This window comes from Dendropsophus ebraccatus, chromosome 5 (genome assembly GCF_027789765.1).
Source record: "Dendropsophus ebraccatus isolate aDenEbr1 chromosome 5, aDenEbr1.pat, whole genome shotgun sequence".
NCBI classification, from domain to species: Eukaryota; Metazoa; Chordata; class Amphibia; order Anura; family Hylidae; genus Dendropsophus; species Dendropsophus ebraccatus.
In genome coordinates this window covers 53,718,766-54,007,123 of record NC_091458.1, presented here as the reverse complement: position 1 = coordinate 54,007,123, position 288,358 = coordinate 53,718,766, and the positions used below count along the sequence as shown (strand labels likewise).

General features: G+C 42.9%; 6 protein-coding genes across 12 annotated transcripts; 5 read left to right on the top strand and 1 right to left on the bottom strand.

Annotated features, from left to right (window-relative positions):
* Nucleotides 1–56,802: 56,802 nt before the first annotated feature.
* Nucleotides 56,803–67,202, top strand: ATP5MC2 (ATP synthase membrane subunit c locus 2). 3 transcript variants are annotated; one of them, XM_069972195.1, is made up of 5 exons: nt 56,803–56,893; nt 57,566–57,645; nt 61,977–62,054; nt 64,098–64,258; nt 66,960–67,202. In XM_069972195.1, exons 2-5 carry the CDS (start codon nt 57,607–57,609, stop codon nt 67,072–67,074), a joined length of 393 nt encoding a protein of 130 aa, XP_069828296.1. In that variant the 5' UTR covers nt 56,803–56,893; nt 57,566–57,606; the 3' UTR covers nt 67,075–67,202. The 3 variants fall into 3 exon arrangements, with proteins under 3 accessions (XP_069828296.1, XP_069828294.1, XP_069828295.1); XM_069972193.1 differs by having other exon boundaries at nt 56,805–56,893; nt 64,095–64,258; XM_069972194.1 differs by lacking the exon at nt 56,803–56,893 and adding an exon at nt 56,943–56,963 and having other exon boundaries at nt 64,095–64,258.
* A 7,970-nt stretch (nt 67,203–75,172) lies between these two features.
* LOC138792603 (cyclic AMP-dependent transcription factor ATF-7-like) lies at nt 75,173–144,129 on the top strand. 5 transcript variants are annotated; one of them, XM_069970219.1, is made up of 14 exons: nt 75,173–75,287; nt 97,001–97,066; nt 98,294–98,316; nt 102,618–102,673; nt 128,606–128,702; nt 129,584–129,705; nt 130,759–130,878; nt 131,646–131,800; nt 132,515–132,614; nt 132,703–132,819; nt 133,727–133,858; nt 134,239–134,436; nt 134,522–134,630; nt 136,135–144,129. In XM_069970219.1, the coding sequence occupies exons 2-14, from the start codon at nt 97,023–97,025 to the stop codon at nt 136,350–136,352; spliced, it is 1,491 nt and encodes a 496-aa protein (XP_069826320.1). In that variant the 5' UTR covers nt 75,173–75,287; nt 97,001–97,022; the 3' UTR covers nt 136,353–144,129. The 5 variants fall into 5 exon arrangements, with proteins under 5 accessions (XP_069826320.1, XP_069826323.1, XP_069826322.1 ...); XM_069970222.1 differs by lacking the exon at nt 97,001–97,066; XM_069970221.1 differs by lacking the exons at nt 97,001–97,066; nt 98,294–98,316.
* An 18,099-nt stretch (nt 144,130–162,228) lies between these two features.
* NPFF (neuropeptide FF-amide peptide precursor) lies at nt 162,229–166,518 on the top strand. The gene is made up of 3 exons (XM_069970218.1): nt 162,229–162,361; nt 164,621–164,739; nt 166,008–166,518. The coding sequence occupies exons 1-3, from the start codon at nt 162,236–162,238 to the stop codon at nt 166,126–166,128; spliced, it is 366 nt and encodes a 121-aa protein (XP_069826319.1). The 5' UTR covers nt 162,229–162,235; the 3' UTR covers nt 166,129–166,518.
* Nucleotides 166,519–168,161: 1,643 nt separating this feature from the next.
* On the bottom strand, nt 168,162–181,320 carry TARBP2 (TARBP2 subunit of RISC loading complex). The gene is made up of 9 exons (XM_069970216.1): nt 181,068–181,320; nt 179,182–179,351; nt 178,562–178,664; nt 175,571–175,645; nt 174,804–174,876; nt 174,613–174,730; nt 172,547–172,674; nt 171,404–171,599; nt 168,162–169,223 (listed from the first exon to the last, which is right to left on the bottom strand). The coding sequence occupies exons 1-9, from the start codon at nt 181,115–181,117 to the stop codon at nt 169,066–169,068; spliced, it is 1,071 nt and encodes a 356-aa protein (XP_069826317.1). The 5' UTR covers nt 181,118–181,320; the 3' UTR covers nt 168,162–169,065.
* A 63-nt stretch (nt 181,321–181,383) lies between these two features.
* On the top strand, nt 181,384–197,008 carry LOC138792601 (pleckstrin homology domain-containing family A member 3-like). The gene is made up of 8 exons (XM_069970217.1): nt 181,384–181,659; nt 186,555–186,671; nt 187,774–187,929; nt 189,737–189,873; nt 193,232–193,402; nt 194,880–194,923; nt 195,025–195,173; nt 195,458–197,008. Exons 1-7 carry the CDS (start codon nt 181,605–181,607, stop codon nt 195,146–195,148), a joined length of 804 nt encoding a protein of 267 aa, XP_069826318.1. The 5' UTR covers nt 181,384–181,604; the 3' UTR covers nt 195,149–195,173; nt 195,458–197,008.
* Nucleotides 197,009–244,411: 47,403 nt separating this feature from the next.
* Nucleotides 244,412–284,890, top strand: MAP3K12 (mitogen-activated protein kinase kinase kinase 12). The gene is made up of 14 exons (XM_069972192.1): nt 244,412–244,480; nt 260,080–260,556; nt 261,556–261,742; nt 262,731–262,922; nt 263,915–264,073; nt 275,622–275,780; nt 277,772–277,880; nt 279,881–279,990; nt 280,368–280,484; nt 280,929–281,054; nt 281,149–281,581; nt 282,400–282,470; nt 282,935–283,208; nt 284,712–284,890. Exons 2-14 carry the CDS (start codon nt 260,142–260,144, stop codon nt 284,784–284,786), a joined length of 2,427 nt encoding a protein of 808 aa, XP_069828293.1. The 5' UTR covers nt 244,412–244,480; nt 260,080–260,141; the 3' UTR covers nt 284,787–284,890.
* The last annotated feature ends 3,468 nt before the right edge of the window (nt 284,891–288,358 follow it).

Sequence of the window (288,358 nt, the reverse complement as noted above, 5' to 3'; positions counted from 1 at the left end):
CTACTGCATCAAGGCTTCACTTCCTGGATAACATGGTGATGTCACGACCCGACTCCCAGAGCTGTGCGGGCTGTGGCTGCTGGAGAGGTGCCACAGCCTGCACAGTAGTACCTAAGTTTTACATCTAGTGGTAAAACTTAGGTACTACTTCATTACCACTGCTACTTTGAAGTACAGGCTTTTGCGAGGGGTGTAAAGACAAGTAACACACCACATAACACACTGTATTTATTACGACCGGGATGAATAGCGGCTGCACAGAAAACTGCCATGTCTATTTTGTACAGCTGGTATTCAGTGAACAGTGGCCGCACAAAATAGACTGTGCACACAATGTAAAGTATGGCCCCTGGCCGTGCTTTACATCGTCTGCTATGGCTAATTGGAGTGCAGGCACACCCGAATGTGCTTGCATTCCAATTAAGTTTAAGTGATGTTCATTGGCCGATAGTAGAGTATGTGTAATAGAACGGTCGCTGTTTTGCCATGTGTGAACATGGTCAAAGAATGAAAAGAAAACATTTCCTGCAGGACATACAGCTGCTGATAAGTATGGGAAAACAAGATTTTTAAAGGGAGCCGCGTCATGGAGGGGAGGGAATTCCCTCCCACTGGGGGCGGCCCGGCCCGCCTCCAGTGCTTGAGCACCGGCCGGTTCCGGTGCATAGAACGGCGCCGTGCGATCAGTGGGTTTAGGTTAAAGAGGATGTACCAGGTGGTATATCCTCTTTAAAGTGAGTTTTTTAAAGTAGTTTTAAAGTAAATTACAAATCTATATAACTTTCTGAAACCCGCTGAATTGAAAGAAAAAGATTTTGGCTGAATAACCTCTTTAATACTACAATTCCCCTGCAGTGGCTGCAACTGCCCTGGGTGGAAAGCTGATCATGGGGATTTCAGCATATATTATTTCCTTATCTGTATTGACTGGGAGTACACTACAGAAGAAGTGGAACAGGACAAGTGTTGCTTCTGCTAATCCTGCCCAGTGTTATTTAAAGGGGTTATCTGGCACTTTTTTATGTTGCTGTTCTTAACAAACATCTTATCCTTACCTCCCCACGCTCCCCCGGTGTCCTCCTGCGGCATCTCCGAGTCTTCTGCTGACTGCAGCCACTTCCGAGACAAACTCATCTCAGCAGTGACAGCCCGCTCAGCCCATTACTGGACGCAGTGTCATTCTGTCTCAGCCAGTGATTGGCTGAGTGATCTGTCACTGCTGAGATGAGTACATCTCAGAAGTGTCAGCGGCTGCGGTCAGTGGGAGACCTGGAAACTCATCAGAAGGACGCTGGGGGAGCGTGGTGCAGTACAGTGGGGAAAATAAGTGATACACTGGCAATTTTGTAAGTCCTTTTTATCATGGGTACATTTACAGCAGAATCTATATAAAATCACATTGTTTTATTTTTAAATAATTATTTTGCATTATTCTGCATGAAAAAAGTATTTGATACAATGAAAAAAACAGAGCCATGTGGACCAGCAATGAGAGGGGGTACCATGCTGAGGATGAAGAATAAGGAGAAAGAGCAATTTTGGGGACCAGGAATGAGAGGTCGAGTAGAGCAAGCAACCAGGTATAAAAGAGGGAGCCATGATGGGGACCAGGAATAAGAGAGGGAACCATGATGGGGACCAGAAATAAGAGAGGGAGCAATGATGGGGACCAGGAATAGGAGAGGAAGCCATGATGAGGACCAGGAATAAGAGAGGGAACCATGATGGGGACCAGAAATAAGAGAAGGAGCAATGATGGGGACCAGGAATAGGAGAGGAAGCAATGATGAGGACCAGGAATAAGAGAGGGAACCATGATGGGGACCAGAAATAAGAGAAGGAAGAATGATGGGGACCAGGAATAGGAGAGGAAGCAATGATGAGGACCAGGAATAAGAGAGAGAGCCATGAGGGAGACAAGGAATAGGAGAGGGAGCCATGAGAGGGACCAGGAAAAAGAGAGGAAGCCATGAGGGGGACCAGGAATAAGAGACAGAGTCATGAGGGAGACCAGGAATAAGAACGGGAGCCATGATGGGAACCAGGAATAAGAGAGGGAGCCATGAGGGGGACCAGGAATAGGAAAGGGAGCCATGATGGGGACCAGGAATAAGAACAAGAGCCATAAGGGGGACCAGGAATAAGAACGGGAGCCATGATGGGGACCAGGAATAAGAGAGGGAGCCATGAGGGGGACCAGGAATAAGAGAGGAAGCCATGATGGGGACCAGGAATAAGAGAGGGAGCCATGATGGGGACCAGGAATAAGAAAGGGAGCCATGATGGGGACCAGGAATAAGAAAGGGAGCCATGATGGGGACCAGGAATAAGAGAGGGAGCCATGATGGGGACCAGGAATAAGAGAGGGAGCCATGATGTGGACCAGGAATAAGAGAGGGAGCCATGAGGAGGACCAGGAATAAGAAAGGGAGCCATGATGGGGACCAGGAATAAGAGAGGGAGCCATTATGGGGACCAGGAATAAGAGAGGGAGCCATGAGGGGGACCAGGAATAAGAAAGGGAGCCATGATGGGGACCAGGAATAAGAGAGGGAGCCATGATGGGGAACAGGAATAAGCGAGAGCATTGCTGGGCACCAGCAATCAAAGGGGGTACCATGAGGTCCCGTAATTTTACATATGATAAAAGATGAATTGAGGTTTTTACAACATTATTTCTGTTTATCTATTTGCTGTAGAGGTTTCCTGATTTCGCTAGACAAATGTACTTGCATTATGTATACCTTTGAGTGTTCAACCTGTACAAAAAACCATTATTAACACAAACTGGGTGGATGACTTAAAGGGGTTTCACTGTATATGTTTTCTGTTTTATGACAGAGGGGACCTAAGCCTCCCAGAAGTCTGTCATAAAAGTGCCTCCAGCAGAATAAGTGTTCACGTTGGCTTTGTTATGGGACACAGTAGTTTGTACTATTTTGAGGAATTGTGCGTATGCAAAAGTGCCACTGTTTATTTTCCCATGTCCAAGGGGATATATGATTATTTGCATCTTATTTTCAATATCACAGATATCTATCTATCGTGATTCCTAAACCTTCACATGTACTATACTAAGATAAAGCAAGCTTGAATACTATGGAAAACAAAGACAGGACTTTTTATTTTTCTTATAACAAGTGTGTTAGAATTTGCAACAACTTACTATATGAGAGTAACAAGTGCAAATAAATCAAGGTGTCTAATACTATAGAGCCAGTCCAAATGATGTCTTACATTATAAAGGCCAGTCATGACTACACCAGGGACATGCCAGCAGTAGATTTTTTTTACTGTTCCACATCATTATATGACTGTAAATAAAGAATCATTTTTCACTTGGCCTTGGCCTGATTCAAAACCATGAAAAAAGTGTTAAGCATGATAAGAAAATGCTTATTAACTAACATCTTGTTATTTTTTCTTTAGTGACCCACAAAACCATGGGTATTGCCATCTATATTTGCGGACATGTGCTTAAAGCGAGTGCACCAGCAGGCATCGGCATCTCCGCGCCAGTGCCAGTCTGTTGATGTAGAAATCATACCTGTTGGTACATTTGCTTTAAACAAAAATGGAAGGGCTGACAGTAAAATGACCTTCTAATACAGACACCATACAGATGAAATCTATACACCGTCTGCATTTTTCACAGACCCATTGACGTCTAGGGGTGATTTATTTCCGCAAATATGGACCATATAAGTGCATGTCCTATTTTTATGCAGATAGGACTTTCTGAAAATATACATAAACTGAAATAAATGTCATGTGCATTTCACCATACAAATCAATAAGTTCTATATTGTCCATAAAGCGACACTGCAGTGCGGTTTACTCCTGCTTTGTGTTAGAAAAAGAGTCAAGCTTATAATGTAAGTTTATGGAGCCCGACTCTTTTTTAGCGCGGTCCTCTCCCCATTTTTTCTCCCCATCGGTACTGGTCTGAACAGTAAGCGTTGTACCCATCAAAACTTTTGACATGTCTCTATGACATGTCAAACGTTTTTACAAATGACAGAGACACTTTATAAAACTGTTCTAAAATAACTTTTAATTGTGCCAAAATTTGTCTTTATATTACTTAGACTTTATCATCTGCCCGCACTACTATTTTATGTAGTGTTTTGAAGCTGCAACTACTATAATGCACCATTGAATCTTCACTAAATTAGAAAATGTTGTTAATCTTGCACATAAAACTCCTTTATTCTTGTGCTAATGCTTTAATTCTAGTCTCATACTGTTCAGTTTATAAGCACAGCAAAACAATACATTTTTTATTTCACAGCTAGGTATGTCTCAAAGAAGGTTGTAGTAATATCAATGTATCTTCTAGTAGTCAGTATCCATGATTCTTCTCACCCCCATCATGTTGCATGCTTGTTGCCATTGTTTGTCTCCTACGTCTGTGTTAAATTCCATAATAAGTAAAAATCAGGAATTAAAAAAAAAAGCTTTTAAAATGTGTTAATAGTATTAATCTGCTCCCTTTGTGTGCTAAAATACATAGTATGTGCTTGGTCAGATGTTACATTAGGAAAGTATATAGATAATGAATCCTGGAAATTAATATTGTAACAAGATTTCAAGACATTGTTAATGATGTCTGTGCAGCCCTTGCTGCCCGATAGTCAGTTTATGTGATAGTTCAGTAAACAAGCGACGATCTAGCAGCACTTGTTTACAGTAATAATCGGGCCGTCCAATAGAACCCTAAGGCAAAATAAGACATATTCCCCTGAGCCAGAGACACTCTTTGGCCAAGGGATGATTCTCCTGAACAAAGGGCCTCCTTCTTTTAAATGGGTTATGCAGCGTTAGAAAAACATGTCTGCTTTCTTCCAGAAACAGTACCACCCATGTCTCCAGTTTGTGTGTGGTTTTGCAATTAGGCTCCATTCACTTCAATAGAACTGAGTTTCAAATTCCCACCCAAACTAGAGAAAAGCATGGTGCTGTTTCTGGAAGAAAGCGGACATGTTTTTCTAAGCCTGGATAATCCCTTTAACTTATATTTTGAAGCTAGGTAACTATTTTATGTAATTGCCATCCATGCACTAGTCTAATAGTTCAGGTTCACCATTACCCATATATTTCTCACCTTATTAATAACATTTCTTTTCAATATACCATATACTGTGCAGGATTAGCATATTTATTAGCCATTTGTATAGTTATTTTCAAGCACTGAGTATTTTGCATATGAGTATTTAAAACATATGAACATTTGTATCCAGTAAGTACATTGTTTCTGGCTTAATCTAGGCATTATCTTTTAATGTGATTATGTCCAGATCACATAAAATTTTTCTCTATGTCAGAGCACAGTCATTTGGATTCAGCCATTGTGATTAATCACATTGAATAATTGCTGTAGTAATATTTATGTTCTTTGCCTAATCTGTATTGTTATAAACCTGGATAGATTAAGCAGCTGGTAAGATGAGCTGAGGAATTTCGTTACTCTTAGCCTCTTAATGAAAGCATGGGAACATTATTTTTATGTCTTCCTTGAGAATACTCTACAAAAGATGAACTTCACACCATCACGAGAAGTCGATTATTTACTGGATAATTTAGGGCACTGATTTTTTTAACAGTCAGCATGTCCTTAGCTGGAGATACACTTTTTTTTTTTATGAAAGGGGTTCTCCACAAACAAGAGCATGTGATGTGCTCAAATGCTAATATATAACTATAATATTGTATATTTTTAACTCAATTCAATTAAAGTCCTTTCTGTAATCACCGTTCAGATCCAAAAATCCTGTGCTGATTTATATCTTACAAGGGGTGTCTGGAGTTTTTATTCTTCTTTTAAAAGTGTCCAGGGTGAGATTAAAAAACAAAAAACAAAAAAAAATTTGCTCACCTTCCAAATGCCCCAGCCCTGCGCTCCTAATGGAGCCCAGTCCCCACCGCTTACCATTGCCTGGCCTCCGTCTCAACACAAGGGAGTGCACAATCAACCTATATGGGCACTTCCTAGTCCCTGTCTTGACTCAAGGAAATACCCACTAAGATGGAGACTAAGAAGTGGTGTGCAGCAGAAACAGTGCCCCTAAGAAACAGCAAAGGTGAAGGATCTAGTAGGTGAGTATAGCTTTTGTTAATATATAGAGATGAGCGAACCTCAAGCATGCTCGAGTCCATCCGAACCTGATCGTTCGGCATTTGATTAGCGGTGGCTGCTGAACTTGTATAAAGCCCTAAGGCTATGTAGAAAACATGGATACAGCCAATAACTATATCCATGTTTTCCAGACAACCTTAGAGCTTTATCCAACTTCAGCAGCCACCGCTAATCAAATGCTGAACGATCAGGTTCGGATGGACTCGAGCATGCTCAAGGTTCGCTCATCTCTATTATTATGCAATTGAGGCTCAAGTGCCCGAGGCGTGTCCCAGCACAGTAAGAGCAGGTAATTCCAGCCAATGCCCTCATATTCACTGCCTTTGTATTCACTTGCATTTGCCTAACCTATTCAATGGACAGGCACTACATAAAGAGGACATTGGCTCGATTGGTCTGGGCTCTTGCCATGCTGGGGAGACCACCTCCTGGGCTCTTGAAGTTAATTTGCATAGTAACAGAGAGGCTTATATCTCTGCTATGGTATGAACTATGGAGTAAAAAATCCTGAATCCTGATAAGAAGCCCGATCTATTTATGGGTTTAGTTACACTCCTGTTATTCTGCTTAGAAATCCCCTTTAAGGAGGTTGGACAAATTCATTTTCCTACTATTTTTTATGGCATTTTGCGTCATTTGGCTAACAAAGCCTAATAAAGAACAGAGCGGACTAGAGTTATTAGTCTGCTGTATTCATGAGGGGAGTACTTCCCCTAAGTCTCTCAGCAGTGATTGACAGGCTCGCTGTATATTGCCATGTATATACACCAAGCCTGGCAGGAGGGAACAGAGAGAGACAAATGGAGCCCTCCCCTCATGATACAGCAATCTCATAACTATGGGTCTGCTGTATACTGTGATAGCTGCCATTAGCCAAAGAGCGCAGTATTTCTGTTCTTCTCATGCACTTCCCTAATTCACTTCTGCCAGTTGTAAATGATAGCAGAACATCTAAACATTTTGACACTTTATAAAGGAGACATAAAGTTCCTTAACTAGGCCTTGATAGACCTGACTACATATATGTGATTCTTAAGCACATGCATGAGTAAGCTTGACAGGATACACATCTTATCCGATGAGATCTGTGGATTTTTTTCGGATATATTTGCTTATAGTCTGTTATAACTAATCGATTCACTTTATCCACACCATTGCCCTCAGATGAGCAGTCCTTGTGAGTGACTTGTATAAGTACTGTATTCATCACGCCTCATAACCATGCTTCAAGACCCAGGCCTGAAGAGATACGCCGTGGATGGAGCAATGAAAGAAAAAAGCTGCTGTCTATTACATTAATAAGATTAGAATCCTATTACATTGTAGTTTGCTGTATGGAATGGAACAATCACTCAGTCCTCCTTTTTCTTCTTGTCTACTTTGCCAATGTGATCCTTAAGTCATTTTCCCAGCCACAATTATACCGGAAGCTGGGATGTATTAATAAAGTAGACGGCCCTGAGTTATGGTTAGCTACGGTAGTTAATTATGGTTCAGTGACTTACACTTCCCTGTCGCTGTACACCGTAAGTCAGCCACTTTATTTTTTATTTCACCACAAATAAAATTATGGACCTTTTCCTCATGGAAAAGAAATGGAGGATGGTTTAGGGTTGTGTGCAATCTACAAGTCAAAGGCAATGGTCTGTAACGGATCTGTTGCAGATGAGGTGTGTGTGTGTGTTTCTGAGGTATAGTGAATTAGGAGATGTAATCATTATATGGATTTCATATAGGGTAAGGACATGAATGCAATAATGCAATATGAGAGAAAAGATAGCCTTCATCACAAACAATAAAGATAATATGATTAGTTTTTGTATTTCCATAACAGAATACCAATGTGAGCAAGGAGCCTCTCATATCACAGACACACTCCCTCCATGTAGGGAAAGGTACAGGTTAGCTTGGTCTCTTTCCCAGGTTTGGGACTCCCTCTTTTTAGTAGCAATAGATAAAGGCTATTATTTCCATCTGCATTTGTTACTCATTTTGGTTACTATGCTTAAGTAAAACTAAGAGTGAAATTGACACAGAGACCATATAGAAACATAGAAACATAGAAGATTGTCATCAGAAAAAGACCACTGGGTCCATCTAGTCTGCCCTTTTAGTATTTCCTTTCTTATTATCTTAGGATAGATATATGTGTATCCCAGGCATGTTTAAATTCTGTTATTGTAGATTTACCAACCACCTCTGCTGGAAGTTTGTTCCAAGTATCTACTACTCTTTCAGTAAAATAATATTTTCTCACGTTGCTTCTGATGTTTCCCCCAGAAAAACTCTCACTGTGTCCTCTTGTTCTTAGGCTCAGTTTTTTACAAAAAACACTTCCCTCCTAAACCTCAATTAGTCCTTTAACATACTTAAAGGTTTCAATCATGTCCCCCTTTCCCTTCTTTCCTCCAGACTATATAGATTCAAATCCTTAAGTCTTTCCTGATATGGTTTATGCCTCACACCCTCCACCATTTTTGTAGCCCGTCTTTGGACCCGTTCTATTTTATCAATGTCCTTTTTGTAGGTGAGGTCTCCAGAACTAGACGCAGTATTCCAGATGTGGTTTCACCAGAGCTCTATACAGCAGGATCACAATCTCTCTCTTCCTACTGGTTATACCTCTAGCTATACACCCCAGCATACGATTTGCTTTCCCCACCGCCTGGTTGCACTGGTGACTCATTTTAAGACCCCTATCACTACCCCTAAATCCTTTTCTTCTGAAGTCTTTTCCAACACAGAACTGCCGATGTTACGATGATACTTGGATAGAGGATTCCTCCTCCCCAAGTGCATTATTTTACATTTGGAAACATTGAACTTCAATTTCCACTGTTTGGACCACTTATCTAGCAAAGCTAAATTATTTTCCATATTACTGACACCTCCAGGAATATGAACCCTATTGCGCACTTTTGTGTCGTCATCAAATAGACAAACTTTACCTACCAACCCTTCTCCTATGTCACTTACAAATATATATAACAAAATAGGACCCAGAACAGACCCTTGCGGCACACCACTTGTAACCAGTCTCTGTTCTGAATATATACCATTAACAACAACCCTCTGATATCTATCCTTCAGCCAACCACAAATCCACTGAACTATCCAGGGATTAAGTCCAATTTTCTCCAACTTCTCTATCAGCTCTTTATGGGGAACTGTATCAAAAGCTTTGCTGAAGTCCAGATAGGCGATATCCACAGCACCACCTTCATCCAGCACTTTTGTGGCATAACCAAAAAAATCAATTAGTCTGACATGATCGGCCCTCAGTAAAGCCATGCTGGTTTGGATCCATCAAATTGTTGATTCTTAGGTGATCCATTATCTTCTTTTTTAGAAGAGTTTCCATCAATTTCACTACTATTGATGTTAAGCTCACTGTCCTGTAGTTACTGGGCTCTTCTCTACTTCCCTTCTTGTGGATTGGTATAACATTGGCCATTCTCCAATCATTGGGGACATCTCCTGTTAGCAGGGATTGGTTATACAGATCTGTAAGGGGGCAGCAATCACAGATCCAAGTTCTTTAAGAACCCTGGAGTGGACACCATCTGGACCCATCGCCTTATTCAACTTTAAATGGGCAAGTTCCTCTGCAACTTCAGCCTCTGAATATACTGGAGCTGAACCCATATAGCTGGAGGCAATGTTGTGTCCAACCATCCTGTGATTGTGAAGGCCGCCTTCTGAAAACACTGAGCAGAAGTAACTATTCAAATAGTCAGCAACCGCCTTATCTCCATCAATAAACGTATTCTACCCATTACTTATTTTAGTAATGCTGCAGCCATTCTTCTTCTTCTTCCTTATATATCTAAAGAAGGTTTTATTCTCCTCCTTAACATGTTCCTTTTACTTTTGCTAACTTCTCGCACATGTAGTCTAGTTGCCTTTAATATGGCATTTTTTTAGTTCTGCCCACTGAGAACTCGCTTCTGATGTTTTATCCCACCCTCTTAATTCTTTATCTAAATACTCCCCCATTTTCTTAAAATCTGTCTTCCTAAAATCCAATACTCTTGTTGTAGTATGGGATTGGACACAGTCAGTTTGTATGTCAAACCATAAACACTGGTGGTCACTGGAACCTAAATTTTCTTCCACTCTAACTTCAGCAACCCGATCCCCATTAGTAAATACTAAATCTAGAATGTTCTCTCCTCTGGTAGGTGACTTCACAAGCTGTTTTAGAGATGCCCCTGTAAGAGCCTCCATTACATTCTTGCTTTTACATGTAAGTGCAGAAGGGATATTCCAATCCACATCCGGCATGTTGAAGTCACCCATAACTACAATGTCCCCCTTTAATGACATTTTAGTAATTTCATCCATCAGCATGTTATCATAGTTCTCACTTTGCCCCGGAGGCCTATAGATAACACCGATTCTAATAACAGATCCCTCTTTGGACTGCATGCAAACCCAGAGAGTCTCCAGCTCTTTATAGGTATTTTTGATAACTGTCGATTTAAGACTATCCCTAACATAAATGGCTACCCGCCTCCCCTTCTCTCTGCTCTGTCTTTCCTGTACAATATATGTCCCGGTAAAGCTATTTCCCAATCATTGGAAAAATCTGGACCCAGTCCTGTGTTTTTGGACCCACTCCTGGTTTATACTACAAATTACTTACCATATACTGACCAAAATACTATATGGCTAAGCTAACAGCTAAAGGGGCATTCACACATTCTGTGCACAGTCCATATATTTGGACGATGTGCTATGGAATGGACTTTGGAACTCACTGCATCATCATTTATTATCAATTAGCTTAGAAATAGTTAAATCTTTGCGCTACGTTTGCGCGAACATTTTGAAAAGTTTCAGAGCTCCCGAAATCATTATGAATGATGATTCTGGGAGTCCCAAGGTAAGTTCTGTAGCACCTCCTCCAAATATATGGACCATGCACAGAACGTGTAAATGCCTCTTAAGGCTAAGCTAACAACCATGGACCCTGCTGTCCTAAGAAGGCAGAAACCAGTTTTAGAAGAAGGACCTCATTCCGCAAATAATGTCCAGTATTTAGAAAAATAACTGCCGTTATTTGAACAATGACGACTGTTGTGAAAGATGGCCCTATTACACAGAGCAATTATTACTCTGTGTAATAGAGACAACGACCACCTGATAAAACTTGCCATTGGCTTATGTGTGGACCTAAAATCATTGGGCACCGACCGCGCATCACTACGTGTAAAATCGATACACGACCGACGGCTAACTATTGCCCAAACACCTGATAACTTACCTCTCTCTGCTCCCACGGCGGCCTGTGATTGGCTGAGCAGCCTGTCAGCTGACAGGACACTCAGAAGCTGCTGCCCTGGGGACCGGAAAGCTGAGGAGCACAGGAGAGAAGACCGGAAGCGCGAGAGGTAAGGTATCAGATGTTTTGGCAAGGGCTGCATGGACATTGCTAACAATGTCCATGCAGCCTTTATTGCCCAATTATCAAGCTGTCTAATAGGTCAAGTATACGAGCGCCGATCTAGCAGATCGGTGCTTGTTTACTAAAATGATCGGGCTGTAGTCGGCCGTGTAATGGGACCCTAAGATTGACACATCTACCTTCCCCCCATCCCTTTCACACTGCAGAGATATAGAGATTGTCTGCCTGAAGTGCAAATACTCATGTGATCACAGGACTTTATGAGAAAATTCACTTTATCGACATTGCTTATACTCAAATGAGCTGTATCTTTGTCTGCAGGGAAGAAAACTGCGGATGCACATCTGCAGTGTGGTCTGCAATTGTGAGCCTACAACTACAGGCTGCACTACAGATGTGTGATTAGGTCAAGAGCTGCCTATATATTTTCAATAGCAGTCGGACTGCAGTTATCTTTCCTGACCATACCCATACAGATGAACATTCAGCAGAGCCAAATGTTCATATAATGTTTATAGGAGGGAGGATAAGACTTCTCTGGTGCTGGCTTATCTCTCCTAGAACAAAAAGTCAAGTTAAATTCCAACATGCCTAACCCCTATCGCCACCAACATCACCTGTCGGTGAAGAGTTGAGAGGCTGCCACACACCATACAATTCTAAATTGTTCTGTGGCTTTCAGGAGAAATAAACTGTAAGCATCCCTTGGTCATTATTTGCTCCATAACGGCTGTCTGAAATATTCAGTCTAGAGCTCAGTCGTTTCCTTTTCAGAGTAGAATTCCTGTATTAAAAATGTAAGTATTAAAATTTAAGAGCTTAGTAGGCCTTGCAGCACTGATGGCTGGGTATAAAATATTGCTTTGTACAATATAACAAATGTGATTACAGTGTCAAACCGTTCAGATTCTCTTCAAGGAATAAGACTAGATATACTTACTTCTGCATTTGCGTGTACCTTACAAAATGCCTTTTTATATAGGATCCTTTTGTCTTTTATGCTTAATAATCCACTGAAAGGAAATTAGTAATAATAATTTTTATAACAATAAGCATATTCCAGTTCCCTCTTTAAACTTATGTCCATGGACAAAGTGATTTAATGTCTGCTGCGCAATAAGGTTTGTATAACTGCCCCTTCCTCGTATTAAGGTGCGTGTGATTTAGGGGCCTGCCACACCAGCATATATGTCCAATGTAAACACACACACAGAATCCAATGTGTTTTTTTTCTTTTTATATGAAATTTTTCACATCTTTACATACAGTAAACATTTCACCACTTGTGCAGATACCGTTGTAAACGAGGAAGAAATAAAGTCCACGGCCCACATAGAGCTCTTTTTGGCTCGCATCGAGCTCTTACGGTCCAGTCGGAACAAGGTCTTGACGAGACGTCCGCGTTCACATGCCCTGCAGCGACGTTTCGAGAGTAGCCTCTCTTTCTCAAGCATAAACTGTGAAGCCCCACCACCAACCTGAAATACAGGGGAAATCCCGCCAGATCACTTCCCCCACTACCATAGAACATAGATACATTGAGTTAGACCTTGTAACAATAATCACATAGTGATACATAATTCATATCTCCGTAGACTATGTCAATTATCTGATTTAATACTTACAGAAATCCCATAAAATTATAGAAATACATTAAAATTGCATTGTTCATTCAATACAAAGGGGTTTAGTGTGTCCAGTGTCTGAATCCAGAACACCTCCCTTCTGAGTAATCCAAGTTTAACCTCTTCATCATTAGCCCCCTGTATCTCTTCCAGAATCGTCCATTTGAGCTCACTGACACTATGTCTGGATTCAACAAAGTGTCTGGCGACGCCGGTTTCACCATATTTACATGTAGCTGTTCTTCGACTCAATGTTGCTCTGCTAAGGGCTGCGGGATGCTCATTAAGTCTAATTTTTATGGTTCTCATGGTCTGCCCTACGTATGCCATCCCGCAGGGACATTTTAAGAAGTAAATGACCTTCTTACTGTCACATGAATGCCTACCTCTAAGTGATACGGGGGTTCCCGTTCTGGGGTGTAGAAGTTCATTACCCCTTATAATGGAGCTACAGTTCTGGCAGTTCCTACAAGGAAAGGTCCCGTTTTGCCGTACGCAAGAACATCTGTCTTGATGCCCTGCGTTTTTTCATGTCAGCACGAACCAAATGATTGGCCAATGTCTTCCACCTTCTATACACAAATCTAGGAGGTTTGTCAAATATCCGGCCATGTTTGGGATCCCTTATCATCATTTTCCAATGGCGGCAGATCACGTTCTCAACCATCCTAGAATGTGCATCATAGGTGGAGATAAACATAGGACAGTCATCACTCTTCTTCTTCCTGCTCTCATGAAATAAATCTTTCCTCTCTATTCTTCCAACCTCGTCGCCTGTTCGTCTTAATTCTACAGAATAATAACCTCTTTCCGCATACCTAACAATGAGTTTTTCTTTGTGAATAAGATATTCTTCGTCATTACTACATATGCGGCGTGCCCTAATAAACTGGCCACGGGGGATCCCTTTGAAAGTCTGCGGGGCATGTGCACTACTACATATCAGTGCGTTATTCTTATCAGTGGGTTTGGAATACAAGGTACTCACTACATCACCATTTAACCCCTTTCTAACTTCTACGTCCAAATAGTGGATGCATACAGGGTCACTCTCCAATGAAAATTCAATGAGGGGGTGGCATTTGTTAAGGTATGTGACAAAGGACACAAGGGCATTCTTCTCGTCTGACCACAGCAGGCACACGTCCTCCACATACCTTGTCCAAAGCCTGACGTGGGAGCTGAGTTTGTGTGTGTGTCCATACATACTTTTGTTCAAAGTGGGACATAAAAATATTGGCGACATTTGGTGCTGCAGGGGACTGCTAATGTCTTCTGCTACTCTATTGGTGCTGTACCAGATATCAAATGTTGAACACTACACATCAGGCCAATGCACACAGTAAGCCTCATTAGGGAGGCTGTAGGTGCATTTCAGTAAAATAGGTAGATTTTATGGTTTCATATTTTCTATATTCTGTAAACGGATGCAGCACCTCTCCATGTTTGAACAAGAATCCTAAGATTAGGGGCTTCTGGTGGTGAGGTTACTATACACTACCTACTTACCCTAGCATATCTATTAAATGTTGGGTGGCTTGGATTGGAAGACCCAGGTTGGAAATTGATGGTAGAGACCCTAGGTCACTATGGTGAAGGCCCCGGAAAACATTACTGATGTACTCTCCCTATTATCCTGTAAGTAGTTACATTGCAGTGTCCTAGTATCTTTGTCCTAGCTGCTGTAATATGAAGTTGTTGTGCGGCTGAGGAATCTCTCTCCAAATGTCTGCATATTATTCTTGATATTGTGGGTCTCAAATTTATAACCTGTCATATTACTTGTCATTTCAGCATATACACTGATATTTAGGATATGCAGGGGGTAACTACCCAATGCCAAATCACATAGCCAATAACTGTCTATCTTTATTATAATAATGCAATTTGCAGACCCTCCATGTTACATAGCAGAGCTAATAATATATAAAACACAAGTAAGGAACCCTGGCTTGAAGTATGAGATCCACATTCCAGTATTAGAGTAATACTAGACCTTTTATTATGGTTTTGGAGAACAATAAGGCCTTGTTGACACACTGTAATTTTTGAATAAACAACAATGGCCATTGTTTAATCACAGTGGCCAATTGCATTAACTACTATGGAATCCTGGCCGGAGTGTATACAATGTGGGTTCAATGTGGCCGCACATAAAACTGCCATGTCTATTTTGTGTGGTTGCTATTCATTGAATAGCGTCCGCAAGAAATAGACTGTGCAGACAATGTAAAGTGTGGCTCTGGCCGGGTTGAAAATCTCAGACATCGGCCGTTCTGTGACATGGCCGTGTCTGCTATCTTGCCATGTGTGAACATGGCCTAATAATGTTAATAATATAATAATAAAATAATATAACAGAGGTGTGTCACTGGTATTTTTTAGTTTTAATTCTGATGTAGTGTTGAGGATTCCTAGGTATGATGATAAAATATCAGTGGTTGGCACCTTTGGCAGTCCTATCTATCCAATTGGCTTCTCGTGGCCTAAACCAACTGGATTTACTTAGACCACTTTAAAAGCTTTTAGTGTTGGGGCAGAAGACATTAATCCAGTTATGTTTGTGGCAATACTAGCTGTGTCACACTGCCTTTAGATAAAAGTCAAAAAGCCCCATTATCAATTTCTAGAACTGGTGATACAATATTGGGCTATGTACACACAATGTGAGAGACCGGCCGTTCCGTGACCCCGGCCGAGTCACGGAACGGCCGGTTTCCGCACGGATCATCCCGGCCGGTACTGCAGTACCGGCTGGATGATCTTTTGGCCACAGGGTTCTGATGCGGGCGCATCAGCGCGTGCCAGCATCAGAACTTCACACAGCACACAATGAAGCAAGCGTCCGGAGCCGCTCGCTTCATTGTGTGAACTGTCAGGGTTTCCTACGGCCGCAATTCATTGAATTGTGGCCGCAGAAAACTGACATGTCAGTTATTTGCGACCCCGTACGGGATCCCGGCCGGAGCCTATGCAATGTGCATACGCTCCGGTCGTGATCCCACAGAAGATAAGGCTATGTCTACACCGATGGCAACAACGGCCGTGCTTTTACGTAGTGTGAACATAGCCTAAAAATGCAGCAGCACAGTCGATATTAGTACTAGAAGTCTTATCGATATTTGTTCATGGTGATCTCCATAGTACGTAGGTTATAGATACTTTCTAGGTAAGTGAATTTGAAAATGACTCATGAACACCATCTCTATGGCGTGAGAATCTACAAGTCAGATCACACTAAGCTTTACATTGAACATTCTTGGTTCACAGCTGGTTCCTTAAATGGTATCATATCTAATTATGAATGGGAGCTATCCATTATGTGACAATGCATGGTCTCCATAACAGAGCATATAGGAAACAGAAATCCTTTTCATCCTATCATATACACCATTATAAACACAAGTCCACTGTAAATAGGAAAGGATGTACTTTTCCAACTGTCTGCCTCATATCAGCCTAAACCAGAAATGTTAAGCTCACTTGTCACAGAAGAAGAAATGAAACAGAAAAATCTGTGACAGGGTCAATTTATAAGAGGTGTAAAGAAAATAGAAACATTAGGCTCTTATACACAGGCCGAGCAAGTCCCTAAAACAAGCACTGATCTCATTAGTGGTGTTTATTTAAAGGGGTTGGCCAATTTATAGCAAAATTGTTCAGTGTACATTATTAGTAAGTGTACTCACTGTATATACTGACAGCAGCTCCCTGTGTACCTCATAGAGCTAAACTCAAACTCCCCTGCTCCAGGCTGTGCTGTCCTGCTCTGTGTTGACTCTGTCCATAAGATGGCCGACATGGAGGATTATATGACCATGCCCCCCCCCAGTGTCCGCCACTGAGCCTTTATATGCCTTCGAAGGGGGGCATGGTCACATGCTCCTCCATGTCAGCCATCTTATGGACAGACTCAACATAAAGCAGGGCAGCACAGCCTGGAGGAGAGGAGTCTGCTTTTAGCTTCATGAGGTACACAGGGACCTTGTGTCAGTAAGTAATGTGAATACACTTACTGACATGGCAATTCTTTGAGCGGACAGCGGAATCCGCCCAAGCATATAGTGGAGTCTATGGAGCCGGTGGAGGGGGCAGTGGGAGCACACGGGGACGAGCGGCGGATTCCGCACTGAGTTTTTGGCAACAATTACTCTGCGTGCATATACCCTCAGGTTACATGCACATGCCCATAGCCCTCTACATTGCCACAGATCCTAGAAAATACAATATTTTACCATTATTTTACGGTGTGTGAACACAGACATTGCCGCTGACCCGTAGCTACAGACAGGACTACGTATGTGCACATACAACTGTCCACAACCTGTCCGAGGTTGGAAGGATAGGTTATTCATCCTGGAAATATGGACTGCACTATGGTTTGCCCATTTATTTTGTGGTGCAGGTTATAACCTAAATACAGATCAGTAAAATTACAGATGTGTATAAGGTTCCATAGGAATAAATGGGTCTGTATTTTCTCCATATTTGCGGATCTACAAATACAGAAATAACAAATTTGTGAAAGTGGCCTCAATGTTATGGCTGATCTAGGTATGTACCATGTTGTTATATTAAACTATGTTATTATATTTATATGCACAAGCCAAAAAGACAGAAATGGCTGCACATCGCACCCATGGCTGACACGAAAGCTTATTCAGCTACATTTAAAACCAACATCAGAAGTTAGTATATAATTTGGCCAAACCATATTGCCTCATGTACCACGTGCAGGTCTTCTGATACACATGAGTCCCTAACCAAAAAACATCACTGTGCCGGTCAGCGACCACAATCCCCGCAAAGCATGCACAAGCAGAGAAGGGTGGCCACGGAATGGCCCTGCAACCCCATTGTCACAGGACCAGACCCTAAAGGGCCCCCCCCCCAGACCCCGCAGGCGCCACCAGCGGAAAAAGTGGACGACAAGCAACACAAGTGTGAACAAGCTCTTACCTCTCTCCATTCCTCTGCAGGTAGAATGGGAGAATACTAGGAGATCCTCCCCTTATGTACACAGGTGCTTCCTGCTAATTAGGATCACATGGGTCTTACAAAGCACGAGTGCTAGCCACAATGAAAAAAGGGACAGAATACATAAAATATGCACAAGCCAAAAAGACAGAAATGGCTGCACATCGCACCCATGGCTGACACGAAAGCTTATTCAGCTACATTTAAAACCAACATCAGAAGTTAGTATATAATTTGGCCAAACCATATTGCCTCATGTACCACGTGCAGGTCTTCTGATACACATGAGTCCCTAACCAAAAAACATCACTGTGCCGGTCAGCGACCACAATCCCCGCAAAGCATGCACAAGCAGAGAAGGGGGGCCACGGAATGGCCCTGCAACCCCATTGTCACAGGACCAGACCCTAAAGGGCCCCCCCCAGACCCCACAGGCGCCACTGGCGGAAAAAGTGGACGACAAGCAACACAAGTGTGAACAAGCTCTTACCTCTCTCCATTCCTCTGCAGGTAGAATGGGAGAATACTAGGAGATCCTCCCCTTATGTACACAGGTGCTTCCTGCTAATTAGGATCACATGGGTCTTACAAAGCACGAGTGCTAGCCACAATGAAAAAAGGGACAGAATACATAAAATATGCACAAGCCAAAAAGACAGAAATGGCTGCACATCGCACCCATGGCTGACACGAAAGCTTATTCAGCTACATTTAAAACCAACATCAGAAGTTAGTATATAATTTGGCCAAACCATATTGCCTCATGTACCACGTGCAGGTCTTCTGATACACATGAGTCCCTAACCAAAAAACATCACTGTGCCGGTCAGCGACCACAATCCCCGCAAAGCATGCACAAGCAGAGAAGGGGGGCCACGGAATGGCCCTGCAACCCCATTGTCACAGGACCAGACCCTAAAGGGCCCCCCCCAGACCCCACAGGCACCACCGGCGGAAAAAGTGGACGACAAGCAACACAAGTGTGAACAAGCTCTTACCTCTCTCCATTCCTCTGCAGGTAGAATGGGAGAATACTAGGAGATCCTCCCCTTATGTACACAGGTGCTTTCTGCTAATTAGGATCACATGGGTCTTACAAAGCACGAGTGCTAGCCACAATGAAAAAAGGGACAGAATACATAAAATATGCACAAGCCAAAAAGACAGAAATGGCTGCACATCGCACCCATGGCTGACACGAAAGCTTATTCAGCTACATTTAAAACCAACATCAGAAGTTAGTATATAATTTGGCCAAACCATATTGCCTCATGTACCACGTGCAGGTCTTCTGATACACATGAGTCCCTAACCAAAAAACATCAATGTGCCGGTCAGCGACCACAATCCCCGCAAAGCATGCACAAGCATATATTTATATGTCAGCTATTTATATGTCAGCTATAGGGTGCTAGTTAAATGCTAGTTAAAAGTTCACTGTCATTAAAAATAACATTTGACATGTCATCAGGAGATATAGCCAGGGAGAGGATGCGGCAGCAGCGCAATCCACTGCATGGCCGCTCACTTATTCCAGCAATGTAGCCTCATAGACTTACATTGCCGGAATTAGCCAATCAGAAGATACTATATCTCCAGATCACAGAAGGATCGCTGTGCGATTAACAAGTTATTTTTAATGACAGGTACTCTTTAATTAACAGTATTATTAAGAAGGAAATTTATAAGCATCAGCCATTCACTGGTATGCCAATGATCAGCAACTACAGATGCTTTTGTGGGAAAAGCATTGGAAGAGCAGGTGGGAGAATGAACAGTCTCAGTGCAGTGTGCAAACTGTAGGGATTAAGTCAGATCAGGGTTTGGAAAGCCTCTCAGATGGTGCAGCCGTCTGAGTGCATAATCTCTGTAGAAATGTGGACAATATGCTCCATGTAGCCTATACCCCGGAATGCTGGGAGGCTTTACAGACAGCCCATACTATCCCTCTACTCTAACTGAATTATCTGGACTTACTTTCAGGATTTGTAATAATATTTTGGGTATTATTTTGACCTCTATTTTAACAGTTAATATATCAGAAGAATATTGTCTTTCAGAAGAATATGTCAAACGTTCCAAAGCTTAAAGCGTAACTGTCATTTCAGGGCCACTTTTCTGAAAACATTAAATATCAACAGTTCAAGCGATTTTAAGAAACTCTGTAATAGGTTTTATGTACTAAAAGAGTTTCCTTCTGTACTGAAAAAGCAATCTCCCAGCCTCCCCCCTCACATCAGATGAAGCAGGATTTCTCTGTCCATTATGTGGCTATGGAGAGGGGAGGGGCTGTTAGGAGTGACTGAGCACGGAGCAGTCCTGCACAGCACAACACCCTGCAATCTTCTCTCAGTAAGTTCATAGATAACCACTGACCTTTCTGACACCTGAATTTAGCGTTTTAGGTGCCCAGAGAGTCTACAAACAGCTGACCTTCATGTCACCTCTTCCTGCTCCCTCATCTCTAGGCTTACAATGGAGAGAGCAGAACCCGTCTTCACTGGCTTCTCTGTAATGAAGACGTGTTTGCCTGATAATGCACATGAAACCTATTACAGAGTTTCTTATAATCGCTTATACTACTGATTTCTGCAATAAAAAAAAACATGACAGTTACGCTTTAATAAAGACGCTGCAAGAACTGCACAGCCCTTCACTGCATGAAGTTATGTAACTTTCTAATGTACTAAGGGTTACTCCTTTCTTGCTTTCAAAGTCTCTGCTTTCTGTCAGTGAATGGAAACAATCTTATCGTGTTCTGAGAAAATATGGGGGGGGGGGAATGTAAGACAACCAGTGCATGTCTGTACAGTGTAGAATAGAAATGAATGTACAGTGGTACCTTGGTTTAATAGTAACTTGAGAGCGTTTTGCAAGAAGAGCTCACACTTTTTCAAAATTGTGACTTGGTTTAAGAGCATTGCTTTGGTTTAAGAGCTCCCTTTACTGGATGGGAGGGGGAGTCTGAGGGGGGCATGGCCTGCATAGCGGGGTCTACAGCCCTGAACTCTGACCCAGGAAGTCTCCCTCACCTTCCAAATCATAGCAGATCTATTTCAGGCGGGGGCTTACATCAGAGGACAGGAGTTTGGAGGTAATCTCTTCATAGCTGTAACTCCTCTCTCCCCCGACAGAGTGCTGCATTTATGTGCCAACATCTGCCCTGCTCATTCCTATATGCTCCCTGCAGTCCCTGTCAGCCCTTGTGTTTCCCATCCTCTCCATTCCTGCTATAATCTACCTGAACTTACACTCAGCTATACACACTGCTGCTATAATCTGCCTGCACTTACACTCAGCTATACACACTGCTGCTATAATCTGCCTGCACTTACACTCAGTTATACACACTGCTGCTATAATGTGCCTGCACTTACACTCAGCTATACACACTGCTGCTATAATCTGCCTGCACTTACAATCAGCTATACACACTGCTGCTATAATCTGCCTGCACTCACATTCAGCCATTCACACTGCTGTATAGAAATGCTTCTGTCACTGTACTCCTGCACAGCTCTGTGATTCTCACTTCCTAATAACTAAAAACTGCTGCTGTTTTTTCATGTTTATGCACTTACTATACATTATACTCCACATGCTGATTACTATACTGTAAGTAACTTATAATATGACATATTCAGCTGTTTCTAAATGTTTGTTTCATTTGTTTTACATGTTATTCAGAATAAAAAATGTTTATTTTTGGGGTGTGGAACCAATTGTCTGCATATCAGTGATTTCTTATGGGAACATTTGCTTTGGTTTAAGAGTGGATTTGGATTACAAGCATGGTCCAGAAACGAATTATGTTCGTAATCCAAGGCACCACTGTATTGATATTACAACAAAACTAATTCTGTCCTATTTTGGGGGTTTCATACCAAATTTATACAGTATATGTTATGTTTCTGTTATGTTTTACCACTTAAAAATAACATAAAGCTTTAAAATAAGCTTTCCTTCCACTGTCAAATTCTAACCCCTAAAACTTCTCCATTTCTTCCCCTGTATGACGGCTCATTTTTTACAGGGCACGGCAGTATTTATTGGTACCATTTTGGGAAAAATTTGACTTTTAGACATTTAGCTGCTGTGATGTTAAAAATAATAAATAGACAATGCTTACCTGTCCGCACTCCCCCGGCGTACTCCTGCTTGCTTCTCTTGGTTCCCTGCTCAGTGATAGCTCTCTTTGCCAATCACTGCACTGTACTGCAGCGCAGTGATTGACTGAGTGGGCTATTGCTGAGTAGGGAAAGTAGTGGAAAACAAAGAAGAAGTGCGCCAGGGGAGCCCAGACAGGTAAGCATGGTCTATTTATTATTTCTAACATCACAACAGCTAAATATATTGCAACAGTGTGGAATCTACTGTGAACATAGTATGTGTGGATACCCTAAATCCATGTTGTCTGGAAGGCAAAAAGGCCAAAAAAAGGCTATATTCCTGCATAGTATTTCTGTCTTTTGATCAGTCTTTTTTTCAACCAAAACCAGGATTGCAACGGACAGGGCAAAATTATAATAGACAGATTTGCCCAATTTCTGTGTTTTCAAAAAGACTGACCAAAAGATTGACGGAAATACTATGTGCAAACTTAGCCTTACAGTGTTCAGCATATAGGATATATTATACTATACGCAGCAGTACATATATTTAATTTTATATAGTTATTTTTATGATAAATGGAAAAGGAGATATTTTTAAAATTTTAAATGTATATAATTTATAGGTTTTCAATATTTCTTAAACTTTAATAGGACATTTAGTCCCCCAAAGAGACTTGAATATATACTCGCTGTATTGCAGTGTACTGGTTCTCTTATTACACTCTGCTGGTGCTTTACTAGGCTGCAATGTGCTAGTATTTTGGAGCGTTCACACATCAATTTCACAAACTCACTAAAGAAAATACTTATTGGTTATAGTTACTGGAGACAGACATATTTGAACTAGTCACAGGGATTCCCATCATATAAAACTCACAGGGGAACCCTGTCCATTAGTCTATTTTTGCAGTGGTTTACGAGACTTTCCTGATCAAAACATTGATTTCACAGAAATTCATATAGTGTTCCAAAAAATTAGACCTCAGCAATAAAATTTCTGGACAGAGTTCAAAAACACTAAAATTTTAGTGGCCAAGTGATCTCCAAGTAAAACGGTGGACATTTATTTTTGGTTATTTTCTTTATTTCAATAACAAGTTAATCCTCTTCATGTCATGGGCAAAAAAAGAGAAAAGTAATAAAAACCTGGGTAACTGATATGAGTTATTGTCTTCTGGAACTAATTCTAGAAAACATAGGAGACAATAAACATGGCATTTATAGACTATTGAATAGCAAATCTGCCTAGTCAAGTCTTGATGCTTCTGCAGCTTTTCTATTGTTGCTTTACTTACTAAAGAAGAGGATGGAGGTGAGGTGGACAGGGTCAGTGCTAAGGTAGGCAGGGTCATTGCTTGTAACACATTTAATGTACTGGCTCAATGTAGATATGGTCCAAGATAAATGAAATAAACTAAATGTAAGCAAAACCCTAGGGCCTGATGGATTACAACCAGAGTTCTTAGGGAACTCAGTTCTGTAACTTCTGTAATCTCCTTGTATGAAGTATTTAGCAATTCTTTGGTGACTGGTATTGTGCGAAGGGACTGTCATAAGGCACATTTTGAGACTATTGTCAAAAAAGTAGGATTTCCCCAGGTAACTATAGACCGGTAAGCTTAACATCCACTGTGGGGAAACTATTTGAGGGGATTATAAGGGTCTACATACAGAGATATATAGGGGGTAATAGTATCATAAGTGATAACCAGCATGGTTTTACTAAGGATAGAAGCTGTCAAACCAACCTAATATGTTTTTATGAAGGGGTGAATAAAAGCCTGGATAGTGGGGTGGCTGTGGATATATTGTACCTGGATTTTGCTAAAGCATTTGACACAGTCTCTAATGGGCATCTAATGAGTAAATTTAGGCCTATGAGTTTAGAAAGGTTAGTCTGTAACTGGATTAAAAACTGGCTTCAGCACCATACCCAGAGAGTGGTAGTCAATTATTCCTACTTTGAATGGTCCCCAGTTATAAGCGGTGTAGCCCAAGGCTCAGTACTGGGCCCCCTTCTGTTTAAGTTGCTTATTAAAGGGGTTATCCAGCGGTACAAAAACATGGCCACTTTCCCCCTACTGTTGTCTCCAGTTTGGGTGGGGTTTTGAAACTCAGTTCCATTAAAGTAAATGGAGCTTTATTGCAAACTGCACCTGACCTGGAGACAACAGTAGGGGGAAAAGTGGCCATGTTTTTGTAGCGCTGAATAACCCCTTTAATAATATTGAGGATGTAGTTAACATCAATGCCTTAATCTTTGCAGATGACACCATCTTGGCAAATGAAGATTTTGACTTTCCTATTGAAGTTATATTCGGTCTCATGTATTTACAGTATATCGTATATAACCATTGTTTCCCACCAAAAAGGCACCACCCCACTTTTTCCACTATAAAGACCCATGATGCCTGACAACCCATGCCAAATATTTACCATTACATGGCTGCGCTTGAATCTTGACTTCTTTAATGTGATCATGCAGGCAGGAATGATGAGTCCAGGTGTATAAATGGTTTCAGATCCTCCAAATCTGCACAGAGATGACTGTTTACTAGATGGTATATTATTTTCTCAGTCCATGGCTAAAAGGCATAGCCATATAGATAAATGTAAACTGCTCACCTCCAATAGAGATAGACAGCATAAAGCTAGGTGTCACATACGCCTCCTTATTTATGAAGCACAATACTGCATCAGTTAGAGTGCTTTATAAAAATAAAACAAAATAAATTCAATTTCCTGTGTTTTGAAATGAATATAATCTAGTTACTGCCAACAAAAGTGCTGCTAACAGAAATGAAACATTGTATCCACTGATACGTAGCAGCCTCTCCAAAAATATATAGCCTTGGGTCCACCATATAACCTAATTACATATAGTCTATGTTTTCATCATCTCTCAGTAATTTTATGTTGAAGTTTAATGTGATGAGCTGTGAAATTCAAACAAAGTGTATCATAAAGAAAAAATACAATCAAACTGCCTTCTCAGGTTATGGACAACTGCAGGGCTAATACCATCAGGCTCTGTAGAAAAGAAAAACAAATAAGTAAAAAATATAAAGAGAGAGTTTAAATTATGCACCATTTGTATCAATGAATGACATGTCCTCCATTCTAACCCTTCCTATAAAAGGGAAGCATGACAAAGCATCACATTATATTTATACACTGTATAAATATATACAGTGCCACGGAAGCAGTTTAAGTGGTCAACAAACTTTGCATAAATCAAGTAGAAATAATTATAAGAAACTTTGTAATATATCTTATCAGAGAAAAATTCCTCTCTCTGTGCCATCAGGCATCAGGCTCCTTTCCTGTTCCACTGCTAGAATTATCATTCACTCAGAAAAGTAGGCCTCAAGAGACAAGAAGGACTATAAATTCAGTGAAGTAGGTTCATGCTGCATATAGATTTCTAGGCAGAATGGAGAGAGGTTAGTTCCCGTGAGACAGAGGCAGAGGGAGACACAAAGATAGGATGTAGTAGCTTTTAATAAGTGTTATATCTCTTCAGCTTACACTGTTCTATAATGTCCTCCATGCTGATGCTTTTCAGGGTATGCTATAAAGAAATAGGAAGCATGCAGAGGAAAAACCAGTGAATAACATTTCATATGCAAGTAAATATAATGGCCATAAATACTTTTATTTCTCATATGCATAGACACACACAACTGTTTATTCTGAAAAGTTACCCTAAAACTCAGGTCCGCTCATATTTCCTTCATTTATTTATACAATATACGGTCACAGCTGTGTTGCCCCCAGGACATACTGTGCCAAGCAGTCTACTATGAATAGTGCTGGAGTTCCAGCAGTGTGAATATAAACTCTGCCACTGTCCTGTGTTCATGCCATCAACATTTTATAGCATAATTTTCCAACACTGAATTTTATATTCACGTGCACAATTACATTTGCATACACAATAGAAAGGTTTCATAATCTTCATGACTGTAGTCAATGTATTGTCTAAATTTTAAGTACGTTATTATAGTAGGTAGTATCTTGCCTTTTTTTAACTGTTTTTAACAATGTAGCAATATATTTAGCAATATACTTTTAAGCAAGCCTCATGGACATAGGCCAAGTGGAGTGACTCAGACCCTATTCATTTGTATCAGAGCGGTTTCTGGGCATGCTCTATAACATCTACAGAAGTAATTCTACAAGGTATGGGAGGTTGAGTTGCTATTGTCTCATCTATACACTGGTCAGAACCAGGTGCCGATGTACATGTACATGGACTGGCATGAACACAATTTACTCCTATGGCCTGAACGTATTAAAGCGACTCTGTACCCACAATCTGACCCCCCCCAAAACCACTTGTACCTTTAGATAGCAGATTTTAATCCAAGATCTGTCCTGGGCTCCATTTGGCAGGGGATGCAGTTATTGTCCTAAAAAACAACCTTTAAACTTGCAGCCCTGTGTCAAATTGGCGTGGCCCAGAGCGTGTGTGCCCCGTGTCGAACCCCAGGACAGATCTTGGATTAAAAGCAGCTATCCAAAGGGACAAGCAGTTTGGGGGGGGTCAGACTGTGGTTACAGAGACGCTTTAAGCTATAGACTACATTCAGATCATTTCCTGCATGTATGTGAGTTTTCACTTAGAAATGCAGCTAACTAGGCTTTTTGTGTCCATTTGAAAACTCGTATACATCTAGTAAAGGACCCGAACATAGTTACTAGCTGACTTGCATCATACTGCAGAATAGTGGTGTCTAGCCTAAAGGCCCTATTACATATTACATACATAGGTCGATTTAGAGGATCAAGCAAGTGCTGACCTGTCAGGTCAGTTCTTGCTTGCTCCTCGTTCCCTGCTCACTGTTGGTGCTATTACATGCGTCGACTGTGAGTGAGTAACTGCGGCGAGCTGCCTCTGCAATCATCAGATCATCCTATGGGGCAGCCCATAGGAGATAGCGGCAGTCTGCTGCTGCAGCTCCTATTACGCAGGGCGATGGCAGCAGATTGTTGCTAACATCGTGCATGTCGGCTGATCATTGTCTTGTATTACAAAAAGCGATTATAATCCGTAACAGCCGATGTAGGACGAATAAGGCAGATAATCACTTTGTGTTATAGGGCCTTCAGATAAATCTTTCTGTGTAAACACACCATTAGACTCTGCTCTCTGGTGTAGTCCAAAGCCAAACTGGTTGAATAGCACAGCAGGTCCACACTCGCTGTCCGTTACAGGCATATAGCAGCATGCCACAATTTATCTTTGAGAAAAAAGTATTTAAAGGGGTTATCCAGCGCTAAAAAAACATGGCCACTTTTCCCTCCCTCTTGTCTCCAGATTGGGTGGGGTTTAAAACTCAGTTCCATTAAAGTAAATGTAGCTCAATTGCAAACCACACCTGAACTGAAGACAAGAGAGTGGGGAAAAGTGGCCATGTTTTTGTAGCGCTGGATAACCCCTTTAAGTATTCCTGTTTATAAAAATTGAAGGCGTATGGGTTGGAGTAGGGTCCAATACATGCAATGCTTCTATGGAATTATCCAAACAAGCATGGCATGGTACAAATTTTACACATAAATCTTACAAATAAAAGCTATTAAATGCACAATTGGAGGCAGGGAAGCACCTCATAGAGGTCTATGAATGTGATATTACAGCTCCATACAATTTGGAAGTTGTACAGCACTAAAACACAGCAATTTGCAACAACGGCCGTGATTTATGCTAAACATACGTTGTATGTGAACTAATGGAATCTCGGCCGCAGCGTATACATAGATTATACACTCCGGCAGGGATTCCATCGGCCGCTATTCAATAAATAGTGGCTCCGGACGCACGCTCCATTGTGTGCAGCATTGTGTTCACCAGAAATGAAGATCATCCGGCTGGTACAGCAGTACCAGCCGGGATGATCTTTAGTAACACCGGCCATTCTGTGACCCGGCCGGGTCACAGAACGACCGGTCTCATACACCATGTGAACATGGCCTAATAAAGAACCATTCTAGTCTAGCCATTTTACTTAAAAAAGAAGCCTATGCTGATGTAAAGAGAGCCTTTCTGGCGTGTCAACATTTTAAATATTTCATAGACTGACATTTCAAGAGATGTTGTTTCGTACGTATTATACCATTGATACATGACCCACTTCTTCAGGTGCAAAATACGTAAAAGTAAATCCTGGCGTCCCTCAATATAATTGTGTGCACACGAGAGATGCTTAAAACACACTGCACAAGGTTCAATTGTTTCCTATTCTCTAGCACTTTATAAAAGGATTGTTTAGGCCGAAGCCTGTAATCTTCTACTCATAGCTTTCCAGCCTCTGGCAGCTGGTTGCCATATCAACGAGACCTGTGCTGGACTAATGGCTATTTCAGGAAGTTATTTATGGCAGCGATTAGAGCGGATGCAGGATTTATGATGGCTATCTCTCAGAAGTCACATATATAAACACATGTGTACATATATTTATAAATTGGGGAGAGAAAATGCTGTTTCTTGATTGGATAAAATGTAAGAAACGACTGAACATAAATCACGGCTGGACGGCACACCTGCACCGCTTTATACTTTAAGCCGCCCTGTCTAAACCATTTTGTCCATTAAAATAATCTATGACATTGTGTGCATGCTTTATCTGTTACTTATGTGCTGAAACAAAAACTACAACTCCCATGATGCATTGCAGGTCAAAAATGCAATCATAAAGCACACATATTCTCACATGGAGCAGATAACATTGTGCATCACGATTTTTCTACTGTACAAATATATCTTCCCCTTATAGCAAAACATTTCTATAAAAGAATGGTTACAGAGATCAGACTGGCACAAGTATTATCCTCTTAAAGCGAGATAAAATGCCGCAATAGAAGCAAACACCACCCACGTACACAATAAGGCTGGTTTCACACTACGTATATTTCAGTCAGTATTGTGGTCCTCATATTGCAACCAAAATCCCTACTTGGGAGTGGTCGTCCAAAAAATCCTTAGAGATTTCGGGTGGCCCATTGAAGTCATCGGTGGTCTGCTGAAGCGGCCACCATTACACGGAACGGCATGCTGTAGACCAGGGATGGGGAACCTCTGGCCCTCCAGCTGTTCCAAAACTACAATTCCCATCATGCCTGAACAGCCAAAGCTAAAGCTTTGGCTCTCCAGGCATGATGAAAATTGTAGTTTTGCAACAGCTGGAGGGCAGACTGTTCCCCATCCCTGATGTAGACTGTCTCTGCCAAAATTGTGATCTTTCAGCATATTGAAAGACCACGATCAGGCGACATTGTGCAAGTAATGGTACTTTTACACAGAGCGATAATTCGCCCGATCGCACGATTAACGATTTTGAATGAACGATGTTTTTTTTATAAAGATCAGCGTTTAGACGGAACGATACATCCTACGGAAAATTCGCTATGCGATCGTTTTGCGATCGTTTAAGCCTATCTCACACATAGATGAAATCGCTGAAAGACTGTTTACACTGAACGATTGGCGAATTTTAGTGCGAACGATCAACGATGATTTGAGAACATGTTGAAAGGTCAAAATGAACGATTTCTCGCTCGTCGTTTGATCGTTCACTGCGTTTACACGTACGATTATCGTTCGAATTCGATCGTTATCGTGCAAATTCGAACGATAAATCGTTCCGTGTAAAAGGACCATTAGGCCAATAATTGCTCAGTGTAATAGGGCCTTTAAAGACATTGCACAGGATTTGCTGCTTTGTTTAAAAAAACATCCCATTCCATTGACTTATTTGTTACAAAAAACTGGATCCAAGACAGAAATATATGAACCCACAGCATTTCTGTCTCCAGTTGCTTCGGGATAGGGCTTGATGGTGCGTTCACACCTACAGGATCTGCAGCTGATTTTCTGCAGCAGATTTCATTTAAATAACTGAACACAGCATCAGATCTGCTGCAGATCCTGTAGGTGTGAACGCATCCTAAAGGGGTTTTTTAACACTACAAAAACATTTCTACTTTCTTCCAGAGACAGCACCACTCTTAATTGCTTAATTGCAAACCACACCTGAACTGGAGACAAGAGTGGTGGCCATGTTTTTTATAACCCCTTTAAAGGTAGCAGATTTACTGCAATTTATGCTAGAGAATTGACATACTTTGTGGCTGATATTTATGCCCACTCCTAGGTGGCATGGGCAGCCACAAGATTTATTAGGCACTTAATTTATTAAGAGGTCTGTGCCTCTTAAAGGTTTACTCCAACATAAAATTATAACATAAACATGCTAGCATTGTTTACTTGTCTGCTTCAGTTCTGAAACCACCAAAAAAATGAATTTGTTTTTGGGACCTTAGCTCTAGATTTTTTGATTGTGCTTTCAGCCTGAGTAGCCGTCTAGTACTACAATTACCAGAATGCATTATTTTCCCTCAGCTCTCCATCACATCACTCCCACCCTGCCTACTTCCCTCTCACAGCACTCCTGCTACATCCTCACCAAAAACTGTTGCAGAACATCCAGTTTTACTGCAGACTATTTTACCTGTTGTATTTACTCCCTGTCTGCTCTTTCTCTAGCATGATTCACCACAAGGGTGCGTGCACACTACCGAATGGCGATGGAAAACCCATTGTGCATTTTGCAGCTCGCACCCGATCGCGGACTGTGCCGGGCGCGCGCACGCTTCTTCACCCGTGTCATAGACCCCACTCTATGCACGGGCGGATTCTGTCTTCCATCCAAAAAATTTACCTGTTCATTTAGTCCGCTATCGGCTGCAAGCTGTGCATGCACCCCAAGGCAGTATGCTGTAAGTACATCTCACTCTTACCACATTGCCCAGTGACCAGATCATAGAGAGAGGCTTTTCCCTCAGCCAGAAAAATCTCAGGCACACCCAGGCCTCTTTTCCAGGTATGGGTGAATTTAACGTTGTAAATTGTACATTTTTGACATTGTAAATTGTACAGTTTTTGTGTTTTTCAGTGGCCAAATGTTACTTTAGGCCAGATTCACACGTAACTAAATTGACATCCAGCTGAGAGTATGTAAACCCCATTATCTTCCCCCCTTGCCGGCCAGAGCATACTGTACCTACCCCACACTCAGGCTTGCTTCGGGGGTTCCTGGCTGGACCTCATGCTCAGCCAATCAGTACGCTGCCCCGCCGCAGACACTGATTGGCTGAGCGGGACGTCCAGACGCAGGGAACCCCTGAAGCAAGCTTGGACGTGGAGCAGGTAATGTATACTCCGGCTGGCGGGGGGGTTAAGGGGGCTGTCACTTACATAATCGATAGTAGAGAAAAAAAGGGAACAGGCGAGAGGCGGCGCCTTCTGCAATACCGTACAGTAAGGGAAAAGGAAGGTGAGGTAAGTTGGAGGCTCACCTTGTTGCCCCTTGGGCTTAATGCATATCACCCCTGAAATGGGGTACTGATGTAGAGTCAGAATGGTCCTGGTGCCGAAGACTGCAAGCTAGTATGGAGTAGCACGCCAGGATGCTCCCTGAGTGGGGACCCGTGTAAAATTGCAGGAAAGGAAAAAAGAAAAAATTGCCAAACTCCTTGGAAACACCAGCGCTGTCTTCACAAAGTCATGGGACCAAAGTTTTAGGTGAAAGAAATAAAAAGCGTTTATTCATCACGCCCTGCCCCCTGTCTGCATCATCAGCCTGTCCTCAGCAAACACACACAATGTAAGACAGAGGCATCTCCTAAGGGGGGATAGCAGGAGGAGCAGGAGACAATGTGAATTGGCACAGGGGCCATTTTTTTCACTTTCTGGATTTCTATCAGCTACCAGTGTGGCAGAACCGCACAGATACGGTAATACATTGTATAGACGCATCTATATAACTTTTAATGTACTTTTAATAGAAAACAAAGTTTTTCTTATCCGGAGTTCCCCTTTAATTCAAACGAACCATTAGGATCCAGTTTTTGAGCCAAAGCCAGGACTGGAAACAAAAGGAAGAAAGGGTAACTTGTTTTTTTTTTGTCCACTTCTGGTTTTGCTCGCACTTTTGCATCAAGACTCAATATATAAATCCAGCCTATGAAACTATATTTCGTGTCCAGTAAGGGTATAAATTAGAGGACCCCTCAAAGTATACTTTTACCATATAGCTATGAAAGGGGTCATCCAGGCTTAAAAACATTGCCTTTTTCTTCTAGATACAGCACCTCTCTTGTCCTCAGTTTGGGTGTGGTTTGGCAGTTCTATTAAAATTGAAGGAGCTGAATTGTAATAACACTTACAACCTGAGGACAGGGGAGGTGCTGTTTTTGCAAGAAAGTAGCTGCTTTTTTAAATCCTGGATAACCCCTTTAACAAGGGTATACACTGCAGGATACCTGTGATAATCTGCTGGTATAGATAGAAAAATTCAAATATTTATTGAGCGATGATTAAGAAAAATGTAAGGAAATTTTTGTAATCTGATATAAGTGAATGGGTTGAAAGAATTACAGTGTGTTAGCTGTAAAGGCACTCCGACGAAAACACTTTCCAGCTTCTAATCTATGCTTGTAGACTACAAATACAATTGCAATTCAGCTTGTCTCAATGATGGCCGTGAAGACTGTGCAGCCCTGAGCTATGTATGTTACAGAAACAACTGTGTATTACAGGGCAGGATGGATCACCATTTAAATATACAGATATGCAAGTAGTATGTCAGTATAAATATTCCACCTGAGAGGACGGTTTACATTTAAGAGTGTTAAAAGTGTTTAATCAATAGAGAAAAAGCAGTCAATGGGTTAATCTGGCCAGTGGCTCCTGTGTGTTCCTCTTTCTGCTGCAGCCATAAAGATGAGTTACTGGCCTGGCCTGGTCCAAGGAGACAGGGTGTAAATTATCTGCAACAAGAAGAAGGACTGTGGGTTAAGTAAATACAGCACCATATTGACTCTGGCATTCTGTCAATGGCAGCGTCTGTCCTGATCCGGGGGAGGGGTGTGGGGGTGCTGAGACTGGGGGATGGGAAAACTGTCTGCCTATGGCATAAAGCTACAGCCTAGCCCCTCTCAAATTAACTGGGGACATTCTGGGCTTGTAATAATAATCATAAAAGCAAACAGTAATTACATTTATTAAGTGTCTTTTCTAATCTACAGCCAGGGCTTATGGGAGAAAGTTTCCAGAGCGAACACTCTTATAGGGTACAATAACCATCACATCAAAGGAAGCCAGTGTGGCGTGCACGTGAACAGTACAGGCCAGGGATTTTGAGCATTGTTAAAGTTAACCCCATAAACTGAAGGTTTACTGTTGTAAACTTTATTTCTCATTAAAAATGACAAATATGGCCTGGGTGCTGCTTAGCGCAGGCTAATGTGCCACAACAATGACTACTGTGGGATCCGGAGGCCCTGTATACTCTAAGGCAAGGACTACAAAGCCTTTTTTTTTTTTGCAAATTATCATATATGTCTACAATTTTAATGGAAAATAATGCCATGTGATCATATGGTCTCATAAGACTCCTATTTCCTAAGGGAATGATTAGAGATGAGCGAATTTACAGTAATAAAGTGAATTGCTTTATTAGCTCAGCAGTCCCTTTTAACACAGTGCCGCTCCTTCCTGGGTGCCTTGAAAAGCAACATCCAGTCCTAGCAAACTTCTCCCAGTTTCCCAGTACTGGATCCAGCTTTTTCCAGTGCCCGGAGCAGGATGATAAGCCGACTGCTGAGCTAATGAAGGGATTCATTTAGTTATTACTGTATATTCACTCATCTCCAGCAGTGATCTTAAAACAGAGAGCCATTGTGGGCTTTGCAGATTTTATGCTTTGTCAAGTGATTAGCATTACCAGACTTCATTACAAGTGTTTTTCTTGTCAAACGATCAGATTAAGCCCGGTAATGTTGATCACAAGACAAAGCCCAGACAACATTGCAGAACCCACATATTCAATTAGGATCCAACTATGTAAACAAAAAAATGCAACTAAACTGTAAATGTTTGGCCACAGCCTCAAGGGCCTTTTTTTTAACAGGACAGTTATTATCCAAAAGGGCTAATTATTGCCATGTGTTAAAGGGGATGTGCGGCCCATAATAATGCAGGTTATTCAGTGATCATTTGTGCAACCCTGGCTTTGCTAGACCAGTTTACCATCATTGCTGGTTAAGGTGGTCATATTCGCCATTCATTTATAACATACCCTATAGATATACGGTAAATATCTCTCTTTGGTACAATTCTTTAAAGGGGTTTTCCCATAAAGAACACTGCAGGATAGGTGTTAAAGGGGATCTTCACATAAGGAAAACTTGTTTTCTATTAAAAGTACATAAAAAGTTATATAGATGTGTCTATACAATGTATTACCATGTCTGTACCGTTCTGCCACACTGATAACTAATTAAAATCCAGGAAGTGAAGAAAAATGGCTTCTGTGCCAATCCACATTGTCTTCTGCTCCTTCTGCTCTCCCCCCTTAGGAGACAAATATTCCATGCCTCTGTCTCACAATGTGTGTGTTTGCTGAGCACAGGCTGATGATGCAGACAGGGGGCAGGGCGTGATGTCCCAGGAGGTTTGGCTGGATCCCCCAATCCCCTGAGTGATTCAACACCTCTGTCCAGCCAGAAGCTCTGCCGTGAAACTAGGGCTTTGTTCACACATGTTGGAGGTTCATTGCAGTATTACAGCGTATTTACAACAATGATGCAGTAACACAATTAAATTATGCTTAACGGCACAGAGGATTGGAGCCGGCACTGCCAATCCCACCTGGAGAAAAAACGAGGCATAAACAGTATATCCCATGTCAGATAATATCGGATAAAGTCCTTATTGTGAGGCTCAACTTCAAAGATAAAAGATGCTTGATAATAATATGTTTGTGGAAATGAAAAGTAAAAAAAATTCAAAAAGTTCTTTACTCTATTCCAATATCAGCGTTACAGGTAAAGAATACAGCCTGCTGTATGTTGTTGCAGGTAGTAACAGTGTGCTGTGTGGTGTTACAGGTAGAGAATACAGTGTGCTGTGTGGTGTTACAGGTAGACAATACAGCGTGCTGTGTGGTGTTACAGGTAGAGAATACAGTGTGCTGTGTGGTGTTACAGGTAGAGAATACAGTGTGCTGTGTGGTGTTACAGGTAGAGAATACAGTGTGCTGTGTGGTGTTACAGGTAGTAACAGTGTGCTGTGTGGTGTTACAGGTAGAGAGTACAGTGTGCTGTGTGGTGTTACAGGTAGAGAATACAGCGTGCTGTGTGGTGTTACAGGTAGAGAATACAGCGTGCTGTGTGGTGTTACAGGTAGAGAATACAGTGCTGTGTGGTGTTACAGGTAGAGAATACAGCGTGCTGTGTGATGTTACAGGTAGAGAATACAGCGTGCTGTGTGGTGTTACAGGTAAAGAATACAGCGTGCTGTGTGGTGTTACAGGTAGAGAATACAGGATGCTGTGTGGTGTTACAGGTAGAGAATACAGTGTGCTGTGTGGTGTTACAGGTAGAGAATACAGCGTGCTGTGTGGTGTTACAGGTAGAGAATACAGTGTGCTGTGTGGTGTTACAGGTGGAGAATACAGTGTGCTGTGTGGTGTTACAGGTAGAGAATACAGTGCAGTGTGTCGTGTTACAGATAGAGAATACAGCGTGCTGTGTGGTGTTACAGGTAGAGAATACATCATGCTGTGTGGTGTTACAGGTAGTAACTGTGTGCTCTGTGGGTGAGACCACAAAGAAATGATAAAGTACTGCAAATAGTTTCGTAACACAATGAAACTGCAATGTGTGAACACAGCCTAGATGTTCTGCAACAGATTTGGGTGGGAAATGGGCAGGGTGGGGGACTGTGATGAACAGCGGAGGGAAAGCAATGCATTCTGGGAACTGCTCAACCAGGAAGTACAGAAACACAATACAGAACAAAAACCCCAAAACAAATGGATTTTTGTTAGTTTTAAAACTGGAATAATGCTATATGCTTCTACATAAGTTTAATTCCCCCCCCCTCTACCTGGAGTTCCCCTTTAAGTGCCTGATCAGTGTGGGTACAACTGTTGGACTAGTAGTACCCTCACCCATCAGTCATCACTTATCCTGTGGATAGAGAGAAAACCCCTTTAATGTAAATTTTCTTCCTCAAGCATGATCGAGTGAAATCGTTCAGCAATTGAATACCTGAAGAACTTGGATGGAGGCCAAGGGGGTCCAGGAGGAAAACATAGATACAACTTATGGCTGTATCCATGAGTCATGCTCATTTCTAGTTTTATGTACTAAAAGTGGCCGTTCTTTAATGAACTGCTATTAACACTAAACCACGGCCACTGTTGTAAAACTACAGCCGGAATTAATGATCATGAACATTAATTCCGGACGTGTTTTTGAGCGATCATGTGTACTAATGAGGGACATCGCCTTAACGTGTATATTCCTGATAGGATCAGAGGTACAGGACCCAATGTGAGGCAATACTTGTATACAGAGCTGTGGAATATGTTGATGCCCTACAAATAGGCCATAGTAAATACAATAGAACAGAACATTACTTTTCAGATACAAGGTACATTTTCAGACATCATGTCCCAGCTAAAGGATGAATCTTTAGTTGTCCAATTAAATTACATCTCAGTAACATATGTGCAATACCACTAGATTAATAGCTTGCCATGTTTCGGTCGGCTGTTGTTTTAATTCATTTCCCACAGCAGTGTATAATATAATGAGACATAGTAGGATTTCCATTCACAAGAACAGATGAGATTTATTGCATGACAATGTATGAAATTAAATTGATGGGAGTCCAGAGTATACATGCTACTGATGTACAGGTACAGGAGACATGTGCAAGACACCGTTAAAAGTGCATCTTGTGATCTATGCAAAGTGATTATCTGTCATGGCCTTCAATTAAAATTGCTTATGATCACAGATGTTAGATTTTCTCCAGTGTTATGTCTATGGAGACTAACAAATCAATTTAAATAGTTTCATCAATAGGTAACACTCAACACAGTGTGGGCTAATTTCCAATGGCTGAGCTGGACCATAGGGCTGTATCCACTGCATCTTACAGAGAGTAATCTGGGGCATCCTGCACTCTATTGTAATTATCTGAATGGGGATGGGGGAGACAACGCAGTAGGGTTTTCTAAGAATCCATATAATATGTTTCTTTGGTCTAAACTGGCTATTGCCATTTTTCTGCTTCCTTTGCCATTCATTTCCTTTGGTGCATGATGACGTTATCCATAGTAACAACAAGTCCTGAGATTTGGACAGACGATACCTGTGCATATATATTTTTGCTGCAATCATAGTTGTGCCCATATTGTTCAATGCGCCGATTTCAGTGCAAAATAGCCACATTCAATGAGGTTAATCCATCTTCTAAGTAGCCAACACGGAACCCGCATCAATAAGTGACATGTCTGCAAAATTACTCTGCAAATTCTCACAAAATAATAGGACATGGATTTTACAATAATCATGCAGATTTCAGAGTGTAATCCATAAAAAAAAAATCTATGTATATGGGGATGAAGACCATTTTCACGCACAAGTAGTTTGCATCAAAATATCTAAAATCAGGAATAGAACATAAATAGAGAAAAAGTAGAACAGATTTATTTTAGACCACTTTCTCATTAAGTTGTAAAAATAATGATGCAAGATCCTGATGAACGTAAAAGATGTGAATGTGGCCTTACTATTTTTTACATAATAATTTAAAGAGATTTTTTTGACATTCAAAATGCAGTCCAATGTGTAGGCAGCATGGTATAGGGTAGGAGGAACCAATTCTGGGCTAAGGGTACTTTTACACACACAGATATGTGACAGATTAATCTAAAATATTTTTGAGACCAAAGCCAGGAATGGATTTGAAAAGAGGAGACAGTTCAGTCTTTCCTTTATGACCTGTTTTCTGTTTATAGTCTGTTCTTGGCTTTGGCTTCAAAAATCTGTCAGATATCTGTGTGTGTGAAAGGACCCAAAGTTGTCAAGTGGGTGGTCCTACTCAGTGACTGACAGCCACTGACAACCCACAAGACAACTTAGCTAAGAATGAGCAGAGAAGTTAGCCTGGAACTTTCCCTCCAAAACTATATATCAATCTGCTGAGCTCCTCCTGTTCTGTAACATGCTGCCTGCGGATCAGGCTGCATTTCCAATGTGAAAGGTTTAATAACGTCCCTACTGAAAAACTCAAATAGTAGTGCACGTAAACAATTCATGCTTTTCTCTATTGTACAAATCTCTGCAACTGTTCATGTTATGTGAATCGACATGCCACAAGTAAATCCCCTCCTTAAATGCAGTGAAGAGGATACAAATTTTTCTAGGAAAGGAAATGAAGAATAGCAAATATGTCACACAGCTGCCCTATATAATTCTGGTCTTGCTGTATTATCAAGCAAGTTACCAAAAATGACTGTATAGTAAAGGGCAATAATACCATAACATTAAAGGGAACCTGTCACCCCCCATGCCGGGGTGACAGACTCCCTACCCCCCCGCTACAGCCCCCTATACTCACCTGATCCCACCGGGTCCCGCTTCTGGATCCGGTCGGGTCACGGAGATCTCAGCCGCTGCAGCCCGATGCGCGCGCTAAGAGATGAGTCCAACGCTCATAGAGAATAACGGAGAGTCCAGCGCTCAGTCATTCTCTATGATCGTTGGACTCATCTCTCAGCACGTGCGCCGGGCTGCAGCGGCTGAGATTTCCGTGACCCGACCGGATCCAGAAGCGGGACCCGGCGGGATCAGGTGAGTATAGGGGGCTGTAGCGGGGGGTCGGGAGCCTGTCACCCCGGCACGGGGGGTGACAGGTTCCCTTTAAAACCTCTGACAGGTGCAGCATTATCTTATGACAACGGCAAATGTCAATGGGTAAGGAAATGAGCCACTCTGATAATGGCAAAATCAAGGGGTAAGAGGATCTCCAAAACAGCAGGTCTTGTGGGATATATATATTATGTAATGGTTAACACTTACCAAAATGAAAGCCAACCAGTACACAAGGCAAGGTCAGGGTCACTCAAGGCTCATTGATGGATGTAGGCAGCATTAACTAGCCTGCCTGGTCTAACGCTACAGAAGAACTAAGAGTTACTTTGAAACATACCGCCTACCTAAATATGGTTACAAACCAAGTACACCCCTAAATGATAACAGTATTTGCCACTGGCCTGTGGCATCTTTCAACAGGATCATGTACCCTGCCACAGTGCAAAATAGTTCATGGAGGGTTTGAGGAACATGAAAAGAAGTTCAAGGTGTCAATTTGGCCTCCAAACTTCCCAGATCTCAATCCAATCAAGCATCTATGGGATAGGTGGTAAAACAAGTCCAATCCATGGAGGCCCCAGCTGACAACTTACATTACTTATCCCTTTCCCCACCCAGGAATACATTATTTGCACTTGACTAGCCAAAGATGTTTCTGAAAAATCCTTGCCACAAAAGGCTGTATCTTAAGCTAGATGAAAGCCAGAGCTGCACTCTTCTAATGGCCAAAGTAGAGCTGGCTGAATTGACTCTGCACAGACTAGTAGTTGATCTAGAACACACGTGTCAAAATCAGGCCCTCCAGCTGTTACAAAACTACAATCCCCATCATGCCTGGACAGCCAAAGCTAAAGCTTTGCAATTCCCATCAATGCCTGGACAGCTAAAGCTTTGGCTGTCCTGGCATGGTGGAATTTGTAGTTTTGCAACAGCTGGAGGGCCTGAGTTTGACACCCCTGGTCTAGAAGGTGTCTGCAGCATTTAGACAGAGAAAGATCTCCTCCTCTTGCCCCTGTATGGCTATACATAACCCCCAGGGGAGGGGTAACATGAACTTTATGTTATCAATCTCCCCTACAATACTTGTTTTCCGATTGTCACGTATAAAGGGACATTTAGTAAGGTTCGTAACGGCCATTTTCTGGCACAAAGGAACCAGATAAATAAATCTATTTGCACACGCCTGTGAATACATTTTCACATCTGCCCTCTCTAAGCCCGTTGCGCCAAAGGGGTTGGGAGGGGATTAAGAAGGGGCAAAATGGGGGGAGCGACCTCTGTGTCGGCCAAATTTACTATTTTTCCAGCAGAAAAATGTTAAAGAAACCTACACCAGCTCTGAGGCAGTGCGCCTCTGCATAAGTCCAGGGAGCATCGGTATTGTGGGGACATTTTCAATCTTGGCGCAAAAAAAAGCCATACTTAATAAATACCCTCCATAGTGGTTTTTAGTCTGTAAGTTCATCAATGTCTAAATCATGGTGTCAAATAAGTTGTGGTAAACACCTGCACAACACATGCAAACGACCACTAATATGGTTTCTACATTTTGCACCATCCTTACACAGTCTGTACCCGATCTCTAGTGTCAAATCCACTAACCACTTGTGTAGTGATACCCGTCACATGTTAAAGTCATACCGATGATTATTACTGGAAAATAATGTCTTTTTACCCATTGACTGTCACCATGTTGCTGAGCAGCAACATGCACACCTCTTCCCTCCCCCATCCATTTCTGCCTTGACTGATTGACATACAGGGCTCTTTGCTGGAAGCCAAGCCCTGTATATTAACCATCCAAAGCAGGGACTGCCCAAAAAATCTGCTGCAATTTGCACCAAAATTGTAAACTGGTTTACATGACTTCCACCAGATTTTCAATGGGTTTTGTCCCCTTTTTAAACATTTTTATGTCTCTTCCAGCAACGAGACATAGCTTACTGGAAAAAAGGTGCGGCTTTTGTAATTGGGTGTAACTTCAATGCAACTTAAATTTACCAATTCTTGGCACAGCCTTCCCCTCTCCATAGAGCATGCACGAACGCTGAGCCATTCAGAGAGGTAAGGAGAGATAGCTGTCAGCCAACAGCAATAGTATGGGCTCCAAGTTTACCGTTTTTAATATCTCCATCATAATGTTATTCTTACTTTACAGGGCGTGTTGTTATCCCTAAGATGTTTAACCATATTTTTGGTCTCTTCAGTTTTTGTGATTTTATGAAGATATTTTTTTTTCGATAAGCATAGCCCTAATCAGTATGTATAAGCTCTTAGTCTTTGCAGATGCTGTGCCTTTAAAGGAGACCTGTTACTACCCATGCTGGGGTGAAGGCTGCCCGACCCCCCGCTAGAGACCCTTATACTTACCCCTTCTCTCCAAGTCCCGCTCCTGAAGCCGGTCCCAGGACAGAGATATCTCCATTGGAAGCCTGGCGCGCGCGCTCCTGAGATGAGTCCGACGCCCATAGAGAAAGATTGGAGCCAATTATTCTCTATGGGCGTCGGACTCATCTCAGGAGCGCGCGAGCACAGCTTCTGACAGTGATATCTCTGTCCCGGGACCAGCTGCAGGCGCGGGACTTGGAAATAAGGGGTAAGTATAAGGTTCTCTAGTGGGGGGTCGGGGGGGCTTCACCCCGGCACAGGGGGTGACAGGTTCCCTTTAATTTTCTGCTTGGGTCAGACTTTCAGGATGTGTAGCCAAAGATATCTTGATATGTATTTTCTAAAGATGAGCGCAACCCAAGAATGCTTGAGTCCAATACTTTGGCATTTGAATAAAAGGTGGCTGGAGCCTATGGTTGTATCCATGTTTTTCCTGACTGCCTAGGGCCTTATCCAACTTCTTTAGCCATCGGTATTTAAATGCTGAATGATCAGGCTCAGGCATGCGCGAGTTGCGCTTAACTAGTATTTTCTATAAGAATAGGTTTGATGCAAAATTGCCCAAATGTTTAATGGTTAATTATAAGTCTATTGGAATTCATGCCCTGACAGATTAGTGTGGTTTCTGTGGCATAAGGAAGGGGCTGCTCAAATGTAGCCATTTTGTTTTATGTTATGGCTAATCAGCGCATATTATAATAGATATGGAGAGATGAAAGAAACGTTATGCTATTCTGAAAATTAAAACATAACCGATAAGAATGATAGCAAAAGATGGCAAATAAAACATGAAGAAATCAAAATATACGAAGAGAAAAGATGTGACAATTTGCAGACATAAACATGTGAGCGAGCTACAGTAACAAGGAGAAAAAGGAGAGAAAATATAATAAAAAGAATCAGTGAGATGTAAAGTGAGAGTAGCAGATGGCGAGAGAAAGAATTTATTTCTAGGCACTCTCCTCTCTGCCCTGCGGGTAACAATTTTAATGCCATTTTTTTCCCAGAGACATTTAGAGGAATGCTTTACTTACTCAGCATACTAGAGTAAAAGCTTTCTCTCCATCCCCCCATTGCCTTCCCTTCTCCTCCCCATTGCTTCCCCCTCCTATCCACCCCAAGAAAAGACCAGTGTACATGCTCTGCAGAGCCCCATAAAAATGCATATTACGGACTCAGGATGAAATAACATCCCATATAAATCCCGCCTCAGGAAGATGGATCTGGCCAGAATTGAAACATTCCTCTGCAGCGCCTTTTTAACTCTTTGCTTTGAGCCTAATTCTGCCTTCTTGCTCAGCCCACCCACAGACTTCTCTGTGCCTAAACCAGAAAAGCTGTCTGTCAACAGACTGCCAGAACCTGCAGGCAGTGAAAGGGTTACAGACGCCATAAATAAAAATAGGGATTCCTTGTCAGGATTAATTGCATTTTTACAACTTAATTTTACTAGTGAATCCGTCTAGATGTTTTCAAGCCATAATGTGGCTGACCTAGAAAGAGAAAAGTCCTGTAAGATTTCAAAGACATGGCTTTCTAGAATACATAGTAAAATTAAAATTTGTTCAATGATCTTATTCTTTGTGGCTTTGGGATGTTTTAATAATAATACTAAGTTGGGAACAGCAAAGAGTAATCTTGTCAAAAAGTACATATTAACCTTTCAAGAGACCTGCCTACATAACCACAGACATCTCCATACTGGCAAAATGTCTGGCAAATGAGCATGTCTTGCTGGACTGGCACCAACAAAGTCAGTGGTCACTGGAGCTTCCGGACAAAGTACAAAGCTCAGCAATCTTCAGCAGCTCCATAGACAATGAACGGAGGGGCAGTGCACATGTGCAAGTTGCTACTCTATTCTATACAAATAAAATAACGGCCATTTATTTGTCATTAAATGGCAGCTGTCCAATAAAAATGACCGTCATTTTAACAGTGTGTGAACATAGCCTAAAGGCTATGTTCACACATAGTATTTTGGTCTGTATCCTTTCAACCAAAAACAGGGTTAAAAACACAGAAACTGTGCAAATCCTTCATTTATAATTTTTGTCTGTTGGTTCCATTCCTGATTTTGGCTACAAATACTGACAAAATACTGAGTGTGAGCATAGCCATTTAGTGATTAAATAGTACAAACAATAAAAAAACATAGTTTAAAAATCACCATTTGGGAGAGGAAAAAAATTAAAACATTTAAAATATACAGTATTGTGCAAAACTTTTAGGCAGGTCTGGAAGAAATGCTGCAAAATAAGACCAGTTAAAACCCAGTAGAAAAAAACCTATAACCCATAAGCATACATTTTTTAAATAGATAAATAAGTGATATAGTTATATAATATAGACAAATTATAAATGGTAGAAACGTGTACATCACATGAAGTTTAACAAAGGAAGGTGGTGTGTGTCAAAGTAACATCCACATGAATGCCAAGATAAGATAAGATAAGATACGATAATCCTTTAATAGTCCCACCATGGGGAAATTCAGTGTGTTACAACAGCATAGATATTACACATACAAAAAGCTAAAAGGTTAAGTAAAGGCATGACGATTAAAGTAGACAAAGAGAAGAAAAGGTAAAAAAGATACAATAAAAACATTAGACTATTTTAGTTCTTTTTACGGAGTGATCTCTGCATAGGTCGATGTTGGTTGTACAGCCTAACCACTGCAGGAAGGATGGACTTCTGATATCGCTCCTTCTCGCACTTTGGGTGAATTAAACGGTCACTGATAGTACTCCCCAGTGCTATCACTATCTCGTGCATAAGATGGGAGTCATTCTCCAGTATGGAGCCTACCACTGACAAAATCCTTCGCTTCCCCACCATCTGCACCGGTTCCAGGGGGCTTCCAAGGACAGAGCTGGCCCTTCTGATCAGCTTGTCCAGTTTGTTCCTATCGCTGGTTGATATGCCGCTCCCCCAGCAGGCCACTCCGAAGAAGATGGCTGATGGCACTACAGAGTTAAAGGTCCTAAGAAGTGCCCCCTGGACTCCAAAGGCCCTCAAGCCTGCTGAGCAGGTAGAGCCTGCTGTGGCCCTTTCTGTACACTGTGTCCATGTGATCAGCCCAGTCCAGCTTATTATTGAGGACCATATCCAGATATTTATACGTGTTCACAGTGTCAATGTCCGTCCCCTGGATGTCCACTGGACTTGGAGAAAATTTCGGCTTGTGGAAATCCACCACCATCTCCTTGGTCTTTTCAGCATTAAAGGGGTACTCCAGTGGGGGGCCACTTTTGTGGTGGGACCGGGGAGGACGTGGCCTAGGGAAAAGACGTCCACTCACCTCCCCGGTTCCAGCGGGGGGTCCCGCATCGCGGCACTCCAGTGCCCGGTTCCCGGCCGCTTTCGGGTGTCTGACGCAGGCCTGAGACATGACGCTCAGCCACTCATTGAAGGAGGCGGGATCGGAGTGGACTTGAACCGGATCCCACCTCCTTCACTGAGTGGCTGAGCGGACCTGAGACGTCACATCTCGGGCCCGCGTCAGACACCCGGAAGCGGCCGGGAATCGGGCACCGGAGCGCCGCGATGCGGGACCCGCCGCTGGAACTGGGGAGGTGAGTGGACGTCTTTTCCCTCAGCCACCTCCTCCCCGGGCCCCGCACAAAAGTGCCCCCCCGCTGGAGTACCCCTTTAATCCTCAGGTGGTTCCGCTGGCACCAATCAAGACCCTCATCCATGTGATTTACAAGAAAACATCATCAAACCACGCCACCATCTTCCACTGGTTTTCACTTGCCCAAAATGTGGACCATTCTTATTGGATAACCACCATTTAATGGCCATCATTATACAAACAACAGCCGTTACTTACCGTTAAATTACGGCTGTCATAACGACAGTATTTTGCAAAAGCAGTTGGTAAATAATAATCATATTCAGTTTATGGACAGTCATAATCAATTATGGCCATTATTCTGGTACATGCGCTGCCAGCCAATGTCTTATTGACTTCAATGGTGTGCATTATTATATTGAAAATATTAAAATTATGGCCGTATTTTACCTTTATTTTACAAATACTGTGTGTGCACATAGTGTTAGGTTTCCGGCCTACAAGAGGTCATAGGATGTCAGTTTGCCAGAACAGGAGTGATGTTATTGCAACAACTTTACCTGGCCATGTCCAGTAGTGGACGCAGAAGCTTGATGTGCGAGTGGAGATAGGTGAGAGGTTTTACTGGTTGACTAACTACAGTGAGGCCTAGCTTAAGTGTGAGGGCATAAAGGAAGACTAAATAAAGTGTTGGGGCAAAAAGGAAGGCTAAAGTGTAGGCTTCAGAAAGACTGTGAGGGCAAAAGAAATGGGGGTCTAACTACAGTTGTGGGGCACAAATGGGCCTACATACAATGTACATACAATATATACTGTTTTTGGAGATAGTGTATATCACTATGTGGTCACTGTTTGGAGGGAATGTTTATATAGTGTTTTTTTATTTAGTGACAATAGGATGTTAATGTGCTATCGTGGTGTGACAATATGGTGGTATTATTAAGTCACTATGTGGTGCTAATGATGTGGCGGTATTTGTTATCAATACATTATTCGGTCACTACAGTGGTGGTAACATGGTCAGGCTGTGGTGGTATGTATTGTTCCTTGTCTGGAACTGTTATATTGGTATACTGGGCTTTGTTCAGTAACAGTACAGTTTGATACCAATTAATTAGAGTTGTACGGTATTATTATACATAGAACATTGTCTTATAGATATACAGTATATACCATATTCTACTGGATGCAGAGCACCACAAGCTTGGGATTTCAAGTGCCCCATGTTGATCAGGGTTTGAGTGTTCGGACCACCACAGATCTCTTACATAGGATAGGAGATGCATTCAGTTATGCGATTCACACCCTGGCTTGCTGCCTTTTCCATTTTGGTGCATGAAACAAGCTCCATTAGACTTATAATGGAGCTCGTCCTGTCCATTAAGACAGAGACTTAAGGAAGCCAACCATAATTGTGTGCTTCTACTGCTTCATTTTAGAGAGCTGAGGGGGTCTGGGTCTGAAAACTCAGACTATGATTAATCAAAACTTTAAAAATGTCTCTGTGACATGTCACAAGTTTTTCTAATGACAGGAAAACTTTAGGAGTGAGCCACACTGTCACTCACAAAAATAGACCTAAATGGTGTAAGTGCCAATCATGTTTTCCTCATCCCTATTATTAGGGAAAAGGCCTTGAGTGAAACTACCCTCAGTATTGCTAAAATGAGTAGACTTCCCACAGTTGACACTATTGTATGTTCTTCTATTGATAAAGTCTATGTGTCCAATGTGAATTAGCACATATGTTGAATAGAAATTTCTCACATTTTGAAATACAATAATAGGAAAAAGAATTAGGGTGCCACTTTTTGTCTGGTGTTTTTCAGGCCAAAAACAGAAAAAAAAGCCACTGCATTAACCGCCTGGGGGCCATATTGTTTAGTATGGCACCCAAAGGGTTAAGTGTGAATGCAATGTCAAGCATCCTCACTAAACCCGTTGTATGCCAGACTGTAACCAGCATCTGGCAAGATACTGCATACTGTAAGGAACACCTGAAAAAATTATGGATATTCTGTTTCTGCTCTTTTTTTGTGTATTCCTTTTGTTTTTCAGTTAACAGTATCCAGAGGATTACGTTGGATTCAGTGGAGTCCGTCAATGATCAGTGTTTGTTTGTTTTTTTAATAAAATGGTCAATAAGGATTTTTTTTTTTTTTTAATGAAAGATTTTTTATCAATTGTGTCTTGTCTTTTTTTTATTTACTTTACAGGCTTAGTAGTGGAAGCTGTCTGATAGACGGCATCCATTACAAAGTTGGGGCTTAGCATTAGCCGGTATAAAATGGCTAACACTAACCCCCCCATTATTACCCCAGTACCCAATGCCACCAGGGGTACTGGGAAAAGCCAGGCACTAATAGTCCCGAAACGTCCGAATTGGCCTGGACTAGGCCGTAACAGGCTGGTATTATTAGGCTGAGGAGGGCAAAAATAATGTCCCTTCTGACCCTGGTTCTGCTAGGCTGCTGTTTTTTGTTTTTTTAACCTGGCTGGTTTTGAAGATGGGGGAAACCCTATTTGCTTTTTAAAAATTATTTATTAAAGAAAAAAGTGAGTAGGGTTCCCCTATTTCCATAATACTGTCCGGTTAAAAACAAACAAACAGCAGCAGACTAGTAGTACCAGGATAGGAAGAGGCATTTATTTTGGCCCTCCTCAGTCTAATAATACCAGCCTGCCAGCCTAGTCCAGGAGCACCAATTTTGACTACTGGTACCCAGCTCTTCCCAGTACCCCTGGTGCTGTGGGTACTGGGGTAATAATAGAGGGAATAGTGTTAATATTTTTATACTGTCTAACACTAGGCCCTGACTTAGTACTGGATGCCATCTATCAGACGGCTTCCTCTACTAAGTCTGTAAAGTAAATTAAAAAGCACAAGACACAATTGATATAAATTTCTTATTCAAAAAATAACACCCCACCACCACCACCGTTTGACCATTTTATAAAAAAAAAATACCAAAACGCTGGTCATCAATGTACTCCACCAAATCTGATATCTGAAAAACAAAAAAGGAGACACAAAAAAGGGCAGGAGCAGGATACCCAGCATTTTGATAGGTGGTCTGCTTCTTACAGTATGCAGCATCTTGCCGGATGCTGCTTACATTCTGGCAAACAAGAGATTAAGTGAGGTGTCATACTGATCTCACACTGTACCCATACCAGCAAGGAAGGGGGTTAAGTGCCCCCCTTCCTTGCTGGGATGGGTGTAGTGTGAGAGGGGGGGCGGAGCATCCATACTCACTTCCGATGCTTTTCCCACAATGAGCTTGAAGTGTGTCAGGCTCTTCAAATCTGCCATCAGGGCACAGGGTAAGTTAACCATAACTTAACCCCCCCCCAAACGGAGCACAGTCTGGCTCTCAGGGGGTTAAGTTTTTTGTCCCAGAAAAGAGACACTAAAAACTACCATGCACATAAGCACGGTGAAGTCTATGGGAGAAAAAACATCACAGTTTGCCGGAAAAACACCACACCCCAAACATGCTGCGTTTTGGAAAAACTGCCACAGAACCTTATAAAACACCAGAAAAGAGGGAAAAATGCCACCCCAAAAAACACCATGTGGGAGATTTATCAAACAGGGTGTAAAGTGAAACTGGCTCAGTTGCCCCTAGCAACCAATCAGATTCCACCTTTCATTTTTCAGGGTACAAACCCACTTGACGTATTTACTGCGTGAATCAGTCTTAAAAATAAGCAGGCAAAACGCAGGTTGGCTTTATACGATTGTTCTGCATTAAAATACGCAATTGCGTATTTTTGAAGCGTGAAGCTACATGCGTTTTTCCCACAGGTTGTTAACAACTGATGCTTTGCTAACAACAAGCTTCACACTTCAAAAATACGCAATTGCGTATTTTAATGCAGAACAATCGTATAAAGCCAACCTGCGTTTTGCCTGCTTATTTTTAAGACTGATTCACGCAGCAAATACGTCAAGTGGGTTTGTACCCTCAAAGAGTCTCTGAGGAATGAGAGGTGGAATCTGATTGGTTGCTAGGGGCGACTGAGCCAGTTTCACTTTACACCATGTTTGATAAATCTTTTCCCATGTGTGTAAGGTAAATCTAAAATTTCCATTGATTCCAGCTAACAACTGGCCACTGGCATTTTTGCAAAAAAAAAATGCCATGGCGTTTCACCAGGATTTTAAGGCAGTGTGAAGCCAGCCTTATCTAGTCTTAATACTGAGTTGTCCGTGCCAAGCCTAAACGCGGTTGGATATCTGATATCTATCAGCTCTTACATCTATTCTCCCAAGCTGAACTAAAAGCCTAAGACACTGCTTATCCCTAGTAAAAACAAAAGAGGATCAGCAAGTAAATCCATAGGGCATATGCTTTTTTATGTAAACAGAAGGCTGGTGCAATCCGCTAGTGCCCATACATATTAGATTTAAAGTCAGGGATGAGATCTGCCAGGTTTATTGTGTATGGGCAGCTTGATGACTCAGTCTAAATCAGATGAACTTTAGATTTAAAAAAAATTATACCACAGGTTAGAGATCATGCTATATAATAATGGTGTTTGTATGACTTACATTTTTGTAAGGCTCCTAAGGGCTTGTTCACATGACTAAATTACTGTAGGGCACAAGTTGTTAGTGGGTCTCATAGTCAACAGAGTGGTGCCTAATTTTGCCCCCCTCCCAAAGCTGCACTGTCACAAATAATAATACCATAGATGGTTTTTTTTTATAATAAACATGCTTACATAATACTGAACACAACACGAAAAGTGAAAAAAGGTCATATGGGTCTAAAGCAAAGTATATTCTGGGTACCCCTTTTCCTCTAGTATGTTCATTATGCTCCTACCAGCCTTAAAGGGGTACTTCAGCGTGGGGGCTATTTTGGGATCTGTCCAGGAAGGAGGTGGCTGAGAGAAAAGATGTCCACTCACCTCCCTGGTTCCAGCGGGTCCCGTATCACGGCGCTCTGGTCCCCGGTTCCCGTCCGCTTCCTGGTGTCTGACGCGGGCTCGAGACGTGACGTCTCAAGTCCGCTCAGCCAGTCAGTGACAGAGGAGGGATCCGTTTCAAGATCCCGCCTCTGTCACTGGCTGGCTAAGCGGACTTAAAGGGAACCATTCACCCCGTGGCCCCCGTTAGAAACAGACAAACAGTTACATAAAGGTCAATATACTTACCATATCGCTCCCGGTCCCGTCCCGGATCTCGTTGTTGACACGGAGAAATCGCCGATTCTTCTTCTCGCGCCCATTATGGTAATGAGCGCCGCCGGCCCGAAGTCCAGCCTTCTCCCCGCCTCCGACACTTGATTGACGCCGGGTCTTCTTCCTCCTCGTCTTCTTTCTTCTCGCCGGATCCCGCGCAGGCGCCGTGACGGTCGTTTTCGGCGCAAGCGCAGTTCACAATTGAAGCCGCTCCACAGCTTCAATGTTTACTGCGCGTGCGCCGATTGTCAGAGCTGAAGTGACGTGTTGGACTTTGCGCATGCGCGGTACACAGGAACGTCACGAGCATGTATCCTGTTTACCGCGCAGGCGCAGAAGAGATGACGAGACCTTCGCAACGGCGCCTGCGCGGGAATTCGTGAGGAGACTGAAGACTGAAGACGTCAATCAAGTTCCAGGAGGCGTGGATGGGCGGCGACGAGAAAAGGACCTCATGAATAAGTTGGACTCGTCCGTCGTTTCCTATGGACGTTGGACTCATCTCAGCTCATTACCATAATGGGCGGGAGAAGAAGAATCGGCGATTTCTCCGTGTCAACAACGAGATCCGGGACGGGACCGGGAGCGATATGGTAAGTATATTGACCTTTATGTAACTGTTTGTCTGTTTCTAACGGGGGCCACGGGGTGAATGGTTCCCTTTAAGACGTCACATCTCAAGCCCGCGTCGGGACCCGCCGCTGGAACTGGGGAGGTGAGTGGACGTCTTCTCTCTCAGCCACCTCCTCCCCGGCCAGATCCAAAAATAGCCCCCATGCTGGAGTACCCCTTTAAGGCCACATTACAGGTGTAATGGTGGTACAAATCCAGCCCAGGGGTGTGGGAGTGTTTTGTTGGGTATGTAAGTTGGTTACTCTTGCACCATATAACACCTTTGTGTTATTGTGTTGCACAATAAATTGTAGTCTATGTAACTTTCTTATTGAATGGAATGTTTGTTGTTCTACTAACACCTTATAACTGCACTAGCTGAGAACTATCTATTATTCCCTATGATAATTCTGTGCCATTCCCATTCATTCCCTGCAGATCATCAGACACTATCTTTCTGGATCCGATTATACGACCTTTACACATCCTATGGTTTCCAGCACAGCATTATTACAGACTAAGCCTCTTAAACGTCTGTGTCAGTACGCCCCCTTGTGGGGAGTAGGACATGTGCATGGATATACAAATTCTCGCTGTTTTGTCACTTGTTATTCTTGAGGCAACAGGAGAAGATACATTTCAGTTCAGTCTGTTATTTTCTAAAGACATCCCATGGATTTAATAGGAACCTGCTGAAAAAAACATAAACTTGATATATGCTGTAATAACTCTGTCAAATTACTTGGAGGGCACAAAACAACATACTAGAGAAGTTAACATTTTTATGGGATGAGTTTGGAAATCTACAGGCAAAGATAATTGATGTTGGGGTCCTTACATTTGGGCCCCGGCACTTATGAAAATGTATGGTATAGCACATCAGAACTGCCCCTGACAGACCCATTTTATAGCTATTCTTTGTATTTTAGGGACCATACAAAACAGGCTTCAATAGCTGAGGGCCACAGACATTGGTGATTCAATGTGAATTACAAGTGTATGCCTATAATGACTCAGAATGAACAAGAAACAGAAATAATGACAGGTCACATGAACATCAACACTCAAAACATGTGACTGCATCAAATGGCTTCAAAACAGTAAAGGGATAACTGAATGAAGCCCCGCCCCTTTTGTTCAAGATGGCAGCTGCCCATTATAAACGGGCAAGCAATGACGCTTACTTTTGCTGAGACTTGCGTTAGTCAGAAGTGGTAACACATGGAAGACATGTTGCTTTACAGAGCCTTGGCTTCATGCAGCTGTCATCTCACCTTTAAAAGGGTACTCTGGCTATGCAATATTTACCAACACTAAAAATTAAATGATCAGTTACTGATCACTACTATGAATCAATTAGGAAAAGCTCATGCATCTATTTAATCAACATTTTTATTTATTTTATAGGAAATAGTGTGGTCTACTGTGCTTAAGCATACTTCCTGTTTGAGGCATTTCCATAGTCTTACTTTGGATTGTATCCTTTTGCCTTCCATCTGGAAATGTAAGGCTGTGGACATGTTTATTGTATATGTGGGTGTTTTCCTGACTTGCACGTTAAACATGTAACAAATAAACTCTAAAACTGTCTGTCTGGTCAAAGTTAGGTGTGGCATGACCAAACAAATGATATACAGTGGTACCTTGGTTTAAGAGTAACTTGGTTTAAAAGCGTACAGTTTTTCAAAATTGTGACTTGGTTTAAGAGCATTGCTTTGGTTTAAGAGCTCCCTGTACTGGGTGGGAGCGCGAGTGGAGGGGCATGGTCTGCATAGCGGGGTCTACAGCCCTGTACTCTGACCCAGGAAGTCTCCCTCACCTTCCAAATCATAGCAGATCCACTTCAGGCTGGGGCTTGCATCAGTGGACAGGACTGTGGAGGTAATCTCTTCATAGCTGTAACCCCTTTCTTCCCGGCCAGATATGTGCCCAAATCTGTCCTGCTTATTCCTTCATGCTCCCTGCAGTCTCTGTCAGTCCTTGTGTTTCCCATCCTCTCCATTACTGTACAGTAACTTATCATATAACATATTCTGCTGTTTCTAAATGTTTGTTTCATCTGTTTTACATGTTATGCAGAATAACAAATCATAATTTTGGGGTGTGGAACCAATTGTCTGCATATCAGTGATTTCTTATGGGAAAATTTGCTTTGGTTTAAGAGTGGTTTTGTTTTACAAGCACAGTCCCGAACCAAATAATGCTCGTAATCCAAGACACCGCTGTACATGTATACCAGTTTGCAGAAAGGGGTTAAAGGAGAAGTGGCATGAAATTCAAAAAAGGGAGGAAGGTAGGCGGTGCAGTAAAATAATAAACAAAGTATACTCACCAGTCCTTGTGCTTCTGTAGCACCCCTCCTGGGTCCTGCTAATGGTAACCGGAAGCAATTTTTGGTTGGAATCTGGGGACGCCACATCCAACTCCAACATTGCAGCCCGGCTAAGCGATTGCCCACTCAGTCAGTCAGTGACTGAGGTGGGACACTGACTGGCTGAGCAGACTGAGGTCCCCATTCTTGAGATTGTAGGGGACCTTAGTGGTCAGACACATTTTTGAGGGGTAAAAATGCATTGTATTCCCCACATATATTAAACTGTTACATAAAACACTTAAAAAACCTAAACATGTTTGGTATCGCCACATCTGTAATGAGCCAATGTTCATACTGCACGATGCACATTGTAAAACTTCGATTAAAAAAAACCTGCATCAGAATTGCTTTATTTTGTCAATCTGCCTAAGAAAAAAAATTATAACTGTTCCATTTTTTTATGATATTCTGATGTTTCTTACAAAAAACACACACATTTGTAACCAATCTTTGTCAGTAACATACAGTACAATATGTCCCAAACAAACTCAAAATCGATAGCATACGTTAAAGCATTGCAGACCTATAACCGCATAAAGTGAGACAGGTCAGATTTTTAAAAAATTATTTTGGCCATTAAGACCCAAACTGGCTGCAGCACAAAGGGGTTAAAGGGGTTGTCCAGCGAAATTCTTTTTCTTTTAAATCAGAAAGTTATAAAGGTTTGTAATTTACTTCTATTAAAAAATCTCAACTCTTCTAGTACTTATCAGCTGGAAATGTTGTTTTTGTTTCAGTCTGACACAGCGCTCTCTACTGCCATCTCTGGCCCAGACAGGACCTGTCCAGAGCAGCAGCAAATCCCCATAGAAAACGGCTCCTGCTCTGGACAGTTCCTGTCTCGGCCAGAGATAGCAGCAGAGAGCACTGTGCCAGACTGAAATGAACACATTTTCTGCAGGACATGCAGCTGCTGCTCAGTATGGGAAAACTTGATATTTTTTAATAGAAGTAAATTACAAATCTATATAACTTTCTGATAACAGTTGATTTGAAAGACAAAGATTTTCGCTGGACACCCCCTAGAGAGTTATGTTTCCACTACGTAAAAATGACAGTTGTCTATTGGTAATGATGGTCCAGGGATTATGGGAATTGCAGTTTTGCAACAGCTGGAGGGCCGAAGGTTCCCCACCTTGCCTGAGGGTGCATTTACACAGAGAGATTTATCTGACAGATTTTTGAAGCCAAAGCCAGGAAGGGATTTCAAAAGAGGAGAAATCTTAGTCTTTCCTTTATGACCTGTTCTCTGTTTATAGTCTGTTCCTGGCTTTGGCTTCAATGATCTGTCTGATAAATCTCTCTGTGTAAAGACACCATTAGGTTACGGGCTCAAACATGCAGATAAAGGTCCCTATTACACACACAGATTCACTGAAGCCAAAGCCAGGAACAGACTATAAACAGAGAACAGGTCATAAAGGAAAGACTGAGATTTTTAAATCTTTTCATTCCTGACTTTGGCCTCAAAAATCTGTCAGATAATCTGTGCATGTAATAGGGCCTAAAATCCTTCCTACACTGATATGGTCATGAAATGTTGCCAGTGAGCTATCAGTTTTACCTGTACAATTGTGCAACCATTGGCCATAGAAACACAGAAGATTATTGGCAGAAAAAGACCACTGGGTCCATCTAGTCCACCCTGTTAGTATTCCCCTTCTTATTATCTTAGGATAGATATATGTTTATCCCAGGCAGGTTTACATTCAGTTACTGTGGATTTACCAGCTGGAAGTTTGTTCCAAGCATCTACTACTCTTTCATCAAAGTAATATTTTCTCAAGTTGCTTTTGATCTTTCCCCCAGACAACCTCTCACTGTGTCCTCTTGTTCATGAGTTCAGTCTTTTTCTAAAAATACTTTCATCCTGAACCTTCTTAGTCCTTTAAAGGGGTTGTCCGGCGATAAAAAATTATTCACAGAATAACACACATTACAAAGTTATACAACTTTGTAATGTATGTTATGTCTGTGAATGGCCCCCTTCCCCGTGTTTCCCCCCACCCACGCTAGACCCGGAAGTGTGGTGCATTATACTCACCGCATCTCGTGTCGTCCACGGTCTCCGATCCTCAGCAGTGACATCTTCTTCGGGAGGCCGGCGGATCTTCCCGAGTGCCGGCCACCCTCTGCAGCGTCATCCGAAGCTCAGCCGCGATTGGCTGAGCATAACTGTGCTCAGCCAATCGCGGCTGAGCAGCTGATGACGTGGCCGCGTCATCAGCCGCTCAGCCGCGATTGGCTGAGCACAGTTATGCTCAGCCAATCGCGGCTGAGCTTCGGATGACGCTGCAGAGGGCGGCCGGCACTCGGGCAGATCCGCCGGCCTCCCGAAGAAGACGTCACTGCTGAGGATCGGAGACCGTGGTCGGCACGTGACAGGTAATGTATAGCGCACCACACTTCCGGGTACACGGGTGGGGGGTGGGGGGACACGGGGAAGGGGGCCATTCACAGACATAACATACATTACAAAGTTGTATAACTTTGTAATGTGTGTTATTCTGTGAATAATTTTTTATCGCCGGACAACCCCTTTAACATATTTAAAGGTTTCCATTATGTCCCCCTTTCTCGTTTCCTCCACACTAAACATATTGAAATCCTTAAAGGGGTTGTCCAGCAAAAATCTTTTTCTTTCAAATCAACTGGTGTCAGTTATATAGATTTGTAATTTAATTCTATTTAAAAAATCACAAGTCTTCCCATACTTATCAGCTGCTGTATGTCTTGCAGAAAAATGTTGTTTCATTTACATTCAGACATAGTGCTCTCTGCTGACATCTCTGACCCAGACAGGAACTGTGCTGAGCAAGAGAGGTTTTCTATGGGGATTCCCATAGAAAGCCTCTTCTACTCTGGAGAGTTCCTGTTTTGGCCAGAGATGTCAGCAGAGAGCACTGTCTCTGAATGTAAATGAAACAACACTTCCTGCAGGACATACAGGGGCTTATAAGTATGGGATGACTTGTGATTTTTAAAGGAGACCTGTCACCCCCCGCGCCGGGGTGACAGGCTCCCGACCCCCAGATAGATCCCCTTATATTTACCTCATGTCGCTGAGTCCCGCTGCCGCTGCCGGTCCCGGGACGGAGATATGCCGGCGCGCGCACTGTGGAGATGAGTCCAGCGTCCATAGAGAATGAATGGAGCCGTGCACTCATTGAGCCTGCCTGTGCAGGCTTAGTGCAGCAGATCGTCGATCGGACCGCACAGAGGAAGGTGAGAGACCTCCGGCGGTCCGTTTTAACGATCGGGACCCTTGCAGTCACACTGCGGGGGTCCCGATCGGTAAGTGACAGGGGACTCCCCCTGTCACTCACACTTAAGTGTTGCGGCGTTTAAGGAGTTAATGACACGCGGCAGCGCCAAACCCCTGCTATAACCCAACATGAGTGTTATGAGCGTACAGTATGTGTATATTATATATATCCCGTTATACACAGCTCCTCAGAAGAGGGACAGCCACACAGTCACGTGGGAATAACCTTCGCCCGTCCCGCCCTTCATTGCAATCTGTGAAAGTCAGTCGGAAAGGTGTGTGTACGCGCTGACGTCACAACCCGACGTTCGTCCTATCCTGCGCAGTCTCTATCCTCCCATCCACTAGACGTCGCTGTAAAAAAATCATATAAGCTTTCGGTCTCTTGGCTTCAATTAGAGCCTCTCTGGGAGAACGGGCATGCGCATTGTCATCTGTCATAGGAGGTCGTCGGCGCGTGCGCAGTGTGGTCTCGCTCCTTCATTCTCTCCCCGCCAAGGTGAGGCCCTGCGCTGCTGCAATGAGCTCTGGCTCTGCCTGTCCGGGAGCGGTGCAGGAGCTCGGAGCCGGTTTGTGGCAGTCGCATGGGGGTAGTGAGCGGGTGTCTGTAGTGGGCTGCCTGCTGTCACTGTCCCGGCTGCCTGTGCGGGCCATATGACCTTGTGCATGTCCCTGTCAGTGCAATGGTCAGCCTGCATGCTGTGGATGTGTAATGCTGAGCAGGAGGATGGGCCTGGAGGGGGAATATATATATATACCTCACATAGGCAATCACTGCTGCAGGGAGGGGGCCCTGAATGTCTGTCATAGGGATCTGTATGACCGATCATAGGGCTGTATGTACATTGTAATGTATACCAGTCTGGTGTCCTGATCTGCAGTCTCCTGACCTCTACTATACCCTGTATATCCACCCTGATGCTATGATTTTATATATATATATATATATATATATATATATATATATATATATATATATATACACACACACACTATATTATGCAGTTGTCTCCATGTAGGATGACACATCCTTCATTAGTAGACATTGTCAGTGAGATGGAAACCGCCCGATGTCATGCTGAATGAGTGCCCTGCAGGAGTCTGAATTGGGTTGTAGGGTTGTAGCCACAGTTATGTATGTAATACCTTTTTCTCTCTCTTTTTTTTACAGCAGCTTTTTTTTGCATTTAGTCCGTCCACTTAAACAGCAAAATGTACGCTTGCATCAGGCTTATGTCCAACCCATCTATGGTGAGTGCTTTATACTGCTACAGCCCTTCTGTTAGTAATTTCTTTGTTACGGTAGTTTAGAAAGAGTTATGCACTCACATTCATAAGGTGGTGGCGAGGTCCACACAGGATAAAAACTAGCATTGGTGGCCAAAGGACATCTGTAGGTTTTACTCCTGATATGCCCTTTATTCGAGTCTGATCATATTGGCAATTTTGTGTTAGTAAAGACTTCAGAGGAGAAGGATTTAGGGATAGTGATTTCTGACAGCCTTAAACTGTCACCAGTCACTAGTGCAACGAAGCAGTAGGGAAAGCAAATAGTTTGCTGGGCTATATAGCTAGTGGCACATTGAGGGTGTGTTCACACGGGTACAGAATCTGCAGCAGATTTGATGGCGCTGATTTGAAGCTGCAGATTTGCTTTGAATCTGCAAGTTCAAATCTGCGCCATCAAATCTGCTGCAGATTCTGTATGTGTGAACGTGCCCTGAAGGAAATAATTATTTGATCCCTTGTTAATTTTGGAGGTTTGCTCCCTGACAGACATGAACCATCTATAATTTTAAAGGGGTTATCCAGCGCTACAAAAACATGGCCACTTTCTTCAAGAGACAGCCTCACTCTTGTCTCCAGCTTGGGCTGGGTTTTGCTGCTCAGTTCCATTGAAGTGAATGGAGCTTAATTGTAAACCGCACCTGAACTGGAGACAAGAGTCATGATGTCTCTGGAAGAAAGTGGCCAGGTTTTTGTAGCACTGGATAACCCCTTTAAGCTCCATTCACTTAAATGGAACTAAGTGGCAGACCCCACCCAAACTGGAGACAAGAGTGGGGCTGTCTCTGGAAGAAAGTGGCCATGGTTTTTGTAGCGCTGGATAACCCCTTTAAGGGTAGGTTACTTTTAACAGTGAGAGAATATCAAAAATAAAATCCAGAAAATCACATTGGATAAGTTTATATAAATTTATTTGCATCTTGCTTAGAGAAATTAGTATTTGGTCCCTTTGGCAAACGAGACTTAATACTTGGTGACAAAACCCTTGTTGGCGAACAGAGCAGTTTATTTTGTAGTCAAAGGGGTAGTGCGGCGCTAAAAAATTATTCACAGAATAACACACATTACAAAGTTATACAACTTTGTAATGTATATTATGTCTGTGAATCACCCCCTTCCCGTGTCTCACCACCCCCGCCCGTGTACCCGGAAGTGTGTGGTGCATTATACATTACCTGATCTGTGTCGAGCCCGTCCGCCATCTTGTGCCAAACGTCATCGCTGGCCGGCCGAATCGCTGCCGCCGTCCCCCCTCCGCCGCGTCATAACAGCCAATCGCAGCTGAGCAGCTGATGATGCGGCCGCGGAATTTTGGTCCACTCCTCTTTGCAGATCATCTCTAAATCATTAAGATTTTTAGGCTGTCACTTTGCAACTCTATAGGTTTTCAATGTCATCAAGGTCTGGAGACTGGCTAGGCCACTTCATGACCTTAAAGCAGTACTCTACAAAGTGACTGTACCATCAGGCCCGAGCTAAAGCACTGGAGGCGGGCCGATCCATCCTCTGGGTGGATTGGGGGTGGGTCGGCCCGCCTCCAGTGCTTCAGCCCGGGCCTGATGGTACAGTCAAACTAAAAAAAAAATTTAAACTTGTTTAATCCCCACCCATAATCTAAGCTTGTTTGTAATAGGTTTCTATTACATGAATTGGACAGTTTATCTGCACTACATCCTGAGTCTTACCCTGAAGTTGCAGAAAATACTTCCTGGTCCACACGGTTTGGCTCCTCTGTCATCTCCCCTCCCTTTTGACACCAAAGTCACATGAACTCAGTCTCTTCTGTTGCCAGGCAAGCTGTAACCCCTCAACTATAACCCAACCCAACACAGACTTCACACAAGTCAGTGACCACCTGGCCAAGGGGTGGGGAAACAATAGAACAGTGATAGCCTCCAGAGCAGTATAGGGTAAATGAAACTGTTTAATCTCTCTTTCTAATCTATCTATGTAGATGGGTATGTGGCCCAGGGTAAGCTTGTCTGTCACTGTCAAGGGTTAATTAATTACCTCTGTCTGGCAGTTACAGAGTGCCAGTACACACTGTTGCTAGCTACCCAGCAGTGAGGCAGTTAACAGTGAAAGCTGTGTTTTGCATGCTGGGAGAGGAGGGGCATAGAGGAATCAGGAAGTCAGTGTTGTCAGGTAAAAGGAAGCAAGGTCCTGTGTGTGAGGTAGACTAGAAACAGAGAGCCAGACTTTTGTGATAACAGCAGCCAGAGATCACAGCACAGGAGCTGCATTTGCCACAAAGGGAGAGAAATCAGCCCTGTGGGAATCAGACAGATTACAGGATGGGACTAGTGAGACTCAGGTAACTGTAACTTATCCCCCCTGTGAGAAGCAGCTGGACTGTTTTGGTGCTAGGAAGCATTTCATCATTATCACAACTGATGTTTCTTTCTTTTGGACTGTATATACCTGAATAAATCCTGTTAAACTGCACTGCAGTAAGCTACGCTGCCATACCATAAGAATAGCTGTGGATAACAGATTGATATTTAGTTTACAGTGTAAAACAGAAGCAGATTGAGCCAACGATGGGCATATACTATAAGATGAAGCAGAGACTTGGCAGTTGGCTCTGGGGTGCAATTTATGCTGGAAAATGTTTCCTTGCCGCCGCCATCTTGGATATAGACTGGCTTTTAGAAAAACCTTTAGCTCGGGAATGGCGGCAGCTAGAAAGATGGGGGATGGTTTAAAATAGGGGGACTTGGTGAGTAAGGCCAGCTAGGTTTGGGAGCATTTAAATTTTTTAGCCCTTGGATGGGTTCGGCAAGGCCATAGCCTTCAAAGGGGTTGTCCAAGGTAAAATAATTGATAGCCAGACGCAGCTGGCTTTGTTCTCTGTGTTACTGCTATTCAATTGTGTTGAAGCTTCAGTACACTGGTGCTGCCGATACACAGGGAACGGAGCCATCCTGTCATCCACAGATTTTGGTTAAAATAATGATCATATACTACCTGTGAATCTAACTTTAGGAAGACTTATCATAAGCTCAAAAGCCAGTGATAGAAAGTAGAAGGCCCTGCTCCAATGATCTACCGTATTTTTTCGCTTTATAAGACGCACAAAGTGGGAGGAAAAACTAAGTGCGTCCCATAAAGTGAAGACTGCTCCAAGCAGTGCCGAGCACCGCCACGTCCCGCCCACTATGCTGTGCAAGGAAGCTGTCCCGCCTGTTCAGCCCGCCCCCTTCATTGCCGCTCACTATGCATATGCATAGTAAGCGGCCCTGAGCGACCCCCTCCACCCGCCCAGCTCACCCCCTCTATCGCCGCTCAGCTGACAGCCGATCAGAAGCCCAGGAAAGTGCAATGAGCAGCACTTTCCTGGGCTCCTGTTTGGCTGTCAGCTAAACGGCGATGGAGGGGGCGGGCAGAGGGGGTTGCTCAGGGCCGCCCACTATGTATAGCTCCCTGTCCGCTCCCAACTGTCCCAGACTCACCTGTCCGCCGGTCCCAGCAGCTCCTCTTCCGGCAGAGCGCGCACTCCCGTCATCCTCCGGCGCGGGGTACAGAGGCGCAGACTGTGCCGGATGTGTTCTGCAGCCTCTCTAATTCATGATAGAGGCTGCAGGACACTTCCGGCACTATATGGGGGCATTGGCTACTATGTGGGGCGCTATATGGGGGCATTGGCTACTATGTGGGGCACTATATGGGGGCATTGGCTACTATGTGGGGCGCTATATGGGGGCATTGGCTACTATATGGGGGCATTGGCTATGGGGGCATTGGCTACTATGTGGGGCGCTATATGGGGGCATTGGCTACTATGTGGGGCGCTTTATGGGGGCATTGGCTACTATGTGGGGCGCTATAATGGGGGCATTGGCTACTATGTGGGGCGCTATAATGGGGGCATTGGCTACTATGTGGGGCGCTATAATGGGGGCATTGGCTACTATGTGGGGCGCTATAATGGGGGCATTGGCTACTATGTGGGGCGCTATAATGGGGGCATTGGCTACTATGTGGGGCGCTATAATGGGGGCATTGGCTACTATGTGGGGCTGGAGGGGGCAGGCTGGGCGAGCGGAGGGGGTTCAAAATATTTTTTTTCTATTTTTCTCCCCTAAAATCAGGGGTGCGTCTTATCAAAAGGCGCATCCTATAAAGCGGAAAAAATGCAGTCATCTAATGGTATACCGTATCAGTATGTTTTACCTCCAGTGCCAGCTCTGTAGCTTTTACATTACACCAAATTCTGTATCATTTGCACTTTGAAGTTCCTGAAGTATATGTATATGCACACACTATAACACTTCTTTCTGTCTTGGTGCATACAGGTAAGGAATGGAGCATGCCTGTTTTGCAGACCCCTCTCCACCACCCTGATGAGCCAACCTCTGGTCAAGACAGAGCAGGTATGGTAACTATATAAACTTTCTACAATCCTGTTCCTTGTCAGATACTGTCTATACCGTCTGCGATTCTATCACATAATGTCATATATAGCATTATGTACATGAAACACTATTACCCTCTATCTGCAGGTTAGCAGATAAGTGTCTGACCTATGGGATCCCCATCAATCATGAAAATGAGGATGCCAGACCTCTTACTTTATACTTTACATAGGAGATGATATTTTGTCAAAAATCTATGTTAGGGTGGGTTCACACGTACCGACTCGCAGCGGAAATCTCGCTGCAAGATCCGCTACGAGGTAAGGTTCTGGCAGGCCCCCAGGACTAGACCGCTGCGAGTATGTAATGCAGCTGCCCCCTTAAAGGACAACTCCCACAAAAATTTTTTTTTGCTCATTTAACACACATTACAAAGTTATATAACTTTGCAATGTGGTTAAATACCCGGCCTGGCCCCCTTCCCCCACTTTCGGACCCCCGACCCCGGAAGTTAAGGAATGTATACATTACCTATTACGATCGTCACGGTCCTCTTCTCCGGGGCGGCATCTGGTGACGACGACGTCAGAGCCGAGGGGCGGTCCGGGTCTTCTTCCTCCTCGGCGTCTTCATGCAAAGTGAATGGGGATGAAAAGGCTGCTGGTGCACATGCGCACCAGCAGCCTTTTCATTGGCTGGAGCGCATCACATGGCTTCCAGCTTGCTCAGCCCTGATTGGCTGAGCTTGCTGGAAGCCATGTGATGCGCTCCAGCCAATGAAAAGGCTGCCGGTGCGCAAGCGCACTGGCAGCCTTTTCCATCCCCTGGACCCGGAAGTTGGAGACATCGCTGGATGGCGGAAGGCGGCGACGGAGAGGCGGACGGCGGGCGAATCGAGTGGCGATCGTCACCGGAGAGATGGGTGAGTATGGTGTCTGTGTTTTTTTTTTTTTTTTTGGGGTCCCGCGGGAGTTGTCCTTTAACCCCTTTGGCTGCCGCTCGGCTCCCGCGCTGTCTGTATATACATTACCTCTCTTCTTGGTCCAGCCAATCAGTGTGTTGCCCAGCCGCAGCCACTGATTGGCTTGGCGGAAGAGAAGGACGCCAGGACCCCGTGCAGCAAGGAAACAGGTAATGTAAACAGCGCGGGAGCCGAAGGGGTTAAGGGGGCGGCTGCATTACATACATCATACATACACCGCTGTGAGTATGTAGTCCCAGGGGCCTGCCAGTACCTTAACTTGTAGAGGAACTCGCAGCGAGATTTCCGCTGCGAGTCGGTACATGTGAACCCACCCTTAAAGAATTACTGTGATTCCTAATGAGAACTGGTAAAACTGGTATTTACCAGGATTCCAATTGCTATACTGGTTTTATACAAATAAAGATGATAAAAAGCCAAACTCCTGTTGTGCTTTCTGTTTGTCTAATAATGTCATGCCGCAATACTCACAACAGAGTTAGACTTTGATGCAAAAGGGACCACCCTGGTATTTCCCCATTTATGTCCCAATACTCACAACTGAGTGGGGCTTAAGGGGCTACGTATCAGAGTGGTTTGGTGATCTCCCTACTGGGAGGCACCTCTTGGCAACAGGTTTTCCTTCCCTGGAGGGATATCTGGCTATTCCTGTGTCTTGAGACTCGCAACTGAGGCTCCACGGACCCCCTCTTGTGTTGGGTGAGTAATGGCATATAGAAATTAAATGACCCATATTAGTGTTTTTGATATAGACAAACCCTCACTTTACATGTCACAAAGACCAATTTTGTTGTGTGAGTATGCTAGTGTGATCCCTAGTGGTAGGGTGGCCTGGATTGACAGCTACACTAATAATTGGGATTGGAGAACTGCATTTCCAGTCTTTTCATATTGCAAACACCCTTTTTCTTATGACTGCTTAAGCTTCCCTTGGTTTGCTAGTTTTATACTAACAGCGTTGGGACACTGTCATGTACAAATTATATTCAAGGTAAAAAATAGTGGTGTTAAAAACACCTGTATAAAGTTGTTGGTTGTATAGTTTTGCTTCATATGCTTTTCTTTCTTGTTTCCAGCAGATGGCACTAGTTCCAGCTCGAGGAGTTCAGACCAGCGCTGTGTGCCGGGATATTGATACTGCTGCAAAATTTATTGGTGCTGGAGCTGCCACTGTAGGAGTGGCTGGCTCTGGTGCTGGTATTGGTACAGTCTTCGGTAGCCTCATTATTGGATATGCCAGGTAAAAATAACTTGTAAGATACTTTTAGTTTAGAGTAGTAATACACTTTTAGTGTGCAACAATAATATTGTAAAGTATTATCTGCAAGTATTCCTTATTTGACAGTACGTCATCCTAAATTCATAGATTCATCCAAAGTTGCAAATGGAGTTCAGGATTTTTTTTTTTTGTCTGGTTATCAGTCCACCAGTCTAAGGGCTTGTTCCCACGTTCCACAAAACACAGACTTTATCCCTCTCCGGCATCATGTATCAATTTCATGTGGAGAGAGTGTTTTAATCTTCGCAGCTCTGTAATGATACAGCCGCCCTGCTGTGTCATTACAGTGCTGCGAAGATTTAAAAACTTTCCCCACTCTAGGTATCCTATTGATACATGATGCTGCACTGGGATAGAGTCCACTACAGCGCTTACCTATTCGTAGGTTCCATGTTATAGGGAACGTGGGAATAAGCCCTCATAAGTAATCAGCTGCATTAAAAGTGCTCCAGGTTTTAATACCTTTTTTTAGGCATTCAGAAGTGTTTTTTTACATATTCTGCACCTGTTCCCAAAGGCGTAATCTCTGGAGGTCTTCACAGCACACCGCTTTTTTTTTTTTTTTTTTTTTTTTAGCATGTTTTGTTGCATACTGTATAGTGCACTATATACCCAATAGACAAGGGGTGGCAAACTTGCAGCCCTTTAACTGTTGCAAAACAACTAGAGATGAGCAAATCTAAAGCACGCTTGGGTTTGTCAACCTGAGTGCTATACTCGATTACCAGTGATTGAAGAAGTTGGATTTAGCCCTAGGGAGACTTGGAAAACATGGATATAGCCTAAGGGCTGCATCCAACTTGAGTCACTAGTAATCAGATGGTGCACACTCAGGTTGATGAACCCAAGCATGCTCGAGGTTCTTTCATCTCTCAAAACTACAATATCAAAGCATGATAAGAATTGTAGTTTTGCAACAGCTGGAGGGCCTCAGTTTAACACTTGTACAATATATTGTTTCCCAGGGCTGTGAGGCTGTTGCTCAGTATTTATTGCTTTTAGGGGAGAGTATCATTATACATGTGGTCTATATGACTATTAAGTAAGGAGTTGCACAGTCTCTATGTGCTTGACCTTTACTTTGTCATTTAACAGTAGGCTGTGTTAGCTATGAAGTTGACCCCAGTTCACTGCGTAGCTAAGTAGCTATAATTTCACAATATAAAGAGACCTCTTACCAGCCTGGTCCCAATTGTAAAACAATTCATAAAAACTCAGGTGCAACCTGCTGCATAAGCTAATACCCATGTATTGCCTCCCTTTTATCGGCCTGCTTGGTACGTTAGTAGTACATTGAAGGTAGATGTGATCAGAGTGGGACCTCAAGAGGGTTGATGCGAAGATTTCTTTTATGTTTAAGACCTAGCTTTAATAATCAAGGAAGTTCTAAAGTCACTGTCCTAAACTGATATATTGGGGAGCTTAAGCCTACAGTATATACTGGAGACACTGACAGCTGCCTTGCTTTTAGCACATTTATATATTATCTACATTGTGCATGAGTGAGGGTCCTCTTAGGTTCAAATCCCAACAAGGACAGCACCTGCAAGGAGATTCTATGTTCTTCCTGTGTTTGTGTGTTGCCTCCCACACAGCAAAACATACAGATAGGGCTCACAATCTAAAGTCGCCTAATGGTCACAAGGAAAGATCTGAGTGATGACAAGTTATACACAGCTCTGTGGAATAAGTTGGCACTTTAAAAATCAGTCTGTGGCCAATATTCTGTGGCCAATATTCTGTGGGATAGCTGATCAGGGGAGGTGAATAGTGCTTAGGGCTGGGCGATATAAACGATATGCCAAAATATCGTCATCAATTCGGTTGACGATATAGATTTTTGGCATATCGTCATATCGCGATATACCACGGAGCGGTAGTGAATAAGCTTCTCACTTACCGCTCCGTGGTACCGCGCTGCAGGGCCTTCCGTTCACGCATCGTCAGCGCGCTAGCGCGCTGATGCGTGTGACGTCAGGTCTCCCAGTGCATGCTGGGAAGAAGACGCGGCCCGTCTCGCCTCGCGGACTCCATCAGCCAGCACTGCAGGAAAGGTAAGTAGCAGAGGGGTCGGGGGCGGCAGATGGCTTGGTATGGGGCTGATGATGGCCCTGGCTGGGGGGACATGATGGCTGGCACATGAAATGGCTGGAAAACTGAGAGGGGAGATGACTGGCACTGGGGGGGGGGGGGCTGATGACTGGCAACGGGGGGCTGATGACTGGCAAGGCGTGTGATAACTGGCACAAGGGAAGGCTGATGACTGCCAAGGGGGGCTGATGACTGGCACAAGGGGGGGCTGATGGCACAGGGGAGGGCTGATGACTGGCAAGGGGGGGTGATAACTGGCACAAAGGGGGCTGAAGGCATAGGGGAGGGCTGATGACTGGCAAAAAAAAATTTATATATCGTGATATATCGTTATATCGTGCATGCATCAAATTATATCGTGATATAAATTTTAGGCCATATCGCCCAGCCCTAATAGTGCTAGCATCCCAGGTGTGCGTGTGTGTATACAGCATATTTAGACTTTTCTTTTTTTTTTTTTTTTTTTTTTTTTTTTTTCCCCTCCAACTTACAGAAGGATTTATATGCCTGTATATTGTATGTCATTTACCTTTTCAGAATTTAATGCCTTGTCTTTATTTTTCCTCTGCAGGAACCCATCCCTTAAGCAGCAGCTGTTCTCCTACGCTATCTTGGGCTTCGCCCTGTCTGAAGCTATGGGCCTGTTCTGTCTTATGGTTGCTTTCCTTATCCTGTTTGCCATGTGAAGAATCTCCGGTCCTACCGATTCCTGTGTGTCAGCTAGTGTCTCTTGTGGCTGTTTTTGGGGGTGGTTCCCTTGCCACAAGATTTGCCTGTGAATTCTGGGAAATAAATAAATTAAACAGAAAAACAACTTTCTTTCTTTTAGACTAGAGGAAGGTGACCTGTATATAGATTAGAGTTCTCTTTAGACATACGTGTTGGCATCCAGACATTTATTTGGTATTAAGACCTACAAGAGTGCTTTAAGCTTTTCAGATCATAGTTCCTTAGGTTTAAAGGGGTATTCCCATCTTGGTTAGTTATCTCCTGTCCATTGTGTCAACATTCTTGGGATCAGTGGCTGTCTAAGAGGTCGGACATAATCGTCCCTGGAATGAATGGAACACTTAGGGCTGTCATCGGCCTGTCTAATACAACCCTATCAATAATGTAAACAAATGCCGATTGGCTAGATCAGCTCTTGTTTGCTGAGGCTATTAGACAGTTTCATAATCGTTTAGCAAGGGCTGTACAGACATTAATAGCGCACTGCTACAACAATGGCTGCCGCATAGGACCACACCACACAGAGCAGAAGGGAAAAACAAGCTGTAAAGCCAAGTATTGACCCTATACACAAAAAAATGTATGACTCTGAATCTGTCGGGTGGAAGACTCCAAGATAGAAGAGGGAGAAGGCCCCCCCACAGACACCCTGGCAGCAAGTCAGGAAGAGAAGTCCATCTTCTCCAAGCTCAGAAGCTGCTGCAAGCTTGGAGGTATCCTGCTCCCTTTTGAATTTGGCACCCCGTGATGTCAGCACGTGCGTCGCCGATGTCACAAGCAAGTGCGCACTGCGCCCAGACGCTGAACGCCCGGAAGCGAGGTCATCAAGCCACGCGTGCATCGACTGTGACCACTTGGCCTGGCTGGAAGTAGTGCGTTCCATGCGCTGCTTCACTGGGAGCAGGAGAGGAAGGGAAGTCTCCCACAGAGGCCTGATCTCTTCCGGAAAGCTGCTGCAGCCCAAAACAAACGAGTGCCGAGTGCTGAGCCGTCCCGGAGGAGCGATCTCCCCCCACTAGACACCAGGGAACGTCTGCATCCAGTAATCGGAGGCAGCTGTCAACTTTGACAGCTGCCTCCGATTACCTGATTAGCGGGCACGGTGATCAGACCGTGCCCGCTAATAGCCGTGGTCCCTGGCTACATGCGGCACCTGGGATTGCGGCGGTTCAGAGCGGGGTCGCTGCGCAGCCCCGCTCTGAGCACCTCCTGGGGACATATGACGTACGGGTACGCCATATGTCCCTAAGAGGTTAAGAGTGCCTTCATCCCTATTAGAATACATACTCGCAGCAGGATTGACATCCCGCTTTGAGTATATGTTAATCCCCCGGCAGCCGGAGCATACATCACCTCCTCCCTGCTCCAGCTTGCTTTGTGGGTTCGCGGTGTCTGCTTGTCCTGCCCAGCTAATCAGTGCGCTGCCCCGCCACAGCCACCGATTGGCTGAGCAGGACGTTCTGTCGAGGACCCCCGAAGCAAGCCGGAGCGTGGAGGAGGTGATGTATGCTCCAGCCCCCGGGGGGGGTTAACTTGCATACACGCAGCGGGATGTCAATCCCGCTGCAAGTATGTATTCTCCTAGTGATGAACTGACACTGAATTCGTAGCATGAAATCCGCTGCAGATCCGGTGTGTGTGAAGGCATCCTAAAAGGGATTGTTTCTTGAGAATGGGGACTCCAACCTCCCATTAGAATGGTCACTGGTGGGCCACTCTATTCATTCTCTATGGGAGCCATGGAAAAGCTGAGCACAGTGTTTGTCTGTTTATGAATGGAGTGGTGGCACACATTGTGACCTGCTGCTCTCTTCTAAAGAGGTCTGCTCTCTTCTAAAGCAGTCATCAAAGCAAGTTTGTGGGATAAAAGAAACGCTTCAAGTTCCAACTATACTGGCCATTTGCAACTGTTAAGTAGATTCTAAACTGCAGGGCTGGGTAGATGAATGATTCCAGATGCTGCATATCTGGATAATATGTTGCTGCTGTTATAAATAAGGCACAGTACTGATCAGAGCAGTGGTAACACAGGAACCGCATGCAATGGAGATTTCTCCAGGCTCTTGAACAGCTGCTTGGACTGGCTGCCAAGTTGTCTTGTTGTTGCCATGATATTGGCAGCTGCGCTGTTTATTACAGTTGTTCCTGTGTTTTGGAAACACTGCATTTTCTACGAGGCACAGCAGACGCGTGGGAAATCGGTTTTGTGCATGATGGGTATTTTTAGGATTGATTCATTTTAAAATATCATAGATAAACAGGCGCTGTGGCCAGACTGGACGTCACAATGGTTGAAGTGAGGGCAGATAAAAGAAGCGGGATGTGTGGCTTCTTTAAAGGGGTTATTTCAGGATTTAAAGCGACTCTGTACCCACAATCAGACCCCCCCCCCAAATAGCTTGTACCTTCAGATAGCTGCTTTAGTTATTGTCCTAAAAAAATACTTTTAAACTGGCAGCCCCGTGTCGGGGCTTAGATTTTGTATGCATTAGGCTGGCACACCCTCTCTGTCCCTCCTCCCCGCCCTCCTCATCATTAGGAATGCTCCAGGTAGATTGCCTCCTATTCCCCACCTGTTTAGCCCGGCACATGGGCTGGATCGTTAAGGCAACTGTGCAATGTTCAGACAGGAGAAAATGTTTCAGTGGCATTCCTAATGATGAAGAGGGACAGAGGGGTGGTGCAAAGTTAGGGCACAGGGCTGCAAGTTTAAAAGTTGTTTTTTAGGACAATAACTGCATCACCTGCCGAATGGACCCCAGGACAGATCTTGAATTAAAAACAGCTATCCGAAGGTACAAGTGGTTTGGGGGGTCAGATTGTGGGTACAGAGTCGCTTTAAGAAAAAAAAAGCACAGCTACTTTCTTGCAAAAACAGTACCACCCTGTCCTAAGGTTATGTGTGGTATTACAATGCAGATCCATTTATTTCAATGGAACTGAGCTGCAAAAGCACCCCCTAACCGAGGACAGGAGAGGTGCTGTTTCTGAAAGAAAGTAGCCATGTTTTTCTAAGCCTGGACAACCCCTTTAATCTATAGTGAAGCAAGCCCTTCTTTTTTCAGGCCATCTTTAAATGGATGTAGGACAGATTGGCACTGTATTATTGCAGTGTATTAAGTGTGTGATCAGATAATCACACAGTCAAATCTCCCAGTGGGACAGTAAAATAATATGTGAAAATAAGAAAAACATAAAATGAATACATAATCCCAATGTTCTCCAATGCAAATAATTAAATTAGAAAAAAAAAAAAATAACTGCACATATTTAGTATCGCTGCACATGTAACAACGCTGGCAATTAAATGATCACATGATTTAACCCACACAGTGAATGCAGAGAATTTCAAAAGTAAGGTTGGGTTTAGGCTGGAAACACAGCAGCCTTTTTGGAAAACTGCCACTGCAGTGCCAAAACCAGGAGAGGATCCAACAGAAAAGAGAAGTACAAGTCCTCCCTTCATATTTTCCATCCCATTTGAATCTACTTCTGGTTTTGGCACAAAAACTGCATTTACAGATTCATAAAAAAAACTGCTGAGTGTTTTTGTCTGTTTTATGAAAAAACAACAAAAAAAAAAACCTTTTCTTGTGAACGCTAAAAAAATGCGTTTTGATCCGTTTTTTGTTTTTTTAATCCTTTTTTTATAATGGAATTTAACAATAACCTAAAGTGCAATATGTCACGAATAAACAATCTTAAAATCGCTTGGATAATTAAAGCATCCCAGAGCTATAACCACATAAAGTGAGACGGGTGAGTTTAGAAAAATGGACCCTGATCCTTAAAGTGTAACTATCATTCTTCTCTGGTGGCAGGATACGCTGACAAAATGCTCCCTGTTCAGGACTAGGTAAATGCAGTTTACTGAGTAAGGCCTCCATCACACAACCGTCAAAGCTTTAGGGTGACATTTTTATGGTATCCCCCCCCAAAAAAAACAAAATGCCAGAAAAACTGACAAAGATTATTTAGTCATTTTTTTTTTCCTGGTGTTTTAAACTTTAGGTCAATTCTCTCCTAGTCTTGGTTGAAAAATACTGAGCAAAAACGCAGTGTGTGAACATAGCCTTAGGCTATGTTCCCACAAAGTATTTTTGTTCAGTATTTTGCAACCAAAACCAGCAGTGGATTGAAAACACAGAAAGGGTACGTTCACACTTACCGGATCCGCAGCATATCTTCTGCTGCGGATCCGCAGCAGGTTTCATTTAAATAACTGAACACAGCATCAAATCTGCACCATCAAATCTGCTGCAGATCTGCTGCGGATCCTGTAAGTGTGAACGCACCCAAAGACTGTTTTTGTGTGCTTTCAGTAGTGGCATTTTTGAGGCGAAGAGAAGAAGTTCCATTGAACTCTATGGGAGGGAAACGCCAGTTTGCAGAAAAAAACGCCAAACCCTTAGCATGCCCTGAGAGATAAAACAAATGCCAGAAAGGAGAGAAAAACACCACAGCAAATACACCAAGCATGTACAGCATTTCAAAAATTTCCACTTCCTTCCAGCTAACGTCTGTCCACCAGCATTTTTGCTCAAAGAATTTCCGACGGATTCCGTAGCTCATACCCGTTCACAGCCGTGCGCCTCTCTGCCCGTGCCATAGACACCATTCTATGCACTGGCAGATTCCGCATTCCACCAAAAGAATTGACATGTCATAGAATGGTGTCTATGGAGCCGGCGGAAAGGTGCGCGGCTGTGAACGGGTATGAGCTACGGACATTCTCCGCTTGGGTTCTGCAGTGTGAACCTACCCCAATAAAGCAAACTTACCTCCCTGGCTCCTGCGCTGCCACTGCTATCCTGGGTGCTGGGGCCCTGGGATTGCCGGCCTGCCTAGCCAATCGGTGATTAAGGCAGGACTCTGTTGCAGCCACTTATTGGCTGGGCAGGCCTGCAACACTACAGCCACCAGCACCCGGAAGTGGCCAAACAGCTGAATGGAGCGGCAGGATAGCGGCAGCCCATCCCCAGCCATATATAAAAAAAATACCCTTTGCCTGGAGTACCCTTTTAATCTTTAATCACCTATCTCACCGGCCACGCTCCTTCTACAAAACCCTGAGTTCCCCCCAGGCCTACATGGCCATGACTTTGTATGGTGAGCTAGGAACCTTTGGTGTTGCTGGGGCCCCTCTGTCTCAGTCAGTGACAAGTTTGTTTTGGAAGTGGAGGCTCTGCAGTTTCTCTATATTAGTTGAGAAATAGCTCTTTAAGGCCTTATTTACATGTCCCGAAAAGTTGTCTGTGATTGCGGATTGCACGCCCATTGATTTCTATTGTGCTATTTACACTATCCGCCTTTTTGCAGATTGCAATCTGTTCCGCAAAAAATAAGACCCATCCTATTGCGGATCATATTTGTGGTATGGAATAGCCAATAGAAGTCTATAGGATACATGTTTTTTGCGGATATCCATGAAAAACATGGATCACATATGGGCAAGCTATTATTTATTTATTGTTTACCAGTTCATTAATTAGCACTGTACAATTTTTGTTGATGCGCATGCATTACAGATGTAATTACAGACTCAAATTCAAGGATGACAAAGCAAAGTAAAAATAGCGGACCTGAAAAACGCTGACCGTGTGAATGAGGCTAGCATTTAAAAAAAATATATATATACTTCAATTTAAGCGGTGAGAGCACATATAATCTTATATTATATTGAGAGATAAGCAAAGCGAATCTGACGAATTCTAAGTTAAAGCGAATGGGGCATTAAAGGGGTTGTCCGGCGATAAAAAATTATTCACAGAATAACACACATTACAAAGTTATACAACTTTGTAATGTATGTTATGTCTGTGAATGGCCCCCTTCCCCGTGTCCCACCACCCCCACCCGTGTACCCGGAAGTGTGGTGCGCTATACATTACCTATCACGTGCCGACCACGGTCTCCGATCGTCAGCAGTGACGTCTTCTTCGGGAGGCCAGCGGATCTTCCCGAGTGCCGGCCGCCCTCTGCAGCGTCATCCGAAGCTCAGCCGCGATTGGCTGAGCATAACTGTGCTCAGCCAATCGCGGCTGAGCAGCTGATGACATGGCCGCGTCATCAGCCGCGATTGGCTGAGCACAGTTATGCTCAGCCAATCGCGGCTGAGCTTCGGATGACGCTGCAGAGGGCGGCCGGCACTCGGGAAGATCCTCTGGCCTCCCGAAGAAGACGTCACTGCTGACGATCGGAGACCGTGGACGACACGAGATGCGGTGAGTATAATGCACCACACTTCCGGGTCTAGCGTGGGTGGGGGGAAACACGGGGAAGGGGGCCATTCACAGACATAACATACATTACAAAGTTGTATAACTTTGTAATGTGTGTTATTCTGTGAATAATTTTTTATCGCCGGACAACCCCTTTAAATTCGCTTCATAGCGATTTGCGAATTCGGCAGATTCGCTTCGCAAATTTACTAAACATGGCGGTCGTACATGTTAGTTTACAGAACGGGAGCAAGCGATTATCCATAATCCCTTGCGCTTGTCCAATCAGCTCCAAACCCCACTGTGATGTCAGCACCTCCCCCTCTATATATAAGGTGATTGGCTTCCTGGAGGCGGCCAGTCGGCTGTGTATAGTGGAGAGCAGGTTGCAGCAGGGAGAGAAATGCAGAGAGATAAGTACAGAGAACAGAGGATAGGAGGGTGGATTGTGGGTGGTTTTCTATGGGAGCAGTGAAGCCATTGTCCGGTATACCAACTGGGTGACTATTGTTCATTATACCAAGTCACTGGGTGCTGGGTGTGCATTATAGGAAGTCACTGGGTGCTGGGTGTGCATTATAGGAAGTCACAGTGAACACTGGGGGAGATTTATCACACATGGTGTAAAGTGAAACTGGCTCAGTTGCCCCTAGCAACCAATCAGATCCCACCTTTCCAAAGAGTCTGTGAGGAATGAAAGGTGGAATCTGATTGGTTGCTAGGGGCGACTGAGCCAGTTTCACTTTACACCATGTTTGATAAATCTCCCCCATTGTGTCCATCTTAATACCTCGCTGGGTGCTGATTTACCAACGCCCACTACTGTCCATGGGAGTAAATGAATGATTGACAGGCTGATTTTTTTTTTTTTTATGCACATTTTCCAATTTTGACACTGTCACCGCAACAGCTGTTAAAAAAAATGATATTCTGCAATAGTCCCACTATTGTAGCTACTATAGCTTGTCTGTTTTAGGGTATAAACCCACACACCGTATATGCAGCGTATTTACTGCTGCGATACGCAGCAAACTCGCAGCAAACTCGCAGCAGATTAGATCTATATAACTGAACACAGCATCAAATCTGTACCAACAAATCTGCTGCGTATTTGCTGCGTATCTGCTGCGTATACGGTGTGTGGGTTTATACCCTTAATAAAAAATTTGTATGCGATTTACGAATTGTCACAAATATTCGTGAACTTTGAGAAACGAATTTCTGAGTGATTCCTTCATCTCTAATTTTAATAATTTGCCGACTTTGTGCATTTGGGCTCTGTAAAGATCTACTGTAACTACTGTAATTTATTTATTATTTCATCCATAATACAGATGAAAAAAACGCATTTGCAAAATTGCAGTGTGAACCCAGCCTTATTACATTTTTTCATATTATATCTAGGGTGCCATTTAAATCAAATAAAATTCAACTATTCATTAAATTCCAGAATACATGTAGGGAAGAGGTTAATCATCAATATCAAAGCATAATAAATGATTGCATTAAATGACATGACATCTTGCTGCTGCCTCCCCGTATATCTGATGGCTTCCAGCAGCAGCACACTGCACTCATTATACATAATCCAAACACTCATGTAGTAACACGACATGACCGACAGAGGCCGCTCTCTACCTATCCGCAGAAGAAATTCCTATAGACAGCCAGTCACCGCATACCACGCTCTCAACTGTCAGTCAGCCCACTCAGCTCCGCCCCCATGGCATTCTTGTCAGTCAAGCTAGTCCTGCCCACTGAGTTGTCAGTACTCTAAGCTCCGCCCCGATCCGCTGACAGTCAGCTGGAAGTGCAGCACGTCACGAGGTAGGGGCCTGCCCCGCCCATGTTGTTCTCGCGAGAGTTGAGGATCGGGGCGCCCGCGCTGCTGTAGGTTGCTGGCGGAGGAGAGCAGGGCCAGGACTCGGAGGAGACGGAGACTCGACACGGTGAGAGACTGCGGCCGAGAGCTGACCCTTCTGTAGCGCATACACTGCGTGTCACTTGCGGCTTCACCGACACAACGCCCCGAATACCCAAGAGGTTCAGAGTGGGCCCAAACCTAGAAGACGCCCCCCTTTCCTGAGGGCTGCTGGTAACAGCCAATGAGAGGCGGGGTAGGAAGAAGTGACAGGTCGCTTGACCATTAGGAACTTGCATGGGGCGGGATTAACAACAGGCCTGGGACAGATTGTACGCTCACAGACTGACTGTCTGAGCCTCCAGCCAACACTGTCTGCTCCCTCCCAGCCTGAGTGTCTGCTCTCCCCAAGTGCTGCCCAGTGCTGAGTGTCTGCTCTCCCCAAGTGCTGCCCGGTGCTGAGTGTCTGCACTCCCCGAGTGCTGCCCAGTGCTGAGTGTCTGCACTCCCCGAGTGCTGCCCAGTGCTGAGTGTCTGCTCTCCCTAAGTGCTGCCCAGTGCTGAGTGTCTGCTCTCCCCAAGTGCTGCCCGGTGCTGAGTGTCTGCACTCCCCGAGTGCTGCCCAGTGCTGAGTGTCTGCTCTCCCCGAGTGCTGCCCGGTGCTGAGTGTCTGCTCTCGCCAAGTGCTGCCCGGTGCTGAGTGTCTGCTCTCGCCAAGTGCTGCCCGGTGCTGAGTGTCTGCTCTCGCCAAGTGCTGCCCGGTGCTGAGTGTCTGCTCTCGCCAAGTGCTGCCCGGTGCTGAGTGTCTGCTCTCGCCAAGTGCTGCCCGGTGCTGAGTGTCTGCTCTCGCCAAGTGCTGCCCGGTGCTGAGTGTCTGCTCTCGCCAAGTGCTGCCCGGTGCTGAGTGTCTGCTCTCGCCAAGTGCTGCCCGGTGCTGAGTGTCTGCTCTCGCCAAGTGCTGCCCGGTGCTGAGTGTCTGCTCTCGCCAAGTGCTGCCCGGTGCTGAGTGTCTGCTCTCGCCAAGTGCTGCCCGGTGCTGAGTGTCTGCTCTCCCCAAGTGCTGCCCGGTGCTGAGTGTCTGCTCTCCCCAAGTGCTGCCCAGTGCTGAGTGTCTGCTCTCCCCAAGTGCTGCCCAGTGCTGAGTGTCTGCACTCTCCAAGTGCTGCCCAGTGCTGAGTGTCTGCTCTCCCCAAGTGCTGCCCAGTGCTGAGTGTCTGCACTCTCCAAGTGCTGCCCAGTGCTGAGTGTCTGCTCTCCCCAAGTGCTGCCCAGTGCTGAGTGTCTGCTCTCCCCAAGTGCTGCCCGGTGCTGAGTGTCTGCTCTCCCCAAGTGCTGCCCGGTGCTGAGTGTCTGCTCTCCCCAAGTGCTGCCCGGTGCTGAGTGTCTGCTCTCCCCAAGTGCTGCCCGGTGCTGAGTGTCTGCTCTCCCCAAGTGCTGCCCGGTGCTGAGTGTCTGCTCTCCCCAAGTGCTGCCCGGTGCTGAGTGTCTGCTCTCCCCAAGTGCTGCCCGGTGCTGAGTGTCTGCTCTCCCCAAGTGCTGCCCGGTGCTGAGTGTCTGCTCTCCCCAAGTGCTGCCCGGTGCTGAGTGTCTGCTCTCCCCGAGTGCTGCCCGGTGCTGAGTGTCTGCTCTCCCCGAGTGCTGCCCGGTGCTGAGTGTCTGCTCTCCCCGAGTGCTGCCCGGTGCTGAGTGTCTGCTCTCCCCGAGTGCTGCCCGGTGCTGAGTGTCTGCTCTCCCCGAGTGCTGCCCGGTGCTGAGTGTCTGCTCTCCCCGAGTGCTGCCCGGTGCTGAGTGTCTGCTCTCCCCGAGTGCTGCCCGGTGCTGAGTGTCTGCTCTCCCCGAGTGCTGCCCGGTGCTGAGTGTCTGCTCTCCCCGAGTGCTGCCCGGTGCTGAGTGTCTGCTCTCCCCGAGTGCTGCCCGGTGCTGAGTGTCTGCTCTCCCCGAGTGCTGCCCGGTGCTGAGTGTCTGCTCTCCCCGAGTGCTGCCCGGTGCTGAGTGTCTGCTCTCCCCGAGTGCTGCCCGGTGCTGAGTGTCTGCTCTCCCCGAGTGCTGCCCGGTGCTGAGTGTCTGCTCTCCCCGAGTGCTGCCCGGTGCTGAGTGTCTGCTCTCCCCGAGTGCTGCCCGGTGCTGAGTGTCTGCTCTCCCCGAGTGCTGCCCGGTGCTGAGTGTCTGCTCTCCCCGAGTGCTGCCCGGTGCTGAGTGTCTGCTCTCCCCGAGTGCTGCCCGGTGCTGAGTGTCTGCTCTCCCCGAGTGCTGCCCGGTGCTGAGTGTCTGCTCTCCCCGAGTGCTGCCCGGTGCTGAGTGTCTGCTCTCCCCGAGTGCTGCCCGGTGCTGAGTGTCTGCTCTCCCCAAGTGCTGCCCGGTGCTGAGTGTCTGCTCTCCCCAAGTGCTGCCCGGTGCTGAGTGTCTGCTCTCCCCAAGTGCTGCCCGGTGCTGAGTGTCTGCTCTCCCCAAGTGCTGCCCGGTGCTGAGTGTCTGCTCTCCCCAAGTGCTGCCCGGTGCTGAGTGTCTGCTCTCCCCAAGTGCTGCCCAGACTCCCAGCCTAAATGTCTGCTGTCGCCCGGCGCTGAGTGTGTGCTGCCCAGTTCTGAGTGTCTCCCTGCCCCTGTGTCTGCCCTCACCCTCACTCCGTCTTGCCCTCTCGGTGTTGAGTGAATGCTCCCTCCTGGTGCTGAATATCTGCTCTCACCCAGTGCTGCCTGATGCTGAGTGTCTGCTCTCACTCACTGCCCAGTCCTTAGTGTCTGCTTCCAGACAGTTCTATTGAGTTGAGTGTCTGCTCGCTCCCAGCCCCTGTGTCTGCCCTCAGCCATCATTTCTCTGTCCTGAGTGTCTGCTCCCACTCACCTTTGCCTGCTGTCCCCCAGTGCTGTGACATCCTGAGTGCCTGCTCCATCCTGCTCTCCCAGTCCTGACTGACCGCTACCCCTCAGGTGTGCCCAGCACTGCCCAGTTGTGAGTGTGTTGTGCCCATAGCAGCTCTCTGATAGTGTTATCCCCAGTTGTCCTTCAGCCTGTGGAGTCTACAATAATACACAAGGGGGAGTCTAACCATGCTATCTTATAGCAACATTCTCTGTTGCCCATAGCAACCAATTAGAGCTCAGCTTTTATTTTTCCAGAGCTCATTCAAATATGAAAGCTGAGCTGTGATTGGTTGCCATGGACACCAAAGAAAACCTTGCTGTGAGACCGTGTGATTAGTCTCCCACCAAGTCTGTGGTATTTTTCCAGTCTTGAGAGGAGAGGTTTTCTAATGGGGATTTGCTACTGCTCTGGACAGTTCCTGATACAGATAGAGGAGGTAGCAGAGAGCACTGTGTCAGACTGAAAGGATTACACCACTTCCTGCAGAACATACAGCAGCTCATAACAAAGCTGATACAAATCTCTGTCACTTTCTGGCACCAGTTTGAAAGAATTTCTTTTTTTTTGTAAATTACCCACTTAAAGCCCTCTAAGTGATTAGTGTCAGACTTGATGAGTTGTCATGCAGACTGGGCCACATGAACTATCCCTGGATCATCCAAGAGGCCTTTAGCTACATCATTGTTGGCCGCACACTAGGCTGGATTCAGACGTTCTCTGTTCGCTCTGTGAAGCACGGACGGTAAAGTCTTTTTTCGCACGGCATGTTGTATCAATATCGTGCTGGGAGCAGGAAAACTGAATGATCGCGCTGCTGTAATGACAGAGCCAGTCAGAACCCGCTACGGCCTCTCACTGGCTGAGTGGGCCTAACACGTCATGTCCCAGGGTCCCCATTCAGACCCAGAAGTGGCCGTGAAGGGGGGGGGGGGGACCAGAGCTGCGGGATACCGGTACCAGTGCTGGAGCCGGGGAGTCAAGAGCATGTTACTACTTTCATTCTCCCCCTCCCCAGCACTCTGACAAAAATCACCCCAGCCCAGAGTTCTCCTCTAAGGACTGAGGGCTTATTTCCATGTCCAGTATTTTCTGGATGGGTTTCACCATAGAAATAGAAATACATTGTGTCCCATGTGCTGTGTAATATGATTTCCAATTGTCTGCACTGCTAGGGAAAAGTAATCGGGAAAGGCATGAGTTGAAGAAAAGCTGTCTTTCCTATAGTCTTTCTGGTCCATCCCTGACCATGGCTATGAGAACTACACAATAACAGCACATGTAAAAGCACTCACAAAGGCGTCTTCCTATCAGGATGATATGTGTGGGGTCAAACTTGTTGCCACCCGGCTGTTGCAGAAGTACAATTCTGCATGATGGGAGTTGTAGTTCTACAACAGCTGGAGGGCTTCAGGTTTGACGCCTGTTACATACAGTATTACACAAGATAGTTCTCTCATTTTTGCAGTCCATCTTACATTAGGGGTCAACCATGCTTTTGTATACGCTAAATTTTATTTTTTTTTTATTTAGAATTGCAGTCAATGCAAACGCTTAACCAAACGGATGCACACAATTGCATCCACTTCGCCCCCCCCCCCCCCCCGCCATAAAATGAATATGTTAAACAGACTGCAAAAACGCAGTGTGAACCCAGCCTTAGGTGACTTGCTAACCATAGCTGTAGCTTGAAGTTGGGGGGGGGGGGGGGGGGGGGGGGTGGCATCTTTTGTATATAATATTTATGCTATTTATTATAAGATTGCTCACCTGGAAATATTCCCTTCGTGTCAGGAAACGTAAATGCAGGACGTTACTGCATGAACCTGCAGAATTTTACTTTTTCTAGTCAACTTGGGCATGTGTAGGGGTGCAGACATTAGAGTAAGAAAATATTGCCTTTTTTATAGGTCTTCCTGCATACTGTGATTTCTCATGAGTTTTAGTAGAGTAACATGATGAAGCCCCACAAGGGTCTCTAACTGTAGGGGGTTTTCATCTTTACCTTGGTTATATCCAGTCCCTGCAGCACATTGGTTATGAGGTCCTCCATTGTTGCTTTGTGATAGTGAAGAACAACCCTGCTCTACTGGTTACACAAACTCTGCTGTTCTTTAAGAGCATTCAGCTCTGATAAAGATGCTTTGAAGCCAACTTCAATAGTAGAGTATTCAGGGCTAAGACTGTTAATCCCTTCTTTTGTATACTATGGGACCAAACTTTCTTCCCAGTATCCAGGTTCATTTTTTGATGGCCATAGATGTAACTATTATCATTAACCATCCAGTCGTAAATGATTGGTGCTCAGACGACATCAATATTCTACCTAACCATCAGTTCCAGTTGTAGACCTGCTTTAAATGATCACTGTTAGGGTATATTCACACGGACGAGCTCGCAGCGAGATTCTCTCTGCGAGCCCGGCAGGTCTTGGCAGTTCCCATACACTACATACTTGCTGCGGTCTAAACGACCGCAGCGAGTATGTAATTATACCGCCCTTAACCGCTTCTGCTCCCCCGCTGTAAGCATACTTTACCTGTCCTTGCTGCACGGGTCCGGCGTCCTGCTCTCCCGCCCGGCCAATCAGTGGCTGCAGCTGGGCAACACTGATTGGCCGGACAGGAGAGCAGGACGCCGGACCCGTGCAGCAAGGACAGGTAAAGTATGCTTACAGCGGGGAAGCCGGGCGGGAGCAGAAGGGGTTAAGGGCGGTATAATTACATACTCGCTGCGGTCGTTTAGACCGCAGCAAGTATGTAGTGTATGGGAACTGCCAGGACCTGCCGGGCTCGCAGCGAGAATCTCGCTGCGAGCCCGTCCGTGTGAATATACCCTTACAGAGATTCTCTCTCCATCTAATAGCCTACGTGATTTCTTATAGAATTGTAAATCCCTTTATTTACCAAAAATAGATATTCATTAGAGATGGTCGAACAGGGCCGAAGTTCAGGTTTGTACGATCCCGAACTATCGGCATTTGACTCCTGCTGCCTTCCCGTTCCGTGGGGAAGGTGGAGACAGCCCGAGTACCACCTGGAAAACAGGCTGTATCCCCTCTAGGTTGTACCCGGGCTGTCTCCACCTTCCCCAAGGAACGAGAAGGCAGCAGGAGTCAAATGCCGATGGTTCGGGATCGTACAAACCTGAACTTCGGCCCTGTTTGATCATCTCTATTCTTTACCCCAGAAAACCAAGCTCTAAATCTTGACCACTAGGTGTCTCTTACCTGCATGCTACTGTCCTGTTAGGCCTTATTCATACGTCCCATGTTTCACAGACATGCTGTCCTCGGAAGGCCTGACAGATTATGCCGTGCTGGGGGACTCCCCGCCAGGCCATCCATGGACAGCATGTCTGTGAAACACTGGACGTGTGAATGAGGATTAACAGGACAGCAGCTTGCAGGTAAGCACCTGGAAGTGGAGATCGGTTGTTGGTATAACAGCAGGGGAAGGAGAAAGGTAAGTATTTATATGTCTTTTAGCCTTAGCATAGCTAACTAAATTTAAAGAAAAAGAGAGAAGTTTGTACTGGACAAGCCCTTTGTGTGTGTGGTATATGCAGCATAAAAAGTGAACACACCCTAACTGAGATTCTAAACATTTTGTAGACATCAGTTTAGTTGTTAAACATCACATTATACTCTTCTATTGTTCATTCTCTGTGCAGCAAACTGGGCCGGATATTTTCATTCTGGTTGCCTTGTCTGAGAATGAGAACAAATGTATGCTTTGTCTACTTTCTTATATATGCATTTTAACATGCAATATTATCCAGGGATAGAAAAAGGCACAGCTACTTTCTTGCAAAAAAAACAAAGCAGCGCCACACCTGGCCTTATGTTTTGTGTAGTATTGCAATTCAGCTCCATTAACTTCATTGTAACTGAGCTGCAATACCACACCAAACTAAGGACAAAACAGCCATGTTTTTCTACGGCTGCATTCACACATCAGTGATATATGGTCTGTAAACTTGATGTATGTCACAGAGTAAAACAGCTAGAGCAGTACACTACTGAAGTGACACAGCTGTGTTAGGTCAGTTACACACGGCTTTAGCTGTTATGATGCAGGGAGTCCTGTTAGTGTCAGTCCGCAATATATATCCAGCTTATGGACCATATATCTTGAATGTGTGAATACAGCCTAAGTCTGGACCACCCTTTAGGTAAACAAGCATGGGGGATATTACATGAAGATTAAAGGCCCTATTACACAGGCTGATCTGGAGGAGCAAGCGAGCACTGACTGACCAGCGCTTGCGAGCTCCTTGTTCCCCGCTCGCTGCCAGGGCTAATACAAGCACAGACAGCAAGCAGGCATGGGGGGAGCCCATAGGAGATGGTGGCTGTTTCCTGACGCTGCTCTTATTGCACAGAGCGGCAGCCAGCAGACGTCTTTAGTTTTAATTTTTATTTCCAACATTTTAAAAGACAATGATGGCGGCTGGTCGTTGCCGCTATTATGCTGCGTTTACACTAAGCGATAATTCACCCAATCGATCGTTTAACGATTTTGAAGCAACTATTTGGTATTTATAACGATCAGCGTTTAGACGAATAAATTGTTGGAAAAATCGTAAAAAGATTCGTAAGAAAAATCGTTATTGCGATCGTTTTTAAGATCACTTAAGCCCATCTTTTACATAATGGGGAATCTTTGAAAGACTGTTTACACGAAGCGATCTGCGAATTTTTAGCGAACAATGAACGACGATTTGAGAACATGTTGATAGATCAAAATGAACGATTTTTCGCTCGTCACTTGATCGTTTGCCGTGTTTACACTGTACAATTATCGCTCAAATGCGATCGTTATTGCGAAAATTTGAACGATAATCGTTCCGTGTAAACGCAGCATTACACCAAGCGATTATTGTTCGTAATAGCTGATAATTGGCCAAATACGGCCTACAATTGCTTGGTGTAATAGGGCCTTAACTACCAATTAGCCCAGTAAGAGGCCTAACATTGTAAAGTAAATCTTTCTAACTGTATAGTATTATTTATTTCCTGTTCTTAAAGGGCGTTTCATGTAAGACACCCTCCATTAACCACAGGTTTCTTGGTAGAGGGGTTTATTGTTCAGTTCCCCTTTTTTTATGACTAATCAGATTTGGGACTTGTCAGTGGCACCCCATCATACACTCCTGTAAGGAAGGTATAGCATGTACTGTTATCTAAGTGAACAAGCACTGTCTTGTAGCTTCCACTTGTGAGCATAACATAAAGGTCTCTTCACATGCAGTGTGTGAATATTCTCTTAAAATCCCTCTGTTAGCCCAACACCTGTCTTCACTGCCTCCCTGACCAGACCTAATATAATGTCTATAGAAGAATACAGGTAAAACATTCAGCCTGTTTGATTTGTTGGGTGGCAGTAGAACAGTATCTGCTGTTCTTCAGTAGATTAGTATATTATAGTTACTTTTCTGAGGAGCTTTGGGCAGGGAGTTTCCAATATTGGCTTTGTTTGTTGTCCGAAAGTACAAAGGCATGTATAGTACTTGTATCCTGGTAGGCAGATAAGTCACATGTCTTGGTAGACTATTCTGCTCCCTTGCGTCATATCTTGACAGGCCATACATATGAAGTACCTGCTCTCCGACAGCTATTTCTCCTGCTTCAATAACACGCATGCATGGCTGAGAGTATGGCTGCTGTATAGGCACTTGGCATATATTTCACACAAAAAACAAATGTATTGGATCATTATAAGTTTCAGATATCTTGTGTGTTTTGTTTCAGTTCTGGATGCAGATCAGTCATTCAGGCAGAATTAACATGTTCTTTAGTTGCAAAATAACTTGATGTATAAAATAGTGTCGCATGCAGCTCTTTTTCCCCTTAAAATCCTGGACCCTGTTATAAGTCTGTGGGGTCATTGTACATTGCATCTGGCTCCTTGTTATTTTCTCTTCTATTATGGGACAGGAAAACCATATTGTCTGACAATGCAGTCGTGCACAGAGCCATAGGGCCCTATTACATGGAGCGATAATCCGCCAAATCTGGACGATTAGTGCTCCATGTAATAGAGACAACGATCAGCCAATGACAACGTTCATCGGCTGATCGTTGTTTTAGGTTTGGACCTAAAATTGCCGGGCACCAATCGCGCATTGCTACGTGTAATAGCGATGGGCAGCCGATGGCTGATGATTCCCCGAACACCTGGCACCTTACCTCTAGCAGATCGGAGCTCTTTTACTAAAATGACCGGGCCATAGTCTGTCTGTGTAATATTACCCTTAGGTTCCTATTACACTAGCCTCGTAAACGAACGCCGATCTGCTAGATCGGCGATTGTTTACTGGGCCTATTAGACAGGCCAATAATCGGACAGCAAGGGCTGCATGGACATTGCTAGCGATGTCCATGCAGCCCTTGCCCCCATACACCTGACACCTCACCTCTCCCCGCTCCTGGTCTTTTCTCCTTTGCTCTGCAGCTTCCCGGTCCAACTCTGTACCCAGAATCTGCCCTTTCCACCAAACCACTTGTACCGTCAGCTGCTTTTAATCCAAGATCTGTCCTGGGGTCCGTTTGGCAGGTGACGCAGTATTGTCCTAAAAAAACAACAACTTTTCAACTTGCGTCAAATTGGCGGTCCCTAGAGTACCTGTGCCCTAGGATTGCGACGCCCCTCCATCCCTCCTCCCCGCCCTCCTCATCATTAGGAATGCTTCTGGGCAGGATTTTTTCTATTCATCACCTGTCTGAATAGTGCACAGATGTCTTAACCATCCAGCACATGTGCAGTGTTCAGAAAGGTGATGAATAGGAGAAAAGGACAGGGAGTAGGGGCGGAGGGGTGTGGCAATCCTAGGGCACATACTCTTGGCCATGCGCCAATTTGACACAGGGCTGCAAGATTAAAAATAGTTTTTTTTAACACAATAACTGCATCACCTACCAAACGGACCCCAGGAGAAATCTTGAATTATAAGCAGCTATCCAAATGTACAAGCGGTTTTGGGGGGGCGGTTTCAGATTGTGGGTACAGAGTCGCTTTAAGTAACACAGTGGTAGTTGCCCAGGCCGCATACCGCTATAGTTATAACTTGTTAATGATCCCAGGCGCTTCCAGTTTTTTTTGTTTTTTTTTTACACTGCAGCTGTGGCATTTATTTGGAGAAGAAATTTCTATTTCCTTAGTAAGGAATCTGCTGAAAGACTGTACTTTTGTGCCTTTGTATATGACATTGTCCACCAATCCCAGAACAGTTTACCCTAGCACATACCCGACGTGATAACATTCCTCGTGTTTTGGCCGCTTTTTGATTATCCCCATGAGTGTATTTGGCATTTTGGGAGAATAACATTGACTTCCACATGCTTGTTTCATTTTACTCATGATGTGAAAAATTTCTATGGACCGCCCTCTCTTAGGGATTTATACCACATGTTGCTGCATCCATTATTCCAACAGAATCAATGTTTCCGAATGTACAATCCTCTTGACTACCAGTTTTCACTTTCCTGCAACATCTTAATGTTTTTTTTCCAAAATAAAAGTTGTATTAAGGTGCCCGTCCGCCTTCAATAGCTGTTGGCTAAGGGCCGTTTCTTCTGTTCCCCACCTCATATACGTAAACAGTCGGTCCTCTCAAGCATTTTTATGTTCTCTTTGCAGTGTACAGTGGTAAGTTACTGCCAGACAGCTATGGCAGCGACTTATCGCTCTGAAAACACAAGGATTGGGCAGTTAAAGTCCAGCATGTCCGATCCTTCTGTACTTCAACATCATCTGTTTGGGAGAAGCAAGAGGCCCCCATACACACTGGAACAATGATGGGTTCTGCCAGAAAACAAAAAAAACTGAAATGATAACCATGAAAGGCATATTGGTGGTCTTGGAGGTTAATCTTTTCTCCTGTGATTCTGAATATAGTAAAACATATAAAGAAATATTTGTTTCTGGACTGCCAGCCATTTCTCCTACTATTCTCAATATCGTAAGTAAACTGACTGCAGCAGGAGCCTCCCCCCTTTTCACTCTGTGCAGAAGGACACAAAGACTTTTAGGGTGTGCTCACATGTCATGGATCCGCCGCGGATTTCTCCTCTGCGGATCCCTGCCGACAATATGGGCCAACAAACTCGCAGCGGGATGCACATCCCGCTGTGAGTATGTCCGCAGCCCGCCCCTTTAACCCTCCCCCCGCTGCCGGAGCGTATACTTCACCTGGTCCCAGCTTCGACTAGCTTCGGGGTGTTTAGTTGTTTTCTCTAACTGTTTCTCACCTGTGTCCCTGGGCCTCCTCTGTTGCTGCATTTTGGATTTGTGTTTGTTCACATAAAGAACTTCCAGGTCACAGGGGTCAGCAGTGACATCACAGCGCTGCAAGCCTATAGCTCCACCCCCTCCTCTCTGGCTCCACCCACTCTACTTATAAGCAAGGAAATGTTTGTCTTCCTGCATGTGTCTTTTGAGCAGCATGGTGGCTGTATACATTCCACGTGGCCGCACTTTACATTGTCTGCAATGGTCAATTGAAACACGAGCACACCTGAACATGCCCGCATTCCAATTCAAAAGTAATGAAGTTCATCTGACCGATACTGCAGGAGAATTCACAGACAGCAGGCAATCTGTGACACGGCCGCGTCACAAAACGGCCGCTGTCTTACAGCGTGTGAACCCGGCATTAGCATGTTTCCGCCCACTTTTAATAGGGGCTTAATAAAAAAAACGTATGTGAATTGACTTGTTTGCTGTTTAGCCGCTTTTTACATGTGAAGTGCAAAAGCCAGTGGTCCATTTCTGCCCCCTCTCCTGTACAAGTATTCATGAGGACTATCTTATCAGGGAGAAGCTGGCAGAGACACAACTATCAATGTTGTATTGTGTTCTAGCTAAGAAAAGAGGTTTTCCTGAGGATGTGTTTAATGCTGACAGAAAATAGCTGAGCTGTAGGAACAGTTGTGGGAATTCTATTTTGAGCGCACCGGTCTGGATTTGAAAGTGTGGAGGAGGGAACAAAGCTGCTAGGATTTACCATGTGTCCAGAGCCGTCAATGTGCACTCTGAATAGCCGGCAGAGAGGGGGGGGGGGGCACAGGTCTATTGAAAATCTGCCACACTGGAAATAGCAGGGAATAGTACTAATTCTGCAGGATGTAGTGCCAAGTTATGTTACCATATGTATCCGTTACATATTGTTATTGACTTTGTCTAGCAACTGCTGTATTCATTCATAACCTGGTAACCACTCCAGGGGAAATACTTGGGTCATGTCTGCTAAATTGCACAGTTGATTTATTTTGGAAGAGTATATATGTATTTTTGGCTGACATAAGCTTTGCTTGCCATCTTATGTCAGTGAGGACTGCATGCACAGTGATCGGGCCTAATGGATGTCAACTAATCTGATCCTGTTGTTTCCCCCTCAAATAGGTGGCACTGTACCCCTCCTAAATGTGGAAAGATGCCACTTCGGCCTGCATTTATATGTGGGAACCACCACAGCATCTGTCATTTCCAATCTGATTAAAGATGGTTCTAAGCTGCAGATAGATTCTAATAGGGCAGTGAGTGCAGCCATGCCTTTATTTAGGTGGTCCACTCCTTTATTAATGATAAACCTTTTGTATAAAAAAACTATCTATATTATATAGACTGATTAGCATTGCCCGCAGTGGAGACCTGCCCTGACTGGGCATTTTATGTATATTGACGATAGCCAGAATCACTCGGCGGTGGGGGCCAGTATTGGGGTATGTTCACACTATGGAATAGGCAAGGAATTTCAGGCAGAATCTGTGCTGTGCACTCCGCTTCGAGTTCTGCCTGTCCTATTATTTCAGTGAGATTTCTCAAGCGTAATCCACCCAGAGTATTGAAGTGTCTGTTCTTTATGCGCATTGGGCTTGAGAAATCCCATTGAATCAATGGTACAGGTGGAACTTCCTTGCCTATTCCATAATGTGTAATACTCAAAGTGAGTATTACAATTCAGCTTCATTGACTTAAATGGAGCTGCGCTGCAAAACCACATCCAAACTGAAGACAAAAGTGGTGCTGTTTCTGGAAGAAAGTGCAGTGTAAGCCTGGATAACCCTTTTAAGGTGGCAAATACACATCACATACATGTTAGCAGAACTGACCTAACAACCATGTAATGGGGTGACTCTTCCCTGATGATAGCGATTGGATGAAGGGATGTGGCTAATTCTTTTTTTCTCGTGGGAGGCTTAAGCTGGTCATTCATTTTAGATAGATGTCCTCTGAATGCATATTTGGCCAATAGCTTTCTACCTGCAGTATGTTAATATGTCAGTGGGGAAGGTAAAACCTGCAAAGAATTTTCTGCAGAAATCAATCTAGTCTGCATTTACTCATGTATTTCAGGTGTATTTTTTGGATGAAGCACTGGAGTTGAAGGGGTTGGCCACATTTACACAATTTAATTCTAAGGCCTTCTAATGCTACGTTTACACGTAGCGATAATTCGCCCGATCGTACGATTAACTATTTCGAAGTAACGTTTTTTTCTTTATAACGATCAGCGTTTAGATGGAATGATATATCGTACTGAAAATTCGTTTTACGATCGCTTAAGCCAATCTCGCACATAGGTAAAATCAGTGAACGACTGTTTACACGGAACGATTTGCGAATTTTTTGCAAACTATCAACGACGATTTATTAACATGTTCAAAGATCAAAATGAACGATTTTTAGCTAATCACTTGATCGATTGCTGCGTTTACTCGGAACAATTATCGCTCAATGCAATCGTTATCGCGAAAATTCGCCCGATAATCGTTCCATGTAAACGTAGCATTACAGTGAGTCACTCAGTAATATAATAGGCTCCGGTGCGGCCCCATTGAGAGTGGTGCCCCTGGTGAACCATTTTCCTGAATGTAGCTGGCAGCTTCCCATCCATACATGGCTGCCTGTGGAGGAGCACGTCACTGTGGCGCCTATATAGTAGTACACTGTGCTCCAGCAGAGCTTCTCCATAGGCAGCCATGTATGGATTGGAGACCTGTCTGGCCACACTAAAGGATGGGTTTGGCAGAGCCCCATTATAGCAGTGAGTGCCTCACTGTCTTTATTAGAAAACTTTCCATAAGGATACAAACACACACACCGTATATGCAGCAGATCTGCAGCAGATTTGATGCTGTGTTCAGTTATTTAGATGTAATCTGCTGTGTATCTGCTGTGTATTTGCTGCGTATCGCGTATGTTTGTACCCTTAAAGCGAATGTACCATCTGGTACGTCGCTTAAAAATTATTATTTTTTTTTACATGAATAGACCTTTTTTTGAACTGCAGCCTGGCAAGAAGCACTGGGTGCACATTTGGGGGGTTGGGCGGCCTTCACCCTGGCACGGGGGGTGACGGGTTCCCTTTAATATCTGCAATGCAGGGTAACTTCTGCCAGTGCTGTTTTTTGCATGAAAGTCCGCACAGCAAATCCCATCTAGTGTTTTTATCCCTAGTGGTGTTAGAGCGCTGACTGTAATCCTGCATGTAATTTGTACAGGAGTGACGTGGATGTGACAGTAATAGCTGGTCTTGTGACTGCACCTTGACATCCCTCTGTTTATGACACTTAGTCAGGGTGACTGGTTGTGAGGTGAGAGCGTGCGTCACAGCAAGCGCTGGAAAGTGAAAGTGTAGCACTTGGTCTTTAGTTTCCTGGTGACTTCTCATTCAGTGCATTTATTATCAGCATTTAAAGGTGTATTCCCATCTCTACTAACATAGTAAAACTTGTAGGACTCGTTGGGTTAAATATTTTTACAAATATAATCATTTAGCAAACTTTTCTCCTTTTCCTGATATGCTGCTTTTTCCCTCCCATTGTTGACAGCTCATTGTCTAGGTTACAGACCACCACTCTGCTCTAAAAGCAGTGGTGTGGCTGGTGTATGGTGTACATTATAAATGAATGTATTTGCTAGAATATGTAGTTTGGCCAGCCGAACAAGTATAGCTAGATTCATTGAGATGGGAATACCCCTTTAAATAATCCTTTACATTACTCACATTACTGGTTCTAGACATTACTGCACTATTTTGAATATTTCATAATGTATATGTCTAAAAAAATGTATATTTTCTTAGACTTCCTAGTCCTTTTGTGTGCTAAAGCAAACATACTTGACTGTATCTATAGCCGTGACATGTGGAATGACATAGTAGCTGCGGGGCTGTGAGTAATGGCTGATTCATTGTTACATGGGCTGTCTGCTAGTGAGCTGTTCCCCCTGCTCACCTACATACAGTACAGCAGCATGCAGGAGCATACCCCGCTAGTCGTAGTCTGTGCACTATAGTGTGTGCTTCTGCCCTCCCTCCCACACACACAGTCTGGCCAAAGCACAGCACAAGTGAGTGGGCAGCAGTCTTACAAATCTCTCCTCCGCACATGTGGGGGAAGAGCAGAGAAGAACATGAGCTGTAGAAGCCTGGCCATTGACAGAAGGTAAGAAGTGATCACAGCCTGACCATTTCCTGCTATGTGCTTTGTCCTTGAAGAGGTTTGTGATGGAAATATAGACTGTATCTGATACATAGTGTAGATGCCCTGTGTAAAGGAGGCTGGGCCCCCAGCAAAATATCTTATGCTTTCTGCTCTTTACCTGGAATGTAAACCTATGGAAACTTTGTTTTGTACTTTACCATCTGCACAGGAAGAGGAAGAACCTGCAGCACTACTTAAGGGGTGAGTATAGCATATACAGCAATAACTACTACTTTATATAGATTATTCTAGTCAAGAGGCTACTGGCTCGGCATCTTAGTTGTAGAGTCAGGGTTTGCAGATTTTATTAAAGGAAGCGTATTGGTTGTTTCTTATGATCCATTTTTATTGCAAGACCAAACTTCTAGAATTTTAAATGAAGGAAATCCAAGCTCGGCCCCAGAAGTCTGTGGTGGTTTTTTCCCTCTCGCATTCCACAGTTGACTTTGCCTCTCCCAAGCAGGCAGCAAGCCAAGCCGGTGGGACTCTGTTGTTTTAACAGCAGCCTCAGAATAGGAAATGTGAAAAAGAATTATTGGTTTGTGCCAGCACTTCAGCTTTGTATGGATCTGCAAGCATCACCTTTGTGTCTTTATAGCGAGGTCTGTGCAGTCACCTCTGGGGTGGAATCCTGGCCGCTGTACAAGCTGGAACAGGTTTATATGTTTATTTTGTACGCTGGTGTCCAAATAGTTGGTTTCTATTTTAGGGAGAACCGTATTACTGCACTCACAGCTTGAGCCTTTCACATAGGCCTCACAAGTATAGGCCTATAGAGTTTCTCACCAAGTTCAAGGTAACATTTCTTCAGATTTTTTTTTTTTTTTTGTAGAACTTTGGAGAGAATATATTGTGTAAATTCTTTTTACCAACTAAAAAAAGAGTTTTTCTTTTTTGTTTTAATTTTTTATATTCTGGTGTTAGAATATTTGTACATGATTTTGGGGGCAGCCATCTTGTTTAAAGGACAACTCCGGCGAAAATTTTTTTTGGCTTATTTAACACACATTACAAAGTTATATAACTTTGTAATGTGGTTAAATACCCGGTCTGGCCCCCTTCCCCCACTTTCTGACCCCCGACCCCCCACCCCGGAAGTTAAAGAATGTATACATTACCTATTACGGTCGTCACGGTCCTCTTCTCTGGTGTCGGATGACGTCAGAGCTGGGGGGCGGTCCGGGTCTTCTTCCTCTTCGGCGTCTTCATTGAGAGTGAATGGGAGAGAAAAGGCTGCTGGTGCACATGCGCACCAGCAGCCTTTTCATTGGCTTGAGCGCATCACATGGCTTCCAGCTTGCTCAGCCCTGATTGGCTGAGCTTGCTGGAAGCCATGTGATGCGCTCCAGCCAATGAAAAGGCTGCCGGTGCGCAAGCGCACTGGCAGCCTTTTCTCTCTCATGGACCCGGAAGCAAGAGACATCGCTTGACGGCGGAGGCAGGTGACGGTGAGGCGGACGGCGGGCGAATGGAGTGGCGATCGTCACCAGAGGGATGGTGAGTATGGTGTCTGTGTGTGTCTGTTTTTTTTTTTTTGGGGGGGTCCCGCCGGAGTTGTCCTTTAAGGTACTGATAACAATGTTCAGGGGTGTTCTGTTTACTAACCATGTGGAGCATAGCAATCTTATCTGGATCTGACTCCTTGATTTCTGTAAAAGTACCCTTTGGGAATGTGGTAGGGATGCACTGTAATCTGTGCAAGGAAAAGGGTGAGCTGTGACAGTGGTGGGTCCTGGGTGACCTGTCTCCAACTTTATAATAGAAGTGATACTTCCATTGTGATCCTCAGTGATGTAACAGTAGAGACCCTTTTACCCGGGCCAATTATTGGCAAAATGAGCGTTTCTAGGGATGGTTGTTCTACAAAATGAGCCGATGTAAAAGATGATCGAGAATGGATGTACTTGTAAAGACATCATCCATACTTCACTCCCTCCTCTTTCAAGATAACTTCCTGGAAGAATTTCCAGGAAGTGACGATGGCTTCTTAATTAACTACATAGATTAGGGGTTTTCCAACAGTTCTAGAAACTGGATTACATACGTTTTTTTTTTGTTTTTTTTCATAGTTATACTTATTAAAGTATTGTATTTCCCCCCAAAAGTTATACAAATCACCAATATACACTTATTACATAAAGTGCTTTTTTTCCCTGCACTTACTACTGTATCAAGGCTTCACTTCCTGGATACAATGGTGATGTCACAACCCGACTCCAAGAGCTGTGCGGGTTGTGGCTGCTGGAGAGGATGATGGTAGGGGGATGCTCAGTGTCCCTCCAGTGCCCTGTGTCCCTCAGTGTCCCCTGCCATCATCCTCTCCAGCAGCCACAGCCAGCACAGCTCTGGGAGTCGGGTCGTGACATCACCATTTTATCCAGGAAGTGACATCACCATGTTATCCAGGAAGTGAAGCCTTGATGTTGTAGTAAGTGCAGGGAAAAAAAGCACTTTTCCCATAATAAGTGTATTTTGGTGATTAGTATAACTTTTGGGGAGCAATACAATACTTTATTAAACATTTTCGTCGGACTTTTCCTTTAAAGGGGTGGTTCAGCAAAAGAGAAGGGGTGTGTTCTTTCCTGTCTGGATTTGCTGCTGCTCTGGACAGTTCCCGTCACAGACAGAGGTGTCAGCAGAGAGCACTGTGTAGTACTGGAAACAGTACACCACTTCCTGCAGGATATACAACAGCTGATAAGTACTGAAAACATTTTTTTTTTATAGAAATAAATTACAAATCTCTGGCACCAGTTGATTTAAAAGAAAAAAAAAAATTGATCGGGAATAACAAGCTGTCCGGAGTAAAATTCACTTTCTTGCCCATAACAACCAATCACAGCTCTATATTTAAATATTAATGGGCTCTGAATGGTTGCTATGGGCAACAAATAGCTGTTTGATACTTCATTTCTGCTGTAAGTCAAACCTGTCAAAAAGGTGTGTTGACATACCGGGGCGTACTGCCATCGAGTTCAATGAGCTGAATTTAGTCAACTATTTTTTTGGTGCATCTCCTATAGCTAATAGTTCTTTTTGCAGGACTAAAAACTGGAACGTACCACATACACCAGCAATGTACTAGTCCATTGTAATGTCAGACCAGAGAAAAAACACGCACAGCAGTGTTCTTCACTGTGTTCTCATCAGTTTACATTCATTTCTTTTTTTTTTTCTTTTTTTTTTTGTCACCTAATAAACTCAATATAATAAGGAATAAAGCATTTGGCTTATGCCCGGTAGAGATTAAAGCAAATATATCATCTTGGTATGTAACCCCTTCCTGATGTTTATACATCATATTGCCAGAAAGGCTGTATGTGGTGGGCCCAGGAGCTCTAGCCTGCTTTACACCTGATGTGATATACAGCTTGCACCCATCTGCCAACAGTGGTTACAATAGGGCTATATATATATATATATGTATGTGTGTATATATATATATATATATATATATATATATATATATATATATATATATATATATATACATATACACACACACACATATACAGTGGTCATACGATAATAATTGGTTCCAGGACAACCATTGTATGTTGATACCAAGATTCTATGGAAAACTGTCCCAGGTAAAGAGCAGCACAGGACATGTAGTATCACACTATACTCTGAGAATCACTACTAGACAGCCAACCAGTGCAGGCACTTCAGATGTGGGCACAGTATAGCAGCACTCTCTGTACGGGGAGAGAGGGGTTATAACTAGAGATGAGCAAACCGGGTTCGGGTTCGAGTCCATCCGAACCCAAACGATCGGCATTTGATTAGCGGGGGCTGCTGAACTTGGATAAAGCCCTAAGGTTGTCTGGAAAACATGGATACAGCCAATGACTATATCCATGTTTTCCACATAGCCTTAGGGCTTTATCCAACTTCAGCAGCCACTGCTATTCAAATGCCGAAAGTTCGGGTTCGAATGGAAATTATCAGTAAATTATCAGTAATTCTTGATACAAGGATTTTAACTTAAAGGGGTAGTGCAGCGGTAAAGAATTATTGACAGAATAACACACATTACAAAGTTATACAACTTTGTAATGTATGTTATGTCTGTGAATGGCCCCCTTCCCCGTGTCCCACCACCCCCACCAGTGTACCCGGAAGTGTGGTGCGCTATACATACCTGTCACATGTCTCTGATCTTCAGTCTGTGATGTCGCCTTCGGACGGCCGGGCCGAATCCCTCCGAGCGTCCTGAGTGCCGGCCGCCCTCTTCAGTGTCATCAGATGCTCAGCCGCAATTGGCTGAGCACAGTTTGGCTCAGCCAATCGCGGCTGAGCAGCTGATGACGCGGCCGCGTCCAAAGATGACATCGCAGACTGAAGATCGGAGACGAGTCGGCACGTGACAGGTATGTATAGCGCACTACACTTCCGGGTACACGGGTGGGGGTGGTGGGACACGGGGAAGGGGGCCATTCACAGACATAACATACATTACTAAGTTGTATAACTTTGTAATGTGTGTTATTATGTCAATAATTCTTTACCACCGCACTAGTGGCTGTTTGGATAATTTCCCATATCTTCACAATCCTAGAAATTTTTCATTCTCTGCTGCTCTCAGAAATTTAATCACGGAGAGTCAGAATATCGACTTCTCTGAGCTGAGTATAAAGTCACAAGTATCAGTCTGCAGAGATTTTTACATAAATGTCCTGACGGCTTTACTGATTATACCGTGAAAAATATTAAACGGAATGAGCTCTAAATGTAACATAAGTTATATACAATATATTTTATTTCCATCCCTCAGGATAGGCCTACAGTATTACATGTAGAGAGTCTGACCCCTTTGAATTTGATACTGATCAACTTTCCTGACTGTGTTCAAACATTTCAGTTTCATTGCAGTACTGCATCATTTCTGTAAAGATGCTGCAGTATTTCAACAGTACTGCCCTGAAACTCCAACCTGCGCTAAAACCTCAGTCAAGCTTAACATAAGAACCATAGAAATAAATAGCATGCTATTCTTGAAAATCCAGTTTACATGCATAGGATGTTCCAGGACTGCATCATCAGTGTACAAATGAACATATATATATATATATATATATATATATATATATATATATATATATATATATATATATATATATATATATATATATATAGCTAGAAAGAAACACAATGATTCCAGTCTGATGGCAGAGCACCGTGGCTAGAAGCATCTCACACAGAGGAAAACCTTATGCCTAAGGCTCATTGCTGACATGACAACTTTTCATCGCTTCCCAACAGAACCAGTAAGTGGAGTGCTGCCGACTTGGAACATGTCCCGGGCCCTGAGCTGCTAGAGGGAGGAATCGCTTTTTCCCTTCACGCTTCATTTATAAATAATAATAATAAAAAGATACACATGCACGGCTTATGTGCTCCAAACGCATACTGTGTCCACCGGTCTTTCCCAGGAAATGCTGGGGACTGAGGCTTGTAAGACAAGCAGCTTACTTAATTCTGTCATGTAAATGTGCAGAACTCATGTTGACTGCTGTGCACATGTGTCTTCCCTGCTGTTCTTGTATGAAATTGGATGGATGCATGCAACAAATAATATCTGTGCATTATAGCACAACAAGATCAAGTGCAGGCTTGTCAGAGGGGAGGCTTCCAAATATATTGGTGTCTGTGGCAGACATGGCAAAATCCCTTCCAATATATTGCTCATTGCTATCATGTGCTTGTTTGGTTGCGTTCGGCTCTCCTTGGAGATGCAAGATGTTTGGTTTATGTGTTTGGCAGAGTTTCCAGGAGACACCTCTGACAGCTGCTTGTTACACTTAGGGGCCTACCACGGAGCAATAATCGGTTCAATTCGGCCGATTATCGCTCCGTGGAATAGAGAGAACGATCAGCCAATGATCGTGTCATCGGCTGATCATTCATTTAGGTTCAAACCTAAAATCATTGTTCGCCACCCACGCATCGCTACGTGGTATAGCGGGTGCGGCGGGTGATGGACGATTTCACAAACATCATACTTTACCTGTCCAGGCTGCAGGTCTTCTCATTTTCCCGGTCGGGATCGGGAGAAGGAGAAGATCTGCTCCTGGACAGGTAATGTATGAAACCAGGGCAGCAAGGACATCGGTAACTATGTCCCTGCAGCCCTCGCTAACGATTGTCGGGCCATGAAATAGGCCCAGTAAACGAGCACCGATCTAGCAGATCGGTGCTCGTTTACATCGTTAATCGGGCCCTGCTCGGCCCGTGGAATAGGACCCTTTAAGGGGTTGTTCATTAAAAATTGATAGTTAAGCATGTTGCCTGGGCTGCGGGGGACATGTCAGTAATGTATACTTACCTATTCCTGGGCTGCCCGCTTTGCACCTCTGTCTGTGTTTTAATAACTTACAATGATGTGCTGCTCTCATAGGAAATAGCTGTTCAGCATAGAGACTGTGCTAAGCGTCCATTTTCCATAGGAGCGGGGCGTCATCGTTTGTTATGAACACACCGACATCGGGACAGAGCGGGCGGCCCAGGAACAGGTAAGTATACTTTACTGATATGTTCCCCGCAACCCTGGCAACATGCTTAACTGTCAATTTTTCCGGACAACTCTCTTTAACGTCTGCCATTGGGCTTGTTGAGAGCTCCCCATTACTTTTTAGGTGGTAGCCAGTCCCACTGACATTGGTGGTTTCACTCAAAGTTGAAACACCTTATAGGGGTTTTCTAATTGATAAAAGAATATGGTGTCCCGGTCGTCTTTAGCCGGTTGGGAAGCTGAAAACAGTTGCAATTCTCAGGCCCCTGAGCTGTTGACTTAGGCGGTGACGCTCCCGATGCTATGCCATTTTTACACCTGATAATATCTAGTCTGTAGGTTGACGCTGCAGATTTGATCCTGTGTGACTCAATGCAAATAAATTGGCTGAACACTGTATGAAAGATGCAGCAATGTATCTGTAAATTTGTGTCCCACAGACATATCAGACGTTTTGATCAGTCTATTTATGCCCTGACTAGAGATGAGCGAATGTACAGTAAGTTTAGGTTTACTCAAAGTCGGACTATTTTGAATTTGAAGATGGATGCAGCCCTAGGGCTGCCTGAAAAACATGGATACAGCCAATGGCTGCCCTTTAAATGCAGATAGTTCAGGTTTCCATGAACCTTAAACTTAGTATAAATGGAGCACCAGACACTGGGGCATTTGTGTTCTTAGGATCAGTGGGGGTCCGGTGGTCGGACTTCCATCGATCAGATTCGATAGGGGATATTAAGCCCAGAACAGAATACCCTTTAAAGAGGTTATCCAGCGCTACAAAAACATGGCCACTTTCTTCCAGAGACAGCCCCACTCTTGTCTCCAGCTTGGACGGGGTTTATGCTGTTCAGTTCCATTGAAGTGAATGGAGCTTAAAGGGGTACTCCAGTGTGGGGGCAGTTTTGCGCTGGGACCGGGGACGAGGTGGCCGAGGGAAAAGACATCCACTCACCTCCCCGGTTCCAGCGGCGGGTCCCGGATCGCGGTTCTCTGGTGCCCGGTTCCTGGTGCAAAAGTGCCCCCACGCTGGAGTACCACTTTAACTGCAAACCACAATTGAACTGGAGACAAGAGTCGTGTTGTCTCTGAAAGAAAGTGGCCATGTTTTCGGAGCACTGGATAACCTCTTTAAAGTGCATAATAAAGTTGTTACCCACAAAATTAATTTATTTTGTTATTTGTTCAGAAATTGTATTCTAATAAATCTGGTCTTTGTTCTGTTTAGGTGGCCCGATTACTTGTATAAAGGTGAGAAAAGGCCAATGTTACCATTTTACTACATATTTGCCAGTTATGAACTGGAGTCAAAGTCAGACCTTGAGCTTACCAACTTCCCAGCCCTGCCAAATACTGACCAGAATACAGCGTGAACCCAGCCTGTAGGTTAAAGTGTGTGGCGGATACCCAACCATTTACCTGGAAAAAAAAAACAAAAAACTGAGTTGCCTGATCTGTGAATGAGGTGTCTGCATAGTTGTCTAGTGATGCATGCAGCTCTGCAGGATAGTAAGCCGCCACCACCACAGATTTCATGTGTTTTTCAGGAGGAAACTGATTAAATATAAAAGGTTTCTTTTGCCTCCTAAGTGCCAGACAACTGCGCACACACATTATTTGTGGAATCTGAAGAATCTTTTTCTCCCATCTAACAATGTTTCTTGTGTTTCTGCCTAAAAGGGGCAAAGAATCTGTGTCATGTCATAGATGGAAAGTTTCCCATGATGCAGTGGGCTTGATTTAGAGGAAGTCCTCCTTCCTCACCCCTCAGAGAAAATGTTACTGTATGCTTAATATTGCTGTTGAAAAAAACAGAGATAGAGGTCCTCCAAATCCTCTGCATAGACATAGGCCCTGATTTTGCTATTAGTGTAGATTTTTTTTTTCATGTGTATATATTTTTCCCCCACACCTCTTCACCCATCATAGCTTTTACCATCATAGCTTTTTTTATTTGGCACAATTCTGCTGCACAGGTAATTGGTTGTGAGAATTGATCGGAATTCAGGGATGACATAGATCGGAATTCAGGGATGACATAGTTCTTGTTACATATGTTACAAAAAACCATGCCGCTACCATAACAAAACCAAATTTAAAGAGATTGCTTATTACCATATAGCTACAGAATAAAAAAAAAAATCTAGAGGTTTCCTTCTAAGTTGAACAAATATAAAAACTATAGAGCGAGGAGAACTGTTTAAAATACTAAAAATACTAAAGGGGAACTATCAGCATGTTGAATCTAACCCGCTGATATGTTCCTATTATGCAGCCACAGCCCGCACAGCTCTGGGAGTCGGGTCGTGACATCACCAAGTTATCCAGGAAGTGATGCCTTGATGCAGTAATAAGTGCTGGGAAAAAAGCCCTTTATAAGCATTTCCCATAATAAGGGTATATTGGTGATTTGTGTAACTTTTGGGGGGCAACACGATACTTTAATAAAAATGTTGCTCCTTTAAGCTGTGACGTAAACATTCAGTGATGACGCAGTCACTCTAGATTCTCACATGCGTCCAGTTTTATGTTAAGGCTTTGACAGAAGATATCATGGTCAGTAGCCAGTCCAGCTGGTTTAGAGGCATTCAGAGATTTAAAGCGACTCTGTACCCACAATCTGCCCCCCCCCCCAAACCACTTGTACCTTTGGATAGCTGCTTTTAATCCAAGATCTGTCCTGGGGTCTGTTCGGCAAGTGATGCAGTTATTGTCCTAAAAAACAACTTTTAAACTGGCACCCCGTGCCCTACAGGAGTGGCCTAGATTGTGTATGCATTAGGCTGGCACAACCTCTCTGTCCCTCCTCCCCACCCTCCTCATCATTAGGAATGCTCCAGGCAGATTACCTACTACTTGTCAGCTGTGTCAGCCCGGCACATGGGCTGGATCGTTAAGACACCTGTGGAAATGTTCAGCATGGAGAAAATGTTCCAGTGGCATTCCTAATGATGAAGAGGGTGGGGAGAAGGGACGGAGGGGTGGTGCAAAGTTAGGGCACAGATATTCTAAGCCACACCCGTAGGGCACGGGGCTGTAAGTTTAAAAGTAGTTTTTTAGGATAATAACTGCATCACCTGCCAAATGGACCGCAGGACAGATCTTGGATTAAAAGCAGCTATCTGAAAGTACAAGTGTTTTGGGGCAATCAGATTGTGGGTACAGAGTCGCTTTAAGAGTTAAGCAAGGTCTGCCTTACAAGTATCTCCCTGGCTCTGAGATGCTTAAAATTCAGGAAGCCGCATTTAAAGTTGCTGATTCATTGTGTAGAAGGAAGGAAGCAGAAATCTGCAAGTGATATTAGGAAAAATAATCCAGCCTGTTACTGTCATCTCTTCCCCTGCGCAGCCTCTATTGACCCTATGGGGATTAAGAAAGACAGTCCATTGATTTACATGTATAATGCTGAAGTTTCCCCTGTGGTGGCACTGTAAAGAAATGGAACATCCATTGTAAAGTGTTTCCACCGATCATAGCCGATCACTAGGGTTGCCATCAGTGAAGGCTCATTGCCAATGAATGTGGGCATTCAACAGCCTATGTTTCATCCCTTACCCATTTGGGCCTCATGCACATGACTGTGCAGTGTGCACAGTCCAGAAGTATAGCTCGGATAGCCTATGGAGAGTCCTCTGCGAGTTGCCTGCAGTCGTGAACAATCCACACAATATAGGAGCTTGCACTCGTCCTGTTATTCTGCATTGACCAATAGAATAGTCCTATATACCCGCAGTTGCACGGTCATGTGCATGAGGCCTTGTTTTGGGTTTGCTAGTATAAGAGAGACCATTGTGAGTAGGTTATGTTCACACATCTCTGGTCTCCTGACTGTCTTAGAGTTCTGTGCGTGTGATCAGATGTTATAGTAGATTATTTTATAGGAAGATCTGTAGATGAATCAACAGGAAAACTAAATCTAGTGTTGGCCGGATTTTGTCTTGTGGCAGCCGTGAGGGTGGTGAAATGATCAGTGATTTCCTTGTGAGTGATGAGTGGCTTCCAGCTCTTGCACCTGTGTATCCCAGCACAGGGTTGACTGGGCAGATATTCTGGGTGGCTGTACAGTGCTTATCACTGTTACCCTTGGAACTCGGCCTGGTCGGAGATTGAACCCACATGCCCTTTGAAATCAGACGCCTGAAGATCCGTACACACTGCTGTAGCCATTTATTTCTATGTTTCCTGCTGCTAGCGCCTGGGTTTCCTGCTTTTGGAGTGATCAATTCTCTATTTTATCTATGTTATGTAGTGGAACCATTGCTCTTCCATTGTGTATGTACACATTCTCCAATATGTGTCCTGTTTGTTAACTGTTTGGGAAATCTGCTTTTTGTTAATGAAGGAAACGTTGTTTTCATTCCGATGTTTAAACCCCATACAGGCCAAATACTTATCACAGCTAAGGGTTTTCTACTGTTGTATTCAGTGTAAGCAATCCTTTGTGAAGCTAAGAACAGGTCATAAAGAAAAGACTGAGATTTCTCCTCTTTTCAAATCCATTCCTGGTTTTGGCTTCAAAAATCTGTCAGATAAATCGGTCAGTTTTCTTTGTGTGTATGAGAGAAGGAGGGAGGAGGGGCGCTTCCTTGTGTAGTAGGAGGAGGCCAAGTGTGTGGTAGTAGAGGACTACAAGGGACCACTCACCTGGAGGAGTTGTGCAAGATTAGGCTTAACTCTATTGATGGCATAAATGGTTGTACTCCGCAGCTATTCCAGGGTATCACCACCGAAGGTGGGATGAGGATAAGCAGATATCGTAACCAATCTGGTCCTGTAACCGGCTGGTTACGATATCTGCTTCTGTGTGTGTAAACGCAGCCTTAAACAGCCTGGACTATAGACCAGTACATTGTAATAAACCAGGACGGAGGGATTTGTGCGGTCATGTTTAGCTTTCATAGGATTGCTTAGGCTGGGTACAGTTTTATCTGCCGCTCAGCTGTAAGCAGGTCTAGGTCTGTGATTTTACAGCCACTGAATGGAAACAGGAATTTTTAAGGGGTAGTTCAGCAAAAAAATTCAACTAGTGCCAGAGATTTGTAATTTACTTCTATTAAAAAAATCTCTAGTCTTCCAGTATTTATGAGCTGCTGTATGTCCTGCAGAAAGTGGTGTATTCTTAAGTCTGAAACACTGCTCTCTGCTGCCACCTTTGTCCATGTCATTAACTGTCTAGAGTGGTAGCAAATCCCCATAGAAAACATCTCCTGCTCTCCAGACTGAAAAGAATACACTTCCTGTGAGGCATACAGCAGCTGATAAGTACTGTAAGATTTTATTTTTTTAATAGAAGTAAATTACAAATCTCTGGCACTTTCTGACACCAGTTGATTGGAAAGAAAACATTATGGGTGAATTACTCCTTTAATATTCACTGACAGCAAACCCAAGATCTTGGAAGTGGAACTTTAAAATAAAGGTTATATTGAAAGTCCATAGCTCTTTCCCAACCACCTGCTTGAATTCTCTGTATACTCCAATGTTTTGTTTACAGATAGTGATTCTTTATTCTATAGACTATAGCTAACAATTTCCTTTTTTTTTATCTGCAGGAAAAGTAATGGGGGACGATCGCCCTTTTGTGTGCAGCGCTCCAGGCTGCGGACAGGTAAGAGACATCTAGAGCCGTTCACTTTTTAGGATTTATTAGTTGTGCTTCACACAATAGAAGGTAGTGGATACACTGCATTCCCACGTAGTTTGGTAGTAATGGGTGTATGGTAGAGGCTACAGACACCAGTGCAATAAAATAAAGCTATAACAAGCTAGTTATAGTGTAAACCTGCAGACCTCTAGCCATTGCAGAACTACAATTCCCATCATGCCTGGACCGCCAAAGCTTTGACAGTCCAGGCATGGGGGGAATTGTATTTTTGCAACAGCTGTAGGGCCACGAGTCTTTTCTTTCTTTTAGTTCAGGCAACCCCTTTAAGTGGCAACATTAGATGTGTTGGTTTAATCATGTGTGCTGTGAGAGCTGTTAAGACTGCCTTATTAGACTAATCTACACTATTATCAGTTTTATAAAATCAGGTCCATCAAGGTCAACCATTTGTCACTTCTCTTGGCTGCAGCTAGGAGACTAAGTTTCTTTTAATCTGATATTAGTAAGACGTATGTTATTAGAAGCCAGATTATCAGATATTTTGTAATAGAAAAGCACACAAAACCTTCTGGCTCCTATAAATAAGCCCAGGCTGTATGGGGCCCCGAAATTCCTGATGGTGGCCCTGGGCGTAGGTGTCATGAACGTCTGTCAGCGGCTTTACTCCAATCAGCAGTGCTATTTTCTATTGTTGCATTTCCTGCAGAAACTGGAACAGAACTTCAAAGTCATCTCTATTTAAAGCGACTCTGTACCCACGATCTGACCCCCCCAAACCACTTGTACCTTCGGATAGCTGCTTTTAATCCAAGATCTGTCCTGCGGTCCGTTCGGCAGGTGATGCAGTTATTGTCCTAAAAAAATACTTTTAAGCTTGAAGCCCGTGCCAAATGGGAGTATCTGTGCCCTAGCTTTGCACCACCCCTCCATCCCTCCTTCCCACCCTCTTCTTCATTAGGAATGCCACTGAAACATTTTCTCCATGCTAAACATTGCACAGGCCCTTAACAATCCAGCCCATGTGCCGGGCTGACACAGGTGGGGAATAGGAGGCAATCTGCCTGAAGCATTCCTAATGATGAAGAGGGGAGGAGGGACGGAGGGGTGGTGCAAAGCTAAGGCATAGATACTCCCGTTTGACACGGGCTTCAAGTTTAAAAGTATTTTTTTAGGACAATAACTGCATCACCTGCCGAACGGACCGCAGGACAGATCTTGGATTAAAAGCAAATCGAAACTTTCCCTAACAAATTATTTTAGTCCCTTTTTAAATTACCCAGGGGCTACAGCCTTTTACTGTACCCCAATAGTATCTGTTACCTTAGCAATATTACTAGGCAGTTGTTGTTTTTTTGTCTCCTTTATATACTCCTATTGTGGACGATGACTAGACTGTGCACTTATTTTGTTGTTTGCTTATTTCTTTATTATACTGCTGGGCTAGTACTTATAACCTACTTTTACATTCACGTTTTATTTACCTCAAAGTATAGAATGTATATGGAAGAGCTATTTATTAGCCCTATTGATTGATAATAGGGTTAACACTTTGGTGAATATACAGTACTGGCATATCGGTGGCAAAAATCATTGTCGGTCTGGGATTTCTGCCACAGATCCTCCTGTAATTACATGTTGCATTTGCCATGGGCATATCCTAAATGGAAAGACATACCCTAAACTGTAGTCACAATCTCAAGGTAATAATTTAATATGATGAATCAAAAGGGCCTAGATACTGTACATATAACTAGGCAGACCACACATGGAGTATGTTGTATTGTTTTAGACTGGAGCAGGCTCAGAACTGATTGTAAGCCCACGGGAACAGAGCCCTCTCATCTTTTAGTCTGTCATTTACAGTTTTACATTCATTGTACTCTTATGATATGTATTTAAACCCCATATCATATGTACAGCGTCCTGGAACCATGGGTGCTCTAAAAATAAGAGTGATTCACTCACATCTACAGAACATGAACACGTCCGCCTTTAATTGCCTGGTAAACTTCCTTAGCATTGTACACAAAGAACATATCATCAGTAAGGTCTTGTGGGAAATTTGTAAATAAACTTCAGGCCGCCGCACATTACTGAAAAGTTGGTCAAAGTTGCCGATTCCAGCAGGACTTTCCGACTGTTTACTGTGTATGGGGTAGTAAGGCATCATTACATGGAGCCCTTATTGGCTCATTCGTCAGCTGGTCACTTGCTAAAAACGTGTAATAAGCAATATATTAAATAAATGAAACGTTAAATAAGCTCCCCCCTCTTCCCACAGTTGCTAGCTATGGCTGGGTGAAGCGCTGTGCCCAACACCTGATCTTGTTGCATGGGCCAGGTTCCATAGACTAAGTATCCTATTACACAGGGCGATGAGGGCCCGATGGATACCGTATTACACGGCCCGATAATCGCTTAGCAAGGGCTGGATGGACATTGTTATCGATGTCCATGCAGCCCTTGCCCAAACATATACATTATCCATCCACACTCCGGGCTCCTCCTGTGCTCTGCTTCCTCCCCGATCCTGCAAGATGCAACTTCAGAGCGGCCTGTCAGCTCAGACGGGCTGCTCTGAAGTTGCATCTCGGGGGACCGGGGAGGAAGCAGAGCACAGGAGGAGCCCTTGAGTGTGGATGGGTAATGTATACTGTTCGTAGAATCGTCAGCTGCACATCGCTATTACATGTAGCAATGTGCAGTCTGCACCTGATTTTAGGTTTGGGCTAAAGAAATGATCAGCCCAAGATCATTTCATCGGTTGATTGTTGCCTCTATTGCACTGAGCGATAATCTATTATCGCTCCATGTAATAAGGCCCTTAAGGTGCCTTTACATAAAGAGATTTACCTGACAGATTTTTGAAACCAAAGTCAGGAATGGATTTGAAAAGAGGAGAAATCTCAGTCTTTCCTTTATGACCTGCTCTGTCTTTATAGTCTGTTCCTGGCTTTGGCTTCAGTAATCTGTCAGATAAATCTGTCTGTGTAAAGGCACCCTTATAGTGGAGCCAGGCTCCTGCAACAAGTTGGATTGAGCAATGAGCCATGAAGTGAAGCACATGACTATCTATTGATTGATGGGATCCACTCAAATTCAGACAAGAACTACTATATCTGTGTGACATGTCTAAATTTTTTTTCATTGATTGTAATGCTTTTAAGCCTTGATCCACTGCAGGCTTGGTCCTCTGCTGGAGCAGTCCAGCCCTGGCAACTAAAGATCCTAGTTTAAAATTGAACCCAGTGCGTAACCTCGGATAATAGGGACACCCGATCCATGTGATGTTCTGGCTGATAAGACACCAATAGAAGTGTGAAAAATGATACACAGATACAGAAATATGTCCCAATCATTGTTTTTTGGTCTTAAGCTCCCACTCTAGTGTTCTGTTACCTCTTAAGATATAGTAATATGAGGCTTTTATAGTGACTGCCCAGTCAATGTATTGCCAGCCCCAGCATGCTATGTGTACGGATGAGCAGCAACACAGCAGCAGGGAATTTCTTTATATTGCATCAGTGATCTCTGGGTACTAAACCTCTTGGGTATAGCGATGGAATTATACCTCTTCCCATGAATTGTGCTGTATTGCAATTTCCTCCACATCAGGTGGTCCATAGCGATACAGTGCAGCTGAGATGTTAGGAACACCATCTCCTCACATTAAAAAAAAAATAGAATATTTTTGTTTTAAATCAACTGGTTTCAGAAAGTTATATAGATTTGTAATTTACTTCTATTTAAAAATCTCAAGTCTTCCTATGCTTATCAGCTGCTGTATGTCCTGCAGGAAATGTTGTTTTTTTCAGTCTGACACAGGCTGTCCAGAGCAGTAGAAAATCCCCATAGAAAACCTCTCCTGCTTTGAACAGTTCCTGACTTGGACAGAGATGTCAGCAGAGAGCACAGTGTCAGACTGAAAAGAAAACATTTCCTGCAGGACACACAGCAGCTGATAAGTATGGGATAACCCCTTTAATGATATGTTGGCCCCCGTAATCAGTATTATGGTATATCCTGGCAGTAACCTGTAGCATTTAGCAATAGAAATGCCCCTTTATGGTTTTCTGTCTGTATTGATTAATCTGCTCTTAATATTTCTTATTTTCCTAGAAATGGTATAAACAGTCATCCCCTATGTGCAGTATAGATGACTGTCTGTCTGATCAACTGATGAAAAAAATCAGTTTTTCCATTGACTTCCAAAAATGGATTAAAACGGAAGTCAATGAAAAACGGATGCACAAAATGCACCTATTTTTTTTTCATCTGTTTTTTTTTTTTTTTTGCAAAAAAAATGAAAAATGGATAAAAAAAACCTGATTGTAAAAACGTAGTGTGAACCCAGCCTAACCCCCACTGATTACAAAAGGGCAGTCAAGCATGTACACCACTACTTCAGAGCATTGTACTCTTTTACATGATGGTAATACCAGATCTGTCATCACTTATTAGTGCTGTCTGCTAGCTTTAGAAAGACATATACCTTTATTATTCCTCTTGATAACTTTTGAGAATCAACATCAGGACGATTCTGTACAGCAGCACAAAAATTTGTGTGCTTAGTGCACAAACGTTCTGTATGCCCCACCCACCTATATAGGACACGCCTTCAGGCTGGGTTCACACTATGTATATTTGAGGCTGTATTTGGTCCTCATGTCAGGTCCTCATAGCAACCAAAACCAGGAGTGGATTGAAAACACAGAAAGGCTCTGTCCACACAATGTTGAAATTGAGTGGATGGCCGCCATATAACGGTAAATAACTTCCATTATTTCAATACAACAGCCGTTGTTTTAAAATAACAGCAAATATTTGCCATTAAATGACGGCCATCCACTCAATTACAACATTGTGTGAACAGAGCCTTTCTGTGTTTTCAATCCACTCCTTGTTTTGGTTGCTATACAGCCTCAAACATACAGCCTCAAATATACATAGTGTGAACCCAGCTTAAATCTGTAACATTTTAATTACAAAATTATACATATAATGGAGGAGGGTAATAGGTTGTGGAGGGTAATTTTATGAATAATTCTGCTCAGTACTTTTATACCCTTAGAATGTACAAACCTGATGTCAGAATCTTCTAAATTTGCACTCCGTTCTAATTTTAAAATTAACTTCACAAAGTCTGAAGCCCTAAATATTTCTCTCTGCACTTATGTATTTGAACAACTTTGCACCTCCTTCAACTTTAACTGTATCGCTGTTTATTTCTCGCACAAAACTCGCATCAAACTCGCATGAAAGTAGCTGCGTTTTTTGTGGTGTTGAACTCACCTGTGAAAATCATATGAAAATCAAAACTCGCATGTAAAAATCGCACCAAACACGCAGTGAGAATACACATACATTGGATTGATAGCAATCAGTATCACTGTGGATTTATGTGCGAGAAACTCGCAGCGATAAATACACAGCGATACGGTACGTGTGAAGGCATGGGAATAGATGACATATTTGGGGATTTACCTTGCCCCTGAACTCCGCTTCCTATGCCAACGTAACTATATGCCACTGCTGGCTGCCATTAAAGCGGACTGTGAGCGATGGATGAAGGGTTGGCACATTTGGTTTGGCCACTGTACCATTTACAAAATTAGCATCCTTCCCAGAATCCTATTCTTTTCAGTATTTGGTTCTCCACTTCACAGCTCTCGGATATGACAAATCTATGCTCACTAGGTCCCTGGAGAGTAGTCCAGCTTCAACACTACCAATCGTCTCTCCCAACATCTGATCATTTGGGAGGCACATTTACACCTTTTGAGAAGATCTGCTCTGAAAAAGAACTTGTCCGTCACATACTTTCCATAACATACCAACTGACACTGACCACTCCTGAAGAACCTTCCCCCAATATTTAAAGTGGGAAGCTGATCTTGTAATCGTCCTCTCCAAGGAGCAGAGTTCTGGGATTTACTATTTGGCCCCTAAGGCGTTTATCAGTTCAAGGTTCCAGGAGGCTGGATACAAAATCCTTTTCACATAGTATAGGGTACCAACTAAACTGCATGAACTTATTCCTAAGGTTGATCCTTCTTGTTGGAGATGTGGCAGTGATGAGGGCACCTTCCTGCATGTCCACAGCTTAGATTTTGGCATGAAGTGATGAAAGTCACTTTTTCGACGAAACTTGAGAATTTGAAAAAAAAAAAAAAAGTAGCCTGTCTCCTGCAACAAGTCAGATTTAATGGCGAGCCAGGGAGTGAAGCACTCAGCTATGTGCTTCTCCTCACTATCTCTCTAGAGGTGGGGCACAGAGACGCCGACCAATCTACGTGATATGTCAGACGCTTTAAGAATTGCCACCAACGCTTTAAACTGTGTTCTCAGATCGGCACCATTTTGTGCTGACAGGTTCCCTTTAAGATTATCTCTATGTATTATGGCTTTGAGTGAGCGCTTTGAAGATGGGTGAAAGTTTTGGAATTTAACAGCGGTATCTGCAGCCTGGTTCATCCCAGAACATTCTGATCATTTGTCCCTTGAGGAGGGCAGTGTTGAGTAGAGATATAAACATCTTATGGTTGCTAGGTCTCTTCTTGCTGTTATTTTTGGACTTGGCTCTCCGATCACCAGCAAACTCGCAGCTGAGAACTCAAAAGCAATCCTACCTCAGTCAACCCTTGAGGTTACAGGGGCCTTCTCTCCAACAATTTAGAGCGCTTCTGTGTGTCTGATAGCTAGCATTTAAAGTTTTTTTTTTTTTTTTTTTTTCTACCTGTGTTCAGTTATTTTGATCAAATCTGCTGCGATCCATACCATCAAATCCACTGCAATACAGTACATGTGAAGCTACCCTAGCATTCATTCACTGCTGCAGATTTTATTCTGCCAATATCAATGTATTTTTTCATAATCCTTTTGCATGTTAGTAACCTGACACAATTAGCTTACATTTATGGACAGCACGATATACAGAATAAAAAATAAAAAAAAATTGTTACCTTTTTATTTAACTTTGAATTATTTTTTCTAATTATAACCACATTATTGGGCTACATGGCACCAAGATGACCAGACTGCTTCAGGTAGTTGCTACGATTTTCCCCTATATCAGAGATGGGAGCTACGCCTATGATAGTATAGTATACTCTGTAGTGGAACACAATGACAGTACTGTTGTTCCCCATAGGAACAGTGACGGTGCTAGCAACAAGATTCATTTAGTATTTTTAGGCTTTGTTTACTGATTATACTTAGAAAGCAAAGACAATATGAGTGTCTAGGTTTCAAGCTTTTTTTTTTTTTTTTTTTTTTTTGTGGCGCATTTTTATTGGTGCATTTTACAGGGCATTTCCACAGGTGGTAATATGCATGGAAAATAAAGCATTGTAAAAAAAAAAACACTTTTATCTATTGAATTTGGAAAACTGCCTTTTATTCACACACATTAATCTTATGCCCATTATGGTTTGAGCCATATTATTATGGGGTTCTCTTTTTTTTTTTTTTTTTTTTTTTTTGGCAAGGGCAACTAGCAGAAGCTAGTGATATTACTACTTGCTGTGGAGCGGCTGCCATGCTTAGACGGTTTTGCAGTTCCTCTTACCTCTTACTACGGGATCTTGATGTAAATGAGTATTTAAAGAAAAAATATATATACATTTATTTTAATAAAGTTTAATGAAGTACTATATAAATTTCTTACATTACAATATATTAAATAGAAAAAAAAGTCACCGGAGTACCCCTTTAAATTGCACCGAGACACAGTACCAGGCAACAACCCATGTACTAGTTTGGCACTGTTATAGAAAGAAGCTGATAAACACTTTACTAGCTATGTTCATCTCAAATGTTGACATCCAAGGTGAAATTTTAAGAGGTGGATGTGTGTTAAATTTAAATTTACCCCCCCAATCACTACTTTACCCTTGTGGGGCCAGAAAGTAGAGGCACAGAACACATGTCAGAATGATGGGTGTTCTGCTCCTCTTTAACCTCCCAGCTACCGGCTGTATATTATACATGGTGCAGACTGCAGACGGGACTTGGATTTTCTTATCAGAGTCCCTCCTGGAGTTCACAACCGGAGGTGCTAGCCACAGCCAATAGTGCGGCAGTGAAGAGAAGCCTAATTTACTAACATGCTATCTATTACAGTAGTCTTTTTTTTTTTTATTAACTCTTTACAGGCTTAGCAGTGGAAACTGTCTGAACAGCATCCCTAACTAAGCTGTGGCTTAGTATTAGCCTGTAAAATGGCTATCACAATAAATTAGTTTCACAATAAATTAGTTTTGAGTTTTGGGTTGCGGATTGGGCACTTGGGTCTCTAAAAGGGTCACCATCACTGCCGTAGGCCATTACACACTGTGTATACGCCAGTAATGTTTTCTTGCTGTTTGCCTAGTAACACATACTTGGTTCAGTGACAGTGATATTTGATCCTCTGGCTCCTGCGGGCAGCGTAGTCACCTGCAGGTCTGGTCAGCAGTCGTCTTTAGGGCTGTGTTTACTTACATAAACCAGGAATATTTAGCATGTACTGAGATGCAGAATTTTTTAGAATGAGTGTTTCATTCACAAGTCGAGAATGTGTAACCACAAGAGCTGCATGATGAACGTGTTTCGCATATCTCAGATTCCATCTCCTAGAAGTACCTTACATTTGCACTTTTTTATTATGGTGCCTGTCATATTATGATTCTCACACATACACGTTATGTGACTTTTGCTCACAGCCGGGGGCACTAGGTAGCGCACTCATGTTACTAGATACAATGAAGAATTAGACTCGGATTTAGCCTCGCAATCTCCCTGACAGCTCCTGACAGGCTTCTCGCTGTACATGTAACTTGTGCATTCAGAGGCGCTCGTAGAGGAAGCATCCAGGTGTGTTTGCCTTCACGGTTCGGCTCTGCACCTCTTTTATCTGGCAGAGGTGAGAGTATTTTTAGCATGTGTGTGTTTTAACAGCAGCAGCATCTGACCTTTCCTTGTGCAGCTTGTGTTATACTGTCTGTTGATTCTGCACAAAGATTATATTGAATTATATTGTGTTGTCTTTGTCAAAATTCCAATGAGGGGAAAAAGTGATTCTTTATGCATACTTTTTTTTTTTTATAGATTACCCTTATCTTGTTATTATACCTGCATAGGAGAGCCAACTCTGTATTTTTGCCTATGGGCAATAGGGTGCTTATGCACCTTCAATAACAGTCATCTTTCCTGTCCTCCCTATTAACACGAATGGTCCCTACATTCTATGTGGCAGTGGGTTCGGCCAACCTTAGTATAACGCTCCTTGGAGAATGATGTGTACAGTAGGTGTCTCAATATGTTTGTCCATATAGTGTACTAGAAGAAAAAAATCCTCTTTTAAACAGGTTGTCTTGTCCCTAAAGCTTAAAAAAAAAACCCTGGTTAGAAGTTATCACAATGGCGCAAAGGTCTGTACATTTTTCTTACAACTATCAGTGCTGGCCCAAGATCCATTTTTGTTTGTGGCACCCTCTATACCTCACATATGGCATGTGGTGTGGAATGGGGTTGTCTCATGGGGCAGGTCATGTAATGCAATGACTTCTGCTGATAGAGATAAAGGTGGAGCATCCAAACTATTTCAGCCTGTCTAAAATCTTTTTGGACTTCCAAGCCCTTACATGAGAAGAATAGATTGGCTTCATGAGATTTCCCCCAACCTAGATAAAGAGTACAGCGCTGTGACTGTTCCAGTGCAAGAGCTTTATCGTCTTGACACTCTAAATATCTAGTATGTGGAAGAGGAGCAATGTTTTGTAAATGAATCCCTTTTCAGACTAGTAATCATGTCTTACATATTTTCCATAGGGTGCTGCAGCTTTTAGGCTGACATTTCCCTGACACATACCCGTCACCGCCCCTCCTACTACTGTACATAGTCCACAGGTTACCCAGTGCAAAGATCCTGAGACAGGAAAGAGAGAGCCTCTTCTGAAGGTTTTATAATACAATGGGGGCAATACCTGATGGTCATAAAGGGTTTGACAGACTTCCTAGGGTTAATAGGTTATAGACTGTAATAAGAACAAGAGGCTTTGTGCTATCTTCTCCCATCACAGCAGGGCTTCAGGCCGTGCCCAAAGCATTACCTGGAGGGTACGACAAAGGAAAAATAAACTGGTGTCAAGAAGTTAAACAGAGTTGTAAATTACTTCTGTTTAAAAAACACAATTAGCTGATATAACACCATTAACCTACTAAACATTTGTAATACATCTATGCACACACTGCCCAAACATGTATCTATTGTCTGTGTCCCTGCCCGCTATGTACCGCAAACCTACTTTTATTAACTCCTGCGCTGTATGCAAATCCAGCTCATCTAGGCATCATATAGCGGTCCTTGTGGCGGAACTAGTCAGTCATTACAGCGCTGGTCAGGCCCAGAACATTTCTCTGGGCGTGCTTCACAGTGCAGCACCTTATTTGCATCACACAGAGGTGTGATTACAGCACCATACAGCCCCAGGACTGTCGGGGTGATTCAGCTAGATTATCGTTGCATACAACATGGGAGTGAATAAAAAGAATCCAGGGCATCCAGGGACACGGGCAATAAATATGTTAGCAATATTTAGTAGGTTAATGGCATTATTTAAGCTGATTGGTTCCATTTTAAGTCTTCTAGTACTTATCAGCTGCTGTATGCCTTACAGCAAGTGAAGATTTATTTCCAGGCTGGCACAGTGCTCTCTACTGCCACCTTTGATAGTGACAGGAAATGTCCAGAGACTGAGAGGTTTTCTATTGGGATGAACCACTGCTATGGACAGAGAGCACTGTGTCAGACTGGAAAGAATACTCAGCCAATAGGGATTACACATCCCTTACCACAGGTTACTGTCAACAAACCATCCATTTTTTATTTGATTATTTATTTATTTTTAATAAATAGTCCTGATGCCTTGTATGAGGTCGGAGTTTTTAATTAGTACTCAAGCCTGAGCTGCTGTCAACTTTGGTAGGTGATAGGCAGTGTTGAAGGTAGATGTTGGCGTTTGCACCAGGTTTGAGTATGAATTAAAAACTCCAACCTCATACAAGGCATTTGTGCACTTTTGGGGGACTATTACCTGTGTAAAGGCCTTATTCCACCAACAGATCTGTCAACAGATTATATGCCAAAGATTTGAAGCCAAACCCAGGAGTGAATTTGAAAAGAGGAGAAATCCAGTCTTTCCTATATGACCTGTTCTCTGATTATAGTCTGTTCCTGGGTTTGGCTTCAAATTTTTGGCAGATAATCTGTCGTCAGATCTGTTGGTGGAATAGGGCCTTTAGTTGTATTAAAAAAAAAAAAAAACTGGAGAAAGTTATGCAAGTAGAGTGTATCACTATTGACTCAGTATTCCCAAGGATTGCAAGCCCTCGGCTGCACACTCAGACACAAGGAACTATAATTGCAGTGATTTCTCCGGAGAACCCCTTTAAGAGGCAGTGACAAGATCTATTTGTATGGCTGTCTAGTTTTTGCACTTAGTGCCATCCATCAGTTGTGCTATTGAAACATTTCAAGACTCGTTTTCTTTCTTTTTCCCATGTAACATTTTTTACTTTAAATGCTTTACCTTGACACAATCTCTGTATTTGGATTGCATGTTCATGTTGCAGGTATGAGCCATTGTTTTTGGTGACTAGAAATCCTTACTTGATCTCATAGTTGCTGCATAAGATGTTTCTGCAACAAGTCTTGTCAGATCCCGGGCACTTTTTCTTTTGATAGGAAGCCAGGTATATGTTGATCCCTTTCCATAGATACCAACAAGAATATTACAAACAAAGTTACCCGGCAGGTTAAACATAAGCAAGTTATCTAACATTTATGTACTCATGGCATGGGGCTTTATCCTATAGCTTTGTTGTGTACATTGTAGATGGTATCTCACTAGTTAGACCTGTCAAGGGTTTACACAAGAACTGTGTCAAGATGTATCTTATTTATACATAATGTTGGCCTGTGACACTTGGTTAGGCCTTTATGGCAGCCAATATACAGCCAGCTACAGGTGTACAGGGAGCCCCAAGTTCTAGAAGAACCTAGTCCTAAACAAGTGTAGAGCACTGTTGGGTCCAAGAAAAGTATTGTGTGCATTGTTCTTTTACTCATTGTCATCCGATTAGGGTTCTTGATGGAACATCAACCTTTATGAATAAGATCCCAAGATACCCATTATCCTAAAAAGTGCACCGTAGCCGAAAAACAGCAGCAAGCTTCGCTGAAATGGGGCTGAGCTGCAATATCAGACATGGACTGTTTCTGGGAAAAAACATGTAAAGGCTCCCTTAAAGGAGAAGTCCGGCCAAAATTATTTTTTTATGTTATTACTTATGAAAAGTTACACAATTTTCTAATGTACATTAATTATGGGAAATGCTCATATACTGCTATTTCCCTTAATTTAGTGTATCAGGAAGTGTTAGAATTCTCTCAGATCCAGTGATGTCACGACGAAAGGTGTAATTCCTATGGAGTGTCCAGCAGGTGGCGCTCTTTATATAGAAGTCAATGAGTAGCATTGACTTCTATATATAGTGCGCCCCTGCTGGACACTCCATAGGAATTACAGTGTATGTAATGTAATGTTATGCACTGTACTTTTAGGGACTTCATGAATACATTTATAGAATACTTTGGGGAACAAGGACACTTGCTCCCCAAAGTATCCCATAAATGTATTCAATGAATAGATTTGCTGGGCACCGAGCAGGGAGGGAGAGAGGTGCAATCTACCTCCCCCCCTCCCTGCTCGGTGCTGAGAACATATACAAAGTACTACTCCCCCATTATCTGCAGAGTAGTACCTGTGCTATCCCTATCACCACCGCCGCTGCTCACACAGGGGCTACCTCTGACTGCCGCTCACTGCCACCCGCCCGCCCGCGCCGCTACTCACTATCCAGCCGGCCGCTCGCTCACTCCCACCCGCCCGCGCCGCTACTCACTATTCGGCCGGCCGCGCCGCTCCTCACTATCCCTGACTCCCGCTAGCACGCCCCGTTCCTCACCCCGTTCCTCACCGCTCCTCACACTATCTGGACGGCCGCCGCGCTCTGCTCATGCATGCGTCAGCCCGCCCCCACCCCGGCCGGGGACACCAGGAAGTGCCGTGCGGGTGGGACACCAGGAAGTGCCGTGCGGGGGGGAGTGAGTGAGCGGCCGGCTGGATAGTGAGTGGCGGCGCAGGCGGGTGGCAGTGAGCGGCAGTCAGAGGCAGCCCCTGTGTGAGCGGCGCGGGCGGTGATAGGGATAGCACAGGTACTACTCCCCCATTATCTGCAGATAATAGGTGAGTAGTACCTTGTATATGTTTCCAGCACCGAGCAGGGAGGGGGGAGGTAGATTGCACCTCCCTGCCCGGTGCCCAGCAAATCTATTCATTGAATACATTTATGGGATACTTTGGGGAGCAAGGTCACTTGCTCCCCAAAGTATTCTATAAATGTATTCATAAAGTCCCCAAAAGTACAGTGCAGAACATTACATTACATACACTGTAATTCCTATGGAGTGTCCAGCAGGGGCACACTATATATAGAAGTCAATAGTACTCATTGACTTCTATATAAAGAGCTTATATAGGAATTACACCTTTCGTTGTGACGTCACTGGATCTGAGAGAATTCTAACACTTCCTGATACACTAAATTAAGGGAAATAGCAGTATATGAGCATTTCCCATAATTAATGTACATTAGAAAATTGTGTAACTTTTCATAAGTAATAACATATAAAAAAATAATTTTGGCCGGACTTCTCCTTTAACCTCTTAAGGACCCATGACGTACCGGCACGTCATGGATCACTGTCACTTAAGGACCCATGACGTACCGGTACGTCATCCCTTTAAACGGGCGCCGCGGCCGGCCGGGTCCCGATCGGGGGAGATAGCCTGCTATAATACATAGCAGGCCATCTCTCCCTGTCGGCATGGAGGGTTGTTAACCCCCCCCATGCCGACGATCGCCGCTATTGGCTGATAAGCCCATAGCGGCGATCGGAACCTTTCCGGGCCATCGGTGGCCCGATGACCCGGAAAAAAATGGCGGTCGGTGCTGTCCGAGGACGGCACCGACCGCCATTACTGTAAAAAGTAATGGTGGTCACGGTACCACCGTCCCGATCGCCGTGAACGGCCGGCCAGCCGGCCGGCCGTTCACGGCGATCAAAGTCCCCACAAGTAATAAATACCTGCTCCGGACCCCTCAGCTAGGTAGCTGAGGGGTCCGGAGCAGGTATTTGTACATTACTCACCTGTCCCGGGGTCCTGATCGGCGTCTTCCGGGTTCCCGGCGTCCTCTTCATCTTCGGCTTCTTCCGTGAGTCCCGATCGTCTCTTTCCGGCTCCAGCGTCGTCTATTTTCGTATTTTTCCGGCTCCAGCGTCGTCTATTTTCGGATCTTGCGCTCTGCTGCCCCCTAGCGGCTGATAAGTGTAATACACGTATCAGCCACTACAGGGATGTTCAGAATGTAGTAAAAAAAAAATTTTTTTTCCCAATTTTTTTTTTTTCTATTTTCCGCACCCTATCGCCGCTGAGTGTTGATCAGCATCGCACGAAAGTGCGCTGCTAATCAGCAACTCCTCCTTTTTGGCGTAGGGTGGTTTTTTTTTATATCCTACTGCCACGGTCTGCTGATAAGTGCCGAACATAAGTGCGGCATTCATCAGCAACACCATTTTTGGCGTAGTTTTTTTTTGTATACTTACTGTAAAAAACACGTAAAAAAACACTACATTACACCACACTACATTGAATAAAGTTTTACACTACACCACTACATACCCCATATACCAATCCCCATATAAAGATGGCCCCCCAGGGTGTTTTCGGTATCGGACGCATACATTATTATTGCCTCCGACACCGAAACAGCCAGTGAGGATGAATGGGGGGATCCTTCTTTCCTCCATTCATCCTCATCCTCCTCATCATCCAGTGACGTGTCTGGGAGTAGCGTAGCGTACGCTGCCCCCCAGACACGTCTTTTCCGCCAGTACCGTCCCAATAAGAGATGACGGTATGGCGTGAAATTCTACAAACTCTGTGAGAGTACCTCAGGGTACACTTACAGATTTAGGGTACGTGCACACTGCGAAATGGCGAAGGATAACCCTTCGTGCATTCCGCAGCTGGCACCCGCCGGCGGACTGATGCAGGGGCGCGTCTCCGCCCGTGTCATAGACTCTATCCTATGCACGGGCGGATTCCATCATCAGTCATTCCATCAACATGTTGGACGCAGAGCGGAATCCGCCCGTGCATAGAATGGAGTCTATGACACGGACGGAGACGCGCGCCCGCATCAGTCCGCCGGTGGGTGCCAACTGTGGAATGCACAAAGGGTTATCCTTCGCGATTCCGCAGTGTGCACGTACCCTTAGAGTGTATGAAGGAAGGGACACTCGAATCCAGCCCCCAGATGCCCCCTCCCCCCCATCCTCGGAGTTAGTGGGAAGATCGTCCGGGAACTGATCTTCCCACTGCTGGATAAAGGTCACCACCTGTACGGGGATAACTCTTATACCAGCACCCCCTCTTCCGGTCCCTCGCTGCCCGAGCTACTGTAGCTTGCGGCACGATCCGAACATATCAGAAGCAGTAATAGCGCCCTAATATTTAGCAGCGATGGAGCGGACCCAGCGCTTCTGGATATGAAGGACCCCGTATCGCACCAGGACAACATTTTCCAGGTGACGTCCCCCACACTGGAGAAAGGGAGACCCCAGAAGAAGTGCGGAGTGTGGGGTAACAGGGGGATCAGGAAGGACGCCATTTTCCAGTGTGACACCTGTCCTGATCACCCCGGCCTCTGCATACTGGATCGCTCCAAGGCGTACCACACGTCATTGGGGTTCTACATTATCTAAATTCTGTCCCTTATTCCTATTTCAGGGGTCACGTTGATCCAGGGATTATTCTGATCGCCATTATGGAGTCGGGAAGGAATTTTTCCCCTGTGATGAGGCTACTGTCGTCTGCCTTACGAGGGTTTTTTGCCTTCCCCTGGATCAACACAGGTTGAATTTGATGGACACCTGTCCTTTCCAACCTTATAAACTAATAATTGCCCTAACAGGGCTCCAGATGGCGACCAAAATGGTCGCCAATGCGACTAATATTTTGCAAATGGCGCCCAGATTTATTAATCTGGGCGCCATTTGCGACTGGCCCCGGCGGCGGCGCGCTGTCTCTTTAAGTCCGGTCCCCGGCTGATGCGCGGCTGATGCGCGGCTGCCGGGGGTGTCCCATCCTATCCCCGGCAGCGCGGCGCATCAGTGAGCTGCCTGGGGCCCTGACTTCCGGCACAGGAAGCGCGCGTCAGAGACGCTTCCTGTGTCAGAAGTCACAGCCCCGGCGTACAGAGAGCTCACTGACGCGCCGCGCTGCCGGGGATAGGAAGGGACACCGCCGGCAGCCGCGCATCAGCCGGGGACAGCGTCCGAAGAAGAAGAGGATCGCCGGGGGAGCGGGTTGTCAGGTGAGTTTGTGTGTTTGTTTTTTTTAAATACTGCTTAGCATAGAGGAGGAGGGGGGGGGGGGGGCATCTATAATGAGGGGAAGAGAAGGGGGGGGCATCTAAAATGGGGGGAAGAGAAGGGGGGGCATCTATAATGGGGGGAGAAGAGGGGCCATGTTCAAGGGGGGGAGAGGGGGCTATCTATAAGGGGAGGGGGTATCTATAAGGGGGGGAGAAGAGGGGGCATCTACAATGGGGAGGAGGAGGGGGCATCTATAATGGGGGTAGAGGGGGTCATCTATAAGGGGAGGGGGTATCTATAAGGGGGGGAGAAGAGGGGGCATCTATAATGGGGGGGGGGGAGAGAGGGCATCTATAATGGGGGGGGGAGAGGGGGCATCTATAATGGGGGGGGGAGAGAGGGCATCTATAATGGGGGGGGAGAGGGGGCATCTATAATGGGGGGGAGAGGGGGCATCTATAATGGGGGGGAGAGGGGGCATCTATAATGGGGGGGAGAGGGGGCATCTATAATGGGGGGGAGAGGGGGCATCTATAATGGGGGGGAGAGGGGGCATCTATAATGGGGGGGAGAGGGGGCATCTATAAGGGGAGGGGGTATCTATAATGGGGGGGAGAGGGGGCATCTATAATGGGGGGGAGAAGGGGGCATCTATAATGGGGGGGAGGAGGGGGTCATCTATAAGGGGAGGGGGCCATCTATAAGTGTAGGGCAAACTGGCTGCAGACACTGGGAGGTAGATATATGCACAATTCTTATTATCAGGGCCCCTCAGGTGTCTGTATTGTAGGGGGTCACTTGCATTAGTCACTAGGTGAGAGATATATCTATCTATATACACATCTTGTGGGGGGTCACTATGGCTGCAGTCATAAGTCTAGCTCAGTATGTATAGACTGTTGCAAGCTTTTAAAGGGAACCTGTCACCCCCGGTGACGGGGTGACAGGCTCCCAACCCCCCGTTAGTGCCCCCTATACTCACCTCATCGCGCCGGATCCCGCTTCTGAAGATGGTCGGGTCACGGAGATCTCAGCCGCTGCAGCCTGACGCGCACACTGAGAGATGAGTCCAACACTCATAGAGAATGATGGAGCGCTGGACTCTCCTGTCATTCTCTGAGCGTTGGACTCATCTCTCAGCGCGCGCCGGGCTGCAGCGGCTGAGATCTCCGTGACCCGACCATCTTCAGAAGCGGGATCCGGCGCGATGAGGTGAGTATAGGGGGTTCTAACGGGGGGTTGGGAGTCTGTCACCCCGGCATGGGGGTCAACAGGTTCCCTTTAAGTTCAAGTTCAGAAGAGTAAGCCTCATTAAAAGGCTAGCCAAGTGAAGCTGAAGTACTGAGTCAGACTGGATATGGTTGTCAGACTGTATATGGTTGTCAGGTTGCAAGTTTCCATGTTGAACATTTTCAAACTAAGAAAAGAGAGAATCTAAAGGAGGAGGAGGCTGCCGTGGCCTCTGCACACAGTAAGTCCCATGTAACATAACATTAATTTTACATGGTTTAAAATGTTGGCGACCAAATATTCTATTTGGCGCCTAAATTTTTCAGGTTAGGAGCCAATGGCTCCTAGGTAAATTTTTTAGTCTGGAGCCCTGCCTAATACCCCCAAATAAATCAGAATTGTCCCTTTTCCCCAGCTAAGTAGGTATGGCCGCCATTCCCATTAGAGGATGCCATGATGCAATTACAAAGCCTCTGTGCGGCCAGGACAGTAGAAACCCCCCACAAGTGACCCCATTCTGGAAACTACACCCCATAAGGAATCTAACAAGTGGGGCAGCGGGGATATGGCCCCCTGGTGACGGCCACATTTGGGACGTGAAAATGAAAAAAATGGTATTTTTTTTTTTCACGGCACATGTTCTACACATGTGCCCATCACTAGTGGGGTCCATATGCTCACTGCACCCCTTGTTAGATTCCTTATGGGGTGTAGTTTCCAGAATTGGGTCACTTGTCGGGGGTTTCTACTGTTCTGGCAGCACAGGAGCTTTGTAATTGCGACATGGCCTCCATCCCCCATTCCAGCCTCTAAATGGCGCTCTGTCCTTTTGGTGACTTGCCCTGTGCCCATATGGCACATTATGCCCACATGTGGGGTATTTTCGTACTCAGGGGAAACTACCCTAAACGTTTTGTGTTCATTTTCTTTTTTAACCCCTTGTGGAAATGGAAAAAAATCAAGGCTAGACCAACATTTAGTGTAATTTTTTTTTAATTTTTACTCTAAATCATTGATCTTGTCTTGATTTTTTCATTTTCACAAGGGGTTAAAAGATAAAAAAAACCACAATGTGTAGAGCAATTTCCCCTGAGTACGGAAATACCCCACATGTGGACATAAAGCGCCATGCGGGTGCAGGGTAAGCCTCCAAAGGGAAGAAGCGCCATTTGGTTTTTGAAGGCTGGATTTGGATGGAATGGATTTCGAGGGGCCATGTTGCATTCAAAAGGCCTCTGTGTTGCCAAGACAGTTAAACCCCCCACAAGTGACCCTATTATGGAAACTACACCCCTCAAGGAATGTAACAAGGGGTGTAGTCAGCATATGGACCCCACTGGTGACGGGCACAAATGTGGAACAATGTGGCGTGAAAATGAAATATTAAATTTTTTACACTATAATGTTGGTCTAGCCTTGAATTTATCATTTTCACAAGGGGTTAAAAGAGAAAAAAAAACACAAAATGTGTAGAGCAATTTCCCCCGAGTCCGTAAATACCCCACATCTGGACATAAAGCGCCATGTGGGCGCAGGGCAAGCCTCCGAAGGGAAGGAGCGCCATTTGGATTTTAGAGGTTGGATTTGGCTAGAATGGATGATGAACGCCATGTCGCATTTACAGAGCCCTCGTGCTGCCAAAACACTGGAAACCCCCCACAAGTGACCCCATTCTGGAAACTACACCCCTCAAGGAATCTAACAAGGGGTGCAGTGAGGATATGGACCCCTGGATGACGGGCACATTTGTGCCATGAAAGTGAAAAAATGAAAATTTTCACTTTCACGTCACATTTTTCCACATTTGTGCCCGTCACCAGTGGGGTCCATATGCTCACTGCACCCCTTGTTAGATTCCTTGAGGGGTGTAGTTTCCAGAATGGGGTCACTTGTGGGGGGTTTCCAGTGTCTTGGCAGCACAAGGGCTCTGTAAATGCGACATGGCCCTTGAAATCCATTCCAGTGAAATCCAGCTTCCAAAAGCCAATTGGCGCTCCTTCCCTTTGGAGGCTCGTCCTGCGCCCGCTTGGCACTTTATGTCCACATGTGGGGTATTTCCGTACTCGGGAGAAACTGCGCTACATGTTTTGTGTTTTTTTTTTCCTTTTATCCCTTTGTGAAAATGAAAAATTGAAGGCTAGAACAACATTTTAGTGTAAAAAATACTTTAGTCTTTTTTCAAGCCATATTGTTTGGAAAATCTGTGAAGCACCTGTGGGGTCCAGATGCTCACCGCACCCCTTGTTACATTCCTTGAGGGGTGTAGTTTTCTAAATGGTGTCCCTTTAGGGGTGTTTTTTAGGTTTTGGCACCCCAGAGCCTCTGCCAAGCTGAAGTGGTACAGTCAGAAATGACCAAATATAATGGAGCCATTGAAATTCACTAGGCGCTCCCTTATATCTGAGGCTTGTGGTTGCGTCAAATAGCGCAATAGGGCCACATATGGGGTATTTCTATAAACTGCAGAAACGGGGCAATCAATATTGGGGTGCATTTCTCTGGTAATAGGTTTATAATTATGAAAAATATTGGATTACAATAAAATCTCTGCACAGAAAATTAAAATTTTCAAATTTCTTACACACTTAGCTTTTATTTCTGTGACTCCCCTAAAGGGTTAAAAAACTTTCTGGATGTGCTTTTGCAGAGTTTAGGGGGCGCAGTTTCTGAAATGGGGTGCTTTGTGGGGCTTTCTAACACACAGTCCCCTCAAATACACTTTAAACCTGAACAGTTCCCTAAAAATATCTGATTTTGAAATTTTACTGAAAATTTGGAAATTTGCTGCTAATGTTTTAAGCTTCCTATTGTCTAAAAATAATGAAATATAGTTTAATAAATGCCGCCAACATAAAGAAGACATGTTGCTAATGCTATTTAATATATAATTTATGTGGTATAACCATTTTCTGTATAAGCAGAAAAGGTTTAAAGTTGGAAAAATGCATTTTTTCACAATTTTTCACGCTATTTTGAGTTTTTTCATAAAGATTCGTTATAAGTATCGACTCCAATTTACAAGAAATGTGAAGTACAATATGTCACGAGAAAACAATCTCAGAATCAGCCGGATAGGTAAAAGCATCCCGAAGTTATTAATGAATAAAGTGACACTGGTCAAATTCATAAAATTTGCTCCGGTCCTTAAGGCCATTTCAGGCCCGGTCCTTAAGGGGTTAAAGGGGTTATCCAGTGCTAGAAAAACATGGCCACTTTTTCCCCCTCTCTTGTCTCCAGATTGGGTGGGGTTTGAAACTCAGGTCCATTGAAGTAAATGGAGCTTAACTGCAAGCCACACCTGAGCTGGAGACTAGAGGGGGAAAAGTGCCCATGTTTTTGTTGCGCTGGATAAGCCCTTTAAATAGGTTTCCAGCCCAAAAACTAGTGATGGCCTCTCTATAAAAGTAGTTTGAGAAGTGCTGATAGTTTATTTCAGGCACCAAGGGTGTAACAATGTACGTAGGTTGTTTGTAGTTGTAGTCCGTGTTACTGCAGAGGTGCTCCTATGAAGGTGACGCATGCTGCGGCTCAGCAACGCCCCTTTGATACTTTCTCTGAGCATGATATAGTGATGGAGTCCTTCTAAAGGGGTATCCCCCATGTCATCATCTTAACTTCCCAGCCCACTCCAGCCTGTTCTTGGCCACCAAAAACAGCTAAAGGGGGAAAGTTACACAATTTGCACAACTCCTATTGACTTTAATTGGAGTTTCTCCTGCTTCTGCTGCTTTCAAGGGTCAGGAAAGAAAGATTACAAGATACGGGATAGCCCTTTAAGCATTAACTACTAATATTACTTCTCCTTTAAACATTTTGGGAGCGTGCTCCAGCAGTCCCACATGTGTAATGACTCATCACAAACTGCAAGAGCCGTCATGTCAGTCCAAGCCTACACATACTGTTGTTTTATAATGCCTCCTTTTTTTAATTTTGTAACATTTGTTTAAAGTTAACCTATAGATACGTTGCCAAGATGTTTATCGAACACAATGAAACCCTGCTTAGTACAGTTAATGATGTGATTTGTTGTGGCATGATGTGATGAGTACATAGACTCTGGTGTTATATAAGTCATAGCTGTGCCGCACTGTTGTGCCCTCTCTTATGAGAAAGTTATGTACAGTGTTTGTAGAAGGGGATTATGTACTATGTATGTATTTTTCTTATGATGTGCAGCGTATAGACAGTTGACCCTGATTTTACACAGCATTCAGAGGCTGGCAGTGACAGGGTTACTTCTCACAGACAAGATGAGTCACAGTCATCCTTTTGGTGGCCATATACTGCTGTCTAGGTTATTTACACTGGTAGTTGATTCATACCCAGTGATGCACATAGCTGTTACTTTTTAGAAAGTGCTCCCTGCTGTCTAGATGCAATCATACTACGAACCTGTGACTCACAATCAGAGAGGACAGAAGCCGAAAATGTCCTGACATCTCATGGGAATAATTCATAACCTGTAAATGTTGTCAGTAAGAGTTTTAGAAATCTTCCTCTTACAAACTAAATGGCTGAAGGATGTTGGTTAGGTCAGTGCATGACACCTTAAAGAGGCTCTCTATGTAGGTTTATGCTGTCCTATCTAAGGGTAGCATATAGTAGTGACAGAGAAGCAGAACAGAATGATGTATAACTTACTTTGTTCTGTGCAGCTGATTCAGAGATCTCCTCCTGAATGACATGGATAATAAGTAGTTCTCTCCATTATGTGCATGCGCCCAGTAGTCCTGGATATTCATGAGAAGCAGAAAACTCTGCCCACCAGCTGTTGATTGGCAGCTATCTATCCATGATGTGTATAGGCAGTCGGCTGCCAGTCAGCAGCAGGAGGGCGGGGGAGAGGTATAGCAAGAATCCTATTCTCCTGCATATTAGGAGAACGGCTGAACATAATGATGCAAGTGATACACAATCTCCTCAGCATTTTTGTCACTAATTTATGCTGCCCTCATTTAAAGCAGCATAAACCTACTGACATATTCCCTTTAAAGAGTACCTGTCAGTAGAAAAAACATTTGCGATGTCACAGATCGGTCTGAGTGTTCAGGCGGCAACTGATCAGGAAAACCAGCGGGGAGACGACTGTGCTGGCATATGTTCCTCTCCCCGCTCTGTCTGTGTGAGTTGGATGGCTCCATAGACTTACATTATGTGGCCGTCAAGGTCATGTGACACTGAGCTGTCAAAGAACGTGCTATGCAGGGTCTTCTTCCTGCTTTTGACCGGTCTCTGTGACAGGCCAAATGTTTTTTTTTATTTCTAATGACAGATACTCTTTAAAAAGGAAATTCTGTTAAACAAATGTTGTTAATACCAAGTAATAATCCTCAGTATATAACTGTGTCTGTTGTTTCTCCACATAATTCCTCACCACTTACTGGCCCAATAATGTGGTGTTATAGGTAGTCACCTAGGGTTATAACCGGCAGTTTAGCTGTCTGAGTGCACACACGCTCAGTTGTAGCCCTAGGAGTTGTGAGGTGTCTGAATATGAAACAGAATAAGGTGACAACTAGGAACTAATATGAGAAGCTCAGTGGTGAGGGAGCACAGTATGACGTGCACAAGAGACTGTACACATCGGCCTCATTTATCAAAAGTGCGTGTGTGGGGGGGGGGGGGGGGGGGGAAATCTACCTTGCCCAGAGCCACCAATCGGATCTCTGTAAAATGAGAACTAACGCTAATTCGTTGCTATTGGCGACAAAGACACCACCACACCTATCCTCAGGTTGTGTATGGTATTACAACTTCATTTATTGCTTTGTTCATTATTATTAAACTGAGTTGCATTACCACACACAAACTAAGGACAAGAGTGGTGCTGTTTCTGGGGAAAAGCAGCTGTCCTTGCCTAACCCTGGATAGCACCTTAATGTGCTGAGTAATTTCAGTACGTCATGAAATATTTCTAGTCCACTGGCAAGAACTAGAACGAGTTGGGAGAAGTGCGCAGCTGAGTGCTTCACTCCCCGTTGCTAGGAGTTGATGAGAGAAGCTCTCAGCCTTGTGCTTCTCCTGAGCTGTTCTAGGGATCTCAAACAGTACCCCAAAAGATTTCAGACTAATGTTTAAAGTGACAGTAGCACGTTAAGTACAGTGCTTTTGGGATCACTTACTAGAGGGTGGCACTGTAACCAGTTATAAGGACAGCCTAGAATCTGAGGGGAGTGTGATACACACTTGTAATAAACTAGCCCAACCTGCCAATTATGACAGCCAAAGGTCTGATATCTGTTCGGGACTCCTAATTGTTCTTAATATTTCCAACATGGCAGATCCTTTGTTCTTATGGAAATAAGCTGATGTCAGAGTCGTCTGAGACCGATTCCCCTCACCCCAGTGAAATAAACATGCAAACATGGCCGAGCGTGCATGTCTGAGGTGGAGTAAGGAGAAATGGCTGCCGTCCAAGCAGTGCTTGGCCAGCTTTAGGATTGTGTATGCTGTAACAGATGCCAGTGCATAGAACTAGACACAGACATAGTGTTCTGGCCATACATGTATGCTAGTACATAATAAAAACTAAATAAAGCTAATGCTGCATTTTTACAGCATGTATCAAAAAATATATCCATATTAAGTGTCCCTAAAACCATGTAACACTAATGTAGTCCACTGCTGTTCCCTCGCTTGTTCCTATCTCCTAATACGCGTTAAATAATGAATTATGATCACATATGAAATAATCTCCAGCACTTTTCTTCCCTTTCCCAGCTGCCTCCCCCTCCTCACATACACATATGCTCTCCTTCAACCGAGAGGAAGTGGAGGAACATGGCTGTGTGATTGTATGTGTGCAGTAATCCCATAGCTCTCATGTTTCCGCAGGCTGTGCGTGCCAGGCCTGGACACGGCTTCCAGGGGCCTATTTTTCCTGAGGTTGTTTTGGCACTAAAAGCACGGGACTTGAGGGGGTGCGGTGCCCTTTCTTCACTTTTCCTGGCTGCTGGAATGCATTTCTCAGCTGTTAGGAGAACTCCCCATATTCTTCTCAATTCCCCTCCTAATTTATCACTATGACACTGCTGTGTAGCTGCTTTTTGTATGTATGTCTTTAGGATTCTGTGGTTTTCATTGTGTGTGTGTAACACCTAAATTCAAGCAGGAATCTTAATGCTGCGTTAATCACAGCGTTAGTCCAAGTGCAGCAGACTGATCATATTGCTTTTTACATAAAGATTAGCACAACTGTTCTGTCCTGAACAGATTTGTAATTCTATACTGGCACAAACACTGACTCATTTGGCTCTTCCTTTTAGAATTTAAAAAATGCGCTATATGGATTTATCAGCAGGTTAGATTCTTCTTTAGGGTGCCTTCACACCTACCGGATCCACAGCGGATCTCACTTCTGCGGATTCGAAGCGAGAACCGCTCCGGATCCAGTATCAATTCACCCCTATGATAGCACATATTCGCAGCAGGATTGACATCCCGCTGTGAATATGTGCTTTAACTCCCTGGTGACCGCAGCCCCGCCGCTGCATTCCCCATCGCCGGCGGCGATCATAGGGGTGAATTGATACCGGATCCGCAGCGGTTCTCGATTCGAATCCGCAGAAGTGAGATCAGCTGTGGATCCGGTAGGTGTAAGGGCACCCTTAAAGGGATTGGCCACTTTATAGTAAAATTGCTCAATGTACAGTATTAGTAAGTGTACTCACTGCACTTACTGACAGCAGCTCCCTGTGTACCTCATACAGCTAATAACAGACTCCCCTCCTCCAGGCTGTGCTGTCCTGCTCTGCTCTGAGGTGAGTCTGTCCATAAGATGGCCGACATGGAGGAGCATGTGACCATGCCCTGTTCTCTGTATCTTTTATAAAAGTATACAGGCTCAGTGGTGGACACTGGGGACGGGGCATGGTCTTGTGCTCCTCCATGTCAGCCATCTTATGGACAGCCCCACCACAGAGCAGAAAGCATAGCCTAGAGGAGGGAAGTCAGATTTTAGCTTGATGAGGTACACAGGGAGCTGCTGTCAGTAAGCAATGTGAGTACAGTTACTAATACTGTACACAACAATTTTACTATAAAATGGACAACCCCTGTAAGTTTCCCTTTAAGGCATATATTCACCACTTGCCCCAATAGTCTAAAGAACGGTACATTATTCATTTTTTTTGTGTATAGATAAAAATGGTTCTTCTAGATTCTAGTTTAGGTTTAGCAGCAACACGTATAGCACTTTTAACCATGTGTTTTCTTTTATATAGCGTTTTACAAATGAAGATCATCTGGCTGTACACAAACACAAGCATGAGATGACCCTGAAGTTTGGGCCTGCAAGGACTGACTCTGTGATCATCCAAGGTAATACCATGCACCATTTTGCAGAGAATTCAGAGGAAAAATAAAGGGCCTTGTTGACAAACTCTTGGAGCCATCCAGTCATTATATGTTTATGGCAGAAAGTGCAAAGAATCATATGGATCAAGCTCCATTACATTTAAAGTGAATGCCACAATCAATAGCAATCGCATTTAAATAATTTGTGTAGCCTACTGTATGTGCCGGTTATCTTAAAGGGGTGCTCCAGAATGGGGCACTTTCTGGGGGGGACCGGGGAGAAGGTGGCTGAAATAAAAGACGTCCACTCACCTCCCCGATTCCAGCGGCGGGTCACTCATCGCGGCGCTCCGGTACCCGGTTCCTGGCCGCAGCCACTCAGTGAAGGAGGCGGGATCCGAGCGGACTTCAAACGGTGCCCCCACACTGGATAACCCCCTTAACTTTGCTACTACAGCCTGCCTCAGACAAGCATCAGTGCAGTAGCATAGTAAATGTAACTATAAAAGTCTCCTATGACAATCACCCCCCTTTTCACATATTTCAAATAAAGTGAATATGAAGCATTACTTAAAGGGATACTCCAGCTAGGGGTGGGGGGCACTTTTTTGCTGGGTCCCGCATCGGTGCCCGGTTCCCGGCCGCTTCCTGGTGTCTGACGCGGGCCCGAGACATGATGTCTCAGGTCCGCTTAGCCAGTCAGTGAAGGAGGCGGGATCCATTTCAAGTCCGCTCAGATCCTGCCGCGATGCGGGACCCACCGCTGGAACCAGGGAGGTGAGTGGACGTCTTTTCTCTCAGCCACCTCGTCCCCAGTCCCAGCAAAAAAGTGCCCCCCTGCTGGAGTACCTCTTTAAGTTTTATATCTCTTACATTGTATTTGGTACTTTTTTCTGTCTTTATAGATCAAACTCCTACTCCCACACGTTTTTTGAAGAACTGTGAAGAAGTCGGTCTATTCAATGAGTTGGCCAGCTCCTTTGAGCATGATTTCAAGAAAGGCGCTGAGGATGAAGATGACAAAAAGGTAAATCTTGAAACTAGTCTCAAGCTTATTTAGGAGCAGTCATTCTTAAAGGGAAACGGGCAGGAGACCGGGGCAGACCTCTCGTCTTCTTGCTCGTTATGCTGATGAGCAAAGAGGAGTCAGATGTCACTGCGCAGTGATTTCCTATAGACGTTGGACTTGTTTCTGCTTATAAGCATAATGAGCGCAAAGACATGCGGGGAAGACAGGACCAGCATTCAAAGTGTTATCAGGAGGAGTGGTAAGTATCTGAAGCTATATTAAGGGGTAGGGTGGGTTCTGACCTGGTCTCCTGCCTCAAAGGTTCCCTTTAATGCAATGAAGTTACATGTTGTAGAGCTTCTTAGTTTTAAGCTACATTCACATATGTAACCGTTCTCGACATTATGCTGCAGATTTGATACGGAGTTTAAATATTTTCTATATTGGTTTAACAGCAGCAAATCCGCAGCAGCAAATTCACAATGGGTGCAGTGTGTGTGAATGCGTAATTATCGCTGAGAGTTTCTCGCACATAAATCCACAGTGATAATACTGATTGCTATAAAGTCAATGTATGTGTATTCTCGCTGCGTGTTTGGTGCGATTTTTACACGCGAGTTTTGATTTTCACATGATTTTCACAAGAGAATTTAACACCACAAAAAACGCAGCTACTTTCGTGCGATAAATACACAGCGATACGGTATGTGTGAAGGCACCCTAAAGGAGATTTACTGGACTGGGAAAAAATGTCAAGATAGAAATGCCATTTTTTTGGAGATGGGTGTCAGGTCCCAGAGATGGGATCCACACCTATAAGAATTTATGGCATGTGCTGTGGATATGTTGTTAATGTCTATGATGGGAATAAACCTTTAAGTATGGGTCGTGATCGTGCACAGCAGAAGGTTATTTATTGCACATTTTTAGCATGATGAGTTAATTCTCCAGCTTTCAACTTTTAGGGCTATATAAAAAATATTATTTCCAGGTGTTTAGTATGAGAAACTGGTTTCACATGGAGTTTATGTAAGACATACCATGTTAATTTCCTATACTTGCTTTTTGCAGAGTGCGGGACCACTGGACATGTCTTTACCTTCAACTCCTGATATTAAGATCAAAGAGGAAGAACCAGTAGAAGTGGACTCCTCCCCACCAGACAGTCCCAGCTCAATAACTGAGGAAAAGGTAGTGGCTCACTCATACATTGCAGTGATATCAAATTAAACCCTTTCCACAAACTTTTTGGGTACTTAAAGAATGTAGGCACTCCTTGTGTCACTGTACAGTGCTTCTATACAGCACCCTATTGCTAAGGTTCTTCCTATAGAATGGATTCATCATATGGATGTATAGTAGGGCCTCATATAATTCCTCAGTTGCTGTCGTATGAATTAGTAACAGTAATTTGTCTTAAACTGTGTGATATTAGTTTACTATTAGTTATAAATTAGGCTAATATCAGGATGAGTATATTCTATGAAAATGTAATAGATTGGTGCCATACAGATTGGATGAAAGATGACAATATCTCTGCCAAGTGGACGGCTGCGAAGTGGACGATCATGAAAATTATGCCTCCAAGAACATTAGGCAAACTTTGTTATAGAAAGCTGCCATAAAGGGAACGCTACTAGGCAAAATGCAAGATTTATTAGAGCATCTATACATGTTTACCGTGCCACCCCCACCTCATGTGGACATTCTGCCACCAGTAAGGTCTGTGTGCATTCTGCAAGCCATTGTTTGTCATTGTTGACAAGCCTGTGAACACTTGAAGGCGACTAAAGAATCAAATCCAATTTGCATCTTTTATCTAATATTTCTGTGCACCTTTAGGAATTGTAATAAACCTTGTTAGGTTTGGGGTAACTTCTATCCTTTTTATGCAGGATTACTTTGCACATTGTTCTGTACTTTCAGCGGTGATGTTTAATGGTGTCACTTTGGTTAAGGTTCCACCGAAGCCGCAGGTCAGCTCAACACCCACTCCAACAATAGTACGGCCTGGTTCCTTACCCCTCCATATGGGATATGATCCTTTACACCCTACACTGCCTTCACCTACATCTGTCATCACTCAGGCCCCTCCGTCCAACAGACAGCTAGGGTAAGGAAGCAGTAGTTGCACTTTCATATCTGTTTTGGTGTTGGCATAAAATCCTCTAACTTCTCTCTAATCTCTCACTGTCCACCCTGTCCTTTTTTCTATTAATTTGCAGCTCTTTGCACTGTATTCCACTATGTGTACTAACGTCATATTGATTCAATTTTCGGATTTCTTCAGAGATATAATGATCTTATATCATGCTCATTCTTAGACTTGTTGTATGCAGTAATGGGTCTTACAACTTTAATGCTATATCAAGGCATGCTTTTATGAGTGGGACTCAATGTGTATGTTTTGCATTTATTGGCTTTGCTACCCTTTCCATAAGCATAAGTGGCATATTCTGTCCCTTTACTTGCCGCTGAATAGTAGTTGTCGTGGTTGAACACCACTTGCACAGTCTCTAGATGTGCCTTATTGGATTATGTGGGGTCAATGATCCATGTCTTTCTGTATATACAGTATGTGCTTCTGTTCACGTTTGCACGTCTGTTCATAGCATTCATCACAAATTTCCTCAGATTCGACAAGAGAATTGCATGAATAATGTTCTTCTTCATATTACAAAATAATGGGCTCCTAATAATGTAAGTGAACCCTGGTAGACGTTATAAATAGAAGCCACAATGCAAGTGTGAAAATAGCCCAGACCACTCAGTTACAGGCAGATATGCAGTTTTGTCTTCTAAATATTTTTTTCTCTCTGCATTTCAGTTCCCCAGGCAGCTCTCTTTCTCTTATGATGCACCTGGGCAATGGCCAGACTGTTCCTTTCCTTCCAGGCCCTCATGTACAGATGCCATCAGTTATATCGGTAGGAAAACCTCTGGGCTGTTGTAATAGTAATTCAAAAGTCCCTGGGTACCACTGACAGTTTTTTGTTTGTGTATTACTTGGTTTAGTTGGCAAGACCTATGAACATGGTGCCCAATATTCCAGGAATTCCTGGGCCTCCTATTATCGGTGGTGCAGGGCATATATCTCCTTCCGGTCTTTCAGCTCATGCAGAAGCCAAACTGGTAAGTTTCTGGACACTTCTCAGACATAAATTGTGTGAGTTAATTTCCTTCTATTTTGGTTTGCTGTATAATAATTAAAAATGTAAATGAAGCAGATTGGGATCCCTACCCTCGTTTCACCAGGTAAAGTGGTCCAGCTCCAGCTACAAACTGAAGGCCGTGCATGTATACATCTCTCCAGTCAAATCTATAGGGAGCTAGTTTAGGTCTTTCCATAACTCTCATATTCTCCTCTCTAATAATATAGGTAAACTTGTAGAACTCATTAAGTTAAATATTTTTGTAAATAGTCATTGAGCAAACCCTCCTCCTGATATGGCTGCTCTTACCTTCCTGTTGCTGTGTATAAATAAATATGTATACTATTTATTTATTTATACATATATTTTAAAAAAAATGTCACAGGTACGTGTCAAAGTGTGATTGGTGGTGCTCTCTGTGGTTGTACCCCCACCAGTCAGAAGTTGTTTTACTCCTCCGGCATTGGGGAAGCACTCCTTCGTGCTGCTTCATGCTCATTCTCCTGATCAGTGGGGGGGTCTTCGCAATGAGATCCTTAAAACTATTTACATGTCCCTGTGACTGGTCCAATTTTTTTTTTTTTTTTTTTTTTTTTAATGACGGTAACACTTTAGTTAAGACTGCAGCATGAGCCATGGATGGTCTGTTTTTTCTGGGGTTTTTTTGTTTGTTTTTATTTCTTGCTAAAAAGCTAAATTAACATTTCAATTATTTAGTAAAGTTACTATATTGCAAACTTTCTGCACTATAATCATCTTTTTATTGTAGCTTTAGAAGGTACTTTATTTGCTTTATTGGACTACTGCGTGAAATGGTTGTCTTACATTTATAAATCGTGTTTCTTTGTTCCTTTTTTTTTTTTTTTTTTTTTTTTTTTTTTTCCCAGAGACTTAAAGCCTCACTTACACAACAAGTACCATCTTCACTTAATGGAGGCATGGCTATGGTAGCATCACGACCAGAACAGAGCCAGATATTGGTTCAACATCCAGATGCACCTTCACCTGCACAGCCTCAGGTAAGCAGTCAGGAAAAATACAAGACTACTTCAGCATTTTATGTTTACACTTGCAAGGAATGGTAGTAATGTAACTGAGGAGAAATCACTAATTCTGCATAACCCAGGATGATCATTCAGTTCATTGAAAACCCAGTGCCCTAGAACATGGGTCTCCAAATTGCGGCCCTCCAGCTGTTGCAAAACTAGATTTTCCCATCGTGCCTGGACAGCCAAATCCAAAGCTTTAGCTGTCCAGGCAACAGCTGGAGGGCTGCAGTTTGGGAACCCATGCCCTAGAGTATAGTCTTGACAGTGATCGTGGTTATACTTCTGATCTAGTGGCCTCATGGAATTTATTAGTACTACTAGTAATTTATCATGCTACAATTTATCTGCAGGTATCTCCTGCTCAGCCAACCCCAAGCACTGGCGGAAGGCGACGGAGAGCAACTGATGAGGATCCAGATGAACGCCGTCAGCGCTTCCTTGAAAGAAACAGAGCAGCTGCCTCTCGTTGTCGCCAGAAGCGTAAGGTTTGGGTATGCTCTCTGGAGAAAAAGGCGGAGGAACTGACCAGTCAGAATGTGCAGCTTAGCGTAAGTTACTGATGAACTAGAATTGAATTATAATATGTGTCTGGTAGACTTGGCTGAAAATACTTGTGTTTGAATTTCCACGTAGAATGAGGTTACTCTTCTGAGGAATGAAGTAGCCCAGTTAAAGCAGTTGTTGCTGGCACACAAAGACTGTCCTGTAACTGCCCTGCAAAAGAAAAACCAGGTCTACCTAGGTAAGTTGTACTATGTAAATGGCATTTTAGTCACTGTACTGTTATTTAGACTACAAATGGGTATCTTTCTCCCATCAGGGTAGTGTCAGAACACTCCTATTCACATGAGGTTCTCCCAACTTTTCTCTACTGCACTGGTGTCAGACCTGTGTAGTTTTGCTGTAGCTGGAGGGACGCATGTTTGACTTCACTGCTCTAGTGTGTATGGCCGCCTGTAGCCCTAGCACACGTAATACTATTTTTATACATCAAATCACATATATAAAAAAATGGACAGTGTAAATTAAAGGTTATCCAGAATTGGATGAACATGTCTGCTGCTTTATGAAACCACCACCAGTCCTGTCTTCAGGTTGTGCAGGGCATTGCATTGTAGCTCCATTCTATTTCGTAGCGTTGAGCTACAGTACCACACACAACCTATGGAAATGTGTGGCCTTCTTTTTGGAAGCAGGCATGTCTTTGTAATCATGGACAACCCCTTTACACTCCACTAAAAAAAACCACTGCCTACAGGAATATAAAATTATTAAACAGTGATGCTGATTGCTATATTACCTGGTGGCTTTGTTTCCTTTATACTATTCTATACTGTACTATGCTGTTCCAGTTTCACTGTTTAACCATTTTACCAGCGCTCTGACTGTCCATATCTTACAGCTTCTGCTATATGGAAGGGAGGTCACTTTCTCTGTGCATTGCTATGAGACCTTTGATGTGAGTTTTATAAAAATAAAGAAAGTGACTTCCGGTCCACTTAGTGGTCACTGTGGCATTTGGGTGGCATTGGCGGCAGAACAGGATTGCATTATGGAAATAAAGCCGCCAGGTAAGAAAAGGATCAGCACAGCTGTTTAACTATATCATGTTGCTACATGGCAGTAGAAAAAACTAAATTTTCTTGGAGTGCTGTTTTGCTGGTTTAAGAAAAAATATCGGTAAACTTTATAAAACATATGGAATTTATCACCAAGATTTCTGCTTGCTATCAGGGATCAGAAATGCTGTGTTCATAGGCTTTACTATATCACGCCCTCACTGCTATTAGAGTTGCCGCAATGTGTCTGCATAGGTAAGATCTGTCCACCAGGTGCCTAGGAAAGGACAGAAAAGATCCTGAAGATGAGCAGCCATGTTCCTTTTACTATAAATGTCACCTGGTAGATAGAAGCAGCATGCTGCCCCTCCTGAATTGTGGCTGGTTAGTCTGGATGCTAGAAACCTCACTCCTGTTACTTTTGGGACCGAACACTGTTTTAAGCCAAAGTTGGCTATTTTTTTTATGGGAGCTCTTTTATCTTTGTGCCTGTGAAACACATGTTGGACTTAACAATAAAATTACGAAAGGATGTGCTGGGCAGTCATGTTCGGCATGCACAAATAGCTCAGGTGTTGTATATCACATGTATGCCTTGTCTTTCATCTTTTTACAAAACTATTGATCACAACGTGAATATATTACTACTTTGATAACTGGGTTTTTATTTATTTTTTTCTTGTGCAGAAAACCTCAAAGACAGCTGTGATACCAGGGGTTCTCCAGTCCCAACATCCCAGCACAGTTCATTGTCTTCTGCCTCCCCCAATGGGCTACGCTCACCAGCCGAACACATGGCCACTTCAGTGCTCACGCAGATGGCTAGCCAAAGGACAGATGGCCATAGTCAGATCCTACAGTCGCATGTCATCATGTCACCACAGTCGCAAGCAGCCAGCAGATGATGTATCTACTCCAATAAACCTAGAACTAACCCAACGGGATGCCTCAGCCCCCAAAGACTGAGCAGAATAACTAAGCCCCAGCACAGAACGGGCGGATATGGATAATAAAAATATATATACGTATATATTTGTTTTTAAAGTTCGGTAAAGGGTGTTTAGGAACTTTTTTTCTTTTATTTAGTACACAGACATCAAGTGGCTAAAGCACTAATCTTCAGATCCCATCAGGTCAAATCAAGATCCTAAACACAGAAACGTGTAAGGGCTTCAAGCACTAACAGACATGTTCATGTTCACACACCCTACTGCTCACTGTGTGGTGTATATAGAATACAGTTCTGAGGTTTACCATTTCAGTGCCAGCAGGATTGGGGTTTTCTCTGGTGCTCCTTGTCTGAGCATTTTACCTGTCCTGCTCTATTTGTGTAACCGATTCTTACTAAGAAACCCTTTCCATATTTTACTACTATGATTTTTACTCATTTGGAAAAGGCAGTGCCATCCATACTTTACCTGTCCATGGCATTTCAGTGTTGCTAGAAATTCATTACAGACGAGGCCTTATTGCTCAGTTGCCTTCCAGCCTCTGATACGCCTGCATCACATGAAGAACCCGGAGGGGCATGCTGTAAGCCTGGAGACCAGCCTGGTGCTGGATGGACACATGACACAGTACAGAGGGAGAACTATGAGCAGTCTGAGCAGCTGCATCCAGGAGGAGGAGACCCAAGAACGATCACTCTGTAGTTTCTGCATAGCTAAGAAGTGGGAATGCTTTACAGCCATGCGATCAAAGTGATGTCCATTTGTAATACTTCATGGAAAAAATCTGCAAGTCTTCCCCTCCTCTTGACATGCTGCTGATGTTTTCTATCTTGAACTTGAAGATTGGTGTCTCTGCAGCGTACTTCAACACTAATTATAACCAGCGATGCAGACTCTTTAGAGCCCTTTCATAGTCTTCCAGTAGTCCTTATCTGAAACATGGGGGACTTGTGACCTCTCTGGGATTTAGCATGCAATGTGGAGGCTCCTTGGTTGATAGATTTGTAATACGATGACCGAGCAGAACCTGAGTCAGATACTCTAGGAGTGACTTTTCTCCATGTACTGTAGGTACGGCACTAGCTTATTCTCATTGCCACATAAAACGGCAAGCAGAAGCTTCTCAGTGTCGATTGGAGGGCTGGCTTCACGTGCCTCTTACATTTGTCCTTTATTGAATAAGTGAAGTTTTTGCACCAACTATATAGTACTTTGATTGCTTTTACTTATAGCTCTTTCAGGTATTGTTCTATGCAGTCACATGGACCTTTCAGAGATACGTCTGTCTAAACTTTGGAATGTTACACTTTTACTTGCAGATTCACCAGGTAACATTAACAAATTCATTATGTGTAAGCATTTTCCTTAGCTGAGAAGTTTACAACATAACGTATACATAGCACTGCCTGCAGTCTCATACAGTCAGGCTTTGTGATTGCAGATGTCAGCGTATCCTGGATAATGTCACTATAGATGTTGCCGGGACAGGCACACAGTCGATTCTTCTTACTAGGATACACTACATGGTCTTTGGCATTTTAACAGTCTTCAAGCGTCGTCTCTTTTGCTGAATCTTAGTTGTCCTATACAGCAAATTGCTTGGTGGTGTTGGTTGTTACTTATATGCAGATTCCATATATTGGGAAATACTAGCCATTCAGGTAGCAGAAGAAAAGTAAATGATGTCAAATTGAAGCAAGACAGCAAGGTGACCTGACTATAGAGGACTAGATCAACTACTCAGTGGATCCTTCGTGGTCCTAGGAGTGGAACGTGGCACTAGCAATATAGAGACATGTTTTGTCTCCTGGTTTTAAATTGTGCATCGAGTCCACAAATATTTTATCTACAGAATTTAATATTTTATTATCTGTGCATTAGAAGTTGTCCCTACTGAACATCTTTGTGCTGGCAATACTAGGTTGTCATAGAGGAGGATCCCCCAGTTGGCACCTCCCCTGTAAGCCAGTACAGAGAGCTGCCATATAGAGGATAGGATATGAAGTATTCCTGCTGGGACTATTACTCTAAACCTAAAATGACATGTTTTCTCACAAACCAGTTGGATTAGGATATGATTGTCAGGTACCCAGGCCTGAGAATACGCCTGTTTTAGCTTATAAGCATTATCTGTAGCATTTAAGGCCCTACTGGTATTTGCTAGTGTCTGTATGGGAAGCATAGTATTCACATCTCCATTAATAAGTGGTATACAGTGAACCTTGGAAATATAATTCTATGCTGATCTGTATAGTGCTTGGAGCTGCATTTCTCTGTTACAGAGCTCAAAATCCGCAATCCCCCACACACAGCTATTGCAACACTATAACTCCCAGCATCCCCTGGAGATTGTACTTTTGCAACAGCTAGAGATACAGGTTGTGGATCACTACATTACTGTGTAAACTTTCTGTAATGGCTCCTAGACTCCCTCTAGTGGCCAGCAAGGTTGGGATCTAAAACATTTAGATTGATGACACATGAGTCTTTAAAAAAAACCTAGGTGCAGTTTACTTTCCCAATTCTTTCTAGTTAGAGGGCTTATTCACGTGAAACACTGAACCTATGAATGGGGAAGCCCTGTAGTGGACTCTTTCCCTGCCCAGCATCATGTAGCAAAATGATGCAGGGATCAAGTAAAGTTTAAATCTTTGCAGCTCTCTAATCTTATTGGTACATGATGCCCAGCAGGGAAAGAGTCCACTACAGGGCAGCGGCATCCATAGGTAGGTTCTGTGTTGCACAGAATGTGGGAATAGGCCCCAAGTGTAGTGTTCCCATCAATGTACAGGCGATTTTGAGCTCTGTATCAGTGAAATGGAGTTTGTTGTGTTCACACTTTAATAGGCTATTGTGGCCTATTTTTGGCCTTGTGACCAGAAAAAAGTTTTGATCGGTCCGGGTCAGAGTGTTCAGACTGTGACTGATCTGGAGATCTCTCAAACCTTGACCGAAAAAACGTATCTCTCTGACACGACAAAAGTTTTATTTTTGTGACAGGAGAATATAGTGAGTAATAAAACTCATTGATTATTTGCTGAGGATTTTACCTGCAGATTTTCCTATGAAATTCACAGCGTAGATGCTATGTGTAATCATACCTATTTATCACAGAATTTTGGACCTGAAATCCTGGTGTTTAACCATTTCTTAAAATTAGACTGAAACATTTTTATGTCAGAAAACTTTTACCATCAGATACCTTTTAAAATTTTTAAAATGTGGCTAATAGGACGCTTCAAGCCATGTTGTTCTAATCTATAAGTGATTTGTCCTGGGTTACAGATTTTACGCACAGCACTTAATTGATAATATGGAAGGCCATGTTCAAACGTGGCGGGTTTACCACGGTTTTACATCTAAATAAATGTACAAACTCTTACCATAAGGAATGTCACTTTTGCCTGTACTGCAGACAGTTGCAGAATTGACATGAATGGGATGTATGGTCCCATTAGGTAGCCACTTGGTCAGGTTTCAAACAGCAAAATGCTTTTTATATGAAAACATGTAAGGAAATTTTCTTGTGTCTAACCTATATAATTGACTTTAAATTGGTCAAAATCTTGCAACTTATTTTATATTCTATATCAATTTACTATACATTTCAGTAATCCATATGTAAACTGTATTCAGCTAAAAAGAATGGGAATGCATCAGCGTTGAGTCTGCTTTCAGGGTTGTCCCTCTCCCACTTACATTCAAGAAACATATATAGAATTTTATTCGTTATAATGTTACCATTAACACTGACAGATTTTATAGGGGGTCTGGGGACTGTTAAAGGGAATGTGTCATCAGAAAATGGATTTTTGGTGACATTTTTCAACCTATGTTTTAAAATCTGTAAATATTGCAGGTTTTTTTTTTAATTCTCACCACTAGGGATAAAACTAAGCTTAGACTACCTGTTGTGTCTGTGGTGGTAAGAGGAGTCTGCTGTAAAGTGATGTGTACAGCACTGCAGCAACATGTGACACCACTAGGTAGATAGCATCAATTTAAGACAATAGCAGCTCCCTGTGTCATGACCTTTTCAAAGGTCACAGAGCGTGCTTAATGATGTTTTACATTCATCATAAGGGGACAGTCTCTGTCTATTGTCATCTATATTCATGAATCTTGCTGTAAAGCATGTCACTAAATGATGTTAAAAACCCCATAACAATGTACAAATAGTGAAATAAATTAAAAAAAGTCAGAAAATAAAAACAGATTAGAATAAAAGAACAAGTTTTAGTATCTGACTAATCAGGTGACACATTCCCTTTAAAAATTATTTTTAGTCATCTGTTTTTGTTTTGTTTTTTTTTTGTTTTTTTTCATACCCTGCAACTTATTGCATCATCGTACAACAGTTTCTTAAAGGGGAACTATCAGCAGGTTAGACAAATCTAACCTGCTTATAGCACACTGTTGCACACAGGGCGCCGAGGGGGAAGGTATGTCTCTTAGCTTCCTCCTCAGCGCCGTTCCAGTGCTGTTAGCAGTGTAAACCTCGGCCCGGAGCACCGATAGGAACACTGCCCTGCCCATAAGTTACATACCTTCTTCCTCAGTGCCCCGTATGCAATAGGGGGCTATCAGCAGGTTAGATTTGTCTTGATTTCAGCCATTTACCAGTAAAGTGCACTTGAATTCATTTGATGACCCAGGAATATATACGGTTTAGAGTGAATCTTGAGCATACTTGGGTTCATCTAAACTTGAGCATGGCAGCATTTGTCACTATCAGTGGGTGAAGAAGTTGGATGCAGCTCTAAGGTAATGGCGTGCAAATGCTGCACACTCTTGTTCGCTCATACCTAGTAAAGATATATTTAGATGGTGCTGTCTTACTGTTTTTAGTTGTTTTTTTTTGTTTGTTTTTTTTTTGTTTTTTGAAAATTTGGAAACATTTACAGGAAGAACCATCATGTGAATACATAGTAATTGAACCTAATTGCAAATCTTAAGTGTTTTGTGTGATTTCTGGATAAAAGTCCCCACAACTCTATAATGTTATGCCTGTGCTTTTATGGAAAAAAAAACCCACCAACTTCTTTCTTATTTAGTGCCTTTTGAATATATAAGGCCTTATGTATGGATACTGGTGCCCATTTCAGCTTATCAGAATTTAGACTTTTTTTTTTTTTTTAAGTGGGTCTCAAAAAGAAAGCAGTGAGCCTTGTTTGCACTAGTTCTGATACATGTGGTCAGTATTGAAATACTGTATTTGTTATTTCACTATGTATCAATTGCAAATTGACCCAAATATTGTAATATTTAGTGCCTTTAAATTTGTTCAGAGTATTAAAAGAAATCCTAACATAGTGATCTTCCAAAAAAAGCTGCACTGGTCCTGTTTTGTATTGCAGTATGGCATCAGTTAGTTGAATCAGTACATAATTACATACCAAACACTATGTAATAAATTATGCATACATAATTTGGTATGTATTATGGACTAATTCAATTACATGATGACATGATTGAATCCATTATTTGATGTAGTTTGTAGCAAGCTGCAGTCATGCCTATCCTTGAGCCCGCTGCACTACATCCAGGAACATGGAAGCCTTTCCTGGCATTTAATGGGCTGGCATCATTTTTTCATGTCTTTTTTTGAGGTTCTGCAAAAAATACCGATTATGTTTGCAGTCCGGACAAATTTTTTGTCGATTGGGGACATATATGCTCCTGAAAAACTGCTGAATGTTTTAAGGAGACTTCATTGTTGAAATAATTTTATGTATAATTTCACTGAAAGTCTCAGTGGGATATTCCAGTACGGTAGCTTAAAGGGATCTGCAGATATATGCACACTACAGTGCTAAAGAGGTGTATAATAAGAACTATAAAGTGAATGTCATCCCATCAAGTCATGGATAAGATTTGGTATGGCTACATTAGAAAACGTCCCCCCCCCCGCCCTCTTTTGTAAACATGTCATACTGAGAAGGGTATAATAAATATATATATATATATATATATATATATATATATATATATATATATATATATATATATATATCTCTATCATGGAAAAGATTGTGATAAAGATTGTCTGGCATTTTATGAAAGTAGTTAATATATGTATATTGTAATATATCTTCTCTAGTTAGTCAGTCACATTTGGGGGCTGCCTACAGGGATGTTAATGTGCATACAAGTACATACTCTGAAATTGGTAAAATCGGCCTTTGTCAATTTCTCTCTAATCCTCTGTACCCCATATTTGGTGTAATGACATAGAAGTAGTGACAATACTATCATGTCATGATTGTCCAATAGCTTCCTTGGAGTATACCATTCCTATGGATAGAGCACCAGTGCAATAGGATGACATAATGCTTGGTCTCTGACTCCCCCATAAAGATGTATGGTGCCTTTTGAGACTGTAGGCTTCTCTGTTGCTCTTGGTACTTACCATACATTGCACATGTAGTGCATTCATCAGTTTTATCTATAATGTCCCACAGGATCCCTATAAAACCTTTCGGACTGCATTGTTTTGGTGGGTTTGCCTTAACAGCAAAGTCTGGTAAAACCTGAAGTTGTGTGCCTGTATGTGCCCTCCATCTGTGCAATGCATTTACTGTAGCAGGACACTTTCTACACCAACTGTGTAAAAATGACTACAGACCAGGGTGATATCATGGCGAAAATGTTAATGGAAATAAAGCATCATGTTCCAGAAAATAGCAGGCATGTTTTTACTAAGCTTTTAAAAGGTCTGGTTAAGATTGGCGTCTTAGGCTGGGTTCACACTACGTAAAAAAACACGGCAGTATTTCATAAAAAAGGCCGTAATTGCGTATTTGTGAAATAACGACCTTTGTTTGCACAATTATGGACATTTTTTATGAAATACGGACGTGTTTTTTACGTAGTGTGAACCCGGCCTTATAGTGTAAAGTGATGTCAGGACTGGAGTTTATTGTTGCAAAAATGACAGCCCTTTAAATACCATGTATCATACAGTGCCCATATATACAGCTATACTGGCTTTTAGGGCCACAGCCCCTTCAAATAGCTGGCTGGGGTGCGGAGATTGCAACCCTTACCCATCTAATATTCTCCAGATACGCCTCAGGTTTAAAAGAGATAACCTTTTTAACTTTTTAAGCCATTTCCTTATTTCTGTGCAATAATGAATTACTGTACAATACTTATGTCCCACAGACAGGTCCCCCAGTCCAGATACGCTCACAGTTGTTTTTTGTTGTTTTTTTGTTTTTTTTTTTAATTTGTGGTTCAACTTTTAATTTTAAGCAGATGACTTTGGCTGTAAGTGCAAAGTGAATTATTGCAGTCTTTGGATTGTGTGCCACGGAAAGGCGGGACAGCTACTGAATACTAAAAGACAATTTGGACTTCCATGTCTGCATCCTGCTATTCAGTGATGCCGAATATTGCAGCTATACTGCCATGACTTCAAGAACTGCATTGAGCTACCATTGACAAACAGATGTATTGAGAAGACTAAGAGCTGTCCTTGTTTAGTTACTCAGGTACATTTCTTGCATTAATCTCTAGACCTGAACACTTTAAATGCAGCAAGGTCCCCTGAAGCCGGGGGGCTGCAGGTGTTGCTCAACCATTTAACCCGTCTACCAGAGAACTGCAGAGCAAACTACTCTGGAAGCGGGTGAGTTTAAGGCCTTTTCCCTTTCACCATTGTTGACACCAAATTAATGTTATGTGCCTTTTATTTTGTTAATCATGTAACAATAAACTCTGTTACCAAGTACCTGGAGATTGACTGATTTATACATGTGGTTTATATAGCTTGGGGGTAGGACACTGGTGGCCAGCAAGTAGATACATACATACATACATACCCTGTATGTGTGTAGATTAAATTATTTATACAGTAAAAATGTTCCTATATGTAATGTCACACGTTACATAAACACTTAAAGGAGAAGTCCTGCAAGAAATTTTATTAAAGTATTGTATAACCCCCCAAAAGTTATAAGCGTTTCCCGTAATAAGTGTATATTGGTGATTTGTATAAAGTGCTTTTTTCCCTGCACTTACTACTGCATCAAGGCTTCACTTCCTGGATAAAATGGTGATGTCACGACCCGACTCCCAGAGCTGTGCGGCTGTGGCTGCTGGAGAGGATGATGGCAGAGGGAAGCTCAGTGTCCCTCCAGTGCCCTGTGTCCCCCTGTCATAATCATCCTCTCCAGCAGCCACAGCCCGCACAGCTCTGGGAGTCGGATCGTGACATCACCATGTTATCCAGGAAGTGAAGCCTTCATGCACCTATAAAGCCCGCTGCATAAAAAAAGTCCAATACCCTAAACATCAACAGGAGGTAATAAATATAGTAGATAACATCAACTGCCAATGTGACCCATAATCATAGGAGTCATTGAAGCAAAACAACAATCCCACACAGCAATACACTCAGAACTCTGGTCTGTTTTTCTCGCACAATAGCAGCTCGATATGAAGACCTATAAAACCACCATAATTGTACTCTACCCAACATAAAAAATATGTATCCAAGACATATCCAATATAAGAACATTAAAATGCATAAAAACGGACATTGAGTCCACTGTGTAAGAATCACATACAAATATAATCACTAGAATAAAGTGTAATAGCACAAAGAGGTACAAATGTCAACAGTAATAACTGCCCAGGTGTGAGCTATAACAAAAACACGGTAACAATTAGAGATGAGCAAATTACTGATCTAAACGAAGCAAAACGCTTAGTTCTGCGCTCCGCTCATCAAGCAGCCTGCTTTTTAGTGCTGCTCCTCCCAGGATGCTTGGAAAAGCTGGATCCAGCTTTTCGACGGCACCTGGGGTAGAGATGCAGTGAGCGGAGCAGCCCTTAAAGGCCGACGGCTCGGGCTTTGTGGGCCCTTGGGCGACAGAGCCTCAGCAGGCCCCTTTGTGGAGCAAATCATGTGGCGACAGTAAAACTGCATGTCCCTTATAGATGCTCCCCTCTGGCAGGCAAACATCTGAGGCACCCTACTTTTTCAGCACCTTCCCCCACCCCTATACAAGCTCCTCAAACATTAACAGGACCCTCTTTGTGCAAAAAGAACTTTGCCATTTTGCCCATATGAACTGTGCCAATGACCCCCCCCCCCCCCCCCCCCCAATTAAATTTTCCAACCAGTGACTGCAGGTGTTGTCAAAATACAACTCCCATCATGTCCTGCCAGCAGTGGATGATGGAAGTTGTAGTTTTGCAGTAACTGAAGAGTGAGTCACATGTTGAAGAACACTAGAGTAAATAAACTGTTCTCCTATATCTTTGTTTCCCAATCAGCGGCCTTTCAGCTGCTGCCAAACTATAACTCCTATTATGCCCTGCCAATAGTAAATGGTGGGAGCTGTAGTTTTGCAGCAACTGGAAAATTGAGAACACAAGACTAATAAACTGTCCCCCCAAATCCATGTTTCCCAACAAATGACTCTTCAGTTGTTATCACACTACAACTCCCATCATGTCCTGCTAGTAGAGATGAGCGAACCGGGTTCAGGTTCGAGTCCATCCGAACCCGAGCGATCGGCATTTGATTAGCGGTGGCTGCTGAACTTGGATAAAGCTGTAAGGTTGTCTGGAAAACATGGATACAGCCAATGACTATATCCATGTTTTCCACGTAGCCTTGGGGCTTTATCCAAGTTCAGCAGCCACCGCTAATCAAATGCCAAAATTTCGGGTTCGGATGGACTCGAGCATGCTCCAGGTTCGCTCATCTCTACCGGCTAGCAGTGCACATTGGAGTTGTAGTTTTTTAGCAATTACAAAGTCACAGGTCATAGAACATGGCACTAAATTAACTGTTACACAAATCAGTGTTTCCAAACAAGTGACTCTTAAGCTGTTTCCAAAATACAACTCCTATCATGTCCTGCAAGCAGTACATGCTGGGGTTGTAGTTTTGCAGCACATAGCGAGTCTCATGTGTTTAAAAAAATGTGACTTCCCCCCTTTCCCCCCCTTTCCCTATGTACACTCACCAGTCTCCTGGCCCAGTAGCTGAGCTGCTCTGGCCTCCTCTAACCAGGTCTGAGCCAGAGCAGAAAGGTGCAGGGAGCGCTGATCTACTGACCTGCAGGACAGAGCAGATTGAGAAGACCACTGGTAGGCCGGGCAGGGAGGTGAATGTTCCCTACCTCCAGCCAGTCTCATTGCATTGTATTGGTGTTTAAAAGACACCAATATAATGCAATGCAAAGACTGCATGTCTCCTCCTGACTGCTCTCCCTCAGCAATGATTAACTGAGTAATAGCAGGATTGGGCCCCAGCACTTGCTCGGGTAAGGTGGGTGCTGATGCCGGCCCCGAGCCCTGATCAAACTAAGCTCTAGTGAAAATGCCAATAAAGCCTCCCAAAATGTACCAGCACAATGATTCCATGGATATATTTACCAATGTTTCCTGTGACAATTAGATCAAGAAATACCTTGGATCACTTGATCTCATTGTTACCTTTTTCTTGTCACAGAATATATTGGTAAATATATTTGTAAAATCATTGTGCCGGTACATTTTGGGAGGCTTTATTGGCACAGTTACCCGTTTTTTGTTATAGCACATACCTGGACAATTACTTTCATGTAACAAATTTTTGTATGTAATTCTCTCGTACAAACCGGACTCTGTCTGCTTTTATGCATTTAATGTTTTTTATGTTGAACAACATGTCTGCAAATAAGTCATTGGTTTTATATCTGTTATGTTGTATAGAGTATAATTTTTGTTGGGGTTGTTCCAATACAGTGGGAATATACTAAATATAAAAACATCTATAGGACTGGTATTGGACTCCTGAACTGTAGGTGTTTTCAATAGCAGCTTGAACTGCTATGACTGCACTGCAGCATTATATCTAAATGTATATGTAATGTGAGTATTTTCCTGATCTGTTGGCCATTTGTATATAGAGTGATTTGTTCGTTTTAAGGTTTGCACTTTCTGTGATTTGCTCAGATGCAATTCATACTTTGTCCACATGAGGTCTCTAATCATTTACTAAAGCTTTATTTCTATAAAGCAAATGTGAGTCTAGTCCAAGTGAATACTGTTTACCAACATTTTGGCTATTTCTTTGCCGAAGTACCCCTTTAATACTGCATTCTGATGTATGATTTCTATATAGGGGAACTCCACTTGCTCCAAATAAAGAGCCGCAAAGGTACAGGCAGCTGAACTGAATTTTTTTAATTTAGTTTTTTTTAATGCAATGTTATTAACATTAAACTGAGAATGGCTTGAGGATACCCTCACACACACTTTTCGTCTGACAATTTTTAGGCCCAAAAAAATTGGCAGAAAAAACAACAACGCCAGTGCGATGCATTGGGGTTTTTTATTTTCATGCATTTGCGGTTTTGGGTTTTTTTTCTAGCGTTTGGCTTTGTGTGAATGATCTTGTTTGTGGTTTATGTGCATTTTTGAGACAACCAGAACATTCCCATTGAAGTCTAGGGGAGAAAAAAAACGCCAGTTTGCAAAAACAAATTTAAACCCTCATCATGCTGCGTTTTGGGAAAACTGCTACAGAGCCTCAAAAACACCAGAGAGAAGAGAAAAACGCCATGTGTTTAAGGCATATCATAAACTTCCAATGAATTCCAGCTAACATCTGGCCGCTGGTGTTTTTGCAAAAAATAACGCCTTGGTGTTTTTCCGACAATTTAAGGTAGCGTGAAGCCAGCCTCACTGATGGAAAATATCCAGCAAAAGGAGATCCTGTGGACAAAAACAACTCTCAGTTCTGAAGAACTGGTATACAATAATCAATGTGCAGTGGAAAAACCTTGCGTGATGAGATGAATCCAGATTTCTGTTACAGGCTGATGAAAGGGTAAGAATGTGGCACAAGCGGAATGAATCTATGAACCTGTCAGGTGTAACCAGTGGAGGTTTGCGTCCTGACCGTAGCTCCCCCCTTCCGGACCGTGCTCCGACGAGCGCTCAGTACCTGTCAGGCCGCCGCCCCCTTACACATTCTCTCCCTCCAGCAGGCCGAGTGATGTTATATCACTGTGGCTGCTGGATGGAGAAGACATGTGTGCGGGGGTGGCGGCGACCTGCTCCTCTCAGGCTGAAGATGAGACAGGAAACCGCTGTATTAAGGTGAGTATGATGCTTTTGTTTTTTTTTTGTTTTGTTTTGTTTTTTTTTGGGGGGGGGGGGATTATTAATATGGGGGACAGCATGGGGGATATTACAAAGGAGCAGAGCACAGTGGGATTAATTATTACTATAGGGCGGATATTACTAAGGAGTAGAGCACAGGGGGATTATTACTATGGGGGGAATATTATTAAGGGGCAGAGCACAGGGGGGATTATTACTATGGTGGGAATATTACTAAGGGGCAGAGCACAGGGGGGTTATTACTATGGGGGAATATTACTAAGGGGCAGAGCACAGGGGGATTATTACTATGGGGGAATATTACTAAGGGGCAGAGCACAGGGGGATTATTACTATGGGGGAATATTACTAAGGGGCAGAGCACAGGGGGATTATTACTACGGGGGAATATTACTAAGGGGCAGAGCACAGGGGGATTATTACTACGGGGGGAATATTACTAAGGGGCAGAGCACAGGGGGATTATTACTATGGGGGGATATTACAAAGGAGCAGAGCACGGGGATTATTACTATGGGGGGAATATTACTAAGGGGCAGAGCACAGGGGGATTATTACTATGGGGGGATATTACAAAGGAGCAGAGCACAGGGGGATTATTACTATGGGGGGAATATTACTAAGGGGCAGAGCACAGGGGGATTATTACTACGGGGGGAATATTACTAAGGGGCAGAGCACAGGGGGATTATTACTATGGGGGGATATTACAAAGGAGCAGAGCACAGGGGGATTATTACTATGGGGGGATATTACAAAGGAGCAGAGCACAGGGGGATTATTACTATGGGGGGAATATTACTAAGGGGCAGAGCACAGGGGGATTACTATGGGGGGGAATATTACTAAGGGGCAGAGCACAGGGGGATTATTACTACGGGGGAATATTACTAAGGGGCAGAGCACAGGGGAATTATTACTATGGGGGGATATTACAAAGGAGCAGAGCACAGGGGGATTATTACTATGGGGGGAATATTACTAAGGGGCAGAGCACAGGGGGGTTTATTACTATATAGGGGCACAGCAGGGGATGCTACATATAGAAGGCAACCCACATAACTACTGACGTTACTGCACATGACACAAAGAGGTGGAAGTTGTAAAAGTGCGGCGCCAAAATGTTTGTCTGGCAGGTTCAGAAGAGACGAATTGTAGCTGGAAGAAATCATTATGGTGGTCTGGGCCAGATGGAGAGGAAAAGGAAAGTGACGCCTCAGAACAAAGAAGACGTCACCTGTGAGTCACTGATTGACATTTTTTTGCCCCAAGTTGAAAAGGGTTGAATAACCACTGCACTAAGCTGTGATACAAACACTGCTTCTCCGTAGTAACAACCCCTCCCCCGACATCACTTGGGGGGGGGGGGCTTTTACCAAGATTCACCATGTAGTTTAAAATACCTAGACACGTTCCTGCGTGGACATCATTAGCGATGTCTGTGCAGCTCTTGCCCTAAACTGTTTCATACACTTACCTATCACTTCTGCTGCCATCTGCTTGTTTCCTGACATCACGGGCTTCAGCTTCTCTGACCGCCGCAGCAGTCCCTGCCAGTGATTGGCTGAGCAGTTGTCGGCTCAGAGCGGCTACAGCCACAGCGACATGAAGCAAGCAGAAGGCAGAAGAAGACCGGAAAGGTAACGTATGAATAGTTTATTCAACAGTTAGCCGTAATCAGTATTACAAGTAGTGATGCGCGCCCAATGATTTTAGGTCTGGACCTAAAGAAATGATCAGCTGATGATCATTGGTATCGGCTGATTGTTGTCTGTATTACACAGAGAGATAATTGGACAAATCAGATTATTGCTCCATGTAATAGGGCCCTAAGTATGTAGTTATGTTCAATCATTTGGCTTCCTGTCCAAACCACAGCACAATGGCAAACAGAAAACAATAATTACCTCACTTTACAAATAAAGGTGGTAATGTAACCTCCCTTATTGTCCACCCATAAGACCCAGTCAGAGAATTGTTCTGTCTGTCAAGAAAAAATGTGCAGCTAGCCACTGAAGTCTCTGGGACGAAAGGGAAATGTTACGAACACTGATGTATTCAATAATTATACATTAGGAGCTGATTCCTAAAGGACTGAAGATCTGTTGCCACAATACATGGAGACAGCGATGAGGAAGAATGGTTTTAATAAGAGACCATCCATGTTGTATTGGGAATCAGTTTGCCGACTGGGGAATTTAAATATTAAAAATTGAATCCTGGGATTATTATAAAGCTCAGTGTCCGCCGCTCATCTGCAGCGATTGATATTAATTACTGATTATCTATATATCTCTGCGTAGATTTACCAACAACCACATGGTCATTTCCATATCCACCCCTGTTCTTTATGGAAATAATATTCACTCATTTCAGCTTAGCATTCTCTCTACTAAATAAAGTTGTGAATTATTGAAAATGTTGCATCACCGGTATATAGTGATCTACACTTATTGCAACAGAATTAACAATTTATTTTTTTTTTTCCTTAAGGACCGGGCCAATTTCCATTTTTGCGCTTTTGTTTTTTCCAGCTTGTGTTTAAAAGGCCATAGCACTTGCATTTTTTTCACCTAGAGACCCACATGAGCCCTTATTTTTTGAAACACTAATTATACTTTGCAATGGCAGACTTAATTTTTGCATAAAGTAGAGTGCGAAACCAGAAAAAAAGTAAGTGTGGTGAAATTGAAAAAAAAACACACATTTTTTAAATGATAAATAATTTTGAATTTTATTTTTAAAATGGGGAAAGGTGGGTGATTCAAACTTTTATTAGGGGAGGGGATTTTCTATTAATAAAAAACTTTTTTTATTTTTTTACACACATACTAGAACTACACTGATCTCTAATTGAGATTTATGCAGTATAGATATACTGCATAGATCCATGAGGATCAGTGTTCTATTGCTCTCGGCTGCTGCAGCCGAGAGCAATAGAATGCCGAGCCGGGATCAGCTCCTGGCTGGGTAAAGATGCGGGGATCGCTCCCACTAGACACCAGGTAAGGGAAAAACCTGCATTTTAAATGCAGCTGTCAACTTTGAAAGCTGCATTTAAAAGACTAATTAGCAGGCACGGCGATCGGACCGTGCCTGCTAATAGCCCCGGTCCCGAGCTGCAGATAGCACCCTGATCGAGGTGGTTCAGAGCAGGGTCGCTGCGCGGCCCCCCTCTGAACGCCCTTAACGACACAAGGGCGGACATTTACGCCCTTGGTCGTTAAGCTGTTCTTTTGTTGGTTTTTTTTGTTTTATTTTTAAACATTAATTCCATATTTGTGTAGCAATCATTTTCTGCTCATCTTTGATATGCTACATGACCACCTTCCTATTGGAAAATCCGTCCCTTGATCCAATATGGGGGCTTTTAAAATGGCAGCCATGTTCCAAACACTGCCTAAACTATAGGCCCTCATGACTTTCTGGGGGTATTCAGATATGTAGTTTTCCCTTTCATTTCTAAAATTAAAGGATGTCCTGAGACTATTAACTATATGAGAGCCATAAAAGGGGTATTTCACACAAACAATTTTTTATATACTGCTGCAGATAGTGAGAAAATAACAGCCTATTCTTACATTTCATTGCTCCCCCGATGTTCTACTTTGGCATGTTCGAGTCCCGGACAAGATGATCCCGCCTCAACTTTAGAGATGGACTCATTTGAGGGGTTACTGCCAATCACTGGCAGAGATAAGACAGCGCAGGGGCCAGTGATTGGCTGAGCAGGCTGTCACCCCCAGTTTCGTCCGTCTTGGAAGTAGAAGTTGGATCACCTTGGCCGGGGCCCAAACATGCCATAGGGGGACAACGGGGAAGTGTGGAGAGGTTAAAAAAAAACCTCACCATGGGCAGCAGTACATTAAAAGTGTTGTTTCAGAGGAATAACTCTTAAAGGCACAGGAGAGGCTATAGACTTAGGGCCCTATTACATGGAGTGATAATCTGCCAATTAGGCAGATTATCACTCTACATTGTAATAAAGACAATAGCCAATGACAACGATCATTGGCTGATCGTGTCTTTGGTCTTGCCTATAAATCATTGGCCACCGGGCGTGCATCACTACGTGTAATAGCGGTACGCAACCAATGGCTGATGAATGTAAAAAAAAATCTATATATAAATGAACGTTATACATACCTCTCCATGCTTCCCAGTGTTCTTCTAGCTTCTGCCCACTGCCCGCAGCCACTGCTGAAGCTTCTACACTGGTCTTTAAAGTGGTAGGCCGCTTAGCCAATGGCTGGCAGTGGCACTGTCCCATTTTGCACAAGTGATTGGCTAAGCGGCCTCTCACTTAAGAGACAGGCTGTGAAGTTTAAGTATTGGCGGCAGGGAGCGGGCACAAGCTAGAAGAACACCGGGAAGAGTTGAGAGGTAAGGCATATACTCTTTTTATTTTCTATATACAGCAAGGGCTGCACGGACATCGCTAATGATATATATACAGCCCTTGCTGCACCATTATCAAGCCGTGTAATAGGCTCAGTAAATGAGCACCAATCTAAGGCTGCACACCACGCACAGTCTGTAATTACGGACAATGTGCGACTGAACAGAGCTCAGGAACTCCTGGCACTATCATTTATTAACATTTTCGCGCTACTGTACTGGCACAGTGTGTCAGTACAGTAGTGCTTTTAAGCAGTTTCTGAGCTCCTGGCATCATGATGAATGCTGGGAGTTCCTAACTATGTTCCCTAGCACATCATCTGCCATTACAGACTGTGCACACCATGCAGCATCATACATGTCACAAGCATTACAAAATCCATCCGATAACAGAGCGGCAGAGATGGTTAGTTCTTCTCATAGTTTACAGAATATGAAGCTGCAGAATACATGGATGATCTGTGATGGTCCCCCAGTATATTCCTGCACTATTGTTATACAAAGGTGCAAAAACAGATCATCTAAAACCCAGAGACAATAGGAACATCAGAATCATAACTACAAATGATGTTTCACATAGGAAACGGTTATCTGCAGTTTTCCTTTAAAGTTACTTTTTATACCATTAATGGAAGCAAATGAAGACCAATTTACCAGTTGACAGCTGGTGTTAGTACTTACTGAGCTTTAAGTATGTGTCCCTGGTGGAGGATATTATAATGTAAGATTACGATTTCAGGCCTTAGTGCATGTCCATTGTCTGTATTGATTTTTATTTATTTGAACATCATTTCTCTTCACTGTTGGTAAATCAGGAAAGGGTAATCCCTTATTAGCAATGAGGAGAATTTTAGACTAAACAAAAAATTACTGTACAGATCCAGCTTTTCCCAGCACCCGGGGAGGAGCGGCACAGAGCGGCAGTGAGTTAAAAGGCAGCTGGCTGATGAGCGGATTGCAGAGATAAAGCGATTCACTTTATTACTGTAAATTTGCTCCTCTCTAGTTATAAGTGGTGTACCAAAAGGGTCTGTTTGTCATACCATCAGACATGTCAATCATTACATTCCTGAGACTGGCTGCTATCCTGAATTTTGCCAGGTGAAGTGGACGGCAACATGCTTCATTCCCCGTATCTCAATTAAATCAGATTTATTCAGTCGCGGATTCCGCAGCTCACACCTGCTCGCGAATTTTGGCGGCTGCGCATATCTCCGCTGCTCCCGTAGGTTTCATTCTATGGTTTGCCAAATTCTGTTGTCTGGCCGAAGAATGAACGGGTTAATTTTTAGGGCAGACGGAGGAATCTGGCAAACCATAGAATGGAGTCTATGGGAGCAGCGAGCATACACACGCCCGCCAGAGTCCACAAGCAGGTGCGAGCTGCAGAATCTGAAACGCGTGTTCCGATGGGTTATCGTAATGTGAACATACCCTTAAAGCCCTACTACACCAAAAGATGTCTAACAAATTATCTTACAGATTTTTTCAGCCAAAGCCAGGAATGGATTTGAAAAGAGAAGAAATCTCAGTATTATCTTTACGACCTGTTCTCTGTTCATAGTCCGTTCCTGGCTTTGGCTGAAAAAAATCTGTCAGATAATCTGTCAGACATCTTTTGGTGTTAAGAGCCCTTATAGTCTTTGGCGCAAATGAGTTGGCTAAATCAGCTGTAGCTCTGCGGGTTTTAGTAGTGAGACCTGATGTAATCTCTAATAGTGTTTACACAGACACATTATTGAAGCCAAAACCAGGAATTGATTTGACAAGAGAAATCTCAATCTTTCGTTCTCTGTTTATAGTCTGTTCCTGGCTTTGGCTTCAATAATCGGTCAGATAAATCTGTCTGTGTAAACCCACCCTAACTTTTGACATGTCTGATACTAATGCTTTAAGCGGTTGTATAGACATAAAAATAAATTTCCTCATAGCTGAAGATTGTATAAAAATAATAAACATGCTATACTCACCTTCTTGGTTCTGTAGTGCTAAGACATGTCCACTTCACTGTCAATCCGTGACGACAACTGTGTCCCATCTCAGTCACTGGCTGAGCGGTCTGAGGTCCTGTGAGATTGGGATGGAAGAGAACCCACAAAAAGCAGACCAGTGGAAGGGCAATAGAATTATTCATCCCTCAGCCTGGGAACCTCTTTTTGTTTTGTCTGAAAAGCCCTTTAACTGGTAAACCTCCCTGGACTGGCGGTGGCCGGAGTACAGTCACTATCCCTTAAACCCCTAAGTGATGTCATTTATGTAGGAAGTCAATGAAGGTGGTATAAAAAGTCTCTGTTGTTGGCATCAATGCCCCCAAACTCCCTCTTTAGAGAGCTTGTTTTTGCCTCAATATTTGGTACCATGAGCAGAGATCATGGCAGCCAGTTTGTATTCATTAATATGAAGGAAATGAGGTGTCTAATGATTCATTGCTGGGCCATAGGTAGAACTGGAAAAACAAATGAAAGATAAAATGGGTATAATATCCCCCTCATCAGTCACAATACCTTATTGTGTGCAAAATTCATAACCATCATCAAGGGCACATTTCTCATGGTGGTTATTCTTCTTCCACGCTTTACCCTGCCCGGCCTATTCTACAGGTCTCCTGGTGCGCACCAATAACTTTGAAACTACCTGTGTAAGAGGAAGCATGTGTTTTATGCTCGTCTCTTCTGACGTCTATATTGAGATTCACCATAATGTTTCCTGCCTGCGGGCAGATAATGTGCTTTATCATATTACAATGGCTAATTGATGGGCAATTTCGTTCAGCAGCTGACACGACTAAACCCAGCACAATAAACAGATTTATACTATTCACCTACGGTTTGTTATCTGGTGCAATTTACAATGTAAACATTCAGTCAATATCTTAGATTGGTTCTTTATCTACCAGTCCCTCAGCAAGGTAATGTCAATAGTTTTCTGATCTATTGCCATTCAGTTTTAGCTCATTACCAAGTTAATGCAGCCATCTTCCCAGAACACACATTTCTATGTTCATCTATGTAAATTGTGCCTTGAGTCTGTATTCCAGTACACAGTAACCAAATAATAGTGCCATATGGTGCCTAAATAAAACAAACAGCCATATCATCCTTGCCATAAGGCTTCCCTAAGACACAGGTTTTAACCAAAATTTAGCTCATTTGCCACAAAAATGCAATGTGTGAACTCAGCCTAAGGGAACTGCGTTAGTTGTAATACATATATAAGGGTAAAACCAATTATGCATATATAATAGAGGGAGCCTTAGCTAATCCATCATGCATTATATTGCTTACTGGGGCCATTTACAAACCGGAAATAGTATGGAACCACAGAGCAATTATGAAATATAAAGCAAATGTCAGTACGACCGTTCATAAAGGGTAACAAGCCGAGAAGAGTTCATTTTAGTAAGTTCAAAGGTTTACATTGTTTAGTGAAGAGAGATGAGTAAATTGTCACTTAGTACTGAGTGTAAACCGTTCTCGACATCTCCGCTAAATATTGTAAAGAGCATCTGTCATAGTGTATATGTCTCTTTATGGGTCTATTCTAAAGATTTGCCTAGGATAAAAAAAAAAACTATTGGAAACTAGATCAAAATGAACTGTGAAAGGGTGAATGCCAAGCACAGACCATGGACAAGACCCAAGCTCTTTCAAGAAGTTGGCAGCTACACGTCCCCACCTCATCTTCTGACACAGCCTCCACCATTCTCTTGTGTTCAGATTTATTGTGGGTTCCACAGGCAACCAAGACCTAAAGAGGATGCCATACTCTGCCATACTGTGCTATTGAACTTGATCTTGGCCTGGAGCTTCTTCTTGGAAACAAGCTTTCTTCTTTCATTTGGTTGTTCATCTGGTACCTGTTGTTTTACTCCTAAGTAAGCTCCTGTCTCATCTGCTGGCCCTTAGGGCCCTATTCTACCGGACGATTATCGTTCAGATTATCGTTAAATCGTTCAAATCTAAACAATAATTGTTCGGTTGAAATGCAGTTAACAATTAATGACGAGAGATCGTTTATTGTTGCTCGTTCGCAAATCGTTCGCATTGAATAAGACATCGTTCGGTCGTTCGCAGTAGATACGAACGCAATAGCGAAGAAAGAACGATCACAAATACGATCATAAGTAACGATTATCGTTCCATGGAAATGAGTGAGTGTTTTCAGGTCTTTCGCAATAGCGGTCGTTTGAGATCAATAATCGTTAACGATTATGCGAACGATAATCGTCCGGTGGAATTAGGGCCCTTAGCCTTCTGACTGCTCTCTGGTGACGACCCATAATTTTATTCCTGACTACATTACAGAATTACACTGCTCAAAAAAATAAAGGGAACACTTAAACAACACAATATAACTCCAAGTAAATCAAACTTCTGTGAAACCAAGCTATCCACTTAGGAAGCAACACTGATTGACAATTTTGCATGCAATTAGCAAAACACGCTCAACAAGTGGTCCTGCAGGTGGGGACCACAGACCACCTCTCAGTACCTATGCTTTCTGGCTAATGTTTTGGTCACTTTTGAATGTTGTCGGTGCTTTCACACTCGTGGTAGCATGAGACGGACTGTACAACCCACTCATGTGGCTTAGGTAGTGCAGCTCATCCAAGATGGCACATCAATGGGAGCTGTGGCAAGAAGGTCTGCTGTGTCTGTCAGCATAGTGTCAAGAGGCTGGAGGTGCTACCAGGAGACCGGTCAGTACACCAGGAGAAACAGAGGAGGCCATAGGAGGGCAACAATCCAGCAGCAGGACCGATACCTATGCCATTGTGCATGGAGGAACAGGAGGAGCACTGCCAGAGCATAATTACCTCCAGCAGGCCACTAATGTGCATGTGTCTCCACAAACTGTTAGAAACCGACTCCATGAGGATGGTATGAGGGCCTGACATTGACAGATGTTGGGCAGGACACTTGGCATTTGCCAGAGAACACCAGGATTGGCAAATTCGCCACTGGAGCACAGCGCTCTTCAGATGAAAGCAGGACCACACTGAGCACATGTGACAGACGTGACGTGAGTCTGGAGATGACATGGAGAGCGATCTGCTGCCTGCAACATCCTTCCGCATGATCGGTTTGGCAGTGTGTCAGTAATGATGTGGGGTGGCATTTCTTTGGAGGGCCGCACAGCCTTCCGTGTGCTCGCCAGAGGTAGCCTGACTGCCATTAGGTAACGAGATGAGATCCTCAGATCCCTTGTAAGACCATAAACTCGTGGGGTTGGCCCTGGGTTCCTCCTAATGCAGGATAGTGCTAGACCTCATGTGGCTGGAGTGTGTCAGCAGTTCCTGCAAGATGAGGACATTGAAGCTATGGACTGGCCCGCCCGTTCTCCAGACCTAAATTCAATTGAGCACATCTGGGACATTATGTCTCGCTCCATCCACCAACGTCACATTGCACCATAGACTGTCCAGGATTTGGGGGATGCTTTAGTCCAGGTCTAGGAGACCATCTGCCACCTCATCAGAAGCATGCCCAGGCATGTAGGGAGGTCATACAAGCACATGGAGGCCACACACAATACTTAGCCTCATTTTGACTTGTTTTGAGGACATTACATCAAAGTTGGACACAACTTTGTACAGCACATTCAGCTTTGTACAGCACAAAGTATTTAATGAGAATATTTAATTCATTCAGTTCATTCAGATCTAGGATGTGTTATTTGAGTGTTCCCTTTATTTTTTTAGCAGTGCTACAACCATAAATCTGTGAATCTGTTGGGGAGCACAACAATGATGACCCCCCCCCCCCCTTGCTGTAGTTAAAGGGGTTGTCCCAAGTTTACAACTTAACATTTATCCTGTAAATGGGTGATAAGTTGAAAGTCTGCCTGCTGGGATCCCCAATGATCATGAGTGCGGTGGTACTTGACAATGACCTAGTAAAATAATAGGTTGAAATATTTTTATTTTTGTATATACTAATAAGCACAATAAAGACAGGTCAATTCTTTAGGCAGACAGCAGAATCCTCCCGAGCATAGAACGGGTGGAGAGTCAAGCGGGAACGCGTACAGAATCCACAGCAAGTTATCCACGTGATTTCCATAGTGTGCACATACCCTAAGTGTGGTGAAAATGGTTTGCTGTGAAACCTTGGGTCCTCACTGTTGCTTTGACACCTATGTTAACTTTATTACTGACCATGTAGACTTCTTTATGACATTATGCCCCAATGGCAGTGTCCTTTCTTTATAAAGATAACATTCAGAAAGACATTTCCTTCTGAAACACTGGGGAAAGGGGGTCAGTCTAGACCAGTAATATAAACAAAACTTTAGGGGAGGGCTGGCTACTATATGAGAGTATGGGGGGGGGCTGGCTACTATATAAGAGACTATGGGGGAGGCCTGGTTACTATATAAGAAACTATTGAGGAGTGATTGGTACTATATAAGAGACTATGGGGGGGATGGCTACTATATGAGACTACAGGGGAGGGCTGGGTACTATATAAGAGGAAGCGCCAGAAAGTAGGCGTGAATCAACTGTTATCATCATCAGTGGAGGGTGTCTGGCGGGGGGAGACTGTGGGGGGGCTGGCTACTATATAAGAGACTATGGGGGGGTTGGCTACTATATGTGACTATTGGGGAGGGCTGGCTACTATATGAGACTATTGGGGAGGACTGGCTACTGTAGGAGACTACAGGGGAGAGCTGGCTACTATATGAGAGACTATTGGGGAGGGCTGGCTACTATATAAGAGACTATGGGGGTGGGTTGGCTACTATATGAGACTATTGGGGAGGGCTGGCTACTATATAGGACACTTGGGGGGCTGGCTACTATTTGGGCACAGAAAAAAAAAGACAAATTTGGTCAGCTCTCCTAGAACACCATTCACACTAGGCAGAAGCACGTTGCTATGGCTGAAGTTGCAAACACACAAAAACACAAAAAAAATGTAACAGCTCACCGCAATGGCAACATACAGACCCACTACAGACATGAAAATAGTTAAAAGCAGCCCCCCCAACTGCCCAAAACAAACTTCCATAAAAAATAATGAGGCTCTTGGTTACCACTTGAAAATGGTATAAACTGCCCCACCACGATACGGTGGCCTCATACACGGGGTGGTCCTACACTGTACTATGGCTTCTCCATGGCATGAAATACGCCTATGCTCTGGGCATGCAAGATCCGTGCACTACTGGGAGGGCTGGCTACTATGTCGGGCAATTTTGGTTGGGTTGGCTACTACACGGGGCAATATTGTGTGTGGGGGGGTGGGGGTGGCTATTACATGGGTTGGGGTTTAATCATATCAAAGCAATTTATCATGTTATTTATCATAGTGCACAGTGCTGGGAGATGCACACCACTGACAGTGCCAGGAACAACGCACGCTGCTCTGACAGTGCCAGGACCGCCGCATTGGCACTTTAATAATTATCAAGGTTGGCCCGCGACTTTGTCCAATTTTTTTAATTTTGGCCCACTGTGTATTAGAGTTTGACACCCCTGATCTAGACATTGTTCTGATGAAAAAGATGCTCCCAATAAATAGTTCTTTTTGGGTCTTGTGGCTGAAGACAGTACGTCAGATGACCCCTTAATTCAAGCCACCGTACACTGTGGCGACAGTAAAGCATGGTGGTGCAAGAAAAAAAAAAAATAGAAATTGCCTTGATGTGTATGTTCCAACACGAGAATTACTGAAAACATCCCAGTAAGCAAACAACATTTCGGTTATAGACAAACAGGATTGAGGTAATGGAGTGGTCAGCCCATTCTCCTGACCTCAATCCAATGGAGAACTTGTAGGGTCACATATAAAATGCGGTTTATGAGTCAAAACACGAAAATGCAGAAGAGCTGTGGAATGTAGTCTAACCTTCTTGTACTGAGGTACACAGGTGCCAGAATATTTTCACTTTATACTTACATTTTTTAAGGAGAGATAAGTGAACCTGCTGAAAGTTCAGGTTTGCATGAACCCGAATGGACGTTTGCATCTTGCTGCTGCAGTGGGATTCAAATGCTGATTGATGGGGTTCGTGCAAACCCGAGCTTTCACCACCTTACACATCTCTATTTTTAAAGATAAATGTTGGTTATTTTGTGTACAGCCTATTATTCCATTTTCTTTATGTTCTGTAAAGGATTGACACAAATGAGATAACTTTTTGTTACTGTGGAATATTTCCAGTGCATTTGCATTTAGGTAAATAAGAGTTATTAGAATGAGTTTGCACCTCTCCATAGGGGCTTCATTTTGCAACCTATAGGCGTAAAGGCCATATTACATAGCTCGAGCCACTCTGTAACTGAGCACTGATCTGCTAGATCAACTATTACGCGGTTTGGTTTTCATGTGGCCGGGCTGCACAAATGATAGCTAAATTGTTCATGCAGCCCTTTGCCATGCATCACCTATTGCATGGGAAGATGTGAAGCTGATCTTTTGACAGGTAAAAACTTAATCAGCTGAGGAAAAGCATTTGTTTGACTGCTCCCTAGCTTTATTACACATAGCAACATCAGCCTGTTTGGCCAATTATCACTCCTAACAGGATCTGCTGCTAACGTTTAGGACACCTTCAAAGGTCTGAAGGAGTCCATGCCTCTAACGGGTCAGAGCCTTTCTGGAAGCACAAGAAGGACTAAATAATTTAAGTTAATTTTAATGTTATGGCTGATCAGTGTATATTTCCGCATATCTACATCCCAGACATAAAGGTTATAGTGTCTACTTTATATCTAAAGACTAGTTTGTTCCTTTAAATTGGGCAATCAGCTGAGTTTAGTATATAGAAGAATCTAATAGAAATGGACAACCAGGATTCCCCACACTCAATAACATATAGATAGGTGAATTTAGATTGTGAGCCCCAATGGGGTCAGGGATCGATCTGAGCGATGGCAAGTTCTGTGGAATATGTTGGCTTTATATGAAGGAATTATTCTAAGTAACTTATAGACGCAGTTATTCACTCTCTGTGGTTGTGCAGTACAAGTGCGCAAATCACTACCAGATCTCATCCACCGGGACCCAAATCATTATCAGGATAAACAGCTTTCAATTAAGTGGCCACAAAAAGGGGTTTAAGCACAAATTAACTGGATTTATCACAGTAATAAGATTGTGGGGAGCTTTTCCTCACACTCCGGGGAGTATCTTATCTCCTGGGTGCCACATCTCACATGTCATAGTGTAACAATAACATGTGGCACTTACCCTCGCCACAGATTAATCACCATATGCACCTTGGAAGGACACTGGCTCCTCCCAGGTAATTCACATCTTATATACACAAGACCTGTGTCCGTTCTGCTACATCTCACATACTCAGCCATGGAGATCTTAACACTTATGCTCCTGGCTCTACTTTCCTGTGCCCGGAGTGCTCAGCCTCACCAGGGAGGCGATGAGTCACCTGAAAACTTCATGGAGGTGCCCCCAAACTTCCTCGACTCACAGGTAAGTCATCAGGGTAAGAGTAACATTTTATTTCATTCTTTTTAATGAATAAATACATGTGACATTGGAAGCATGGCTCAGTCATTATAAGGAAAATTATTTCTTTTCTGTTATTTCACTTTGCCAAGTCAGAAAAACATCCCATTTCTTTCCATAAATCGTGTCACTGTCATTATAGCCATTTCAGATGTGGTAATATTTGGGTAATAGGCAGATCAGAGCCAAAGTGATTCAGCCTCTGCTTTACAATGGCCAGACCTGTCTCACTTCAGACATGTAAGACTATAATGATATCACATGTTGTCCAACCTTAGGGATTCTCCAGTTTTTTTAAGTAGAAAGATTATGTGGATGTGTTAAAAAGCAACTATAATGAACTAACCCATGTCCAGAATCCTTATCCTAGAACCTAAGGGGTGAGATCGCACAAATCCTGGACTATCCAAGCTCAGTTCAGAATTTGCATCCATAATATGGACCCAGCCTAAGGACTTATTCAGACTGAGGTTTTGTGTGCATTCCAAATATAACACCCAGTCGCAGCACATGGTTACACTTATCTAATCCTACAGTCTAGGGTTTTGGTTTAGTAGAAGTCTATGGTATCCATTCTACACCCAGAATGCAGAATTGAACTCCAGTACAATACATCCATCTGAATGAGGCTTTCATATATTTTCTGTTTTTCTGGGGGTAAGGAATTTTTTTTTTCGATAAATTGAAGCCTCATTGTATGACTAGTAATGCTCTCTGACTCAAATAAGTGTAGAGCAGACAGGTGTCTACAGTGCTGAAGTGATACACAGCATATGACAGACTTCTGAATTCCAGTAATCAGTATAATCAATGAAACACATCAATCTTCTGGCAGCAGTGAGCTTGGTCATAAGGAAACTTGCCAGGAAAACACAGCAGGGTCCATGTATAAAGCCATGACTTGATGCAATACACAATGCTGATGAATTGCACAGGGTAACATGCCCAGGGATGTACCGCCACACGAAGGGCTCCTCATGTATGTAACATCTGGTCTGGGTTCTGTAAGTATTTAGGGGCTTGTGATGAATGGGATCTTATGTACTGTGGATATGATATACATGCAGTACGTTTGGGGTATGTCCAATGTAAATGGATGGTCATGGCTTTTCAGAATCTACTTGTGAGTAGTAAGTACTGGTAAGTACATGTGTAATATCTACCTGTCCATCTCCCATGCTTCACACTAAAGCTCAGATCTGTTACTGAGCCACACGAGCATCACTAAAGCCTATGGACGCTTATTACTAGTGTTGAGCAGACCTGTAAACTGTTTGGGTTCGTCAACGTTCTCTGAACCCTCATTCCGATTCCCCATGGCTACAGAAGTTGGATGTAGCCCTATGTCTGTATCTATGTTTTCCAGGACTCCCTGCTGAGCGATTGGGTTCATGGAACGTTGCCAAACCCAGTATGACAGGTCCACTCAACACTACTTATTGCGCTATGTCTTGTCTACATTCCTGTTCATGCTGGTGACAGAGTTTGTGATGATTACTATGTCACAATAGCCCTGGTTTTCTTCTACTGTTCTGCACATTTCAAAAACCTTATTGTTTTTTTAATCCAATTGACTTGGTTTACTGTAAAAAGCAAGGTGGAGAAGCCCCTTTACAGTGATATCCATCAGAATCCTTGTCTGATTATCAAAGCTCAGATGCAGCCAAGTCAAACATCATCAAATTTAACTCAATCATTGAGTGTGCCTGGAGATTAAAGGGGTTATCCAGCACTACAAAAACATGGCCACTTTCTTCCAGAGACAGCCCCACTCTTGTCTCCAGCTTGGGCGGGGTTTTGCTGCTCAGTTCCTTTGAAGTGAATGGAGCTCAATTGCAAACCGCACCTGAACTGGAGATGAGTCGTGTTATCTCTGAAAGAAAGTGGCTATGTTTTTGTAGCACTGGATAACCCCTTTAAAGTGTTTGACAAGTCCTTGGACTGTGCAATATACCTAAAATCTGAAAAAGCTAAAAAATGTTTATATAATCAGAATTTTTTATGCCACAGTCCAATTATTTCACTAAAGTCTTCCCATATGTCTATTAGAGATAAGCGGGACTTTCAGCCTGAAAGCCGCTCACTCCATTACTATGTCTGCGCTCCCGGGAATCTGCGGGCAGGATCTTCCAGGGAATTCAAGATACATGTATAGGTGTTCATATTTTTATGATAAAAAAAAATTGCTTTTATTGAACATACCTGCTTCTATATGTATTTCAGCTGGATGAAAACTTCTCCTCACAGCCCTTACCAGATGATAAGATTGGTCTAAATTCTTTGCTCAGATCCATCCTGCACAGCAGAAACGCCCGCAGCTCCTTCCAGTTCCAACCACAAAGGTAACAGCACAGTCACTGCATTTTCATTCATTATCTCTGTAATCCTCTCACCAGCCTGCTGCCTTCTGACTGACTGCCGCTCCTCCCTGGGTGCTGGGAAAAGTTGTATCCAGTTCTGGGAAACTAGGAGTTTCCCAGGACTGGATCCAGCTTTTCCCAGGTCTTCGCTGTTATTACTGTACATTTGCTAACCTCTAATGGAAACACATGCGGCTATAGAGAAAGTGTATCATATATACACTTTTTTTTTTTTTTTTTTTTTTAAGTTGATGGGGAATGTTGTAGGTGGTTGCGGCAGGGTAAGCGCTCCTAGAGCTCAAGCCCCTGGGTCCACAATGTGCTCCACCACTCCGAGTTACTGAAGTTATATGTACAGAGAATCATTGGTTTTAGGGGAAAATACCTTTGCACATATGGAATCCAATATGGCAAATAAGCACATTTGTCATATCTATATCATGTGCTATTTAAATATGGAAACAAGAAGCTGTGTGTAGAGCGGTTTTTTGATTACAGAAATACAAATCCTGGCAAATGATCGCAGACAAATCTCACCAGACTACAGTACAACATTGTGGGTACGTGTCTCCTTAGGTATCATACACATAAGATAGCCATCGTCCCTATGGCTTTATCAATGTTTTCCAGGCAGCCTTAGGGCCCTATTACATGGGACGACTGTCGTGTAAAAAAATCGTTATATCATTCGAATTAAAACGATAGTCGTTCTGTGTAATTGCAGGCAACGATCGAAAAATCGTTTGTATGTCATTGATCGTTGCTTTAGATCTGAACCTAAAATTATCGTAATCGTTCACTAATCATTCGCTGTAATTCCACATTCGTTCTCTCAAGTTCCGCATTTGTTCACTAATCGTTCAGTGTAATTGCACATTGTTCATTGTTTTACTGGGAGCAGGAAGAATAAACGATCGTAGTAATGATCGCAATTATGATCGTATCTAATCACCATCGTTCTGTGTAATATGAACGATTTCAGGTTAACGATCGCAAACGAGATTGTTTATCATTAAAAATCGCTCCATGTAATAGGACCCTTGTAATGTTACCTTTGAATTGGAGTAAACAGACTGGTAAGGTAGCCATGTGATTAATCTTGCTGCTTTTCATATCAGACTAAGAATAGGAGTTTCTTTATCCCCTGTATACATAAGTCATTCTTCCATGATTTCATACATGTAATTAGTACAACAAACTTTCACTATTGCACTTGTATAACTAAAGCTTTTGGGGATTGCTTTTTAAAGGTTTGGAAGAGATGAGCGCAGTTCCATGGCCGGAGACGGCAGGATTCATTCTCGAGGATGGGACTCTCCACCACAGTTTTGGAGCATGGCTGTTCCCCAACGATTTGGCAGAAAAAAATAAAAGAAATCAACGTACAAGCAGCAACCTGTGCTATAGCACCGGCTGCATTGCACTTCAGTTTTTTACTATGGTAAAGAACACATACACCTAATAGTAACACAACTATTTCACAGCACAGTGAGCTTATACAGTATACCAACACTCCGCTATGAATCCTTTAGGCAAACTTATAGTGATCCCACATGCCTCCCTGGTTGCTGTGGATCACAGTTATTGTTTAAGGAAATGCCATCATCACCATCTTTAAATATCCAAAGCCTTTGTATATATAACTCCAGTATCCTTCAGGCTGTCAGACGTCATACACAACTTTCAATCTTTGTACATAGAACCTTATATATTGTTGTGTATCATTGATGGTTAAATATTAATAAAGTAATTTACACCTGCTACTATGTCATTCCTGGAAGCTAAATCAGTCACCTTTACAGAGGATGTGGTGGCTTGTATCTGAACCGCTTTCTGACCTGCATGTGGAGCCACCTGCTCAGAGTTCAGTAGGTATTTCCTGTAACACATGCATCGCACCATTTTGTCTATATTTATTTAAGTAGTAGTCAGCTCTTTGATATAGTATAGTATTCTGGCAAAATCCCCCCCCCCCCATTTTTCTTTTTACTCTTTGATTGGGCAACACAGGACCTCTGTTGGGAATTGTAGGGTTTCAAAAGCCCTGGTCCTACCCCAGTTAGATGTCCCTAATGGTGCGTTTACACAGAACGATTATCGTTCAAATGTTTGTGGTAACAATCGCATTTGAGCGTTAATCGGCTTGTGTAAACACAGCAAACAAACAAGTGACGGGCGAGAAATTGTTCATTGTGATCTTTCAACAAGTTCTTAAATCGTCGTTGGTTGTTTGCTAATTCGCAAATCGCTTCAGGTAAACAGTCTTTCACAGATTCACCCTGTGTGTGAGGTGGGCTTAAACGATCTTAAAACGATCGCAATAACGATTTTTTTAACAATTTTTCACTTTGTCTAAACGCTGATCGTTAGAAAATTGAAATTGTTGATTTAAAAATCAACAAACAATAGAAAGGAAGAATTATCGCTTCGTGTAAACGGACCATAACACTGCTTTAGGCAGCACTAATGAGCCTTCCCTAATGTCCTAATGCATGAATAGACATAACAGTTGGGGAAGCTGTCTGTGTCAGCAGTGCTGTAGCTGTGGCACAGTGAAGCACACCAAGCAGTACCCCATGGACTAGATACTGTGCCGTTTAGATGTCTACTAATGACGTAATGGTAAGAGCATAATATACCTGTGTCCTCCTCAGGGGCGGATTAACTTTACCATAGGCCCCGGGCTGTTCACCAAGCCTGGCCCCCCCCCCCCCCACCCCACTGTAACTATGGAAGCACTAGCCTGGCGTTCATAGTACAGGACAGATAATGTCATGATGTCCTGATTTGTGTAAAATTGCCATAAAAAAAACCAGTGATTTTTTGCAAATCATGGCGGAAGTGTAGCCAGGAGACAGTACACCACTGAAAGTATAAGTCTTTTTGGGCCCCCCAGGAGCTCAGGGCCCCGGGCTGCCGCCCAAAACGCCCCTATTATAATCCACTACTGGTCCTCCTAGGGAACAATCATTAAGGGGAAAAAATAAAATAAAAACCATGGCCCCAACTGATCAGTAGGGTGAGCTGGAAGAAGGTAAAACACTATTTTCCTATATCCATGTATGTGACTGGGACGAACCCCCTATTATGTAGGTCATACATAATAAGTGTGATCATGGAGCACTTTGCTGAATAAATCTACCCCATTGTTTCTAATCTTAGAAGAATTGGGTCTTTAGACACCCACTCTTGAAATTGTAGAGGTCTCAGGAGTGGCGGCCACAATGCTCATACATTTATCTACTAAATTAAGATTTTTTTTTTGTGGAAAGCCTATCTTTGAATGTTCAGTTGTGATACCTGCGAGACAGGATCCGATTATAAGCTGCTCAAGTACAACTCACCATCTGGTGTCCATCATCATAAAGAAAAAACATTCAGCAATCAAAATCTTTGTTTCAGTGTCAGAAAAATATTGCTTCCAAGTATTTATTCATATTTACAATTGCAGTTCTGCATGTAAATAACAGAATACATTATTTTTGTTTGTGGCTAGAAATACAGAATTCATCAGGCATTTAACTTAAAAAAATAAAAATTTAATGAGAAAAACCTGTCAGAACCAATTCATATTTTTTTTTTTTAGCTCAGGACTGTTTCAACACAGTCATGTACAGTAAATAATACTACGGAAAGGATGCACATAGCAGTTAAGACCATTCTCCATTGTTTCACGTAGTTGGTCAAAATGAAAAATACGTTTTATCCAAGAAATTTATATAAGCTATTTAGGTGTCCAATACAGACTTCTGGCTAAATCCATCTATTTCCTATTCATCACAGTAGAACAGCAGATCTCATGTCCTTACGTTTCTTCCATCCATTGTGCTGGTGCTTGAGGTAAATTACAGACACTTGGACTTAAGTGCTGTAAAAAGCACCTTGTTCCAAAAAAAAAAAAAAAAATTCATGAAAAATAAAAGGCTGCAAAATAAATAGGGTATGAAGCATTTGGGGGAAAGTCCACCTTTCTCTCTCCAGTACTATCATTGGGACTGAGTATTTCCACCCAACATCAGCTGAGATGTCTCAGGACGAGACCTGACAGCAATGAAGGTTGTGGTGGACCCCAGCAAATAAAATCTAAATAAAATCTACCATGAGCTCAATCACAGCAACATCTGATGAAGAGTTCATGGTAGGTTTCTAAAGTAGCAGCACAGTTTTTCAGCCACTGCTGAACCCATTGGAGTGGAACATTTAGGGGCTTCTTGGTGTACACACTCGTGGGCTTAGGCTCTTGCAGTGTCGAGTCCTTGAGTGAGTGAGATACTTAAGCACTTTTTGTTTTTTCCACCAACATCGCATTCACTTACTACCAGCCATGATTTTCAGATACTGAAGAGCATTGTGTGCAGCGTTTCCCCGCGCTGCTTCCCTTGTGGCAGCAGAGCCATGACAAACAGTTGTAGGCTGTGTTGAAAGCTCCACGAGACACTGGTACAGGCCACTCTGACTGCGTTCCTCTGGGAATAGATATAAAATAAATAAAAAGCCATGCCAAGTTAATTTATAAATGCTCCCACTGTGGAATGCCTCATTCTGTTGTAGCCTTCACTATATGTCATAGATTTAATCACATAATGAATCAGAGTTGTAATGCCACACATCCTGAGGACAGGGGTGGTGCTGTTTTTGGATGAAAAACCTCAGTCACCCCCCCCCCCCCCAACTTGCAGAATGACCGCTATAAAGGCCACAGAGCAAGGCCAGAAAAATGTATTATTCATCTAAATAAGACAAGCCCTGATCATTGTGTTAATACAATCTGATAATAGAAACAGATTAATATAAAAAAAAAACACATTTTAATATCTGTATCCAGTACCAGAATAATAATAAAAAAAATAATAATTAGGCGATACATTACATTTAAACAATAAAACAATAAGCAATGTGAGGAAAAGCACAGGAACATATCAGGGCTTTCTTATTGACCCACATTTGTTTTAATTAAAAAAATAAATAAAAATAAATATAATATAATATATATATATATATATATATATATATATATATATATATATATATATATATATATAAAACACACACAGTCATACCTCTGTTCTTGAACTTAATCTGCTCAGTTCTCAAAATATTTAATTGGTTTTTACACTCCATGGGTCAGGCAGGTGCAGAGAGCCGGGCCCACAGAGTGTAAAGAGTTAAGTGGTGATGCACTAGCATCACTGCTTACCTCCTCTGCATATACAGTAAGAAGTGGTACATTGCTCCTTACTGCAGGAGCAGTGAATCCCTGCTACAAACAAGGTTTCCTAGTCTACAGAAGAAAACCTCTGCTACAGAGGGAGCCCTGTCTGTACTGTTACTGCAGAGCCGGCTCAGTTTGACAGCCAGGCAGGGGTAAAGTTGTGATGCTGTGCACAGTATCACCTCTTTAACACCTAGGAGGAGCAAAACACCAAAATGATGGGTGTTGTGTTCCTCTTTGGAAGGGGTTCACTTAGGCCCCATTCACACGTCCGTGTCAGTTTTTACTGTCAGGAAATCCTGATAAGGAGACCTGAAATGTCATCAGGAAAGTATCAGGATTTCCTGACAGTAATCCGTTTTTACCATCAGGAAAAACCTTCAGGATTTCCTGATGAGATAATATGGTCTAGTATGCCAACATAAATCAGAGGTACCCACACAGCCCCTAGTGTACCTGGATGGCCACAGGCTGCAGAACTACAACTCCCATCATGGCCTGCCAGCAGAGCCATGATGGGAGTTGTATTTCTGCAACCTGGATGGCCACAGGCTACAGAAGTACAACTCCCATCATGGCCTGCCAGCAGAGCATGGTGGTAGTAGTAGTCCTAAGGGGTAATCTCACCTGTCCTGGATCCTGCTCTGTCGGGGCAGCGAGGTTGAGGTCCGGGCAGAGAAGTGCAGAGGTCCGGGCGGCGGTCGGAGGTGCAGAGCATGCGGTAGTGAGTTCCCGGGGGAGGGGGGGGGGAGAGAGGGTCAGATGATGGAGAGCGGGCGGGCCGGTTGTGAGTTCCCGGGGGGGGGGGGGGGGGGCTGCACCGCACTCTGGCTGGCCAGCCCTGTAGTGCCGGGCAGAGTACGGTGTGGGGGGGGGGGGGATTGGTGCGGGTGATCGGGCGGCAGCCAGTCCCGTGGTCAGGTCCGGGCTCCGGCCAGAGTGCAGGGCGGGTGGTGGTGGGGGGATCTCAGGCAGTCCTGTGCTGAGGTCCGGGTGCCTCAGCAGGGCTGGCTCTCTACCAATCCGGAATCACGGGCACTTTCCTGATATACATCAGGAAAATGCCCGTGATTCCGGCGCTACCATAGACTTCTATGAGGGCATCCGTGCCTGATTTCCGGACGAAAATAGGACAGGATCTAAAAAATCCGGTCCTATTTTCCGGAATGGACACCCTTCCGGAAAAAGGGTGTCCGTGTCTAATGTTGGCCTAGGAGTTTTCCTGACTTCCTGATAGGAAATCCGGACAGATTTTCCGGACGTGTGAAGGGGGCCTTACTCTGCCTTTGTCCAGTCTTAAGTATTCATGTGCAGTGCAGCCTCTAATGACGTTCATGTGATCTTTTTCTCTATCGTTCACTTTAAAATGTTAAATTAGCATATGTTAATCACAGAAATAACAGTGCTACAAGACAGCAATAATCCTCAACTTACCTATATCAAGATAGCTGATCTGAAAGCTTTGTTCCTCTGACAGGTCTTGTAGGAGGGTACAGAATGCAGAATTAAGAATAGCGAGTGGGTGACTTCTAAGGTGAAGGATCTTTTCTCCAGCAGAATTGCGCAGAGAGTCCCAGGTACAAGCTAAACTTCTACCTCTGCTTCCATCCAGTCTTCCCCCTCCTGTATTCTGTAAATATAAAACAATCACTCATCTTTCATTTATAACCTAAGTGCATCTAGAAATGCATTAGAGAAAGATTGGCAGGGAGAGCTGTGTTTGTATATTGTACCTGTAACAAATGCCTTACGCAAATCACTCATACACAATATACAAATGGATAACCAATCTGACCTTTTATAAAGGCATCCCCTCCGGTAACCCAAACCCATCAGCTGTGCTCACTGAAAGAAATTTTGTTTAGCCTTTTGCAATGTGGCCATTCAAACCAATATCTGACCATGTAAAGCGTGGATAGACCAGAGAGACTAGGACCCTAGTCTATGAAGTCTATGGCCTATATTTATAGCTGTCTATGGCCCATATGTATACCTGTTTGTGAACGGAAATAAAGGGCATACCCTTATTACATGTTAGTTAGAATTACTATCAAAGTTATATTTAATATAAAGAATAAAGTCCATAGACAAGCATCTAAAATTAAAGCATGAAAACAAATGACTTGACACCAGATGGGGATATACAAGAAAATAAACCTGGCAAGGCATCACAGAGACCTCTGGCAATTACTCTTTGGATTTGCAATAAACTATATTACATAGAAGCACTGCTGATATAAAATGCTTTAACAATTAGATTTGGTGTTGAATTATTCTGCTATCTCCATACATCACAGCCCCAATGTGAACAGCCCATATTCCCCTGGATTTGTATTGGCCTGAAGACCACCTAAGAGTAAGTTCACAGGTTTATAATCATGTGGGGTTTGATCTGCACTGATTTCCTCATCGAAAGCCCCCGGCCAAATCCAATGCTGTCCACCAGTCAAAGTACACCTTGCATGAAGTGCATTATTTCCAGTAAAGTAATGAACAGGGTGTGGGGATGTGTATGGGACAAAGGCATACTACTTTAATGGCTGATACCATAAAAATGCAAGGAAACAATTATGTTACCATAGAAAACTGATCTTCTTCAGGCTCTGGTTCTCCATTTTCCCGATGTTCTGTGGGAACCCTGTGAATCTGTAGAAGCATCTTGGCTGCAGCGTTCCTTTTTGCCAGCTTCTTAGATGTGCCACTGCCTGGAAATAGATAGTAAGCTTCTATAATATTTTACTATAACTATTTTCTTTCTGTTGAAAACGAAGCAGGAAGATTACAGTGATTTAGGAAAAATCTGCCACACAGACTGTCTAGTCTAAGTTTACTCTTATCTGAGCTTTGTTCTTTCCCATATAATCACAGTTTATACTATACTATACTATAGAAACATGCTCAGGAAGTCAACAGTGAAAACAATAGGGTATGTGTTCCCCAGGGATGGTTCTATATGAAGGGTATGAATACATAAATCCACTGATATAAAAATGGGAAGCAAGATGTGTGTTTCCTTAATTATAGACTGAAGCCAAACAGCCATATGTCACCCAGGTTGGCAGGTTTTTTACAACACCGCCAAAGCAGACAGACACAATGAAGTTGACAATAAAAATGTGGCATATATTGCTCAAGGATTTATAAAGTTATTACTTTAGTTGTTCTTAGTCTGGATGACTTCACCACACATACCCACGACTAGAAGAATACTAATCTGCTCCAAGCAGGGGTAAAATTACCTTTGCTAAAACTTATTGTCATAGTGGGGCCTCATCAGAAAAGGTATATCATAACCTCATAAAGACACATGGGGGGAGATTTATCAAACATGGTGTAAAGTGAAACTGGCTCAGTTGCTCCTAGCAACCAGATTCCACGACTACGAAAATGTGAAAAAAAAAGTTTCTCAAAATATAAATAAATAAATCCATCCCATAATAAAAATTTAAATCACCCCGCTTTTTCAATTTTTTTAATCAAAAATGTAAACAAGCAAAAAAATTGCTATTGTCAGATTCAAGATCTCCCAATTATTAAAATATCACACACAATCTCGTACACTAAACGGCGTAAACTCAAAAATCCGCCAAAGTGCACAATTGCTGATTTTTGGACACATTGCATCCAGACAAAATTGAATAAAAAGTGATCAAAAGGTCACATATTTGCAAGAGAGGTACCGATAAAAAGTACAGATCATCACCCAAAATATTACACCTTACACAGCTACATAGACCAGAAAAGTGTTATAAGGATTATAATAATTTTTTTTTTTTTTAAAGTTTGACTTTTTTTGACTTGAGGAACACAGATAAGATGTCAGTTTTACCACATGGCAAACGGTGTAGTGGCGAGGTACAATATGTGAACAGACACTCTAAAACGGATTGATACCTGGTGTTAAGCTGACCATTACAGCTAGAAAGTATCCACTAATGAAGCCATGACAAAATGCCAATACGCACAGCTATGTCTGTTCAAGGCTCCATATTATGCACAGGCCCAATCTCTAAGAAAATATAAAATTTAGATGAGAAATACATGCCATCTCTAAAGCAGTCAGAGGTGCATCATTTTGATGCTGTTTCTTTAAGTCAAAGCCAGAAGTGGAAGTGCAAGTCCCCCAACCCCCCCCCCCCCACCACCACCACCACCACCCACCCACTGTGATTCAAAAAGCAGCATCAAATACTGCACCTTAAACTGCCTGTACCATTCCAACCATCTACAAAGGATTCTGATTAGAGATGAGCAGTTTGATTAGCGGTGGCTGCTGAAGTTGGATAAAGCCCTAAGGCTATGTGGAAATCATGGATATAGTCATTGGCTGTATCCATGTTTTCCAGACAACCTTAGAGCTTTATCCAAGTTCAGCAGCTCCAGCTAATCAAATACCGAACATTCAGCATTTGATTAGCGGTGGCTGCTGAAGTTGGATAAAGCCCTAAGGCTACGTGGAAATCATGGATATAGTCATTGGCTGTATCCATGTTTTCCAGACAACCTTAGAGCTTTATCCAAGTTCAGCAGCCCCAGCTAATCAAATGCCGAGTCTGATCACTTGCCACAGGCTTCTCACCAGCTGTCCTCTGCCATACCCATCCTACCTCCCTGGCACTGTATAAACAGCAGCGCTCACCTACCAATCTCTAGAAAGCGCTCCACCCGACAGGTCATGGTGAATTCTTTCCTGTGTGCTGGTCCTGACTCCTGTGTGACTGTGTACTCTGGAAGTCTCCAGCCTTTCTGCACCACCAGCTCCTAAGGACAAAAAAAAACTATTGTAATACAGAAAAAAAAAAAAAAGAGAAAAACCGGACAGGACAGAGTTTACCTGCAGGGCTCCCACAGGATTACATTCTGACTGCTGTGCAGACAAAGGTGGCTTCATGTCTATGCTGTGCTTCCTAGACATAAAGGTGACATTGACATTATGTTAAACCAAAGCACCAGGCGGCACAGTAAGATAAAGCCTCTTTCATATCTAGCCATTGTATTTTTTCCATAAAAAGTCACAACTCAGCTCAAACAAGAGGGGAAACATTTCTTCAATCAGTGCTTCTCTAACTGTGAGGTGGCCATAAAATAAACTAAATTAAATAATGTTTTGTACAGAAGCAAAAAATTTACAGCAAGAAATAACATTAAAATTACATATCAAATAGCTCCCAGGTAAACTGCCCATGAATGCTTGCTCATAGTGTCTTAAACATCTTGGGAAGGTGGGGCAGCACACTGATTGGCTGAGCGGGACATCCAGCCGGGAACCCCCGAAGCAAGCCGGATCCTGGAGCAGGTAATGTATATGCTCCGTCTGGCGGGGGTTAAAGGGGCAGTCTCCTGACATACTCGCAGTGGGATGTCAATCCTGCTGCGAGTATGTCTGCCAATAGACATTACAGGGCAGGGATTCGCAGCGAAAAAATCTGCTGCGGATCCGTTGTGTGTGTTTGTAGCCTAATGTTGTAAAGATATCATTTCTTGATTTATACATCATTATATGGCACAGCCCCTCTGCTGCCACCAACCCTTGCAGAGGGAACTGCAGAACTCCGGTGATATAAAGAAATAATGATTTGCTTGTTATTTGCAATGGATTACCTTGCGGTTGGTGGCGGTGAAGGCTCCTCAGTCTTTATTGTGACTTCTGCAGGTGGTTCTGCTTTGTATGTGGAACTAAAGATGATAAAAAACACATATTTCTGTCAGTGTATTTTACTACCGTTAGCCTTTTTCCGGCATCATAATTAGCAAAATGCGATACAAATGTTTGGTTGTTTAGGCAGCTGTAATAGACATCCTGCTTTATGTACACCTCTGTGCAGCAATCCAGCTAACTTACTTTATACTAATCTGCGGCAACCCCTTTATTATCCTGTACACTAAAAGCCATTTCTGACACTATACCTGTATGGCGTTCTGGGCTTGCTTCCTTAATCATCCTAAAACTTATAGAGGTATTCCAGGCAAGTGTCTTTTTTCACACAATATAGCCAGGCATGGTCTGTTTTAACCAAAGTAAACTTAGGTCCCTGGCTCCAGCACCACAATCCTGCTGCTCCGTTCCCTGTTATGCAGTGATGCTGCAGGCCTGCTCAGCCAATCACAAACAGAGGCAGGACTCTGCTGCAGCTGCTGATTGGCTAGGCAGGCCTGCAACATCACAACCCCAGCACCCGGAAGCGGCCAGATCAGCAGGGATTTGGGGGGCACTGGAACCTTATTATATTAACCCTTAGGGGACACAGCCAGTTTTGGCATTTATGACACAGTGTCACTTTATGCATCTGTAACTTTGGAATGCTTTTACGGATCCTTGTGATTCCAAGATTGTTTTTTCGTGACTTATTCTACTTTATGTTAGTGGTAAATTTGGATCAATACCTTTAGCATTTTTTTGTGAAAAACTCCAAAATGTTGTGAAAAATGTAAAAATTATTGCATTTCTCTAAATTTGAAAGTTTCTGCCAATAAGGAAGATAGTTATACCACATAAATTATTGATTAATTCATATCTATAACATGTCTTCTTTATATTGGCAGCATTTGGTGAACATGCTTTAACTTTTTGGGGGGATTTTAGAGACCGTAATTGTTTAGTAGCAACTTTCAAAATTTTTGTAAAAATTTAAACTCAAATTTTTTTTGCAACCATATAAGTTTTGAAGCATATTCTAGAGGCCTGTATACTAGAAAACGCCCATAATTCACCCCATTTTGAAATCTTCACCCTTTCAAGTATTCAAATTCACATTCATACAGTTTTTTAACCCTTTACGCATTTCACAGGGATAACTTCAAAGAAAGTATGAAAAAGTAAAAATTTAGATTCCAATTCAATCCTATTTTTTTCATACCAAACCAATTATAAAAGGAAAATGCAATAAAACATTTATTCCTCTGAATCTGCAGAGCACCCTTTGGATTTCGGAGCGTGGATTTGGCTGAAATAAATGTAGGAGACCATGTTACAGTGCCCCCCCCCTAGTGCTGAGACAGTGGGAACCCCCCACAAGTGACCCCATTTTGAAAACTACATCCCTTAAGAAACGTAACAAGTGGTACAGTGGGCATTTTGACCCCACAAGTTTTTCACAGTTTTTTGCAAAAGGGGCCCATGAACATTAAAAAAAAAAAATCAAATTTGTCACACTTACACGTTAGTGAAACCCCAAATTTTCCAAATTCCAAAAAGCTTGGAGAAGCAAAAGACTCCCAAAATTTGTAAAGCAATTTCTCCTGAGTAAGAAAATACCCAATTTATGAACGTAAAAAATTGTACGGGCGCACAACACGGCTCAGAAGAGAAGGAGCACCTCTGTCTGTGTGTGCACTCCTACTGTAGCAGTAAATGCAACGACGTTTACTGACACTAACAGACACTGGCTGACGCTTACTAACAGACACTGGCTGACGCTTACTAACAGACACTGGCTGACGCTTACTAACAGACACTGGCTGACGCTTACTAACAGACACTGGCTGACGCTTACTAACAGACACTGGCTGACGCTTACTAACAGACACTGGCTGACGCTTACTAACAGACACTGGCTGACGCTTACTTATGGATGCTGATGCTTACTAACGGACGCAGACTGACGCTAACTAACAGACGCTAACTAAGATCTCCCTTATCACTGGGAGATCGTGGGGGGGCCGCGGGAATCACGGGGGGGTCATCAGAGGCAGGAGAGGAGGAGATGGAGGGATCTCTGCCGCAGCTTCCGCACAGTCATCAGTAACCCCCGGGTCCCGGTCTCTGCTGAGGTCCGGGACCGGGGGTTACTGATGACTGTGCACCGGCATCAGTGGATCGTTACTGATCCCCTGATGTCGGTGATTGCCTTTCCTGGACCCCTGCTGGGGGTCCAGGAACGGCTTCACTAAACTGTCAGCTATCAGCTGACAGTTTAGTTTCAGCTTCCGGTCACTGTTTACATAAACAGTGAGCACCGGGAGCCGGGCAGTTATAGTACGTCCTGGTGCGGAAACTAACCTCCTGCCAGGAGGTACTATAACTGCATGGTGCGGCTAGGGGTTAAAACAGCCCATGCTCAGCCATATTAAAAAAAACAAAAACACCAATTGCCTGTAATACCCCTTTAAAGTAATGTATCTTAAAAGAGAATGTACCATCGGGTACATTCGCTTTAACATTACCCCTGAATAGAACGGCGCCGCTGCAGGGAAGCCGATGCCGCAGCCTTTTGGGACCACAGCCTGGTTTCCTTGCACCGGGAACCGGGCCGCGGTTCAAAAAACGGATTGCAGCACCGCCATCCCTGCACCGTTCTATTCATGGGCAATATTGAAGCGAATGTACCTGATGGTACATTAACATCACCATACATATTCAATAACCGTTATTTTCCTGGTCTTCCCACATATGAACATTTTGCATGACAAACTATTCGCTCGGAAAGGAGGGGCAAGCCACTGCCAGACATTTCAGCGAGCGGCCTCTCTCTCTGAGAACCAAAGAATCTAAATGTCTGACCGTTCTCATGGATCGTCTGTCGGGGGAGAGAGAGTTTAAGCTGACTTTAGCCAAAAGTGTATAGGGACCTTTCCTAAATCATGTAACCTCACCTATTCTCCTCGATTACTGATCCAAACATATCTCCACCTTTGAGTAGGGAGAGCGCCACTTCGGCTGCCTTGTGTTTTGCTGCCTTCTTGCTAGGTCCTTGACCTGAAAGAAAGCAGAAATATAAGGTGGTGTCCAAGGAGAGCAATATACAACCCTCGGGAATTCTTCATGGATTCCCTAAATTATTACTCAAAGTAAGGCAGTGACTGAACTGTGATCTAAATGGACACTATGCAACAGACAGCAAAGTGTCAGAATGTGTAGCCTCAAAGTGGGTATGGTAGCTTTGGGACATAGATCATTGTACGAGGGGCAAACTGCAGCCGAACGAGTTAACTCCTGTGGTGCCGTCGTGAAGATGAGGAGAGAAAAATTAAAAAATAACACTACTGACCAAAATACTGTGCCTACCCACCTTATGAACTATACGTCTAATTCATTAGTGTCCCAGACAGCAAACCTTTTTAAAAATAAGTCTGCCCCAGCACTCGTGTCCATCAACTCTGGAACCGCAGCTCAGCTTTATTTACATTGGTGAACCATGGCAGATGAGGTATTCAGAAGACAGCATAATATATGTACAATCACCAAGGAAGTCTGTTTCAATAAACGCACTGACCAGTACAATTGATGTCGCCAACAGATACACGGAACGTGAAGTTGGGTTGATGGGCTTGTCCTTCAGCTTTGAGTAGGTCATACACGGGGGTCTTTCCTACCCGAGTCCCATACTCTTGCAGTAAGCTGATGGGGGTCTTCCCAGGACTCGACGCCAGCATCTGCTCTACACTGAGGAAATACAAAAAAAGGGCATGTTCAGTATTGGGCAAAACTAGATATACACTTACATAAATCAACAGCAAATCCCCATAGAAAGCCTCTCCTGCTCCAGACAGGAACTGTCCAGGACAGAGATGTCAGCAGAGAGCACTGTATCAGACTAGAAGGAAAACAACATTTTCTGCAGGACATACAGGAGCTGATAAATATGGGAAGACTAGAGATTTTTAAATAGAAGCAAATTACAAATCTATATAACTTTCTGATATCCGTTGATTTGAAAAAAAAAAAAAAAAAAGAAAAGAAAAGATTTCCGCTGCACAACCCCCTTTAAGCTCCATTTGCTTCAATGGAACAGAGTTACAAAACCTGCATCCAAACTGGAGAAAAGAAGGGTGCTGTCTGTGGAAGAAAATGGCCATGTTTTTGTAGTGCTGGATAACCCCTTTGACACACTCCAATACCCGGCCTTCCCCCAAAACAAAGCAGACACACACACAGCACAATGTACAGCAAAACAGCATCTAAAACATGGGTCTCCAAACTGCGGCCCTCCAGCTGCTGCAAAATCTCAATTCCCATTATGCCTGGACAGGGAAAGCATTAGATTTGGCTGTCCAGGCATAATGGGAAGTGTAGTATTGCAATAGCCGGAGGGCCACAGTTTGGAGATCCATGATCTAAAGGGTCAGTGGGTGCTCCAGCCATCAATTTAAAGTGACTGTACCACCAGGCCCAGGCTGAGGCACTGGAGGCGGGCCGACCCACCTTTAGTGGGAGGAAACCCTTGCCCCTCTTTGATAGGGTTCCATTGAATCTAATGGAGTCACGTCATGGAGGGGCTGGAGTTTCTTCCCACTAAGGGTGGGTTGGCCCGCCTCCAGTGCTTCAGCCTGGGCCTGGTGGTACAGTCACTTTAAAGCAACTGTCCAGTTCTTTTGCACATATAATGTGCACACTCACCACCAGTATTCCTGCAGTGTCACCTGTTTCATCCCTGCTCAGCTGCAGTCATTAATTTCATTAGTATAGCTAGATTATGAGATCCCCATTCATATGACATGGCTTTGTGTGTAATAGGGAGTGGTCAATGGTATCTGCCTCATAGAGGTTTTACTTCTTCAACATCAGTAGTGTTATAGGTCAAACTTAATAGTGTCTTATTCCAATCTTATTATGTATGTTACTACATCAGAGAGCAGGCAGCTCATGCATGCCACACCTAACGCAGCTGAACATGGGGGCCAGTGCTAGAGCCAGGGAGGTAAGCACCATTCTGCATGGCCAGTCAGTATGGATGGTAAATGGGGCCCCCATAGGAATGCCATAGCCTGGAAGCAGATGGCTGCGTCATTGATGCTCTAGCCCACACACATCTATATACATATATACTCCTTGTAGCATGATGCATGTAACACAGCAGCAGCTGCTTATATACTATGAAATATACACACACATAAGGGTGCATTCACACAGGGCAGATTCTGCGATTCATCTGATGTCCTTGTTCACCAACACACATTCAGATTAATGGAACTGATTTCCAGTCATAAATGTATGCATGTGAACATCCCCTTTAAGGAATGTCTTGCTGGCTATGAAGCCCAGGCTGAGTGTATGGAGCATGCACAGGACATGATGGGACTTCCCCCAGAGACTAGGCTATCATGTATGATCTGCGCCATCTTGTGCAGAGAACAGTCCAGGGCAGACTGCGCCTCCTACCTGGGACACCCGGGGCACGTCTGCTTCCCACAGTCCTCGGTCTCACTCATTCCCTCCTGCTCTCCGCTCACCAGCAACAATGGCCAGGGCGGGAAGTACGGCTCTGGGAGGTCATGGCGTCAAATGCCCCAAGGATCGCTGGGAGTTGTAGTGCTAACGCAACATGCAACCCGCACAAGAGAGTTTATTCTAGACTACATTTCCCAGCATCCCTTCGCTCAAATAACACGCGCCGCGACAGCCAATCACGTAACGCTTTGGTATGAGGACCATTAGCTACGGCAGCGGCAAGTCACGCCCCACCTTCAGTCTACTAGACTGGCATGTAGTGGCATTAGACCACGCCCACTATATACACGCGGCGATCACTTTGAAATCTTATTGGTTAAATCGTCAGCCTAGTTCACGCACTAACCTTCTTCCTAGCAGCACAGAGACTCGGTTGTGTCTAGGACAAGCCACGCCCTCCTGTATCCCATTGGTCGAGCTGAGGCTACTCGCTCATGGACGAGATCGCCTCTTGTAGGGGGCGGGGCTATGAGGCTGCAGGACATGGAGGGTTCGCTGCTGAAATGGACCAACTACTTGTCTGGTAGGTGCTGTGCTGCAGCCAGGGACTGGGAGCTGGCGGGGTTATAGATACAAGTGCGGCTGTGGGCATCGCTGGGGTGGAACTTTATTTTTACAGGTGGAGAAATCCTTTTTGTAGGTGAGCTGGGACTTGTAGTTCTTTGTCGATGCAGCCTAAGAATGACATAAAATATAGCATGCTTCTGTATAGGCGTTTCCAAATCTATGGCCCTCCAGCTGTTGGAAAACTACAACTCCCAGCATGCCCTGATGGGCTTTGGCTGTAGGAGCATGCTGGGAGTTGTAGTTTTAGAACAGCTGGAGAACCTCAGATTGCGAAACGTGTGGCTATGGCCAATTCTCCATGACAGAGAGGAGTGATGTTTATGTGTATAGAGGCACTATGTACCTGAGCCATGCATGCCCCTGCTGACCCCAAGAAACGCCTTGACCCTACTGGAAATTTCTGGCTGACATTACAAACTCTAATTAGTCTCATATAATAATGGGATTTTATGGAGTGCAATTTTAGACCTTTTTTTTAAAAAAAAAAAAATTACAGTCCCCCCCCAATACTCCTCATGCCCACAGAGGAGCGCTGCCGCGTGCTCAGCCATTATCACTGCATAATGTGAATGATGGGGTCTTATCATAGCTGTATATGTTACAGTCTATCAGAGATTTCAGTCAATAGTTTTCTAGTTATAATAAATCTTTTCCCATAAATATATATATTAATCCGCTCAGCGCCTCCTGCTCTATAACATGATGCCAATAGCTGAGATAGCATTGTTATGCCGACAGGTTCCTTTTAATATTCTTCATATATTCCCTTTTCCCAATCCAGCACAGTGATGACAAATAAGAGCAACTTGTTACCCCAGCACCTGGGGCAGAGCCCAGATACTTACCCCCTCCTGCTGGTCCCGGTGCGAAAAAATCAACGCCCGGCGGTCTGCGTGCTCAGTGGAGCAGTGATTCCTATGGACGTCGGCCTCATGTCCTCTCATTTACATATCGAGCATGCAGACCGTAAGGCAGCAATTTCTCTGCAGCAGGACCAGCTTTGGAAGCAGGACGGTAGAAGGGGGTAAGTATCAGGGGCTCTATTGGGGGTCAGGCGAGGTCTGCCCCAGGTGCAGGGTCCACAGGCTCACTTTAAGTACATCTAAAGGACCGGCTCAAGAATAGATGTCCATTGCTCCTAAGTGTTATATCTTACAATAAACCAGGACTATATACTATAATAGTCAGTCAAGTAGAGTCCTGCACTTCTTCTGTAACTGCATCCAAGTTAGGTCAGAATCGGTAATAACTTCCTCTAGGTAAAAAGCCCAGCCTTCTATAAGTGGCTTTTCTGGTATTTCCGTCCCTATAAGAAAGAGAGTGTGAAATAGCGTTCTGTACTGTCAGACAGGTTCTCCATCTGTGTATTTATGGGAATGCTCTGTGACTTACCCCTAGAGCAAACATGGTTTCTTATCTATCTGTGCACAGGGTGATTTACACCTATCAGAGGTATAGGGAAGATATTTATTATACACGTTGGCAACACAAGGTATAACAATAGGCTTTTGTTTTTGTCTTTTCCCTTTGGCTTCTGGCTTATTTGGAATGTTTTGTTATTTGTGTAATCAGGAAGTTCTGACTGTAAATAGACATTAGGCAGATCCCATTAGTTATGGACAGATCTATTTTAATATCATTATTATTTTTAAATTATTGCTTCAATTAATTTTTATCAAGTCATGAAATTGATTAGTACTGTTCTATAATGACCTCCATGCTACTGCTGCTTTGGAAGGTGTGCAATAGAGATATAAGGGAGTTTGATCTTCCCCTTGTATATGCTGTGCATGGGAGATACTATAGTAGCTAGTCTATGCCCAGGGATAATCGAAAATTAGAGATGCTCACAGAAGAGAAGACAGGAGAGAAATGCTATATGTAAATTATATAATGTGATTCCTCATATAACCTGAAAAGCTTGTTGACAAGTGACTGATTTTCTGTTTTCCCACATTCTATCTATAGCTTCTCATTGGACATATACACTTCTTTTAAGAATTAGACAAACGGGCACTGAAATATAAATTTTAGGGTGCTGTAAGCTGCTTACAGCCTCTTGTTTAAATGGTAACTATCAGCAGGTTAGATAAATGTAGCCTGCTGATAGCGCCCTATTGCGCTGTAGGCTCAGAGGATGAATGTCTCTTACCTTCATCCTCTGCGCTGTTCCCGTGCAGTTAGTCTTTTACTCCTCAGTCCAGAAAGACTGCTTGGAGCACTGGGGCCCTATTAGCAGCACTGCCTCACCCCACAGCGCCAATCTACCCCTTCTAATGATTGACAATGGAGTGGGCAGGCCGGTTGGAGCTATGGGGGTGGGGCAGTGCTCCTAATGATCTTTCCGGACTGAGGCGTCAATGACTAACTGCATGGGAACAGCACAAAGAATGAAGGTAAGAGAGATACCTTCATCCTCGACGCCTCTTGTGCAAAAGGGGGCTATCAGCATGTTAGATCTGTCTAACGTTCTGATAGTTCCTCTTTAAAAAGTCACCACTCCTGACCTGTCTGTTTTATCAAATACATGCAATGCTCATGAAATAACAGTTCTGGAATATCTTTTCTTATAGCTCTGTGATGTGCCATTTATCTCTTATACTTATTAGAAATGTATGACTTAAAGGGGTAGTGCGGTGCTACACATTTATTCACTAAATAACACACATTACAAAGTTATACAACTTAGAAATGTGTGTTATTTAAGTGAACGGCCCCCTTCACCGTGTTTCCCCCACCCCTGGAAGCGATCGACCCTGGACGGCATCTTGGGTCGATCGCATCATCACCAAGATGGCGGCCGGGGTAGACAGTGATTCGGTGAGTATAATGCACCACACTTCCGGGGTTGGGGAAACAAAGGGAAGGGGGCCATTAACTCACATTACAAAGTTGTATAACTTGGTAATGTGTGTTATTTAGTGAACAAATGTGTAGCACCGCACTACCCCTTTAAAGGGAAACTATCAGCACATTTGTGCAAACTCCCTGTTTCTGTCGGCTCTGCCATTTTTGTGCTGTTTGATTAACAGCAAATATGCAAATGTGCTTCTTAGGAGCACTGGGGGATTTCTCTGCCCCAACTGAGCACCCCCCGCGGCGCAACCCGCGACCTCCTTCAGTAATGTCTTTCCTATAGATATTCATGTATGCATATTTCATGCCAGTCAGGAAGTGCACCAAAGACTGGCATGATTATGTGTATATAAATTCCATAGAGAAGGCATTACCGAAGGAGGCCGAGGGGGGTGCTCTGTGGGCCAAGAAACGCCCCCAGTGCTCCTAACAAGCATCTTTGCTTTAAATCAGACAGCACAAAAATGGTGTGGCCAGCAGAGAAAGAAGGGCAGCAGTGCAGACTGGTTCCCCTTTAATAACCAACTGGGTGTTACCAATGAGGTGTGTGTTACTGCACTGTCTGACACTGTCCAATCGGAGCTGAGAGTGCCAGACTGTGAAAGGATACGCCTTCCACTGGTAACACCCAGCTGGTTATTGAGTCATACACAATTCTAATAAGGATAACAGAGGAATAGTTCTGGAGTTAAGTGAGCGGTCCTTCTCTCTGTATATGTACATTTACCCCCAGCGAGCTGGTATGACTACTAAGGCTGGGTTTACATATATAAGTTGACATCAGTTGCGTTTTTTGCCTAAAAACTGACCACAACTGATGTCACAACTGATGCCAAAAATGCATCAGTTGTGATCAGTTTTTCTATCCGTCTTTTCATTAAAAACCATCAGTTGCCATCAGTTTCCATCAGTTGTCATCAGTTGTCACAAGTTGCGCTCATCAGTTGACATTTTTTTCCCCAGTATGTTTTCCTGTCATTTTCAATGGGATTTGCGGGGGAGCGCTCGGGGGCTATATACTAAATTGGGGGAGCTCACAGGGGGGCTATATACTACAAGGGGAGAGCGCACAGGGGGGCTATATGGGAGGGGGAGAGCGCACAGGGGGGCTATATGGGAGGGGGAGAGCGCACAGGGGGGCTATATGGGAGGGGGAGAGCTCACATGGGGGGCTATATACTATTGGGGGAGAGCGCACAGCAATGCTGTATACTAATTGGGGGAGAGCACACAGGGAAGCTAAATATTACTGGGGGGGCAACAGGGGGGCTATATACTACTGGAGGAGAAACAGGGGGGGTGATATACTACTGGGGGACCAAGGGGGGACTATAGGGGAGGGGGAGAGCACACAGGGGGAGAGATATGTTTATTTTGTGTTACTATTTGCCTGAACGCCGGATGCCAGAGCCGAACGGCATGCGTCCTGCCCGGCGAGGCATCCGGCGCTCTATTCGATTGAATTGGTGCGGCGCCGCATCACCGGAGCGGCGATCCGCCAGGACGCTGCAAGATGCATCCTAACGCACCGACGGTCCGGCGATGCGGCGGCCACTAGTTCACCGCCGCACATTTTGAACGATCCCATTGAAAACAATGGGATCAGTTCAAAGATGCGTTTCCCTCCGGCGCTTTTCTCCTGCGCCGGAGGGAAACGCCGCCGCACCGCTGGACATATGTAAACCCGGCCTTACACATGACTACTTAGCCCAGGATGAGCAAAGATTTACATTAATAAAAGAATAAGTTTCTCTGGAAATTTTCCCGGCCTATAAAATACTGGCTGCAGATTAGGTTCCCTTTAATTAAGTGATACAGTGGAAGAAGAGGAAATGACTGGGTGCTACAGGTTTAGTGTTATGTGCATCCAGGCACCCCCTGCTTAATATACCTTTTCTTTGTCTTCTTGTATACAATCACAAATGGCGCTCTTTATTTGAATACAAACTTTCACTTTATGCCATTTTGTAATGTTCTTCTCTACAATCTGAACAGGCTGGCAGCCACGTTACTTTGTGCTGGACCGAGGCATCTTGTCCTACTATGACTCACAGGATGACGTTAATAAAGGGAGCAAGGGCAGCATTAAGATGGCCGTGTGTGAAATCCGAGGTAAGATTTACTACTGCTTTATAATACCCCTTCAGTTTTCTTTTTATCCTAATAAAGGGATTCTTTAATTTTGATAATATTTTTTTTCCTAGCAGCGTGTTGTGATGGTCCTTTGTTAATCCTCTTGGATCCGTGAATAAATTAAGTGGGTGTCTTGACTATAGGATGTGTTTCTACGCAGTCTGACACTCTTTGTGCAGGTTGCAGTGTCAGACGGCATAGGACACGGCATATGCCAGGCATGAGGTACAGAGTCTTGCTTCCTCCCTGGCATACGCCAGCCGTATCGCCAACTCACTGCCATATTAGTAAACGTAACAAACACCATGCTTACCTCTCTATGCTCACCCGGTGTCCCAGTGCAGTTGCTGGTGTCCCTCGGTGTCTGTAGCCATCGTTAATTCTGAGACTAACTCATCTTGGGAGTGACAGCTTGCACAGACAATTACTGGCCACAGTCCTGTCTCAGTCAGTGATTGTAATATGATTAGTGATAAGTTTATCAATATGGCAGCAACATGTCAAAAATTTAAGAACGCTAGATAACCCCTTTTGCAAATACATTAATTTAGCAAATCTGCCTCCTTCTCCTGATATGCCCGCACTTTCCATCTCATTGTTGACAGCTCTTTGTCTTGGTTACCGACCACTACTCTCCTTTAAAACCAGGTGTCAGACCTATCCTATAACTTTGTCATCATAGACCTGTCTAGTGCATTCTGTAAATCTGTACATTTTGTAAAATTGCATATTACTCCCTGTAAAATCTTTGTTCTCGACACATCTGTATTACAGATGAGCGAACCGGGTTTGAGTCCATCCGAACCCGAACGTTCGTCATTTGATTAGCTGGGGCTGTTGAACTTGGATAAAGCTGTAAGGTTGTCTGGAAAACATGGATACAGCCAATGACTATATCCATGATTTCCACATAGCCTTAGGGCTTTATCCAACTTCAGCAGCCACCGCTAATCAAATGCCGAACTCTCGGGTTTGGATGGACTCAAGCATGCTCGATGTTCGCTCATCTCTAATCTGTATGCTAAGTTCTCACAACTTTTTTTTTTTTTTTTTTTAACTACTTCGGTCTCCTTGCTTGCAGTGCATCAGGGTGATAGCTGCCGGATGGATCTCTATATACCAAAAGAGCAGTGTTTCTACCTGCGTGCAGACAATGCAGCAGATAGACAGAGGTGGTTGGTGGCTCTAGGTTCAGCCAAGGCCTGCCTGGGGGACATCACAACTCAGAAACCTAAAGGTATTTATGCCTATTGTTGAGAATAGCTCAAATTGTATATATCTAGTTTTTATAGTGAAACACATCCTTTTATTCTATTCTAATCTGTTTCTACTTTCTAATTTAAATTTTTTGTGTTTTATTTTTTTCCCCAAATTATTATGGGGTCAGCCATCTTGCCTTAAATACTTTTAACAGCATTTATAGATATGATTTCCTGATCCCATCTTTTTTATATACCGTATTTTCCGGCGTATAAGGTGACTGAGCGTATAAGACAAACCCTGACTTTTAAGAAAACTGTCAGGGGTTCGCCTTATACACCGGAAAATGTTAACCCCTGCCTGATCGCAGTAGGGTTTACTAGCTGGAGCCCTGCTATGGTCAGGCAGGGGTTAACTGTAGCTAAAGACAACAATAAACTCACCTGTGACCTGTTCCCAGCAGCCGTGCGTCTCCTATCCCGTTCCTGGCGCAGGCATTGTCCGAAGCTCTCCCAGACAGCCGAGTGCTTCAGGAACTTCTGGAGCCTCTGTCATTTTCCTGAAACCCTCCTGGCAACCATGCGTCTCTGAGCTTCTCTGATGAGATGCTGGGCTGCCCGGGATAGCTTCGGGGATCTCACTGTACGTCACACTGCCTGCGCCAGGAACGTGACAGGAGACGCGCGGCTGCCAGCAACTGGTTACAGGTGAGTAGTATTTTTTTTTTTTTTAAAGTGGTCGCCCCATACAGTGGGGATGCGGCCATTTTTGAGCTCCCCCACCGTATTGGGCGGCTATACCCGGCGTATAAGACAACCCCCGACTTTTAAGAAGATTTTTCGGGGTTAAAAAGTCATCTTATACGCTGGAATATACAGCACTGGTGTCACCCTTTACTGTAATCATGTCTATAGATAAAGAGGAGACCACTGGTAAGAGATCTGTTCAGGAATTGTCATCTTATTAGGCCAAGTGGTTAGTGTGAAAACTGTACTTTATGATAATTTTATAACAGAGATAGTAATACAGAAATTTAGAAAAGAAATCACCAATAATTCTCTAATATGTGTCACGTAAAAATGCAGTTTAAACAATAGGTTAATCCAATGACACATCCCCCTTTAAAGAACGCATTCAGCATTGGCGGCTTGGATAGAAATTAGAGGCAGAACTATACAGTAATATGTTAGAATGTAAAGGATCCATGTTGTGCCTGCAGTCAGAGTCCCTGTAAGTTATTGTGTAGTTATCACAAGTAGTCACCTGAAATTAATATCAGGTCTAGCTGGTTCACTGTGAGAACGTAGACAAACTGGTTCAATCTGGTGCATACTGAGTGTAATAGAGCTCCAGATTGGAGCCACTCTATTGATTATGTGAGGGATTTTTTTACAGAAGTTTCCTGCACGTTTTACTTTAATTTCCCCGTTTCCGAGAAGCTGAAAATTTTCCATTCAGTCCACGATTTGTACAGCAGCCTCCCGCTATGTCCAATAGCAGCTGCATCGTGTATGGTTTCACTATAAATGCTTCACATCTGTCGGATATATTGGGATCCTTCTGTTTCCAGCTATATTTCTTTACACATAATCAGCCACTTATGTCCATATTTTACAACTCCTATTATTTGCATAAACCCACAGGCTCCATTCACATCTGCATGGCAGGCCTGCTCCAGGGGTTCTGTCCAGGCCTCCTACACCTTTGATGGTTAGCATGCAGTGCTGTTCCTACCCTTAATGACAAACATTGACAGTCCCTGACCACACCACATTATAAGACAATGGGGTCCATTGGGTTTTATTTGGATCATTTCATTCTTATCCTGTATCTATTTTTCCTAGATGTGCTGCCAGATAATGAAAGTCTTAGCCGGAAACTTTCAGAGCTGCGGCTCTTCTGTGACCTACTTATGGGGCAAGTGGCAGAAGTGAAGGAAGCGGTCACTACAGATGAGGCAGGATCTTCGCCTAATAAGGAGGTAAAAGCAGTGGTATATTACGCATATTACAGTACATGGTCACCATGAGTGTTGGTAGACAGCTGGAGGACACATCACACAGCTGCCTATAGCTTAAAAAGATGTAAATCTCTGGCCAATAAAATCCCCTTCCCCTTGCTGGAGCAGGGAATCCTGTTTTCTCAGTGAAGATCTTTATGATATTTCCTATGGATATATGGATTAAGTGTCTGAAGCAGTGATACTGTTTAGTGTACCTTGAGGAAAAAAAACAGGAATCAGCCCAGAAAGTATGGGAGAAGGTCATTTTTTTGTATCAACTCCACTCTCCGTGCCTGGAGGAAGAACAACCCCTAGAACACAGTCCCACTTGTGAGGCATGGGGGGGGGGGGTGGAAACATCATACTTTGGGGTGCTGTTCTGCAAATGAGACAGGACAACTTCACTGTATTGAATCGCCCCCTAGACCCCCCCCCCCCCCCCCCCCCCCCGTGACGTTGTCACGAAGGAGCTATCTCGGCGTCTGGTGCTGGCCGGCTTGTGCTCCGTAATGGCGCTGGTCCTGGCTCGGCATTCTATTGTTTCATTCTATTCAAAAGCAATAGAACAGTGATCTCATCGATCTATGCTGTATAACTATACAGCATAGATCTCTATGAGAGATCAGTGTGCATATACTGCCCCATGGGGGCTTCTAGTATATGTGTAAAAAAAAAAAAAAAAAAAAAAGTTGTATTATTAATAAAAAGCCCCCTCCCCTAATAAAAGTTTGAATCATCCCCCATTTTATAAATAAACAAACATGTTTGGTATCGCCGTGTGTGTAATTGCCCAAAATATTAATTTATCAAATTTCTGATCTCGCAAGGTAAACGGCGTAAGTGCAAAAAAATCCCAAAGTGCAAAATTGCGCATTTTTGGTCACATCAAATCCAGAAAAATTGTAATAAAAAGTGATTAATAAGTCGCATATGCACAATCAAGGTACCGATAGAAAGAACACATCATGGCGCAAAAAATGACACCGCCCCATAGACCAAAGAATAAAAGCGCTATAAGCCTGGGAATAGAGCGATTTTAAGGACCATATATTTGTTAACAATGGTTTAAATTTTTTACAAGACATAAAATAAAAGTTATACATGTTACATATCGTTTTAATCGTACTGACTTGAGGAACATATATTTTACATGTCAGTTTTTCCATAGAACACACAGCGTAAAAACGAAGCGCCCCCCCCCCCCCCCCCAAAAAAAAAAGAATTGTGTTTTTTTTGTTGTTTTTTTTTCGCCGTGCATATGATTTTTTTTTTCTGGTTTCGCACCATATTTTATGCAAAAATTCAGCCCGTCATTGCAAAGTACAATTAGTAATGCAAAAAATAAGGGCTCATGTGGGTCTGTAGGTGTAAAAATGCAACTGCTATGGCCTTTTAAGCACAAGGAGGAAAAAAAAGGAAAAGTGAAATACGAAAATTAGCCTAGCCAATCTCCAGACCTGAACCCAATAGAAAATCTTTAGAGAGAGCTGAAACTCACTGTTGCCCAGTGACTACCCCAAATCCTGAAATATCTGTAAAGAGATGTGTATGGAAGAGTGGGACACAATCCCTGCTGCAGTGTGTGCAAACTTGGCCAAGAACTACAGCAAACATCTGACCTCTGTAATTGCAAACAAAGGTTTCTGGACCAAATATTCAGTTCTGTTTTTCTATTTTATCAAATAATTATTTTAATGCAATAAAATGCTAAATAATTATTTAAAAATCATACAATATGATTCTATAGGATTTTTTTTTATAGATTCCACTCTCAGCATGCCGCCTTACATACAGTACATAGGAAAGAAACTGCTGCACTATCTCATCCCTTTCTTTATCTTCTAGTCTAGTCACTGTAGACAATTCTGTAGAAGACTCCACTATAAACCAAATGTGCAGATTTGCCCTGGATCCTGGTTCAGATTGTTTCCCTCAGTCTTTGTTGTCTCAGCACTCAGGTTTCATGTGATCTTTGTTACACTTGTCAATTTGCTCTAACAGTTTTGTATTAAACACTATTGTTAACGAACCAGTTTATGCATGTCACTGGTTTTCCTACATTGTATTGAAAGTAACTTAATGACCCAAAATAACAATTGGGTAAATTACATGTTTTGCATGTTTTTACATTTTTATTTTCTAGAATGTAGAAAAGCGGCTAGAGTGTCCATGGGACCCCCACCGAGTCCAGGATGTCCACGTCAAGACCCAGCTGATGGACTCGCCGGTCAGCTAGTCAGTGACTTAGGTTGGACGCCGCTCCTGTCTCTGATTGGCTGAGCAGCCAGTCCATCAGCTGGGACAGGCATTTTCCGCCGTCATCACAACACAGGGGAAAATCCCTTCCGGCGGGGGTCCCACGGTCGCTCCAGCCAGTCACGGGGTGGGGTAAATTACTTCTTGAATTCAATTTTCCCCCTCCCCCTGCAGGCTGACGGCTCTTAGGGCCCTATTACACGAACACATTATCTGACAGATTTTTTTGAGCCAAAGCCAGGAATGGACTATAAACAGAGAACAGGTAATAAAGGAAAGACTGAGATTTCTCCTCTATTCAAATACATTCCTGGCTTTGGCTTAAAAAATCTGTCAGATAATCTGTTGGTGTAATAGGACCCTTAGAAAATGCCAGACTTCTCCTTATACATTTATTAATAAAGTTATATAATGTTTATTATATACAGAGTGAGACAAAAGTCTCAGAACGCCCTTTTTATTTCAGAAACAAAAGAAAAAATGACATATCTGAATATCCCAGCAAGTAATGGGTTAGGACCTATGGATTAGACTATGTCTGGAACATGGCCACCATATTGGTTAAAGGGCAAGTTTTTACCCTTGGGAAGGTGGTCATGTTATATGTCAAAGAAGACCAGAATCATTTCGGAAATCAAAGGTTGCTTTCTGTTTGGCTGCAGCTCTGTGTTCAGCACCACAAACAACACATTGTACACCTTAAATAGCTGTGCATCATAGGGAATGTTCCTAATTTTTCCTTGGACTTAGTAGAACAGTGGTTGTCATTGATTTATATTCATTAGAAGTGTGATAAGTGAGGGTATTGTGGGAGCAAGCTGTTATCTGTTGCATAGCAGAAAGAAGCAGGAAGAGTCAGCAATGCATTTGTAACTTGGTCCTTTAGCTATGCCATACATGTCTCCCATTCTCCTCTGTAAGGGGTATTCAAATGAGGTGGTTTTGATACTGTTTGGAGTCATCCACTGTAGATCTATGTCTCCAGCATTGTCCAGTTCTTTTCTCTCTGTTACTCTCATGGTGCAAAACTTTCAAAATATACTGTATGTAAAGTCTTGGGATTTTTTTTCTTCTCTTTCAGAAACTTAATACAGCATGCTCGAACCTACAAGGAACCTGCTCTTACATCTGTTCTACTTTAGATGAATGTATAAAGTACATCAACACAAGCCTGCATCTCCATAAGCAAGATCCTCCGCTGCCAGTGTTACCAGGAGATGTGGTTGGCACCAAGCTTCCCCAGAGTCGAAAGGTATTGCTTATTGGTTATGTGGTAAAGTTTCCAGGCTTCTGCAGTCTTAGGCTTACACCTTATTAGGTCTCCACAGAGTAGAGGGCCACGTTGTATGTACACATTGTATTTGTAAGCTTGAAGATATCGACAAAGGAGAAATACCTAAAGTATTAGCATTAGTAGATGCTATTAGTATTAGTAGATGATTTAAGCAAAATTGTTCAACAAAGAGAAAAGCGGATTCAATATATACAGGGTGGTCCAAAAGTAGGTGGACAATATGTGTAATAGGGTTATGAAGGGAGAGATTTATCAAATATGGTGAAACTGGCTCAGTTGCCCCTAGCAACCAATCAGATTTCACTTGTCATGTCCCACAGACTCTTTGGAAAATAAAAGGTGGAATCGGATTGGTTGCTAGGAGCAACTGAGCCAGTTTTGCTTTACACCATGTCTGATAAATCCCCCCTTCATAACCCTATTATACATACTGTCCACCTACTTTTGGACCACCCTGTGTATATGTATGTGTGTATATGTGTGTGTGTGTGTATGTGTATATATATATATATATATATATATATATAAACAAAGCAAGTGAAGGACAGCATCTCCAATGCAAATATACAAAGCAAGTGAAGGACAGCATCTCCAATGCAAAAGTGCTCTTACTTTATTGTGCCAGTTTGCATAAAAATTACAACGTTTCAGCTCTCTACCTCGAGCTTTTTTCAAGCATAGAAAAATGCTATGCTATGCTTGAAAAAGGCTCGAGGTAGAGAGCTGAAACGTTGTAATTTTTATGCAAACTGGCACAATAAAGTAAGAGCACTTTTGCATTGGAGATGCTGTCCTTCACTTGCTTTGTTTGGATACGTTGGGGATAGGGGTCTAATCCCCTGAGGACTGTGCATTCCACATCGTGGTACCGCGGCTCCAACCTTTTGTGAAGTGTATGTGTATATATATATATATATATATATATATATATATATATATATATATATATATATATATATATATATTTATTTTATTTTTTTTAGTTGTTTGTCCCTTTCACACGGGCTGATTATTGTTAATGAGTGTTCCTAGAAATGCTCATTCGGCCAATAATCAAGCCATGTAAAAGTGACACAGATCAGCTGATTGTTGGGAAAATGCTCGATCTTCGGCTGAACGCATCTTTTGGCGACAGTAAAAATGTATTAGTGGCCAAACGTCTCCCTGTGTAAACAATACATTTATATATTCGCTGCACAGTTAATCGTGCCTTCTAAAGTCACTGCAAACGAGCGGCGGTCTTGCTTATCAGCGCTTGTTTGTGGCCGCGGATGGCCAAAGATTGTTTCATGTAAAAGGGCCCTAATAGTGGGGGCTGATTTTTGAACTGGTAGTTTGTTGGTTAATCTTTGTGTCCTTCTTTGTATGCAATTTCCCTTTTTGCTTTTATATTTTTTTTTATTTATTCATAAATGTACTTTTTTATTTTACTTAGGTAAAACGTTCTCTCAGTCAGCCTGCTGAGTCAACACCACCAAGGTGAGCAGGAAAATATAGGTATATAGTGTGCTAAGAGGCCCTCCGTAGTTCTAAATAATTGGACTAATGATCTCAATGTAAATGTGGCGTCTGTCTCATAGGACTCCCAGTTCCCCTCAGCAAGGTGATGGATTTACTGTCGTGAAGAATCTGGAACAAATGGCAATGAGGTTACATTCCCAAGAACGAAAGTATTTGGCATCCAGTAATGGAACATCAGGATGACAGTCTTAGTCCAATGCTAAACCAGGTAAGGGCCAGAGGTATACAATGAATAAAGGTAGACAGATCAGCTGCTATTGCCCCTGGGAAGAGAGGGGCTAGACCAGGTAGGCTGTGCTTATGTGTTCAAGTAAATAACAGGACATGACACAAACCTGACAGACTCATAATAGAGCAGAACAATGGAAACAGCAATGCACATGTGATCCAGGCCTGCAGTTGGTGCCATCAGTAGCTTCTACGGGGCAGTTGATGCTTATTGATTGACAGCATGATCTTCAGTTCTTAATACATTTTATTTCTCTTTTACAGAAATATTGGGACCAAATTCTAACATTCCCCCTTGTGTGAAAGGTACTTTGAAGATCTTCACAAATTCTAGACCTTTCCCACAGAAAACCTGGGCAGGAAGTTTATAGTTGTATGTCCGCTGTACAGTACTGTGCTAAGGGAGTGTGCAATGAAGCTGGTAAAACTGTATAATATATCAAATGTTAATACATAATAAAGTCTACTTTTATATATTTCTAGAGATATTCTAAGAGTAATTGTTGAATTTCATGTACAGGCATTCAAAAGAGAACCTTTAGGCCTCTTTCACACTTATATACATATTTTTTTGTTCATAATTGCAGATACGCAGTTAGTAAGTAACAAAGTACAGTCCCATATGTTTCAATGGCCCTATTCACACATCCATATTTTTACAGATTTGTGATTTGGCACGGACACACACCAATAGGAGTCTATACAATCACCATAATTTGCAGATGTTACGGATGTAGCGTCCGCAAAAAAAATATGAATCCGTTATTCTAGCTAGTGTCATCATTTTGACCATTTCTCCTTTTTTTTTTATAAATATGTTCCACTTTTTTGCATTTACAAATATGGATGCATTACAGATAGATTTTTGCGGACCGTGGACAAAAAATTGTGGACATAATATATGGTCTGCAGAAAGAAGGAATGAATAGAATATAACCTTATTATTTCATAAACACTAACATTAATACATTAGTCTACCTTTGGGATAAGGTGTCTGGATTTCAAAGGTAAAATAAGGCTTATTTTTAATTTTGCTAGGGTTAGACATATGGCATGACATTGCTCTGACTTTGTAAGCTGTAAATGCCAGTGTAGTTGGCAGGAAAGGGAAAAGGAGGGGGGGGGGGGCTGCAGCACTGCCCCCTCAAGGACCCAGCAATCTGTTGCTTGAGGCAAGATGCTCATCTTGCCTCATGACAGATGCGGCCCTGCACATAACTAAAAGTCTTAACACACAAGTTGTCCCATTGCTACCAGTGTGGCTGCACTTGCAAAAGAAAAAAGCCTGTCATGCACTAGCTATTTGTACAATGTACTGCAGCGGTACCTTATCCACTTAAATGGTACCGTGCTGCAGTTTCCTGCCCAGCAGGAGGCCTGGAGTGCTGTTGGGAAGGAAACACTGAAATGGGCCCCAACCAAAAATGATATGCCATCAGTCTATAGCCTAGAAGAACCCTATTTAAATGGGATAACTCAACAATAGCTTGTCTATTGGATAGGCCATCAATCGCTGAATGACGTGGTGCCAACCAACCTGGCACACTTGGTTTTTCTGCACAGCCATGGCACAGGGATGTAAGCCATATACTTAACCAGAAACCATGACTCTTTGAGTAGCGATAAATTTCCATTGAAGTGAAGGGAACCATGCTGTTGCAAGAACTGTTGATTGTTGGGGGGGTGGCCTATCTTATAATGGAAATAAGGGTCATATTGCTATGTAAGTTTGGCCTACTGGATAGCTATGTATATGTGATAAAGCTGCCATGTTTTACATATTTTATATGAAGAATAAATGAACAATATCTCTCAGCTGAGTGGTTACTTTGTTACTTTTGGACAAACAATCCTTTCAGTTAAAAAAAAAAAAAAGGAAGCATTGTTTCCCAGTGTTTGGTATTACATTACAGCTGTGAAGAAGCCTGGCCCTAAGAATCAGCCGTCTGGTCATACCAGGACACCTTGTGACACAGGAGGAGGAGGTAAAGAAAAGGAATTACCTTGATCTTGGCAGAGTGTATCCATGAGAATGGGAAATGTCAGAGACAGATTTAATCCTCTTTAGCTTGCAAATGCCATTAAAAATCATGACATTGACAATTTAATAAACCAGATACCAGTTCAATTACTTGATAGCATCAGCAGCCTTTATAAGAGGAAAAGAAAGCCCATAGATTTTCAAGCATTTCAGGAGAATGCTATCTAGTTAAATAAATTCTGATCATGTCTTCAACTCCAGTAAATCCCGTGCCAAACCAGCAGGGTTGTGTCCCAACCGGGACATCAATCCTCCGCTGCTGCCTGACACCAAAATCTTTACTTTAAGGGGCCATACGTTTCTCTTACTGCTTCCCGGAATTCTTTATGGGTCAATCTAATAGATTAAACTCCAGTCTGATAGACTGTGCCGTGGGCTCCAACAAAGCTGAATGCTTTATATCATACAGATGCTGTAAAATATCTAGCACTGTAACGTCTAGAGGACATAGTATATTGGGCAGTAAGTGGTCAGTAAAAATCTTTTGGGACAGCAGTGTCTACTTTTACTATTAGGTGATTTCATGTTGCTTCATATTTTTCATTTACATGGACTAATTATGTGTTGGTTGTATAGCTGATAAATGACTATCAGTAATCTGTGTACTATCCGGAGCATTGATTCTTGGTTACTAGTGTTCTATTAGGATGATAGAAATTCATTTATTAGATGGTCGTAACTAACTAACTGATAATTTCCTAGAGGGCAGTATATGAGCACAAAAGGCTTCAGGATGCTTTATGTTAAACGCTACAATACGTCACTGTGTTGGGCTTCAGGCCGCTCTTAGTGTCTCTGTTATACTGCATTCTATTTATAAGATGCGCCCTGTTATTCCACATTTATGGTGTCCGTTTGCCCTATGCGTTGGGAAATCACCTACAGCAAATTCGTTCATTTCCATTTTTCTATTAAATGGGATAGCAAACACCTCTCACTTATCCAAAGAGCAGACTACAGAAAAAAGTGGTATACACTATTTTAGCATGGGACTCTATGTATGACTGATGCAACTTAGTAGTATCTGTCATAGCTATACTTCAGAGGTATCCATCGGGGATTTCCCTGATTTATAGCCCTGTTAGAAACCATTAAAATGTAGTGTGAAAGGAGCCTTAGCATTGTCCCTTAGAGCTATATGAGTGGTCCCCACAGGAACTGCCCACTGAGCCTGCTAAGGCAGGTCACCGCTGCAATCAGTGATTTGCAGAGCTCCCATGAGGACGGCACATACCAGGAAGCAACCGCGATCGGGAGCTGTCACAATGGCAGCAGTAAGGTATTGGGATAGGTTAAAGGAGAAGTCTGGCAATTTTTTGAAATCTAGCAGCCTGCAGGAGGAAGGGGGACATTGATTACAAGTATTAACTTACTTCTCCCTGTGGCCACGGTGAGTGTCGGGACCCCAGGACAATCTCCAGGTCGCCTACATCACAACCCGGCTGATGGACTGGCCGCTCAGCTACAGTCACTGATTGGCTGAACGGCCAGCCCATTAGCCAGGACAGGCCTTTCACAACTAAGGAGAATAAAAGACTTCTGATGGGGGCCCTGAGTCCGCTCCTGCCACTCACCGCAGGCACGGGGGAGGTAAGTTCCTACTTGTAATCAATTTCCCCCCCTCCCCCTGCAGGCTGCCGGGTTTTAGAATTCGCCGGAATTCTCCTTTAATAAGCTTTCTTATTTATATTCATGTCAACTTTACAAACTTATTTTTTTTTACATTTTTTCTGGGGATAGAATACCTCTGAGTAACTTCACTTAAGTAGCAGTAATAAAAACCTATCTTTTTGATGCCTCATGCTTAATAATATGTGAATAACATAATAATAATATTTATTTGTATAGTGCTGACAAATTCTGCAGCGCTTTTTTTTTATTTTTTATACATACAGTACAGAGGTTACATAATACACAGTTGGGCTATGTTCACACAGCGTAAAAGTACGGCTGTTGTACTTTGTACGCCTCGGCACCTGCATATTCTTCTATGGGATCCCGGCCGGAGCATATACACATAGTGTACGCTCTGGCTGGGATCCCAAGCGGCGCCGCAAAGAACTGACATGTGTTTTTTTTGCGGCCGCAATTCAGTGAATTGCGGCTGAAGAAAGACCTGTCAGTTCACACAATGAACCGAGCGGCTCGGGCCGCTTGCTTCATTGTGTGCTATGAGGAGTTCTGATGCGGGTGCGCGCTGATGCGCCTGCATCAGAACACTGAGGCCGGTACCCTATCCCGAACACCATGCTGTACTCACACATTGTAGTGATTCCCAAACCGGGAAAAGACGGTTCGGTATGTGCAAATTATAGACCCATCACTCTTCTCAATTCCGACCTGAAAATCTTTGCTAAAACGCTGGCTAATCACCTTAATGTCTGGCTCCCCCAGCTAATACATCATGATCAGGTCTGTTTTGTCCCTTTTCCGTCAGGCAGGGATAACACCCGTAGGACAATCGACTTGATTGATGCGGTCTGTAAGCAACGCTCCTCCATGCTCCTCCTAAGCCTTGATGTGGAGAAGGCGTTTGACCGCCTTTTATGGCCTTTCCTGTTTACCACCTTGGAACATTTGGGCTTTCGGGGGGGAATTTATCACCGCTCTTCATGCAATGTATTCCACACCAATGTCTGCAGTTAGGCTTCCCCACGCCACCTCCTCTTCTTTCCCTGTGCGTAACGGCACGCGCCAGGGATGTCCGTTGTCCCCCTTAATTTTTGCTCTGTGCATTCAGCCGCTAGCGGCCGCTATTCGGGCCCATCCGGACATCCGTGGCGTTCGCCTGCACGATAGGGAATTTAAAATTGCTCTATACGCGGACGATGTCCTCCTTACACTTACTCAACCCTTGCTCTCCCTACCCACCTTACACGACCTTATTCTATCGTTCGGTAAATTATCCGGTTATAAAATAAACACTTCCAAGACAGATGCTCTCCCCATAAACATCCCGAGCTCCCTTCTGACCTCCCTACAAAACTCCTACGCATACACATGGCAGTCCTCCTCCCTTATATATCTAGGAGTCAAACTTACCGTGTCTTATGCTCATCTCTACCAGGCTAACTTTCCCTGGTTGATCGCTGAGGTCTCTAAATTACTGAACTCCTGGACTCACTTGCCCATTTCCCTCATAGGCCGCAATAATACAATAAAGATGGCAATCCTTCCTAAGTTCCTTTACCTTTTTGAAATCCTTCCAGTAGTGGTCTTCAGGCACTCTTCCTCGCGTTTCTTTGGAGACAGGGACGCCACAGGATACCTCTTTCTGTCCTTGCCTTGCCCCTCCATAGGGGTGGGCTGGCATTTCCGGGTATCACCAGATACTATTTATCGGCACACCTCCGTACAATTTCTTCCTGGGTGTCCCTGCCTCCTTTGTGGAGATTGAAAAGCTTTGGATTGCCCCTATTCATCCCTGCGCCCTTCTTTGGGCACCTAAGCGCGCACTGCCGGACTCCGCATTATTAGCTCCAATGGCTTTTATGGCAAACATATGGTCCCAGTGTCGCGCTAAATACGGCCTTTCTACTCCCTCTTCCCTCCTGGAGCCCTTCGTATACACGCCTGACTTTCCGGTTAGCATAACTCCATCTATGGCCCAAAACTGGTCGGCGGCAGGATTGTTCAGGTTTTACGATTTGGTCAATCCGGTCACTAGAACCTTCCCAGTTTTTTCCGCTTTTTTTTTCTTACCTGCAGATTCGTGACCTCTTCCGTTCCCGATTGGGCTCGTTGACCTGTCCCCGCCCTACTCCGTTTGAACTCTGTTGTTTAAGGGGTGCCTCCTCTAAAGGACTAATTTCTGATATTTATTGCCTCCTTCCTCGATGGATTTGCTGACATGAATTAGGGACGTTCGTAGTATGGAATCGCTCACAGCGACTTTAAACAACACAATTGAAAAATTTCATTCGGTATGGGAGCCTTGGGATGCATTCTGGGACAGGCGTTCGAGGTAACTCTCCCCCCCCCCCCTCCTTCCCCCCTCCCCCTTTTTCTCTTCCTCTCCCTCCCCCGTACTTAAGAGATGAGTCTTCAGGGCATGCTTGAAACTGTGATTATTGGGTATGAGTCTGAGGTCTTTGGGTAGGGCGTTCCAAAGAACTGGTACAGCATGAGAGAAGTCTTAAAAGGCGGGAATGAGAAGTTCTGATTATGGAAGATGTTAGGGTTAGATGATTAGCAGAGAGTAGAGCACGGGAAGGTTGATAGGTGGAAATGAAGGAGGAGATATATGGAGGGGAAGAATTGTGGAGAGCTTCATGGGTGAGGAGTTTGAAGTGAATTCTGGACTTGGGTAACCAGTGCAGTGACTGGCACAGGGGGGAGACTTTAGTGTAACGGCTGAAGAAGAAAGTATAGAAGCTCAGTGCTTTACACACAATGCAAATTGCCTTCAGCTGCAGTCTATAGTCCTATTTTAGGTGTGTAGGCAGTGGTGTAGGTGTCATCCACTATGTGCTCGGTTGCTCATCTGCTGTAGGATATTTGCATATTCTGTGCCGTATGATGATATATTGAGGCTAACCAATACTTGTATCGCAGGCTAGGTACTAGGATGTTCCTATACTGCGCCTATTGTTCCCAACTTATTATTTTGTCCATATTTACTACAAGTAATTCACCACTTCTCCTCCCTGAAATAACCAGCTTCCTCTCCCCCCTCCTTCTGCATTCCAGTGCTGCTTGCTGTCTTTCACTTCTGCCATCAGCCTTGGCACTTGCCCAGTTTTATCCAGACCTATAGACTTTGCTACCCTGATGGTTTGTATGGACAGCTTTGGGCCCAAATAAAAATCATCTAAGGCTGTCCAGAAATAATGCTTGTTAGGGCTTACATAGCAAATAACAGATGTTTGTAAATTTGATATGCATAGGCAGCAGTGTATAAGATCATACAGCATCATGATACTGTGTTATAGTTTTAAAAAAAGAGATATTTAAGTAGTAAAACTCTCTTAATGCTGTTTAAAAGCAATTAAGGTTTATGCTTATAAAAATACACAAAAGGAAAAAAATTTAACATATTTTTTATTTCAATAAATAAAATGTAAATGGTTACTGTTTCAAACCATATAAGTTATGCACTTTATTTACCTTCATTAATCTCTAGTTAATGCTAGATGAAGACAAGACAGAACACTATATTTCCCAGCCACCAAAAGAAATTGTAAAATGTAACTTTGACTAATGTCTTGTAGAATAGACAAACGTTAAAACACACAGTACAGGGGTCATTTTGTCAATATAAGTAAAATCTTTGCTGCAGCTAGTCAGACTAATCATACAACGACACCGTAACGATCTAAGATGCAGCTCACCTGTATCTGATTTGGCTGAGGTTAACTGGAATACACCATCCAATGTACACAGTAACTAAAAAATTCTAAACATACCAGTCCTCAAAGCAAAATCTGATATGTGTCAATTTATTGTAATAAAATGTAATAAAAATATATATAAATATATAATAAAAAAAATTTTTTAAACCTGAAGTGTCTTTCTGTTTAGTCCAGGATAAAATACTCATAAACACATTAAAAGCATAAACAATACAAATACATAAGCCCCGGGGCCCTTATAGTACAATAGATCAACACAGAGGGTTAGGGAATGCGGTACAAAAGCATATGAAAACAAATGGAAGAAAAAAGAAGAAAACACAACAAAACATAAAGGTGTAAAAGTGTAAGTGTAGGGTTAGGGAATGCGGTACAAAAGCACCATTTGACAGCCACTGAGGAAGAAGCTAGCAGCTTCGAAACGCGTCTGGAAGCCACCTAACATTGGCCTACACCCCTCAATAGTCACCTGAACATACCCCTGGATCTATGCCCCATCTCTCTAAGTCTGGGAGGAGCTGGCTCAACAGTGACTTTGTCTACTGCACTACTGGCAGCAGAGCCACGCTTTGACACAGACCAGGAACAAGACTGGTGACGTCACCGTATTCACCGTGGGCAGACCGGGACGCCGGTGACCCCGGAGAAGACGCAGATCCAGTATGGGTGAGCGGTGCACATGCACCAAACTATGTGAATGTGTATAAATCCTCCCCTATGACAACAAACAGTGATAGAGCCAGAGAGATCCAGTGCTTGCAGTACATCTCAGATCCAGTGCTTGCAGTACATCTCAGACAGAACACCAGGGATCAGTGATATCTATTATACTGGTCTAATAACTATACACTCCACACAAGGAGATGATTTACTTTGGATCGTAATCTACAAACAAACTGACTTTTGAATTTTTAACAACAAAGTGGGATCAGTCCAGTGAGCCAGGACTACTACCCCCATCTGCCTGCTTTCACTGTGTGATTCTACTGCAAGTCAGTGAGAGGATGATGGGAATCCCCCTCTTGGTCTGAACCAAAAGACCAGTTCTACCACTTTTTGTGCTGATTATATATTTGAAGCATTGCAGTACAACGACTATATGGCTATTTTTATGAGTATCTAGTTGTTTTATACACTTTTACACCTCTATGTTTTGTTGTGTTTTCTTCTTTTTTCTTCCATTTGTTTTCATATGCTTTTGTACCGCATTCCCTAACCCTCTGTGTTGATCTATTGTACTATAAAGGCCCCAGGGCTTATGTATTTGTATGGTTTATGCTTTTAATGTGTTTATGAGTATTTTATCCTGGACTAGACAGAAAGACACTTCAGGTTTAAGATTTTTTTTTTTATTATATATTTATATGTATTTTTATTACATTTTATTACAATAAATTGACACATATTATCAGATTTTGCTTTGAGAACTGGTATGTTTAGAATAATCATACAACGGACCTACTGCAGTTAGGTCTGTATCATGGCAACACCTCTATACTGCTGTATATTAAATAATTTGCTCAGCCCCCCTCTGATAAGTCTTGACAAGGAGAAGTCTTCATGATGGACCGAGCCATGGGGAGAAAAAAAGTAAAAGTAAATGACTCCGATCAAAGACAACTTCTAGCGATCAACAAAATCCAGCATGGACCCTCCCTAAAGTGCCGGGAAAGCATAGACATATTAACAACATCCCTTTTCATGTCTGCTATATGCTACTGCATTTGTACACCCTGTATACTGTAGATTACAAATATTCCATGTGGCCAAATAGACAACAAAAGGCAGAATTGCAATTTATATACCTTGTAATGCGGTTGCCAGGGATACATTGCCTAAGTTCTGCAGTCTGTGTCACATGACCTACACCCTATTGTTAATATAGGAATGTAGAATAATAAAGCAATAAAGGCAGAAACATTGTCCAGATTATGGTCTATTATATATTATGAGAAATCAATTGGATGCAGATGACAGATCTTTATAAGATACATTAGACAAGGAGGATACACAAGGAGGATCCGCAGTACTCTACATTTAGAAAATAACTATTCTCCAAAGATGCTTTAAAGACCAAATGAAATTAAGAAAAGCTGTATATCTGGTGAAGATACGTCAGCAGTATGTTCTCATAAACATCTCCATGGCAGCATTTGCCAATGTCTCTTCCAAGGAAAGCTGTCAATAACACTTAAGTTAAGTGGGCATTGTCTGACATTGGAACCAACACAACAGTTATATTAACAGTTATCCCATGTATCATCTTAGATAAATGCTGTCTTAATACTTAGTGAAATATAAGTAAGCACATTCATTGTCTCGGCCTGAGGACTATGTAAATATATCTCGGTTACTGAAGACGTCCTGGAATAAGAAGGACATCCTGCTCAAGAAAAGGTAAAAATCTACATGAGCAGCTAACAATGATGGTACTGTCAGAACCACATAGTATCTACAGTGCCAGTCTTATTCCATGGTCTACCTTTTATACTCATTTTTCAGTTACTCACTTTTGCTTTGATGACGGCTTTGAACACGCTTGTCATTCTCTTCATCAGCTTCTTGAGGTAATCACCTGCAATAGTTTAAAAGGTATGCCTTGTCAAGAACGTCTTACCTTCTTATATTTGAGAGTCCCATGGGTCTCCAAACTGCGGCCCTCCAGCTGTTGCAAAACTACATTTCCCATCATGCCTGGACAGCCAAATCCAAAGCTTTAGCTGTCCCGGCATAATGGAATTTGTGGTTTCGCAACAGTTGGAGGGCCGCAGTTTGAAGACCCATGTTTGAGACCATCAGTTGTGTTGTGCATAGGTGGAATGGGTATACTGCTACTTACACTGTTTTACCCTGTTCTAATCTACAGTACATCCTGGCCAGAGTAAAGAAAAACAGCAGTCCATCATTTCTTTAGGATCTGTCCACACGTACAGACTCGCAGCGGAAATCTCGCAGAGAGTTTTGCAGCGAGATCCGCTACGAGTCAAGGTCCTGGCAGGTCTCAGTACTACATACTCGCAGCGGTCTGCAGCCCCCCCTTAACCCCTTCGGCTTCCGCTCCGCTCTCTGTATATACATTACCTCTCCTTGCAGCACGGGGTCCCGGCATCCTGCTCTGCCGCCCAGCCAATCAGTGGCTGCGGCTGGGCAACACACTGATTGGCTGGGTGGCAGAGCAGGACGCTGGGACCCCGTGCTGCAAGGAGAGGTAATGTATATACAGAGAGCGGAGTGGGAGCCAGGCGGCATCCGAAAGGGTTAAGGGGGGCTGCACTACATACTCGCATCGGTCTTTCAGACCGCTGCGAGTATGTAGTACTGAGACCTGCCAGGACCTTGACTAATAGCGGATCTCGCTGCAAAACTCTGCGAGATTTCCGCTGCGAGTCTGTACATGTGGACAGACCCTTAGGCCCTGTTCCCACTGAGCAAAACCAGCGGAATTCCGCCGAGGAATACCGTTAGCCGAACATGTTCATTCTTCAGCGTGGACAGGGCAGGAGCGCGCACCTCCCATAGACTCCCATTATGAGCGGGAGGCTAACGGCATTCCGCCGCGGACAATTCCTCTGCAGAATTCCGCTAGTTTTGCTCAGTGGGAACGGGGCCTTAAAGTGAATCTGTCAGTTGCACTTCATGTTCCAAACGGCTGACACTGCTAGACAGCTGTTGGGGCAAGGAGGTTACTGGTATCAAGGGGGGCCGGACTGGGACCGAAAATCGGCCCTGGCATTTCAACGCACACAGGCCCACTTACCGTACGGGGAAAATTGTGTGATAAAATGTCACTGCAGCACAGACACTATATACCATATAATCTTGTTGGATAATACCAGGAGCTACAGTTCTCAGCAGTTCCTGAAGGTCTATAGCTGTTAGGGCATGATGGGAGTTGTAGTTTCCAATCTATGGGGTTAGGTGTTACATAGTTTTGGGGTATTCATTTTACATGACTAAACAAATGTAACACCTAACCCCATAGATTGAAAACTACAACTCCCATCAAGCCCTAACAGCTATAGACCTTAAGGAACTGCTGGGAGGTGTAATTCTCCCAACAAAATAGATAATTCTGGGGTATTCATTTTACCTTAATAAAAATATATATTTCGTTGGGAGAACTAAAACTCCCAGCAGGTCCTGAAGGTCTATAGCTGTTAGGGCATGATGGGAGTTGTGGTTCCCAATCTATGGGGTTAGGTGTTACGTAGTTCTGGGGTATTTATTTTACAGGAATAAAAAATGTAACACTACAACCCCAAAGATTGTGAACTACAATTCCCTGCATGCCCGAACCGCTATAGACCTTCAGGAACTGCTGGGAGTTATGTTCTCCCTACAAAATAATTTTTTTTAAATTTTGTAGGGAGAACTACATCTCCCAGCAGTTCCTGAAGGTCTATAGCTGTCAGGGCATGCTGGGAGGTGTAGTTCACAACTTCATATTTTCTGTTATTTTAAATTCTAGGGCACCGGCTTTCCCGCTTCACTTTATTAATATGATCATTTTATTTTTAAACTGTAAACATTTGCTACCTAGTGCGTGCACTCACTGTTCCTCATGAACTGTTATTGCGCCATAGAGCAGTGCAACGCTCCTACCAAATAATGTTCTACTGAATACAAAAATCATCATTCAGGGACTCACAGGTGACGTCTTCTTTGATCTGAGGTGTCACTTTCCTTGTCCTCTTCATCCGGCCCAGGCCACCATGATGATTTCTTGCAGCTACAATTCGTCTCTTCACAACCTGCCAGACAAACATATTAGGCTTCATAATTTTCTAGCAACTTTATACCCCTTTTCCCTCCTGTAGGCTCCCATACAGTAGTAATTCTGCTGTTTGGTTCAGTAAAGTCAGTAGGTATCTGGGTTGCCCCCTGTATGTAGGATCCCCTGCTGTACCCACATATAGTAATAATGTCCCTGTGCCCACATATAGTAATAATGTCCCTTGCTCTGCCCCTGTATAGTAATAATGTCCCTTTCTGTGCTACCACGTAGTATATAGCCCTCCTGCGTGCTCCCCCAGTAGTATATAGCACCCTGTGCTCTCCCCCAGTAGTATATAGTCCCTCCTGTGCGCTCCCCAGAAGTATATAGCCCCCATGAGCTCCCAAAGCAGTATATAGCCCCCCTGTGCGATCCCCAGTAGTATATAGCCCCCTGTGCGCTCCCACAGTAGTAAACAGCCTCCAGTGCGCTCCCCAGTAGTATATAGCCCCCCTGTGCACTCCCCCAGTAGTATATAGCCCCCCGCTTTGTCCTCCCAGTAGTATATAGACCCCCGCTGTGTGCTCCCCAGTAGTATATAGCCCCCTGTGTGCTCCCCCAGTAATAATTAGCCCCCCTGTGTGCTCCCCCAGTAGTATATAGCCCCCCCTTTGCGCTCCTCCAGAAGTATATAGCCCCCTGTGTGCTCCCCCACTAGTATATAGCCCCCCTGTGTGCTCCTCCAGTAGTATATAGCACCCCTTTGCGCTCCCCCAGTAGTATATAGCCCCCCTGTGCACTCCCCCAGTAGTATATAGCCCCCCGATTTGTGCTCCAAGTAGTATATAGACCCCCACTGTGTGCTCCCCAGTAGTATATAGCCCCCTGTGTGCTCCCCCAGTAATAATTAGCCCCCCTGTGCGCTTCCCTAGTAATATATAGCACCCCTTTGCACTCCCCCAGTAGTATATAGCCCCCCTGTGTGCTCCCCAGTAGTATATAGCCCCCCCGTGACATCACCTGCGTGCCAAAACCAGAGAGAGGACAGAGCCGCCTCTTGTGACCGCTGCAGCCACAAGAGTGACTGACAGGGAGGGAGCCAAGGGCTCCCTCTCTGTCAGTGCTACTGAACGGTAACTATGAGCGCTCGTTATAAGCGCTAATAGCTACTGTGCAGAAGGTGCCGACATCACATGGGGTCCGGGCGGCCATGTAGGGGGTCGGGACCGGCTTGGAGGGGGTCGGACCCTCTGGTGCCCTCATTTGCCAGAGATGCCCTATGACCAAAGATACTGCAGGGAGTCTCAGACTCCTGTCCCCAACTCCCGTTCTGTGCCTCAGAAGGCCCCCAGGCTATAGCCTCCTGCCCAGCCTGCTAAGAAGAGTTAAGTGGTGATGCAATGCATCACCATTTCACTCTTCTCTGTCAGACACTAAGCAGCAATGCATGTGTTTGAGCCAAGGTTACATAAATCGGCATGCCTACAACAGCAAAAATCACGTTAATTGTTCAAAAGTATGCCAAATGCAAACTTTTATCTTTTACTACAAAGTTGTTTATATAATTGACAGTTCTCTTGTGTTTTTCTATTAAGACAAAAGAGATGTTATGTTAATGTATGAGTTAAAAACACAAAAACAAAACCCTTTAGTATTAAAGAGAACGAGTCCCCTGAAAAATTGTCATAATGCTATTAACCTGTGCTAATACATCCCCTAACACACTTTCTCAATGTATATTTAGGCTGGGTTCACACTACGTATATTTCAGTCAGTATTGTGGTCCTCATATTACAACCAAAACCAGGAGTGGATTGAAAACACAGAAAGGCTCTGTTCACACAATGTTGAAATTGAGTGGATGGCCGCCATTTAATGGCAAATATTTGCTGTTATTTTAAAACAACGGCTGTTATATTGAAATAATGGCCGTTATTTACTGTTATATGGCAGCCATCCACTCAATTTCAACATTATGTGAACAGATCCTTTCTGTGTTTTTAATCCACTCCTGGTTTTAGTTGCAATATGAGGACTACAATACTGACTGAAATATACGTAGTGTGAACCCAGCTTATAGTGTCTGTCCCTGCCCAGTGTACCCCAAAAGCATACTTCTATCTATTTGTGCAGTGTATGCTAATTGATGTCATCTAGTCATTTGGGCATTTCTTCAGGGCCAAGTAGTCATGGTCCTGGGGATGGATTGTGCTGTGATCATGTATCTATGGATGCCCTATGTCATGGAATCATAATCCAGAGGCAGGCCTGGCATTGCATAGCCGCTACAAACTTTTGTTCTAGCGGACATGCGCAGTACAGCAGCATCCTATTCCCGCTGCACTGTGCATGTCCGAAATAGCTTGGGCTCTGATAGCCTTGGATTCTGCTTTACATAGCGGCGCTGGATGGATTGTTTTGGATCATTGGTCACATGCTCCTCCATGTCGGCCATCTTATGAACAGACTCACAACAAAGCAAGGCAGCAGATCCAAGAGGAGGGGAGTCTGAAATTAGCTCTATGAGGAACACAGGGAGCTGCTGTCAGTAAATGCAGTGAGTACACTAATGCTACGTTTACACAGAACGATAATTTGCCTGATCGTGCGATTAAAGATGTCGAAGTAACAATGTGTTTTTCATAACGATCAGTGTTTAGACGGTACGATATATCGTATGGAAAATTCGTTTTGCGATTGCTTTCCGATCGCTTAAGCCCATCTCACACATAGGGTAAATTGGTGAACGAGTGTTTACATGGAACGATCTGCGAATATTTTGCGAATGATCAACGACGATTTGAGAACTTGTTGAAAGATCAAAATGAACGATTTATTGCTCATCGCTTGATCGTTTGCAGCGTTTACACGTACGATTATCGTTCGAATTCAATCATTATCGTGCGAATTCGCACGATAATCGTTCCGTTTAAACACAGCATTACAATGCTAGAGGGTGATTCTTCGTGAGTCAGGGATCTGCCCTTTTCTGTGCCATGTCATTTTAAATAAAATTGAGACCGTTTGACACCTGGTTCCAATGCGTTGTGTCTTTGTTTAACAGTCTTTGGATTCATTCATTTTGCTTGAAAGTTGGGGGCCCATCACATATTGCAGAGTCATAAAGCCAAAGAAATACTCTCTTGGTTCCATCATAGGCTCACTGTGAGCTCACCATTAAAACTAAAAATTCAGGGAAAGGATGGGGGAATAGAGCTCATTCACTTCTATACCAGTGTCTGGCTGTTAAGCACACATCACACCTGTATACAAACTTGCCCAAAGTTTTGGTTTGCACGAACCCAAACGATCGGCATTTCAATTCCGTTGCCTAGAGAACGTTGAATGCAACCTGAGGACTGCCTGGAAAACATGAATATAGCAATAGGCACTCATATACCTAACAGTGGGGAGAATGGAGAATGTTGATCAACTGCTTACATTTCCTGTACTTTATTTTCTACTGTATTTTTACTTTCTTGGTGTATGGGGTTGGGACTATCACACTGATCCGCCCATCTATATGAATATTTATCCGATGCTCTGCAATGAGAAGAGCAGGAGTGATGTCACTTCAGATTGCCACCTCTATATTCAAGTGAAAGGGAGGACCAGCAGTGATGGTAACTATTTACGAAAAACTGCCATTCTGCTGTTCATTACAGTGATTGACTCTTTCCATCTTCATGTGATGGGATTTTGCATATTCCAAAAACCGATGGCCGCAGTTTATCAGGACTGTGACACTATAAATACCTCCTTTTCACCATCTTAAACTTTGCCGGGGATTACCAACAATCTCCTATTTTCTACAATATGGCCCTGTGTATATATTAGCATCTTATAGTAACATAAGACGTGTACCCTGTGTATAGGAGCACGCCTTGGATATATGTGTCAGCGTGACCTGGTGGTAATGTTTCTAATTGCAAATCATGGGTTATAACTGATAACGGGGTTTAGTGATTGTTGTAAAAATTTTCAACACATTTCCCCTTACTAAATGAAATTACTAGCTATGAATTGTGTGTTCTGCTGAGAACGTCCTTTAATGACTCATTCTGCTAATCAGTGTAATCTCAATAACAATGTTAATTTTTCCCCTATGCTGCCTGAATCTGCTTTACCATTCACCCACTGCAGGTGGCTAAAATACTAATTAAGTTTTCTGTAAACAGATCACACAGATTATAGCTTAAAACATAGTGATACAAGTGTAGTCACTGACTGAATTAGCCTAGGATAAGGTAGCAACCCCATTACTATTTTGTATCAGCTATCACGCTGAGAAGATTTCTGGTAGTGTTTCTTGCGGTGTGATTGACACAGGATCCACCATTACTATGAGATGGTGGTCGCATCTGCCTCCAGATCACTTAGACCATTAACGTATTTTTCTGCTGAGATCAAATTACAGATAGCTAAAACCTTTGGGGCTTTGCAACCTTACCTAACCCATTCTCCTTGTAGACTGCTGGTATTTTAGAAACATCACTTACTAGAGGTTTATCATAAGGAGGTGTTTGTGTTTATGGAAATAGACTGTGTAATGATGGAAAGTTATTGTGTTATATCTGTGTTATAATGGAACGTTACACAACTTTCCTATACAGTCCTCAGAGATTTCAAGATCTCTGCTTGCTGTAACCTTCACCTGTCATAACCTTCACAGTTTACATCCAGTATATGAACGTCTGTCCAGGATAAGTGATCACATTGCTGAACTGATTACAGTTACCTTTGGTATGTCAGTCTTGTAACAAGCCACGCACTCATCTGTCCATCATGTCACCAGGACAGATACGTATCTGCTGTAAATAAACAATGAATGGCAGCAAGCAGAGACTGTGCAGAACCCAAAAAAATTGATATAGAATGTATATAAGAAAAGTGTATAGCCTGTCATTATACAAAAAATAAACCTTTAGGGTACGTTCACACGTACCGGATCCGTAGCGGATTTTCTGCTGCGGATCCGCAGCAGATTTAATCTATTTAACTGACCACAGCATCAAATCTGCACCATCAAATCTGCTGCAGATCTGCTGCGGATCCTGTACGTGTGAACGCACCCTAAAGAGCATTCATGTTTTTAATCTTCAACATGTAAACATCTTACAGTATAACCATTATATATTATAGACCTTTGAAATCCCAGCCATATACTAAAAATGAATCAGGTGAAAGAATTTCCCAGAGGCAGTGCATGCTGGTAATAGTAAAAAAATATCTAATTTATATATAATAATACAAAAAAAGTAAAAATCTTATACTCGTTCACCATCCAGCGCAGCACCACCCCATAACACCATAGAGCATCCATAGTGTCCCTGCTTGTGCATGCACAGACATATAGAAGCTCTATTTAATTAATACATTTTAAACAGTGATCAGCCATTATATAGAAGCCTACATACTGCCAAAAACTAGTCAAGGCATGGCATAGACAAAACATCTGAAGATGTCCTGTGTTATCTGGCACTAAGATGTTAGCAGCAGATCCTTAAGGTCCTGTAGGTTGTACGGTGGGGCCTCCAGGGCATTCTCCTGCTGAGAGACACCTGTCATTACAGAATACCACTGATATTAATGGGTATTTTTGATCTAAAACAATGTCAATGCCAAGACCAAGGTTTCCCAGCAGAAAATTGCCTAGAGTACCACACTGCCTTCGACAGCTTGCATTCTTCCCATAGTGCAGGGATGAGGGAACCTTTGGCCCTCCAGCTTTTGCAAAACCACAAATTGTAGTTTTGCAGCAGCTGGAGGGCCGAAGGTTCCCCATCCTTGCCATAGTACATCCTAGTGCCACCTTATACAAATATGATAGAAAACATTATTCTACAGGCTCTGGCTATACTAAAGCTCACATGCCCAGTGTAGGCACATTTGGTGGTGAACAGGGGTCAGCATCAGCACTTTGACCACTCTGATGCTTTGCGTTCTCATGCTCAAATTGTTGCTGTGTGTTTTGACACTTTTCCTTCATAGCCAACAATAACTTTTCCAAACTATTCAGGTTGTAGCTGTTCTGTGTGATTCTACCCTTAACCCCACATACACCAATCTTGGGCACCAATTGCCCTGGTACACCAGTTATCCTTCCTTTGACTACCAATTATTCTGTACTAACCTGCCATTCTAAGGACTTTCTGACCCAGTCCTCTAGCCGTCACACTTGGCCCTTGTCAGAATCACTCAGACTCTTACACCTGATCATTCTTTCAGCCTTTAACACATCATCTTTAGAAAACTGTCCATTCCCTTAGTGCCTACCATATTGCACCCCCGGCAGCTGCCATTGTCACCAGATAATCAGTGTTATTCACTTCACCTGTCAGTGTTTTAATGTTACGAGGGATTGGTATTTATCTGGACGTGCTCAAACCTCTTATGGTGCGTTTACACAGACAGATTTATCTGACAGATCTTGGAAGCCAAAACCAGGAACAGACTATAAACAGAGAACAGGTCATAAAGGAAAGACTGAGATTTCTCCTCTTTTCTAATCCATTCCCTGGTTTGGCTTAAAAAATCTGTCAGATAAATCTGTCTGTGTAAACGCAGCATTACATAGATACGACACTCGGTTAATAGCTATATCAATTACTCATTGCTTGTTTCCCAGTGATCAGTTTACATCAATAGTATATTGAGTCTTTACCGAGTGTCCAATGTCTGTAGCTGCAAGCTATTAACACCCATCTCCCTTCTATAGCGCTGCTGTCCTTGGTGCTGAAGAGGGTTAAGCATAAGCCAGTGTGGTGCTGAGCTCAGGGCGTGACTGACCTCCATGGGGATGCGATGAGGAATAGGAGGATCCTCGCCTGCGACCCACCTCTCTCTCTCCATCAACACTAGATTCAGCCTCCTACATTCACCCACCCCCACAGCATCAGAGCAGTGCACCATTGGGCTCTGACAGTCTTTTCAAGGGGGAGAATTAAAGGGTCTCTGGGCTCATCTTCCCCATCCCCCTCATACTTTACTCAAGTCCTCTATCTCCCAGAGACTACAATTAGCCAGATGGGGACTATGCAGAAGCTGTGACAGGAGGCCCTGGGGACAGTAGACTTCTGCACTATTGTGTAAGGCTAAGAGACGAGAAGACCAGGACAGACAGACTAAGGCGCTGCTGTAGACTGCTGTGACTAAGGTAACACTTCATATGTTTCTATGCTGCATCTTGCAAAATTCAGTAGCTTGTGTACAGGATGTATCCTCTGCACCCATGTATCCAGTATGTCTGCCTCCTCCTGCCATCAGTCCCTCTTATATGTAGCATTTAAAGGCTGGTTGGATCCAGATTTAGCTATTTTTCAGCCTTATTTTCTATGTTGGATTCTGCACTGGAAAGAAATCCAAGTGCATTGTGTGTTTTCTCTCAGGTTTTGCAATAGGCCTTTTCCCTAAAGATGACTGTGTATGTCTGCCATAGGAACAGACGGACTGTGCAGCTATATATTCCTGACATTAACACAATATACATAGAATCCGGCACACACCTCTAAGATTAGCATTGCCAGACATTTAATGTACATAGGCGGAAAAAGAGGGGGAGCCGGATTGATGATGCATTAAATCTATGACATGAAATGTCAAAAAAAGCATCAATTTATATAGAATAAATGTTACCTGTAGAAGATGGATGTAATATATGACAATGATACTGATAGTCATCAAAGCCAGGTACAGAGATACAACAAAATGGACTCAAGCCTTCAAGAGATGCACCAAAATGGAAGGACAGCAGCATTAAGCAGAACAGATGGGCTGAACGGTGGATGGCAGAAGGATGCGTGACAAGATCACGGCTAATATAGGCAGAAGTCTCCAAAATGAGCTTTTTCTTCTATGTGTCTATGTAAATGAAGGTAGGAAGGAAAGATGGTGGAGAAATAGTTACACATAAGGACACAGCTTTAATACTTGTAGCAGTTTAGTCTGAAGACAACAGAATCAATGGAACAGACTATGCAATATTAGAAAAGTTAAACTTCTGGGTCTTGTAATTATTAACTATTCAGTATATACATTGAACCTTTACATCTTGTCTCCTATTATAGAGCCATGGTGTAATTCTGCAGTCAGGCAGGAAGGGGCAGTAAAGGCTTATTCTAGTATTGAGGAGGGGGGTGTGGTATCCCAGGAGTTCTACGTGCAGGATAATCTTATAATATACACACAGATCTATACCTCCCTAGTTATATCTATGGCTGACTGTAAATTTGGAGTTTTGTTACTTCAATGTAGGAGTAATAGATTCTTTTTAGAGGATGAAAACATGATCTTAAGGAGATTCGAACATGTTGGCCACATTGTGCCATGTGGTAGCCATTGTCAGAGTCAGATGGGGTGTGTGCATTAGTGGCTGCTGCTAAAGCAGGCCCCACAGATGACCGTGCACCTGTGACCATCACAAATCCTTATTGTAACACAGTTTTATTCATAGCACTGCTATTATGTTGCTTAATAGGTTAGAATTATTTGAGCCCGCTATTATTTCTGCAGTGCATGGCGGCAGCACTGTATGGAATTTGTATGATATTTGCCCAATATATGGCATTGTGTTGTAGGCTTCATTCTGTATGGCGCTCTCTACAAAACCACTATATTTTATCCTGTCAAGCATGATTTAGTTTTTTTTTTTCTTAGGTTGCATTATAAGAGTTATTTTCCTCCCTACAGAAGTTAAAGGGACTTTTAAGGAACAGTACAAGTTTTTATTGATTCAAGAGTTTGATTGTTGTGTTACTGAAGTGCAACAAATTTGAGTCCTACAAGAGTTCACCTTGTGTCTTGGGAGATTGAATTCAGTTGCACAATCTTTCACATCCATGATATAGCAGCTTCCACAGGTACAAGTTAGGAGGTTCAACTTTACTTATAATACTTATATATTATAGGAAGAATGATTTTATGGTACATATTATCTATACAATATAATAGAAGGGTTTTCACATTACTTTTTATACAGGTAACTGATCACAAGGGGTTGTCTACCACTGAGATTCCCACAAACAGAATGGGGGCCCTGTATTCCCTGTGTGAAGTAAAGGGGCAGATGAGCACACACTCTATAGGAGTCATACAGATTGCCAGGGTGGGGTACAAGTGGTCCCTGGTCATGTGATAAGTTTGTTTTTTTTGCTCTAAATCACTTTAAGGATACAAGTTTTGGTGCTCATAGGCTGCTATGTGTCCATAATATGCCTCCATTTTATACTGAGGCCTATGAAGCTTTATTTTCCATATACAAATCCATATAGAATCCCAAGGGAAAATGAGTAGCTTGTGCAGTATTAGGAGAATAGTAATAGCCATTCTCCACAAAAAACAGTGCTTCACTAGGCACCATAAGGCGGTAGATGGAGCACCTACAAGACCAGATTGCTGACCCAGAGGGACTATATGTGCTGCCATATAGTGTATATATCAGTACTAGGCACATAATAGGGAAACCTAATAGTATGGTGACAGTGTACTATAATATGTCTTATGGTTTATTATAGCAAGCATACTTGGCAGACATTATTATGCGTGTGCTGCTTTGGTGTACAATGCTGATGGTGTACCTTTCTTGTTATTTGGATGTGGACAGATGACGGTATGTCTAGCTTTGTATTTATGGCTTGTGGTATGCAGATCTTTGGAGTTTGGGTCTCTGTGGAGATAATAATTTATGTGTATTTATATGTCCAAAGGCAGAAACGCTGAGCACTTACAGGAGTAGATCAATGGCAATCGATTATTAGTAAGAAAACATTAAGTGACAGATAATATGAAAGCCTAGAAGGGCTTAAAACAGCAAGGAGGGGGGGATTCTCCCTGAGAGATGAAGTTACACCAGCGAGGGTCTCGTGTAAGCTGTGTAACATGGGGCGTACTTAATAAATCGATTACTCCCAGCATGGCTTTGTCCTTTCTCTTTGCAATTCATAGACAGATCTATACAGAAATAGTCATGTTTTACAAATGAAACCATTCTAAATAGATGTAGCAGGGCTGAGTTTGTCAGCAAACTGATTGCTAGTGCACTATGTCGGACTGCCAAAGTATAGTCAATTTATTGTTCATTTATTGGATAAGACATTATAGTAGAAAAACTAACTAAGCTCAGTGCTGCGGCATCTGGTAAGCTGGGTTCTGCTGTATCTACACTGTGCTGGAGCTCAGTTATTGAACTCATGAGCTCTAGATGTGTAATTTGCCAGAGGGGCCAGAGACGACTTCAAAGCTACATTTTAATAAATGGAATATTGTGCTGGCAATGGTGCATTCATTTCTGTAGAAACTGATTCTGTGTTTGAAGATTGTCTTTTACCAAACAGACCCTTCAGCTTTAGGGCTAAATACTACACATGATGTGTATCCATATGGAAATTAGTGTCCACAAACCCCTCTCAGCCAATGAGAACTGCAAGTTATAGTAAATGGAAATAGCCAGAGGGTTACCTTATTGTTACATCAAATATTTAAAGTGTTATTAGTACAACAATTGGAATGTTTTCTGGAATTAAAAATTGGTGGCCTGTCCTCAGAATAGGTCATCCAGACTTGTGGGGGCACTTTCAGACTGAAGGTACTTGGGCACCACTCATTGTACACCTATGATTTTAAAGTTTCTCAGTCACTTAAAAAAAACAACAACTTTAGACTTGTCACACAAGCATGTCAAAAGTTTTGATCAGTTGGGGTCTGAGTGTTAAGACTCCTACCAATCATTCAGAAGAGCTGGGGAAATGTGCAGATAAGTGCTTCTCTCGCTGGTTTGGTGCCTTTTGGATGGGTGGATTTTATACTGTGTTTAGTCAGTTTTTTTAATTTCTCTGGAATGCCCTACCTAAAGACATCAGACTCATACCCAATATTCACAGTTTCAAGCATGCCCTGAAGACTCATCTCTTCAGGCTCGCTTATAACGTTCCCTAAACTTGTTCCCCCTTCTGTTGTTCCCCTCACTCTATCTCTGACGGTTCCTGCACTCTATATGTTGACTTGCAATCAGATATTGGCGTTGTTACTGGCTCATCCTGTATTTCTGACTATGTACAATGGCTGGACCATGGGCAAATGAAGCACTTGTGCCTGGTGTCAACCCAAGTTGTAGTCTGTAAGCTCCAACGAGCAGGTCTCGTTTATACTTTGTATTTATGTAATTTTTATTTATTCTAATTATTTAACTGTGTATTATTTACCTCTATACTGTATGCATAGAAAAAAAAAAGTGCTGCGAAATCTGTTGGCGCTATACAAATAAATGTATTATTATTATTATTATTATTATTATTGAGTATTAAATCAGCAGCAAATATGGTACATATAAATAAAGCCTAACAGGATATCTGATAATTGGTTGTAATAGCAGTTCCAAATGAGGTTCCTTTGAAAGGAAATATTTAGGGTACAGTATTATGTCAAATATTGGCCCCCGGAGGTTCCTGTGTTTTTGGTGGGCCAATCTGGCCCTGAATAGGAGTCCCAGACCTTAGCCCTGGGCTGCAGCATTATACACAGTCAGATATACAGACAGCATGGTGGTCGGAGCACCATATATCAAATTTTGCTGGCCTATCCTAAGTAGAGGCCATTACTTTTTTAATACCGGAAAACCCCTTTCAACTGGCAACATGTCACACTTAAAGAGGTACTCCAGCGGGGGGGCACTTTTTTGCTGGGATCGGGGAGGAGGTGACTGAGGGAAAAGACGTCCACTCACCTCCCCGGTTCCAGCGACGGTCCTGCATCGCGGCGCTCCAGTGCCCAGTTCCCGGCCGCTTCCTGGTGTCTGACGCGGGCCCGAGATCTGAGCGGACTTGAAACGGATCCCGTCTCTGTCACTGAGTGGCTGAGCGGACCTGAGACGTCACGTCTCGGGCCCGCATCAGACACCAGGAAGCGGCCGGGAATCAGGCACCAGAGCGCCGCGATGCGGGACCCGCCGCTGGAACCGGGAGGTGAGTGGACGTCTTTTCCCTCAGCCACCTCCTCCCCGGTCCCAGCAAAAAAGTGCACCCCCGCTGGAGTACCCCTTTAAAGGGATACTTCGAGCAAATATAAAAAAAATGAGAGGGCAGAGGCTGGTGGTAACAGAATAATGAAGTGATACTTACCTGTCCTAGTGCCCCTGCAGCACCACTGCTCATGGGCACCCACTGGTCTCCTGTATCTCCAGGTCCTATGATGTCAAGGCCCTGCTCAGAGATGCCCACACAGCCAGTCAGCGACTAAGGCAGGGCGCCTCTGCAGTCACCGACTGGCTGAGTGGGTAGTTCTTGTGGTACCGTGGTGATGATGATGATGATGATGATGATGATGCAGGAGACCAGAGGTTGACCAGTCGGTTACGCTACGGCTGCAAGGCATCCAAACAGGTAAGTATGACTTCATTATTATGTTCTCACCATCCCCTGCCAACGCTTTTTTTTTTTTTTGTTTGCCCTGAGTACTCCTTTAAGTTCTCAAATCTATAAGCAATTAGAATATAAACAGCTAAAACAAAAATAGCAGCATGACCTTTAATCAGTTTTCTTTATACAAAATGATAACATTTCAACCACAAGGCTCTTTGTCTTGATATAGGGAATGCTATAAATGAGTGCACATATGATTGCATACAGACAGTGAGCAGCCATTAACCTAATAGAGGTTCCTGTCAATGGCGCCTACTATATATCCAACTGAGAGAAGTGACAGTGAACTTAAAATTCCCCCAGCCCTGCAGAGTTATTATAGTATCACTATGGTTTATACATAGAGATTCAGTTAATATTATATCAGTCATTTACATATAATGTGATATTCTATTATAATCCAAACAGTTTCACAGCCAGTGCTGCACTTTGCTCATCTTAGTATGAAACTGTAAAGATTTACATATGTATACCCAGTCTTATTGCTTCTAAGAAGTGAGAGTGATTACATTTTACTTAAACTTTCTCCTATTTATTTACAGAGATACCAGCATATGTCTGCTAAGTAGCGGCTAGGTTCACATTGCGCATATGTTCATGTTTAACATTTTTTATACTTTTATAGGAAAGGATTCCGCTGAATGTCATACATATAGTAGAATCCTTTTTCACGTTGCAGTGATATTTTTTTTATGTACAGTCGACTACACTTTATATTCAGTGAAACAATACAATACAATAAGAACCTAGTCTAACTAAAATGGCTGTCACTTTTGTAATAATGCAATTGGGCAGATATGGCAATTTCCCTAGTAGTGAAAAAGAGAGAATTGACCACCTGTTACTACTGCTTTGGGTCTTAATGATCATGGAACAAACCTGATGAATGTATACTTAATACATTCGCTTATTAAAATAGTTGAAAACTGAAGTAGTAAGTGGCCATCTGTAGTTATTGGACAACCCACTCAATCAATTTTATTGCATTGTTTTCATTGCAAAGGTCCCATCAATGACAACTATTAATAACCCAAAAAGCAGAAGAGCCCCTGCAGTGACTGATCCGCTTGTTTTTACCTTCACATGATGGAGCTACTTTGCCCTGGCATAGCCTGTGATCGGGTCAGAGCTGGGCACCATTGGACTATGCCATTCCTAACAATTCAACTGACTTCAAATAAGATTTGTGATTTTTAGGCAATGATATCTGACTAATCACTAATGCCAAGCTAATCTCTATATAAATAAAGGAAACTAATTTGAATCTGGTGCCACTGTTCCGGTATTTTACACTAGTTACAGAATAATCTTTAGTAGTATCCTTGCTTGACTAATTGTTTGAAGTGCTTTTGAAGGTGACATGTATCCCCCCCCCTCTCCTTCCCGCCCTTTGATTTTGCTAATTCTAAACAAAAATGTAATTACTCCCCCTGTCTTTTTAGAGTGCTTTATGTCTGTGCTCCAGGGCACGGTGTTGTAAATTTTTTAGCAGCCAGGCTGCCTGTGGTCTCTGGTGAGTTAAATTAAAATGAGGGCTACACGGTAACAAATACAGGCAGCGAAATTACTAGTAATGAAATGGCAAAAAAAGGCTAGTTGACGGATGAATTAATACAGCTTTTAAATCCCTCGTCTCACCTCTGTGGTCTTGAGAACTAATTTACAAGTGTAATTTAAAGGTTATAGCCACCAAATTTTTTATTGCCCCAGTGCATAAAAAGACAAAAAAATAGTGTAAATAGTATTGCTTGTAATTTGCTGATTTCAGTATACAGCTCTCTGTTGACTTTTGTGTCCCTATGCTTACATACAACAAACCTAAGCCCTGTTTAGTCTGATATTTTCCTCTGTAATTGTCCCCTACTTCTTAATATTAATAATTCCTTAAGAATAATTAGTTTATTTTTATAGCATCAATATATTGCACAGTGCTGGACAGAGCTTGTCACCACTCATTTCGCCCGCTGTCCTCATTGCAGCTTATAGTCTAAATTCCAAATTCACCTACAGTATCTGTATGTTTTTGAGCGTGGAAGGAAACTGGAGTACTTGGAGTAACCCGATGCAAACACAAGAACATACTCAATCCTGGTTGAGAAAGCTTTAGGTCTTGAAGAGGTTATTCTGCTTAAAGGGGTTATCTAGCCTGAAGAAATTGATTTGCTATCCTCTGGATAAGCCATTTATATTAAGTTGGCAGGAGTCCATCTCCCCTGCCTCTCTGACAAATAGCTGATAGAAGGGGCATCTGCCCCCATTTCTGTCCCACATATCCTTTGGTATTTACTTGCTGTGTGCTTGTATCATTGTACTATGTTGAAATAGTGAGACTGCAGCCTTGTACAATTCATCACCACTGCAAATAGTATGACAGCAGTCAACATTAAGGAGGATGGGTACCCTCCAAAACTGATTGGCAGGGTTGCCGGGAGTTGCCCCCTCCCCTGCCCTGGTTACCCCCTGCAAACTCCATCTCTCTGTCTGATTGCCTATGCTCAGCAGCCGTGTGGATTCTGACTGACTTCTGTGCTGGTTCTTATGCACTGTTGGGGAGACTTATCAACCATGGTGTAAAGTCAAACTGGCTCAGTTGCCCCTAGCAACCAATCAGATTCCACCTTTCATTCCTCACAGACTCTTTGGAAAATGAATGGTGGAATCTGATTGGTTGCTAGGGGCAACTAAGACAATTGCACTTTACACTGTGTTTGATAAATCTCTCCCTCTATACACACACTGAAAACAACATCCTGCAATCCTACTTCACAGTAGCAAACTTTCAGAGGTTTCCAGACCAGCGCTGAGCAGTCTAAGGCCCCGTTCTCACTGAGCAAAACTAGCGGAATTCCATGTTCATTCTTCAGCACGGACAGGGCAGGAGCGCGCGCCTCCCATAGACTCCCATTATGAGCGGGAGGCTAACGGCATTCTGCGGCGGACAATTCCGCCGCGGAATTCCGCTAGTGTTGCTCAGTGGGAACGGGGCCTTACATATAACTCCAACTTTATCTCTTTCCAGAAAGTCTGCACATCGCACAGGTTGTTTCTTATCTCTTCCTGCTCACTCATTCCCCTCGGCTACTCCCCCTTCCATAGGCTATAACGGGCATTGCAAACCCATCTTCACTCTACTTCTCTCTTTCTTATATTCCTTTGTACTATTGATTTTTGCAAAGTTGTTTGAAATGACAATTACACTTTAAATTCTTTAGTTGCACTTTAGGTGCCTATAGGTCAATGTGCTCTAGAAATTATAGCGTTAAAAATTCCACACCTGTAGACAGGTATATCTGTTAATGGACTCTTTCACCTCATTAGAATGATGTCTTAACTTTGTCCTTTCCAGAGTGCACAGCTTAGGCTGGGTTCACACTACATCTTTGCAATCCATTTTGGCAAAACAGATCAAAGTGGATGCGCACAAATGCATCCATTTTTCCATGCATATTTTCATCCGTTTTTTTGCAGTACCGGCTGGGATGTTCCGGGCAGAGACCGCCCGTTCCATGACCCGGCCGGGTCACGGAACGGCCGGTCTAATACAGAGTGTGAACATAGCCATAGACTGTACAAAGTTATTATAGCAAACACTGAAAATATTCCCAATGTTCTTTATTTATCCCTCCAGATCAAAGGGTAAACCCATTCGACATATAATGCATCTATAGATGTGTACATTTACATTACATTTACAGTGTAAACATAAATGATATATTCTGACATCATTCTACTCACAGGCAAATGTTCTAGCACGTTGTTCCTACTTTCTGTTCCTGAATTATGCAGGGAGAAATTCACCCTCCTGTAAACGGGGAATCTTCATCTCCCTAGCCATAGCAGCTCATGTGAAAACAAGCAGCTATCTAATAATAACAGGATTATCACACTTCTTAATTACACATACTTGCTGCGATCAACTTCTGATTTTCATTTTTAAATGATTTTTATAAGAAATGTCAATTTACATGAATGAAAGTCAAGGAAAAGAGAGCTCAAAATGTTTTTATTAACAAAATAATGGTGAAAACCATATCTTCTTCTATTTTTTCTTTTTTTTTGAATCGCGACCCAGTTCCAGCACACAGCCCCAGGGTATTACCGGGCACCAGTCGGACCTGAAGTACTGGCAGGTCGGCCGGCCGCTTTGGCAGGAAACTCCGGCCCCTCTGTGATGCAGCTCCATTGATTCTAATGGAGCCACGTCCCAGAGGGGCGGGGGTTTCCTCCCACTGGTGCTGCGTAATAGACCGGCGCCATGTGCTGGAACCAGGCCACAATTCAAAAAAAGGACTGCAGCGTGTTTTTTTTATAAGCTACACCTAAAGCGATTGTACCTGATGGTACATTCTCTTTAAAAGCACAGAACCTCAGGTGGCCAACGCATTTCAAGGTGAATCAGCCCTTAGTCATGATGACAGCCCCCTGTGGTTCTGCATTTTTTTAACCTGCTGTGTAAAGGTTGCTGTGATAAAGACTGAAAACCTATGATATTGCATACACCGGAGCGTCTTCTGTCACCCACGTGGTACACACCACTGTAAGCAGAATGGAGAATATTCTGTGCAGAGGCAGCTATGAGGGAAATGTGTGGGAGGCTTCCCCAGCAATAACAGCTAATCAATGGAATAAGAAAGGCCTATCCTGTGGTGATCTTGGGGTTGCCTTTATGATATGATCCCTTTATTAGAGACATACAGTACATTACTGCATATGTTCTCTTGAAGGAAATCGGTCAGCTCTATATCACGCTCAGACCTGAAGTGGGAAGGAGGCTTTGCCGAGCTAAGGATACATACCGCCTCCATCCACCACCCTTCTCTGCAGTGTATGATTGATATACAGGGCTTGACTTCCAGCAATGAACCCTGTACATCAATCAGTCAAGGCCACTTGAGCTCTAAACATGATGTAGAGCTGACAGATTCCCTTTAAAGGGTTTCTGTATCTTTAAAAAAAAAATTGAAATTCTGACACGTCATAGTGACATATCATATAAGTTGTGATCAATGGGGGTATGCTGAGACCCCGACCAAACCCAAATGGGCAACTAATCACTGTACCTATTTCTATCTGATGGTCACTGCTCAGCTCTGCTTGGTGAGCCGTGCAAGTGGGGAATGGTTTGAGAGAAAACCCATAGAGAGTCTATCGTGATTGCATCCCTATAGATGAAAATTCCTGAAAACACATTCATGGTATGTTCATTTGTAGCATATATGCTATGGATGTTATGCTGAAGGTTCTATGCTGTATTTAATTATTTACATATTACATATTATTTTCAAATCAATAGTCCAGGCGATTTTAAGAAACTTTGTAATTGGGTTTATTAGCCGAAAAATGCATTTTTATCATGAAAAAGTAGTTTGAAGCTCTCCCCCTGTCTTCATTGTTCTCCTATAGAGAGAGCTAAATAAAAGACCAAAACAGGACAACAAAGAGTTAATCTACAAATACATCGCCCTTTATCTCCTCTGACAGTCACCACTGACCTCTCTGAGCTCTGATTACAGCTGTCACCCAGCTCTGTGCATCTAATCCTCTTATCTGCTTTCTGCTGTCGGCTAACTCCCTCCTTCCTCCTCCCCCTTCCACTCTCTATAGAACAGACTGGGTACGTCTGATGCAACAAGTCACAATTTTTTTTTGCAGTGGATGAAAAAGAGGAAGGGGGGGGGGGACCTGGGAAAAGGCTTTTTAAATGCAGATAATGGCATATTTGGCTAATAAACCCAATTACAAAGTTTCTTAAAATCGCCTGGACTATTGATATTCTGCAAAAAAAAAAAATTAAAAAAATACGACAGTGGTCTGATTGTGGCGAGGGACAAATTGTAATGGCTGGAAAACTGGGTCACAGCATCTTTAAAATGGTGTTTCCAGTATGTAGTGGTTAGTACCTACCAAAAGTGCTCCAAAGAAGGATGACCAGTGAACTAATGAATGGGTCAAGGAAGTTAAAAAATGGGAGTGGGGAGTGGGAAATGAGGGACTAGCCTGGAGAGTGGGGAATGAACAACTAGCCTGGGGAGTGGAGAATGAAGAACTAGCCTGGGGAGCTGGGAATAAAGGACTAGCCTGGGGAGTGGGGAATGAAGGACTAGCCTGAGGAGTGGGGAATGAAGGACTAGCCTGAGGAGTGGGAGATGAAGACTAGCCTGGGGAGTGGGGAATGAAGACTAGCGTGGGAGTGGAGAATGAAGGACTAGCCTGGGGAGTGGGGTATCAAGACTAGCTTGGGGAGTGGGGAATGAAGGCTAGCTTGGGGAGTGGGGAATGGAGACTGGAGAGTGGGGAATGAAGGACTAGCCTGGGGAGTGGGGAATGAAGGCTAGCATGGGGAGTGGGGAATGAAGACTAGCCTGGGGAGTGGGGAATGAAGGCTAGCATGAGGAGTTGGGAATGAAGACAAGCCTGGGGAGTTGGGAATAAGGGGCTAGCCTGGGGAATGGGGCATGAAGGCTAGCTTGGGGAGTGGGGAATGAAGTCTAGCCTGGGGAGTTGGGAATGAAGCCTAGCCTGGGGAGTGGGGAATGAAGGACTAGCCTGGGGAGTGGAGAATGAAGGACTAGCTTGGGGAGTGGGGAATGAAGCCTAACCTGGGGAGTGTGGAATGAAGGACTAGCTTAGGGAGTGGGGAATGAAGGCTAGCTTGGGCTGTGGGGAATGAAGACTAGTCTGGGGAGAGGGGAGTAAAGGTTAGCCTGGGGAGTGGGGTATGAAGGCTAGCCTAGGGAGTGGGGAATAAAGACTAGCCTAGGAAGTGTGGAATGAAGGACTAGAGTGGGGAGTAAAGGCAGATGCATGTGTGTCCCTGACAAGGGGAAGAGATGGTGCCAGGGAAGTATGCTATATTGGGAGAAGTCAAGCTGGTGGAGGCAGTGTGGTGCACTTGATAATGTTCTTCTAGAAACCTTGGGCCCTGGTCTTTATGTGGCTCTCCCTTTAATACATATCACCTACCTGAATATTACTGCTGACTTACCTTTCATGGCAGTGGTATTCCCTAATGGCAGCAGTCTCATTCAGCAGGATAATGCCCATGTCACACTGCAAAAATAGCTCAGGATTGGTTTCACGAATGTGATAGTGAGTTCATGGTTTTGATTTGGCAAATTCCCAGATCTCAATCTTGAGCAACTGTGGGATGTGCTGGAAAAAAGTGTTATCCAAGGAGCCAAAACTTACAGGACTTAAAAGATCTGCGGCGAACACCATAACTCCATGCCTTGATGGGTCACAGATGTTTTCATGGACTACACACTATTAGGTGGTTTTATATGTAATGCACATAAACTATATTTCTTACAATTCCCTTTTATAGACTTCATACATTGTTATTGTGTCCCTGTTACACTTCTATAATACCCTTCTCTGACAGTCTCTTAAGCCATTCTCATTGATATGTCCCAACACCTCTCCATACCACATGCTATCCTTTCCATTCCTAATAGTCAGATAATCCATCTATTTAGACAGGCATACAATGTACTGTAACCTTCAATTCAATAACATGTCTTTAAAACCGGGTAATGGTATTGTAGCCTTGAGTTGTCATTATCAATGTGCAGTAAAAAAAATTAAATGTATTTCTATGTCATTGTTTACAGATTATGGGTGGCCGTATGCGTTTTTTGTTAGTTGAAATGTGAAAATAAATTATGTTGATTTTTAAAATCAGCTAGAAAGTGTAACAAAAAGTATATCATGGTATATTAACAATTGTTAGTGGACAACATTTTGGGTATGTGTCGGCATATTGGTTTGATGACCTTTGTGCCATGTTCCTGAGCTGTGCCCATTCAATGCAAAGGACCAATTGTAGTCTAATAGGGACTATGTCCGGTCCTTTGCTGGGCACAGAATGGGCACAATTTGGATATGTGGTGGTATTTGGTATATGGGCCCAACCCTAGCTTTATGTAATGATTTATATATATATATATATATATATATATATATACACATACACAGAAAGAGAATTCACCGGCACACTCCATCCAATTTTTAACAAATGTGCTTTCATTTCACCCAAATCAAAGCCACTTAAAAGTTGTGGCTTTGATATTGGTGAAATATTGGGACAGAGTGCGGTGGTGACGTCTTTTTCTGCATGGCTATCATATCAGAGGTCACAGGTTGTTACACTGCTTGGTGTCACTATGGAGTTATTGGAGTGCTGCATTCATCTTTCCTCACTAATATATATCAGTTTATAGAACCCCTGTTAAATGTGTGCAGCATTCTGGATATGCTGTTCTCTATAGTTAGTAATCAAATGGTTTTGTATTGCATTGTCTGTATACTGAATACTGGACCCATAGGGTGGTTGTGTAGTATATACTGGTACTTGATTTGTATATATTTTTGATCAGCATACTGAATCTATGTAGACACAAAAATGGAGATGAGTAGGTCAGCAAGTATATGTATATAGCACCAGGCAAAGCCTGTTTTTCGTTGCATCTTTGTCACAATACATGACATATGACTACTGGAAAGAATTAACCTATCTCCATCCAAAATCTCCTAATTTCTGCATCGTCCTTGCAACATTTCTCATGCCCAGTAAACTACGTCCAATGCCCAAAACAATTCTCCCCCTGAAATCACAGAATATCATAAAGCTACGGTTATTTTCTTTTATCGCCCTGGAATGTGAATAGTAATGTGGTACTTGAAAAGCCCAGGCTGTCATTCCAAGACTGCAGCGCCGCAGCAGGAGAGCCCATGTGCTGCCAAGTATAATGTTTCTGTTAGAGGAGCTGAGGCTTCACTGGAATCTCTGTTAGTAAAATGCGTCTGTCTACAGGGAAGGATGTGATAAAAGTGCTGCAGCAAAAGAAAGATGTTTCCTCAAGAGCTGCATGCTGTCCGCAATGTTTTACCGTGTTTTCCTAATGACTGTGACAAGACGCAGCACATCCTCTGTGTGAGATCCTTCCACAAGCTTTACTCACATTTGGTGATGGAAGCTCTTCTCCATCTTCCCCATTGTTCAGCTTGATCTCCCTTAAATCTCAGTTTAAACAGATTCTGACATAATATATAGATGAGAGAATATGTAAAAATCCGAGATGTGAATCAGCTTGCTTGACTGTGAATACGGAAGAAGGTTACATATCGATTTTTTATCTATTTTTGTCCTCTTGTAGGTCCGACAGTCATTTGTATAAGCCCTAAGATGCCTACATTGCCCACCGCTGTCTAACAAGCATAATTTAGAATCTGAAAAAATGCAATACATTAAGATATATAAAGAACATGTAGTGTTACAGCAGAAGCTGGTGCACACCTAAAACACAAGGCAGATATATGAGACCAAAAAAAATCATCAGCACTCACGTAGCTATCAGACGAGGAGGGGTGCCCAGCAGTCCACATCGTGGTGTATGGACCCCTAGAAAACTATTGGAGATAGAAGACCACTGCTTCAACATACAGTCTAAATATAAAGGTGTTTATTAACCAGAAAACATGCACATGCCCTGATGAATAAACACATATCGGGTATGTTCATACATACGGTATAGGCTGCAGATATGATGTGTAAATCAATATAAGGCTGTTTATGGAGCGTTACGGTCTTTTCTCTTCCAGCATACAGGAGCACTTGGAATCTTGAGAACTGCAGATCATCCTCATGCTGGGAGTCATTTACAGAGCTATAAGCAGAGACAGTTACAGTATATACAATGATACTCTGAGTATATGAGTGCACACAGTATAGCTAGTCCAAAAATCAGATTAGGCTCTAAGATTCCCAGCATGGTGTCACATAAGCAGTGCTCTTCTGCCAAGATGCTGACACGGCATGCTGCTATTCCTGTCCACGTGTTCCCACACACTCTCGCCTCCCTCCCTCATTTATTACCTCGGACCATTGAATACGTATTTTGTCCCCACCCATCTCCTTCCAGACAACACCCTTACCAGCCTTCCAATTGTGCTGCACCATTCCAATGATAGGTGAACAGTACTGCCTGACTGCAACCCAGGATTGGGCAAGGCAAGAGTGGAGCTCAATTGGCTGGATAGGAGACCCTTATGGGCTCTCATTGGAGACTGTTCATATCTCGTGTTGTAGAGGGCTGTTGAGAGGCAGGGAGTGCCTGTGTCCAGAGTGTTGTCAGAGACAGGTCAGCCCAGGGGGAGGCAGGCGACTGGCTGGCAGGCATCTTTTATTTATAATGTTTGGGTGCTCTGCGCTACTCTCTGTTCTACAAAGAGAAACTCTGCAGAATTCCTCCCCCTATGAGTAGCCCCAATCACCAGATACTTTCAGACCTGTCTCACCAATTAACTGCTATATGTATAGTAAAGAGCCCATACCCACACTATTCCATTGGTGGGTATTGGAGTATTGCTGGCTGATTGGTAGCAAAGTAGATGGGCACAGGTGTTGCTGGGAGATGTTGGGAGGCAGAGCAATGTCTTTTCAGTGAGACAAGAAACACAACTTTGCAAAGACGACAAACTTCACCTCCTTCTATTCCCTTATGTATTTCCCTACATATTGCAGAGGTGCCATCCTACTGGCTGTGCCCATCACATCCTTTAATTATCCTTGTCCTCAATACATACAAACTGTCCCATTACCAGATGCTTCATGCGTTTGCATCATTTGTGAACAGGATTTTTTTTTTTTTACATCTTCTTCATTCTGCTTTTGGAATCTAATGACATGAATTACTAGTGCTATATTGATATGTGGTGCCAACATGTTCTGTAGTACTGTACATGCAGTACAATCACATTGACCCCTGTTTGATCAGAGGCTGGAAGTTGTTAACCCAAGCTTACACTTGCTTTCTTCCCTAGACTAATATGTCTTTATGCACCTATACGATATCTTGCATAAATGTGAGAAACTTCTTCCTAGCAGAACATGTTTTGCCTGTGTCATGAATCACAGTTCATAGGTCTGACCTGCTGCTCTTGCTTAGATTTCAGGTCATGCTAGTTTTTTTTTACATTTGATGTTGAGGCAGGGGAGGGCTGAGAGTAATGTTGTACCCTGCATATAAAAGATCATGTGCCCCTTAGGGCCCTATTACATGGGACGATTATCGTGCGAAAAATTGTTATATCGTTCAAATTTAAACGATAATCGTTATGTGTAATTGCAGGCAACAATCGAAAAATCATTCGTATGCCGTTGATCGTTGATTTAGATGTGAACCTAAAATTGTCGTGAATCGTTCGCTGTAATTCCACATTCGTTTGCTCAAGTTCCGCATTTGTTCACTAATCGTTCAGTGTAACTGCACATTGTCCATTGTTTTGCTGGGGTCAGAAGGAGTAAACGATCATAGAAACATTCGCAATAACGATCATAGTAATGATCATAGTAACGATCATATCTAACGACCATCGTTCTGTGTAATATGGTGAGCGATTTCAGGTTAAGGGTCCATTTACACAGAAAGATTATCTGACAGATTATCTGCCAAAGATTTGAAGCCAAAGCCAGAAACAGACTAAAAACAGAGATCAGGTCATAAAGGAAAGCCTGAGATTTCTCTTCTTTTCAAATCCATTCCTGGCTTTGGCTTCAGATCTTTGGCAGATAATCTGTCAAATAATCTTTCTGTGTAAATGTACCTAAACGATAAACAATCTTGTTTGCAATCGTTTATCGTCAGTCATTAATCATTAATCGCTCCGTCTAGCTGCCCCCTTCACCTACACATTGACTTTACTAAAAGTTTATGGTCCCTTTAAGCCACGGAACCTTGGGCATTGCCCTAATGCCTGAATAGTCAATAAGTCAGCCTGGCACTGTGTAGCAGAGTAACATCCAAAGGACAAGACAAAATAGGACAAAACAGTATCCAGATGCTTGTTGTATCCCGACTACTACCCCAGCCTTGGACTCCTTCCCCTTCATACAAAACCCACACAACACCAGTGTTCATGGGCCACTTTATTATCTCCACTATAGTGGGTTCCACATGTATTCCACCGGGCCCCACATTACCATGATTCTCATATAATATCTGTTTTTCAAAGCAAGGAGATTGGTCTGTACATTATTCAAATTTCAGACCCAAATAAAAATGTGAAAATCAGAGAGGAAATTACAAATCACAACTGGATGAGATCCAGACAGACATCAAACATATTAAAGTCATCAGTACTTCTCTTATCTACAGGTATGTTCTCAGTTTAGTAGATGCCAATACACTGACGGGTCTTTAAAATGACTCCCCAGATCAGTGATGTGCAAGTTCTACAACTAATAGGTACTGTATAGCTAAGTCAATGTGCTACATGTGGATGTGCAGTAAAAATGTCGACTGGGTAATCTGCAGATGTTGGGGCGATGATTTATTACTCCGCGTTTTGCAGTCCAAGCATCTGCACTAATAACAAAATTAAAGGACCCCCCCTTGAAGAAGTTGAGTGCCTCAGTCAGCACTATGGGTTAGGTAAAGACAGGTTACATACTAAGAATTATTGCTCACACTCCAGTCAGGACAGCACTCCAATGTTATTGGATAGGATAGAGTGTTGTGGGGCAGAATTCAGCACTGCAGTAACATGGGGTGAGATGGGCAGGAATATACGATGTTGGAGCTCGGTTATGGGACAGACGCTTCTTTGCAGTAATGTTAAAGGCAGAAGCAGCATGTGGCGGCTGAGTATATGCCAGGAGTGGATGTATCTAGGGCATAAATCTGTAAAGAACAGGCAGCAGCAGTTCAATGCCAAAATGTAAGTGTTATATGTATATTAGCGACAATAATAAGCCTTATCAGATAGAGAATTACTAAGCACATTCATTACATAATCAGTCATAGGTATATGAATGTGACATCAAATATTCATTCAAATTTATAGTATAAAGATATACTATATACACTTTGGTTTTTCCTAGACTAGTGGCAAGTATACATATTAGGAACTTCTTTTACATAGGGTAATTACTGGGCAGGTAGAGGGATAAGACGTATAAGCGCAGCGAGCATGATGGTATCTCAGGGTCGCACTGCAGCATTAGTGTGTCGCAGAATAGAATTGTGTGTGCTGTGGAAGAGAATAAGGGCTGGGCAGCACACGCTGAAGAAGTTTGTTGTTTCTTTTTTTTTTTTTCTAACTTGCTTTCATGTCTGACTGGAGACATTGCTCTGCCTCCCAACATCTCCCAGCAACACCTGTGCCAAGCCTGTCCTTCGCCAATCAGCACTGAGCACCACCATGTGCCTACCAATGAAGCTATGGCAGAGTTAGCTGTTTTCAAGTGTAGTGCCCTGTGATTGGCGGAGGTGGGCTGGATCCGGCAGCTGACTGGCTGCTGCTTGTGCATGGGGGGAAATTTGCAGGGTTTCCGTGAATAGACGGAAGCTTAAATAGCAGAGGAACATTGAACGTCTAATATTAACCCCTTCAGCCAAGACTGAACAGAAATAAACGTACTGCGGGTTTCTTGGGCTGATAAAGATACAAGGCCAGTAGCTGCTGGTAAATCACAGACAGAGAACTGTGCAGAGGATACTTTAACAATGATGTGACGGATAATAACAGGTCCCAACTCTAAATCTTTTCTATCAGTATGGGACTGTATCTACCTGGGAATATGTACGTGATGATGGGCATTATTGCTATGTATGCAGCATGTACACAGTGAAACCATTGCAGAGAATAGAATTTTCTCATAGATTCTTTCTTTAAAGTGGACCTCTGGCTAGTAGTGTACTTTTCGGGTTTGGCAATGTTCTCTGAACCCAAACGCTCTGCATTGTAATCCTGGCAGCAGGAAAAGTTGGATGCAACCCTAGGGCTGCCAGGAAAACATGAATACAGCCTATGGCTATGTTCAACAGCCGTGGTTTCCACGGAACTTACGTAATTCTGCTGGCTGAAGGGATCCCGGTCGGAGTGTATACACATGGTATACACTCCGGCCGGCATCCCTAGCGGCGCCGCAGAAAACTGAGATGTCAGTTTTCTGCGGCTGCTATTCAGTAAATAGCAGCCGCAGAAAACCCTGTCAGTGCACACTATGGAGCGAGTGGCTCTGGCCGCACGCTCCATACTGTGCTGTAGGGACTTCTGATGTGGGCGCCCACGGATGCGCCCGCATCAGAACTCTGCGGTGACCGGTGTGACCGGTGTCACGGAACGGCCGGTCTCATGTGTAGTGTGAACATAGCCTATGGCTGCATCCATGTTTTCCAGGACTCCTTAGGGCAACATTCAACTTCTCCAGCAACCAGGAATCAAATGCAGGGTGTTCGGATTTAGCAATGTTCTTTGAATACGAACACTCAGCAAGTCCGCTCAACACTACCTGCGGCCTCTTCTGACCCGCCATAAGCCCTCCATCACTGCAGAGAGGTGGAATTCAATATTCATTAGGGGGCATTGCTAGAGGAGCAGAATGGTGGCATTTTAGTATACTGATGGGTAAGGTACTGTCCCCCGGTGCAATAAACAGGCGCATTAACATAGTACATGAGAGCATTGCACCAGAGCACCATAGTAAAGCTCCCATGCACCTCTTTGTAACAGCCCCTATTAGGATGTATGTACTGGTTAGGATGCCCTAACCTGCTGATGGATTGCATTTAAAGGAATCTTCCAGTTCTGTATAAATACTGATTTTACCTTTTGTCTTTGAGATCCTCTTAACCTTTTCTTTGAAACCGTGGATTATTTAATTTGGAATGGACTGATTACAATGCCCCAGAAGGTTTTATCATAATCACAAACAGGGATTCTTTACTGTAAGAGCAGTGAAACTATGGGCTTCTCTGCCACATAATGTTATGATGGTAGACTCATTCCACAAGTTCAAGAGGAGCCTGGATGCTTTCCTTGAAAAGTATAATATAGCAAGTTATGGGCACTAGATGTCTGGCGATAGGACATTGTTTCAGGGATTTATTCTGATTGTCATATTTGAAGTTATGATGAAACTTCTGTAGGCTCGACTAAATAACTGTGTGCTTATATTATAGCATAGATAGGTGAAAATATTGGAGACTGTCCCCACATGTCGGAAACAACCATTTTGAGTTTTTATAGTTGTAACAGTTTTATTTATGTACAATGGTTGTGACTATTATATTTGTATTACGAGTGCCTATAAGTTGGCAGATCTGACTTTTGATACTGTATGATGAGCTGTCATTTCACTATATGCCTTTGTCCCTCTCTTGGCCTACCTAAAGCAGGATGCTCATTATCCTACTTCCTATCAGGTTGATTAGAATAGGACCCTGTGCATGATAGACTCCAGGCATACTTTGGGTACAGTACTTTCCTTACAGTATGTTCATACATGGCATCTTCACAACATTGTTAATATGACAGTAAAAGACAAATTGCATCAAAGCTGCTCCTAAGTCTCCTGTGTCTGTGAACAAGTTTTTACTCCACTTTTCAGACATGATAGTGACTGATTCTGCATGAGCAGTATCCCTGCATGTGCAGTAGGTTTCCATGCCATATAGCATTTATCAGCAGATAACACATTCTGAAAATGTAAGGCTCCTTTTATCAGCTCTATACTGTTCTATGCAAAACATAAGACTTAAAGCATTACTGTCATTTGTAACGCTTTGGATTGCACCAGGTCTACGTCCTGCTGTGATCACTTATAGCCTGTCCGGCCACATGATCCAACTCATTACAGGAGACAGCTCCAATTTAAGTCGATGGGGCCTGACTCCTGTAATCAGTCAAATCAGGCGCTTCACCTGACTATAACTTTGATAGCAGTGGATCTCAGGAATAAGAACTGGTGCAATCTAAACTTTTGAAAAGTCTGGATGACATGTCTAAACTTTGTATAAATCCCACTTTAAATTACACTTTATACTTATTTTTGTATCTATGTGATATGTTAGAGAAGGAGTTGGTTTGGGCTGTAAAGTGTATACAGGGCAGGGGTCCTTTTACATGGGCAGATGAATTTCCCATAAGAACTCTGATTGACGATAACTGCTGAACTACTTCAAAGAGCTGTGACGTATATGTGCACTTATATGAGACATATATGCACAGTGCATTGAATATTTTTTTCATCCCTGATAAATATTTGCTTTCATTAACAATAGTCATATTGAAATGGTGTGAAATTGAAGAAAACCTGAGGACAGGTGTGGCGCTGTTTTTGGAAACAACAGCTATGGTATTCAAATCCGGAATAATCTCCTTAAGTTACTGAACACTCTTACATTCATTCTCCCTCCTCTATAGATGTACTGTACATTGTTTGTCCACAGCACAGTCTCTGTGTCCATGGGGAGATAAGCTGCTGACACCATTTTTATGCTGACAAGTGTTTGATGGCTGATCACTAGAAAATGATTGGGGACATTTGTAGAAATAGTTGGCTGTGTATAAGGCTCTTAAAGGATTGCACTTATCAAAGGATGACTTCTATTTACTAGTCAGGACTCAGGGAGGACATACAGTAGTTGAGGGAGAGATTGGTCCTACTCATAGAGGGTATGTAAGTACATTCAGCCAGAAAATAAGTGAGATTATTTAGAGATTATTAGGAGATCTATTTGTTGTGAAAAGTAAAATGGATGAATCCAGCAAAGCCAATGGCAATCGCTTATGAATGCCATGTATATTCTGCAGCCCCCAAGATGATAACAAGGATGTTACAATATGACTGATGGAATTATATCTACTCCCTCATCTCTATTAAATCCATTTATTAATGAGGGTTCTAAACCTTGATGGAAAGCAGAATTGTTAAAGCTTAGAAGATAAAAAAAAATGTCCCACAGCTGAACCACTTCACAGACACTACTGGAATTAGAGATTTTAAGATCCTTTATGACCACACTCCTTCATCTTTCTGGACGTTTAATCAGATTTCACACTATTTTATATTATGTATATACTTTGCAGTCTGCTGGAAATATTCAGAGGCTGGCGTTGCCTTTTGAACTGCTTTGAAATGATTTGCATCTGTAATATCTTTCATTTCAACAGACTTATGGGATTTCATATAATATAATGCATGTACGTAGACAACATTTTTTTACAAACCCCTGGACCACTATCACCTTATGAACTCTTGTGTACAAAGTCACAGACAGGAAGAGCACATAACTTCGGAGCCCCTATGTTGTTTATCTCCACATACAATTTTTATCCACAGAGTTTTTCTGATGAAAGACGTTTGTGATCAGTGGAAGTCGAGCAGCTAGGATATTATCAATCTCCTGACAGATCTCAAAAAGCACAAGTGGCATCCTGCTGAAATAAAAGGGAGTTAAAGGGGTTATCCAGCAAAAATCTTCTTATTTCAACTGGTTTCAGACAGGAACTGGTTTCAGACAGGAACTGTCAAGAGCAGGAGAGGTGTTCCATGGGGATTTGCTGCCACTCTGGGCAGTTTCTGTCTCAGACAGGGGTGGCAGCAGAGAGCACTGTGTCAAACTGAAAAGAAAACAACATTTCCTGCAGGACATACAGCAGCTAATAGGTACTGGAAGACTAGAGATTTTTAAATAGCAGTAAATTACAAATCTATATAACTTTCTGAAACCCATGCTGGCTTGAGGGCGGGGGGGGGAGCATGTGAGCATAGTAGATAACACCGCTCACCTCAGTAACTCAGCCTCTGCATGTAGGGATGATCCTGCCAAATTAGTAAGGGAGATGTGTATGCCTGTATTAGCGGTCTGGCTGGGCCTGGTTGCGTTAATGCAGGGGTGGACGCTGGAAGAGATCAGCTGGCCTGAGAGGCGGAGCAGGGTAGCATCTGAGCGCGATGAGGAAAAGCTGGATAGCAAAAGCGAGGACAGCTGAGCCAGAGGCGCGTGGGAGATGGCAAATAATGGAGGAAGGTCTGCGGCTGCCCAAGTGGTCTCCGAGGTAGAAGACGGTGAGGGAAGGACAATGCCAAGTGGTACAGAGTCAGCAGAAGATGGGAGTCTTCCAGAGCGGTGGTGGTATCGGGGAAGGAAGGAGGTCATCGAGGAATGGTGCAGTATACATCTTGATGTGTATGCTGAGTGGATGAGAAAGCTCAGGGTGGATAACTCTGGGGGAGATTAGGCTGGGTTCACACTGCGTTTTTACAATCCGTTCAATGTATCCGTTTTTAATTGGTTACTTTTAACGGACAGAAAAACGTAGTCAATACTACATCCGTTTTGACCCGTTTTGTTAATAATGGAAGTCAATGGAAAAACAGATCAAAATGGATGACGCACAATTGCATACGTTTTTGCATCCGTTTTTGGACCCGTTTTTTCCATAAAACGTTTACGTTAAATGGATTGCAAAAAAGCAGTTTGAACCCAACCTTAGACTGCGAACTGCGACTTTGGTACTGTAGGGGGGAGGTAAATCTGATATAAATAACTGATATAAATAACTCTTGAGCTTAACTGACTTTTCTGGGTATAATCTTCCATTGTGTATTGTTATCATCGTGGGAACATTGGGACTGTTGTATGCGGTGTCCACCGTCTGGTTTGAGGGATGGTGTGGAACTTTATTGGACAGTAATTGGTTGGGTATCACCTTTATTGCGGGACCTTTTGTTTGCTGTACACTGTGCTAATTCTTTAGGTGAGGGATCCTGTGGAATTATTATTGGACATACTAGCTGGCTGGGCAACTTTCTGAAACCAGTTTATTTTGAAGGAAACAGATTTCCGCTGGATAACCCCTTTAACCCTTTGAGGACCAGGCCCAAAATGACCCAGTGGACCGCGCAAATTTTGATCTTAGTGTTTCCGTTTTTCCCTCCTCCCCTCCTAAGAGCTCTAGCACTTTCAGTTTTTTATCTACAGGCCATGTAAGTGCTTGTTTTTTACAGGAATAGTTGTACTGTGTAATGGCGTCATTCATTTTACCATAACATGTATGATGGAATTCCAAATATATTATTTATGAAGATATAAATTGGTGAAATCGCAAAAAAGAATGCAATATGGTAACGTTTGGGAGGTTCCTGTGTCTACGTTATGCACTATATGGTAACAGCGACATGATACAATTATTCTATAGGTCAGTCCGAACACAACCATATGCAGGTTACACAGATTCTCTAATGTTATATATGTATTTTTTAATGAAATCCTTTTTTTTGCCAATTAATTATAAATAAAATGGGACTATTGTGACGCTTATAACGGTTTTATTTTTTCACCTACGGGGCTGTATGGGGTGTCATTTTTTCCGCCATGATCTCTAGTTTTTATTAATACCATATTTGTGAAGATCGGACGTTTTGATCACTTTTTATTAATTTTTTTATATATATAATGTAACATAAAATCGGTAATCTGCGCACTTTTTCCCCTCTTTTCGTGTACGCCGTTCACCGTTCGCAATGACGCTTGTTATATTTTAATAGATCGGACAATTACGCACGCTACGGTATATTATATGTTTATCTATTTATTTATTTTTATATGTTTTATTTATATAATAGGATAGGGGGGTGATTTCAACTTTTATTGGGGGAGGGGTTTTGGGGTAGTGTGTTAGTGTTTTTAACTTTTTTTTTTTACACTTTTGAAGCCCCTTTGGGGGACTTTTACATACATTACTTGGATTTCTACACTGATGAATGCTATGCCATAGGCATAGCATTGATCAGTGTTATCGGCGCTCTGCTCATTGAGCCTGCCTGTGCAGGCTTAGAGTAGCAGAGCGCCGATCGGACCGCATGGAGGCAGGTGAGAGACCTCCAGCAGTCCGTTTTACCGATCGGGACCCCCGCAGTCACACTGCGGGGGTCCCGATCGGTAAGTGACAGGGGACTCCCCCTGTCACTTACACTTAAACGCCGCGGTCGCGCCGCGATCGCGGCGTTTAAGGGGTTAATGACACGCGGCAGCGCGATCGCTGCAGCGTGTCATTGCCGGTGAGGTCCCGGCTGCTCACTGCAGCCGGCCCCCACCTCCTATGAAGCGCGCGCCGCTCCGGAGCGCGCTTCATAGCGGGAATAACACCCAGGGCGTACAGTTACGCCCTAGGTCGTCTGGGGACAGACTTCCATGGCGTAACTATACGCCCTGGGTCGTCTAAGGGTTAAAGTGTCACTGTCGTGATTTTTTTTTTTGCAGAAATCAATAGTCCAGGCGATTTTAAGAAACTTTGTAATTGGGTTTATTATCCGAAAAATGCATTTTTATCATGAAAAAGCAGTTTGAAGCTCTCCCCCCTGTCTTCATTGTTCTCCTATGGAGAGAGCTAAAGAAAAGACCAAAACAGGACAACAAAGAGGTAATCTACAAATCCCTCACTCGTTATCTGTTCTGACCATCACCAGTGACCTGTCTGAGCTCGGATTACAGCTGTCACCCAGCTCCGTGCCTGTAATCCTCTGTTATCTGCTTTCTGCTGCCGGCTAACTCCCTCCTTCCTCCTCCCCCCTCCCCTCTCCCTAGAGCAGACAGGGGACGTCTCCTGCAACAAGTCACAATTTTCAGATTTTTCAGAGTGGATGAAAAAGATGAAGGAGGGGGGGACCTGGGAAAAGGCTTTTTACATACAGATAATGGCAGATTTGGCTAATAAACCCAATTACAAAGTTTCTTAAAATCGCCTGGACTATTGATTTCTGCAAAAAAAAAAAAAAATACGACAGTGACTCTTTAAGGAAATTTCTAAAATAAAACATATATATTGGATTGCAACGAGTCATTATAAAGCTCATCAATTGAACTGCTTCTACCATCAACATGCCAGCCCACAATGTCAGATCAAGGAAATGGATCTGAAAAATAAGACATGCATGCTTATCAAATTCTTGGCTGTAAACAAGCCAGTCATGCCATGCTTTCATACATTTGGACAACAGCCAGCCAATAAAAACTCATCACCAACCACCTTTCCAGCTATCCTTTCTCATCTATCGTTTCTTTTTGTGCCAGAACCTGGAAAGTACTAGAAGGGTTCTTCTACTGTCTGCTGTCTCTAGATGTCAGTTTGTTGCTCACTTCATAACTTCCAAAAACACATTAATGTTGGAGTGTGGAGAGTTAAAGGGGGTTTCAAATGAACGTGAGCTTATCTGCAGTAATCTGGCACCACCGCTGCACAATGAATGAAGCCAACAGCCCTATTCAGCTGTGTCGAACATCTGATCAGTGGGGGTGGAGGGTAGTGGCATCCTGCCGATCAGTGATTGATGGCATATCCTGAGGAGCCAGCTTCCTTCCCCTACCACCTGGTTGCACTGGTGACTCATTTTGAGGCCGTCAGAAATCACTACCCCTAAATCCTTCTCTTCTGAAATCTTCACTAACACAGAACTGCCAATGCAATACTACGGCTGGACATTCCTGAGTTGTATATTTTTACATCACTTTGGATACTGGGTATACTCAAAGATACAACCCCTAGACAGTTCTAAATACACAGCAATAGGCATAATGCATGCCAGTGTATGGTGCCTATGTAGCGTAAAATGCTATCCTGACATAATTAATCTGCTGGATGTTGCTATGAATTTTGCATGCCTTACATACACCTGATGCTGCTTTCACATGTGCAGATGAATTGGATTACTTAGAGATGCAGTCAGAGGCTCACCTCCAGTATTCTGCATCACCAACGTTAGACATTAGGCTATTAGAGTTCACTTACGATGTATTTGATATTATGAAAACACAAGGCTGCATGCCAAATGACTCTAATGAAATCTCTAGGGAGCTTCAGTTACTTAGTTATGTCACAGGAGATACTATTTTCATAGTAGTTATTGTACAAAGACATTGAGCCTGGGGTTACAAAGGGTTACAACAGTCTTTAAAATCGTTCATGTCTAATAGGACATGCACACCCATGCCTGATACAAGTGCTGATCTCTTCTTGTTTAAAGGGGTTATCCAGGATTAGAAAACCATAACTTAAAAACAAAAAAAAAAAAAAAAAAAAAAAAACAGACAGAAAGGGCTTAGGTTTTAAAGCCGAACCTAAAATCTCCCTATCGCACCATGTAGTAAGTTTTCCTGATACGGATAGCGGCACCAACCACTCAACGCAAGTCTGTCTCAGTACAATGCAGGGTTTAGGCAAAGCATGGCACTGGAACCAGAGCTTTGACAATCAGGATGGGGGGGGGGGAGGGGGGATGAAGAGGTGTTCGATCCCAGGGCACTTTAGGGGCACTTGGGACAAGCAAATACAAGCTCTTTCCATAACGCTGGCACCACAGGCACCTATAAGAAAGGTAACATTTTTCTTATTGTAAGCCCTGTTTATAAGTGTCATTAGTTTAATAAGGGAAATCCTTTAAATTGTCCCGCTGATGACAGGCACTGTAGAGTGATGACAGAATATGTTGGTGCTATATAAGCAACTCTTACTACATAACATGTCAAAATATATAAAATATTAGTAGTATGATCCGCTCCAGGAGATGTATTGTGAAAAGCACGTGCCTGGTTAAAAACAGGCTATAGGCTAGGCCATGGGTCCCCAAACTGCGGCCCTCTAGCTGTTGCAAAACCACAACTCCTATCATACCTGAACAGCTAAAGCTTTGGATTTGGCTGTCCAGGCATGATGGGAAATGTAGTATTGCAGCAGATGGAGGGCCACAGTTTGAAGACCCATGGGCTAGGCCATCAAGATACCCCATCAATATTAGATTGACATGGATCTGATACCGGGGACCTTTGCCGATCACCTGTCTGAAGGAACAGAGCAAGGTACTGCAGAATTACTCTATTTACTTGAATTGGACAAAGAAATACCACTACTACAAGTACGGTGATGCAGGTACGAGTTGCAGTAAAGGAAGAGGCTGCGACACTAACACACATGCCTTCACTGCTATGAGTAGCTGATCGGAGGGGATGCTGGGAGTTTGACCCCCAACAATCTGATATTGATGATGTATCCTGAGGAAGAGAAGAGAAAAGCATTGGATCTATTGTAGTCCACATCCAAAACGGCAATCACATCCATGGCATAGAAAGAAAAAATCCACAGTATCAGAGGGTATGCTTCAAATTACTATTGCAGATTCTATGGCAGAAAATAAAAAAAATTACCAAATCCATCTCTATGTACTAATCACTCAATATACTATGTATTGTGGTTTTCTAGATTGCATTGTTACACACCTAGAGCCGGGGAGCTGACCCTAGAAGGATGCTGACACAGATAGTAAGGCACCAGTATACACACATAGTATAAATCTCTGTCTCTGTGCTGTCAGAGCTATCTTTAGCTCTGACTTCATGCACTGCTGCTAGGATGCGTCTCCACGGCAACGCCGCAGCGTGCTCTATCCCATAATATGCCCGTGCATTCGCTTTTAGGCAATCATGTGACCTACAGGAAAGAAGCCAGGAGACAGCATGTCCCACAGGAGATGGAGCTCTACACACCACTCAAACAAATCACATGCATCTCATTTGAGGCGTTCACAAAGATAGACGCTGTTCAGAGAACGGTTTTATAGATCCCCCAGGTGTTTACATCCAACATTGTATATACGCCACTGCGAAATACAAAGCATTAGGCGCTTTATACCTGATCTATGCTATGCTACTCAGTATAGTATATTCCATAGCACAGTACAGGCCTATCTCATGTCTGACTCAATGCATTCACATCCTACACTATATAGTCACAGTATGGGAGGAAACTAAAATAATGACTAATATAAGGAAACCCACACAGCCATGTGGTTATAGGTAAAGACCTGCAGATGTTGCCGTGGATCCATGACACAGTTCAAGCATCGCACTTGGCGTAGACTGTTCCCATGGAACTTCCCAACAGAAAATCCACAACAAAGACAATAGTAGAGATCTAAAAAAAAAAAAAAAAAAAAAATCTTATCCACGTGATAAAGTCAGCAATGGACCGTGACCTGCAGCATGTCAATTGTTGTGTAGCATCTGCTGTGGATTTATTGCAGATTATGTCCATCGACTTTAATGGGGACATGTTGTGGTTTCGCTTAACTTAGATCCCCTTGGTTATTACTCTATAGTGCTTGCTTTGTACACCCATGCCTTGTAGGTATAAGCATTCTCATATAGTAAACAGCTTGTAATAGTCAGATAAACCCAGGGTTTAATAACAGGATTTGCAGTTGGTGAATCCTGGACAATATCTTGAATTCATTTCTAACCAATGCAATCCCATTATAAGTAAGTCCATGTACCTGCAACCCATTCATCTCACAGGCTTAATCTATAATGGATGCTAAATAACATATAATCCAGTGTGTCCTTAGGCAAAGAGGGCATGCCTGTCACTGACTCGCTCTACACGGGCACAGACCATACTTGTCTCAGGAATATAGATCAAAGCTGGGTTATTCTCATTAAATACAGTTGTGCCACGCGGCTATATGATACAGCGTTACAGATGAGAGCAGTCAGAGGCTACTATGTCACTTATGGAGAAATTGGCTTACAATCTAATTTCTGTGCTACTTATTCAGCTCTGTAATTGATTCCATTGGCAATTAATTGCAAAACAGAATTACAGAGCTTCATTTTGCGCTGCGAATATTTTTAGATTCTGGGATAGATTAGACTAATAGTTTACTTATGTAGTTCAGCTTCCCATAATGAGCTGTAGCTTAGAGGGGTACTACGGCACTGGGAAACTTTTGATATAATACGACACTTTTCAGATGTGCCCAGGTCCCCCGCCAACCGCAGCCACCGCCTCATTCGAGACAAACTTATGTCAGCAGTGACAGACCACTCAGCCAAATATCTTAGGCAGTGATTGAATGAGCGGGCTGTGAAGGCTGCGATCAGCAGGGGGATGCAGAGACACCACAGGAGGACACCGGGGAAGCATGGAGAGGTAAGAATAAGGTGTACTATTTTTTATATAACTGCAATATGTCACAATGAGAGATCTCTTACGGGTGCGTTTACACTGGGCCGTATTACCAGCTACTAGGCAGTAAACCTGCACACGCCCCATCTTCACTCACCAATTAGCATCATGATTTTTTAGTTTCTGAACATCATATTGATATCTGATCAGTCTTAGGCCGCGTTTACACATTTACTGTACGTCACCACATGCAGCCGAAAACAGACACTCATAGGCGTATGGCCAATAATCCTGGTAACAGAACATGACTACTGGGGAAGAAGTGTGAGCCTGGTTTTGGCCACATGCATTTCTCTACATGGAGAAACATTGTCTCAATCGTGGTTTTTACCTGTATAAAACATAAACAATTTCCACATAGAATCATTGATTAGAGCCGTCTGCATATTGCCTGAAAGAATTCTCACCACAGGATTGGTAGATTGGTAGGTAACAGCCACATTTAACACCGCCACACCAGACCTGAGCAATAACGCCATACTGTGAACCACCACCACCTCAAAAAGACACCAGATTTTTTGGCACGTCTGAACGGGAGGTGGGAGACGAAAAAAAGTTGTTTCACCCTGCTCCCTGGTGCTGCCCCCTTGCAAGGTGCTGCCTTGGGCTCTTGACCACAGGCACCTTGTGGTAAATACAGCCCTGCATTCACACATACTTGCATGCTGCAAACTAAATTAATATAAATAGCTGGCAAAACCCAACATGTCTGCACTGACATCCTCTGTTGGTGGACATTTAGTAGGCCGCCATACACTTAAGACAGTTTCCCAAACCCGCTAATGTCAGCAGACATTACCAACTTTGGTTTAAGCTAGACAAAGCGAAGAGAGCTGCCAGTGTTTGTGCAGATTTCTCTCTAGTCCTTAGGACAATGTCATTTGTCCTAAGGACTAGAATAAAGGTATTATACTGTTTTACCAGGTGTGTGGAAATAGTGAGAATATCAGAACATTATACCTTTATATCCTTAATAACCTTTAGAACCTTAACATCCATCATTCTTTTTTTAACCCTATAATTCTGATCAATTTAATCATATGTCTGTATAGACATTAAAGATTCAGTTATGATTTACTTCAAACAGTAAAATGAGAACATTTTAGATGCAAGCAAAAGATATGACTGTATATTGATAAAACTGAGGTTGGTGATATATGTATGCCCCCCTCCCACCATGGTCTCCCTAGTAGTTTTGTAGTCTGTCTCCCTGTTTTGTTTGATAAATGAACAGACATCAATCTGCAAGAATGAAAACCAGCTACTTATATTTCTTACAAGGTGCTGGGAACACTTTAAGTTGCAGTTCTAACAGATCTGTCAGTACATTGAACTGTTTAACATGTTTTTGAAACCAGGGTGAGAAGTTGTGTTCTTCTAGATATGAAGTATTATCCTGCTGCATTTACAAAACTTCAATACTAGTAGACTAGTACACTAGTAGACTGAGACTAGTAGACTGAGTAGTATTAAGAAGCCTACTGTGTACCAACACAACATTCTCCATACCATTACACCACCATCACCAGTTAATTGGCACCAGTTTGTTACACTACTATCACCAGTGTAATGGTATCAGTCCATTACACTACCACCAGTCTCATGGTACCAGTTAGAAATGAGCGAACCTCGAGCATGCTCGAGTCGATCCGAACCCGAACTTTCGGCATTTGATTAGCGGTGGCTGCTGAACCTGGATAAAGCCCTAAGGTTATGTGGAAAACATGGATATAGTCATTGGCTGTATCCATGTTTTCCAGACAACCTTAGAGCTTTATCCAAGTTCAGCAGCCCCAGCTAATCAAATACCGAACGTTCGGGTTCGGATCGACTCGAACACGAACCCAGTTCGCTCATCTCTAGTACCAGTCCATTACACTATCACCACCAGTCCATTACACTACCACCACCAGTCTAATGGTACCAGTCCATTACACTACCACCACTAATCTAATGGTACCAGTCCATTACGCTACCACCACCAGTCTAATGGTACCAGTCCATTACACTACCATCACCAGTCCATTACACTACCACCACCAGTCTAATGGTACCAGTCCATTACACTACCAACACCGGTCTAATGGCACCAGTCCATTACACTACCATCACCTTTCCATTACACCACAACCACCAGCAGTTTAATGGCACCAGTCCATTACACTACCACCACTTGTCCATCAGCGCCAGTCTGTTACATTAACCACCAGTCTAATGGCACCAGTCCATTACACTACCATCACCAGTCCATTACACCACCAACTAGTCTAATGGACCTATTCCATGACCACCACCACCACCTGCCCATTAGTGCCAGTCCATTACACTACCACCACCTGTCCATCAGCACCAGTCTGTTACATTACCAACCAGTCTAATGGCACTAGGCCAATACAGTACCACCCCCGTCTTTTAGCAGAAGGTTGTAGAAATCTATGAATTCATGTGATTTGTTCTATATTATACTAATCCCACTATCTTCATGACTCATATCGGAAATTCGTGTGACAAACAATCATCAGGTGTCCCGTTTTAGCTATTCTGTGCCAACTGTGGCTTCAGTTAAATGCCTGGCATGGTGCTGGTGCCACATAATTAGTCAATGACATATTTGCAGGGTAAAAAAAATCAATATAAATAAAGTTTTATGACCTACAAAGCCTTCTTTAGAATCTATGACTCTTGCATGACTCTTCTTGAACAAGATCTTATTTTCTTGGTTCCTTGAACAAACATGTATCTTTATTTCATTACTACCAGATTACTCATTTTTCACATCTATTCACATACAATCACATAATACATCATCCAGAAGATGTCTTCATAGTTCATGTGTTGCTTAGATACAATGTTGCACTTTGCTTATTATACAGCAATTGTTAGAAGATAGAAATCATAACTCCAATGTCACACAATATGCTTATTAGTGATCAACAAGAGGTGCAAAACTGGTGCAGGAAAGGAGGATAAATATGGGAGATACAGATGGTGCACCCTGGCAGGGCTACTAGAACAGACCTAAATACTTGGCTTAAAGAGAACAGTAGGATTGAAAGGGCAATGATGTGATGTTGGCACAATAATAACTGTAGGCCTAGCTGCATTACTTATTAATTAGAATATTTCTCTTTTATAATGAGTACTTACGGTGGGCGTACAAGTCTTATGTATATGAGTGCCCCTGATTCTTCGTAATATATTTTAGCATATTTGCACCCAGCCAAATGTTTCTTTTACAGGGATGCAAACCAGTATGTTTTACCTTATCGTTGTCTTTATCAAAAATCTTTTACTTTACATAACCAATGATTTTGTCATTGTACAGAGCTGCAGACTATGTTGGCTTTATATACAATAATCAACGGGCAGAGCTCCAAATAGAAAAGTGCATAGAAAACAAATAAATATTTTGTTACATTGAATGGACATAATAAATCTTGCTTTAACGTCATGTGAGATCTTTATTGCTCATTGGACAGTTGTTAAAGTGTGACTGTAATTTAAAATGAAAATTGATTATAGTGCAACCCTGTGCACAATAATCATTTTCCTAAATTACTTTCACGTACGATTCAACTTCTAAATAGGTGTATTAAGCTGTTGTTGCACTCCCTGCTACTCATAACTATGCACTAGAACAGTGCTTCTCAAACTGTGAGGCGGGCCTCACCAGTGAGGCGCCCCCTAGTTGTTGGTGAGGCCTGGCTGGGGAGCCAGTTTGCACAAAAGTTACTATGATCTGCACAGTCCTTTTGCTGTTTGCAACTATCTCCATTTTAACAACATTATTACTTGCTTTATTATAATCTAGAGCTTGGGAGATAGGTGAAAGGTAGCCCTAGCAGTATTTTTAGCTTTTAAATGGAGTTTCACCACAGATGGTGAGGCCTAGGCACCCTCTTTGTCAGTGTGGTGAGGCCCAGGCATTGCCTTGGTCTGTTGGGTGAGGCTCCAGTAGAAAAAGTTTGAGAAGCACTGCACTAGAAGATAGAGCATCCTGTTCTGTCTCCATAACACCTGCTGCCAGCTTGAGACCCACCCCTATAGACTGTAAAGACTGTAAAGACTGCTTAGGTCACTCTGCCTCCTAAACATACTACTTATGAGTAGCTATAATGCAAACAAGTCCTGAAGCTTCAAATTTAAGGACTTTTCCCTTGGTTTAAAACAAAATTCATATAGACTGGGGCCGGGTGGAAAAAAAAAATTTTTTTGCCATTCAGATGTTCCCTACTGGAAGTGCTGCAGGGATACATTGTATATGTGACGCTGCGGCCAATCGCTAACATTAGTGGTCACAAATCTCTCATGAGAAAAGACACTGTCAAGGTCAGTGATTGGCTCTGGGTCACATGCACTATGATTGTGGGGTCATCACAGCACTTCTAGTAAGGGGACATTGGAGCAGCCGGGAGCTGAGTGCTGTAGTTCACCAGTGTGCAGAGAATATACTTATAGGCTGCAATGTACATTTTAATTTTGTTTAATAGACAGGGAAAACTTGGCTACATGGAAAGGAAGAGTTAACCTCACACCCATAAAATATTTAGTATGTATTTTCAGGATGGAGGGCTAAGGCCTTATGTACGATCAGGGCCATCTTAGCAACAATATGGGCCCCTGGGCAGAGCTGTGAACTGCCCCCTCCCCCTGACCACACCCCCCAATGTTACGACCCCTCCCACCTTCCCAGCCACAGCCGAAGCCACCCTACTCATTCCCCTGGACCCCGCCTAGCCAATGCAATAACTTACAATAATAAATGTACATTTTTTTGTAATGTCCACCGGCCTCTTGTCGCAGGGTAAAAGTGTTTGGGGGGTGGAGGGAAACAGCTCCCTGCGGTGCGATCCATGGCCCTGTTCTTACAAGAGAAAATGACATTGACAGAGGAGTGAATTACTCATCACTTTTGGTCTGTCAGTGTTTTACAGTCAGCTCAGAGAGGCAGAGGGGCCCCCTATGAGCCATGGGTCCCTGGGCAGCTGCCTTCCCTGCCCAATGGGAAAGACGGCTCTGTGTAAGCTGCCAAATTTTATTGCACAGATCTGTAATACACCTGCCCATACTGTACCTCGGTGTACCTACAGTATAATTTTTTTTTTAAGTCCATGACAAAAGAAGAGAAATTGCCATGTATTACCTTGTTATTATTCCCTACATATTACCATATAGCAGCACACAGAGTGTCCTTGGGTCTGTAATACCCATGGCAACACATTGATGTTAAAGCCATTTTGCTGTTTGAATATGGAATAAGATATGTTTAGATGTGCAAAACTATGGTGCATGGATCTGTAAGATGGCAGTAAAATCTAAGAATTTATGTAGTAAAGGTTTGTTCTCTATATAAAACCTGACAATTATCATGACAGAATGTGGCTGCATTAACTATGGGCCTCTTAGACATAGTTCTTTAATAGCAAACATGCTGCCACCTATGTCACATTCATTATTTCCTCTTCTTATAATGACCTGTTGTTATCATTATCAAGTCACTCGATATCAGAACCAACAACAATTTCTAGTTATCATATTGCTACTAGTATTAAATTACTGCTCTCTGACTCCTGGAAAGGAAGATGTCCACCAGTGAACACCATATTACATTTTCATGTAAAGAACTCCAAAATTAAGTCACATAATTTCTTTAATATATAATAGCTCTATATGGTTCACAGCTTAGGCTTATTCGAAAAAGAGTTCCAATTTTCCAGGCATAGATATAAAGTACTGTATTATATTGTGGCTGTCTTCTGGCTTTAATGTAGAATATGCAATAATAAAACAGTACAGTATACAGTAAGCTTCTAAGCTCCCCCTAGTGGTGGTCAACAGACAACATTTTATCATTGTATCCTAGGCCTGTATTTTAAAGCTAGTGAGAATTTAATCAACACTTAGGGGGACATTACTATTTTTGCACTCCCGCATATGCCAGGGAGAAGGTGCAGATTTATGCACGCCAGCCGTATTCCCTGCTTGCCCAATTGGCGGGTAGGGGGGCACGGCAAGGTGGGAAAGAGGCGTGGGAACACCTGATTCACCATGATTTATACCTGCTTGCAGGCAGAAATCATAGCAGAAATCTTCACTACTCAGGAGCAGGTGTAGATTTCTGCGACCGCAGTAAGGCAGGTGCAGGAAGAGACATGCATCTCTTAGTGAATGCGGAGGGGCAATTTGTAGTGGGGCCTAATTTAAGACTGGCGTACTGTTGGACCTAAAATGGTGCTAAAAGGTGGACACCACTTTTTAGGTGCCTAGTGTATAACCTTTGAATCTGGACCTCAGAATATAAATAGGTATCTCAAGGAAATGCAGTTTTATAAAAACATATGCCATATTGTGCTGTGTATAGTGACTAATACTCTACAGGGTGCTACTTTTGTTCTATAAAAACCTAAAAGCAAAGATACAGCTAAAGCACTGTGATCCAGATACTACATTATGCAGATCATTATTTTGCAAGACATTCAGCTTCTTGCATCACATAAAACCATATACTGGGCAATACAGAATATTCTTTTACAATGATTTTCTGTGGCAGACGTATCAAACTGCTTTTGGATTATCCAGCTGGCTCGTGAAGTCTACAGTAACTTGTCCACCCTAGTGTTAGACTAATAAAATACACCATATGTATCGGTCACCACTTCCATGAAGGGAGAGATGAAAGACAAAGCGATGTTAGCTACATGGTTAACTTTATTTTGAAACTATGTGCATTTTCTATGGTTCAGGAGAGGTCATTCATATATACTTGCTTCCTTCAAGATGATGGATTAGCTTTTTTTTTTTCATGTCTAGGGAAGTAGAGGTCGATGGGTTTATGTCATTAGCTACTAGTCTTAAGGCTGGGGCTGCAGAAGTTTTTCTCCATAATGTTCTGGCTTGTCCTTTATAGTTTGACTTCACCTTCTTGTTTTGAAGTGATGCTTGTTTATGTCTGCACATAGATACAGTATATACTGCAGCTACACACAACATTGTGAACTCTTTTTGCACAACATATCTATAAAAGCCCCTCCATATACTCTCAGTCCTGAGATAAGCACTTTCTGGTCTCCGCAATGAAGTCAAAGGTTTATGTGCCATTGAGGAACCAGGCTGGTCTTATCTTCATGCTTATGATTAACCTGTACCATGATGGTGTTTCTACACTTATTGCAATTTTAACCTAAATATAAAATGGAGTTATAAACTGTTAGTGGGCACAGGCTGCTTCTTCAACTGTAATATATATGAGGGGTGGGCAATTAATCCTCCCATGGGGCCACATGACAAATTGAAATAGTTTTCGAAGGCCAGACCAATATACTTAACTCTGTTCTGACAGCGGTGAGGCAGGAGTGTTTCCCAACCTTTTCCACCTCAGGGCACCCCTATATAGTATTAATGCCCCCTATTGTATCCCCACCAACATAGTAATAATGCCTCCTATTGTACACCCCACATACTAATAATGCTTCTGCTGTGCACCACCACATAGTAATAATTCCCCATGTTGTGCCCCATAGTAATAATGCCCCCGCTATGCACCCCCACCCCAGTAATAATGCTTACTGCTGTGCACCCCCACACATAGTAACAATGCCCCCTGCTGTATACCCCCACCCATAGTAATAGTGTCCCCTATTGTGTATAGCCCCTCATCCACAGTAATAATGCCCCCAGTTATTTACAGCCCTCCACCCAACCACAGCAATACTGCCCCCTGCTATATACAGCCCCCACCCCTCACGCCCCAGCTATTCATAGACTGTGGGTACAAACATGTCCTGCTGCTCTATTCTGTTTCTTATGTTCAGCCCGTTCACCCTGTAGTGAGCACGCTAACCATTACAGTGGCAGGGCATGCCTAGAATCTGCACGCCACAGCTTCAAGGGATACTGAAAGGGGGACATGGGTCAGATGGGGACATGAAAAAAAAGTCACAAGCAGTCATATAAAAATCACAGATAGGCCATGACCACACAATTACTTTTTTTGACGGCCCAAATAATGGTTGTTAATTCGAAACAATGGCCGTTATTTATGGAATTACGCCCTTTGTTTTGAAGTAACGGCCGTTATTTGGGTGCGAGATGACGGACATCCAAAAAAAGTCAAACGGCCGATAAAAGACACTGTATGGTCGTGGCCAAATTCTGATTTTGATGAAAATCTTTTACTAGTCACATGGTCCTGCATATATCATAAAGAGTAAAATCAGGCTGTGAGCTGCACTAAGGACAGAACCTGATGAGAATTGCTGCAAAATCTCTGCACAGTGCTACAGAATAAGCAATAGGAAATAACTCTGTGGGCATACTGAGGAATCCTAGATGCAATGATCAAAAATGTGTTTAAAACATACCAAAAGTTCCTTAAAGATGAAAGGGAACCGGCCACATTGTACATGCTGTTTAATATGTGGGTAGTATGTTACAGAGCTGATGCAGGTGATATATGACTATATGATATATGATATAATGCCTGCACTCTTATGATTCTAGTCCAGTGGATTGTATGCAGAGAAATATATCAATCACCAATAAGATCACACACAAACACACACACACTGGACTAATGGATATCACTTTATCCAGAGTCATATAAGAAAGACGGTCAATTATTGACTGTATTTCCTATATTTTCCATATGCAACATGATAGGTTCCCTTTAAACGGCTTACCCTTGGACAGGAAAGGTATTACCTTTCCTTGCTTCTAGGCACATCACTTCTGTCCTACTGTTGTCTTAGAACCTTCAAGAGGGGGGAAGTGTTAAGACCCTATTACACGGACTGAATCATACAGATATCTCCCCTTGTGATATAGACTGTGACAAGCCAACAGTCAAGCAATATGTTCTTTCTATGTGTAAAAATCGTCAAATCTCTCTGCGCACTAGGTGATATGCAGCTGACTGCTGATTAAAGCAAAGGCTGCACGGACATCACTAACAATTCCTGCGCGATTATCGAGCTGTGTAATAGGCTCGGTAAACTTGCCCTTTAATACAGCCTTTACTCCATGGCAGTCATTTCCCCAAACTGGAAATAGAATTGGTATTTTTCTGCAGAATATACATGGAATTTGGTTATGCTGCGTTTACACAGAACAATTATTGTGCGAATTTGCACGATAACGATCGAATTCGAACGATAATCGTACGTGTAAACGCAGCGAACAATCAAGCGACGAGCGAGAAATGTTCTCAAATCGTCGTTGGTCGTTCGCCAAAAATTCGCAGATCGTTCCGTGTAAACATTCGTTCACCGATTTAACCTATGTGGCTAGATAGGCTTAAGCGATCGCAAAACAATTTTTCCATACGATATATCGTTCCCTCTAAACGCTGATCGTTATAAAAAAAATCGTTAATTCGAAATCGTTAATTGTACGATCGGGCGAATTATCGCTCCGTGTAAACGCAGCATAACCCATTTGGATGAACTGGATAGTCAAACAAATGTGTGTGACGTTACCTTTTTAGAGATTCTTAGTCCCTAACCTTTATTTCACCAAGTATATCATGCCATACATGTTGGTTTCTTAGTAAATGAATGAAGATGTAGATCCTCCGCACAGTGATCCTGCAGCGACCCACTCTGACCCTGTGTATGGTTGGGAGGCTTTAAATCCCCCCTCTCCTTTAGCAGTAAGTGATGAGACCTGTGTGTAGTGTGGGCTAGGCTCAACCCTCTCCCTCCCTCCCTCCAAGCCCAGCTCTGCTGTGTATGGATCCAGCTTCCTTTCTCCTCCTCCTCTCTCCACTTCCACCTTCCATCTCCCCCTCCCAGGTTCCTCCTCTTGCACAGCGGTCCTGTAAGATGGTGATGTCAGAAGGGTGCAGACACAGCTGCCTCTTTCCTTCACCTTCAGCAGAGATGTGCCATCCTGATGGCAGCCTCCCTGCCCTGTGCCACTTCCTTCCTGGCTAAGCTGCTGATTGGCTGCTAGGAATAACAGAGGGGGGACCACTGATCAAATAATAAAGAGGGAGGTAGTAAGGAAAAACAAGAAGGAGGAGGAGGGGAGTGAAGAGCATACAGGAAAGACAGCACAGAGAAGGAACAGGTACAGTAGAGACTGAATGCATCACATGTGATAGCATGGCTAAGCTGGGCACATGGCACAGACTAATAGCAGGGGTAATAGTGCAGGGCATCTAAGGACAGGGGGGGCACTGAGCATGCTGCTTTACACTGCTTATACAAATAGGCACTGAGGTTCTGCAAACACAGCACAGGGAATAGTAGGTTGTATATAAAATACATATGCTTTGAGGCTTATGCTTGTTTACATGAAAGAGGTTATGCAAGTGTACAATATTATATAACACATGTTATGTTGGCTAAGATGTATCCAGGTGGTCAATGTATGCATTAGAAATAATATAGCAGAATGCCCAGAGCAGCCTGCAGGGGCATAGCACTATACTGACTATATACTACACTATACATTCAGGCAATCTGCACTATATAATAAGTGACCAGCACAGAAGATCTTTAATGGAAGCTGGTAAGGGAGATTGTATTCAAGAAGGTTACATTAAGGTAGGGATAGGCAGGACATCTCATCTATGGACCATACAGGAGTGAAGTCTCTATCATAAGTGGAGGCAAAATACATCACAGAGGATTTGATTGTTTGGCACCAGAGGTGGCTGGGAAATGGATTACATCTCCAGTTTGGGGTGGGCAATGTGTGTGTCCATGCAGAGGGGTGAAGCAATCTCTGCACTAGGGATATGAGGCTCTGACTGGGAAGGATCCTGTGTGCACACTACTGGATTGTCAGGTACTGCTGTTTGATCAGCTCAGGATTGTGGCAAAACTATGATGTCAGTGGTAATGCAGTATGTGATGGAGCCTTTGCATGCATATTATGGGGTAAGATGTTGTTGTGTCATTGCATCATACATTTATAGGCTGCCTGAGCTGACAATTTGTGGTGTAGCTTGCATAGGGAATTGTCTGTGCATCAGGAGCTGTGTATGTTTATAAACAATAACCTAGAAGGCATGCTCTATACACGTGTGCTTTATCTCATATGCATCTTCTGCAACGAAATGCATGTCTGTGGTGGAGGGAAAGCTTGTGATGATGTGATGTAGATATTGTTGTTTATACAATTGTCAATAAAAATGCATAGGTGCCCATATAGTGTACTATATATACATACATATAGTGTGCATATATACATACTGATCACTGGATAATGGATTTTTGTGCACTGCAAGTTTCAATTTATAAGCAAAACACATGGACAATATTCCTGCAAAATTATATGGTGACCAAGCAGTGAATACTCATTGTGCTATACAATGGGTTTGTGTACAATGAGCATGGCAAACAGAAGCACTGACATACACGTGTGTAATTTGTGGGCTACACATTGCATATACATTTGCATAGGCAACAGAAGCTATCCTGAGATTGTATACAATGTCGAACGCAATGTTTATCTTGGAGGTTGATCCCTATAAATATATACGGTCTTCAGCCTAGCAATTGGTTCATATTGCTTGAGAGTATACAGATTTCACTTGTGCATGCATCATTATATTTCATCTGCAACATTACAGTGATGTCATCAGTACCAATATATATAACTCTTCTATATAATCTCTGCTGATAAAGAAAACAGAAGAACAGACTAGGAAATAGCTCACCACTATATCCTTAGGTGTATTGAATGTAGGACTATTCAGCCATATCCTGGTGATGTAACTAGCATCCTATAACCCTCTGGCTATTGTTTGTGTGCAGTTCCATTCCATCTCCTGTTGTGTATTATGTGTACAATATCTACGTTGGATCTTCTTTACCACCTCCAGGTAAAAATCCAGTCCAACCTCGGTTCTTTTCCAGAGATGAAGCCTTTATTTAGATTTAATTCCAGAATGACAGCAAGTGGTTTTAGCTCTGATGTAGTAGCAAATAACAAGTGTGCCCATGGTGGCCAGTGTGCCCAGGCAGTGATTGTGTTGGCCACACTCGGCCCTCTTTGTGCAGCTGCCTGGGGTTGTGCAGATGGCAGGCATGTGTGAATGGATCACAGTGAGCAGGAGGTAGCAGGTGCTTGGCTTGATGTGTGAACATTACTCTACTCCAGCCATTGTGTGGATGTTTTCCTGGAGAGGAAGCCACTGGATTTGCACTGGGTCACTGACACATATTTGCAAAGAAATGCAGTGACCCCAGCAATCTATCTTTAAATGCTATTGAGGGAATGTTGTGTATGCAGAATCTTTTTTGTATTTAAGATACCATTGCACAAGTATATGTTCGCTTTGATGACTCTCATTGAAATGGTGACAATTTCAGAACCATGGAGAGCAGCACAGCACTGGCTTCCTGGATGTCCAATGCAGCTGTCAACTATAAAATATAGATGCATTTAGCAAGTCTCCATCGCCAAGCCTAGATTTGCTAATATTGGCATTACATATATGACAAAGGCTCTAGTATGCTATGTTCTTAGTGCTACGCGTGTAGCATGTGTTCAGGGTCTCTGAATGAGGTAATGGGGATATTAGCAGCACTTGGTCTTGTATTCCCACTCGCTGCATACACAGATTGCTAGGTTTTTCCATGTATTGTACTTTTTGCATATAGCAGAGCTCCAGGGCATTCTCATACCATTTAGGTCTCATTTAGCTAAATTTGCACTTAACACATAGTTGAATGCGCACTGTCCTGCTGTGTGTCTAAGAATCCCTGATGGCTTTAGTATATGTTGTTTAGTATACAGCTAAGCATTAGTCTAGACCCCAGTCCTTGGGTGAAGCAGCGCTGCTTTCAGCACCATGGAGAGCCGACTTGGTCTTGTGTAACCACTGCAGATGTAGGTTCACACATTGCTGGATGGGGATGGATCATAATGCTCCAATTCCAGGTCATAGTTAAAAATACACAAATACTAAATAAATGAGATATTTCCTGTTTTTTGTATTTTTAATCTACATCAGATATTTAGCTCTTAAAGAACAAGGGCTTACACAGAAATTGCATTGAGGTGGTGTGGATTTTAGTTCCAGGTAGAGTTTGCCTATTATGTGAAGCTGTAGTCTTATTTAGTCGTACTGAGTATACAAGATATGCGTATGTAAAGTGAAGGTTATCAGGGTCTAGATCAAGGGCTAGTTGGAATACAATAGTCTTCCAGGAATCTATAGAGCATGAAAGCAACCTATGTATTAAAAAGCCAATCAGTGGCTGAGTCTGCTTGGCTGATAATACTTTAGGTGTTAGATCCATTCAGCAATTCCCTAGCAGTGAAGGGATGCGCTCACTGGAACGCCACCTGTCAGACAGGCAGAGCTTTGCTTCGTGAAAGGTGCCCACTCCAGGCAGTAATTGCTTCCCTGTAGGGGGGAACAACAGGGGAAATCTACAAGTGTAAATATTATATATATATATATATATATATATATATATATATATATATATATATATATATACACACACACACACACACACAGTTAAATGCAAAAAGAAGTTCAGTATAGGTATACTTTACAGTTCTTTGCAAATAGAGCAATTCACTGTATATTAGGAGTAACCAGACTGCATCAATACACCAAATAAAAAGTATCACCATCATGATGTGGACGCTTATTCATCCACACCAAATTTCTGCTCTATTGTGCCTTAAAGGGGATGTCTTATGAAGATACCCCCTGTCCATATGTCCTATAAGAGGATCCCCCCCTACCATGTGCCAGACCCGAAGAGATCAGACCGGTCTCTGTTTGTCCTTCTATTACAATACTAAATTTTCCCTATAGCAGCCACTGCAGAGAAAATGCCTGGCTGGCTGCTAGTTCCTCAGGTACAACCAGTTATTTGCTGGGGTTGCTGCATCCTTAGAATATTTTTTCCTAGTTTAAGAAAAACCTGGCTGCCTATAGGTTAGTTCATACCCGTTAATACGTTGGCTGTATTGCAGCTCCCCTCCACTAAAGTGAATGCGGCTGAGGTCCACTACCACACACAACCAGTAGTCTGTGTTTTTCCCCCCAACCTATTAATGAGGATTTTGGTACCATGTAGAGTGGTGAACACTTTACTTCACTGGGCTTTGTGGTTCACATAGAATAAATCTAGTGCCTTATACTATTAGTAGAAAGTCTATCTTATCTATATAATCTACTGTGAATCCAATCTATTCTGTTCCCTGCCCCCAGTCATTTGGGGTTAGCAAGAGGCTGACTGTAATGTTCTTCAATGGAAGTACTGGCAGGAAGTCCAAAAAGATACCTGCTTCCATGATTTCTGCTTTATAAGAAACTGAACATAAGAACAAGAGTGCACAATCTGAGGTTTATTGGGGGAAGTTTAGAAGCAGCAACACCAGACTTTATTACTTTACTGAAAGAATAGTAGATACCTCGAACAAACTTCCAGCAGATGTGATAGGTAAATCTACAATAACTGAATGCAAAGCTGCCTGGGATGAACATATAATCTATCCTAAGATAACAATATTAGGGAAATAGGGCGGACTAAATGGTCTAGATGGTCTTGTTCTGATGACTATCTACTATTTTTCTATCTCTCTATGTCACACATCCTCCAGAATAATTTACCAATATCTGTAGATTTATTGGGACTATTCTTTTTTTATAAGCTGCAAATATTACGTTTGACTATGGATACTGAATTCTACTTAACTGGAAGTTACAATTATATCAGAAATGTAATTGCTTATTGCTCAAATACATTTGTAATATGTTACCCCTACGGCCTACACTCTATGCCTCCTATTTTATACAAGGGCATACAGTGATATGTTCCACACTTGACATATTGTGACACTCTCCTAGAAGCTAGTGATCCATAACATGCAGCCATAGGGTCTCCATGCTGCTGTACAAGGGCCATGTGCACTCATCCTAAGCGTACAATATGTCTTATATCATGTCTACTCATTCTGATTTAACCCCCTGGACAGCACATTTCCCCACATTTCCCGGGACCGTGTCCTCACTGAACCCATCATTTACAGTATATTTTTCTTATGCAGTTTTAACGTAAGCTTAATAGCACTAAGAATGCATTACTGTTCTTAGAATTACAGGCATTAGTTTTATGAGGTAAATAATACTCTAGTGCTTGTCTGGGCAGTCTGAGGCTTATGCCAGTGCGTGGCATTAGCTTTTGTTGTGAGTCCCTAAAGATTGCATTATACACTTAGATTACTGATAAGATTCAAGACTTTTGCATTGCTAAGATATAAACAGTACTGCATAGTTTTTTTCTATATTAGATTGTATAGTTTCTGTCTGAAAAAAATACACTTTGTTATTTATTTATATGTATGTCTTTCTATCTAGATCAGGGATGGGGAACCTTCGGCCCTTCAGCTGTTGCAAAACTACAATTCCCATCATGCCTGGACAGCCAAAGCGAAGCTTTGGCTGTCCAGGCATGATGGGAATTGTAGTTTTGCAACAGCTGGAGGGCCGAAGGTTCCCCATCCCTGATCTAGAACATGGATATATTTGTGGGCCCTTGTATTCTTTAACACAGCATTGTCCATTAATACAACATTTATGTTTTTCTTTGCAGGATTAACGCCAAGAACTGCACAGTTTCCGTATCTAAGTTTCTTATTTTTCCTATGAACTATCATGGCATGTCTACACGACACCCGCACTCCCTCACCCTCCTTTGCCAGTCTTCTCTCAGATGGACCAATAAGACGTCTGGACACTGACACACCACCTGGCTGCACCCCAGAACAAGAACTGACCCCCACACAATGTGTATTGCGTGATATGGTGCGAACAGAAGTCACACTTCCACATGATGATTCCTCATCTCCACTTACGCACAGTGTACCCCAGGATCCACAAGAACCTGAAGACAGAGGTGGTGGGGGTGCAGCAGGTGGTCCTGGAGACGATAGACCATGTCGTGCACTTGGAGACAGCCGCATGCAATGTCAGGCTGGGGTTGGGTTCTTGGGTGGACTTTTTGGCTGTCTGAGGCCCGTCTGGGCTATGATTGGTAAAACGTATTCAACTGAACACAAGCAACATGAAGGTAGGAAACAATATACAGTGTCAGCGCATGATAGAATTTGTAGAAATGCTATGTAAAAGTGTAGACATAGTTGCTAGCTGTACCCCTAGATGGTACAGTTTGGACTTTTTTTTAACTTAAAGGAGAAGTCCTGCAAAATTCAAAAAAGAAAGGGAGGTAGGGGGTGCGGGAAAATAATATACAAACTAACCAGTCCTTGTGCCCTGTAGCATCGCTCCCAGGTCCAGCTAATAGCCACTGGTGTCCTGCAGCTCTTACAGCTGTAACATCACATACCCAGCTGAGTACCGCTCAAGCCAATCAGTTACTGCGGTGGGACTCGGGGCCGTGACATTGCAGCTGGAAGAGCCAGGTACGTGATGTACCCGGATTCCAGCTGAAAATGACATCCGGCTGTTGTCAGCGGGAAACATGAGCAGTGCAATGGAGGCACAGAGACTAGTAAGTATATTTTGTTTATTATTTTCAAGCTCCCTCTGCCTTTTATTAAGTGACTCCTTCAGTCAGTATCCAACTCAATTATGAGTCTAATAATATGAACAGAGAAATACCAAAGCCAGGTATCCATCCACAGAGAGCTGTTTCGGAGTGTTGCCCCTCATCAGTGTGGAGCAGGATTCTGGCTAGGTGGGGGCAATGCCTAGTGGACCAATATGGCAAACAGATCACTTATCTCAGGGAGACCAGCCAAAGATCCTTATAAAAGGATTGCTGCTTCCCTCTGAAACAGTGCTCTACCTGTCTGGTTTCTGTCTAGTATTCAAGTACAACTATGTTAAATGAACTGGGACAGAGGTGCAATACCACAAGCAACCTGTGGGCAGCCATAGCACTGTTTTAAAACTTCTTATAATCCGACACAATCTTTTTTCTTTCTCTTTTTTTTAGCCTTTGCCTAAATATTCCGCTGTACAATAGTAGAAAAGATAACTGGATTCTGAGGTTTAAAAAATTTTAGCTTTTTCACTATGCATTTATACACTTGTGTTTTTTGTTCAGAAGATTCCTGGGAAGTCCCCTTTGAGGAGATCCAGGATCTGCAGTGGGTTGGCAGTGGAGCTCAAGGTGCTGTCTTCCTGGGAAAGTTTCATGGGGACGAAGTTGCTGTGAAGAAAGTTAGAGACATTAAAGAGACAGATATCAAACACCTCCGAAAACTGAAGCACCCAAACATCATCACCTTTAAGTAAGTATCATTATAGCCCTATATGAAAGAGGCTAACATGAGAGAAATGAGTAAGCACTAGAAAGTGACTTTTTTTCATGAATGGGGTTAGAATGGTAGTGTGTATTACTCCATTATAAATTTTTCCATTTTGTAGCATAAACATGTTAAAGATAGCTAATAAATGATATGTTACATAAGAAAGGTATAAAGAGTACAACCAATTTACTTTGCCTATTGTGTTAATTTTATATATACTTTAATTGTCTACCTAACAAGTCACGATTTAAAGAAGTCTGGCAAAAATTTTTATTAAAGTATTTTATTGCCCCCCCCAAAAGTTATACAAATCACCTATATACACTCATTACGGGAAATGCACATAAAGTGCTTTTCCCCTGCACTTACTACTGCATCAAGGCTTCACTTCCTGGATAAAATGGTGATGTCACGACCTGACTCCTAGAGCTGTGCTGGCTGTGGATGCTGGAGAGGATGATGGCAGAGGGATGTTCAGTGTCCCTTCAGTGCCCTGTGTCCCTCAGTGTCCCCTTGCCATCATCCTCTCCAGCAGCCACAGCCCGCACAGCTCTGGGAGTTGGGTCGTGACGTCACCATGTTACCCAGGAAGTGAAGCCTTGATGCAGTAGTAAGTGCAGGGAAAATATTAAAAAGGCCAGAGCTGAGAAGAACATTTAAAAAATGATTTATTGGCCCATGTAATAAGGCCACCTATAGAATGGTGTAAAATTTGTGGGAATACTGTAATTACATGGTGCGGACAGAGATGGTGATCAGTGGTGATTAGTGAATAACAGATATCAAGTACCAATAATTACAAGGACTATATTTATTTTCTTTATCAACTTACATTCAACCATGAAAGACAACCTTTTGCCATACATTTAGCATGATTGTAATGTATTCATTGTATATCATTTATCTAACTGTTATTAAACAAGCTATTCGATTAGGACTTAATCACATATTTATGTGTCCTCTCTTATAGGGGAGTATGTACGCAGGCTCCCTGCTATTGTATCCTAATGGAGTTCTGTGCCCAAGGGCAGCTGTATGAAGTTCTGCGTGCTGGAAGGAAAGTCACTCCGTCTTTATTAGTGGACTGGTCCATGGGTATTGCTGGAGGAATGAATTATCTGCATCTCCACAAAATTATCCATCGAGATCTTAAGTCACCTAAGTAAGTGTCTTCTGTAATGTGTGCTTTAAAAATACCTGAACAATGCTCTTTTTTCTACTTTTTTTCAGTTATGAACTCCAAAAAGGTCTATTGGGATTTTGCATTCACGATACACTGGCAACCCTAGGTGCAGGGGAAAAGAACACCAACAAGAGAAAATGATCACTGTTGGGGTTTAGCTGGGTCTGGTTAAACCCTGCTGTAAATTCATGTGCATTGTTGGACTGGCCCACCAGAAGACCAGAGGATCCTCCGGTGGGACCCCAGCTTTAGAACCTGCACTAACACTGACTGACATGTTGTTTATCACTGGTTCTTCATTGGTGGAACCCCAGGATCATTTACTCTAGTGGGCCCCAGATACCCCAGTCCAACACTGAGCATGTGACCAGTCAACCGGTGATCAAGTGATTTCTGGAACCATAATGGAGACGGTGCTGCCTCCATTGCATACACAGAACCAGCAGTAGGGCCCCCTGCAATATTGAACTCAGCCCCTAGACTAGATAGGAGATAAGTCATTTTAACTTGAAATACCCCTTTTCCAAATAGGGATCCAAGCTTATTTTCAACATTTTTTTTATTTCAAATGCTATAAAATGATCTATTTCTCTTGTGGTATGCTTACTCTGATGCTGATGCTTCTTTCATAGCGCGTCATTATTTCATGGTTAAGGTACCATTTTAAATGCCGATGTGACCACGATTCTGACCATCCATATCCACAACAGCTAGCTCAGGGGGAAGCAGAAGTCACTGTCATCTGAGTATCTCTCAACACAAGTTTTCAAACCATTTTAAACTATTTTTATGGCTAATGTTAGGTATGAACTAGTGACTAGGTGATAAACATAAAACTAGTGAAAATTGCAAATTGAATTCATTTCTGCACTGTATACAGATCAATTGCAATACCAGTGATACAATTATAGTAGATGTACTGGTACTATTATCTTCTACAGCTTACATGCTTTATCTTCTATTGCACACAGCATGCTGATCACATATGATGATCTGGTAAAAATATCAGATTTTGGTACATCTAAAGAATTGAGTGACAAGAGCACTAAAATGTCCTTTGCGGGAACAGTAGCCTGGATGGCACCGGAGGTCATCCGCAATGAACCTGTCTCTGAAAAGGTTGACATCTGGTAAGTTGGCAATGAATCATGATTAATGTCATATGACTATTGTGTCAATACTTCTGACTGATGATTGTTTTTCACTATTCTCAGTACTGTGTCTACTAAACTTAACTACCCCAGTACCACACTCAATACAGATGTGTGCTTGTATGGTATATCTTGAATTATAGTGAAACAAACTGTGAAACATTGGGAATTCCCAGTATGACAGACATAAGACAAAGCACTTCATAGCAAGTGTATAATCCTGTTGTCTGTATCTAGTCTGTAGATTTTATAATTGCTCCTCGGTCACTGGGCTACTGGGGCAGATGCGGTGACTTCATCCTTGCTTTATCTGTATTTCCCTTTATTTGGTATTATGGGGCCAGATGTTTTGGATTACCAGCAATCTCTAGTCCTGCTTAATTCCCTTACTAGCCAAAGAAAGCTGGATCATTCTGGATTTGTAGCACTTTGTATCCAGTATGCGTCATGCCATGTTCTCTCTTCTGTGCCCCGGCCTAGATTGCCTCATCAGTTGGCATGGTCTAGTTCTATCAGTCTAATCTACTTAGGGACATAGCTATAGGAATGCAGAGATAATATTCTCACTGGGCCCCTGATACCAGAATGGGCCCCTTGGCCTCAAAGAACTCCCTGGTTTATATGATAGTTGGGGGCCATGTTGGAGATCATTGCATTAGAGCTCAGGAGCTTCACATGTAAGTTTACTTACCTGTGGTTGATTTTGATGGGCCTGACATTTTCATCCATAGTATGTATATAACCCTGCCAATATTATTCGACCTGCGCAATGTTTTATATGTTCTAAAGACAATGCAGCATCTGCCTGCTAAATAAGTTGAAGGGAATCTGTCAGATGGATATCATGCTCAGTGCTGCAGACATGGACAGGTAGCTGTTAGAAAGATAAAACAAATGATACCTGTCTTGTAGCTGACTGCTTTTTGTAAAGTTATAAAATCATATTTTTTTTCCAAGCTCAAGTTATATAGAGACTATAGCACTAAGCCTTGTACATTGATCATGCAGGGCAGGAACAAGTGGCGGGGTATGAGGCCTGCATGCTGCGTCTCAGCACCATCTCTATGACACCTGAGCTTGGAAGCAAAACATAATTTTATAATTTTGCTAATGACCATTAGCTAAGAGACAGTTATTATTTGTTATATCTCCCTATCACCTATTTGCCCATGTCTGCAGCTTGGACATGATATAGAGATTCCATTTAATGTTAGTTTATTTGTTATAAAAAAATGTAGACTTATGGGGGTCATTTATTAAGGCTGGCGTACTCATACACCAATCTTAAATTGGGCCCCATCAACAATTACCCCAGCGGATTCAGGAGCACACCTCTTAGTGAATCCGGCGGACCTGTGCTTGAGGCAGGAATAGCGCAAAAATTTACACCTGCTCCAGAGAAGTTGTAAAATTTTGCCCGGCTTATGTCTGTTTCCAGGCATAAACTTTGATAAATGAAGTGTGCAAGGAGGCCATGCCTCCTCCCTACTTTGCCGTACAGCCCCTGCCTGACCACCAGGCGAGCAGGGGGTTACAGCAGGCATACACCAAAGAAAAGGCCACAATCTGCGCCCGGGGCACATCTTTACACCAATGTAATATTCTGGTGAATACTATATTTCTACTAACACTGAATATAAACCTGACCTGTCTTTGAAATACCACCTTCCCTTTTATTCAATATGTATAGACCTCTGCAAGATTTACATGGAATTTGTCCACATCAACAATGGGAACTACCCATAGGTATAATCAAGTAAAATGTACAGTAATGTATGCTAACACATATCAGGCATATAAGGAGATTTTCTGAATTATGGAAAATGGCTCAGATCTATATCAGCCATGTATCATGATATATCACTAATGTATTACACATGAGATCATTTTATCTTTCCTGTTGTTGTCAGGGATCCAATCCACCATATAATCCACCAGATGTTATTGAGTATTGTTCATGGCTTCTTATAGGAAAAACAATAATCCATCACATGCCAGAGCACAAATAGGTCCATCAAAAGTGGTGTTCAAAGAAACAATAAATGTGCCATGCAAATGGATTCCTTATGATCCTGCATCTTGTATCATTCAGCAGTGTGCATGTAATAGCTTTCATACTATGACAGAACCCATAACTATACCATATATCTACTTGGTTGCAGCTATTGTTCACTTTTACATTGCTAAGTCTGTATAGCTGTAAGGGGTCCAAGTTAAGATTATTTCACTTTTTGATATCTTTAAAAGCTTTGCTTTATCATGAAAACTATTACTATGTCACATCTGGGTATCACACGTGTAGGGATTACTATGTGTAGACAGGATGACACAGTGTGGAACTCAATAAACAATTATTGTATGTTTCAGCAGGGGTGCGATGGTGTAACCCTCTTAGTATAATGACATTTCATGCAGTGTATCCTGATCGTTGAAAGTCTTGCTGAACCATAAGCCAGCAGTTTCTTCACAGGCAGCAGCCTTAGAAAATCCTCTCCTTGGGGAAAAATAACATTTCCGACATCTGGCTGGTTGCCCAGGAGAAGGGTCTGGAGAACCCAAGACTTGGTGTTTCCACTTAATTATAATAGTCATTTTTTCCAAGACGTGGTGGAGCAAGAGATGGGGAGCAGGGCCACAGACGTACCGTACACACAAGAAGGACTATTTGTAGTACCCAATGGTATTTTCCTAATTGGTATCATTTTACCTTTTATTTTCATAAGCTTTTACTAGTTGTATCAAGGCCTAACTGAAATGGCTTATAAGTACATGAAGAATATTGATTGGGCTTATTGCCTAGTGCAAATAGGGTCTTGGTCTCCTCCCTGATGCCTACATAGGAGTTGTTTGCATACCAAGCACACCAAATTAAAAGTAAAACAAAGATATGGAGGGAAACCTTATTAAGACCCCCACTTGGTACTGCCCTTCCTTTTATGTTATTGATCTGGTTGTCTTTAACTATGGATATTGGTTAGATCACTTTAGCTATACAACCAATCTCCATCCAAGCATCATCAACCAACCTCCTTTCAAATAATGGGCCAAACAAACCAAGGGACATTGCAGTAAATGGCCACAACAGTGCCTTTATAGTACATAAATATCATAACCTGACACCTTATAATGTAAGGGGTCAAACCCTGACTCTCTGGTATCTAGGAACAACATTGTTCTGTTTTGCTCCGTATCTACATAAACACCCTCTTCATCCACAATGAAGCAGAAATAGTACAGACGATTTTAAGAAACTTTGTAATTGGGTTTACTAGCTAAAAAATGCATTTTTATCATGAAAACGCAGTTTGAAGCTCTCCCCCCTGTCTTCATGGTAATCTATGGAGATGGGAGGGGTGGAGGGAGATGAGGCACCAAAACAGGACAACAAAGAGTTAATTTACAGCTACATCACCGAGCTATCCCCTTGGAAGTCTGCACTGACCTCTCTAACCTCTGAATACCGGCTTTCACACAGCTCCCACTGTGTAATCCTTTGTTCTCTGCTGCCGACTAATATCCCTCCTCCCTTCACCCCCCTCCACTCTCCATAGATTAGAAAGGGCTCGTCTGATGTAAACAAGACGTGAGTTCCTGATAATGAGCAGTGAATGAGAGAGAGGAGGGGAGGGGGGGACCTGGGGAAAGTCTTTTTGAATGCAGGTAATGGCATATTTGCCTAATAAGCTTAATTACAAAGTTTCTTAAAATCGCCTGTACTATTGATGTCTGTAGTGTTATATAAAACATCTAATAAGCACATGGTATACTGTTTGTTTACAGTATAAACAATGCCATGGACACTGACTATTTCTAATATACTGAAATATCTCTAAGCCCTTTCAATCACTGGAAATATTTTTGCATACCTTCTCCACATAACCCAATATCTCACAATGAATTCAAGCCATGCACTAGTAATTATTCACCAAAAAATTAAGTGTAAATCCCTTGATAAATTTCCCCCCAATGACTATCTCTATAACATGGCATCTAACGCAACGCATCATTTTTCTTCTTCCAAATTACTATACAATCCAACAAAAGCAAAAAATGAATATGTTGTTGTATGAAATAGAAGCACAGAATGGCCCTATAAACTTCTACAAGTGCTGTATTATGTCTGTATGCTATACAGAGCTGCAGTCTGGTTGTGTATATAAGCCGTAAGAGCAATTTGTATAGAGCCGGTCTATGGTTACCATAGAGGAGCATAAGCCCTTTACTGTATCGTATATTCTCCTACAGAAGCCTGGCATGCTCCCTCATACAGAGCGTTTTACTCCTAGGAGTATTGCGTTTAGTGCAGAATATCACCTTACATATGATTGAGCCTGTACAGAGAGGCTCCATACAAAAGGCTCTGAGCACTGTGATACAGGAATTGTGCCAGGGCACATAAACCCTGAGGCCGGGGCTACAAAGCACCTTTGGCAACAACATGGATCATGTGGTCAAAGATTGCCATGTCACACTGCCAAGTTCATGCTGCATCGCTGCTAATGTAAGTGAATGGAGTCACAGTGCCATTGAACCAGGATGAATTTCCTGCAACTCTCAGGACATTGGGGGAGATTTATCAAAGCGTAAAGTGAACCTGGCTCAGTTGCCCCTAGCAACCAATCAGATTCCACCTTTCATTCCTCACAGACTCTTTGGAAAATGAAAAGTGGAATCTGATTGGTTGCTAGGGGCAACTGAGCCAGTTTCTCTTTACACCATGTTTGATAACTCTCCTCCATTGTATTTACCATGCAGAATGTTCTCAGCAGTGCGACAGCAGCGATTATTATTACAGGATAGATATACTATTCTCTTTATTGTAAATCATCTATCACTGTCTACAATGTATTTCTCAAGTAGTGTATAGGTATCATATACAAATGTCACTTCATTCCCTCCAACCACCCAGTGCCACCCAGTGTTGTCGCACACGGCTGTCATGGCTTTGTTTTTTCTCCCACTACCAGTTCATGTTAATCTGTGTATGGTGGTGAGGTTTTGGAGAGGAGGGGGCTATTGGTACAGGGGGGCAGGCAGTGTTACTATGGAGATGAGCCATGAGATGGGTGTGGGATTAGTGTCCATCTGTCACTGAGCATGACCCTTCCTTACAGGGCAGCATCACATTAGATCCCACGCTGCTGGCGCACAGGCACACATACTTGCACGCACACACTTAGCTCTCATCTGCACTAAATAATCTTCCCGAGGACATGTTGCAGATGGGACCTCATCTCCTGCCGGCTCTGTCTAATCAAGATAGAGATGAGTCATTTTATTAGGAGCTGTAAATAAACCTACAGAAAATTAATCACTAATGACTTTGATTTGGGATTATTCCTGCGGACAAAGAAGAGATTTCTTTTATCAGGTTTACACAATGACTCATACTGTGGAGAGAATGGGCAGGACATCTAATATTCACTGTTCGGGTCGATTGATTTCACAAAGCAAGGCACATACACACAACAAAAACAATATACACACTTTTTTTGTGTGTCCTCCTCTCCCTCAATGGGACTAATGGGTATAATTTGGGGTGGGGGAAGCGGGTAGTTGAGGGTAAGAAAATGGAGGTTATTGATATGTGTAATTCTTTTTAATTTTGTAAGATGAACTGGCTGTAAAAATAAAAAGTAAAAAAAAACAACAATACACACACTAATGTAATAGTTGTTAGTATGCATACAGCGAACAACTAGACAGTTTTTCCAGTTAAAGAATCACTGCACACTGTACAATGGAAGGGACCTGGTGCACATGCAGCACATATGTGTCCATATGAATACATTTCTTTTATGGTGTATCACTTATATATTTGAAAATATACTTCAACTACATGCTATGGAAGCCTAGGTTAACTTAGAAACAGAGTAATATCAATATTGATAGGCTTTTTTTTAGATATATTATGCAGTATTTTCAATAGAGAGAAGCATTCGGCATACAAAGCGATAAATAATGGATGCCATATAACAATAGAAGGAAGGGCATTGTCCGTAAGGCTGTGTTCACACTTGCAAATTAACACGAATTAAATGCGTGTGAGATGGCTTTCAGCAGAACAAACATGTTGATTATAATGGAAAGTGGGGAACAAGCTGCTGCCAGACCTTCATAGCAGCATCTTATTGGACAAAGCATTAGGCTTTATGAAATCCAACATACCTGATCCATTTTCCCGTAAACTCTGCAGTTGGAAGAGATTTGGGAGGCACCATATGTAAGATATGTAAGAGCTTACTATCTATAGGAGATGAAGGAAAGGAGAAATATGTGTAATGTGCAGATTTTGCTCAGCAGACCAGCTCCCTGTGTGTATGTAAGTAGAGGAGCATTAGCCAGTTGTCTTGCCAGAGAACAGAAAGTACAAGGATTTAATGTGGTAGCCAAGTGAAGAGCAGCAGATTGATATGAAGGCATATCCGTGACCAGATCAGGTTAGTTGTTGTTGCCTCAGATATATGATATAAGCCTCCTTGAAGAATATTGACAAACAACATGCAGTCTGATCTGCTGTGAGTCACCAAGTGTCACCACCACCCACTGGACTCCTAAGCACATAATAATCAGCAATAACCTGCAGCTCAGATAGCATGCTCAATGTGCCGGGTTCTGACGTTTCTTTTTAAATTGATGACCTATTTTTATTTTAGGATGTGCCATCATTATTTCATAAAAGCAGTTGTACCTGATATTGCAGCTCACCCATTGAAGTTAATTAATCCATTGGCAAGGGTGCTGGGAATAGAGCCCCGTCAAAGACTTACGCAAGGATAGGCCATCAAAAAAAAAAAGAAATCCTAGAAATCCCCTTTAGGCTATGTTCCCACGCAGTATTTTTGCTCAGTACCAGGAGTGGATTGAAAACACAGAAATTGCAAAAAATGATTATTATTTTAAAACAACGGCAGTTGCTTTGAAATAACCGCAATTATTTGTCATTAAATGCCTTTCTGTGTTATCTATCCACTCCAGGTTTTGGTTGCAAAATACTGAGCAAAAATACTGTGTGGGAACATAGCCTTAGAACACATCTGGACCAATACATTGACAATATTGATACACATACCAAAGGTAAAAGAAATCCCACAGCAGGATTAGGGAACATGGCCGTTTTTTTCAAGATACGTACCATATCAAGGAAAACTGTGTAGATTTTTTTTCTTTTAAATCAATTGGCACTATATATATATATTATAGTTGTAATTTACTTCTGTTTAAAAATCTCAAGTCTTCCAGTCCTTGGAAGTGGTGGATTCTTTCCAGTCCTGACCCAGTGCTCTCTGCTGTTACCTCTGTCCATGACAGGAACTTTCTAAAGCAGAAAGGGATTTACTACTGCTCTAGACAGTTCCTGTTTCGGACAGAGGTGGCAGCAGAGAGCACTGGGTCAGAATGGAAAGAATACAGCACTTCCTGCATGACATACAGCAGCTGATAGGTACTGGAAGTCTTTTTAAATAGAAGGAAATTACAAATCTATATATTTCTGACACCAGTTAATTTAAAACAAACATTTTTTTCACCAGAGTTCCCCAGAGTTGCATCAGGTGTAATACCATACATAACCTGGGATCAGGTGTGGCACTGTTCTTAGAAGAAAACAGCCACATTTTCTAGTCCTGGATAACTTTTTTAACCAAAAATTGTACTATTTGGCATTTTATCTAAACAGAAAATTCTGACATCTGGTATGTTAGTTAGGACCGCCATCGGACATCTTCAGCCTAGTGACATAGCTGTGTGGATTGTTTGCTGTAAAATATATAAGCACTGGAGCTGGCTCTCCCTCCCCATCTAATCTATCGATAAATCTGTACACTCAAGCTGTCTGAATGTGCGTGTGTAGGAAAAAAAAATCTGTCATTCAAAAGATTTGTTGGCCAGGAAGGTCCAATTTCAATTTCCCATCTTAGAGATGTATGTAAGAAGTAATAATGCAGCAGCCATCAGAGAAGATGATAGCTAGAGGCACATATGGGCTTTATTTTAGACATCTAAATTCTGAAAGCTTAGTCCAGCAGGTCAGAGTATTCTATGTACCTGGTTTCGTTTTGCAGTAGCTTTTCACTGCCCTATTTTATCATAGCACCCAAATGTACAATATTAGTAAATGGTAGTCTATGTATTCCCATTTTTGTTTCTTTTTTACAACTGGCGTTAGGGAACTTCGAGGAATATTTGCATATTATTGTTGGTTTTATATATGTAAATCTATGAGGGTCTGTACCAAGACTGCGGTTTTACTTAACCTAGAGTATAAAGCACACAGCACCATCTACAGGTTGTTGGGTAGTACTGCATCTTAATAAATACAGGCATTTCGCTGATATATATATATATATATATATATATATATATATATATATATATATATATATAATATGTCCATTTTAGGATATAGTCTCCAGCTAAACATTCACTGGTGTCAATCATGGATGTAGTTGTAATATGCCTCTAAAATCACATTGGTTATTTCTTTAGTCTGAAATGTTGTCATGGTTATATGTATAAGGAATCGTTGCCGTACATTACATTGCTGTATCCCAACGCGTGTGCTTGCATTCAAGTTAGAGGTTATAGGTAGTACTAAAAGTAACTAGTAAATCCATATAGCAGCTGCATCTTCCCTGCCCCCAGGAGACCAGTCCTACTGACCCTGCACAAAAGAGGGAGGAATCATTGAGCGCAGATCCATTGTTGCTCTTAATGGGTTGTATGTCACACAAAGTCACTTAAAGTGCTCTGCAAGGATTTTCCCAGTAGTGTCTCCGCTGGTGAGATCATAAATGATAATCCATCTCACAACCTTGACTTATTGAACTACTTTCTCCTACCAGTTATAAGAAGAGCTAAGAGATGTAGAGAAGATGAGCCACTGACTCAGAAGTGAATTTAATGTCTAGCTTACAGTTATGGAGGATCTGTCTGTCTAGAAACCTTTAGAGTGCCTTCACACCTACCGACTCGCAGCGTAAATTACGCTGCGAGTCTGTCAGGTCCTTGCAGATCACTTTCACTACATACACGCAGCGGTCTGAACGACCGCTGCGTGTATGTAATTCTTCCGGCCCCTTAACCTCTTCAGCTCCCGCCTGGCTGGGCAACACACTGATTAGCGGGGTGGGAGTGCAGTACGCCGGGACTCGTGCAGCGAGGAGAGGTAATGTATGCAGAACAGTAGCGGAGTGGGAGCCGGGCGGTAGCTGAAGGGGTTAAGGGGCCAGCAGAATTACATACACGAATTACATACACGCAACGGTCGTTCAGACCGCTGCGTGTATGTAGTGAAAGTGATCTGCCAGGACCTACCCGACGCTAGGAGTCGCTAGGTGTGCAGGCACCCTTAAAGGGAATCTGTCAGCTGTAATTCATGTTCCAAACTGTTGACACTGTTAGGTAGCTGTTAGGACAAGGAGACACATGGTACCTATATGTCTGTCTGTGCTTTCAGGATGTAGAAAAATCCTTTTATTTTCTAGTATAAGGAGTCAAAAAGGCTTTTCCAAGCTCCTGAATAGCTACAAGCTGGAATGTCCCCTCTCTCACTCCTCCTTGCTTTATTGACACCTGGAAGCTGAGTCCCAAGCAGGATCAGGTATGGAGGGGGAGTAAGAAGGTTTTACATCTTTCTGCCTCTTTGACTAATAATAATAATAATAATAATAATAATAATAATAATAATATAAAATTTCTGGAAGCACTGCTGGATATATGAAAGGTACTATGTGTCTCAGTTTAAAATGTAAATTGCAGCTGACAAATTCCCTTTAAAGAGAATTCCTGGAATGGTTAGAACCCTATGTAGACAGAGCAAGATTGCACCCATCATCTCTTTTTCATGTGTATGAGGTTAGGTTCACACACAGTAAAATAAAAGCAAAATATGGCCATATTTTTTTTACTGTGTGTGAACATAGTCCCAGTGGCTTTAACATTTGCTATGGAACTAAATTATTTGCATTGTTCACTGTTTAATATCCCTCAATATCCTTTTAATATCCCTTAATCTATCCCGAGCACTGGCCAGGCATGAAGCACTGGTGTGACGATCTCCCCTCCCCTCTGTGATGTTGTTCCATCGATTCTAATGGAGCCATGCCACTTTTTTTATTATGTTCCCACCCCCACCTTTAATATTTTTGGAAAATCTTAATTTTGCTGCTGGTTATTTGACACCTCATTCTAAGCCTTTAAAGGACCACACATCACATTTAGTGCCAGTGCAAGGTGTAGAAATATATGCACATATGCCATATTTGTGGCTGATTATTTTGTTTTTATATTTAATTTAGCTAGGAAAAAAAACTGCGATTTCTGGCACTACTGTTTGGCATATAAAAAAAACTGTTCAAATATACACCAATCAGCCATAACAAAAAGTGAAATAAATAACATTGATTATTCATAGGTGCGTGTCAAGCGGTGAGGTATATTAAACAGAGAGCGAATGGTTAGTTGTTAAAGTTGATGGGGGAGATTTATCAAAGGGTTTAAAATTTAGACTGGTGCAAACTACCCACAGCAACCAATCACAGCTCAGCTTTCCTTTCAGCACTGCCTAAAGCTGAGCTGTGATTTGTTGCTGTGGGTAGTTTGCACCAGTCTAAATTTTACACCCTTTGATAAATCTCCCCCGATGTGTTGAAATCATGAAAAATGGGACATATAAGGATCTGAGTGTAAGTCCTCATTCACATGTCCATAGTGCTGTCTGTGGCTACAGACCCACAGCTATGGACAGCACTTACGGATGTGCATCCATATTTGTCCACAGCGCATGTCCATGGTGCCCACGGATCATCATTCATAGATGAATAGTGATCCGTGCCAGAATCAGGGTCCGCACTAGGCCACACCAGCTTTTTTTGAAGCACAGATCACCGCCCTGGCACACACCTGTAACACTTACAGACTTGTGAATGGGGCCAAAGATGAATGGGTCCAAATCTGCAAAACCACAACCAAACTGAGGACAGGAGTGGTGCTGTTTCTTCAACAAAGTGACCATGTTTTTCTAAGCCTTGATGACCCCTTTAAATAAGCTTGGGGAGGCACAAGCCACCTCAGCAGCCAGATACAACTAACATCTGGCATGGATCCATTCCTCCAGCACAAACCACAAAGCTACTGCCAGCAGCTAATAAAATAAAAGCCCTGGGGATGATTAGATGCTGGATGGCGATACACCATGTGTAACAGTGAGCGACTTTGACGAAAGCCAAATTGTGATGGCTAGGTGTTCAGGGCAGAGCACCTCCAAAATTGCAGGTAATGTAGGGTGTTCCCAGTATGCAGTGCTTAGTAGCCCACTAAGGACTACCGGTGAACTAGTGACCGGATGTGATGGTTTTCTGTCTCAAAAGCTTTACCAGTATCTCCTATGTATAAGGAGATCATAGTGACTGTATTTCCACCTTAATGTTTAGTAGTATGTAAACTAAGTTATAAAATGCTATAATTAATCTGTCTATGTAACGTAATGATTGATCTGTATGATGACCTGTGTTTTATTTCTTTGCAGGTCTTTTGGTGTGGTGCTTTGGGAATTACTGACTGGGGAGATACCTTATAAAGATGTGGATTCCTCAGCTATTATATGGGGGGTTGGCAGCAATAGTCTGCATCTCCCTGTCCCATCAAGTTGTCCTGACGGATTTAAGCTCCTACTACGACAGTGCTGGTTAGTGCTTTATATTAATAACTCTCATTTATCTATTGGTACAGAATTTATTCTTCTCAATCATTTTATGACTGTTTCCACTAGGGGATTATAGCGGGAAAAGGCGGGCCGTCATTATCAATAGATGGCCGCCTTTCCCAAATATAGAACGGCACATTCCCGTAGTGGGTATATTGCCTAAAACTAAAATACAGTATGACCCCTATATGTTGAGGAACATGTTATCTCAACTTATAGAGAGAAATCTATGCCATTAATAAACCATGATTCCATACTGAAGGACAATTGTTGTTACACAGGGGTATTCATTAGGCTTTCTGCATTCATAGCAATTACTACAATACCCCAAAATGGAATCATTGATTCTCTGGGTAGAGGCCTGTGTATGTAAGAGATATGTACTCTGCTAGGGCCCACTGGACCTTATATAATAGTTTTTCAGATCTGATTCTTGGTGCTTTGGGTTCTTTAAGTGTACCTGTCATGATGGCCCACTGCCAGATCAGGGGAGATTTGCTCTGTTAATCCAGAAATTGGAGTCTTCTTGGCTACAAAAACCATAATGTGCATTGCCCCATTGGATCGAATGGGGTCGGGCTCTGCTTTTTTAACAACATTTAGAGATATGCTTTACATTGTGAATATAGATTATAGGAAATAATAGACCGGAGCAGACTTATTGACTTCTGTACAAAGGTTAGGTTATGCATGCTCTTTGGCCTTGGCAAAGGCCAATGTAAAGAAAAGGGTTGGAGAGGATCTGTGTCCATCACATATTGTGCACAACCTGATTCCATCTTATCTACATACTGTTACTGTTAAAGGGAACCTGTCACCCCCCGTGCCGGGGTGACAGGCTCCCGACCCCCCTTTAGAGCCCCCTATACTTACCTAATCCCGCCGGGTCCCGCTTCTGGATGCAGTCGGGTGATGAAGATCTCAGCCGCTGCAGCCCGGCGCGCGCACTGAGAGATGAGTCCAACACCCATAGAGAATGACAGGAGAGTCCAGCGCTCCGTCATTCTCTATGAGCGTTGGACTCATCTCTCAGCGCGCGCCGGGCTGCAGCGGCTGAGATCTTCATCACCCGACCACCTCCAGAAGCGGGACCCGGCGGGATTAGGTAAGTATAGGGGGCTCTAACGGGGGGTCGGGAGCCTGTCACCTCGGCACGGGGGGTGACAGGTTCCCTTTAAAGTTACAGCCTATTATTAAGAAAACTACAAGATTTCAAGATTATTTTATAATATAGATAGTAAAATTGAGAAAAAAAATAACCAAAAATTATTTAAAATATATTTAATATAAAAAGTAAACAATAGGTCATTTTCTGATGACCCATTTCCTTTAGGCTGGGTTCACACTACGTATATTTCAGTCAGCATTGTGGTCCTCATATTGCAACCAAAACCAGGAGTGGATTAAAAACACAGAAATGATCTGTTCACACAATGTTGAAATTGAGTGGATGGCCGCCATATAACAGTAAATAACGGCCATTATTTCAATATAACAGCCGTTGTTCTAAAATAACAGCAAATATTTGCCATTAAATGGCGGCCATCCACTCAATTTCAACATTGTGTGAACAGATCCTTTCTGTGTTTTCAATCCACTTCTGGTTTTGGTTGCAATATGAGGACCACAATACTGACTGAAATATACGTAGTGTGAACCCAGCCACAATATGCATGGTCCAACTAGAGTACTAGGGGATTCTCTGGTGGGCCAAAGCTGTAACACAGTAGTATTCCCCAAATATCGGGCTTCTAAGGTCTAGCAGACAATAACTTGGAGTTGACATCAAAAGCAATAACTATTCTATTTAACTCTGTAATAGCAATGGTTACTTTAAAGTGGACTCGTAGGCCAAAGGAGCTTCAGCCTGTCGCTGTATATGGACAACCTTAGTGCTTATTCAAGCATAAAAATCTGAATTTTATAAACCTATTTGAGTAATTTATTGATAACTTTTCTGTCTACTCTTTTAGGAACAGTAAACCTAGGAATCGGCCTTCATTTAGGCAGATTCTGCTGCACCTGGATATTGCCTCTGCTGATGTGCTATCTACCCCGCAGGAAACTTACTTCCAATCACAGGTGCGTAAATAGAGTAGAGCGGGTCATTTGTATCAGAAGAACAAGGGTACATGTACAAGGTTCATGCTGTATAAATGGAAAAATACTCCAGTCCTATGCAGTCAGAAAAAAAGCCAGCAAACACTGCACTGGAGTTCACTGAACTGGATGACTTTTCCCCTATTTTAAATAATGAATAGATTCACAAACAATAATAAAACAGACAGGGGAGGTGTAAAGCTTTGTATTCGTTCTTCCGCTATATAGGGTATATTAGTCACCACAAAGGTCTGTACTTGGCACCATTATGGGCTTAGGTTAGTGTTCTTCTCACTGGCCTTCAGAATTGATATACAGTGGTCCCTCAACATACAATATTAATTGGTTCCAGGACGACCATTGTATGTTGAAACCATTGTATGTTGAGACTAAAACTCTATGGAAAACTGGCCCAGGTAAAGAGCAGCACAGAACATGTTGTATCACACTATACTCACAGAATCACTACTAGACAGCCAACCAGTGCAGGCACTTCACAAATACTGGGGTTTTACCAGTAAAATGGCCAGTTTCATTGGTTGATCATTCAATTATTTACATGTGCTGCAGATCCTGAATGTCCATAGCATTGTATGTTGTGTCTGGTCTCAAGTTACGATGGTTCAGAAAGGACCATTGTATGTTTAAAATATTGTATCTTGAGGCCATTGTAAGTTGAGGGACCACTGTAGTCCATATACCAGTAACCAAAATGCTCTCAATTATATAAATTACCACCAAAACCTACATGTCTTTAGGTTACTATGAAATGCATGGATAAATATTATATACATTTTTTTCTTTGAAATCTAGAGGTATGCATTTTATGACATGCAGCTGGCGATCTGATGACCCACCATTACTAGTAATGGAGCCTGGATAAAAATGTCCCAGTGTTCTCCTATTAGATACAGCGACATATTTTTACAGAGGTGATTTCCCTCTGTCCCTTGAATAATTACATAAGGTAATACTGGTGGTCTTCACAGATACTAACCTGGACCTTAACATAGTTTCAGGATCAGCTCTTAACAGAGTTAAAGGGTATTCTGCTCAAACATAACTTTTCATATTTTGCTGCCCATGGTTGGACTAACAATTCCTTCCATACTTGTTATTATCTATTCTGTCTCCTTCCCTCAGTTCTGAGCTGCTGCTTTCTGCTGAAGACACAAAAAACTGTGTGTGAGCTTTTCTCTCTGTCTTCGCCTTCTCCCCCCTCCCTTCCAAGATGGCTGATGGAAACAAGTCCCTATCTGCAAGTTTGTAGCAACTCTGTAATGCTGGGAGGGATAATCACAGTAAGTTCATCAGCAACTTGATCTCAGATTATCACTCCCGCATTACAAAGAAGCTACAAATTTGCAGATAAAGCCTGCCAGGGACTTTTTTACATCAGCCGTCTTAGAAGGGAGTAGGGAGAGATGCAGAGAAAAGCTCACACACAGTTTTTTGTGTCTTCAGAAGAAAGCAGCAACTCAAAACTGGGGGAAGGAGACTGAATAGATAATAACAAGTACGGAAGGAATTGTCAGTCTCACCATAGGCAACAACATATGAAAAGTTTTGAGCAGAATAACCCTTTAATGACAACTAATCCTACACATCCTTTTTCACTTACTGTTTAACTGTAGACTCAACAGGACTGGTATCCTAATCTAATGACTTTTAATTGTAAATATGATTATGAATTTTCTAAATTGTTAGAAATTAGCTCCATAATTTGATCATTTGTAATAGTATATTTAAAAAATATCAGGATTTCTTATGTTAGCTCAAATTCTCAATCCCCCTCGAAGATCTAGTTTTGTTGGTTTGTAAAGAGGTGTCTAGGCAGTAATTACTCCATAGCTTTGGGGAAGGGTAAACTGAGACTCATGGGCCCCAATCCAAAATCAGGAGAAATAATAAAACATTTCAGAGTAGATTTGAGTGTACTTTGTATCAGTAGCATGCAGACATTTGCTTTGCTGTTGTCTTAGGCGGAGTGGCGTGAAGAAGTGCGGCTTCATTTTGAGAAAATAAAATCAGAAGGGACCTGTTTACAGCGTCTAGAAGAGGAATTGATATCACGACGCCGCGACGAGCTCCGGTAAGACTTGAAATGATTGCTTAGGTTATTTTCACACCTCAATTTTATGGTGTCCAGCAGGGGTATATTTTGGAGAATAGAGCTATGACTCCATTTATGGGTCCATTTGCTGTATGCACCAAATTTCCCAATGCAGACACACAGGCTACGACCTATGGGCTGTTCTGGCACTAACGCAGTAAAGGACTGTAATACAACATATCCTAAAGTTCCAGTAGGCAGAAGTCCTCCTATAAGCAATCTTTGGAGCCAATCACTTGACAATAGGGTCTGTTTCTTATGTGTTGGCTCATAAATATCATAGGACATATGTTAATAATATGAAGAAGATGGATTTTTATTTGGGTGGACAGTGGCAAATTTCTGTTTTTTTACAGACATGCCCTGGATATTCGAGAACATTATGAGCGCAAGTTACAGAGAGCGAACACCTTGTATGTGGAACTGAATTCCCTCATGCTGCAGCTGGAGTTGAAGGAAAGGGAGTTACTAAGGTGAGCAATGGACATTGTGAGAATAGTAAGGGGCTTTATCACTTTTGGCATTCTCTGGAGGTTACATTTTTACAATCAGTGCTCAATCAGGTTTACAGTCCGACCCACAGCAGACTTGTCAATTCTTTCAGCGGAGAGAGCCACAGAGAGCAGAGGCGCCCTATACCTAACATTGAGACATTGAGGCAGGCGTAATTAGAAATGCTTTTTACAAAACTAACAACATTAAGTTATTTTAATCCATTTTGTACCTCCTATTCCCTATGGGAGAAATAACTGGTCTTTATTTTAGGCATCAGTTTTTATGTGTTTTCTATCCATTTTTATTCAATTTCAGATATTTTACTATTTTTGTAAGCAGTAGCAATACCTTTGAAAAGTTTTTGTCTTTTTTCTTTTTTTTTACTTGCATGAAATACTTATAAGGTTCTTGTCAATTTTCAGGAGAGAACAGAATCTTGAGAAGAAATATCCTGCCATTCTGCGTCAACAGCCTCGGCCTTCAAGCACTGTAGAAAAACTTATTAAAAAAAGAAATGTGCCACAGAAACTCTCTCCACATGGAAAGAGGTAACTCATCACATGGATACACATCGACAGACATATGGTTGTGCACATATTGATATATTGTCTTTATGTTCTGAAAATGGTTTATTCATTACAGACCAGACATCTTGAAGTCTGAAGCCCTCTTACCTAAAGGGGACTCTGTCTTGTCTCCATCAACTCCAACCGGCTGCCAGAAATTGCCTCCTTCTCCAGGACGGGGGCGCAGAGGAAAGCCACGTTACCGAAAAGCAAAAGACATGGTCAACTTGAGGGCTGCCGTGACTCCTGAGCCAACTCCTCAGAGCCAACCACCACCACGTGACCCACACCCTTTATCTTCTTCCAGTCCAGACCTGCTATGTACCCCTCTGGAGGCAGAGGCTCGTAGAGAGAGCCAGAGTGCAGAATGCTCTCCAGTTCGTTCATTACCTGGACCGCCAAGCCCTGAATCCCCATCGGGGAGGGCAACTGGGAGTAGATCAGCTAGAGGGGGACAACACTTGACGCCAGCAGCAATGCTATACAGAGCAGCTGTCACTAGAAGTCAGGTAAAAGACTTGAGATACTATATTTAAAAAAAAAATTAATTAGCAACAGCTTCTGAATCTATACAAAGAATAAACATTTTGAAAGTCAACTTTATATGGTGTACAAAGCAAAGACATAGATCCATGGCAGAAGTCAAACTGGACCCCCCTGTAATGGTGTTCAGGTTTTGCTTTTAAGGACCTAAAGGAGTTTTCCTCCTCACCCCATCCATTTTTTTTGTCTTGATATAAATGGAACACCATAACAGATGGGCAACAATGAAATGGACCTTATCAAACAGGCACACTTCACCTATAGCACATCATTTTTCTAGTACTCCATTCAGGGTCAATGTACTTTGCTGGCACCAGCATGTCTTTTGTCTGGTAGCTGTCTGGGCATGAAAAGTCTAAATAACATATACAGAAACAAGGACAGGTAGAACATAAAGGAATACGTGTTTGCTACTTGCAGCCAGAAATCTCAAAGTCAACTCATATTTCAGGGGTCAAATACTTGCCAAAATCAATAACCATAGCAGGTAGCAATACAGCTAAGATACATTAGGATCACAAACAAGTAGCATAGCCAGACAAATCCAGGTAAAAGACAGATAATGCATTTATAATTCTGGTGTCTTCCTATGTGGTCCCCCGGGGCCAAGTGTAACTGCTACCTCTGCACTTCCTATAGCTGCTACATCACTAAAGGAGACTCTTTCACTATAGTAATGGTTCCTTCCAACAATGTCACAATGTCAATATTTTATTAGTATTTTCCTAATATTTTTAATATGGTAGGGTTTTATATGAGAATTATTTGTCTTTTTGTCCCACAGAAACGAGGAGTATCATCGGAGGAAGAAGAGGGGGAGGTGGATAGTGAACTGGAGCTGGAGAGAAGACAGAGGTAAGCTTGTAAAAGGTGACACCATGTTTAGATGGTGACATGCATTAGGGAACCAGGGTCCCCCATTCTAGCGATTTGTAGGTCCAAGCATTAGAACCTCCTGTCATATAACATTTATCTCCTTCCCTATGAATAGGTGATAAAAGGTTTAGGCTGGAATAAAATTTTAATTATTAATTCCTGCAAAAAATGGCAGTTCTGATACGGTATATTAGGCATTGTGGATACCCAGTTCCCTGATATAATCTTCAAAGTGTCTCCATAGTGGAGCGTTACCTTATAAAAATAGGCAAGATTTTTTTCTTATGTTTTAAATTTTATATTGTACCTGACAATAATATTAAAGAATCTTTTAAATCATGAAAATAATGTTATATATTTAGCATGATCCTAAATGATGCTAGCAGAATGAGGTGACCATGGTGCTTAGGCAGTCCATGATTGTATGTTGTTTTCCTGTGCAGGTGGCAGGCAGAGATGTCTCAACATCAGTCTCCCAGCTCAGAAAACTTGTCGGATGGTGAGGAAGGAAACACCACGGATCTCTCCCATAGTGTCACTCCCGATGTGCTCAGCACCAATACAGATGAGCGCCCTGATGAGCGCTCTGAAGATCTTGTTTCTCAAAGCTCGGAACCTCCTCTGGACCTTTTGACCCAGTCTGATGGGCTCTCAGAGAAAGAGGCTGTTGTCCAGAAGGTGAAATCTCAGCTCAGCAATGAACAAACTGCAGGAGAGGTAACATATGAATCTGCTTTTATGTACACATTTCCATTTTACTGTCTATAATATAAATTAATCCTAAAATCTTGTAGCTTTCATTATGACCCCTAAGCATAATAATATGCTGACACTTCCTGTTGTGCAAAAAATACATTTCCTCCTTATCATCACAGACAGCAGTACAGTAAGGTGAGACTATTATACAGGCTTAGTGGTGGGGCATGGCCACATGCTTCTCCTTGTTGGCCATCTTATGTACAGAATAGCCACAGAGCAGGGCAGCACAGCATGGAGGGGAGTCCGACTTCAGCTCTATGGGGTACACAGGGAGCTTCTGTCAGTGATTGCAGTGACTAATATTGAATAATTTTACTATAAAGTTGCCAACCCCTGTAAGATGCTCTCCCTAATAGCTGAGGTTCAGAGCTCAACCTCTTCTTCCCTGCACAGGTCACAGAGCATGCCTAGAAACCTCTCTGATTCATGTCAATGCTTCAGACTGTAATGCCCATGTCTATTTAGCTGCTGTGAGGTATATCTGGTAACGTAAATTTCCACCTTAAGGCTGGGTTCACACTATGTATATTTCAGTCAGTATTGTGGTCCCCATATTGCAACCAAAACCAGGAGTGGATTAAAAACACAGAAAGGCTCTGTTCACACAATGGTGAAATTGAGTGGATGGCCGCCATATAACAGTAAATAACTGCCATTATTTCAATACAACAGCCGTTGTTTTAAAATAACAGCAAATATTTGCCATTAGATGGCGGCCATCCACTCAATTTCAACATTGTGTGGACAGAGCCTTTCTGTGTTTTTAATCCACTCCTGGTTTTGGTTGCAATATGAGGACCACAATACTGACTGAAATATACGTAGTGTGAACCCAGCCTCATGAGGGTACACATATTAAAGCCATTGAGGATTTGATGCTGTGTACAGATCTGCAGCAGCAAGTTTGCATTAGATATAGTACATGTCTGTACCACATACTGTATGTGGATCTGCTGCAGATTTTCTGCAACATATTTTTAGCAAATCATGTGTGAGCATACCCTTATATTGTTTTGCTAAAATATATATTTTTTAATATTATTTTACAGCAATTAGATTGTCCAAACATTTGGGACTCTGTATCACAGTTTTAGACGGGTATCTCTAAGTTCCTGTTTAGTTTATTGGTACACATGACATCAATATAATATCATGCTGTGCTATGATCCTTCTAAAAAAAAAAAAACCTCTCTTTTTTATAGTGCCTGAATGCAAACAAAGAGAATGTTTTTCTAACACAATAGAGAGTGCTTGATACAATGGTTACAACGAGTTTGTATTATGTTTTTGGCTTTTATTGCACAAATAACCAATAAGACAGTCGGGGTCGACTTCTCTTTGTGAACAACCATTTATCACCGCATATCACATCACAATGGATATGAGGTCATGTGACTTTTTTTATTTAATTGACAACGGGAAGTGTATCTAAAAAATGACTTTTTTCTCTTTTGTCTACAGAATGTTGGTCTGTACGATGACTCCGACTGTGACAGCACCGAACTAGACCAATCGCTGGCTGCAGCGACTTCATGATGCCAGAGTAAAGATACCTCCTGACTGTATATAGAGGAAATATTTATATAAATATAATCTATAAATATAATACATAATATGTGAATAGACTGAGCCACACCCCCAGACCTACACTTCCCGACCTCTCACCCCCCCCCCCAATGACAACACACACAATCTCCGCTCACTTAGCAGGGGATCAAGGTTTGGACGCACTGGAAATACAGTATAAAAGCCTGCAGACCAAAGCAGAGAGAGAGACTATTATGTTCTAATCCCGTCTGTCTTGTACTGGCAGGCAAGAGGTTAAAGTGCACAGAATGAAGTAATTGCCTCCTTTCTGCAAACACCTGCAGGGGGTGGTGTGGTATAATCTCACAAATTACCTCCAGTCCTCCTTGAATCACATGTGGGGTCTTTAGAATGTCACTGTGCGAGCTGAGGCGGTTCAATCACTGTGTAACTGGCTTTAAAGCACCGTTAGCCCTAAAATACGTGGCGTCCGAAATGAGTTGTTATCTTGTAACATTCACAAACTGGTTAGACTTTGTTTTTTGAGATTCAGAACCATGTGTCTCCATTGGAGCTGTGAGGATCAATGTCCGCTGTGGTCCTCAGGAATATAACCTGGTACCTTCCTTTTTGATAAATTATCCATACATTTTTATTGTGGTCCATAAACATCAAGCAACATAATACCTACATTTATAACTAATAGAAAAACATTCCCATGTGTTGTATACATATCACCCAGGCTTAGTCACAATAATGGACCCCAGCGGAGCAGCAGAAGGCTACTAAGGTCTGTGGCTATGTTCACACACTGTATTCTGAGCCATTTTAAATGCTGAAAATACAGATCAACAAAGTGAATGTGCATCTAGCCTTTTGCTTATGGATTTATTATTGACCTCTACCTGGTATTTCCTGCGTTGGGACAAGGATCCCCAGCTGGGCACTGCTTCTATGCCAACGTCATCCTCCTTCACATTAATTTGTGAATGTTATTTGATAATGGTTAAAGGGGTTATCCGGAATTAGAAATAGCACAGCTACTTTCTTTCAAAAACAGTGCCACCCCTGTCCTCAGGTTGTGTGTGGTAGTACAATTCAGCTCAATTCATTTCAATGCAACTGAGCTGCAAAACCCACACCCAAACTAAGGACAGGAGAGGTACTGTTTCAGTAAGAAAGTGGCCATGTTTTTTTGTTTTTTTTTTAATAGCCTAAATAACCCCTTTAACAGAAGGTAACTTGTATTTTAGGATTAGCAGTCCTTTAAATTCTCAACGTATAGATTGAATACTGTATATTAATCACCAAGACTTATCACTGCATGGTATAGTCTTCAGAATTTCAGGGTCTTGAGATTGACAATATCCTACAATTTTTTGTTGTCTACAGTCAGAATGCACTGTAGTTTAATGGAGCTCAGGTTTAAAATATAATTATTGGAGCTTAGTTACTAAAGATAAAGTCACTATGCTTGCTGCAATTCAGGTTTTAAACTGCTGACATTGTAATTTTGAGGAGACACATAGTACCTTTCATATATCTGTCTGTGCTTCCAGAACATGGAAAATGCTTCTTTTCTCCAGTGCAAAAAGTCAGAGACTTTTCTCAGCTCCAGAACTACTAAGGCTACGTTCACACAGAGCAAAAGGGGCAGATTACGCGAGGAAATATTTCCACCTGAAATCAACTGACGCTGAATTCCGAGCAGAATGTAATCCCTGCGTATTCCGCTAGGAAAGTGTTCAGCTCGTAATCAGCTCTTGACAAATTCAGCGCAGAATACTCGAGGAATCCGCATGCATTCAGTGCTGAAATTCAGCGAGTATTTGGCGAGTAAACTAGACTATACCAGAACATATACTAGAATCCTTCTCCTCCCTTTTATCCCCATTTCCGCGATGATTCAGCGCGTAATTTCCGCTTGTATTCCGCGCTGAAACAGAAAATCAGAGCCCCATTGATTTGTATAGGCTTCCGCTAGCGGAAGAATGAACATGTTCATTCTTCTGGCGGAAAGCGGATTAGTTCAGTGCGGAAATTCCACCGTGTGAACTGCAGAGCAGAATTTCCATTCAACACAATGGAAATTAGCTCTGCACCTATATCAACGGCTGAAATTTCAGCGCTGATTCAGCGCAGAAATTCAGCTGCTTTTGCTCTGTGTGAACGAGCCCTAAGAGCTGTAACATCTCCTTACTCCCATCCCTTAGCTGCTTGGGACACAGCTTCCAGCTGACTGTTAATCAAGCAGGGTCAGGGATAGGAGGGGGGAAGCATTCCAGCTTGCAGCAGATCAGAAGCTTAGCAAAGCCTCTTTGACTCTTTGCACCAGAGAATACATGACATACATACAATACATTATTGAGGCACAGACAGATATATGAAAGGTACCATGTGTCTCCTTGACCTAACAGCTATCTAACAGTGGCAGCAGTTTGGAACCTGAACTGCAGCTGACAGATTAATTTTAAAATATTCCTATCTCAGACACTCACTTTAACAGGATGGGTTTCACTGGGGTATATTCTAGGGGTCTTTCATGTAATAAGCTAGTTTTGAACAGTACACATTTTACCTTTAGTAACTAAGCTTTTATGGTATGAGCTGTTTCACAGAAGGCTTCTATGCATTAGCATATGATATCTCTGTTACATATCACCCTTCTATTGAGGGTAGCAATTCCAATAAGATTTAATAGGAAACTGGTGATAGGGAGTCACTACTGCTTTAGAAGGCTTAGAATGTGAATACATGTGGATCAGCTATGAAAAGGTGTCTTGTAACATTAACATGGGTTTATCTAATCCTCTTCACTGAATAAGCTGCCACAATAGTGATGGCACGAATACATTGCATAATATGTTCCTTTACTCCAGTGAATGTTACCATTACTTTAAAGGTTGCTATCTCCTGCATAGAGTGGGTGCATGCCTATTGTGTGCTTACCCCTTATTCTTCACAATCTAATGTAACTGAATTTGTAAATTTACTGAGCTTTAGTCTTCCTAATAGATTTATTGGTTACGAACAGTTGCACAAAAGGGCTTTCTACCAGTCTGTGCAGGTTTCCTTTGAAAAATGATGATTCTTTGTTAAAGGGGCTATCTAGGGAGCAGAAAAGGTCTTAACTGTGCTCACTTCTGCCCTCTACATATCTTGGAAGTATACCTTCCACGATGAGAGAGGGCGGTTGCCAGTTGCGACATCCTGCAGATATTGCAGGCTTGGATTCATTCGCACACGATGATCATGACTGGTACCCACCTTCTTTCCTCTTGCAAGGTGTACTTCTGAAATGTGAAGATGATGGAAGCGAGATCCCGGGAGCAGAAGAGGCAAGAACATTTCTGCTGTCTGGACAACCACCGTAATTTTCCAGGCAAAAATGATTGTTGGCTATTCTGACAAAAAGGTTATCAATTGTGTGGGGTGCTGACACCTGCACCTCCAGGATTAGCGGGGCAGCTTGGGCCAGAACTCTGTGATGGATGGGGCTGAAAGCAGGTGGCTCCATTCACTGCGTAGTGGCCAATTCTGGTTACTGCAGCTCAGCTCTTTTTACCAAGCCTGTAAACAAA

Coding starts and splice junctions, on each gene's coding strand:
- LOC138792603 (XM_069970219.1), top strand. CDS start 97,023: ATGAACACACCGACATCGGGACAGAGCGGGCGGCCCAGGAACAG. Junction 131,801..132,514: donor CCGTCCAACAGACAGCTAGG/GTAAGGAAGCAG, acceptor TCTGCATTTCAG/TTCCCCAGGCAGCTCTCTTT. Junction 134,631..136,134: donor GAAAAACCAGGTCTACCTAG/GTAAGTTGTACT, acceptor TTTCTTGTGCAG/AAAACCTCAAAGACAGCTGT.
- NPFF (XM_069970218.1), top strand. CDS start 162,236: ATGGAGATCTTAACACTTATGCTCCTGGCTCTACTTTCCTGTGCCCGG. Junction 162,362..164,620: donor CAAACTTCCTCGACTCACAG/GTAAGTCATCAG, acceptor TATGTATTTCAG/CTGGATGAAAACTTCTCCTC. Junction 164,740..166,007: donor TTCCAGTTCCAACCACAAAG/GTAACAGCACAG, acceptor TGCTTTTTAAAG/GTTTGGAAGAGATGAGCGCA.
- MAP3K12 (XM_069972192.1), top strand. CDS start 260,142: ATGGCATGTCTACACGACACCCGCACTCCCTCACCCTCCTTTGCCAGT. Junction 261,743..262,730: donor CCAAACATCATCACCTTTAA/GTAAGTATCATT, acceptor CCTCTCTTATAG/GGGAGTATGTACGCAGGCTC. Junction 283,209..284,711: donor ATGAACAAACTGCAGGAGAG/GTAACATATGAA, acceptor TTTTGTCTACAG/AATGTTGGTCTGTACGATGA.
- LOC138792601 (XM_069970217.1), top strand. CDS start 181,605: ATGAGGCTGCAGGACATGGAGGGTTCGCTGCTGAAATGGACCAACTAC. Junction 181,660..186,554: donor ATGGACCAACTACTTGTCTG/GTAGGTGCTGTG, acceptor CAATCTGAACAG/GCTGGCAGCCACGTTACTTT. Junction 193,403..194,879: donor AGCTTCCCCAGAGTCGAAAG/GTATTGCTTATT, acceptor TATTTTACTTAG/GTAAAACGTTCTCTCAGTCA.
- ATP5MC2 (XM_069972193.1), top strand. CDS start 57,607: ATGTACGCTTGCATCAGGCTTATGTCCAACCCATCTATG. Junction 57,646..61,976: donor TTATGTCCAACCCATCTATG/GTGAGTGCTTTA, acceptor TGGTGCATACAG/GTAAGGAATGGAGCATGCCT. Junction 64,259..66,959: donor CTCATTATTGGATATGCCAG/GTAAAAATAACT, acceptor TTTCCTCTGCAG/GAACCCATCCCTTAAGCAGC.
- TARBP2 (XM_069970216.1), bottom strand. CDS start 181,117: ATGAGTGAGACCGAGGACTGTGGGAAGCAGACGTGCCCCGGGTGTCCC. Junction 179,352..181,067: donor ACGTGCCCCGGGTGTCCCAG/GTAGGAGGCGCA, acceptor GTATTTCCTCAG/TGTAGAGCAGATGCTGGCGT. Junction 169,224..171,403: donor GATCAGCTATCTTGATATAG/GTAAGTTGAGGA, acceptor ATCTATTCCCAG/AGGAACGCAGTCAGAGTGGC.